This window comes from Bactrocera oleae, chromosome 5 (assembly GCF_042242935.1).
Source record: "Bactrocera oleae isolate idBacOlea1 chromosome 5, idBacOlea1, whole genome shotgun sequence".
NCBI classification, from domain to species: Eukaryota; Metazoa; Arthropoda; class Insecta; order Diptera; family Tephritidae; genus Bactrocera; species Bactrocera oleae.
In genome coordinates, this window is record NC_091539.1 from 36,955,640 (window position 1) to 37,243,997 (window position 288,358).

The 288,358-nt window shown below is 35.3% G+C and overlaps 19 protein-coding genes and 2 long non-coding RNA genes across 44 annotated transcripts; 9 read left to right on the forward strand and 12 right to left on the reverse strand.

The window, feature by feature from the left end:
• Positions 1 to 3,539: 3,539 nt before the first annotated feature.
• On the forward strand, positions 3,540 to 61,937 carry LOC106622535 (uncharacterized). 13 transcript variants are annotated; one of them, XM_070110179.1, is made up of 10 exons: positions 3,607 to 3,624; positions 33,056 to 33,750; positions 42,624 to 44,616; positions 46,509 to 46,684; positions 47,167 to 47,283; positions 47,963 to 48,653; positions 48,747 to 49,660; positions 49,769 to 52,792; positions 52,854 to 53,450; positions 54,397 to 61,937. In XM_070110179.1, the coding sequence occupies exons 4-9, from the start codon at positions 46,511 to 46,513 to the stop codon at positions 53,418 to 53,420; spliced, it is 5,487 nt and encodes a 1,828-aa protein (XP_069966280.1). In that variant the 5' UTR covers positions 3,607 to 3,624; positions 33,056 to 33,750; positions 42,624 to 44,616; positions 46,509 to 46,510; the 3' UTR covers positions 53,421 to 53,450; positions 54,397 to 61,937. The 13 variants fall into 13 exon arrangements, with proteins under 13 accessions (XP_036227471.2, XP_036227477.2, XP_069966280.1 ...); XM_070110178.1 differs by lacking the exon at positions 3,607 to 3,624 and adding an exon at positions 10,840 to 10,993; XM_036371576.2 differs by lacking the exon at positions 3,607 to 3,624 and adding an exon at positions 32,190 to 32,853.
• Positions 10,363 to 25,614, reverse strand: LOC118682563 (uncharacterized). Its single transcript, XR_004978377.2, has 3 exons — positions 24,322 to 25,614; positions 20,952 to 21,729; positions 10,363 to 10,670 (listed from the first exon to the last, which is right to left on the reverse strand). It is a non-coding gene; the product is annotated as an uncharacterized lncRNA (long non-coding RNA).
• LOC118682564 (uncharacterized) lies at positions 35,073 to 37,086 on the reverse strand. Its single transcript, XR_004978378.2, has 2 exons — positions 36,430 to 37,086; positions 35,073 to 36,370 (listed from the first exon to the last, which is right to left on the reverse strand). It is a non-coding gene; the product is annotated as an uncharacterized lncRNA (long non-coding RNA).
• A 6,074-nt stretch (positions 61,938 to 68,011) lies between the features above and the next one.
• On the reverse strand, positions 68,012 to 68,701 carry LOC106622534 (HIG1 domain family member 2A, mitochondrial). The gene is made up of 2 exons (XM_014241748.3): positions 68,472 to 68,701; positions 68,012 to 68,361 (listed from the first exon to the last, which is right to left on the reverse strand). The coding sequence occupies exons 1-2, from the start codon at positions 68,608 to 68,610 to the stop codon at positions 68,198 to 68,200; spliced, it is 303 nt and encodes a 100-aa protein (XP_014097223.1). The 5' UTR covers positions 68,611 to 68,701; the 3' UTR covers positions 68,012 to 68,197.
• A 488-nt stretch (positions 68,702 to 69,189) lies between these two features.
• On the forward strand, positions 69,190 to 80,300 carry LOC106622538 (pneumococcal serine-rich repeat protein). 5 transcript variants are annotated; one of them, XR_004978374.2, is made up of 7 exons: positions 69,190 to 69,627; positions 72,486 to 74,629; positions 74,707 to 76,003; positions 76,086 to 76,555; positions 77,156 to 77,342; positions 77,405 to 78,543; positions 78,602 to 80,300. XR_004978374.2 is itself a non-coding variant. In XM_014241754.3 (6 exons), exons 2-6 carry the CDS (start codon positions 72,539 to 72,541, stop codon positions 77,626 to 77,628), a joined length of 4,269 nt encoding a protein of 1,422 aa, XP_014097229.3. In that variant the 5' UTR covers positions 69,190 to 69,627; positions 72,486 to 72,538; the 3' UTR covers positions 77,629 to 80,300. The 5 variants fall into 5 exon arrangements, 4 of the variants coding, with proteins under 4 accessions (XP_014097229.3, XP_014097230.3, XP_036227486.2 ...); XM_014241754.3 differs by having other exon boundaries at positions 77,405 to 80,300; XM_014241755.3 differs by having other exon boundaries at positions 77,408 to 80,300.
• Positions 80,301 to 82,581: 2,281 nt separating this feature from the next.
• On the reverse strand, positions 82,582 to 106,961 carry LOC106622537 (potassium channel subfamily K member 1). Of its 2 annotated transcripts, XM_070110181.1 has the most exons (7): positions 106,854 to 106,961; positions 106,601 to 106,773; positions 95,310 to 95,536; positions 88,112 to 88,252; positions 87,750 to 87,959; positions 87,466 to 87,669; positions 82,582 to 87,386 (listed from the first exon to the last, which is right to left on the reverse strand). In XM_070110181.1, the coding sequence occupies exons 2-7, from the start codon at positions 106,606 to 106,608 to the stop codon at positions 87,112 to 87,114; spliced, it is 1,065 nt and encodes a 354-aa protein (XP_069966282.1). In that variant the 5' UTR covers positions 106,609 to 106,773; positions 106,854 to 106,961; the 3' UTR covers positions 82,582 to 87,111. The 2 variants fall into 2 exon arrangements, with proteins under 2 accessions (XP_069966282.1, XP_014097227.3); XM_014241752.3 differs by lacking the exons at positions 95,310 to 95,536; positions 106,601 to 106,773; positions 106,854 to 106,961 and adding an exon at positions 91,313 to 92,374.
• Positions 106,962 to 114,289: 7,328 nt separating this feature from the next.
• Positions 114,290 to 118,782, forward strand: LOC106621923 (uncharacterized). Its single transcript, XM_014240949.3, has 4 exons — positions 114,290 to 114,571; positions 114,898 to 115,248; positions 115,309 to 115,660; positions 116,809 to 118,782. The coding sequence occupies exons 2-4, from the start codon at positions 114,914 to 114,916 to the stop codon at positions 117,148 to 117,150; spliced, it is 1,029 nt and encodes a 342-aa protein (XP_014096424.2). The 5' UTR covers positions 114,290 to 114,571; positions 114,898 to 114,913; the 3' UTR covers positions 117,151 to 118,782.
• Positions 118,783 to 119,534: 752 nt separating this feature from the next.
• sl (small wing phospholipase C gamma 1) lies at positions 119,535 to 126,444 on the forward strand. Its single transcript, XM_014240951.3, has 4 exons — positions 119,535 to 121,231; positions 121,447 to 121,930; positions 121,991 to 122,850; positions 123,387 to 126,444. The coding sequence occupies exons 1-4, from the start codon at positions 119,945 to 119,947 to the stop codon at positions 124,500 to 124,502; spliced, it is 3,747 nt and encodes a 1,248-aa protein (XP_014096426.1). The 5' UTR covers positions 119,535 to 119,944; the 3' UTR covers positions 124,503 to 126,444.
• Positions 126,445 to 126,540: 96 nt separating this feature from the next.
• Positions 126,541 to 131,374, reverse strand: SWIP (strumpellin and WASH-interacting protein). The gene is made up of 10 exons (XM_014240940.3): positions 131,280 to 131,374; positions 130,685 to 131,217; positions 130,409 to 130,630; positions 129,594 to 130,352; positions 129,207 to 129,539; positions 128,854 to 129,133; positions 128,490 to 128,644; positions 127,566 to 127,992; positions 127,259 to 127,476; positions 126,541 to 127,195 (listed from the first exon to the last, which is right to left on the reverse strand). The coding sequence occupies exons 1-10, from the start codon at positions 131,296 to 131,298 to the stop codon at positions 126,704 to 126,706; spliced, it is 3,438 nt and encodes a 1,145-aa protein (XP_014096415.3). The 5' UTR covers positions 131,299 to 131,374; the 3' UTR covers positions 126,541 to 126,703.
• Positions 131,375 to 135,254: 3,880 nt separating this feature from the next.
• On the reverse strand, positions 135,255 to 149,702 carry na (sodium leak channel non-selective protein na). Of its 6 annotated transcripts, none has more exons than XM_036371567.2 (18): positions 149,598 to 149,702; positions 146,891 to 148,094; positions 145,442 to 145,554; positions 145,137 to 145,247; positions 144,920 to 145,063; positions 143,568 to 143,825; positions 142,982 to 143,510; positions 142,135 to 142,880; positions 141,712 to 141,837; positions 141,271 to 141,636; positions 140,451 to 141,201; positions 140,069 to 140,368; positions 139,119 to 139,313; positions 138,691 to 139,054; positions 137,063 to 137,140; positions 136,724 to 136,997; positions 136,495 to 136,651; positions 135,255 to 136,422 (listed from the first exon to the last, which is right to left on the reverse strand). In XM_036371567.2, exons 2-18 carry the CDS (start codon positions 147,977 to 147,979, stop codon positions 135,700 to 135,702), a joined length of 6,324 nt encoding a protein of 2,107 aa, XP_036227460.1. In that variant the 5' UTR covers positions 147,980 to 148,094; positions 149,598 to 149,702; the 3' UTR covers positions 135,255 to 135,699. The 6 variants fall into 6 exon arrangements, with proteins under 6 accessions (XP_036227460.1, XP_014096422.2, XP_036227458.1 ...); XM_014240947.3 differs by having other exon boundaries at positions 136,489 to 136,651; XM_036371565.2 differs by having other exon boundaries at positions 141,712 to 141,849.
• Positions 149,703 to 153,017: 3,315 nt separating this feature from the next.
• LOC106621922 (plasminogen receptor (KT)) lies at positions 153,018 to 154,881 on the forward strand. Of its 2 annotated transcripts, XM_070109905.1 has the most exons (4): positions 153,018 to 153,175; positions 153,334 to 153,528; positions 153,605 to 153,845; positions 153,969 to 154,881. In XM_070109905.1, exons 2-4 carry the CDS (start codon positions 153,445 to 153,447, stop codon positions 154,100 to 154,102), a joined length of 459 nt encoding a protein of 152 aa, XP_069966006.1. In that variant the 5' UTR covers positions 153,018 to 153,175; positions 153,334 to 153,444; the 3' UTR covers positions 154,103 to 154,881. The 2 variants fall into 2 exon arrangements, with proteins under 2 accessions (XP_069966006.1, XP_014096423.1); XM_014240948.3 differs by having other exon boundaries at positions 153,021 to 153,528.
• Positions 154,882 to 155,278: 397 nt separating this feature from the next.
• Usp7 (Ubiquitin-specific protease 7) lies at positions 155,279 to 161,918 on the forward strand. Its single transcript, XM_014240950.3, has 4 exons — positions 155,279 to 155,999; positions 156,176 to 157,495; positions 157,779 to 159,179; positions 159,419 to 161,918. Exons 2-4 carry the CDS (start codon positions 156,311 to 156,313, stop codon positions 160,163 to 160,165), a joined length of 3,333 nt encoding a protein of 1,110 aa, XP_014096425.1. The 5' UTR covers positions 155,279 to 155,999; positions 156,176 to 156,310; the 3' UTR covers positions 160,166 to 161,918.
• Positions 161,919 to 165,382: 3,464 nt separating this feature from the next.
• Positions 165,383 to 167,146, reverse strand: Tango4 (transport and golgi organization 4). The gene is made up of 3 exons (XM_014240942.3): positions 166,900 to 167,146; positions 166,480 to 166,847; positions 165,383 to 166,409 (listed from the first exon to the last, which is right to left on the reverse strand). The coding sequence occupies exons 1-3, from the start codon at positions 167,010 to 167,012 to the stop codon at positions 165,469 to 165,471; spliced, it is 1,422 nt and encodes a 473-aa protein (XP_014096417.1). The 5' UTR covers positions 167,013 to 167,146; the 3' UTR covers positions 165,383 to 165,468.
• Positions 167,147 to 167,389: 243 nt separating this feature from the next.
• Positions 167,390 to 169,517, reverse strand: Lsm12a (LSM12 homolog a). The gene is made up of 5 exons (XM_014240941.3): positions 168,706 to 169,517; positions 168,064 to 168,197; positions 167,883 to 167,999; positions 167,679 to 167,810; positions 167,390 to 167,613 (listed from the first exon to the last, which is right to left on the reverse strand). Exons 1-5 carry the CDS (start codon positions 168,824 to 168,826, stop codon positions 167,446 to 167,448), a joined length of 672 nt encoding a protein of 223 aa, XP_014096416.1. The 5' UTR covers positions 168,827 to 169,517; the 3' UTR covers positions 167,390 to 167,445.
• Positions 169,518 to 170,090: 573 nt separating this feature from the next.
• On the forward strand, positions 170,091 to 171,102 carry LOC106621927 (uncharacterized). Its single transcript, XM_036371560.2, has 3 exons — positions 170,091 to 170,497; positions 170,556 to 170,646; positions 170,708 to 171,102. Exons 1-3 carry the CDS (start codon positions 170,091 to 170,093, stop codon positions 171,083 to 171,085), a joined length of 876 nt encoding a protein of 291 aa, XP_036227453.1. The 3' UTR covers positions 171,086 to 171,102.
• A 29-nt stretch (positions 171,103 to 171,131) lies between these two features.
• On the reverse strand, positions 171,132 to 172,126 carry LOC106621928 (rhythmically expressed gene 2 protein). Its single transcript, XM_070110149.1, has one exon. It carries the CDS (start codon positions 172,124 to 172,126, stop codon positions 171,362 to 171,364), a length of 765 nt encoding a protein of 254 aa, XP_069966250.1. The 3' UTR covers positions 171,132 to 171,361.
• Positions 172,127 to 172,490: 364 nt separating this feature from the next.
• Positions 172,491 to 173,163, forward strand: LOC106621929 (INO80 complex subunit C). The gene is made up of 2 exons (XM_036371562.2): positions 172,491 to 172,765; positions 172,852 to 173,163. Exons 1-2 carry the CDS (start codon positions 172,621 to 172,623, stop codon positions 173,049 to 173,051), a joined length of 345 nt encoding a protein of 114 aa, XP_036227455.1. The 5' UTR covers positions 172,491 to 172,620; the 3' UTR covers positions 173,052 to 173,163.
• A 5,973-nt stretch (positions 173,164 to 179,136) lies between these two features.
• Positions 179,137 to 182,173, forward strand: Nek2. Its single transcript, XM_014240956.3, has one exon. The coding sequence runs from the start codon at positions 179,323 to 179,325 to the stop codon at positions 181,798 to 181,800; it is 2,478 nt and encodes an 825-aa protein (XP_014096431.3). The 5' UTR covers positions 179,137 to 179,322; the 3' UTR covers positions 181,801 to 182,173.
• A 9,390-nt stretch (positions 182,174 to 191,563) lies between these two features.
• ND-MNLL (NADH dehydrogenase (ubiquinone) MNLL subunit) lies at positions 191,564 to 191,885 on the reverse strand. The gene has a single exon (XM_070109882.1). It carries the CDS (start codon positions 191,883 to 191,885, stop codon positions 191,718 to 191,720), a length of 168 nt encoding a protein of 55 aa, XP_069965983.1. The 3' UTR covers positions 191,564 to 191,717.
• Positions 191,564 to 192,065, reverse strand: LOC106621920 (uncharacterized). Its single transcript, XM_014240946.3, has one exon. It carries the CDS (start codon positions 192,063 to 192,065, stop codon positions 191,913 to 191,915), a length of 153 nt encoding a protein of 50 aa, XP_014096421.1. The 3' UTR covers positions 191,564 to 191,912.
• A 1,459-nt stretch (positions 192,066 to 193,524) lies between these two features.
• On the reverse strand, positions 193,525 to 200,778 carry spidey (hydroxysteroid 17-beta dehydrogenase 12 spidey). Its single transcript, XM_014240944.3, has 5 exons — positions 200,339 to 200,778; positions 199,945 to 199,991; positions 195,692 to 195,767; positions 194,087 to 194,427; positions 193,525 to 194,020 (listed from the first exon to the last, which is right to left on the reverse strand). The coding sequence occupies exons 1-5, from the start codon at positions 200,502 to 200,504 to the stop codon at positions 193,688 to 193,690; spliced, it is 963 nt and encodes a 320-aa protein (XP_014096419.3). The 5' UTR covers positions 200,505 to 200,778; the 3' UTR covers positions 193,525 to 193,687.
• Between the last annotated feature and the right edge of the window lie 87,580 nt (positions 200,779 to 288,358).

Here is a 288,358-nt window from a genome sequence, read left to right on the forward strand (position 1 = left end):
CAAAGTCCTCGAATTTTCATTACTTTGTCCCATTCAATTCTTTCTTCGCCACCTCACAAAACAATAGTTATATCTGCCTTTAGATCACAAAAAAGAGGAGAATCGAGGCCGACTATAACTATAAATTACATAATTGCTCCAGCAGCATAAGAGGAGTTAATCCAATATTTTTAGTGGTCGGGTTTTGTGCCCAAATCTTACCAATTCACTAGTTCACTTCATATATATGAACGGTTACAAACTCTCCATCGCCGAAAGTTGTGGAATGACATGGGACCATTTTGCAGGTTCCGCAAATAAGTTGTAGAAGAATATTAAGATATTAATACCATTAATTTGGCGATGCTTTTTCTATTTTCAGTAAGTGTCTTGACATTAAAAAACAAATAGAAGGTCTTACAATTTTTAGATTCTGAGAAGTTTTTTTTATAAAAAGGATTCAAAACGAAAGTCACCTATCTTAACTAAATTATTCGTACTAAAAAAACAAAAAAAAAAAAACCACGTCTGTGTATCGTATTGTAAAATCGTCAAAAATGGAGCGAAGCGATCGCTGGTTTGCTTCTGGGCCAACTCGCTCATTTCATTGAATGGGCTCTGCATTGTTAATAATACCTTTTTAACGCCAAATAAACGTTATTTCAAATTTTCGAAAAGATCTAAGAGTTCGCAATGAAAATTGAGCAATAAATATTTCAACGGTATGCAGGTGGATTGAGGAAATAGCGAGAGAGAGAGCAGTGTAGCTGTCATACGCACACACACTTACACACCCAGCTAAGTAGAAATTTCAAGTACTCAGAGTCAATAGATATAAACAAAGTAGATGTTTGAAGTATCTTTATATTGTCTTTCATCGTTAAACTTGAACAAATGTGTTTTGTGTACAGCGTATATATTTATATACATGTATATATGTATGTGTCTTCCTAGCTATGGGATTGTTGCTGGCGCTAAGTCAACAAATCAATATCGTTCATAGAAATTATTCTTATTCTACAAGTAGTAGTGGTAGGCAGGCATTGCTGTGATCTTTGCATTTTTTGAAACGGTTGGCGCTTAGTTGGTGTAATTATTGCTTTAGGTTCGTATGCATGAAAGTATGTTTGGACATGTGTAGGTAGAAACAGCGTGCCACTTGCAATACATTGAATTAGTCAACGAAGGATATGTGTGAGTTTGCGTTCAAATATACCCTATAGGAAAAATTACAAGTATATATGTACGCATATTTAGATGTTATATGTATAAGTATGTATATATATATGTACATTCATATAACTAGCATATCTCTGGCTATGATGGTCTTCAGGTAAATTTTGACACTTTTGATGTTATACATACTCAGAACGTTTTGACATACGAGCGCTATTTGTGTTGTTCAAAGTAACTTAAAATATTCCTACATCTCGGTCAAAAATTGTAACTAAATCGCGCAATTATTTTTTTTTTTAACTTTCGACGTGGATTAACTCAACAACAGTTATCGAAGAACCTTATTTAATTTTTGGCGATGCACCAGTGTTTATAGATGGCATTGTGAATTCAATTAAGGTCGTAGATTACTCCAAGACGAATCTCTTGAAGGTTGTCCAAAATCAGTTGTTGTTCCGAAAACGGAAACAGTAAATTCTGAGTGATACACAACCAATTTGTTTGCCAGTTCTTTTTTTAAAAGAAAACCAACCGCCGAAGACGGATCACTCCTTACCACGACAATGCATTATCACAACACCGAATGCCTTCTTTTTATTCCCGTACGTAAAAAATCAACTGAGAGGTCAACGTTTTTTGACACCTGAAGAGGTGGTTGACGCGTTCGGAACACATGTTTTGGAGAAAACTCAATCAGAGTGGCAAAAGTGCTTCGATAATTGGGTCAAACACATGCAAAAGTGTATAGATCTTAATGAAGAATATTTTCGAAAACAATAAATAAATATTTTCGATGATTAACATTTGTTGTTGTTCTCTAATCCCGAAATATGAAAGGCAGCCCTCGTATATTTACAATTGACAAATGTAAGACAGAGTATGTACGTTCAGACCTAAACTTCGTATGTGACAAAAACAATGTGCAATAGTATATGTATATCCTATACATATGTATGTATGTATACATATATGGCCTATGTATGACCTATTAAGGACGCAAACACACATTAACGTTAACTAAATTGCATAAATTGCATATTTTACCTGCAATTTGTTGACCTTGAAAATCACTGCGTGTCTGTACAATCCTATTTTGTGGTTAAAAAATCGTTGAAAACTTGTGTGGCAATAAGTCAATTTTATGATTTTAACTTCGGGAAGCAGGCAATATTATCTAGTTGCAACTAATCAAAGCAATTCGAAATATTTGAGAAAAACTATCTAAAGAGTTGCTAAATGAGTGGCGTCGTACTTTATATACCTTCGTCATGTGTAAGACTTAAAACAAAAGACATATTCTAAAAAATCTGCAAAAGTTATAAAAAAAAATTACTTTTTAGTAAATAAAAATAAAATAATATAACATATACATCCATACATATATGCTATAGTCATCCGATGTGAACAATTTGTCCGAAGATTGTAGCGTTGTCTTGGACAATAATCCATGCCGAATTTCGCGAAGATAATCGTAATTAATTAATTTTAATTAAATACTTTATACTAATATTTATAAAATATGTCTTGCATACTGTCTGATACCATTCAGTATAAAGTCAACCGAACTCCCTGAGTTCCAAATAGGGAAGCAAGGGCGCAATTTTGTTAAATTTGTGTCGTAATAAGCTTTTTAAATTTGTTAAAATATCCCTGATTACACCGATAAATACAATATTTACCGGAGGAACGGAGATCTTGATACTCACAATATATACTTTTTGGGTGAAGATCCATTACATTAATCATAAGATTTTTAATAATAATTTTACTAATAATAACTTTTTAATAATTTCAATAATATGTGTTAGATATTAACCAATTCGATACCGAAAGGATAAAAATGCTATATTCGTTGATATCGAAAGATATAGACCTATTAAACATTTAATTTTTTCAGGGTTAGGACATAGCGGAGGTAGACTATAAGCTCTAAGTTTTGTTGGTACTTTTTTATTGATGATTGAGTTTCTATTGTAGAGGCCAATTGGCTAACGGTTTTAAAAGTGGGAAGTAGACGTAGCTATGTTTCATTTTTGCTCAGACTGGAATTAATTATTAATTAATTTATAATTATTAAAGCTTAAAAAAATTAAGAAATCTTGGGGGAAAAGTTTTAATATATTGTAAACAAATTGTAAATATTCAAAAAAAAAATACGTGCAACTAATATTGTTATTACACGTGTTAAACCACAAATAAACATTATTAACGAAGAAATTATGTTTTTTTTTTAAATTTAAAAACAGCAGCGACACCTATGTGTCACTTTTTAACACTCCTAATTGCTTTTTTTGATCACACATTCTTTCCACCTGTTGGCAACGCGTCTCATAAGGTTTTTTCGCCCACTTGTGGCAGCACTCCTCGAATTCTTTTCTCATTCGTTTCAATTCGCTTGACTGCCATGTTCGTGAATCGCGATTCAGTGAAGTTAGTCGCGTGAAAATCTTTTAATTTTTTGTTTAGAAGGTAAATATCGCAATTGAAATCATTAAAAATATATAAAAGTGTGTAATAAATGTTGTGAATTGTGTGTGTGTTAATATCGAACAATTGGCGCTGCTGCCAAATGTTGAAAAATGAAAGTGAAAATGATGGGGCAACAAATTTTCACCTGAAATAACAGTGGGAAAAAAGCAGAAATCTCGACGTCGACATCGAGGTGTGTATGTGTATGCGTGCGAATGTGTGTTGCTTTAGTAAATTAGGCAGTGTATAAAATAGAATTAAAATAATAATAATAAAATAGAATTAATAAGAGTTACTAAATCTTAAAATAAATGAAAAGTGGACAAAACTTAAAGTTTTAAAGAACCGTTCATGTAAAATGTGCATTTGGCTTAGTGTATTGAACCGCTATACCGTTCAACTTTACTCAACGCCCGTCCCCCCATTTTACAGCATCTATAGGTACGCACATTTGCCTTTGCGCGCGCCTTAAATATTTTTTCTGACAATCACATTTGAGTGGGAATGATTTTGGTTGGCGGCCGCCTTGACAGCGATAGTGGCAAATAGTATAAGGAAGGCCAATAAGCAAAAGCGATATGGGAACAATTGGGATTTGTGATACAACACGCCGCATTCAATGCAATTCGCTCTATAACCAGAGAACGCAGAAGAAACATGTTTCATTCCACAGCTGTTTCATGATTTCCAATTTGAATGAGGGGTAATATTGGACTCATTATTCCAAGTTCCAACTGTACTTTTTTCATTTTTGTGAGCAGGAATTCTAAAAGTGCATAATTTTCGTCTTTTTCTACATCGAATTCGAAAAACGAGCGAGATCCTTGCAACACACACAAAACTATAAGGTGGCGCATAAATGTCAAGTTGCATGCGCACACGATGCATGTCCTTGACACTGGCCCACTTTTCAATATTGGTATTAACTTTTTGCGTTAATAATTAGGCGAGGCAATTTCTTCACTTTTGGGTTCTAAGTTGAGTACTAGTATATTAGTAAATGGATCACAGTGCCACCATGGCACACTGATTACTGGTCGCTGTTGAACAAATGTGTATAGATGTATGCATATAAATAGACATGTTCAGATGTCGAAAAATTTGGGCGTATCGATAATCTAAATACGTACATAAGTATCTCTGTATATATTGTATATACACTTGGCACACTTAAGTAATATTTGTTGGTATGTAGTATGTATGCCTAGTTATTGATTTTTGACTGTTATCAAATGACCTTTTTACCAAATTACATAACATAATTGAATTATGTATGTTGTTTGTGTGTCGACAGAAACGTCTGTGACGGAAATTCTTAAATTGAATACGCTAACTTATCTGTTTCCGTGAATGAAAGCAAGATAATCTAACTAACTACTTGGGTTTAACGAATATTCTGCATTTGTATTTCCATTATTTTGCTTTTTTAGAAATTGGAAAATTTATTCACGAAATTACGTTTCTCCGACTGTCGGGGGACCAGGTCGGTTCCGCTTATAGATATAGAAAAAGGTCTTGCTTTCGTTAATTTTCTAATTATTTTGAGAAAATGTCGGTTCCATTCTATCTACGTATGTAGATCTGATTTGCGCAGGGTTTGTTCAGTGTATTCTCTTGTTTAGTTCAATATAATGATTGCTTAACATTTGTATTTAATATGGCATTTACCGGTATATGGAAACGATTTCAACGCTCACGCATTCACTGAGTCTCTGCGGTATAATACATATACATATATATTTTATTATCTTTAATTATTACTTTTGCATTTATGCAATGGGTCTAGGGTATTGGAACTTGGACAAGGTCGATGCATGGAATGCAAACCAAATAACAGTGAGTCTTATTCTAGTAGACAACACTACACTACACGAAATTGTTGCTCCAATCCACGTTAGTTTGTCTTTTCACTGCTGGGCTCACAGCATTCGCTTTTGTATGAAAAATTCAAAATTCCGCGACTATGTATTGACATGATGACTTCTCATTGTTTCACAAGTATGGTACACATATTTATGCGGGGTTTTAAATTCCACACATTTGCCACACACTCTCGGTAATGTTATTGGAGCTGGTCGTTCAAATCTTAGTCATTATACTCACGTCCATACCTATACATCTGTATGTATGTATGTATGCATGCCAAACCCACATAGTCGTTCACTGACACATGAGAGGCAGAGAGTTTTGCTTGACTTTCCGCTTTCCGTTTGGCATGAGCATATATTCCATATACACAAATGTTTACACATACATTTGTATTTACGCTTGTATGCATATGCACTAGCGTGAGCAATAATTTGGGTTTAGTTTATTGAATGAAAAGTAGTTGTGGCGGCTTTTTAGTTCAAACTGGCGACGAGAAAACTCGTATTCAACCAAAATCTCAGCGCTAACGATGAGATATTCAGCAATGGAATGCATGGAATGTCAGTCTTCAAGCTGTGTTGTTATTGTTATGCGCATAATGTGGATATAACTATTATTTTTAGCGCGGCCATCGATGCATTCATCTTGCACCTTCGAACTTTATAATAGACGAGAGTAGACTTCAACACTATGATATAAGTATGTACATATGTTTTTGTAGTTAGCTAGTACTGCAGTTTTTGTTGTTGTGGACTTCTTTCGTTGCTTGTCGCTTCTGAGTTTGATATTTTTATGTTTGTATATACTGCGAGGCATACTCTTATACATCTATCGATATACATACATACATATGTATCTCTTTATTTAATATAATATTGGCATGCGTTTAAGTATACTCAAATATGCATAAGCATTTATAAATATTTTGTTTTCTATTTTTGTTTGGCGCCTTGTATTTGTGGCAAAAATAAATTAACCAAAATGATCTTATAGCACGGAATTTAGGTTATGTCAGGTTTGCTATATTAAGTTTATTTGTATCACAAATTAAAATTTTAAATATGGAGATTAATTATGCACCACGGGACACATTACGATACAGTAATTATTACAGCTTTAAAAGTGTGGGAACTTACCTCGTATTTCAAGCGATTTTTTGTGTGATTCATAATAATATACCATCTGATCAAATTTAAGCCGGACTGACAAAATACATTTTCACGTATTTTTTTGGACGAACTTTTATTATACTAACGCTTAATTCAGTTTTCTTAACACTAGTTATAAGCTTAGGCTAGGGCTCAGTGCTTTTACGAAATTTTGTTTTTTTCGGTCTCGGCTTTTTTGGAGCGCCATTCGTTAGATTGTTGGACAGTCGTCATAAGCCCACGTCTCACCACAGTAATGATTCGTCTAGCATTGACACGCTTCATACTAAAAAGATTAACCAAAATGGTTGAGTCGATCCCTAAGAGATGTTGAGGTCCTCTGCTTTCTCTCTAAAGCCAACAAGACGATTTTCTTGCGCTGTTTTTTTTTAACTTTTCCGAATTGACAGTCCTTGGCCGAATAAAAATCCGGGTCCGTTCTGGTTACGTAGACTCGACTGTCGTGGGAACGTCGATGGTATCGTTATTAACAGAGGTGGATAGACGACTCGCATGAGGCAAGTTTTCGATGATTTCACGACACTTCTGCAACATTTTCAACGACTCCATAACCGTGATTCAATTAATAACACAAAATCGCCGACAAACCATTCGCGCCGTAAACAAACAGCTACCAAACACACACTATGTAGGCAACATTTTCGATGTTACATACAGCTGTGTTCACAAAAATAGCAGTGCGAGAAATGCAATCAAGTAATGTTATTTTTTTTTCAAGTTCCGTTACGATTATTCCAACGTCTACGCATTGTTGTTGTAGAATGGAATGTGTATAAGGAAGAAATGTAAAAATCCTGTTAGATTTAAGCAAATGAACAACTCTTTTTGCTAGAAGCACCAGTCTTTGGCTGTTCATTAAAATAGCAGTGCGTATCTTGATAAGCCAAAAAAATTTTGTTAAGACGTTTAATTGATAAAAAGTAAGTGGTTTTGTGTTAGTGACTAATAATAGTTAGAAAACAAAATAAATTTATATTTTTAACTTAGTGGGCAGGGGCAATAATTGTACTTCTGAAAAAAGAAATATTATAGTGCAACTAAGAAACCTGGGAAAAACATATAAAGACATCCAAGAAATATGTTGATGTTCTGCTAAAATGATTCATAATGCTTTAAACTTTAAAGAAATGCCCGAAAATCGTGGTATCCGACGTAAAACCACGCCTTATGAGGACCGATCTATTGTGCGATATAGCAGGGCGCAGCCTTTTGCATCGTCCAGCAAGATAAAAAATGACTTAAGCTTGAATGTTAGTGGCGTTACTATTCGGCGACGTCTTAAAGAACAAAATCTCAAAGCGTCCCATCCACGAAAAGTTCCACTGTTAGCCACCAGACATGTCAAAGCACGTTTGGAGTTCGCCAAAAGTCACCTTAATTGGCCCATTACAAAGTGGCGAAATATTTTATGGAGTGACGAAAGTAAAATTGTGTTATTTGGTGGAAAGGGCTCTAGACAATATGTCAGACGTCAACCTAACACAGAGTACGATCCTAGGTACACTTTGAAGACAGTTAAACACGGTGGATTGAGTATTATGGTATGGGCATGTTTTTCTTACAGTGGAGTGGGCCCCATATTCATGATTGATGGGATCATGGATCGATCTGTATATGTTAACGTATTAGAAAATGTTATGTTTCTTTATGCCAATTGGGAAATGCCACTAAAATGGACGTTTCAACAAGATAACGACCCCAAACATACAAGCAAACTGGTCAAAAGCTGGATGGCATCAAAGCGGATCGATCTTATGTCATGGCCTGCGCAGTCTCCGGATTTAAATCCAATTGAAAACCTATGGGGAGATGTTAAACGATATGTTGCAAATGCAAATCCAACATCTCGATCACAGCTTTGGGAGGTTGTTCAAAAATCATGGGAGCGGATCCCTGTCAAGCGCTGCCAGGACTTGGTGGATTCTATGTCTCGCAGATGCCAGGCCGTAATAAAAAATAATGGGTACACGACTAAGTACTAACCCAAGCAAACAAATTAAAATAGTTTTTTGGAGTTCAACATTGTTTTTTCAACTAATTCCACTGTTTTCATTACTCACTGCTATTTTTATGAAAAGCTGTAAACAGCACTTTTTTGTTTAAATTAATAATGTAAAAAAAATTAACAGCATTTCGAATAATAAATTGACTTGTTTTTGTTTAAAATAATCACAAAGTTAAAACAAAATTAAATTTGTGAACATTCATTCTTTTACTTTTTGATATATAAAATTAAGTTTAAAGTTGCAGCTCATGAGCACTGCTATTTTTATGAACACAGCTGTATATATATGTATGTGCGCACTTTTCCTGTGTATTTCTCGAATTGGAACAACACGAGAAACACTTGCAGCGTAACTGGCTGGGTAAAAACTTTTCAAAACCTAATAATATTTCTGATTTCTTTTTTATATTTGCACCGTAAAAAATGCTTAATTTGCTAAAGTTTTCTTCTTTTGGTGTAACTCCGTAAAAATAAAACACATGTATTTTATGCTGATGCAATTTATCTCATTCATTCAAACAACTTGATAAAATTGCCTATTCAAAATTGCAATTAACATGCAAACACACAAGTATATTAAGAAAATCAATTACAGAATAACCTACTCCAATTGGTATTTTGAAATTTAAAAAATTCCACTTAGAATTGCACCTTAACATATTAAAATTCTTGAGCTGATAACATGGCAGCACGCCTTCCGTTTCCGGCTGTTCCTATCGCTTTCACAGCATGCCGTAATGCGTGTCGGTATTTGGTATGCGCAAGTCAAAAAGTCGCCCGATATTATATTTCGCAGATGCAAAATGCAACGACGCATGCCAAAAAATTCATCACATGGAAGAAGACACCGTAAAAAAGAAAAACTCGTAACTGGTGGATGCGTTTGTTGGCATCCCATAAGGGATGAAATAATAACCATTGCATCATACTCGCGCACGCCGGCTCACTCTGGGGTTGGGGCAGCGGTTCAACAACTTTGAAATTTGCTTTGTCGTGCGATGATGAGTGCTTCCACATGCACACACACAACTCACACAAAAACGTACACTTTTGCTTTCTCTTCACCCTCTCACGTGCGCTCAATCTACTATTGTGTTTATATATGAAATGTTTGTGGTAGCTTCAGCTCATTCCTACAGCTGTGCTCATCGTAGAGCTGTGAGATTTTGATTTTCTGTTTGCTTTGTTTGTCGCGTTTTTAATTCTGATTTTGTTTTTACTTATGTTTTTCCTTCTGATGTCTCCTTTGTCGGTACAATGCGCGCGCACACCTCATTTTCCATTCCATTCCACCATCTTCGTGTACTCTCGCATTGTTCAAGGTTCAATTCTATCTGCTTTGCAACGCCAAAGCCGTTATCCAAGGCATACAAGATAATTTGGTGTCTCCCATCATCAGGCAGACACGCCAGCCCACTCTCCGACTTTGCTTTGTGTATCTTCTTAGGGTTGCAAGTTAATGCGCGCTGTGCATTTTCCCTTTCTACAAATAAGAAATGTGCAATATTTGCACGAACTGGCTTTTTTCAACGCGCACATTTAATAACCTGTTCGCCTCTCGGCCACCACCTCGTCTCCGCTGACACTTTCCTCCGATGACAACACGCGCTCGTGTCTTTGCCTTTGTCGTTTTCTTTCGCATTTTAGTGTTTCTTTTATTATTGTTGTTGCTTTTTTTATGGCTGCTACGCTATCTGTTTGTAATATCTAGTATTTTTTGTTTTTTTTTTTGTAAACTATTTATTTTTATTAGTATTTGTTTTGACTTCTACTCTTTGCACATCAAATTCAGCCAAGCTGCACGTGTGTGTGTGTGTGTGTACGGTATGCATGTAGCTTTTCATTTTCTGTTTTTTTTCCTGCGCCTTGCCACCATCTCTCATGACATTTCGTTTGCTCTTTACGTTTGCGACTTTGTCTTTTGACTCTTCATAACACGACGTTTTCATTATTTCGCAGTTGACAATAAGACGCTGAAGATGCAATAAAGCTTTACGTGTTGCCTTGTAACGAAATAATAAAAATTAACACGAAATTTATTGAAAATATATGCAAAACTTGTATGTTCAATAAATAATTTTTTCAAAAATTGTTGAACTTTGAGAAATATACAACATATGTACATTAAAATATATAATCGTATCAAAAAGCTGTAAACGTAGTCCTACAAGAAGAAGAAGAAGTGGAGGAGGAGGAGGAGGAAAAAAAACTTACTTCCAACTCTTGGATTTATCCAATCAATCAAGACTGGTTTTCTTTTTGGGGGATAACTACTCGCCGAGTTTGTGCATAATTGGAAGGCGTTACGGCGGCGCAAGAGGCGGAAGTGAGTAGTGCCTACAAAGCTAAGCAGACCGAAGAATGTGAAAAAGAAAGCTCTAGACAAAGTGAAACGTTCGAGGTGATTTTACTTACAAAGTTGTGTGTGTAAATATGCATTTACGTCTCTGTGTGTCTGTGCATGAGTGAATTTTCCCCGAGTGTTTACCTCGATTTTGTAAAAAGCAATGCGCAACATAATTGTGAAATTCATTCATTCATTCATTCAGTTAGTCTCCATTGGCGTTTGATGTTTTTGAAAGAATTAAAAGCCAATTGATAGCTTAATACACATACATAAACATATGCTAGTAAATATATAAACACATATGTACAAGTATGTATATACAAGGCATGCATATTATCTGCAATACCAGACAGCTCTCATTATGGTAAATATGGAAATGAAAATTTAAATCGGCGCCTTTGCCAACAATTTACTACACACATATGTATGTATGTATGTATGTATGTACATACTATACTGCTATAAAACATTCACCTGAGAATTTGTGCTACCCATAATTCGGTAAAATATATACTAGAAAGTTTCAAAGGTCATTGCCTTGTTTGAAAAAGTCTCGTAGCCGCCATTATAAGTACATACACACGCAGTATAAATGAGATAAATAATCACGCTCTGCTTTAGTGAAAAAATGTAATGTTTCCGGCAATAATGTACGATGCATGATGCATTTGTACTATATGTATATAGTAAATATGTACATAAGTGCGTATATAAATAAATATTACTGATATTGGAATCACGCACTTTTTAAAGTAAATTTTATTTTATTTATTATGAAAGTAGAAATCATTTCTTTATGTCTATTAATAATATTTAAAAATTATTCTCATTGAGCGGTCAAAACATCGTTATACAAAAAGTGCCCTGGCATACATTTTTTGATATTTAACATCTTTTGGATAGGTGGTAACTCTATTTTCGGAATTGTATAATTTAAATCCTCTCCAAATACTTGTCAAAAGACTTTCGCACTGTCTTACGTTTGGCAGTCATTTTCTTCAAGTTTTACAAGCTGTAACTTGAGTAAAAATTGAGATATCTTTATGAAACTTGGTAACTTGAGTAAAAATTGAGATATCTTTATGAAACTTGGTACACATGTTCCTTGGCACTATAAGAAATTTGGTATTGTAGGTGGTCGTAAGCGCCACTGCCACGCCCACAAAACGCCATTAATCAAAAACATATAAAATACCATAATGAAGCACTAAATTAAGATATAAACCTGTAATTTGGCGAATTGCATTAGGGAGGGGCATATTTAGTTGAACATTTTTGTAAAAAGTGGGCATGGCCCCGCCTCCTAATGAGTTTAATGTATATATCTCCTGAACCATTAGAGCTATATGACCCAAATTTGCACAGATCAAATATTTTTACTCTTCTTTCGACAGTTCGAACAGTTACCGAATATGGGGACCCCAGCGCCTGGTTTTAATTTTTACCGGAAATAACGGTCAATCTGTGAAATATATTTTTGCAATTCAGAGAATAGCCCCCATATATCTTATCGAAATATTTTCAAACTTCCGGTTTATTTCATACCGCATATATCGGTCAATATGTGAGCTATCTAAATAAAATAAGGTGGATGTATTCTTCTTCTAGTGTTGCCTACAATGAATAAGATCGGGTGAAAACTTGCCCTAGCCTCTTTGTAACTAATCACAGAATTTTTAAACAACCGGTTGATTTTACACCATATATGTTGATATGGTAGGTACCTCCTTAATGAAACTCGGAGAACATTTTATTCTGTTAGTAGTATGTTGTACTGTCAAAAATAGAGAAAATCGTGTCACTTCTACTCTGTCTCTCATATACCTCACATAAGATTTTCAAATTTCCGATTGGCCGTATGCCATATATATCAGTAAGATATATGTAAGATATCTTAGCAAAATTAACTGATTAATATAAGATATACTATAGTTCAACGTTCAACGTATACTATTGGATATACTATAGTTTAGTGCCGAAAATATATAATATGAATTTAGTCTGCGAACTACCCAAACTCCCAAATACTACATTGTCAAAATTAACTCAATCAGCCCATCCCTTTCTCTCTCCCCAATATAGCCTGTAAATAGTTTCCGACTTTCCACCTGACAAAAAGTGTAATACTTTAATAAAATTAAATGAACAAGTTTTTTTAAAAAATGTGTGGGAATATGAATGACGTTGGTCTAGACTTAATGAATTGCAATCCTTTGGTTGACGTTTTCACATCAACTCATTATATAGCGAAGTAAAATATAGTAAAACAATTAAGTGCGTCTGTGACCTACAATATAATACAATAAAATACCTAATCTGATTGTAATCCATTTACGAATTCATCAAATAATGAATGTTGAATTGTTTCGCCTTTTTTATACTCTCGCAACCTGTTGCTACAGAGTATAATAGTTTTGTTCACCTAACGGTTGTTTGTATCACCTAAAACTAATCGAGTTAGATATAGGGTTATATATATATAAATGATCAGGATGAAGAGACGAGTTGAAATCCGGGTGACTGTCGGTGACTTGAGATATCTTTATGAAACTTGGTAGACATGTTTCTGGGTACCGTGAGACGGTTGGTATTGCAAATGGGCGTAATCGGACCACTGTCACGCCCACAAAACGCCATTTATCAAAAACAAATAAATTATCATAACTAAGCTCCGCAATAAAATATAAGACTGTTATTTGGTACACAGGATCACATTAGGGAGGGGCATCTGCAGTTAATTAAACAAATTTTTTTTTTTTTAAAGTAGGCGGGGTCTCGCCTCTAATAGGTTTAATGTGCATATCTTCTAAACCGCTAATGTTATAATAACAAAATTCACTGGAAGCAAAGTTTTTTAGAACCTCTACCCACAGTGTGAAAATAGTTGAAATCGGGTTAAAAACTACTAAAAGCGTGATAAACCAAGCACTAAACACGCCAGAGACATTAAATTTTATCTCTGGGATGGTATGAGATGACTTTATAGAAACCGCGTTCAAAATTAGTGGCGTGGCACAGCCCACTTTTAGGTGAAAACCCATATCTTGAGATCTGCTTAACCGATTTCAACCAAATTCGGTACGTAACATTTTTCTCATATTTCTATGTAATAGTGCGAAAATGGGCGAAATCTGACTACAACCACGCCTACTTCCCATATAACACCATTTAAATTCCATCTGATTCTTTCACTTTCCACTATGCATATCAAGCAACAATGATTATATCGGGGTAAAACTTCGCGTGAATAATACGTTTAAAGTATGCCACCTTGTGACCAAAAATTGTCTAAATCGAACCAAAACTGTTCAAGCCCCTAAGTACTAAATATGTGGACCCCAGTGCCTATAGTTGACCTTCTACCGAAAATATCAGCCAATCCACAAAGAAATCTCAAACGAGTATACCATTTGACTTTGCGAGAGTATAAAAGGTTCCGTTACATCCGAACTTAGCCCTTCCTTACTTGTTTAATATAAAGTTCTCCCAACACCTGAGGTTATTTTCCCTGCTTTGACCCTTGCAAGTTGCAAGAGTATAAATGTTCGGTTACACCCAAACTTAGCCCTTGCTTACTTTTTTTAATTAAATGCTTTCCGTATACCTTCCGAAAGATTTTCTTAACTGCACTGTGCTTGTCATATATTTTGTAATATTTTCTAAAGTTTAATTTTTCCCAAAAGATGGCAACACTTCTATGATGTGTGGTAATTTGAAATTTCTAAAATACTTTTAGCTTGATACAGTATAATAGACGTTTTTGAAAAACACCATTATGTGAATTGTGAAAACCAAATTTTACACTCTTATAACGGTTGTTGGAAAATAATTATGAAAAGAAAGGGACAATTCGCGTAAAAAATTCATATATCCGAGACCCCTTGCCAAATCCCAATAAAATTTTCATGCACACTATTGCGGTTTTTACCTTCTAAGTACAGTTAGAAACTATGCTTAATGGATTACTTAACTTATAACGCCATTTTAGTCGATTTTGCATGAATAACTTATATATATCATATATAAGTTCCATAGCCCCTGAATTAGGTTTTTCTTATTAGAATTTCGCTATTGTTCCATAGTTTTATGACGCGGTCAATAGGTCGATGTTGAGTCCGGCTGACACTTCTATACATTGCATAAAATTTCGTTTATACAAATATTCAAAAACAAATCGATCCGTTGATGCTGTGTGTGCTCATTTGACCTGTATAGATTTTAGCTGCGCCTGACGCGGAGTCCGGAAAGCACTCATCTTACTTTTTTCTGATAAGATCTGACGACCACATTCCGATTAAGCAGCATTTTTTTTTTTTTCAATAAAAAAAAATTGTATTGACTCGTGAAACTCCGCTTTATTCACTTTTTGAAAAATCAAAAGTTGCCGCAGTAAGTGCAAGATTTGGCCTTTAGAAGATTAGGTCTAACAATAAAACATATGCAAATGCATTAAACTGTTTTATTTGGTTATGTAATACAGCTGCGCTTACACTGTTTCGGCAAAAATGTCATATAATTATGTTACTTTTTTACCCTCAACACAGTTTTTATATATTTAACTAAAGTGACATTGAACCTCAGCGACTCTTGTTTATTAGATAAATAACTGACAGAAGGTGCGAAATTTCGGCTCCCCATTTAACTAAATATCGTTCGTATTCAACTCATGAAGTCGTCTGCAATTGATTACGGACATTCACACAAACACATGTACATAACAGACAGACAGACTCTTGTAGAAATGTAAACAATAAACAATCTCCACCATGGTAGAGCACAACAGATGGATGTCAAATAAATATTTTAATGCTGTTGACCCGATGCAAGCATCAACCGGCATTTACATGATTTGGTACATTAACCTCTGAACCACATTTCGGAGTAGGCAGTTTTGACGACGTTCTCGAACTCCTGCGTACACGGACACTAAAGATATGAAATCTACACTCAAATGGTGTGGAAAGCCGTTAACAAAACAAATCCAAAACTTGTATGTAAACAGCAACTGCTAATAAGCACACACATATCAAATGAACCCAAAAAACGGGCGAAACCTAACCTAAAAAGGAAAGAAGCCAAAAATTAAATCCATACATTCCACATTTTCATACGACGCCGCCGCGCAGCTTCACAAGACGTCACCAAATATCACTTGCTATGCGCTTTTAGTAGTTGGGAGCAAGAAAAAAGGTAATGAACCTTTCATTTTCATTTGTACTGAACTCAGCACATTGCTCTCCCGAAATTTTCGCCGAATTGTACAATGACCTCTGTGCCATTTAAGCTTTATGGCAGCAGTAGCTACAGGCGGCGGGAATAATAGTGTTTGGGAGCGCAAAAAAGCAAGCTCACACACACACACATGCATGCGCAGGCTAGACAGGCGGCATTTCGTTTGGACCACGTTCATGCATGTGTGTGTGTGTGTAGACTCTCATGCATTGCCTTTTGGTGTAATGGAAGGTTTGGAGATAAGGGAAATAATAATATACCAGAATGTGTATATATACAGTCTTGTGTCGAATATAAAGGCCTTAGACAATTTTTTAGGTGGTGTGTTTGCAGGCTTAATTAATAAATAAATCAACAAGTAAGGAAGGACTAAGTTCAGGTGCAACGCCCATTTTTTCAAAATTATTAGTTCACAGATGCGTCTTGCTACTAGACTCCCCTGTACTAAATAATAGGTTTATATCTTAATTTATTGCTTAGTTATGGCACTTTATAGGGTTTCGATTAACGGCGTTTTGTGGACGTGACAATGGTCCAATTACGCCCATCTACGAACTCGTTCTCACTTTTTGCCAAGGAATACGCGTACCAAGTTTCATTTAGATATCTTAAATATCGCTTGCACAGACGGACATACAAACGGTCACTCTAAATTACACTCGTCTCGTCATCCTGATAATTTATATATACATGTATGTATACATAACCCTATATCTAGTTCGATTATTTTTAGGTGATACAAACAACCGTTAGGTAAACAAAAATATTCAACTCTGTAGCAACATGTTGCAAGTGCATTTACAGAATTTCTTGTGCTTAACAATCGGCGACTTAGTTTTTAAAAATTTTTGATTCTCCTGTTCTCGTAGCTGATCTCCAGGAGCACCTCCGAAAAAAGGTGTCTAGCAATAAGCAAGATTTTTCTACTTAATATTGTCTGACCAGGTAATGATCGAACGACAAGTCCTTCGATTTTGATTTTTGACAAACAGCGGCTTTCTAACAAAAAATTCGTTTTATTGAAAAAATGTACACGTCAGAGTGGCATAGAAATCGAAACTATTATCAAAAATCTTACTTTTTCGATCATTATCTGACAAATATCTCAGTAGGTCGTGAGTAAATTGAAAACCGATCGGTCCAGCCGTTTCGGAGAAATTTTGATCTGAGAACAGTGTTTTGAGAAAAATGCGTTGACAGTTTTGAGAATCGATTACACTTAGTTAAAAAATATTTAGAAATGCGCTCATATATCCGAAACTATTTTCCGAGTCAACTTCCAATTTTTGAAAAATATTCTCAAATATACATATGTACATTAGATATATAAGCAATATTATAAATTGTCAAGTAGATATATAATCTCAAAGAATATCCGACCAGTTACCTTTCGTTTTTTCGATTTTCTGTGTGTGTGTCAACCTAACCTAACCCAACTTTTAAGACTTTGCCTTAATATTTTACCATGACTGTGTTTACATAAGTACTATATAATATGTGACTTGCAAATGGCATCGTTTTACAATTATTCCATTATTTGTGTAATGTTGATAACAAATAGTAAAACTCAAATCGTCGGAATGCAAGTAATCTTGATGCCGATATGTTTATGCTTACAAACCTGCATACATACATACTTATATTATTATATTTACATATATGCCTTTTGAGTACGCTTACTCATGCTGTCACTTTGTGGCAAATCTTAAAATGTTAAGTTGTCTATGTTGTTGTTGTTGCTGGAATCAACAAACTGCAAAAAGGCAAGCTCAACAATGCAACGGATATCTGTCGGTTTTTTTTTTCTTCACTTCCTCTTATACATTTGTGCACACACATATATACATACTGAATAAATAAATTTGTAGGAATGCATGCTTGCAGCTCCCCGCTGTATTATTAGTTATTTCCAGCGTAAATATTTTGTTTTTGAATGCGATATGCACAAATAGGCTTGTTATCAACATTTGTGAGTGTTTACAGTGTTTCTTGTTGTTTTGCATTGTTTGTCTATTTTTACGACAACGCGTTAAATGCAAATTCAGCGTGACCATTCATACACACATTCACATACATTTTTTGTTTATTATCATAAGTGTGCATTACTTTGTATTCTACTTTGTATTTATTATTTGCATTTAACGAAATGAAATGATTTTTATCCCATTGTCTACTTATTATTAGAACTGGAATTCCATTGTGCCATTCTAATTGTAATTCCAAGTTGATTACTTGGCAATGTCTACGCTCAGTCTGCATTACATGTTTATCGCACGCATGCTCACACAATCTTGCTTTCTTTTTCCACTGCTCTTCTCCATTCTTTCTTGAATATACTCATACTTTTTCCAGAGTGTTGGCGACTTTATAACAATACGATAGGTTAGTTTTCGTAAAGTTTGTAGAGTGAAAGGCACCTAACTCAATTTTTATCTTACAACTCTTTTTGTGAGCAGGATAACAGTCACAAGTATGGAATCTTGAATATTTGTAACTGTTAAATACGATTGGCACACGTCACAGGACCTTGGTTCGATTTATGTTCAGATCAACAAAAAATGTTTTTCCTAATCGCACTTCTGTGGTGAAAAAGCTTCTCATAATAGATTTTTTTTTGCCTATACCGTAATTTTAGTCCTTCAATCATAGCCTGTACACATCTATTGTAATAATAAACTTTTTTGCTTTTTGAATTGGAATTAATTTTAAGCAGAAAAATTGTCCACATCGCCAGTTACCTTTTTTCGGAGGTCCTCCTGGAGATCCAACATTTTCCAAATTAATCACCGATTATTAAAGTTCATTAACTTCTATAAATGTATATTATTTTAATTAATTAATTCAATAAAATGGCGTTTTTTGACTTGCAAGAGGATATAACCACTTAAATCCATTTGTCGTTTGGAGGTGGCTTAAAACTTGTAGGTCTATAAATTTGACTGATAACCCCCAATGAGACTATAAGTCACGCAAAGCATTTATTGTAAGTTTCTATTTTGTCGCACCTCTGCTCATATGCTTCCACTCTCTTGTTATACTCTTGCAATATGTTGCTACATAGTATAATAGTTGTTCAACTAACGGTTGTTTCTATCACCTAAAAATAATCAAATTAGATTTAGGGGATGGAAATAGGTGAAATCGAATGGTAACCCTAACTCCGCTCACTCCCCATATAACGGTTTTGTTAAAAACTACTAAAAAGGATAAGTCAATAACTAAATGCGACAGAGACATTAAATTTTACATCTGGGATGGTACAAGGGAGTTTTATGGGAGCCGATGTCAAAATTAGACGATGAGCGTGGCACCGCCCACAATTTAGTGAAATCACATAACTCCGGATCTACTTGATCAATTTCAATCAAATTTACCGTTATATAACATTATCTTGACGGTGCTATGTTACATTGTGAAAATGGGCACGATCGGACTACAATCATGCCTATTTCCCACATAGCACAATTTTAAATTCCATATAACTCTTTCACTTTTCAGTATACAAATCAATCACCAATGAATTTATTCGGATACAACTTTTCAAAAACAGTGCCTTTGAGGTATGCCATTCGAGTCTAAAACTTGTCAAAATCGGTACGTAACTGTTCAAACCCCCACATACCGAATATGTTGACCCCAGTGCGCATGGTTGACTTTTTTCCAAAACTATCGGTCAACGTGTGATACACACAATTGAAGTTAAGGGAGCATCCTTTCTTGATAATATTATGTCTTTATCTCAAAAATGAGTTGATTCGTTTTTGAATGGCAAATCCTAAAAAGATGAGAGTTGTCCACGATTTTGCTTGGCTTCACGTCGAAAACTTTTTATGTCAACGTACTCATACAAATGCATACATAGCTCGAACTTTTCTGTCAAAACAAATGTCTGACGCAAAGCGAAGCAAAAGTTCAATATGAATTGGCCATCAACCTTACGTTTTCAGAAGGGTAGAAAGATGGTTAGAAGGTAACATTCTGAGAAAAATACACGCATCTTTGACAGCCCGGGCATCGGACAGAATAAATGCAACATTTTTGTGAGAAAAGAAAACGCTATGAGACTAATTATAATGAATCTGTGAACTGTGTTAATCTCAACGATGGAAATTGCGAATGATTTAGTTGACAGATTATTTATTTTATATCATGTAAAAAATGAAAAATTTTTACAAGAGAAATGGAGCATCTATATAATGTTACCATAAAATGAGGCAACATTTTCATCGAGAAAAGAAAACGCTATACATTTCATACAAATGTAAATTAAAGTCTCGCATAATCAGTGAGTTGTTTAAATAAAATTAAATGCCTTTTATCTACTTGTATACGATAAGTTATTACAAAATTTTATTCTGTGCTTGCATTTTGCTTAGTCGCGTCTTTTATACTCTTTTTTTTACTTTTTATTATAAATAATTGTTGATTGTTTTGCACGACGCCTCCTTTTTTGTATAAAAAGTAGTAAGATATGCATATGCAGCTACGCCCAACCAGATAAACACATACATATATACATTTATATAAATTGGGTGTATGTGCATTTTCAATGTCGTCCAACAGCTGTTGAACCTGCTGGTTATTGCACTTTTGTTGATGGCGTCAAAAATTTAGCAACAAAGAAATGGAATAGATAATCTAAATATTCTAAATTTATAAATTGCGACTTGCTTATAAGTACTTATTGTCTATTAAATATACTTACCATATACTTAAAATATATACATGTGCATTTACTATATGCATATGCATATTTGCTTTGTCTTCAAAACATATTTGCATGCAAGTTTTTATCTTTGTTGCGAAAAATCATATTAGGCAAATGAATAATATGTCATACGCCGCCCCATGTCTCTGCTTCACGTTGCTTCTTTCATCATCATTACGTTTATAGTGGTTTATATGAGTACACGGGTACGACTATACGGGTACTTATTGTTTGCACAGTCTTTTGTGTGTTTATATTACCCACATATTTTCTATTATTTATACATTTTTTTTAAAACCGAGTTTACGATGCATCTTTTCTTTCGCCAGCGTTTTTTAATGTTCCATACGTATGTGAGTACATACACACACATACACTTCCATATGCACATGGCAGTGCGTCTCTCGCAATCTTCTCGCACTTGCGCTCTTTCTTGCGGTCCAATACGCTCTTGGCGCTGTTGGCTATTGTTCGATTTGCTTGGTTTGGCGCTCGAACAGTAAATTTACTCAATTGACTTGAATTGGGGTTAGGCTCCAGTCGTCCCCAACACTGCGTAGTACGACTATGAGCGAAATTTCTTTGTTTCATTCAGTCATTCTTCAGTACGTTCGTTGTTTTATTTTGGTGCGCTTCGCTAGCAGAAAGATTTTGTCCGGAAAATACAATATTTTGTGTTTCAATAGCAAAAAGATTGATTATACGCCGTTTCCTCCACACAATCGCTGGTTGAGATTTATTTCATTGCTCTTCGCAAGCAATAAAAATTAAATATCTGAAAAATGAAAGTGTTTGACAACAGGTAAATGAATAATTTGCAATTACCTTTCTTAAATACATATATGTGTATTATTTATTATTGTATTTATAAAATGAAAATGGGTGATTCGACGCTTTTAGTGTAATTTGTTTTAACAATACAACAAGTGAAACATAAATAAACCAATTTGTAACTCTAATTGTTGTTGTGTTGTGAAATTGTGTTATTTTTGCCACATACAAATCGCATTTGCAATATTGACCTCTAAACATTTTTTCTTTGTCTCGAGTGTTTGCATTTAGCTCGTGCTTTGTACAGTCGCTTAGGTCTACCACCAAATGTCTGTTGTGAGGTAATTTATCCAGAATTGAGCCAAAAAAGTTCAAAGCAACAAAAACATAAACGCATTTAAAGCAACGTTAGTGCAGTATTAGTCATACAACCCTACCTATTATGGCTGAGTTCCGCCTTTTTTTCTTTCAAATATGCATTTTGCCTTTATGCCATTTTATTAGTAAAATTTTTGGCAACTCTTCTTTTCTTGCATATCCTGGCAGCATTAAAATTATCCTTTTGTTCGTACAATGCAATAGACTGAATGTGCGGTATATGTACACCTGGCCGCTTGTTCGCACAATTCAGCCAACTCAAATTATTGGATTGTTGCATGGCGATCACTTAACCACCTGTCTTTATTTAACATAACTGTACTGTTCAATTGTTGCAATTTATAACTGTTGCTGAGATATTATTCAATAATCGGAATTTTAATCGCAGCGGCAGTTCTTTAATTGAAAGTGTACCTAGAAATTATCGAATAAATTTACCATAATGGTACAGATCTAATATATTGGTACAGTAGAATCGGCAGAATGTAGAATATTCGTGAAGGATGACGAAACGCTGGAATATTACTTTTGCGAATGTCCGGGCTGCAGCCTTCCACGGCTACCAATGTTCTAATTAAAGAGATACTTTTCAGGTAGGTGGGAAAAACTCAGATCAAATTTCATTGAGTTGCTAAATGGTTGGTTATCACGGGGCAGTACAATGGACCTAATGATGTGTTGCCGGTTGTTGACAGGTGCTCCTGCGCCTCCGTTTTTAATCAATAAGGTACAAAATTATTATTTCCAATCATATACATCCTGAAGTTCTTCAAATTTAACCCATCGTCACCATGGGCACTATCACTTGAAAACTTCAGATGAACCCTTGGTACACTAGTCCATCTAGTTTCATGTAACATAGTTGGGAGTTACATATTTTTCTAACGAAGAGTGATTTCAAATCCTTCAAATATATATATAAAGCTCACTTTTCCAAACTTTTATTATATTGTACTCTTAAATGTCTTTTAAATAACTAGTATATTATATAATATAACCTAACCTTTTGAATTGATACAAATTATGATTTAAAAACAAGAATTTTGTGGTTTCAATGTCTCTGCTTACAAATACAAAAAATATATAAAGTGAGGTTATGTTTGATTCAAAATATATTTATACCCTGAACAGGGTATATTAATTTTGCCACGAAGTTTGTAACACCCAGAAGGAAACGTCGGAGACAATATAAAGTATATATATAAATGATCACCGTGACGAGCTGAGTTGATTTAGCCATGTCCGTCTGTCTGTCCGTCCGTCCGTCTGTCCGTCTGTATATACGCGAACTAGACCCTCAGTTTTTGAGATATCGAAATGAAATTTCGAACACTTCTTTTTCTCCCCAAGAAGCTGCTCATTTGTCGGAACGGCTGATATCGGACCACTATAGCATATAGCTGCCATGCAAACTGAACAATCGGAATCAAGTGTTTGTATGGGAAACTCTTTCATTTGACGAGGTATCTTCACGAAATTTGGCATGTATTATTATTTAAAGCATTAATCTAGTCTCCGAAGAAATTATTCAGATCGGATGACTATAGCATATAGCTGCCATATTAACTGAACGATTGGAGTAAAGTGCTTGCATGGAACATGTTTTTATTTGACGAGGTATCTTCACGAAATTAGGCACGAGTTATTGCTTAAGGCAACAAATTATTCTCCACAAAAATTGGTCAGATCAGATCACTATATCATATAGCTGCCATACAAATTGAACGTTCGGAATCAAGTTCTTGTAAGGGGCCTTTGTTTTTGTGAAGGGTATTATAGCTTCGGCGCAACCGAAGTTAACGTTTTTTCTTGTTTTTATATCTTTAGCTATAACCTAATAGTAAGTCACCACAAGAAACATTCTGTATTCGAGTCCAGTTCGACATTCGAGTCGTTTTTTCGACTATGACCACGCCTATATCCCATTAAAAATGCTTAAAATTTGTTATTTCTGAAAAACAAAAATAACAATTGCACAAATATGGTGAAAACATTACGTTTACTTTCAAACTTTGTACATTGTTTTGTTATATTATAAATGGAAAAACTTCAACAAGTAATTACAAACGCTGATTCCGATCCACCTCCGCTCTACCTACTGTTTTTGTGATATGCTCACTTCTAAAAAAAATGGTCTCCGAAAGCAAAAACATTATTACAGAATTAAATGTAACATAATGGATACTTTATTAAAGTGGTAAGCCGTTTGATATCATACCTCTCTTTATTTTTTGCCGGTTTTTTCTTCGATTCGCCACTCTTTAAATGTTACTGAATCGAATACTTTATTCTGAGTCACTACAATTAACTTAATAATCAAAAAGGTTAGGTTTAGCAATAGAAATATTGATTTGCTACTTTAACTGCTGTGAATTTGTTTCTGGTCCTTATGTGCATAAAGATTTGATATGCTCGCAAGTTAATAGACCTGTTGAAGCAAAAGGATGACAAATTAACAAACTTCTTAATTATAACCTTAAAATAATACAGTTTGGTGCAAATATAATGCGCCTTTACTTTGTCAATAATACAATTAATAATTTTTCTAGGATTAAATAACGCAAAAGGTATGCTTCAGACGGTGGATTCGTAGTAAATCTGCGATTAGGGCACCGTGAAAATGTTAACTTTACAGCTCTGATAAATACTCGATACACTCAAAATATAAGTATTATAAAAGTTTCCCTTTTCAATTGTCCACATTGGGTTTTTACCGCGCAACGCACTCCGCTGGCGACGTTGAAATTAAGCCGCAATTTTTTCGACGAAATAATTTTTAATCCTCATCCTTTGTGCACACACTCGCTGAAAGATGTGCTAAAAGTTTTCAGTTTTCACAGCTGATGACACCACTTATGCATCAATATTTTTGGGTTAGGTATGTACTTCTATACACTTTTAGTATTGGTAGGCGTTCCACCATCGCCTCCACTAGTTAAATTTTTTTTAGTATTTGTATTTTATTTTTAATGTCTCGTATTTTCACTGTTGTCCTTTGTGCCTATGCACACTAAACTAATTTGTGTTCAATGCCATATTTCATTAGTCCTACTTTTGATATTGTTTGTTTACAAGTATTTGCTTATGGAGTACTTTTCGCATTTTCTTCTCAAACCATCGCGCAAAGGAATTTAGTCGTTCGTACATATGTATATATGTACATAACACAACGTGTCTCTAATATAATATAGTAGTACCATAGTCGGCAATGTTGACCTGCAGCGTTACCCGCATTTAAATGCCGCCATACTTACAGTTTACGGTGCACACCAACAAATATGTATGCATATTTATGCGTGTGTACATAAATTTGTTTTTCTACATTGGCTAGTTAATGTTCTTTCGACTTGGCTATTATAAATATTATATGTTGCATGTGGCTGCATCTTACATTAGGGTTGAGAAGAGATTTTGACTGTCGATCGAATTAATTGTGTTGTAGCAATTCACTATAATAATTGTCTCGTTTTATGAGTTAGTTGTCATCATTTAACTTTCAAATTATAACGCATACTTTAAATATGTAGTTTGTAGCAATTTCAATTTCGCGAGTCTAATATTTAAATAGATTTTTCAATTCTATTTATTAAATATCTTAATGCATATTTAATAGAAGCCAATTAATTAAAAAAATTAATTTGAAGTCACTTGTTTTTTGTTAAATAATAGTCTAATAATTAAGGGATTCAGCTAGTGTGACGCTATACTGTATACTTTCTCCGAGGATGACGCCTACTTGTATGGACAATGATCTACGTTCGAAAAAAATCAAAAATTGGCAAAATGGCATCGTTTAAAACAATTGAAGTTTAACCAAAATTGTAGTCATTTTATCCTGGCAAAATTCGATTTTTGATCAGTTTAATAAAATTGCCAATTTAGAGTGAATTATATACCGAACATTCAGAAAAATTTTATAGTGATCGAATCATTCGTCTCTGCGTAAATCACTCAAACGTACTTGAAAAAGTAGTTTTGAGAAAAACGCGTTTAAAAATAAACATATTGAACAGAACAGCTAAATTTTAGAATGTATTTTATTGTAATATGTTATTTTTAAAGGATTAAAGGAAGATTTATTTTTAATTCACACTAAGTATGTCATTTATAAATTTAAAAATAATAACAAAAAAAACAAACGTGACTGTCCCGCTTATTGTTGAAACATTTGCTTTTCCTGCTTATGTGACCTTAATTTGAAATCACTTGTCTTCCGACTCCTTAGCCAAGTGGGTGAATTTTCTGATGTTACAATGTCTGTCCTTAGCAGAGTCTTTCTAATAATGTCATATATCATTTCTGGGTTTATAACGGGTGTTTTTTTAGAGTTATTGAACTTTAAATTGAGATAAAACAACGATGGTTTATTCGATTGACATGGATTTTATTTAGCCGAAAGATAATCTTGTGGCATTACATTTTAAATATGATTTCTGGCATATGACCGCCACGGCTGGCTCGGATGTAGTCCAATCTGGACGTCTAATTTTCGATGACTTTTTCCAACATTCGCAATAACACGGCGAATGTTGTTTTCCAAATGGTTAAGCGTTTATGGCTTATGCGCATAGACCAATGAGTTTACACAACCCCACAGATAGTAGTATAGCGGTGTTAAATCACAAGATCTTGGAGGCCAATTCAAAGGTCCAAACCGTGTCTTTCAATAAATCGATTGTGGCACGAGCTGTGTGACATGTTGCGCCGTCTTGTCGGAACCACAGCTCCTGAACATCATGGTTGTTCAATTCAGGAATGAAAAAGTTAGTAATCTTGGCTCTATATCGATCACCATTGACTGTAACGTTCTGGCCATCATCGTTTTTGAAGAAGTACGGACCATTGATTCCACCAGCCCATAAAGCGCACCAGTCAGTTTTTCTGGATGTAACAGTGTTTCGACATACACTTGAGAATTAGCTTCTCTCCAAATGTGGCAGTTTTGTTTGTTGACGTAGCCATTCAACCAGAAGTGCGCTCGACGATAAAATGAACGTAGTGCGCGATACGTATTTCGCACAAAACCATTATGTTATGTTGACAGCTGTTAAATCGGTCGCCATCTTGAACAGTAATGCCAACTTAAAGTTCTACGAGTATACCTCGAAAAAAACACCCTTATTATCATTACTTCTAACTTTCATATTAAGCATAATTATCCGTAAAAGCAGTTTATTTCAGGGAACCATTTTACAATAATAATAATAATAATTAATAAACCATGAACTTTGTTTCTCTTTAAAGAGAAATTAAAAAATTATCGAACACCCTAATTTGATGTAAATGTGTATCACCTGACATTCATATATACATATGTCGCTTTGATAATTCGGAAACACTATAGTAATGCCAAAACCATATATACAAGTTATTCTTACTTACTAAATAATGATCACTTGCTTTCTTCAAAATTGGTTGATATTTTGTGACCGCTTACACACCTTAAATTAATTTATTTACTTATGCACATACATATGTATGTATACTTCAAATTTTATATTTTACTTCTTCAAATTAACTACACACCCACTTAATTTGTTTGCCTTCGTTCTATTTTAGAATAAAATTGTTTGATGGCAGAAGTCAAAATTAAATTTGCCACTGTATGTATACATACATATATACACAATGAATGTTTGGCTATATTTCACGCTCGATCAGCGTTTTTAATATTTATTTTACAGTTTTTCTCTCTATTTTGCTTTCATTATTATATGTGTGTTTTCACACATCCACACAACAAACAAGTTTACCTTCATTAAGAGATTTGTTGGCTTCACTTAAGATATACATACATATGTTAAATGTGCATAAGTATAGGCCAGTTGTGTATGGTATATATATACAGTATGTACTCGGTGTCTATGCCTAAAAAAATCCGAGTACGAATACAGAAGAATCATAAGGTTCCTACAACAGTCTATTCTATGTAACTAGAATACAGCCGTTTTTGTCTCCGACCAACTATTATTTGGGAAATGATTTATAATATTTCAAATACAATAATCAAGAAATAAAAGGCAGAAATTCAAAGTAGTTTTTTAAACTAACTTACCTACATTTTGTAAATCTTACTAACTTATCTATATTTTGTAAAATTTTAAAACAAATATCAATTTCTTTTTGTAGAATAACAATTTCGTCAAGACCTTGTTTTACAATTAATTAATCTGTAAATCAGCACATTACTTACATATTATATAAAAGTTCTCTAACGCAGGTAAATTGATGACATTTTTAGAGATTTACAACTAGCAGATTGCTCTGAACTTCTAGAAACTCGATACGTGCAGGGTGCATCGTAACTAATAACGATTTATATTAAAAATAGTCACCTAATTTGAGGAACAGCCCATCCGTTCGAGGTCCATGAAATGTCAATTTTATACTAAAATGTGACTGTTTGGACCAGCGTTTGCGCCAAAAACCATCATTAGGCATTAACCTTAACCAAACCTTAAAAGAACAATCGATTGATGTTCAAAGTATTTAATTTCTATAATAAAATTTACTGGACCCAAAAAAATTAGTTGAGCTTCTAATTTTATCTTCTGTTCCAAATTTCAAATGATTCGGGATACAAAGGCGCTCTTTGAAAATACTATTTTAATTCGTGGTAACGAATCTATACTGTAATTACATACATTTATATGAAAAGCTTTTAATGTAAGCCCAACATGTAAAAATTTCCACTGGTGAAAGTACAAATATACATACATACATACGCATACATAATGACAATTGAAACTCGAATGAGAAACCGCGAACGACCTTGACGATGATGACAGCAACAACGACACCGACCATCGCATCGTATCGATAGTCACTGCAACTATGAAATTACTACGGCAATAAATAACAGCATACATACCATGTAGTATATGTACATTTATATTTGTGCGCATTTTCCGCTTTGAGAGATTATCCACTCCACTCTGTTTTGTGGTGAAAAGTAGGCGCCACACAATAAACTTTACTTTGTGTAAATAAGTAATTTCAATAAATATTTGCCTTCTATGACTGATGTATGTATATTCATATACCTTAACAAAGCCTATTTGCGGTTAATTTTACAAAGAAATTCACATGAATATAATTTACAAGCATTTTAAGAGGGGTTTCTCAATATGAAGTATATGAAGTATATCACTGACTTTAACTTCGGATAGAATTTAAGACTACCTTCAAAAGAAAAGGGGTTATTCGGTTAGTGGGTATTTTAAAATAATGTGTTGCTATTCAAATAAAACAGGAGGGACAACATGTTATATAACCGAACAGTTGTGGTATCCTTGAACTTGAGAGGCAATAGGTTTGGTAATTTCAAAAATTTTCCTGAATGACCAATTTACCATAATAATTCTTGCAAGCCATATAATGGATGGTCTAAGTTCCGTAAAAAGCTTTAAGGAGGTTCCCAGACATGCTAATTGGTTGTAAAGTGCATGTCAGCCAACAAATATAAGTTATGATTTTCCTTTCGGTTAGCTCAGACCCTCTCTGTTAGTACTGTTTTATTGGCGTCTGCGATAGTAAATGGAGCTTTGTTGTAAAATAGTGAAGTAATAAATACCTAGTTATACTGTGAAGAATTTACCCGAAATGGTACGAGTATATGGTATTATATTATGTTGTACGAAGAGGCTTTGTTAATAGGCTATGATATTAATCCAATAATATGAGACGTGCGAGTGGCATTTTGTATTTCCAACATTCGATTTGTAGGCAGAAAATCGGATTAACCTGAAATTGCTTTCGAAATGTCAATCACTATTATTGAGGCACTATTAAGGCTAGATTGACATTCGTAGCAATATAACGTTTCGATTCTAAAGGAAAAAAATTGTTTCATCCTTTTATGAAAAAGTTAATGAAAATATGTAGTCCTTATCTTCAATTACAAAAAAATACTGTTTTTAATAACGGTCGCCTTCTAGCAGGACATGTTAATCCTATGTATTTTCGGAATCTCTCGGTTTAAAACTGTACTCCAATAATATATTTTAAAAGGGTGTCTAGGTCAATAAAATATTAATAAAATTTATCTCTCAGACACTAAATTAAAGAGAATACTGATTTTAATCGTCAACTGGGCATGGTTAAGAAATTCCTTTTCTATGTGTTAACCAGACTGTCAAAAAAATTTTAATTTCAATGTCATCATATCGACCTTTGTTGATATTTTAAATATATCCAAGAATTAATTTCTCCATAATGTGGACTTTACATGACATTTGGTTTGAAAAATGTTTGGGTGATGTGTGTTTTGTGTGTGTTTAGTGGTTGTGTTTGAAATCATATTGAACGTTTTAACTTAACTGTAATTATTATTATATTTAAATTTTAAATATTTTCTATTATTACCACTCAAGATTGTTGCATAAATTTAGGCGTCCATTACAGTTTTCGAATATTTATAAAAACAATTATCTTATTATGCTTTAAGATATACCGTCACAACCCGCCACATTTAGTAGATTCAATAAATCTTGCAACATTAACAAAATCTCGAGATCTAGAGATGGACTATGCCAGTTTACTTCTTAAAATTTTCCAGCTGTCCAGATAACTCCAATATTCAAATATCAGGATACCATTAAATGATTTAACATCTGCATATCCGGCTTTAATGATTCTTCCAAAACTATGACAATAACGTTGCAATGAATTTTAAGTATACCAAATGATCAAATTTGAGTCGGAATGATCCATCTAGCCTTTTTTTTGTCAGTCCGGGTCATATTTGATCAAATGCTAAATAATGTATTTATACTTTGATAAGTACATAATAAAATATTGGAAAACAATATATTCTGTAAGATTTTGAAAAATAGCGATGATGCCGAAATTGTTGATATTGTTCATAGATCCGAATAAATGAGTTACAACTGGATATCCCTACTATCCATGTCAAAGGATAATCCATAGGGATATCCGGATATTCAAATATCCGGTTAGTCTCAGTCATACGACTTACATAGCTTATATATGTTTTGTACGAATTCTTCGCTTGTGAAAGAATCATACATATAATAATCTCAGCATATCCAGTCTTTCCGCGTTGTTTGTTAAATAACAAGAATATTGCTACCTGATAACATTGCAGAAATGCCGGCTTGTTTGTTTGTCGGCGCGCACACATCCAAAACGCGTTCATACTCATTTCCCCTATGAATTTTCTCACAACAACATATAGTTAATACATATACACATACATATACGCACACAATTACTTAGCGTTGCATTTTGCAGATTTGTCCACCTTGACCGTCTGTCTATGGTCTACATTTTTGTTGTTTTACTTTTTATTTTCATACAACATCGCTTCCTAAAGTATTGGTATGTATGCGTTTCATTCACTCCGCCTACTAATCAATCGTACTCAGCTGTTTTTCTTTTGGTAATCGGTTAGCGTTGAATACGTATACGAGTTTTTTTGTTGTTGTTGCACTCGGTAACAGCGTTGATATTAGCGACGATTTGTGGCTCGTGTCGATGTCAATGCAATATCCCGTCTACCTGCTCGTGCTTCGGATATACACGCACTATGGGCTTGCATATGTATTGCAGGATATCGAATTGTCAGTGCACGAGGCGGTGGCGTCAACATAATCGTGTGCCTCTTCTTCATTCGTGACGATGACTAAAGTGCAATTTCTTGCATTTTTTTTGCCAATGTAGTGCAAAGAAAAGTGCATGCAAAAAAGACGCAGCGACTGAGCCGGAAACCCACGAACACACATACACTTAAAAATTAGAAATACATTTACATTTTGTGTTTGCGGCGTCGACGTCAGCAGCGCGTTCGCGGCGGCTAGAACATTATGCTAGTATAAGATGTGCCTGAGAGAGAAAGAGCATGATGCATGCACTCCAAATAAAAGGCAGGCGCGTGCACTCATGCATACTTACTAGTCTACGTGTGTGTGTGAGTGAGTCAGCGTAACCGAAAGTGTGTGTGTTGGTATTTTGTGGCATGTGCCGCTGCTGAAAATACACTGCTTCCTGCTCTGGCGGTGCACCCGCCGAGCCCTACTGCCCCGCCAACGCCGAGCGCAAATAAAATAGATCATCTAAAGCTAACTATCGTTCAGTGTCAGCTTGCACTCTGATAGATAACCATTTAGCATATTTTATCTTCGCGCTTATGACTTGTTTCATTAGGCGTTTGCAAAATTCTTCGATTTGATAACGGCCGTTGTGTGCGCTCCCGCCGGAACAACAGCAGCACACCATTCAATCAGCCGTTAGTGGGTTACGCGCCGTGTTGAAGGAAACCCGCATACGCGCGTTCTTTGCATTGCCGTCATCATCCACTATCAAGTGATAAACGAACTGCACACATACTTACCGAGTATGTTTTATTAAAAATTGCCGCGGAATAAGCGAACATTGTGTTTTCACAGTGTTTATTTATTTGGTGCGCTTTGCCTTTTGTGCTTACAGTGCGTTTAGATATATCTATTTGTGTGTGTGACGATTTATATCGAAATAAATAACCAAGTGGAAAAAATTAAATTTAAATAAAAGCTACATGTTGGCGAAAAATTGAGTACAAATAATAGTTTTGTGTAAAGTAGAAGAAGCAAACAAAAAATAGGCAAAATATAAAAAGCACTTGCGGAAGCGTAAGAGCACAATTTTAATTTTGCTTGCTTGTTGAGTTCTAGCGTGTGGCTGATAGTCAATCTGGGAGCGTTCTTTGCTACGGTTCTAGTGTTATTTTCGGTGAAGCGTGTTTGTTTTAAAGGTGTGATATCATTTTTCCTTTATTTAATTTTTTTTTTCTTATTTGTAACTAAGTATTGAAGCTTTTTATTTTACTCTATATAATTCTCTTTACTATTTTCTTTGTAACTTTTCTATTTCCACATTAACTTAAAAACTAACGACTAACCCCCTGACCCTGTGCTAATTAATGAACTAAAAATGTTTGAAAATCAATAAAATAGAAAACGCGCTGCCACAACAACTACAACTGCTGCGTGTAATCGTAGTATTGGAGAATCGAAGCGGAAAATCGGCGAAAAGCTGTGACGAGTGCCAAACAGAACGCAAGCGTAAAAATATAAAAATAAATTTAGATAAAGCATCAAGAAACGCGCGTTAAATGGCAATGTGCTAATTTTATGTAATAATTATACGAAAATAAATATTTAACAGCTAAAACAAAAAGAATAAATTAAAAAATAGACAATTTCTAAATTTAAAAAAGTGTCATTTATAAATAATTTTAATATTAAATGAAAATTAGATAAATTGTGAATTTCAATTATTCAACTGCGAAAATATACGACCAAAACGAATACGAACCACAACGACCAAATATATGTATGTACATGTCTACATATATATGATACGACGACATCATCGCTATCAACACACAACGTTTTTAGGCCAAGTAACAACAATAGCAAACACCGTTCTACGAGTCACAACGAGCGCGCGAGCGAACAGTTGTTTGAAGCGATCAGAAAACTCGCAATCAGCTGAAATTTTGACTCACACACATACCTACACAAACAGACGCGTGCATACACGCCCATATTTCCAGTCATACATACATACAGATACAAGAAAGAAAAAATACGCTCAGTTGATGGACTAACGATAACAACGACAACGTAACGATGATGTACGAATAAAAGTACGTAAGCTTTTGATGATGGCAAGTACATACAGTATACTATACTCTACATGCATACATATAAATAGTAATTGAAAATAAATCAATCAACAAATAATCATAATTGTCAAAAGCAATTGTAATAATTCTCCCGTATGATCGTAAAATCATATTTCCTTCCGTTGTAATTTTTGTTGCTGTTCATCGTGCATAAACCGCTAATCGAATTGTGTTTTGTTTTTTGTTATTTGACGTAATACTCGTTGTCATGTGTTCTGGTGGGCAGCAAATATGTATGTATATACAAAAGTACCCTTGGATGCTTGTGCAGCTCAAAATAATTAAATAAAAAAATAAACTTAAAAAGAAAATCAGAAAAATCATAGCCGCAAACAATTGGCGGGCGGCGCACCAACAAGGGATTGGGCTTACACTGCAGTATGGTTGAAACGTATGCACATATACATACATATATACAAATGTATACATGTATGTATGTGCGAATGCATTCCACCTTCCTACAGTGTTTGCTTTTTGATTTGAATTTCCTTACTGCGCTCACGCTAGGTTTTTCTCAGCACACTCGCTATATGCTTACATACATATAATCTCACCTGTGTTGCGCTCTCATCGTCTTTTCCATTACTCAAACACTCTCATCATTTTTGTGCGCCTATTTTACTTTTGCTCTTTTTGTCATTAAATTTTGTTTTAGTTTTTGCAATTCACAAATTTAATTTGGTTTGTTTTCATATGCTTACATACAAACTTAATTTTTTATGCATCTCTAACCTTTAATATTTGCAATCGCCCATTTTGTACGTCACATTGCATCCGTCACACTTGTTGTTGCTCACTTATGCGCTTCATTAACTTTTTCCTGCTCACTAGTCATCTGATCTAATAATATAATTTGTTATAAATTTTAATCCATCTTTGCAATCGGCTATAGCTTAACACTATAGTTTTTACATTCCATTAGCACATCAGCTGTTCGTATTGCTCTAATTTCCGATCTTGTCAGTTTTTCGATTTCTAGGTTATGTTATATACATTTCTCATTGCTTACTCGCATTAGACATTATCAGTTGGTCAATATACTAATCATTGCCACATAAGTGCTTTATATATATTTGTACACGTATGTAATATGTGCAAAATTTCCTACAAACGAAATTAGTTTTAAGATAAGCTTTTGTTTATCTCATAAATAATCGACTGTATACACTTACATACGTTTTCGATAAGTGACGTTGGTGCCGTCAAACATGTTTGTTCTCACACTTTTTCACCTGATTACAACATTTATTGGTTTTTATGCAAATAACTCGTATATTCATATGTACATATATGTTTTATAATTTATTTATTAAGCAATACAATCTCACATTTCAATTATAATTTAAGTGCTATGGCATGCACTGTGTTTTTGGGTTAGCGAAAATTTTTTCTTTGTATTATTAGTAAAAATTCGTTATCATAATTTTTTATAATCAGCAATTTGTGCGAAAGAATATTTATTTAATTTTATAAATTTTTAAATTTTATATAAAAAAAATTAAATAAATTCACATTACATTTTCAACACAATTTTAAGGTTAGTATTTTTCCTTCTTATTTTTTCTTACTCTCATTATCTTTATTTAGTTCATGACATCTTCGCCAAACTTAGGTCTAAATAATAAACTTTCCTCGAAACATTGGAAATATATTTTATTTTGTTTATTATAATTTTTGCTTTTAATAAAAATGTTAAAATTATGACGTACTTCTGTGGCTGGAATTGGAGCATATTTCACATTCCTAAAAGTAGCCAACAAGTTTTGTATGTTTTTATTTTGACATTATTTACTCAAAATGTTCACAATTTTGGCAATTAAAACTTTTGTTTATTTCATTTTTCAATACTTTTAAAATTATGTTTTTTAAATTTGCTTTAGCATATATTCCTGGGATTCTTGGGATTAACTTTTTTTTCAATCCGGTATTTAGGATTAAATATTTTCGAATTTAGCGAAGTTATATCGTTATATATATTTTCTAATCAAAAGGGATCCAATTGTGTGACAAATGACTTATACCGGTCAACTGCACTATTATTCGTTGCACTATGTCTGCAGTCTTAGGATCGCAAGTCGTGGGAACACAGTATAAATCACGTTACTTCATTTACCCTTGCTATCTAACAAACAAGTATATAAAATATTGTTATTTCATCGGGTAAATAAATGTATACATATGTATGTGCGCTAGTAAGCGTGTGTGTATGTGAAAACTTGTGGAAATAAATAGATTAGCATGTGCACTTGCAACAACGAGCATGCAATTCCTCATACGCTCATATGTGTGTGTATTTGTAGCGCGTTGTTGTTGCGACTGCTGCGCACTGATAGCAGAACTCTTGCTTATATGTATGCAAAGTTATGCTACAGTTGTTGCATGATACTGGCTTACCTTGCAATTTTTTACATTTTCATTTTTATCGCCTTCATTTTCCTTTTCGGTTTTCATTTTCACTTCCATTTCTTGTACATTTTTGCTGTTTGCTGGCTGTTCGTCGTTTGCTCTCTAACGCTTGTATTCTCCTTATCTCTCTCTCTCATACCAAGTTACAAATGTTGTTTCCCACTCCTTTTTACTACTATTGTGAACATAATATATAAGTATGTACATATATATTGACAAATGCTGTTAATTTACTTGAATGCAGGTATGTTGTTACATACATACTTTATATATGTATGTAAATATGTATGCATGAATGCCTATCTTTGCGACAATATCTCACAGCCTCACTCGGCATTGGTAGTCCATTTGTATATTTATCATAATTGCAACTTATGCACATGCATATAATATATATATATGTACATACGTAACTAGTTCGTATGCAACTCTGGCCGTCGTCGTCGTAGCCGTAATTGCAGCTGCGAATTTGTGCATAACGCACGAGCACATTTTTGCACATTGTGCCACACTCATGGGTTGGCTGGCTGTGAGCACAGCTGTTTAGCTGCCTGCTGACTTCCTCGGCTTACGCTATGCGCGCAAATGCAACGATGAAGAGAAGTAGCCGCAAAAAATGAGTGAAAACTAATGTTTTGCGTTTTTGTGTTTTGTTATTGTATTATTTTTGGTTTTTTCTTCAGTTTTGCTTTTACTAGTCACAGACTACTATCATACATATGTACACTAGAGCGGGTTGATTTACAGGGAGCCAAAAAAAAACGGGAAAATTGTGTATGCGGGAAATGTTCTACGGATCATTCTGAACAACTTGGCCTAAGAGAATAAATTTCTTCGTCTGTTTTTGAGATATCCGAATGAAATTTAATTTATAGCATTTCGACAGTTGACCTAGCCGATTCTGACGGATGATCAATAGAATACCAAAATGCATCTATGTATTAAATTTCGGATCGGCTTTAGTATATCGTCCCAGGCTTTCGGGGATAAAATGGGTATGGGCGGATAGAGGAGATCCTCTAGATCAAGAATAGCCGAGGGAAACTTATAATTTTCGAGGCCGACCTAAAACCTCTTCGGTTTTCGGGTACGGAACCCAGTTGCTTTTTGCAACTTTATTTTAGAACTGAAAAAACAGTTAGGCTGAATTTTCAGTTCTTTCTGCATTTAGGTTTCAACCACAACCACTACGAATCTCCCCAAAGGGGCCATAACCCAATGAGCAGATTGGACCGAAGTCCAAGGGCTTTCTGCTCCCCGTGGTACCAGAAAGTCTCCGGTAAGACTGCGTAGCCGAAACTACTGCCAGTTGAGCAACCCATTACTTAATGACTGGTGACATTTGTCGCTTGAACTTCAAATGTCTTTTTATTTGCTTTTTCATTTAAAGTCTATAATATCAGTTCAAGCTGAGTATTATAGCACTATTTCTGACATACTATGCTATTACTGAGCAAGGTACATAATAACAGTCATAGTGCATTTGGCTTTTAGTCGCCTTTTACGACAGGCATGCCTTACCGCGGGTAAATTCTTACCCCTACCCGCAGGGGGAATACCCTAGATACAGTAGCCAACGCAAAAAGAAGTTCTGCGCGATAATACTTTGGTACACCCCGGTGTTGAACCGACCAGGGTTATTTTTTTTTTGAAGCGCGGCCGAAGGCCTCTAACGCAAAAAGAATTTCTACGCGAAAAGGCTTTGGTACACCCCAGTGTTGGACCGACCAGAGTTATTGTTTTTTTTTGAAGCGCGGCCGAACGCCAACGCAAAAAAAAGTTCTACAAGAAAAAGTAATATTGTCATAGGTATAACATAATACTTAACATCAATGCTCTCTAATAGTTTATTCTTCTAGATTTTGAATTCCTGTATTTGGTGTATTCAGTTACAATTTCAAAAGATGTCGATAAGGTAACACTGGTTATTTGACATTTTGCAACCTCTTAACAATAATTTAAATATTGAATTAAACTATTTTTGTATATATAATGTAAAATAAATGTGTGACAACGAATTAGTGGATATAAAAGTGAAAAATATAAGTGTTCATTTAAAATCGAAAAAATGCGTACTTTAAATAGTTGAAATTTTCAACTTTAGACGTAAATATCTCAAAAACTATATGTTTCCCGCGGCTATATCTATATACATACATTCTTGATCTGGAGGATCTCCTCTATCCCATACCCATTTTATCCCCGAAAGCCTGGGACGGTATACTAAAGTTTTCCCTAAATTTCATTCGGATATCTCAAAAACTGACGAAGAAATTTTTATAATCCCGAAAAATTAAACTTCACCTAAAAAATCGCTGCCTTAAATCCGGTTTTTGAAGCATATTCTCTTAGACAAAGTTGTTCAGAATGGTCCGTTAAACATTTCTCGCATACGCGATTTTTTAGGAAAGAAATCGATCCGCTTTAACGTACATACTACATGCTAACTGTTTCATGCAATTCTGTATCAACGTTGATACAATCTCCAAAGAGCAGATGATTTGCAAAATGTTTGTTGTTTGCTTTTGCTTTTGTGTCGCCATCGCGTGCATTCGTATGTACGTACCAGCGTATGTGACTGGTTCGCGTCACGTCGTCAGTAGTTAGTCGCTGGCGTTGCAAACGTTTGCATTTGCTTTCAGTGTTTCGTGTGGTGTTCGTGATTCATAACGGCTTGAAGGCGAGGTGCAATTTGATTTTTTTTGTGCATTCGTTTTCATTACTGAAAACTTTCGTTGTTGCAGAGCTTTTTTCCAAACATTCGCTTATAAACGTCGTGAGTTTTGCTGTTTTACTACTCATGCATATTACACCTTCCCACATACCTACATATATACCAGGGTTGGACCTTCCACCCCATACTTAAGTGTGCTCGTGAACAGCCCATGTGTCGGTGAATCGGCAAGTACAAGTGTCGTCCCGTGTAAAAGCCATGCATATGAACTCACTCACAATCAGCTCTTCCGCTCTCCGCCTCTTCACACTTTTCGGCCCCATTGTGTTGGCAGCAGCTGATGACAGGCAGTAGAGTAGTGCTAAGTTAGTAAAATTGGGTTGCGACCCGTTTTGGAGTTGTGCTTTCCCGTAGCGACGGTTAGGCTTTTTTTATCGTTTCCAATCTGCTGCGCGACAGGCGTGCCACCAACTACCGTATTATCATATTATTATTGCTACTTTTGCTAACACTATTATTTGATTTTTTTGTGGAAAGTTCAGTTAAATATTCGTTGGGGCTGGATGTGACGACAGCCTGGTTGGTGGGTACACACATACAGACATGTGGCTTCTGCTGCTTAACGTGCACCCCCAGTGACCCAATTAAATGTTTGAAAACTCAATAAAATAGTGCATAGTAACTTTGACTTTCAATGTTGAAGACAGTGTTTTGTGCATCGGTGCGAGCTTGCACTGTGGGCGTGGCATCTACACATTAGCATACAAACGAATATTTCTTTGTCGGCGAATGCAATTGTATTTTACATTGTGTGAATGTGTCTGTGTGCGTGTATATTTGTAAATGTTTGTGACTACCACCTGCCATTTCTTTATTGTAATAGTTTTTAATTTAGTCACAATTAATTTATATTCGAAAGCTACTTTATTTGGAATAAGTTTGCTTTCAAATTTACAAAAATAGGCGGCTTATAATAATTAAATTTAATAATAAATTTTAAAATTAAAACTTAATAAATAAATTTAGCGATTTCATTCTAAAACCATAAAAAATCGTTTACTTTTTTCGCGCCGTAATGTAGGCAACAAGAAATAGATATGTGATAAAGAACATAGTAAAAGTAAGTTTATTTCAAAAACTGTTCCATATATTTCTGTCTTACTAATAATACCTTTGAAAATACTTTTTCTTTTCTTTGAGCTCAACATCGGTAATAAAAATTGTCTGTTTGTTACATATGCATCTTACTAAAATTTGTTTTTATTGCCTTTACAAATGTTCAGTGAAATAACTAGTATTTGCTAGAATTTGAAAATACGAGTACATATACAAATATATGTATGTAATGGCATACAACTGATGTCACTTGGCATTAGTTTGCTAAATATAGACAACAATAATTCTGTATTGTGTAGTACCTGTTTTTGTTGTCGTAGTTAAAGGCTAGAATACCCAAAATAGCAGAAGATATAAAAATTTAATTTTTTTATGTGTAATTTTGCAACACGGGAGGCTCTTCTTCTTTAAGCTCTGCTATTATTATTATTGTTGTTATTTTTCGAGTGCATCACCTTTGTCATTTGACGATTGTCATCCAATGCCTCTTAATTGATATTTACATAACCGCATTTGTTTCCATTCTTTACGCCAGCAATGACATCACAATTTCCGTCAAAGCACAAACCGTAAAGATAATTCAGTTTGGAGTACATACATCTAAGCATAGCAAATATTCAATTTCTGATTTTATTTAGTGTTTTTTTATCGTCTATTGTTTGCAGCTAATAATTACAGTCCAGCGCTATATTAGCACAATTCTTTCACCTTCAATTCATTGTCTTATTAGAAACTTTTGTTGTTAATTTTGTTTTCTTTTTGGTAGTTTTTATTTTTCACTTGCTCATTTTTTCCACACTTGTCGCTTGTTTTTTTTGCAAAATAATGCTTGCTGATGATTCACTGCCTCTTGAATGGCTTCTAAGTAGATATGTATGTGTGTGTGCTTGTACACACTCTTGTGTTGTTGTTTCACGTTTCTACAATGGATTTTATTTTTAAACATTTTTATCTCTTTACAACTTTTCTTTCACTTATGAGTATTTGGCCTAGCAACAGTTTTGTTGTTGTTGCCTTGTGCACATATTTCAGTTTGTTTGTAAAAATCAACTAATTCACTTATTCCGCTCATTAATTTGTTGATTTTGAGCTTAATTTTTATTTAGTATTTAATTTGTATTGAATTCATTTTAAATCGCCTTATCTGAAATATATATGTTAAATCGGTGCAGAGTAAAAACAAAAACAATGCTCCGTTGCCTGCACTTTGTACCCCCGATGCAGTTAGTTAGTTTCAATGATCAATGGCAATGCATAATCGATGTACCGTTTACATTAATTTTTATGTCGCTGATATATGTATGTATGTACAAATATGTGAGTGCCTTTTATTTGCTTTGAATATTGAATTTAGTATATTATTTTATTTTTCTTTTTAAATCAGAATTGTATTTTTTTTTTAATTTTTGAAAGTCCATACATAATGCATATATTTGCCGCAATATACATGTGTTCAAACATAAATATGTACATACAACAAGTTCTCATTTTAATAATGAGTGCATATGTACATACATACATACAAATAATTTATAATATTTTATCAGCTGAAGCAACAAGTGTAGGACAACAGTTGTACTTAAACGTTTATATGTACACATACTTATGACTAGACATCTTATATACATACATACTTATTAGCTTATAAATAATCAAGTCTTTATGTACACATTCTCATATTTATTAATGTTTGTATGTGCTTGGGTGTATGTGTTAACCTATAAAGTATAATATGGTTAAATAAAACTGTATTTAAGTGTCGAAATTAATTGTGTTGATTTTTTATGCATTGGCCCAATTATATTAGCGGCTATATATTATATAACACATATGTACATATGCATATATGTGTACAAATAATATTGCTATCGTAACAAATCATATGATTGCTTGTTGTGCATTAAAGAACTGAGCGAGTTGTGCTTTAATAGGTGCATAATGAAAGCAAACTAAGCTTAAAGCGTAGGAACAACAACTAAAATGTTTATTATATATATTTAGGAATACATATGTATATGTGTATATATAAACAGCTAAGATAAATCATTAATTTAACTGTCTATTTTTTTTTTGGCATCCTTTAGGCGCAATACGAATTATTTTTGAAATTTGAAATTTTTTTGACTTGATTAGATAGTTTTTATTTTTACTTTTAATTAGTTTTTAAATTTTGTCAGTGAACGATTTATACAATTTATTAAATTTTTTGCACATTTTGAAATTTATAATTCATTTGAGGAATCTTATTTATTTTGTGCATTCTTAATTAAAATTATTTTATAAATTGTACATGATCTTAAGCCACTTTTTATTTTATTATATGTGCATTGACAGTTGGTTTAAATGTAACAGAACAACGCAGCTTTATAATATATTGAATTTAGTCAATAGTTCACAATATCCTTGATTCTCCCTTCGATGTTATTTTCATCTGAATAAATTTCACCATCAAAATTCAATTCAATTAAACGATAATATATTTAACTGGCAAGTTGTTTTTGTTTTCCAGTAAAAACATTTTTTTTACACATGTAATTGAAATTTTCTAAATATTTAAAATTTTTATTTTTTAGTTTCATTTAACAACCACACAATATTCTTTATACTAATCTATTCCTCTTTTTTGATTAATTTTCAGAATAATAAACACCTTAGACAAGTGTGGAATAATTCCGATGAGAATTCAGTTCCATAACACTCAAATAAAAAGCAAAATGGATTACTAAATGCAGTTGAAATCAATCAACAGCAGCAGAAGCAGGAGAAGAAGCAGCAGCAATTAACATAATTGCATTACGCAAAAGTCACGCCCACACCACGGAACGACGACAACGACGACGATAACCAGCACCACCCCAGCAAACCCCCAAACCGCCGGCCAACGAGCAAAGATCAACAGGAGTTAAGAAAACAAAAGCTTAAGTTTTATGCGCAACTTAAAACCGACAAAAAGCAGAGAATCAACAGCAGCAGTCCAGCCTTATCCAAACGGAAAACACGCACGCCCCCATAAACACTCCACAACAACAAACAAATAAAAATAATACATTAGACTAAAAGAAGTCAGCGAGAACAAAATAATTTAAAAACATATATATTAAAATCCTGCTTTTAAATAATTTAACAACACAAAATAACCGTTAATTTAAAGCATATTTCAGTTAATTCAACAAACAAAACGATAAAAACCTGTGTAACGCGGTAAACTGAATAAGATTGCAACACAACAGAGTGCACAACAGTAAAATTTAGCAGTTTCAATCATAAAATAACAACAACACTCGTTTACTACATGTTGCACCTATGCGACGATGTTTAATTATTCGTCACCACCAAATGCCAGCAATTTGAGAACATAACCTGTAAACGGCAACATAGCCAAATCCCAATCAAGACAGAGGAGCGCGCACAGGCACACCACAACAACAACAACAACAACAACATATAATGATTTTGATATAATTTGTGAAAGGTGTCACACCAAAAACAAATCAAAACAAAACAAAAAGATTTAAAGTTTTCTGTTTATCCATTCTCGTCATAAGCGTTTTAATTGCTTTTACTGTCAATTGATTTAGTTCACATTCAAGAAAACACTATTCGGCGAAAATAATATATTGACGACAACTGAACGCACCCATTTGTTTGGAGTTATAATTTGAAAAAATACTTAATAAATTATATAAATAATAAAATAAAAGAGAAAATACTATAAAAATTAAAATTAATTAAATAAATAATAAAAGTAAATAAAAAAAAATTAAAATCGCGTAAAAAATCTGAAACTTGCATAATAACACTACAACAAGAAAATATAAACCGCAAATTCAAAACCAAAGAATTTCAAACAAAATCTCCAGTAGAAAAGTAGATTGATTACTAACAATTCTAAGTAAAAACAAAAAGAACAACAAAGCATAATTGTGTTGTTGTACCACCATTGTAGTTTCGTAGACACGTACATACATGCATACATTAGCCATGATGTATAAAATAGAGAAATTTACTTAAATATGTTTGCAACATTTTGCGACCACACGGCAGTCTGTCAACAACAAATGCAAACCTTTGTAAACATGTTGTCCGCAGCGTTGTGCATTGTTATCCACGCATCGGAGGTTGCACCAAAAAATGTTTAAATTTCATGCGATAAATTGTGTTCATTACAACAACCACAACAACAACAATTATCGACTATTTCAGCACATCATTGAGATAACGACGACGACTGGTGCAGGGAGGCATTGTGCAGCCATCAACAACAACTAGTGTAGTTAGCAACAGCGGCAGCGCGAGACAACAGTGATTATTGCTCAAATGCAAATTGCAGTTGTCGCCTGGTGGCCGCCAGCAATTGTCGCATTAACAGCTGTTGTCATCACCGCCGTTGCCGCCGCCGTCGCAGCAGTAGCCACGCTACATAGTAAATCGTAAACATCTCTCAGCGTTTGACAACGTCTTACGCAAAAAGTAATGTGCTAATTTCTACGTAATCGTATATCAGTCACTAGTTAATTGCATCCTTTGTGGCACCAACACTTCCAACGATTGAACGTTTCATCACTGATCACTTGTGTGTTTCGTGGCTAATTCGTGCATTTCCACTTGAATCCTTGAGTGAAAAGCTATAGGTATGCGCACATGTTTGCATTTTATCACTATTTTTGTTTTTTAGTTTATTTGTGCCAGTAGTACCAGAAGTAGCATACAAATTTAATTATGAAATAGTAGTGATTTGTTTATAATTGTTTTTATACACTTTTGAGGTAGTTTTTACTAATAATTGTTATTAATAATAACTATATTATATACCACAATGTATGACAACGCTAGGGTCCAATGCCATTTAATTTATTTTATTTTTTCAAAATTTATTAACATTTTCTATTTATTTATCATATTAAATGTATTTTGTTTATACTATTTAAAAATGGAGTATGTACTTCTAGAGCATAAGTTGAATTGCTACATTGATTTTGCTTTTCTTCTGCCTTCGTGCGCTTACATATAGAATTAAAGCAAAATTACTTTCGTTTAGTTTTTCATCGTTTTAAATTCATTTTATTTCTATAAGCTTTTTTACTTAAGTTTACGTTCGATTGTTAGTGAATTGAGAAGTTTGGTTTTAATTAACAACAACAATGCAAAGAAATTTGTATATAAACAAAATTGCAGTGGACCTCAACGTGTACAACAACAAAAACACATACATACAATAGCAACATATTTTACATACATGCATATAGCTATGTATATATCTGTGTGTTTGTATGTATGCATGTAGATTTGTTAACTAGTAATTTGATGTGTATGAAAATAGTGTGGCATATAAAAGCAGGCGTCGGTAATTGTAGGCTCAGCTCATTTTGTGGTTTCCGCGTGTCCGTTTCGTAATTCGATTTTTCACACTATAATTGAGTGATTTGCACAGCAATATCAATATGCTGCTGTAAATTTGAGAGGAACTTATCCAATTCTTCTGCTTCTAGCAGATATTGTATTGGCCACATTACTAATTCATGTTTTTTTTTTTTTTTTTGTTTTTCACGCATGTTTTGAGTAAATGAAAGTAGTTCGGTTTTTTTGGTTTGTTCCTAACTTGGGTTCGTAGCTAGACATGTATAATTAGGGTATAGTAAATTTGTGCGACAATGTGCAGTCAAAGAAAGTTATTTCGAAATTCGTAAAGAGCATATTAATATATCCGTATCTCACATACCAGCTATATACATACTCCATATGTCTTTTACATTCAAAATGTGATTAGCCTAAAAAGCCTATACATATATGTACTGAGGTTAGAAGAAGAACTTAATTTTATCGATAAGTTTGTATGGCAGCTATAGTGTGCTATCTAAGCAAGTGTTTCGGATATGGTCCCGATATCTTGAACAATAATTCATGTTACATTTCGAGAAGATATCTTGTCAAATAAATTAATTTTGATTGGTCAGTTTGTATGGCAGATATATGCTATACCGATATCAGCGGTTCCGACAAATGAGCAGCTTCTTGAAAACAAAAAAGTGTGATATTTATCTTAAAAACTGAGGGACAAGTTCATGTATTTACAGACAAGCAGACGGATATGGCTCGCCACGCTGATCATATTATGTTTATATATATATTTTATAGGGTATCCGACATTTCCTCCCGGGTGTTACAAACCTCGGGGCAAACTTAATATACCCTGTTCAGGTTATAAAAGTATGGCTCGTTTAATTCACTTGGCTGCTAACATTATTTTCTAACACACTGTTTTAATGTTTAATTTCTAATCGTAGTTTTGAAGTGTTTTTTTTCATTAGTGTTTTTATATTTAGTTAAAAAAATATTTGGACTAGCAAATTCTTAAGCACAATGTGCAAAACCATTTTAAATGTATATGCTCGTATTGCAAAGAATTATACATATATTCAAGTGATACTAAATTTTTTTTACTATATTTCTTTTTCTCTTTAATTTTTTTAATTAAAACAAAACGACTACAAACATCAAACCAAAAAAAAAATATTTCAAATAGGTATGAAGTATCCACAACTTGTGTCGACGCGTGCGGTAAACGCCATATCTGATTGGCTAGTAGCCCGTTTGGAGCAGTTAGGCGTTGAGGCACCACATATTTATACTAGACTTCTTCTATCACTATTACAATCGACTGTACAACTAAATGATCCAATTGAATTCAGCAACTTAGAAGTAATTAAAAGATTTTTTTAAGTTAACATTTTTGTGCTTCCAATCGATACTTTGAGCTTTAAAAAAATTCATATTCATTTATGAAAACCAAAAAAAACGATGTTTTAAAAAGTACAAAAAACTTATGCACTGCATTTATTGAGCATATAGCTGAAAGTATCGATTTGATTTCAAATTATTTTTTTTACAGGGTTTTACATGGTGCTAATATGGTTCAGTTAAAGGATTTGCCAAATTTATATTTTGTTTTTCAAAATTTTTAAATATTGTGATTTAAAAAATGCTAAATATTGAAAATACAGTTATGTATTTATGTATACATAAATTTGGAGATTTATTGAAATTTTCTTAAGACATATTTGATATTTATTAATTAAGTTCATTATAAATCCTTTAACACATATCCATTGCCGGCGAAAATACCCTATATTTTAGTTAGTAAAATTAGACCTATACTAATCTTATTTTAACCGATATTCCAGTCATTTCTTGCGAGTCGCAAAGGAGGCAGTAGGCGTTACCGAGAGTGTGATATTGACGAACTAAAGAAATTTAATGCTGTGCAGTGTATAAAGAACATCGTTTCGTCAGACCAGGAGGTATGTAATACACTAATAAAATAAAAAGAAAATATTAAAAACAAGAAAAAAGTTAACTTCAGTTGCACCGGAGCTATAATACCCATCATAGATAAAAAAAAAAATTTCCATACAAGAAATTGATTTTTTTGATCAGTTTGTATGGCAGCTATATGTTATAGTGATCCGATTTGAGCAATTTGTTCGGAGATTGTACCATTGCCTTAGGCAATATTTTGTGAAAACATCTTGTAAAATAAAAAAGTTTCCATACAAGGACTTGGTTTTGATCGATCAGTTTGCATGATAGCTATAATGCTATAGCAGTTCGATATATAGAGATTGACGGTTCCAATAAATGAGCAGCTTCTTGAGGAGAAAAGTATATGTGCAAAATTTCAGATCGATGCCTCAAAAACTGAGGGGCTATATATAGTATATTTATAGTAATGTTTCCTTCTGGGTGTTACAAACTTCGTGGCAAACTTAATCAAAATCAAATATATCTAATTTAAAATGCCCTATCTATTGTATATTCCTTTTAAGCGAAGAATCTTAACTAATCCCTTTTGAATTTTCTAAGTAAAAATTATTTGAAAAAAAAATTAATTTTCCGAAAATTTCGAAGTGCGAAAAATTTTAGTTATAACGAATACAACGTATTCAAATATTAATTTTATTAAATTATATAATCTTTCAGATCGCATCTATTGAGAACCTCGTCGAAGAGCTCTTCGAAAGACTTAAAGACATTGAGAAGCAATCCAGCGATAGTGAAGATGACGATAAGCTTCCAGTAGCAACGCTTTCCATCACCCACCGTTATAACAGATCGCAGCAGAGAAGAGAAGTGCCAGCCAATAGTAAAAGTTGCAGAGCGAGTTGTGCAGCCGAGAGCAGTAGGTCCGCCGAAGCAGCTGGAACATCAGCAAGTGCCAAAAAATTGCACGAACGTGAACGAGAATATTGGCGCGCTTTTCCAGCACTTTCGAAACAAATGGGTGATATAGCTCCCCGCTGGCGCCACCCTTCCAAGTGGCTGTTATGGCCTACTGATAAGCCCAAAGACGACGGTAAGAAAAACGCTTCTACTAGTAGCGCCAGCTCGACAATGTCTAGTAATTCCGATGCTGAAGATGGCAACCAAGCAGCCCCAACACACGCTAATACACAGAGAAATATTAAAGAGGGAGAAGAAGATGCAATGATGAAAGATACGGTGGAGAATACGGAAAATACAGCTAAAGTGTCTGGAGCAGAGTTGTGCGATGACATAGTGGATGAGAATGATGAAATCGATGATGACGAAGCTAATTGCAGCGCTAACGCCGCTGGTTATGCTAGTGGCAGCGGTGCTATAAAACGAAATTCCAAACGTCGCCGCAGTCGTGGTAAGTGTAAGATGGCAAAAACTGTCATTGTTCAAATTAATTTGAGGAATTGAAGAATCCTACTTAATAATAATTTTGTTTGCTACATTTTAGCTTTATCACGCAAGAATCCTGTTGGCGGAAACAACTCTGACTCCAATAATGCTGGCAATAATCGTTCACAAGCAAGTAGCGGTAAAAACAAGCGCAATCTATCGCCCAGCTGTTGGGATACCGATTTCGAGGGCTGTTGGGAGATGGGTCGTGATTTAATTAAAGAATTCATAGCGAGTCAAAATCGTAATTCACGTAACCGCAGCACTTCCGAGAGCGCCGTTTCGTACAATAAGCAGAGTGCGACCGCAGTAGCAGCCGCTAAAGACGGTGCTGTTGATAATTGCGAAGTAGCTACAAACGCCGAGCAGCAACCAATTGAAGAGCGTTTGGATGAAAACAAGCCTACTACTGAGGGTGAGAAAATGAACGCCAACAAAGCTGTTACGCCCACATTGCCACTAGTCGATATCTCCTTCTGCGACTATGATGATTTTGACGATACACTCGCTTCTGTGTCCGAACTGACCAATGATGGACCCTTGGCAATGCTAGCAACTAGTGAGAGTGCTTGCGCCGTGCCACCACCTGCCAACGCTAAGCGTCTTTATGAGCGCGAATTGTTACCAAAAGATACGAAATCCAATGTACAATCCGATTTTGCACAATTCGAAGCAAAATTCAATAGTAGCGTCGAAGCTTTATGGAAAGATGCTGACCGCTGTGAGGAGAAGGGATTCAGTCCATTTGGTGATGGTAATAAATTGAATATTTTAAACTTTGGCAGTGGACCTACCTCGTTACCGATCGAAGCGCCATTTTCAAGAAATTTAAAAAACTTTTGGTCTAATTACTACAATCATCATTTTGACTTAAGCAAAATGCTGCCGACAAGTGTAATTGGCGAAAAAGCCAAAGAACTAGATGCATTGATGCAAAATAAAGCAAAAGATAAGGGTGAAGCTGCTTTCAAGGTGAGTACGACGTAGTATTTCGGGTGGAATTAAAAAAAAAAACGATTTTATGTTACTCCAATGAAACTTTCTCAATAATATTTTGTTAAATTTTTTCTAAATTTTCAGTCAAACGGTGGTGGTATTAGTGAGATTAATAATTTCTCCAACGCGCAACAAGCTGATGCTCACATAGCTGGTGGTCCCACAAGTGACTACTACTCAATGCCGAGCAATTTGGAGGAAATTGAGAAAGCCAAATCGCAACGTTCTAGCTTACGTCACAATAGCGGCTGCAGTGACAGTGGCAACAATTTGGGTGCGCGTAGAGCTGGTGGCACAATTGGAGAAGAGCGCAAAACACCGGTAGCACTCTTTCTACAAAACTCGATTTGGTCAGAGAGTGCAAATTTTGGCGGTGGTGATTCAGATGAAACCTTCTACTTCAAAGTCCATAACTCCGGCAATCATCTCAACGCATATGACGACAACAATCGTGAAGAAGCATTGCAATGCGATGCCACAGCCAGTGGCATAAATGTAAACAATGGCAGTAGCTTTGCCTTTTCCGCGCCCTACTCGGCTTCTAAGTGGTCGGAAGGCATAAATGCTGGACCGCCACAAGGCAATGTATCAACACCACTTCTACAGCATAACCAACAGTGCGGAAGTCAAAATAATAGTTTTCATCTTGCATTGAACCCAACCGATTGCACGGATTCATCTTCCTCGGGCGCATGTACACCAGGTGCCTCAAATTGGCATCACCTACCCAAAAGTGATGCTAAAAATGATTGGTCTGCCGAGCAAATGCGCGACACAAATGCAGCACGTGACACTGACAGCATGGCAGCACCGAAAATTACGCTCGTGAATCACTCGACCACAGGCAGTGGTTTCGTTGCATATTCACGCATTAAAGCGGTTTTAAAGTTGCAATTGTCGGATGATAGCAATGCCATGAACGATGCTGCAGCTAAGCAGCAGCTGCGAAATTACCCACCACGTACGAATAGCAAAGAACAACAGCAACGTTATGCACTCGATGTGATAGATGATGGCGAAAATCTACTGACATCCGAACGCACACATTTCCATCCCATTAAATCATATATGGATGGGCACACATTCGATATTTGCAGTGAATTGGATATTATCGATTACGAACGTTCGGCCAGCGGTTATTTGTACTACGAAGAAGAGAAATATCTCGAGTATACACGCACCGACAATTTTATGGTGGAAGATGATGGGGGCATTGGTGCCTCAGCCAACCCCTTGTATGCCAATTCGAATTGTGAGGCAGCCACAGCTAGCGCCAAGGCCAACTCCACTTGCCACAGCAGCAAAGTAATGCGAGTCGAGCGTGATTTCGTCATAAAATTCCGTTTGCAACGCACTGAAATCGCTTGCCAAACGGATCCAGAGCCGCCAACTGCACGTGCGCTAGTCAGCGTCAACAAACGCAGCGTTGCCATGAATGCATCGACATCAACAAAAACAGCACAACCGCATCCAATAAGTTTAATATTTTCAAATGCGGCGAAAAATTTGAAAGCAAACGCCGCAAACGAACTTGTCTATAGCGACACTGTGGAGGCGTTTACGCGCGCCATGGCACACTTCCCGCCGCCGCAGCCGTCGTCCAGCAACCATTCCGCTTGGTGGTCAATGGGAGCTGATGTTGGTCAATGTCGATCGTCTAGCAGCAACTGGAATGTGTACCAAGTACAGCCGAATCTGCAACAAAATGCTAAAAACAACAATAATAATGATGATGATGTTGATTATGACGTTGGCTGTGATGTGGTAGATTTTTATGGCAGTATTGCTGAGTTACCCGATGGAATGGCCGCTATCCATGCAGAAGTAGATATGACAAGTTTAGAGCAGCAGTGGTCAATGAATGAGATACGCAAGAAGTGCAAAGAAGCCGGTCACATGACTGCTGATGATGCTGTTGACGGCGGCGGCATAGAGTCTGTTTGGGGCATGTGTGCCGCCTGTAATAATGATTTAAAATCAATACCGGCCAATAGGCTATTGCGCGACGAACTGCAAGTGGAAGCCGACGAGATAATGAGCGATCTGAAGTACATGCAAGATTTATATATAGGAAGTGCTGGCGATGCAGCTGATGCCGATGATGATGATGAGAATGAAGACGACGATGTTTGCGCTGATGGTGAGAGCGGCGCTGAGACTGTAACTAGCGACAGCGATTGGTGCGCCGAGGATGTAACTGCCGAGGTGTCGGATGAGTGTGCCGTTAATACAAGTTTGCATAATGCAAATAAAAATAATGAACTAAATGAAGAGCACGTATTACAGCAGGCAGACTCTCTGGATCAAACTGCTACCACTGTGGATAGTGCTGCCAACAATTCTAATGATTCCGAGACATTTACGGTAATACAAAAAGTAAATCGTCTCATCGCCGAATTATTGCGTCCAGACAACAACAATGCTGATGGCGTCAAACGAATTGAAAAACTGAATTCCAATTCTGCAAAAGTTAATGAGACACGTCAGGTGGAAGCTGAAGCAACACAATTTAGCGGTAATTTGTGGCATACTAATAGCAGTGAGCGCAATATTTGGCAACTGAATGCTGGCGACAACACAAATAGCTTAATTGTGGCTGGCGGTGGTGGTGTTCTAGGCAAAAGCGACAGTGTTAGTGGTTGTGGTGGTGTCGGTGGTGCTGGTGGTGCTATGCATCCTTTACATCTTTTGCGCCAATTTAATGTGAAGCCAATTGAGACTGCTGTAGCCAATGTGGATAACATATTCCCTTCAACCGCTGCGGCTGATGTAGATAAATACCAAACTCAAATGAGTTGGGAGCACGAGAATTTAGCTAAAATTTGGCAGACCACACCACCGTCACCACCACAGACACAAAACGCCACTATGACAATAAATGATGCCAAACCACAAGCCGCAACCGAAGAAAAAAACGTAGACCCCTATGAGCAGCAAGCCGATATCGCTGAGAAAAATATGCGCAATTTACGCGCCAACGCAGATGTGAGTGTGGAAGCGGCCTCTGCCAATTTTCAATTGGCGCAAGACTTTAAAAAGCAGAAGGAAATCAAAGTGGCTGCAGCTCTTGCTAACGCCCAGCTAGTTGACTCGGCTTTAAAATTCAAGGTATTAATTTGAATTATTACAAGTAATTCCCTTCCGCCCTAATAATCTGGTTTTCTTTTAGGCAATCACTCGCAAACGACGTCATTCAGCCTCACAAAATTATTTTCACGCGCATTTAAATAGCAGCGCCACGGCAGCTGTTGCTGCTGTCAACAGCTTGGTTGGCGGTGGCGTCACACCATTGCAAAACAACAACAACAATGAGATCGCCAATTTAAATAGCTATACCTTGAAGTCGTTACATAACACGCGCAATGCCAATGAGTTAAGTTTGCAGAATTTTCTGAATGCTTCGCTGCGTTTTGGTGCCGCTGCAGCCGTTGCCAAGAAATGTTCCGATTTGGCCAATAATCTTTGTGGCGCAGATTTTGCATTCGGTTGCGATTCTACTGCAACTGCGGCTGGTCGAAATCAAACGATCATCACCTGCAAATATCATTTGACCGCAATTGAACCGTTGGGTTTACAACAGCAAAATAACGACGGCGACAATAACGAATATGGCCTGTTTACTGGCAATGACATCGGCGATGACGGCAGTACAGCAGAACCGCTCTCAAGCATCCTTGACAAAAATCCATCTATATTGAAGCATGTCACCATGGTGTCACGTCCGTTGACGCGTTAAATGCTTCGCTCAATTAAATACAATTTTAAGGTAAGACACACACAAGCTTTGATTAAGTTTTATATATAGGAATTTTTAAAGCGAAACTAACTATTAAAAACAATTTTTAGATCACTCAACCATTTTAGCGCTGAAAGTTTAATATTTTTCTTTATCGAGGATAATTTGATTATATAATTTTTTTTATTAAACAAAACTTTCCCTCAAGCGCTATTTTTTTTTTTTCAAAAATGACAACTCTTTATTTTTATCAGGCCAAAAGTCGAACAGCAGAGTTAACTTCATAACAGTGTTGCAATTTTTTTATTTTAAAAATTTTAAATTAAAAATTGAAAACTTAATTTTTACTCTTAAAATCAGAATTCGAAATTGGAAATTTAATCCGAAAATCGGAAACAAAAATTCGAAATTTGATCTTAATTTCAAAATCACAATTAAAAATTGATAAAATATTTTTCGAATTAAAAGCTGGAATGAAAAATGATAAAAAGGAAAGATTTACATATTACTATCTGAAAAGCTATAATTAATTATTAAAGTAACTTAATGTAAATAAGACAGAGAAGCTAAACTTTCGTAACGTTTTATTAAAAATAAACCAACAAAAATTGTAGAACACGCAGTACGCCATCTTGAAATAATTAAAAAATATAAAAAATACATTTATTACAATTTTCAATTATAAGCCAACGCTTTTTTTTAATCCATTTTCAGTAAATTTTAGGCCTAATATTTTCAATTCATATTTTTAATCCGATTTGTGGGTTTAAAAATGTATTTTTAACTTTTAAATTCGATATTTGGAATTAAACATATTTTACATGTTAATTCAGTTGTCTTTTTAATTATTGCATTACTTACATTATTTGCAATCCTGTTTTTTAATTCGACGTGTATGCCGTACATCAAAATTGTTGCTATTACAATAACAAATCACCATGCAATTGCTAACTGTATGTTTATAATTTTTCTACAGGTGCTGCGGCTCAGGATTTTGTCGGAAGAATTGGTAACGATAGCATTAGAAAAAATATTAAATTGAAACAATGGAACTTTGGCTATAACAGTATCTACGACAACAAAATAGAATTCACCACATGGAATCAGAAAAAGGATAATGAAACATAATTCACTAAAAAAACAAAAAATCAGCAAATCAAATGGTGCATAACGGTTGCAAAATGCGCCAAGAGTATCTATAAAAAAAATAGTAGCAACAACAAAAAAATATAAATATGAGAGATAATTCATGTTAATTTTCGTAAATTTAGTTAGATCAGCTTATCGTTTATGTGTAAAATTTTATTTAATACCTTACTTATATACTTTCTTCTTTTTTTTTGTTTGTTAAATGTTGTAAATTATTCATATGCATACATACGTACTCTCAAACATATAAGGAACCGCGATTTATATAAACAATTAATTACATATACACACATAGATACGAGAACACATCGCAAAATATTTAAATATTTATGTATACTATCTATGTATAACGATGATAACTCAAGCATTACAGCTACATATATCTTTTTTGACTCTTTTCATTTACTCTCGTTAACTGTATTTATATCCTTGCTTAACTTTAGTTTTTTTTTCTTTTCTTTTTTTCATTTTTTCTTGTTTTGAGTCTACTGTATTATCAAACTCATAATTATTACTTTTCCAAATTTAATTTAAAACTACAAAAAAAAAATTAAAAACAAAAAAATGTTGAATGCAACAAAAATTAAAAAAAAAAAATTAAATGTATAGAAGAACACATACATATATACACGAATAGCAAAACTGCAAAAATGTAAAAAAAATTAATATGAAACATGTATGTATGAGATCCCAAAAAATATTCATGTTAAATAATAGCTGCATGTGAAAAAAAGCAGTAATAACGTAAACAAAAATTAATGTTTGCATTCCTTATTGTTTCGTTGTTAGCCAACAGCAATGGCGGCAGCGTATATGCAACATTATCCAAACAGAAAAAATCGGGTTCTTTAGCGAAACTTACACAAAATCAACACCCCATGTTCACTATGTACAAAAATTATGCGAAAAGAATGGAACCTAACGTCGTAGCAGAACTGCGAGGAATCCCGTCCCAAAAAAATCGAAAAATATAATAATAATATTACAAAATGATATGATACATAAAATTGTTTACCGAATTGAATGTGCACCGCCATAAACAACTGATTAGTCAAAATTTATCTCTCTTTTGTGGTAACTTCACTTTAAAGTCACACAAACAATAAAACTATTCGTACAAAGCATGTTTTTTATCAAGTACTATAAAGCGCGCAGGTCAAATTATGTGCTGCGGTACACGATTTAAGATTCAACAAGATTAACCTCCCACCTGTGTGGCCACGTCAACATAAATACTTTTGCTTGTAAATTGAACTTTTCAGTCACATAATCTCTAAATATTGTAGTTAATCAAATAGCTTATGCTTTTACATAGCTTTATACTTTTTTTTTTTAAGATCTAGATCTCGATCATTCATTCGATTTAACATCCCGTCATGCACATTCAATAACGGTAAATATCACATACAACTCATCAACAACAAATAAAAACTCCAACCCCGCGCAAAGTGTGTGTTGTAACACACACACAAATCAAGGCACACACACACCACTTATAAATAACTTAAGTTGGATTTGGCGTAGCAATCTTTAGACAGAGGGCAAGAGTAAATTGTGAACACGTTGCACCTTTTTGTTGTTTGGCAAATTAAAGAAGAAACAATGTTGAGTTTATTTGTATTATGACAAAGATGTAATAAAGAGAACCACTAAAGGTTCGCGAAAAAAACAAAAAGCAAACCAAAAATGAGCTAATTTATTTATTTATGATGATTATGACAATGAAAATGTTAAAGTTGCATATGTGTCGAGAAAAAATTATGGGCGTTGCAGTGGAAATTCGCGTATTTTGTTAAATTCCAATATGCATGCATACATACTTATTTATTTATATGTGTGTGTGCTTATAACAATTAAAGTTCAATTCTCGTTTTGGCTGTTGCCTTCACCAGAACTTTCATAAAACTTTTTTATGAGACATTATTTAATGTAAAATATTTATTTTTAGCAAATTAAAACAGCACGCCTTGTTATCAAAATCTATTTAAAGCAGCCTGTTGGTCACATAACGCGAAAAAGGTGCCCAAATCAAAAGCAGTAAAAATGCTGGTATAGAATTATACCATTTCTAGAGGAAAGGAATCTAAAAAAAAAACAGCACACACATCAATTACATACATTCATATACGCGCGCTTGCGCCAATATTGGCGACGCGTGTTTAGTGCAATGCAGTTAATTGTATAATTCGTTTGTACACTTTTTGTTTCCTGTATACAAAATGCATACACATAAATGCATGTATGTATTCAAATGTAACATTAATAATATAAATTTTTGAAGTTTTTCATTGTTTGATTTTCTGTTAATATATTTGCGTTGCTTATGTTAAATAATTCTATTGCTATTTCTGTCGTTGTTTTTTTTTTGAATTGCTATAATTTTTTGTTAAAATTTGATAGCAACTCCGCGTTTGTGTTTATTTCAATTATTTACACGCTAATGCGTTACAAAATATTGCAAAATATGCCAACACATTGCAAACGCTATATATTTTGCATATAAAATGTAGACGTACCGTTATGCAAAAGAAGAAATTAACAAAATATTATGTGTGTGCAAGAATAATCATTTTCTATGCAATTATGACGATTATTCCCCTTAATTTTAAAAATATTTTATTAGCATAAAGTGTAAAATTTGCTTTGCGTGAAGCACAATACTTTATTCGCTGCAGAAAGCGAGTGCAAAAAAAATATATGTATTCAAATAGTGCACCCCTTTTATGTTTTTTTTATTGCCGTTATTTGCGATATTAGACTATTTGCGTTTATACCAATTCATATTAATATAATATTATTACAAATTGACGCAGACACACATACATATGTACGTGTGTATTTGTGAAATCAAAGTAAAAATTGTAATTACTTTTAATTAATTCTAACAAATGATAAAATATTTATATTTGTATGTTTTTTTTTTGTTTTTAAAAAAATTGGCAAAACATTCAAGAATTTTGCTTTAAAATATTATGTATGAAATAAGGCGAAATTGCAGCAAAAATTGGCAAAATGCAGCAAATTGTAAAAACAGAAAGTTGAAAATTTGTAAACAGAAACAAAAACAACTGAACAATTTAATTATAGTAGTAAAAGTATTTAATTAAGTAACTACTATAATTACTTAACATAATTTCATCGAAAATGCGCACTGTATTTTGTTTTACAACAACATTATATTATAATTTAGGAACAAATTACATAGGTATATATAGAAAGGTTTATGTATAGTGTTAGGCAAATATTATATGTATGTAAAGCGCTGTGTGAAAGTATTTGTGTAAACGGTGCAAAGAATGTAAAAAGTTTAGTAAAAGTAATGAAAGCGAAACATTTTGCGCAACTTCAAACACATATGTACAAATAGCAATGCATACATACGATACTACTCATACGCAAACATTTCCATTAAATTTATGAAAGCGTGGTCGGCCGAATTGCACACTTGTTTAAAAAATAGTTTGAAAAATTATTTTTTTCGCTTGGTATATTCACGCTACGCCTTTGTAATTATCATTACACTCAATTATAACCTCACTTTTCAGTAGTTTCATGCCAACATTATAGAAATGCATAACATATGCGACCCTTTGCTCCTACGCAAAGCTACAGGATACAATATATAACATTACATTAGTCAAAACCATTATATAGTCTCTTTACGGGCGTGTCCCACACAAACGCTATATATGCTAATTTAAAAATATTCAAACAAATATTTTCACTTCTGTTAATACAAAATAGTATGATTTCTAATAGCAAACAAAAAACTAGCCGAGTTATAAACAAGTTAGCTAATTTTGTTGTACAATTTTTCAGTTAATTGCATTATTTAATATTATATATAATAATATATATAAGTATATACAATATGATACATTAATTATTTAATATATGTTTTCACCTAACGAAGCGCACGTTAAATTTTTTTTTTTCAAAAATTATTTTTTGGTGTTCTTAAAATGCAGTGAATTCGAAAATAGTTGTAATATATTTATGCAAACCATACAAGAAAACTATTGAACCAACAGTTATGTACTAAAGTGTGCACCTATACAATAATGTATTCTGAACTAAGTCACTTTCAGCAGCTGAAAATAATTTCTACTTTCTTTGCTTTTCAAAATACTGAAAAAAAAATTAAATTAAAAATTGCCGTGCGCTCATAGTCGCATACTTTTTCTGCCTACAAAACATAGCCACTAAATAGGCGATCAGATGCAATTGAGTAATTACTTACTTAAGAGAAAATTGAAACAGCACTGTGTCTAACCATTTATAGTTGTAGTTGTAATGACAAAAAAACATCCACCAATTAATTTTGAACCATGCTGCCGTGGCAATAGTCCATAGTGACATAACTGACCCCATTTAAGTGATATAATCCCGCTCTTCATGGAAACAGACGACATTTTTCGGACTCAATACTGCACTTTAAACTCTTACGAATTTTGTAAAAAATCGGTTTTAGCTACTAAGTTTTGTAGGCACACATTGGGTAAACAATATTTTTCTTTACCAAGCTTTCCAAATATTTGTACGGCTTTCACTTACACCACTGTATATATACATTTATATATATATATAATATATATAGTTTATGAAAAATACCGTTAAAAATCATGAATGCAAACACTGTAAGCTTTTGATGTGTATTTTGAAATACGAGTACATGATAATAAGAAAGTTTCCAACAAATATCTTGTAAAATAAAAACCGAAAGCTCATCAGAAACAGAAAGAGGAGCAAAAACAAAATAATAGCCAAAAAGAAGAAGTTGTATAAATAAAGCAAAATTGTGTGTATATTTCTGTAAAAAGAGCAAAATTCAGCTGAACATCTATAGTAAGATTTTACAAATAAGTTTTTGAGTTGAATCGAAATGACATAACCTAAAAATAAAAGCGCTTGAACTGTGTCAATAGTCAAACATTGCATACTCGGTTAAACAGCGGAGGTGCATCCAAAAGTAGTTAGCTTTTAGTTAACACATTTAAATATTTGCAACGATTTTTGGTTATGAAAGCTTAGCAAAGAGTGGAAGTCAACTAAAAGCTGACTATTTTCAGATTCAAAGCTGTTTAGTAAAAATAATAGTATATACCTAAGAAGTCTAAAAAAAATTCGACTTTAAGGCAAAGAACTGCACTTTGCTGTTACTATTTTTAAGCGTTAGTTTTCATTTCATGAAAAATCTATGCAAATAAAAAATGCAAAACTAAATTTTCATATAAAAATATTGTTTGCAAAAAAAAAACTTTAACAAAGCAAACACGAGTATTGAAAATTAGGCAATTATAATAAGCGCGTGTGTTTGAGCAAGCGATGAAAAGCAGATACAAAGAAAAAAATGAGAGTAAGGCAAGATTGATCCGCGTACGAAAGGAAAATTTAGAAAAACAAGTAAAAGTTACGAAGTTATATAAGAGAAACATACCGAGTGTTCACTGCTAGAGAGGCAGCCGTTAGTAAGAGAAAATACGGGAATTGTATGCATGTATGCAAATAGTAAGCGATTGTGTGACTGAGCAAAAAAATTTTATTTTATTTTCCCGCTTCACTTGAAATAGGAATTGTATATAATGAACATTAAACGCTATTCTACTAATTAGTTTACTTACAGTGATGTACAGAAAAATTACAAATTACGGTAAAATTGTACAATGCAAGCATAGTGTACCAAAAATATCAAGAGAAAATGCAAAAAATGTAAGCAAAACAAACAAACAAAGTTTAATAAAAAGAAACAAATTTAAATTCAAGAATATCTTTAAATAAAAAAATGGCGTACGGATATGGAAATTTGTTAAAGGAATATCCGGCGCAATGAAATAATTAGGCTACTAATTTCTGTACGCATATGTAACTAAGTGTAAATGCAAATAGGCAAACATACAATACATATTTACAAATAGTGTATTATGTGCATAGCCAAGTAGTGGGCGTGTCATGCATAAATAATTGTGAAAATAATTATGCAAAGCGTACGATATTTGTGGAAGAAAAATTTGTTTTAAATTGCATGAGTGCAAATAATTGCAGTGCTGATATATGTAAATACAAGTAAATATTGTATAATGCATACAAATATTTAATTAATATTCATATGAAACCAAATCATATGAAACTCTTATTTAAAATGTTTGCCGAAAATTGGTGTAAAGTGAAGCAAGAAAATTAAAAAAAAATACTTGTTTTTTTCCATTTTTTTTCACATGCAAAAAATACCTATTGGTTGATTAAACATATGTATATGTATAATTATAGTAGCACTAAAGGAAAATAATTTATCCAAAAACATTTATTTCCGTAATTGTAAAACTGCTTTATTCACTCAGTTGTAAAATATGTTATATGTATGTTATTATATTTTTCAAAAGAACATTTATCAGAACAAAGGAGAAATATTGCTGCTACTCCATGAAGAGTGAATTAGAAATTGAACTTGTTGTTCTAGTAAACAAAAATTAATAAAAATAATATGAAATCAAGTAATAATAAGTATTAGTTCTTGAGTAAAAATGCTAAATAGTTAGCAAAGTTATATATTTTTGCGAAAGTAAAACAAAATTTGAACTGTTTTGTAAAACAGTGCGGTGGTTGGGCTAAAGCTTTTATATAGGTAGAGCAAAAAGAAAAAGAAAAACCGTTTTTTGACAAGAATATTATTTAAAAAATTATTAAAAGTTTAAAAATAAAATTTAAAAACAAAATGTTCAATTGTAAAATATGTGTACAACTACAAACTTGAGTTTAGCATTTTAAAATGTATGTATGAAAAATTAACAAAATCTTAAAACAAACATTTCGTTTAACATTCTTTGCAATTTTTTTAAACAAAGTAATACAATTTTTCATTTTCCTAATATTCTTAAGTAATAGTCCATCAACCGCATAGTTGTATGCCGAAAAAATTTATAAAAAAATTCCCAATTTTCATTATGTAAAAAAGAAGTAAGATAATTAAAAAAAGAATAATTATTAAAAAACAAAAATACATAATTTGTGCGTTTGCAAAGTAAGAAGTAAGGGTTTTGTGCCTTTTTCCATAAAAAAAATTCAAAAAAAGTATAAATGTAATGAAAAACAAGAAAGAATGAAAATTTCACCAAATTAACGCGAAAGATGAACAAAAAGAGACGCAAAATAAAATAAGAAGCAAAAACCGGAAAAATTAATAATAATTAAATTCTACAAAAAAAAAAAAAAAAATTAAGTACACAATAATGCAAACATTTTCTTCTGCAAAAAAAAGTCTGACTAAGCGTCGTAAACAGCTAAACTTTAGCTATGCAAGCAGCGGAAGTAGCATTGAAAAAAAACGAAAAAATAAAAAATAAAAATAATTGCAGTTGCAATTGATAAAGTCATAATAAAATAAATAATAATATAAAAATTTATAACGAAGAAAACTAAAATAAAATAGTTAGCTATTATAAAAAATAATTTTACAATGATAAGACTAAATAAAAAACACAAATAATAATTAAAAATTAAACATAAAAATAATGCTCACATTATTAACTGCAAGTTGACAAAAAAAATAAAATCCTCATATCTATTAGTTTAATTAGTTTCTTTACACCTTCTCAGTCTTTCTCCCCATTTAGCTGAGCTTTACACCTCAGAAAAAAAACAAATAACTAAATTTAATTATTTGTTACTGTAGATTCTCTCTCTATAATTTAAATACAAATATGTAGATCAGTAATAAGTTCTTCTTTTAAATTAATTTCATAAAAAGTGAACAAAAACAACTTCATAACATAAATATATAAAAAAACTCAATAAGCAAATTAAATTTAAAAAAATACATAAGAAAAAAGTCAAAAAAGTATGAAAATATAAAAAAAGATCCGAATTACACATGTGGAATGTCAAAAACCAGTCAGAATTTATGTGTAATACCAGAAAAGTATAAATTTGAAAACGATGCAAATAAAAATACCAAACATAAATATGTACTTCCCTCCCTCCCAAATAAGACGTTGCAAATTCTTAATATGTATGTCTTTTAAAAATCAAAAGAAATAGGCATGTAAAAAAGCAACAAAACCACAAAACAAATGAAAGGTAAAACAAGAATTAAAATAAAATAAAATCCGATGATAAAATGAATAAAGTTGCGGGTTCCTCGTCATAATGGAGGAATGCTGAGAAAACAAAACAAAAATGGCATTATTTTCATTTTTATGGTTGGTTGCAAAATGCGGATGGGGGTAAAACAGCGTTCTCGTTTAAGATGGGATTGTAAAGTTGTCTCAAAAATTATGGGTTTTACAGGTCTAAAGTTCGGGCTTGTAGATTTTTAAAATCGAAGGGTTATTGCCGATACTGACTATTAAGTGCACGTTCACAAATCCTGAGTCAGATTATCAATCCTTGAACTATATAGAGAAATCAGACCGTATAATGAATTAAAATATATAATGAGTTTCAGCATTATTTCTGTGAGCGAACGGTCGGGCAAAGGCCTAAACGATAGATTAGAGGTAGAAAATGCGTTCGAGTAGTTTTTCTATTTTGTATCAAACACACACTGGGAAGGTCTGGACCAATTAAAGAAAACTTCCTTTGCACCAGTAGAGATTCTAAAATAAACATATTACCACCACAAAACTCAAAACCAATCATGCTTTTGCATCTACCATTCTGGTAGTCCTTGACTTTCGATACGTTGAACCTTACATTACTATTACATTATTATTGGCAATATCATCTCATTTTTTTGCTTTTGCGTTTTTGTTGTATAAGCGTATACCACTCAGCAACTCCTGGTTCCTCGTACAGTCTGTTCCGTCAGATCAGTCAAGTGCAGTTCTTGTACTGACTGTTGTCACTTACCGACGTATTTCGGCCAGCGCACCACGCGCGAGTAGAGTGTATCGTACATTGCCACGTGCTGCAAAAATCTGCCCCCGCCTATCGTGGCGTCGCCAAAAACATCACAGTGCGACAACCGCCCCTGCAGGTTCTACAGTGCAACAACTACCAACTACACACCACTCTTTCACACCTACGATCACCCCTAGACACCCGCGAAAAACTCGTATTTTAAATTTTAACTGCAATGGACTCCAGAATATGATCGTGGAGATAGTTGCGTTTATGAGCCGGGAACACGTATGTTGTTGTTGTTGTTTTAACGGCAGAAAACCTTCCTGAAGTAATTTCTAGGAATGGTGCCGAGTTGACAGTTCTTGGCTGGATAAAAATCCGGGTGCGTTCCGGTTACTTAGACCCGACTATCATGGGAACGCGTATCGATAGCTGCGGTCCAAGAAACCAAGTTAAGCAGCCGCTCAGATTGTACGAGTTGTGCAGGTTTCAACGTTATAGATTAGGGTCGTGAATGAGAAATTTGGTGGAGGCCTAGCCTTCGCAGGACATATGTATATGTATTTGGTATGTATATCGGGGTCAATTCTGGATAGGTAGGAGTTTAATCTGCTACAATACGAAGTAACGCAAGAATCACTCTAGATTCCTGGAGCAACTCGAGCTCTTCGTCTGTGATGGGTGGTGGTTTGACTACAAATACGCTATTAACAGGGAGGGAGTCGGTGAAGGTGTTAATAGTAGTCTGGTCGACGTGTTGTTCAATCTCGTCGACGTAATCATGAAATGACCTCTAGATGCACTTAGAAGGCGGCTCTGTTTCAAGAAGACGACTGCAGGGAGGATTTCTGCGGAATTATGCAGATTGTTGACAATGGGGAATTGTAATGTTATCGAAAATCGAGATATATATACATTGAAATTGAAGGGAATAAAATACCGGCCACATATCACATACAGGTACTAACTGAAAATGCAATAATTTCTCTTCTTAGATACATAAGAGCTATAAACAAAAAACTACATAGCAGGAAAAATGACTCTCGTTCCTAGCAGTTAGTACATGTGGCAAAAATAAGGTAAGCTAGTTTAACACGCTCAAAGCTATCAGCTGGTCAGTAGGCAACAACGCCGACTACTTCTCAAATCATATACATATATGTATATCAAAACGCTCTTCTCATCATCACCAGATGCCTTTTAATGACCTCGGAACAATGCCTGACGAATGTTTCCAGTAAAAATGCAGAATGCCCTACTATCAGAGCAGTATTTGTTGGGCCGAAGGCCGGATCTTCAACAACGGACGTTCATTTAGGAGCATTTCTCCTTCCAATGTTGGAAAAACAGCCCATCGAAAACACAAGAGTAATCTTTACCTCCTGGGCAGACACTACTATTCCCCAATGACATTCAATTGTCCACACACACAGACTCACATCCCATAGAAGCTTCTCGTTCTATAACTCAGGCTGCATCAGTCATATGCGTAAGGAAAAGACCAAACAAGTGGGAGGGAGTGTGAAATCACAAAATTACCCTTAATATGTCAATTATTACATTATTATTATTACATAATGTTATCGAACAAAACATTGGCATTATTATTGAAAACTCAATAAAAGTGGTGTAGAATAGAATAGAATTAGATTGATGCATGCACCGCGACCTAAGGTCGATTGTGCCCTCTCCGCATCAACGCATCACATAGGCCCAGCACACTGATAAACTCCATTATCCTGCTGGGTGCTATTGAGGCGATGTGATCCCTTAGATCCAAGGGCCTTTATTCTGCGTTTACAGACTGCTGTGGAGCCTAGCAACACGTGCTTGAGAGTTTTCTTGTTCTCAAATTTGCCTCTTGCTAATGTGACAATATCGTCCGCGTACCCTTGACAGCGGTGCGTACTGGTGCTGCTACGTTCCTTTTCTCTAGTACTTCTGTTACACTTGCGTGAGACGCATTCTCAGAAGCACCTTTGATCTCTTAGAAGGCGCCTATCGTCACCTCTCCATTAGCTTCGAAATATGTCCCCAAGTGGCCTTATGTGGTCAGTTGCTATCAACAAGCACAAGCGCAAAATATATGGGACTTACAATTGATTAGAGACGTACATGGATAGACCACGGGAAAATTAATAGAACCCAGCTTAGGTTAAGGTTTGCGCATCTGTACTGGCTTCTAAAGTTAAGATTCCGTCTCAATTTAAAGAACAAGCTACTCATATATATAACCACCACCCATCGCAGACGTAGAGTTCGAGTTGCTTCGTGAATCTAGAGTCCGCAACAATGCAACTTCGTTCTGGATAACACCCACTTCCCTAGGGTCCGACCCCGTCGAAACAGCTCGTTTCCTGGGCCTACTGGATGACCTCGACGACAACCAAACTATAAATTATCACCCAAGCGGGGATTAGATAACCGTTACAACAACAACAATAACAACGTCCTCCGCCAAGACTTAAAAATGCCCACTGTAAAAGAAACTATAGAAGAATTTAGTAGTAGCTACCTTTTTCGATTGGAGAACCATAATAACGTACGTAATCCAACTACTTGATAATAGTCAATAATGTAGAAGACTAAAAGTATGTACAGCTGTGTTCACAAAAATAGCAGTGCGAGAAATGCAATCAAGTAATGTTATTTTTTTTCAAGTTCTGTTACGATTATTCCAACGTCTACGCATTGTTGTCGTAGAATGGAATGTGTATAAGGAAGAAACGAAAAAATTCCGTTAGATTTGCGAGATTTAAGCAAATGAACAAGTCGTTTTGCTAGAAGCACCAGTCTTTGGCTGTTCATTAAAATAGCAGTGCGTTTCTTGATAAGCCAAAAAAATTTTGTTAAGACGTTTAATTGATAAAAAGTAAGTGGTTTTGTGTTAGTAACTATTATTAACATTAGAAAACAGTAAAATAAATTTATAGTTTTTAACTTAGTGGACAGGGGCAAATATTGTACTCCTGAAAAAAGAAATATTATAGTGCAACTAAGAAACCTGGGAAAAACATATAAAGGCATACAAGAAATATGTGGATGTTCTGCTAAAATGATTCATAATGCTTTAAACTTTAAAGAAATGCCCGAAATCGTGGTATCCAACGAAAAAACACGCCTCATGAGGACCGATCTATTGTGCGATATAGCAGGGCCTTTTGCAGCCTTTTGCATCGTCCAGCAAAATAAAAAATGACTTAAGCTTCAATGTTAGTGGCGTTACTATTCGGCGACGTCTTAAAGAACAAAATCTCAAAGCGTGCCATCTACGAAAAGTTCCACTGTTTGCCACCAGACATGTCAAAGCACGTTTAGAGTTCGCCAAAAGTCACCTTAATTGGCCCATTACAAAGTGGCGAAATATTTTGTGGAGTGACGAAAGTAAAATTGTGTTATTTGGTGGAAAGGGCTAGGTACACTTTGAAGACAGTTAAACACGGCGGATTAGTATTATGGTATGGGCATGTTTTTCTTACAGTGGAGTGGGCCTTATATTTATGATTGATGGGAGCATGGATCGATCTGTATGTGTTAACATATTAAAAAATGTTATGTTTCCTTATGCCAATTGGGAAATGCCACTAAAATGGACGTTTCAACAAGATAACGACCCCAAACATACAAGCAAACTAGTCAAAAGCTGGATGGCATCAAAGCGGATCGATCTTATGTCATGGCCTGCGCAGTCTCCGGATTTAAATCCAATTGAAAACCTATGGGGAGATGTTAAACGATATGTTGCAAATGCAAATCCAACATCTCGATCACAGCTTTGGAAGGTTATTCAAAAATCATGGGAGCAGATCCCTGTCAAGCGCTGCCAGGACTTGATGGATTCTATGCCTCGCAGATGCCAGGCCGTAATAAAAAATAATGGGTACACGACTAAGTACTAACCCAAGCAAACAAATTAAAATCGTTTTTTGGAGTTCAACAATGTTTTTTTCAACTAATTCCACTGTTTTCATTACACGCTGCTATTTTTATAAACAGCTGTAAACAGCACTTTTTTGTTTAAATTAATAATGTAAGAAAAATTAACAACATTTTGAATAATAAATTGATTTGTTTTTGTTTAAAATAATCACAAAGTTAAAACAAAATTAAATTTGTGAACATTCATTCTTTTACTTTTTGATATATAAAATTAAGTTTAAAGTTGCAGCTCATGAGCACGGCTATTTTTATGAACACAGCTGTATATCATCCGTTAGAACTCCCCTTTCAATTCCGTACGTAAATATATGTATGTATATAAAATAAACGAATAAAAACTATTAACAAGAAGCTATAATTTCGTTCACAAATACAAAATATTCCATAGAAGAACTGGACTTTGATCGATCAGATTGTATGACAGCTATGTATAATTTCAGATTCGATATCTCAAAATTTGTGGATTAGGTTGAGTATATACAAACAGATGGTCGGACGGAAAGACGGGCAGACAAAAGAACAAGGCTATCTCTTGCTCGCTGATCACTTATATGCTATACACTTTATAGGACCTCCGACGTTTCCTTCGGGGTGTTACAACTTCGTTTATATACCCTGTTCAGTTTATAAAAATAGCTGTCCACAAATTAAAATAGACACATCGCTTATTTGGCTTTAGCTAAAAAATTTTTTTAATAATTGAAAACAAATTATTACTTAGAAACATATAACATATTCAACACTATACTAATTATTATTAGTAGATGAGTGGCTAAATGATACTTTAGTTATTACACACACCCATCTCTTTTTAGCAACTGGTTGTATCTGCCACACCAGACTAACTGCCTCTATTGTTTGGTGTCATACGTCATAACGACGCCAGCGACTAATGCGAGCACCGTGAAGCCTTGCGCAGCAATACGTGTGCGCATCATTATCTGAGACATACGTCGATTGCCATTTCGAAAGCTATATAGTCCATAGGATAATGCACCAGCGGTAGCCAAGCAACCTATATGTTTAGATGAAATGACGAAATAATTGTCGTAATTCAATTTCTTTTCACTTATATAATTATTTTCAGCTTGAAACGGAAATATCTAGGGAGCAGCTATTACATACCAATCGGAACAACTGGGTTCTCTTTGATTTTGCGCAACATTTTTTCTTTGGTGGTTTCTGGCTGAAATGAGCCAAAATCCTGGCGCAATTGAATCCAGTCCAAGTCCTCATCTGGAAGCGCAATTTGCTCTTTTCCCATTTTTAATAAATATTAGTAATATTTTAACGTCTAGCTAATTTTGTCAGCTCTCACTTTATTTCACAATCGCAAAACATATGTGAATAAAACAAAACAATGCACCTATAAAGTGTTGCCATATTGGTGATTATTAAACGCCAAATTTCCATGATAAATAAGCAAGACAGTTAACTAAATAATTTTTTCGTTAATTCTACTAATTATTCACTGTTAAAGTTTTTAAAAGGTACTCATTATGCAATATTTATTTCACGAAAAATGGTGGCTCGATTTAGTCGTACAACTAATATTATTCATATTGAATTGACAGCTTAATTTTCAGATAAACGCATAATGCACTTTGGTAAAGTATATTATGATCGAGATAATATATGATGATAATAAGTAAAACTTTATTTACATTAATTATTAATTTGCAATTTAATAACTAAAACGTTTATTTTGGGGACAGTGTACAGTGGTGCCCAACACTAAATGGCTGCATTGATACGAACGGACAATGCAACACTGAACGGACGCCATCTATAGACGTATGGAGAGTCGAAGTCAAGGTGTAGAGTTTTTTTTCGGTTTCCTCGTTTGTCGTTCGTGTCGTTCGTTTGTCGTGCAATTTCTCTAAAAAATTTTCATTTTCTCGTCTTGAGCGCAGAAAAATATAAAATTTTCGCTTTTAAGAATAAATAAAATTGTAAAAAATAGGCATAAGACTAAAGTGGACAGAATGTGCTATACGTGTATATAAGAACTGAGTATTTTTCGCAATTATTTTCATATGAAAATTGCTAGTGAAAAATCGAAGAATAATTTCGGTCGTTGCCGCAGCAGTTGGTTAAGAAGAACGGAAAGGAAGAGAAGCAAAGGAACATTAAAGAAAAAAGTTCACACAGTGGTAAAAAAGTATAAAGAAATGTGCGCAATTGCCGACGAAATATATTAAGGAATTATTATAAAATATAGAAAACTACTTTATATTCCGGCCAAATTAATAGCCGAGTTTTGTGGATACACAGATTAAAAGTAAGTGGAGATGTATTATGTTTGAAACCATATGAAAAAGAGAAGCAAGAGAACCGCACGACATTAGTGCATATACGTGTATGTGTAATTGTGTGTGTGTGTTTTTTTTTTCTTATAAAGAGGATAGCGCGCGGGCAGTGTCGTTAGTTTTGGATTTAGCAATTCTGTGCGAAAGCAGCGCGGTCAGCACAGAAACGACAGAAGCAGTAGTCTAAACCGCGCAATACTTCGCGCGGAGCACGCACCACTTGACTATCATGTTTGGTGCCCCGCCACAATGCCCGTAACCCCACATGCTAAGAAAGTCAGCAAAGCATACAGGCTGTGCCGTGTCTTGGCTTTGCTTCGACGTCGCGTCATGACTTTGTTGTTCGTTGCTCCACTATCGCATGTTCTGCTTTCTCTGGATTTCTGCTTGCTTATTAAGCATATAATGCCGCTTGAGTTTTGGGTGGCTATGCTCCACATCGTTTGTTTTCTTGTTGTCGATTAACGGCCAACGAATATTGCGCGCCCAATATTGGCTCGATACCGAAAGCAACAATAGCAAATGATTTATTGATGTTGCCGGAATTTGAATTGAAATTGGTTGTTATGTTTTTGAAATTCGGTTTCGCACACGCATATGTCTATCGGACGTGTGTGGCGCAACAAACAGATAAATAGGTACAACTTAGGTGAAATAATGAGCTAGGAGAGGTACAGTAAAAATGTTATTCTTTTATATTAGCATAAGTATGAACACGACAAAAATTAAATTCTAAAATTCTCTATTGCTGAAATTCAATATTGCCTACAAATACTATATGAGTTAAAATTTAAGTATGTATGACCAGTTTTTCCCATCACCGGTTTCTATTTGTGTAGAATATGACGCAAGCGTACTTGTTTTTAACTAGTTCGTTCTAAAATATTTTGCTTAATTAAATAAGGACTTCTAATGAATACTTTACAAATGAAGGATTGAGAACAGGTGTATAAAGCATTGTTCAAGAATGAACATATGCCCTCCAATAAATTAACTTAAGTGTTTTTTGAATCTCCATGAAATAAATGTGCTAACGTAACAGGTTTAAGTGTTGTGTTACTTGTTTGTTTCTTTGTATTTGGAAGTATTTATGTACACAAACATACAGATGTACATATATACATATGTTTGTCTTTTTCGGTTATTAGCTTTTATGTATTATCGTAAATTGTGTCATACTTAAATTCGTGTTTGTTAAGCCTTAAATTATGGCAAATCATTTTCATTTGAAACTAAACAAAAACTAATGTACATATAGATGTGGTACATGCAAAATATCTAGGTAAAAAACCTACTATTGAAAAGGAAAATTGATTTTCGCTTTGTGTGTCAAATTGTCTGCATATTCGTATGTAGCCTGATGCCCTAACCACATAACAGTAACCGGCATTTCATTTTTACAGATTAGCAGAGCGGTGGGTGAGTTTGATAGCTTTTTTAAACATTCTTGTCGAGCTTGTTGCCCTCTCTCGTAACTAAAAGGTAGGTATACATATGTAAATGTGGGTGGTTGGTTAACTAGACTGGCTGGTAAGCTTAAGCGTTTGCCAACAATTTATTTTTACTCATCAAACCGAACTTCCTGTCGTGCTTATTTGTGTAGAAATACGGAGAAGGGTCAGGCTGTGTATACATTGTTGAAAGTATGTGCAGGTTATGCAATTAAAGGGTTGGTTTGTTAGAAAACAGATTTGTACACATATACTTGTACATACTATGCAAATATTACTTTTAAAAATATTATTATTAAAAATAATTAAAATTTTTTGTGGGTACGGGCAGTTATTATTATCTGCGTAAATTTAACATTAAAAGTATTACCATAGAACATTTTAGCTATAATTCGGAGATAGTTTGAATGAATAATGTGTTAATTATTTAAAAAGATTTTAATGATGTCAAAATTTGGTGCTAGTCAAGGTCAAGTGATGCAAACAATTGCAAGGGCCCACAATTTTAAGGACCAATTTCCAAAATGTACCTATTAGTCTTAAATATGCACACTTTTTGTTATTTATATACGTATGTATGGAAACAAATTTACATACCTGTATTTTCTATTAATTTTCCTGACAATACAGTCCACGTTTTTGCGTTGTAAACAAAAGATCGTTGAACGCGAAACGCTTAGTAGCAACGCACAGATAAATTAGCAATTGATTCAGTCAAAGCACATGCCAAACATTTCTCTTTCAATATCATGTCTGCACAAATTTTAATCTCCTATATACCATAGGTAGATATATAATATCTATGATACATATGTACATATGTCACAATACATGTAGAAGTATGCAATACTGATAAACCCAACATTCATCAATGAGAAGGCTTTTAATGTTCACACTTTATAATATTCTTACACAAACAAATCTATATGAACATCGAATACGTCAGAAAAGTAAGAAGGTTATGACATTTTTGCTACTCTCAAAAAGTTGAAGCAAGTATTTAGTGATAAACTATTTTTTTTTTACCTAAATGGATAATAATATATTGTGCCTCCTGACACAAAGTCAACACTCTGATTAATTCAAGTATCCTGCTGGGTGCTAATGATATAGAATTAGGTTCTCGGAAGCTTCCGGGTACATGTTGCAAAACGACAGTAGCCAGTATTTGTGTCTCGGGAGATAAATAATGCTTTAAACCTAGTAAGGTTATAACTAACCATTAGCGACTTTCTATGAGGTATTGTCAATATTTTTCTCTAGCAGTATTTTCCATGTTCACATTTTGTTTGGTTTGAGTAATTCTCTTCCCGGAGTTTTCTAGAAAACCGAGATGATGACTTCCAATTTCTAATTCCTAACTGTTTTCTTCTATTCAGTTTTCGGGGAAATAACTTAATACCACATCCCTCTCAAATTTTTTTATGCGAACATGAGCTATAATCAGAAGCCACCTGGTGCCGGCGGCAGCGGCATGGGAGGAGGGATACCGCCGAATGGACCGAATAATCAGCAGGTTGCAAAAACTTTAGCCGGTATACAACAGCAAATGCAGAATTTGGTTCATGGCCAAAATACGTTGCCGCAATCATCGCAGGCTGAGCTAAATGTATTTCTGCAACAACAACGTTTTCAAAATATGTTGAAGCAACAACAATTATTACATTTTCAAATGCAACATCAACAGCAACAGCAGCACCAACAACAACAGCAACATCAGCAAAAGGATCGTGGCGGCGGTAGCGTAGGAATTGGTGGTGGCGGAGGAGGCGGTGGTGAACCATTAGCACTCACCAGGACTCCAGCCGCCGCTGAACTGCTAAATAAAACTTTTCAACAACATCAGCAACAACAACCGAATGGTAGTGCTGGCGCACCTAATGCTGCACTGAATCAGTTCCAGCAGCAATTGCAGGCGCTGCCAACAAATATCATTCAACAATTGCAAACATTACAGTATCAAATGCAACAACATCAGCAGCAGCAACAACATCAGCACCAACATCAACAACACCAACAGCATCAACAACAGCAGCAACATCCGGCACAAGCGGCGCAAGCTCAACACCATCCAACTCATCAACAACCGCCGCCACCATCACCACAACAACAGCAGCAACCTCAACCCTTGTTGACGGCACATCAACAGCAACAACTACATGGACAATTCCAACAACAACAACAAAAGGCACTCCAACAATTCCAACAGAGCTTACGTTATTTCCCCACAGCTGCACCCACACAACCATCAGCTGCACCCCAACCCACACCCAGTGGCAATAAAGGTGGTAGCGGCGCTGCATCAACACAGCCACCACCACAAGCTCCACTACCAACCACAGCAATTGGTAATCAATTAAAAGCTCCAAATTTGCCGCCTAGCACACAAATCACACCGGTGCCAGGTAATGTAGGTATGATACCCGGCAGTGTGGCGCAACAAGCTGCTAAAAACACTGCGAGTAGTGCTCCAGTAACCACGTCAACCACCGCTGCGATCTCCAGCGGTGGAGGCGTTAACGCTACCCCAAGTGTCGGCACCAAACAGGCTCCAACGCCCTCCATTTCATTGCTACCGGCAAAATCAGGCACGTCGACAGCAGCACCAACAGCCGCACATCAACAAAACAAATTCGGCGCTGGTAAAACATCACCAGTTGTTAGTGCTATACCACCACCATTCCCCACTCACTTTCAGAAGCCGTCAGCTGTATCGTCTAGTGGTAATACTACAGCCACTACCAACATAGCATCAACGGCTAAAGCTGGTGGTTCAGTGCCTACTGGTTCGGCAGCTATGTCATCTAGTGCCTCAATAACGACCGGATCGAATAAGGCACCACAGCAGTCCGTCAATCCTGTACCGCTTACGAAACAAGCAACGTCAGCACCCTCGCCGTCGTCGGCTTCACAGTTGCCAGCAACGACTGGCGCACTAACGACTTCTCCGGCATTAACTACCATCACAGCACCAACCGCTGCAAACAGTGGTATCTCAAGTGGTACAGATCAAGCTACAGCAACACAGAAGGCTATCAATTCAATACCGACCTCACCTGTGGCCACTGGTGCCAATATTACACCATCTACAAATGCCGATAAGAATGTTAAGTGTGCTACAACTGAAACGACCGAAGCAGTCAAAGGCGCAGAAAAGTCGAATGATGCGCCAGCAAAAGCTAAAGAGGATCAATCCTCAGCTTCAGTCACAGCAAAACCATCTGTAGCAGAGACGAAAACCGAAAAGATTGTTGATATTGTAGCTGCCAAAGAGACAAATGCTGTTATGTTGGCGGATGCCAAAGCTAAGAAACTGACAGAAACGGACAGTGCGGTCGAAAAGTCAAATGCTATTGTGGATAATAAAGCGACCATAGATAGTGTAAGTGGCATTACGGTTGGCAGTGAGAAGGTCAGCGATATGAAGATAGAGCAGAGCAAGCTAATTGTTGTAAAGGACCAAGACAGTAACGTCAAGACCGAGTCTAAGACTGATCAGGGCAACAAAGGGGACGAGAATAAGGTAATTATAAAAACAAAATTAAGTTGTATTTGAAATTTTGACGGAATCTGTGGTCTAATGTAAATCTTTTATTTTAGAGCGCGAAGAAATTGGAGTTATCTACAGAAACGACTAATAAAGATGAAAAAAGCCTACCTGCAACTAAGGAAACCGAAGATACAAAGTCCGTCGAGAAAACCAATAAATCGCCAGCTTTAGCACCTAAAGAAGGTAATGAAAATGCTGAACCCAAAGTAGCGGCAACACCTCAAGATACTGAAAAAACGGATAACACCAAGATAAAGCCTGAATTGCCTGTAACTAATTCAGATAATGTAGCCAATAAACAAATAAGCACAGAGAAGAAAGAAACTTCAAGTGCGATAAATGACTTTAAAACAGCGGTAGCTGCCGCAACAATTGTGGACTCGAAACCTAAAGTCAACGCAGCTTCAAACGAGGTAGATAAGCGTCAATCAGGCAATGCAATTGTAATCGCTGAGAAGCCTAGAGAAGAGAAAATTAAAAATACAAAGTCAGAAAAGGCATCCACAACAGCTGCTCAAGCAACATCGTCGGCGGCCGATCAATCAACGCAGAGCAACAACGCCAGCAGCAATAACAATCATGCCACTATAAAGAGCACAAAATCAAAAGCAGCCGAAGCTGCGCCAGATTCGACGAATAGCACTGTCATCGACGCAACTAGTACACCAGTTAAGCGTTCAAGCCGTCAACCGAAAGCGGCAACAAAATCATCGGAGAAGGCAACGGTTGAAAAAACCGAAAAAGTATCGAGCAGCAGTCGGCCGCGAAAATCGAAGAACGGTGTTAGCAGCAGCAACAGTAACTCCGCCGTCGATGCGCCCGCCACACCAATAACACCCAAACCCGAGCAAGGGCCCAGCACCAGCGCTAGTGATCGCAAAAGTTCTCGCCACCGTCTCAAAACTATACCATTTCAAAGTCCACTGCCTGAATTGGCATACATCACAAAATTGTCAGCCAGCGAAGCTTCCAATTCACCAAAGCCCATGTCCATGGAAGACAAGTTGATCGTTTTCTACAAAAATGAATATATGGCGGTGCGCAATGCAGAAGGTACTTTCTACCTATGTCAAACGATGCAAAATGTTTATCGTACATCACCACGCATTAGCATTCGTTGGCTATCGGAAGATCCGAATAACAGTGGCATTTATATACCTGATTTCTATGATCACACCGACATAGAGTGTGTGCTCACAACTGTCGAACTGAAACGAGTCGACAAGGGTCATCTCAGTTTACCGAAAAAGGAGCAGGCACGCATAGAGAGTATACTCAAGAAAGCTATCGATGTAGAGAAAGGACTGGTACCAAGACCTGAACTCACAGAGGAGAATCCCGATGGGCGTAAGTACAAACAAATATAGGCTATATACACACACAGTTATCCTGACTTTAAGCTAATACAATATTCTTCATATTCTTTCAGTTGATCTATCACTGTACAAAGATGAATCTCAAATTGAAAAGAAATCTGCGACGGGCACAACTCCCACTGCTATTCGAAAATCTCGTCGCAGTGGTAATAATGAAATAGGCACACCAACAACTGCCAAATACAATGCAAGCGCCTCCTCATCAGCCACGTCTGCTACGAAGGGCCGCAAACGGGGTCGTGCAAATATCATCAGCGATGCTGCTGGTGATAACGGTGTTAGATCTTCGACAAAGAAAAGAAAATTGGCCACCAAACGTAAATCGAAATCAAGGAAGTCGTCAACTACAGACGAGGAAAACGACAGCAGCGATGATTCTGATGCAGAATATAAACCAAATCAAAAGAATACAGGAACAGCTTCAAAGGCGTCACCACGGGCACAGCGCTCACCATTGGCAAAGGCTAGGGCGGCATCGCCAATTAGCTCGACGACAGCGCGAACTAAAAACCTGCCGGCAAAGGTTTGTATGAACTCATAAATGTAGTAAATTTGTTATATTATATATATAGCGTGGGTTTAAAATATAAACAGAGTTAAATGAAACAAGAAAAGACGTTAACTTCGGTTCCACCGAAGCTGTAATACCCTTTACAAATAAAAATCGAAAAATGTGTTTTGATCGATCAGTTTGTATGACAGTGATATGCTATAGTGGCCCGATCTAAATAATTTCTTCGGAGCCAAATTTTATGAAGATATATGCCAAATAAAAATATTTTCCGTACAATGACTTGTTAATTTGTATGGCGGATATATGCTATAATGGTCCGATAACGGCGGTTCAGACAAATGAGCAGCTTCTTGGGAAGAAAAAGTCGGGCGTAAAATTGCAGATCGATATCTCAAAAACGGAGGGATTAGTTCGTGTATACACAGACACATACATATATATATTTTAAAGGGTATACTAGGTTTCATTCGTAAGAAACTTAAAATACACTGTTCAGAGTATAAAAAGAGCCGATTGAATGCGAATACACTTTTATACAAATTTTATATCAGATTTTTTCGTTCTGAATTTCAATGAAAATTATTAATTAATATTGATTTTCCTTTTTAGTCGACTCCAACGGCAAGCAGTCGTGGTGAACGAGCGAACAAACGCAAAGCAGCCACAGATGGCGCAGCACCTACGGAAATTGCACCAACTCCAGCAAAGAAAACTGCCGGTGTTACAACAACAACTGTTGCTGCTGCTACTCCAGCAACACCAAATGCCTCAAAATCAACCAATTCAAAAAGTAAAAGTATGACATCAAAATCTAAATTATATTTTTGAGTATGTCCTAATAAATACACATCTACATAGCAGCACAAGATGGTACAACCGAAGCGGACAATAGTATTGCGTCGATTACCAAGAAGGTCAACAGCAACAGCACTGTGGAAATCACGAATGTGGTTAGTAGCACAACAACTGCGGGCAACGCAACAACATCAGAGCAAACCATAGCTGCCACCTCAAGCAACAGTGGCGGCGGTGGCAATGGCGGTAGTTCGAACAGTAATCGGCCGACCAGAAGTCGGAAATAGAAACTATAATTAGTTAGGAGAGAGTAATTGTCATTTAAGAATAGTAGTGTTATAATGCAGTTATCGCATTCCCACAAAGAGAAGTAACAATTTGAATAAGCTCCGAAAAACACACACAGACACATACTCATACACGCTATAGCAGCAGACACACCAGCAGCATAAACAAAAACATTTCTTTTTAATGCGAAATGGTGACATTTAAGGCATGGTGCAAGATGTCAATGCTATCTGTGGCGTCGTTAATCTGACCATATAGCAAATCTAGCAATAAATTGAAACAGCAAAACGTTCGAACAAAGTGTACATTAGTTTTAGAATGTATGTAAAAAAAAGATAGGTATAACACAACACAGTTAGCACTTCAGATAGGACATGAAGGGAGTGTAGAATAGATATATGCATAAAACGAAATGATGTTGATGTGTATTACTTATATTTTTATTAAAACTTTTCTTCCATTAAATGCTTAATTATGTGCTATTTAGTAAGCAAATACGTTTTTGACACTAAAAAATAATTAAACAAAAACAAAAAAAAGCGAACTACAGACTAATTGCAGGTTTTTGTTAATATCAAAGCTGGACTTGCTTGGCATTAAAAAACTTTTTTTTTTGTTTGTATAATTACAAGTGTTTCGACAATTTATACCGTTAACCACGTCACCTATATTTATATTAATGATTTTTTTGTAAGAAGTATATATGTTATGGTTATTTGTATATTAGTTGTATATGTTTTAGTTTTTACTTTTATGTTTAAAGCCACAGCAGATTAGATAAGCTATTGGCATGTAAAAAAAATTATCCAATTTATGCGGAGTTGCGCGTTGAATGAACACCTTTCGTATTGTTAGATTGATTGAAAGAAGAGAGCCATTGACCCTATAACTTGCAATACGCATAGTTCGCGAATGTTAGTGGACCTTAAAAAATACATGTAAATAAATACTAATTTTACGTACTTTTTACAGCGCTGTTTTCAAGTAATGCCAGAAAAAAAGAGGCGCACAAACTACGCCAGCAGCAAAGCTATTTACGATATGAGCGCTTCATATATCTTTGTATTAAAATCTACTTTGAGTCAAGGCATAACAAGTGCAGCGTTTTTATATTTCAAATTTATTAAAGCTATTATGAGTTACAGCAGAAAGATTTGAATTTCGTTGTATTGAAATATAATAATTTCTGATTTCCATCGCTTAAAAGAACAAATTGAAACAAATAACAAAACCATACTATATCAAATATAAAAATAAAAATAAAGAATACTAATATGAGCATAGTTGCATTGCTAATCAAGGGAAACACTGTTAGTATGTTGAGGCAATATTTAAACGGCGATTTAATATCAAAATAAAGAACTTTAAAGTTATGCAGGGACGAAATTAATAGTTATATGTGTATGTTAAACTCATTCCCATTGAAAAAATTGCACACATTTAACATAAATAAATGTTAATCAGAGATAGGAAAAATGTATATTACATTTTTCTTCGTTTCGGGTGCAAATTATTATTGACTCTTGACTTGTAAAGCAAGCGTATAGCTATTAAATAAACTGTATAAAAACAGTTTTTCTAACAGAAATGAAGCATACATTAAAATTACATATTAAAACTAGCCATTCAAATATCAGCAAATTATATTGTAGATTGTAATGTTTTCGAAATATATATATATATATACATATGTAGTTCATACAACAATGCACCTAAAATTTGTATGATAAAAATGGCTAAGAGGACAAAATAATATTAATTTTAATGCAAAATGATTTACAAAAAAAGTATGAGACGAGAATTTTTGACGTGTTGAAAAATGCATTTCTTTTGTAAGAAATTCATGCTAATAGGCAGAAAATAAAAATAGGAAAAATATTAAACAAAATATAGATATTTAAACATAAGTGAAACATATACATATGCATAAGGAATAAAATAGTTTTCCTTTTTAATTATTAGCAGTGCAGACACGCCCATGTAAGTTTCATTAAATTAGGTTTTAGCATACAAAGTTTCAAACGTATACACATAAAATATTTAAAAAATTTAACAGTTTATTATATACATATTTGGGGCAATTCGTAACAAAACAAACACATAAAAAATACATATTAATAATATGTAGACACACACATAAAGTAGATATAAATGCCGTTAGCAACCGCAAATATATATATATATACATGCAATAAAATAATATCATAAGTTATGTGGAAGTTTAATCTACAAACACATTATGCAAATAGAACAAGAAATACAAAAAAATATAAAGGTAAAATTGTCCAAAACCCCAAAATTAACTGTAAAATTACATAAATTCACAGGTAGCATTGCATTTTAGATGCTTCTAAGTCAAACAACAGACGGAAGCTAAAAAAAAAGTCAGTTGAGAGAAGCTTAGAAATCAAGATCAGTAAAAATCAACATCATGTTGCATGATAGTAGACAGATGACAAGTTTTGCAGTGAAGAAATAAATTTCAGTGATGTTGGCCTCGGTACGACACTACACCAAATGCGTCTCTTCTAACATGCCTCTCTTATAAAAAAAATTCAAAAAAAAAAAAATAAACAGACCAGCCGCAATAATTATATACAAAAGGCTATAACAAGCAACAATTTTATAAGAGCATGCATCTGAAATAAAACTGAAAAAAAAAAACAAAAAATTAATATGCGATACGTTCAATTATGTATACATGGAAAAGCAACGTATTTCGCACTAAAAATATAAAATCCTATTCCCTTTGGTTTTAGTGTTTTTTCGTTTTAAGAATATGCAAACAAATACACACAACTATGAATAAATTAATTAATTAAAAACAAGAAAATACACAATTCTTAAAAAAAATAATACCATTAAAATTATTAAAAAAAATATATATGCATACAATTTAATTTACCATTTAAGTTTATTCTATAAGTAACTAAACAAAAAGGAATAAAATTCATTTTGAAATTCAATAAAAAAAAATATTAATAAAAAGGGCTCTGTTTTACTAGGGGTTTTGGGTGGAAAACATAAATGTTTAGGGGCAGTTGCAATCCAAAAATAATCTAGCTCCTGCGGCAGGATCTGTTTGCGAAAATTTTAATTCTTACTAAAACACGTCAAAGAAACACTTTTCGGCTTACGACCCTTGCTTTTTAGCTCTTTTACTGAATATCTTGTTATGATGATGAATTCCTTATATTTTACCACAATGAAACCAATTATTTGACACCAATTCGTTTGCATAGAATACAATCAAATAAAGAAAATAAATATCAGACCTACCTCATCACCAAATACAGACAGCCCTTTTCCCTGTGTATTTATAATTTAATGTCATTTTCCACAAATGCATCTAAAATCAATCTTACGCTCGCATCGACTATTTAGTGGTCACTTTTATATACATTAGGCAACGTCCCGAGGTCCGAAAGTCCACAAACTCCGCGACAGAAACAAGGTCACTTTCAGGCAGTACCTGGGGCAAAGATAAAGAAATCTAAAACGTACCTCATAATTGATTGTTCCCCATCATTCCCCATGAGTCAGAACAACGTAACTCGAAAGAACCCGGATTTTCATCCCGCCAAATACTGTCAACTGGGTAGTATTCTTCAAAATTATTTGAGGAATTTTTACCGATAACATAATTTTACCAATGTCTAAGGAATTTTGGGTGAAAAACGTGCAACGCATTGACGCGTGAAAATTTTCGTACCACTGAGATTTCGGAAGTCAGGTACGTTTTGAAGCACAAAAAAAAGTTTCAAAATACTTCTACAATATGCTTCTTTAGTAGCAGTCCCTTTGAGGATCTAGACTAGGTTTTCTTGGAAACGGTACCAAGTGTTGGATTGTTAGTACCACTATATCAGGGGATAAGGAAATGAAATGTCGCATTTAGGGTTTAAGCGAAAATGGCTTGGTTTAATTTATACCCTTAGTTCTTCTTGATTTTCATATCAGAAATCAAATGCAAGACTTGAATCTATTATATGGAATAACCGAACTTTTATCCTCTACTTAATTTAATATCAAATTTTCGCAAATTGAATGCAGATTTAATAACCAGATTTGGGAAAAAGAAAAACACAAAATATATGATACTTTTTATATAAATACATAAATTGTAAGGAAAACCTCTTATATTATATACCAAATGAAATTACCTCAATTTTTAAAGTTGTAATTTGGTAAATCATTTCTTTATTTGCTTTTGGACGCCATCACTTACGAGTACTGCACCGACTTTTGTACATTAATTTATTCAGTATTATTAAAATAATTAAATTGTTTTTAAATTTACTTTTAACTTAGTTAATTTATTAAGTATGTTGTCCACCTGAGTATTCATCATTCATCTCCCCAATAGTCAATGAATTACTAAATTCACCGGCCACATTTTCAAACTCATCTGGCCCCGCTTCTGCGTCATGAAATTGTTCGTCCAGATTATTAACGCCAAGTTCTTTTAATATGCCGCGTAAACGACGAATTTCACGATGCGCATCATCTAATTCGTGCTCCATGTTTTCAAAAGTTTCCGTCGGTATGGGTTTATCCCCTAATTCCTCGCGTATGAAATCTAACGGATTATCTGGCTTTACGCTAGCTTGCAATAATTTATTTAAAATGTCATTGAGCTTGTCGGTTATACCGCACTCGCGTAGATATGCATGGCGCATATCCTTTTTCGCCTCAGATGAGAGCTCTTCATTTAAAAACACTTCCATAATTTTATTTTTGTTACATAAATTAAATTAAAAACGTTCTTCAATTGATGTTGCAAAAATTTGATGAGGTTAAAAAATTTAAGAAAATAACTGTAAATAGATGACAATGCAGAATTGTCAAAAATTGCAAGCCGAACAGTGTTGGACAATGCATTCTATAAAAAAAAGCCAGAATAAGTAAGGTGCATACTTACCTGAACAAATTCTATTTTAATCAATTAGTCATTCACGCTACACATGATAAATTTATTTGTTCATATGATTACATAATTTAGACAAGTTATGCTTTTATAACAATTTTATCTGTTGCAATACTTTTCAAATGTTATAGATGCGCTTTAATGTACTTACTTACAATAGGTTAGGTATATACTCGTATGTGTGAATTTTTACCACTTTTAGCAAATATTGCAGCAATTTACAAAATTTGTAGTTATATTTATTTTTGTAACATATGTTTATATAATAATTAAACATATATTTTCTGTACGTACAAATTATAACCAATGATACCAAAAATGATAACCAAAAAACTACAACTGGCTACTGCTGTTCATAGTGATTTCTTTATTTTTTTTCTGTGAACTTATGTATGTATATATAATATATAGATGATCGTGCTCAGACATTATACGTATGTACGTAAATAAATGAAATCTTGTATAACTTTATATAGCTGAATAAATTTTAATTTTATACTGCGAAAAAGTATATGGTTAGTAAAATGTGCTTACTCTTACTTGTAAATGACTTGTATAATACAATTTATATTGTAGGTACATAAAACCTCAGCAAACATACATATGTTTATGAAATACATACTTGGACCCTTCCAATAATCGTTGAATATAACAAACTTTTGCATTAGAAGATCATTCAATTGTATTCTTATTTTACAAATTTTATTTTATTCTTGCACATTACTATATTTATTATTTATGTTTGAGTTATAATCGACCATCATTTCATTTGGTCTTTTTACATAGCTTTGTGTGTATCCGCATTGTATATTTCATTTATGGTACGTTTTAACATTTTATGGAACGGAACAAATACAATTAACTATCATTTTGTTTAATGGGAAGGCCCGAAGTGTTCTTTTAATATCATTTATGATCATTATATACTTTTATTATTACATTTGACTTTATTTATTTCTTCTTATAAAGTAAACTACATAAGAATATTTATTAAATTGATATTATTGTGTTTATTGTTGTTGTCGTCATAGAATATTCCTTAAATATGTCTCGAATAAAGCATTGTCCATTATCTGCGGGTCTTTCATTCTAATATACATATTATATATTATCCTCTATAAATAATCCTTACATAAATATAAACAATTTCTGTTTTATGTCGGTAACTATATGCATATGTATATGGGTATGTGACTAAACAATGTGTTCTTTTTCAGTTTTAATGTTTTTCATTTTTTAGTAATTCTTTTTACTTGACTTATTTATTGTGTTATATAGGTAATCAAATATTCATGTATGCGTGATAATGGAGAGTTATATGCACGCTATTCATTAAATATAATATATAATACAATTACAACATATCATACATACACAACTTTAGTTACCTATAAGATTAATTAAAAAATTATTAAAGCTTAAACAAAATTTCATAAAAATATACTATATAATAAAAATTAAAATGTTAATATAAAATTCCCTGCTAAAATTGCGCTCATAATTAAATAAAATCAAACTACTTGCTGTACTTCAAACTTGAAAATGTTTTTAATAACATTCTTTGGTCGAAAGAAAGCTTGCAAAAAATTTTTGAAAAATTTTATTTCTAATTTTCGTAAATTCTGTAGATTTGTATTGATTTTCCAATTTCAAAATTAGTATCTTTGTTGAACTATATTTTTTGTAAAAACAAAAAATTAATATTAATACTAAAATCATTATTCCTTTCATTTGATCAAGCAATCTATTCACTACTTATAACATTCGTCCATAATCAGTCTATATCTTATTCCCTACATTTGAACAATTTCGCTACGTTTAGAACATTGATATTCAAAGAGTAAAATTAATTGAAAGTTTTACGCTTTTTGGGTAAAAGTTTTTTTAGGTGATAAAGCGAAAAAAATAATATATTGTAAATTAAATGTTTTTAATATAATATCATTTAGTTATTTGAAAAGCCGATGTATTTTGAAGCTAAATAAATAAAAACACGCGAAAAACACCTTTTTAGTTATGTCCTTTGTAACTTAAAATTTATATCGTCATTAATATAAGTATACTTGTATATGGAGTGGGTGACAAAAGCCAGAGTTATTAGAACATTTAGCTTTTCTTTTTTTAGTTTTTCTTCGAACTTTAGCTTTAACTCACTTCCAAACAATAATCCTTAAAAGGGTTAAGGTTTACCATATTAAAAAAAAGTCCAATATATCTGTATCACGCGTGGTTCGGCTATAAGACGTTAAAAATATACGATTTTGGGTGTGTAACACCCAAAAGAAAACGTCGGTTACCCTATAAAAACCCTATGACGAGCTAAGTCGACGTCTGTCTGTATATACGCGAACTAGTACCTCAGTTTTTGATATATCGATTTGAAATTTTGCATCCGTACTTTTCTCATCAAGAAACTAGTCGTTTGTTGGAATGGCCGATATCTGACAACTATAGCATATACTTGTAGCTGTCATACAAATTGAACGATCGCAATCGAGTGCTTGTATGGAAAACTTTTTAATTTGAAGAGATCTTCAAGAAATTAGGTATGGATTGTTGCCTCAGGCAATGGTACACCCTCCGAAAAAAAATTTTCAGATCGAGTCACTATTGCATATAGCTGTCATACAAACCGATCGATCAATGTAAGTTCTTTTGTATTTGTGAAGGCGGTCAAAGATCCGACACGTTCTGGAAGGTCAATTGTTGAAAATATTCATAAAATAATTGAAAACGACCAACATGTAAGCACTGTTTCGATTGCCCACTTTTTATACCCTGAACAGGGTATATTAATTTTGCCACGAAGTTTGTAACACCCAGAAGGAAACGTCGGAGACTATATAAAGTATATATATAAATGACCACTGTGACGAGCTGAGTTGATTTAGCCATGTCCGTCTGTCTGTCTGTCTGTCCGTCCGTCCGTCTGTCCGTCTGTATATACGCGAACTAGTCCCTCAGTTTTTGAGATATCGATCTGAAATTTTGAACACTTCTTTTTCTCCCCAAGAAGCTGCTCATTTGTCGGAACGGCCGATATCGGACCACTATAGCATATAGCTGCCATACAAACTGAACAATCGGAATCAAGTGTTTGTATGGGAAACTCTTTCATTTGACGAGGTATCTTCACGAAATTTGGCATGTATTATTATTTAAAGCATTAATCTAATCTCCGAAGAAATTGTATGGATCGGATGACTATAGCATATAGCTGCCATATTAACTGAACGATCGGAGTAAAGTGCTTGCATGGAACATTTTTTTATTTGACGAGGTATCTTCACGAAATTAGGCACAAGTTATTGCTTAAGGCAACAAATTATTCTCCGCAGAAATTGGTCAGATCAGATCACTGTATCATATAGCTGCCATACAAATTGAACGTTCGGAATCAAGTTCTTGTAAGGGGCCTTTTATTTGTGAAGGGTATTAAAGCTTCGGCGCAACCGAAGTTAACGTTTTTTCTTGTTTCCAATAAGAATGAGGGTTGCTATAAGAGTGGCATTATGAAATTTCCTTAAAAATGGTAGCAAGTTATCGAGCAAAACGGTGTTTATTATTTAGGACATTCTAACAATGCTAAATAAATCATTTAATTTTAAGCAAAATGTTTACTAGACCTTATATTAACGTGCGTAGGTTTCTGATAACTAAGCTTTCATCATTTGTTCTTTTGAATTACTCTAATATGAGCATTTCTACTTGGTCATATTGCCATATTTTTTTCTATGTTAGCTATCAAAAATACGTATTTGTCAGTTTTAGATTACTAAATTAGCAGAAAATCGACTCAAATTAAATGTAATACATTTGAAAACTAAAATTAATAACTAAAAAAATATAAAAAATGTGTTGCTTGCAGACTTTCGTCACCCACTGTACCTGCATTTAATCATGTTCTCACAATGTGGTAGAGTTCATATACAAGTACATTTGTTAAATTAATTTATGTTTATAAGTATTCACAATTACAAGCTGCTGTTAGAAATACGTAGACCTGCAACTAATTCTACCCTACATTACCCCGTAGCAATGCAACATACAACACTTTGTTTTTTTATGATAGTTCTGCAGTATTTCTACAAGGTTTCATGATAGTTGATAATTGTCCTGTGTTTTTTTTTTACTTAGTGCTTAAGATAGTATAGTTTTTGAGTAGAGCAGTTTAAATAGGTATTTTTGTATTGTATGCTGTTCGTTTTGTACATTTGAAAGATTTGTCTTTGTTTATGCTTCATTTCATTAAAATAAAAAAAAAAATTAATTAAACCATTGATGAAATATTTGTAACCGGCACATTAGCACATGCTTTGTAACGGGTATGTTCTAAATACTTGATTATTTACCTTAAAACTGCATACATATGTATGTATTTTTGTAGAGATGTTACTTGAGTGCATGATACGAGTACGGTTTTGGATTATTTTATGTTTTTTCGAAGATATGAAAAGTGTTTTGCGAACGATATACACCCATGTACGCAGTAGTTTCTCCAACAACGCCATCTCCACCTTCATCCCATCCGGCGAATGCCGCTCCTAGTCTCTGCTTATGGCACTCTTATGTCGCTATTGAGCGAAGATGGTGCTTCATCGGGACTGGGTGAGTCGTCGCCGTGTGGACGTATGCGCACTACGGCACGCCTAGTATCCTCATCACGCTGTGGCATATACAGACCGGATGGGCCCGAATAGCAGGTTGTGTTGTTGCCGGATAAGCGCAGCTTTTCCGTTTCACCATTTGTGCTCTCCGTGAAGAGTTGACCCAGATTGAGTTGCGGTATATCATAGAAGATCGTCAGCACAAACAACATTGCAATGAGACCTATGGAGTGTGTAAAATTTTGTAATAAATATATGTGCACATATAAATTTTTATTTATATAATATAACTGTTAACGCACCACAAATCAAATAACCGCTTATGAATATTTTGTACATGGAACGATTGCCAATGGTCACACCCTCGCCAGGTATATAATCACCCAAGCCAATAGTTGTCAAAGAGATGAAACAATAATAGAAGGAATCCAAAGCACCCCAGGCGGGTTCAATAAAAGCAAAAACGGCCGTTGGTATAGCAAAGAATAAGATGATAACAAGCGTAGCTGCAATAAACGAATCGACACTTCATTACAGGTCCCCGCAGCAAATTAAAATATTACACTCCACCGCCAGCCGTACTTACCCACAATGCTTAGATACAATAATCGTATATTGAAAGGCTGATAGAGATGACCCAATTTCGAATTCAAAGTGCCCAACAACCAGCTGGCCGGCACCAATAGCCGCTCCACCATCGCACTCAATAGCACCAACGTGAGTGGTATACCAATGGCCGCATAAATTATGCAAAATATTTTCCCCGTTTGGCTAAGTGGCGTTACATGGCCATATCCTGTGCACAGGTAAAATATTTTGAATATAACAACAAGTACATTATACTATATACATACATATAACACACATACAATAAGTGCATTATGTAGACACATAAATAAATTATACAAGTACAAAGGTGTGTGTGTAGACAAGTGTGTTACCGCTTACCGATTGTTGTTATCACGGTGCTTGAGAAGAAGAATGCCTGACCAAAGCTCCAGTTCATTTCATTTGTTGCATTGCGTAACGGTGATATGCCTCGATCGTTGGCTGTTATCACGGCTTTGAGAAACTCTTCGAGGTCTTCATCTATGGACAAGCAATAAATATGAAATAATTTAATCAATATTATTTGTGTTAATGCAATATATAAATTTTAATTCGAAATAATATTTTCAAGGCATTTAATACAGGATGATTAATGGTACATCATGTCTTTGTATAAGCTAATCGAGAAAACATTACATTCCTCTATATTGACAATTCTTCTGGAAGTTTTTTTTTTTTCAAAAGAGTTTTATGATTGAATGGTGGGTTGTAGCGCAAAAGTTTTTTCTAACGAAACTCTACTATATTGGATCCCCAGTTATAGATTTATTGACGAGTTTATTCATGGCACCTAAAATATACTTGTATTCCCTGTTTTCGCTATTGTATGCATACATATCTTTTTCTTTTATCATATTCAGTAACTCATTTTCAGATACAAAAGCAGCATGTTTTTTAGATTTTAACCATTTTGATCTTATTTTCCACTTTAAAGGGGATCTACTTATATTGCTGTCGAATTGGGTCTTTCATTATTACATTCATATAGTTTGAATGTCCCAACGATTCCAATTTTTTCCATCTTAAAAATATTAGCTAGAGTTAAAAAAGAATAGAGTTCTGTTATCAGTATCGTTTCCTCTACGCTGTTGTATTATATATTTAGATGCACTTTGCCCCTTTTACTCTCATGTTCCTACCAATAATGTTGTGAACAAAACTTAAACTATTTCATATCTCCTCCTTTTGATTAAACTAAATAGATTGCTAAGAGCCTATATAAATTGACCAACATCAAGGTAAAGCTTACTAATAGTAGAGAACAGATGTGAGTATCATAATAATACTGATTTTACAAATGGCCTGGTCAGAAAAATGTTATTAACATATTAACGAATCTTAAAGCTGTTATCACTTGTAACTGTAACCTTTCCACTATGAAACCCACAGTACATAGAGAACATATAGTTTTAGTACCCCATTCCATAGTAGGTTTCTTAAACTGAATTTCTATGTAATTTCGCAGAAATATTATCAATGCTATGATAACCGAATTTCCAAAAGTGGATATTTACTAGTTCTTGTCGAAAAGAATGTTCGCAAGAGTATCTCAGTTCTGCACAAGCTTAACTCTTTATTATTTGAAGAGGATAAATAAAGTCAAAATGAATTGCAATTAAATTAAAACAAGAAACAAACGTTAACTTCGGTTGCACCGAAGCTATAATACCCTTATGGCTGCTACATAATATAGTGATTTGATCTGAACTATTTCTGCGGAGAATAGATTGTTGCCTTAAATAATTCGTGCCTAATTTCATGAAGATAGCTTGTTAAATAAACAAGTTTTCAATGCAAGCAAGAAAGAAGATACCTTCTCAAATGAAACAGTTTACCATACAAGCAGTTGATTCCGATCGTGTTGTTTGTATGGCAGCTATATACTACATGATCCGATCTAAAATTTTTTTTGGAAATTACATTGTTGCCTTACAAAATAACTCATGAAAAATTTCGTTAAAATATTACGTAAAAAAAAAAAAGTTTTCCATACAAGTATTTGATTCCGATGGTTCAGTTTGTATGGCAGTTATATGATATAGTGGTCCGATATCGGCCGTTCCGACAAATGAGCAGCTTCTTATTGATAAAAGGGCAGGTTGTGTATATACAGGCAGACCAATATGGCTAAATCAACTCAGCTCATCATGCTGATCATTTATGTATATATTTTTTAAGGCCTCCGACGATTTCTTCTGGGTGTTACATACTTCGTGGCAAACTTAATATACCCTGTTCAGAGTATAAGTAAAAATAATTTCATTTTCTTGGCTACAATGGTAAGTTCGGTTCTGGTGAAGTATTTATGGGGATATTAATATCCGAACTAAGCTTGTTCAGCTTAGTTTATGGTATACATGTAAATATTAGGTAATTTGAAAGGTGCTGCGATTACTAAGCCTAAAAGAAAATCATTTAAATTAATTGGACCCGGTTTTATGCTGAAAGTTTGCCAAGATGCCAAGTATTACTAGAAAGATAATATCCTATGAATCACTAGCACAACGTTCAATTGAGGTGTCAAATAATATTCCATAAAAGTATATTCCGAAGTACTGATGGTAATATAGTATATAGTTGTAAGGAAGAAGGTATTAAAATAACAAAAATAATCGTAACGCTCGACTTTGGTTTAGCTTATTTGCTGCTGTGCTCATGGGACAAAAAAGATTAGTATGCACTGCACCTAAGTTAAATAAAACTATTTACCCCACATTCCATTCGAATATGTAATACAAGTTGTGATAAATTGCCAAAGACGTTGACTCCCAATCGAATAAATATTTATGCATACTCATATATGTATATATTATACATATATCGATGGTACCCGGTGGTAAAAGCTCAAAATACAACTCGGCTAAGGACTTGAAATATGAAATCGATCATATTTCAATAGTTTATGTTTTTAAAAATAACAAATTAAAATTTTAAATCGATATTTCAAATAGCTTTTGAGTTAAAGCCATTTAAAGGTTTGCCGCTCAGTTCAGTCAGCTCTATCAGTTTATCTCGAAACAGCAGTTTTGGAATTTTCTGCGGTGATAACTCAAAGGCGAATTAACCGAACATCATGAAATCGATTATTTCATCTCGGCTAAGGACTTGAATTACAGGTGGGATTTTTGGGATTCTTTGAAGAACGGTTGTTGTGCTAAAAAATATCAATGAAGATAGTTGGCGAGATAAAGGCTTTGGGTATTAGTTCCACTCGCACACATTCAAAATAACTGAAAATTCGACCATCAAAAGATTTCTGGGCAATATTATGGCGTAGGACGTAAACTGGTGGTGAAATAACCCCATGAGATTAATTATTATTGTTACAAGCAATCAAATATATGCACCCTTGCTTTTCGATATGTTATTCTGGTGTTAAATCAAACATTCCCAACAGGGTATGTACACTTGGAAAATTCTTGCAACCAAGCAGTGTCAAGTTCACCTCATAAACTTGTACATACATCTAAATGCATAAGTGTCATCTTCCCCAAATAGGAATATGCGAAAGACAAATACTTTCACATAAATAAAATTTACCCGATATTTGTGGATACTTCAGCAAGAATTCGGTGCGTTGTTGACGCACAGTGCTACGTAATGACTCCTCCACCGGCGTTTCGGCAATTTGAAAGCAAACACTACCGATTGCTAAGTACACACAATAAAAGAGTGCGAAGCAAAGTAAACGCAAATTTTCCTTGCGCATATACTTGTAGAAGTTTCCGCACTTCTTGGCGGCACCACTGCCATACACAGTGGCATAGGACCCGTGGTTCAGGTTGGCATAACTTTGCGTACGTGTGGGTCTGGGAACATTTGCGGGCAACAACACGATGGAGCTAAGGCTAATGGCATTATTGAGACTGAGCGTAGATTGATTGTGCGAAGCGTGCGACGTTGATTGCTGTTGAGACATACTGCTTAAATGTGCTGCCACCGCGTTGGAATTTTTCGGTGGCGTTAAATTTAATGCCGTGTCTGAGATTGAGAAAATACGATTAGTTTGCTGCTTTTGTTGACCAAACGGCGTCGCTGCCAATAATGTTTGACCCTCAGCGCCCACAAGGACGTTCGGTAGATATTGCTCTAATGATTGATTGCACTTGTCTAGATCCTCGTAGCCATTGCGGCTGCGAAACGCTGTAGTGGGCAACATCACACATTCATGCGCTGCGGGGCGCGGTTGGATACACTAGGTAAAGCAGTGAAAGCACGTGTCGCGCCAATATAAACAATACTTAAACGATTTAACACTTTATTGACGTGCTTTTTTTCCGTCTCTACCTCCACTCATAAGCGTATTTGCAGAAGCGTTGTGAAGTATGCTCGTTCATATAAGTAAGTACGTTTGGTTAGATACACATCTTGACTTGAGCGGCGGGTGCGATTTATATTTTAACGTTGCGCATAATCACATCAATGTCACTTCACTCAAAAATTTGATTCACACAAAATGATTTGCATTGTTGGAAAACGCCAGAAGCCCTATATATAATATATGTGTGCTTGCGTTGCGTTTAGCACTTTTTTCGCATTTAATATTTTTAAATTGTAAGTCTTAGCTTGCGATCTGCTTGTTAATCATGCTCAGTAGTCGTTCGCTCATCAACTGAATTCTTAAATCTGAGATTTGAAATGTGCGCTGATTGCTTTAATTGCAAATACATTCATACATATGTACATACATACATGTGTATATAAATAAAAAGTTTTGCTGCGCGTAGCACTTTGTCGCTTTATTTATATTCTCAGAAGGAGTATATAGCATATACTATATGTCAAGGTATTCAAGATGCCTCGATTCTCGTCGTTTGAATCATATCAAGTTACTCTTCTTTAGATGATACAAATTTAAATTTATACCCATTTCTTGTTTATAAGTAAGATAGTGAAAAAAGAAGCAATTAGGGAAGAACGAATTTCAGGTGGAATAGAAAAACATTGAACAAATGGTATAAAGTTTTCAACTCTATCATCTCAGACGAAAATTACTAAATCGACTCAACTCTTCACGCTGACTATTTATGTATATGTTTATACTGTATAGTATCTCCAAGTTATTTTCTAGGTGTTACAAACTTCGTGGTGAACTTAATATACATTTTTTAGTACATACAATTTTCAAAATTTTTCTCTGCTTAAATACATCAAAAAATGTTTGTCAAAAATTTGCTCTTCAAGCGAATACATTTAAGAAATAATGTTAGACAAAAGCTTTTTTTTTGAGGAATGTTTGCCAAACTAACAGGCCTCGGCCGAATAAAAATCTGAATCCTTCTGATTCTGATTACGTAGACTCGACTGTCATCGGTATGGACAAAAGTCCTTAATCATAACGGTTTGAGGGGGCGTATGAGTAATATACCAAGACATAACACCAAATTTATCTCAGAAACCCACAATTTCATGAAATATCAATATATTCAGTCTCTCCTTCTCTTTGATTGAGTTATGCTTAGTATTTGTTAATATGGATATATCGTAAAATTTTAAAAAATAACACAATGTTTTCAACAATTCAACAATTGAGTCCAGCTACAAAGGTATTGTCAAAAGTATGTATTCTACTAGAGAGCGCATATTTTTTTTTTACCCTTTAAGTTTGCTACGAAGTTTGTAACACCCAGAAGGAAATGTCGGAGATCCTATAAAATATATACATAAATGATCAGTATGATGAGGTGAGCTGAGCATGTCCGTCTGTCTGTATATATACAAACTAGTCCCGATCTGAAATTTTACACCTGTCCGCTATCGGACCACTATAACACATAGCTGCCATACAAACTGAACAATCGGAATCTAGTGCTTGTATACGAAACTTTTTTACTTGACGAAATATCTTCACGAAATTTGCCATGAGTTATTTCCTAAGGCAGCAATGTAATTTCCGAAGAAATTGTTCAGATCAGATCACTATATCAAATAGCTGCCATACAAACTGAATGATCAGAATCAAGTTTTTGTAAGGAACCTTTTGTATTTGTGAAGGGTATTATAGCTTTGGTGCAACCGAAGTTAACGTGTTTTCTTGTTTTCGAATTATTTGAAGAAAGAAACGAGCTTTATTAAAGGTGTGTTGAGTTTCGAAACGTTTAAATATGGGTCCAAATTTTGTTATAAATTAGAAAACAGCATTGGTCTATTCAAAAGCAATCGAAAGTGTAGACTAAGTCAGTAGCTGTAGTACAGTTGGAAAAGCATGTTAAAGAACTTCCTCTTTTAATAGATAATTGAGAAACAGAATCCTCTCTCCAAACGAGCAACTGTCTTACTTAATACACTACATTTATTTTTTGTATAGCAAATTTTATTTTATTTTTAAAAATTATGGACCGTAAATGACATGCTCCATGCTCAGCCACTCATTATTCATAGCGGTCTGAATGGTTGAAGTCTGGAATGTCTTAATTATCGATTTTATGGACAGCTTCAATTCAGTCAGATTTCTGAGTTTTGCTTTGTACACCTCTTGCTTGTCTTAACCCCATAAAAGAAAAGTCTGGTGCAGTCAGATCAGGTGACTTTATGAGCCAGCGGAAAGTAGAGTTTTTTGATCTTAATTTGGTTTCAAATTCTCTTTGGAGATCCGCAATAACCGGTCTGGCTATGTGTGCAGTTGCTCTGTCTTGCTGAAACCGTACGCTATTGAAAATGATATTCTGGGTAATAAAACTTATTCAACATCTTTAAGTAACGGTGCCCATTGACAGTTACTGTTACACCGTTTTATTCAAAGAAGTGCAGCTCGACAATACACCTTGATGAAACTGCGCCCCCACACCGTGGCTAGTTCTGGGTGAGGTTCCGTCTCGTGGATTATTTATGGATTTGATTCACTCCATATACGGCAAATTTGCTTGTTTACTTCCGTTTAAAACAAAATGGACCTCCGCAGACATAAACAGGAAATTTATCAAGTTATTGTCTTCTTCAACCATTTCAATAATTTTTTGGCGAAATTCCAATCGAATAGGAAATTCAAGAGGGTTTAGCCGGCTTGTTATTTGAACTTTGTACGAAAACAGGCTTAAGTCATCACGAATGATCCGTTGTAATGACCGTCTGCTAACTCCAAGTTGCGCCGAAAAGTTGCGAGTCGAAACTCTTGGATTTGCCTGAATTGACGATGCAACAGCTGCGATTGTTTCTTGAACACGAGCATACGGATCTCGATGGTACGGTATTTTGCAATACCTCCAGATTCGGCAAACATGTTTACTCATAATAATCCATCTACTCGGGGGAGTGCCGCCAAATTCCCGTCTGAATTTCCTTTGGACGGAAATAACAGACTGCAAAGCATGGTACCGCTGCACTATTCAAACCCTCTTTTCGGTATCCCAAGCATTCATTTCTACAAAACTTAAATAATAACCTGCCAAATGAAAAAAAGCAAGTCGATTACTCATAAAAAAAAAGTTATTACGGTTTGTTTTTGTAGCACGATTTGTGAGCCGTCCTGTTTAGCAAAATTATTAAATGCAAGAACTTAACCCCGGAATTTGCAAATAATAATAAAAGTCTTACTTACCATTTAAGCAGGCATTATTTTGTAGAAACTGATTTCGTAAACTTTGCACGCGTTTCGAAATGGTGTCGATCTTTGGGGCTTCTATCGCTGAAAACATCGCCGCTCCCAGGACTAAAAATAAAATATATCCACCACACAACAGAAGAAATCTGCACTTGCCATTTTTGTTGTTGTTTGTGGAATTCGCGCCGGATTTGGCGCTGACAGGAAATGCGCCTAAAAGCATGCTGTGAAAAATGTAAGAAAAAATTAGTTCAATCTCCAGAGCAGTGCAATATCTGCTATTTTTTACAGTAGTAATGAATATAAAATTGTAAAATAGTTTTGCATAATATTTGTAGTGATGTTTTCTGACATTTTAAATGTCAGTTCCACAAAATATTTATGTAAATATATATAATGTCAAACTAATGGCATTCGTATCTAAAAATAACAAACGACGATTATATGTTATGCATGTACGTAGGCTCATAAAAATAGAACTGAAATGAAAGGTATTCCAACTAATGACCGCATATATATTATAATATAGTGTACATACAAGTATATACTGTATTCACACCATTTCTCTCCTCAATCATCGCAATAGAAAGTGTAATTAGTAGATGGATAAATATCATTTGTGCACAGCATTTCTAATAATAGAGTGACTTTGATTACAATTTTTTTTTCTACAAGAGCGCAACTTTTTGCACAGAGTATTGGGGATTGGTTCACTTGAAATTGATTTATAATAACATATATGCATTTTGATGTGAATATATGAGTTAAAGTGGTCATAAATGGAGGTACCATAGAGATAGAGTATATATGGCTATTTCAATTTTTGGCTGTCCATATTAAGAAAGTAAATTTAAGAAGAGGCAAAAATTCTACTAAATGAAATGCAAATTGTTGTCGTTTTCCTATTCAGTAAATAAAAAAATATTCAAAAGAATGATGATACAGTAACTAGAGATGCGCACTAACAGTATAAGGGTTCACAGTTCGATCCCAATGACCGACGAACATCATAAAACACACATAAAAAACTTTCTAATAGAGATCGCAATGGGCTGGAGATTCTACGGCCGTAATTCTAACATGAAGCTTCTCTCAAAATTCATAAGGAGTTCTCAAGTGTCTGGGAACTCTAAGTCTCAATTTATTCGATGATATCAAGGCGCACTCCGTAAAGGTAAGATTAAACTAATACCAATTATATACATTCATATATTATATATTTCATGAATTTAGTGGTTTTTGCATAACAGGGAAGGTACAGGATGAAGGATCACTCGCTAACAGCAGTTTCCTTCATTTGAAGTCTAAGTATCTATATACGATTTGAGCTTATTTGAAAAAATAAGTATGTACTATTGATAAAGATGTTATTCAGCTCAATTAAAGTTATATTAAACTTTATAGTATCCGAAAACCCATCCAAATAAATTGTAAATATTCCTGTAACAAGATGTTGTATCACTATTATACACCCAGAATGAAACGCCGGACACCCTATAAAATTAATGTATATATGACGAGCTGAGTCGATTCAGCCATGTCCGTCTGTCTGACTGTATATACGGGAACTAGTCACTTAGTTTTTGAAATATATATCTTAAATTTTGCACACGGCCTTTTCTCCTCAAGAAGTTGATACATTTTTGGAACTGTCGATTTTAGACCAGTATAGCATATATTCTTTTCTTGTTCTTGTATTATATTAGTTGTAGCTACGAAACAACAATAGTGGTCCAAACTTTTTTCGACTTTTTTAACCATCAGATTGTTCCTCAAGAAGTTGGCTAATTCCAGTAGCAAATATAAGCCAAATACACTCCATTGCTCAGATTTTCTATTATATATATTTATTAGACGCAACGGATATAGATAACTGTTGTATAACTTATTGTCAGAGAGTCTTTAGAGATCATTATCAGCAATGTCGTCACTAACATGCACTTCCGATAAATTTTGTGGAAGCACTTTTATAACTTTGGACCATAGAGGTTATGGTGAGTTTCTTGAAAAATTAGCGACCCTAGAAGTATATTGGTTATATAAAATATATAGCGTATATATACAAAAATAATAATGTGTATATATCTATATATGTATTAGCTAAAGTGCTAGTTTATATGCATTTGTATAAAAAGGTATAAGTACACATACTCTTACATTTACGCGAGAACTATTTCAGTATTCACGTGGGCCCATGTAAATACTGGCTAATGGTAAACATATCAAAATACACTAGGGTACAAATATTTATACACACTTTTATTGGCATTTAGAAATGCATCCTACTGTGTTTGACTTTAGTGAGTACATTACTGCAGTATATGGAATGCTAGCAATTGCTTTATGACACTCAATTCGCGCATAAAAGTATGTACATACACATATATAAGGATATATGTAGATGTGTATGTAAGAAATTCCACCAATTGTATGCATTCACGCAAATGCACGCACACAGCCCGCGGCGATATTCGTCTCTCTTGCTATTTCTTTTTCTTCCTCAATGGACTTTAAAAACAACGCCTGCATGGAAGTTGCTTCGCGGGGGATGGAAAAGAATAGTGACGTCAAATTCGCCAGTTGCGCTAAGTTTGCCCTCTCACCCACACATATATATCTTGGTATATAAATATAAATATACGTGTGTACGCTTCAGTTATATACACTCTTATATAGATGTATGTATGAATGTAATATAAGCTTCAACTTTATCGTTGACACGCATAACTGCAGGCTGCAGGCTCTATAGTGTGCACTTAATTTTTTTGTAAAGTGCCAATGAAAAAAAACGGAGGTTGACATGAGTGCAAGTTTATTATTTTCAAGTGTTTTAGAATTTTATGTGAAATCGTAAAGATTAACAACACTACGTCGACGGTAAACTGTGGCAAACAAAAAGTATAATTATTTTTCTTAATTCATGAAAATAATTATTTTTAATCGCTCAAAATCAAGTTATTGTATGGAAAACTTTTTTATTTGACAAGACAACATATTTTCACGAAATTTGTCATGAATTATTGCCTATATCGGATGCTATAAATAAATAAATTTCTGCGAAGATTGTACCGTTGGTTTGGACAATAATTAGTACAAAATTTCGTGAAAATATCTCGTCAGATAAAAAAGTTTTCCATTTAAGAACATGATTTTGAACGTTCAGTTTGAATGGCAGCTATAAGCTATAGTGGTCCGATATCGGTGGTTTCGACAAACGATAAGTTTCTTAAAGAGAAAAGAACGTGTGAGAAATTTCAGATCGATACTCAAAATCTGAGAGCTAGTCCCTCGCGTATATATAGACAGACATACGGACATGGCTCAGCTCATGCTGATCATTTATATATATATTTCATAGGGTCTCCGACTGTTCTTTCTGGTTGGCAAACTTAATATAAACTCTGCAAGGTATAAAAATCGTCAAAATGCTAATGTTTCTAGCAGACTTAAACAACTAGCCACAGCTATTGAATTCATCACATCATTGGCTCGCACTTTTGGCAATAGTATAATATTAGGAAAGTGGGCAGTCAATTTGACAGGTGGATTATGTCATAAAACTCTGTGGCACAATTTTATTAGTGTCGGTCTGTTATTGGTAGATATAACCTGATAAACCGAAGACGACTGCCAAATTTGATACCCGTTTTTGACCTATAATTGGCGAGAAAATACGGGTCATGCTGGATTTACAATTGAAATTGCACGGTAGTTTTCATAAGTCGAAGTAAGGCCAGTATAATTCCAATCAAATTGTTGAATGTAAAAGTGTTTTATAAATGTTGTTTGGAGGTATATGTCCTCATATAAAAGCGATTACGACTTCAAAAGTACAGACATTCAACGGACAATCTTTCAATAACATTTTCAAATTGCTTAAGTCCATACCTACATATCAAATAAGCTAAAAAATGTGAAAATTCTGATCCTGATTCCTGATCAAATATGACCCGGATTGTAAAAAAAACGGCTTAACACGACTGTTTATTAATATATATTACCCCCTTCAAAGTTAGCTCCTTTTGAGCCAATAGAAACATATCAATGCCTTATCCGATTTTCCAGCCTCAATAGAGCGAATTTCGGGTTTTGCGGTTTCGGCTCATTGTGGCCATTCGATAAATTATGGGAGAGTTTCGACGTCATATTCGTAAACTAGTAATGTATCGTAACTAGTATCCTTACTAATAATGATTCTTTGGATGAATGTCGGTTTTTCAGCTACGTTGTCAAGCATCTCTTATGCGACCTCTAGTCGACGTCGTTTTTACAAAAGAATCTGATACATGTTTTGTACGATTTAGCATTAACACGGTTAATACCAATTACAAGTACATTAATCAAAATGTGTTGAGTCGCTCAATTAGAGATGTTGAGATCCTGTGCCAACCTGACGATTTTAACACACTGTTTCTCTAACTTTTTCGATGTTACTATCATTAACAAATGTGGATGGACGACTCGCATGAGGCATGTTTGCTATGGGTTTACGACCTTCACTCAATGCTTTGTGCCACTCAATTATTTGTATTTGTGATAAAGTAGACTCCCAAAACACTCTACAACATTTTTAACGATTGCGTAGCCGTTGTTCAATTTTTTTTCAAGGTAAAAGTCCACAGACAAACTTTTCGGCTCATAAAAAAACATTTGCAAAACACACGCGACATATGTCAATTTTACATATAGAGATCAAACTTCATACGAACATCAAAAAGGTTGTATCAATATAAAAAAAAAAATTGTATCGATTCGGTTTGCGCGCGCAGTTTAAATGAAGGAGTCAAATTTGATCAGATGGCATAATTCTATAAATATCTCAAATTGTCAACTGATGATGGATTACATGAATTCGACAAAATGACCGAGTTTAACCCAGCAATTTGAAAGGCTTTATTGATGACCGCAGAAGTCGTAACGAAACCTAAACTAATTATAGAAAGGCACAACCCATACCCCTTATAGCCTACACAATAACGTCTTCGCTCGCTAAGATCATAGAATTTCCCTTCAAAATGATATGATGTCTTTTGGTACTAAAGGGGAAAATAATTCTAAGCGGATCCTACCGGAATTAATGGCAGCTTTTTGAGAGACTCCGGAAATTGATTAAATTCAATTAATTAAAAAATCATAGCTACACATTTGAGGAATAAAGAAATTCAGTTGAACAGTCTTATGCTTCTCTATTGTTCGTATGGAAGAACTTATATTTAAAATATTATACCATTTTCATATACTTATACATATAGTGTAGGTATACAATACGGCTTTGAACTAGTTAGCGCATAAGTCGTCTTGAACAAGGACGCGTGTCAAATAAAAGCTGCAGGCAACACGCCAATTTCTTTCACCTTTTATAGAAGAGTATGTAGTATACGTAGTCAATTATTGTATGACCGCTTAATACTCTATTAATTTGTTTTATACCAAAGAAGAAGAAGAAATTATATGTAGGTATGCTTGCAAGCGAGAGTTATGCAACCAGAGCTTCATTACGTTGGTCGCTACGTGTGCTAAATTGCTAAGTGAGCGACTAGTTGGTTGACGAGACGTCATTGTTGTTATTACTCATTCAAAAATCGGTTGCACGCACAACCCATGGCCAAATCCTTTAAATCTTTATATGTAAATACATACCATACGAATAAATTTAAATACACAGCAATACAGAGGTTGTATCAAACGATTTTATAGTACAAACTTCTGCCTTAAAATACCAATGCCTGAATATTTGTGCTTTTATATGTTAGTACTTTGCGCTTTAAGACACAAATTGAAGATTGATGAGCTAATACTCATAGTACCTATGTATGTGAAACTCCCGCAGTGGCAAATTATAGTCATCAACTTGACGGTCTCATGAATAATACACTTTCTGTTCATTATCTTTTCTCCCGCTTACATAAGTACGCGAGTATAAGCGTGGTTTGCCAATTTCCCCACTGGGTATAGGACTCATTGGTGTCGTTTGCAATTGTTCGCACGACATTTTCGGCTCATGGATTATTCATGCAACTGGTAATACGTAGGTATGTAACGCAATTGACATCTCACCTCAATGCCTACATTCATACAGTAGTTAGCCATAAAATATAACAAATATTATTATTATATTTCAGATAGCGGTTAGTACTATCAGAGTTGTGTTGCTTGTGTAGTATGGAGTTTTATTTGAAATCTAAACAGATTTTGTTATAGTTCAAAGGCAAACCTAGCGTGAAACTATACAAAAAAATCGATTTTTATTATATTTCGATACTTTTGAAAGTAACATACTAAAATTTGAAATCCATACTTCAAACAGTTTTTGATTTACAGCGTTCTAAAATTAAATCGCTCAGTTCAATCAGCATGACCAGTTTAGATAATTTAGAATCAAATTCAACTTGCCAAAATTGAAAAATGTCGCCATTTCATTCTACAATTCAAAAATTGTAGTATGTATTGTTAAAATATGTATAAATATCCTTATCCTTAAATTTCAAAATAATTGATTTTTTTTTAAGGTTGTAACTCTAGGTGTTTTATTTAGATTTTAATTAAATGAAGTTTTTTATTTATGACGCACAGCGAGGTAGTCCAGTGGATCCGTTCTCCATGGAACGGTGCTACTCCAACTTGAATGATTTATCGAACAACGTCCGGTGTGTTTTACGTGAGTACCTGCCGGCGACAGCCTTACGTCACGGTGCTCCAAAGCACAACGTATTAAAACAATGCGTTGATAAGCGCCCCAAACAATACGAGCTTTTTGCAAGTATTAATTTGGATACCAGTGGCAGTGTGTCTGGGTCCACACTACCATCTTGGTATGATTCGAGGCCGACCTAAACCTCTTCCGTTTTCTGGTACTGAACCCAGTTGCTTGTGCAATTTCGTTTTCCGAACTGAAATTCAGTTCTTCCAGCAGTCTTCCAATTCAGTTCTTCCACAGCCACCACGATACTCCCCAAAGGGCCGAACCCAATGAGCAGATTGAACCGAAGTCCAAGGGCATTCTGCTCACCGTGATATCACAGTTGGGTCTCCGGTAAGACTGTGTAGCCGAAGCTACTGCCAGTTGAGCTCCGCCTTACTCAATGACTGGTGACATTTGTCGCTTGAACTTCAAATGTCTTTTTATTTGGAATCTCATTTAAAGTCTATAATATCAGTTCAAGCTGAGTATGATAGCACTATTTCTGACATACTATGCTGATATTACTGAGCAAGGTACATAATAACAGTCATAGTGCATATTGGCTTTTAGTCGCCTCTTACGACAGGCATGCCTTACCGCGGGTAAATTCTTACCCCTATCCGCAGGGGGAAATCCAAAAGAACAATAAGATCTTACTTTTCTACCGAAATAAATGTATATAACAAATATGAGCTGCGTTAGCTTGCGCAGTCGACCACATACTGTGGCAGCCAAAAAACATAATAACAAATAATTTGGTGCTCTTTACGCCATAAATTTTTGTTACTGCAGAGAGAGAGATGTATTGCGGCTGATGTATTGATGATAGTCTTAAGAAAGAGACAAATATGGCACACTTTGGTTACGTATACGACCCAACAAACTTATTATTATAATACAAGGTCTAGTTGAAAAGAAGGCCAATAGATGGCGAAGCCGTAAGCGGTGGCCAAGCCAGGTTTGAGTTTCAGGAAAGCTTTTCTATATATCTGGTGGGATTGGCAGGGAATCATCAACTATAAGCTGCTCTTCTACGGTCAAAATGTTAATTCGGACCTGTACTTTCCTGGCACTAAGTAATCACCACCTGTTTCTGTTTATGGCGATGGATTTTATTCTTTTCTTTTTCTATTTTTCTATGAGAGTGACATTATGCAATTGCCTTCAAAATGCCAACAAGGAATCGAACAAAACGGTAACTGTATGACATAAATCGAGTTATTCTAAGTATTTTATATATATCTTTACCTCACGTACACATTTCACATTCTATAATATTTGAGAAAACAAATTCTATTGATTTTTTTTCATATATTCGCGGTGTCAGAAAGTAAGTGTAGAGTTCGCTTGGCCAGCGATTTGAAGTATAACAGCTGGTCTCTCGAAAAAGACCCTCTTCTCAGTTCTAAGAAGCCACTGAACTGCTGATTTTATGATAAGGCATTTCATATGTTTATACATTTGGAATGTTCAAAATTATTTGTCAAGGCGACCACTATTAAAAAAAAATCAGTATTCATGTTGAAAATATGAATATAAGTCCCATAAGATAAATTGAAGCATTTCTAATCGCCTAAATATGCCACTAAAACACCTCTGATTTATTGAAAGAAAATGGATCCGACTTTAATCTTAGCAAAAAAAGGAAGTACAGATATCAGAGATTAAGTAAATACAAGTTGGTCCTGTAGGTTTAATATTAATTCTGAATATCACCACTACTACTTCAAAAGTCTCGGAAGATTTTACATTCTTACACGGGTTCAAATGTTCATGTCATCTATCAGTTCTGATAAAAACAAAAATACCCTTGGTAATCCAAAGTCATGCAGGCAGGTCACGTCTCGTTACTTCAAAAGACCTCTTGAACTAATGACAAGTAAAGAATAACTTCTCGGTATACCAATTAGTGGCGAGTGTATCTAAGAAGTATCTAAGAAGTATATTTCATTGCAAAGAGTATCTATATGCTATAAATACTTGTATATAACAAAAAAAATAAAACAATTGTTCACTTATAGTGCATTTGCTGCACTGCACTTACCTTTTCCATATACATTTCTACATATGTATATATTATGCAGATTCGACTACGTAAGTTTTGAGGTCACCTCAAATATACTTTGTATGCATAGTCCTCAATTAAAATTAGTTTTCTTAGGCGATTTAAGAAACGCTCACTTCCAAACTCACTTCTTCGGGCTAAATTTTAATGAAAATTGCAACAAAGCGCAAGCTCCCTCTCACTATGGATCGGTAGATGTTGGAATGACGCTAACCCTTTCATGCAGTGACCTATGTATGTACGTATGAAAGTATAAGTATTGTATGTACTGAACAACTATGTATGTCTGCACAGTTGTTTTCATTTGTGCTATGTACACCTTAATTTAAAGTTATGGGCTTGTTAATTTGCTCATTGTTTTGACTGCCCGGTGGGCTGTTATGAATATCAACTCTTATGTATTACTATATGCGCATACATAACCGTAATGAGTGCGTTTGCTAACTTGTTGACCTGTCTAATTTATTAATTACGTTTGGGATTTTCTTTCTTGGCGCGACGTGACCTGTCAGGTCATTAAATGTCAAAATTTAGCACAGCACAGAAACGAATACAACGAAAACGACATTGTGTACACACATAATTTGAAGTTTATGTACATAAGTATGTGTGTATATTCGAGAACGCATAGCTCATGGAATGCATTTAAGTACTTGTAAATAAGTACTAATGTGTGTTTGGAGTTTTGTGAGATTATCAATTCGTTCGGTGAAAATGATAAATGTCAACGACCCAGCATGACATTGGTTCGTGGGATTTGTAATAACGGTGAATTTAATATTTGAAGTAATTAGTATTCATACAGGTTATAGCCGTTCTAAGTAATCTAAATATGTATTGCAAATTTGGTGCAGTTTATTTTTGAACTCTATGAGTGCGTTCTTCTAACAACAAAAATATACTTGATACTCGATACTTGCATTGATTCTTTTTCTTTCTGTTCATCTGTTAATCGATTCATTGGATTATTTGAAATATATTGACATAACTTTGCACAGGAATTATTTGCCATTTTTAAAAGAATGGCATTAAAAATCAATGCCTTTTTTTAAATTAAAGTGAGACAATTCTGTAGCCTATTTAGGGCTTTTATGGCAGCCATATATATATATATATATATTTATGGGGTCTCCGACGCTTCCTTCTGGGTGTTACAAACTTTGTGTTACACTTAATATACCCTGTTAAGGGTAAAAAAAATGCAAAACAAAGACTTCTACCATGAATCGATTATATAAGGTTGTGTTGATAGCCCAAAAACAACAATTATTCAAAAGCAATTCGAACCATAATGTCAAAATTAGCCGTTTTGCTTTGTGTTGTTTTCATTTTATGATTCAAAAATAAATTTTTCAAAGATTTCAACCAATGAAAATGCATTTTTTTTGTGATAACTGAATACAAATTGTTTATAAATCACACAAAATTATTAAAATGTTAACACAAAAACATGATTGATCATTCACTACTTTTTTTGGTTGCGATCGCAACTTATCTTGTTTGATTGTGCGGTTCGTGGTGTAAATATTGCAAGTTTCAGCAATTTTTGTTAAGCTGCCGGGTCTTTTGGTGATATAGAAAAGAAAAAAATGAAAAATACCTTCCTTGAATTATCTATATTCGAACCCCTATTTTAATATTGCAGTACATTTGCCATCACCCTCTACATGCAAATGTAGAATAAAATTATTATCCTTTCATTTCATAAAAATAACTTACTCGTTGTATTTGTTGTCTGCACTTTGTATCAATTAAAATAATTTATTTCCAAGGAATTCGTAGACTGTGCTGGACGGTACTTTTCTTGAATTGAACGTTTCACTTATGCACTGCTCCTACACGCTTGAGTCCAACAATATTACACTGTGCACTGAAATTTACGGGCTGTTTTACACTAAACAGTTAATTTTCATTAAAAACTTTTGCATGTTTTATCATCCATATTTACCAAGTATTAACAAGTACAGATGTTTGTATGTACTTATATGTATGTTTATATGTTTGGGGGACTTCACTGAGCTTAATAATGCAGAAACTGTTGGGACAATGAAAGCAATTAGCTGTTGGTTTTGTTGTTTTTGTTAAGCAAAAAAATTTTTTAAACTCATTCACAACCTTACGCTTACACCTCACCTTACCTACTTTCGTGACATTTGTCTATTAGTGAGCGCTGTCCGTCTATCTGTCCGTTCGTTTCTGTGTGACAATTCACTTTTGCTATTTTCGGTTATCTAAATTGTTATTATTATTGTTGCAACTATTTTTGTTTGTATGTAATTGCAAGACAACGCGAATTTGTGTCAGAATTTACTGTCGGAAGATTTCCCCCCAATTTTCCGACAGCACTTGACAGACGACAAAAACAGTATTTTGCTGTAGCGACTGAGGCGGCAAACCGAAGAATACAGTGAGTGTTATTAAAGGGCGCAACTGCCGCTGCCGCGCATTGTAATGCTCGTAGAAATAGCCGACCGCAACAATTTGCGTCAATTGCACCTACATACGAGTGTGCACTGGCGTACATACATCATACATACTTACATGTACATCACATATGTAAGTAGACATGCGGCCGCTGCAGGTGAAGGAACGACGAAAAGCGGCGTCGAGAGCTGACTGCGGCAGTTGTGCAGAATACAACAACAAAACGCTAATAAATAATCGTCAGTCCTGTCTGTTCTGTATTTATAATTTTACAATTTTTTGAGCTTATACTGTAAAAATTGAAAATTTTCTCTATTATTTTCGTGCTTTTGCTCGATGTTATTATCCCACACACTTTCCTTCGACTTACACTTTATTCCACGAAGCGCGACTGACGCACTACCGATCTAAGGAAGTATAAATAAAGTTAAATTCACTCCGTATGAAAAATCTGCGCCGTTCTGTGCGCCTCGATAAATGTGAAAGTACTGAAAATATTTCTATTTAGCCAAAAGTGTAAAAGCAAAAGCAAAGTGAAAAGCGCTAAAAGGCGACCAACGCATTCGGCGACGTCGTCTTCGTGGTCGTTGGCGTTGTCGTTGTTATTGTTGCTGTTGTACTCCTATATGCAAATACATGCACACATAGATACATACATATGTAACACACACACCTGCGCTTGCATTTGTGTGCGCCAGATTTGTACCGTAACCTATATGTTCTGTTGGTATTGTATGCGTGTATGAAAAACCACACACACAGGCAAATGAAAAATTGAAGTAAAATTCACATTCACCTACTAACCCAGACCGCGTTGGCAGCCAAAATGAAAGCAGTGGCATAATCGACGACAATAGCCGAGCGAGTCCGTCGTCGGCGTCGGACAATTGAAGTGCGATGAGACCACTTTTGCTCACGTCATTTTCGTGCACTTCAATAGCACACATTCTTATATGATTCTCCTTTTTGCCACAATGAATCTAAAATAATCCTTATTTAACTTCGCTGTTTCGAAACAAAAACAATCGGAAATTCGAGGTTGTGCGTGTGTGTATGAATGTATGCGTGACAAAAACAACACACACACCTACACCGAATTGTAGTTGTGGCTGCGTGTGTGTGTGAGTATATATGTATAATTTGCGCTGGGATAGGTCAAAAGGGCATGCGGGTTTTCCTTGCCGCCGACCTGTCATTCACCAACTTTTGCACTAGTCCAACAGACACTTTCATTATGTGTTTTAATAACCCTTTAGGGATTCGAACTACATAGTTGTATATACTGTATTTAATTTCTCAACTATGTAGAAACTCTCATTCGATTTTACATGGAATTCATGAAATGTCTTTTATTTTATAATGAGGATATTCTATGAAGTATCAATAATTAATGTATGGACATCTTCCATTCGCTAGTTCTGCGCTAGTTATGTTTGAGCTAAGCTCTCTTCAAGAAAGCAACTACAAAATTATACAGTACAAGATAGTATATGTATACCTCACTATCGTGGTATGCTCTCAATTTATTCTAACCCTTTTTAATTATAATTTTAGCGAATCGATAATAGCTTATAGATCTTATAAGTACAAAGAGAGACCAATTGTTTTATACCCTTTCAATTTAATCTTCAAATAACTTGCGTTAAGTCCAGATTCTCAGATTAGAGTGGCCTGGAAGGTAGCGGGTAAGATCAGAGACTGTAAGGAGGAAGTAACATTTGGGTTCTAAATAAATTAACGGAGTATGTAGAATTCATCCGTTTCTAGTGTAAAGGTCTTGAGATTGGGGATATATAGTTTATGTATTGGAATTATAAATTTATTCATGCGTTTTTTTTTTCAAAATTGTAACGTTTATTTAAGAAAAGCATGTACAATAGTATTACTCAAAGTATTGCCAGTTTGAAGCTCTAACATTTTCTCATTGGCAATTTGTGAACCTAATTCCAATGATATATAGAAGGGGCAAGGTCTACACAATGAGGGGGGTGAGACAAAATTTCCAAGCCGCTGTTTTGCAAATAGTTTTAAACCGGTCGTGCAACATGAGTCCGAGTGTTGTCATGATGGAAAATTAGTGCCACATGTCTAGTCATAAATTTCGGGCATTTTTCGGCAACCGCTCGCATCATTAATCGTCCCCATTAATGGTTTTACCCGGTTTTAGAAGCATATTATACAACGCATTATACAGCAGCATTTTTAATCACCAGTCACAATTCGATGCAGTAGTCTTGACATTAAAAATCATCTCTCAACGTCTCTTGTCTTTAATTCATATGAAACACAATATCTTTGATTTTTAATGTATCCGGCTGCTTTCAACATTTTGGCAAATCGCACGAATATATTTATCGAACCAATATAGTAATTAATAGATTTGCAATAGCTTTATGGTGAGTATGGTCCATGTTCCCTATTCGTTCATCTTTATATGAAGAATGAGTAGCGTTTCAATATATTTTACCAGACCTAAAGTCTTTATGTGATCGGTGAAATAGACACTTGTAACCAATTCAACACCAAAGGTACTATAAAGATAAAGCATCGAAAATTCCTTAAGGAGTAAGGTGTGGGCCATGTCGACACTACCTTTTTGATTATCCTGCCTGATCAAGGCTAAAACACCTCGGACTCACACTTTTAGACGCATCGGTGAGTTGCGATAGAAATAAAATGCCTAAACTGGTTTACATTGGTCTCAAGGCGTTTTATCGAATTATAAGATCTGATTATAGGAGTCCTTTTACTGGGTGTAGTAGTCCAAGTGAGATCCCCATTTTGGGGCTCAGCCAATCAACTTTACTTAATGTGAGGAGGTCCGTCTTTCTTGGTAAAGGATCTCGTTAACTCCGGTTTTGAAAATATTATTTTAAATTCTAGCAAAAGAATGAGTCTGACGTGACTGTATGTGAGGAGAAATAAATTCTAACAATCTTCAGAAAGACCGTCGTGTTGGAAAACACTTCAAACTCCAGCATACAGATCTATTAGAATACATTATTTGAGGAATTTAAAAGCGTATTAAATCACACACACACACACACATACGTGAGGCCTTTCTCCGCAAATTATGCATAGAATGAAATGCAGTGAAATTATTCCTGCCGGCATACTTTTTTTGTCGATATCAAATTGTCTTATTTACCATACTCTCCGACATTTAGGCACAATTACGCATAGATATGTATGTGTACGTGTGTTAGTGTGCATATTTTGTTGTGTTTGGTCATGTCCTGACAATTTTTAAAGCACCACTTCTCATTAATGAAGCTGAGTTTTCCTGTTTATATGAATGAAATGATTGTGGTTCAAGTGCTTTTAGACCATACTTAGATGTGTATGTATGTAAGCACACAGTAAAAGTAAAAAATAAAGGTATGTATGTGAATGTTGATGAGTAAAATTACAGTCAAAGTGAACTAAGTATTTATTATGTTAACCAGTCTGATTGGCGCTTAACTCTTAACAACTTCTATGCGTCGGTTCACCTACCTATAATGGAATAGAATACCATACGATTTAAAGGTTCTAAAGAGTAATTAGTTTACAAAATTCTTCTGTTTGGTAATTCCATTTAGGGACCGTATTTCGGTAAATACCGCCAAAATTGTGTGGGTTACTTCACTACCAAAGTTAACCATGACAGTTTAAAGACATCTCCATAAGTCAGGTATACGGGTTTTTCGTATTTATTTTAATTAAAAATAGGCAGTAAGACATCCATTATTTACAATCACAGACAAGAAGATGAACTATTTTTAGAAAGAGAGTCTTTCGGAATTTCATTAAGTTTTCTTACGTATTGACTGATAGAAGCGGTATAAAGTCAACCGGAAGTTCGATAATATTTATTAAGAGTGTCTCAAAGTTAACGCAAGATTGGACTTAAATGGAAGACACAGTTTTTAGTCTTTCGATTGTAAGTTTTATATTGAATCATAAGTTACATAAGATAGGGTTTCCATACACATACGCACTCGTTTGTCCTCCCTTAAAGCACGCGTGGTTGTGGGTTTGTTGCAATAGACCTTTGATTTTAAATTTTGACGGTTCCCCATCAAGGTGAAAATGTGCTTATCGCTTAGCCCTGAACTGCGGCCGCCAAGCTTTCAGTATTTTTGAAATATTTTTAAACAATGAAGACACGTTGTTCTATCGTATATTGCCCCATTTTTACTAAGCCTATACTGTCAGCTGTAGATTTGTTTTTTTTATGGTTGTCAACAATTTACTACATTAATGGCGGCGAATTTAAATCTTGCGTTAATTTTGGAACATCCGTGTTAGCTGTTTGGGGGCTGCTGCCACAAAAATATTTTCCCAGAATCTGAGTAATAAAACTCATAGACTGGCCGATTTGTGCGGTAAAAAATCAGCTACATGTACTGGTACCACAGATTTGGTGTCTGGGTCATTGACAAGTCATAGTCCGATTTCGACAATTTTTAGGCGTAAGCCGTAATACATTGAGGGCACTATTTCTGCAAAGTTTTATTCTGATAACTTTATTGATGTTTGATTTGTATACTGTAAAGTGAAAGAATCAGATGGAATTTAAAAATTTGTTATTTGAGAAGTAGGTGTGGTTATTCATTGATTCCGCCCATTTCCATAGTGCGCAATAGTAATAATAGGATAACCTCACACACTAAATTTGGTTCAAATTGGTTAAGTAGTTTCTGAGATATGGCAGTTCACCAAAAGTGGGCGGTGCCACGCCCATCGTCCAGTTTTAACACCGGCTCCCATAAAACCCTTTTTTCCATCCTGGCTGAGAAATTTAATGCTTGTGACTCTTTTATTCAGGGAGTTATCGCACTTTTAGTAATTTTCAACATAACTGTTATATAAGTAGTGGGCATGGTTGTATAAAATTTTTTTCATTTTCACAGTGTATAAAGAAATGCTAAAAATACTTCTTAGCAAGATTGGTTGAGATAGCTTCAGTGATTATGACGATATGTACATGCCCCCATTTAGAGGGCGGGCCACGCCCACTTTAAAAAAATGTATAAAACACAGTGCCTTTCACCACTGCAATTCCCTGTACCTGTTTTTATCTTAATCTAGTGCTTAGTTATGACAGTTTATAGCTTTTCGATTAATGGCGTTTTGTGGGCGTGACAGTAGTCCGATCACGCCCATCTGCAATGCCCGTACCCCCTTGGGTACCAAGAAACACCTGTTCAAACTGTCGGTTTTGCAAAATGGAACCGTAAATTCCTAAGCACTTTCATTCTAGACTCTGCACAGGAATTCGTAGACGCAGGTTCAAGGCCATTGGATCCGTTTATGTAGATAGGAATCACATCACCTCAATAGCGCCCAGCAAGTTCTTGGAATTCGTCAGAGTGCTGGGCCTTTGCAAATACATGTGATGGAGGAGAGGGCACAATAGACCCTAGGTCGCGGTGCAAACCTCAATTAATTTCTATGCTCTTACAAACACGCTAGAGACAATAAATTTTACACCCAGGATGATACAAGAGGCCTTTATAGGACCCAGGGTCAAATTGGACGATGGGCGTGACACCGCCCACATTTAGGTGAAATCACATATCTCCGGACATACTTACACAAATGGACACAATCGGACTACAACTACGCCTACTTCCCATATAGCACAATTTCAAATTCCATATAATCCTTTCACTTTCCAGTACACAAATCAAGTACCAATGAATATATTCAGATAAACGTTGTACAAATAGTGTCTTTGAAGTATCTCGAGTCTAAAAATTCTGAAAATCGGATCATAACTGTTCAAGCGCCCACACACAGAATATGTGGAGCCCAGTGTGTATAGCTGACTTTTTGCCTAAAATATCGGTCCACCTGTATTATTTTATGTTCGGGAAAATGTTACTTTAATATTAATAATTTTTTGTGCCAAAAATGGGTTGCATCGGATCAATAACTCCCATATCTCCCATATACCTAATAAAAAGATTTTTGAACTTCCAGTTGACTACCACATGTAATAGCCAATGTTGGAGTTATTTTAAGGAAATTAAAAGAACGTGTTTTTCTAATTACAGTGTATCTTTGTGTCTAAAATATATAAAATCGGGCGAAAACTTGTCTTAGCCCCCATATAACTGATATTCACGATTTTGAAACGTCCGGCTGACTTTAATCCATATATATGTTTATACTTATATATATATTTATAAAATTGCTTGAAAATAAGTTCTCAAGTAAAATATAGTATGTAATAAAACTGAGTGAGTCTATGACCTTCAAAATAAGTTAATATGATACCAAATTTGATTGTCATCCATTCACCATATCGTCGAGCAATGAAGTTGAACCTTTTCTCTACACTTCTTAATATAAAGTTTTACCAACACCTGCATTAAAAATATTCTTAAATATTTTGGAACAGTGTTTTTTTGTTGCCCTATCGAAGATACAAGAAGGAACAACATTTCCGGTATATTTCACCGTTTTACTATCAAAGGGATAAAAATGCAGTTCCAGAAAGTCAAAAATTATGTGATGTATGTTATACGGAGAAGATGGGTTGACCGAACGCCAATGCCAAAATTGGTTTGCAAAATTTCGTTACGGCAGAGGATGCTCCACGTCCTGGAAGGCCTCTTGAAGCCGATGTGGATAAAACAAAGTCGTTGGTCAATGCAAATCTTCGAATAACAACTCGAGATATTGGTGAAAGATTAAATTTGTCTAACGCGACCGTTCACGTTACATAATAAAAAAAATCGTGTTTAAACTTGCACTAAAAAAACGAAATTACTTAGGGAACGACAATATAATAACTCAAATAAAAAAATTGTCTTTTTTCTTTCGTCAAACTAGATCATTGACTAATAGAGGATTGCAATACAGTCTTTGACCGAAGCAGTTGGCCAATCCAATTCAATTTGCTAACAGCACTCACAAGGAAATGAAATTCATATTTATCGAGGCTTTCCCTTGCTTTAGAATGCCGTGGGCTCTACAATTTTCTTGTGCACTTGTTGTTCATTCTCGTTACTTGGCCGAGTAACCTTAGTCGCCAGTTTACATTGCCTATTGATACCGATAACTCTTCACATATTCCGCATAAATTATTTTAGATAAAATGATGAGAACGACGAGATAATTCCGGATGTTCGTTCCGTACAAACGATGACTTGAGTCAAAATTGGGATAAACTTATTTTTGTCTCTCCCTATTTGGCGTTATGCTATACATATCGGCTAATGAAGGAAATATAGCAATAAAATTTATCGAGAATATTTTGCTAAGCATAATGGGATTCAATAAGAAATATGATGGATGTTGTAAAATCTGTTGTTTAAGTTGATTTGAAAATAATTTTTTTTGCTGAAAAGATAGATATAGTTATGCTAATAAGGGAGTATATTAGCAGCCCCAGATTGGATTACGAACTTTGTTATTGATTCATACAAAATTTTGGTTCTCAGAAGCCGTTAAAATGCGAGCCAAAAAATATTTAAAAAGATTGAAGTGTTCGAATTTTCTATATAAAATTGAGATTTGAAATATTTATATGTATATTCAAAAACGGAAAAACTATATATGGACTCAGTCGATGACACAACCTTTCCCCGCGTATGTATTTTATATACAAGCTATTAATAAAAACTGAATCTCTGAATCTCCCTGCGGTCAGGCAGTGCATGCGCAATGCAATGAGTAACAGAATGTGAGAGAGTGAAAGAGAGAGAGGGTGAACAGGCTTTAAAACGAAGCATACTTATAGGGGATGGAACTTTTGTTATTATTTATTTACAAATAGAGCGTTGTTCTATTAAATGAATTTTCAGTTCTGTTAAACATAGCTTGGTTGATATGACTGTTACAAAATAAATACATTTTAAATTTATTAACGTATAAAAAAAGTTTAATGGTCTAGTTAACCGAGTGAAAGTTATTGTAAGAGGAAAACACTCTGTGCAACAAATTATTTACATTACAACGCTCTCACAGGACTCGCACACTCTTTTGCTGTTTCAAGTATACAGACATTACTCCAACGCACAGTTACAAGTTCCTTTCTGTGTCGTGCGGCAGTACGACTTATTTTTTACTGCTATTACTTTTTCTATAAAGGCAAAGGTAAATCTATAAATATTGAATTGAAATAAATCCATAAACTCAAGAAGAGTAAGTTAAATGAAATATATTAATTTTAATTTATAAATTTCATGTTAAAAGGCTCCTGAAACACAAATTGTAAGCTTCTGTACTTGTTTCGTTAATTTGACTGATATTCGGATCGATATTTTACGGTGTAATAGTGGTTAGGTACCACAGTTTTAATTGATTGATTGATTGACGAGTGAAAAACACTTTTATGATAAAGTTTTTGAACAATTTCTTTCGTTTTCAATGAAAATAGTTTTTTTTAATAATAATAAAAATAACTGCATATGATTTTTCAGTTTTCTAACAGTCGAAATGTTTGGTTTCTGCGTTGGCATTTGCAAATATGAGGCACCCCCACCCGACACCATACTATCGATGCCACCACCACCCTTACCGTCATTTTTGTTGCCGAATATTGCCACTGCAGCAGCGCTTGTGTCAACTAACGACACCAATCCATGCTATGCGCCCTCACTGTGTAACCCCCATCCAAATCCCAACGAAGGCGAAGGCATTGAATTCGTCGAATTAACTGGCACCGATTCGAAGGTATTGGAAAACACTTGGGTTTTAGGCCTCATATCGTGTTCGGTCGGTGTAATTATTTTAGGTGGACTCTTTGCGTTCATAGTGTTGAAGTGCAGAAAGTGCGTACCTACAACGAATATATTTATATATATATATTTGATTAATTTTTTGTCTTATAGAACGCTGTTCTCCAGCTGTAATCTATCTTATCACGATTCGAATATTAAACAGAGTGGCATGAAATCGTTGGGTGAATCTTCAAATAAAGCAAAGCCCTTTACGGCTGGTGGCATTCTGTACCCCGTTGCTACAACCAATAATCGTGACACTTTGCAATCGCAATTAGCTAATGACAGTCGCCTGCTTTGGGCCACATTAACTCCGCATGGCACAAGGCACTTCATTTCGGACTATCCAGTGGGTAACGGTAATGGAACTGTTGTGCAAGATGGTCACTATGAGATTGTAGACTATCGCTCTAAAGTGCAGAATCCCACATATCGTGAATATACAAAACGTGTGCCAATAAAGGTAAGTAAATGTAGAAAAAACAATCCTATAAGTATGCTGGGTTTGAAATGAAAGTTTTTAGGTAGGGCCAGGAAATATAGATCATAAAACCTAAAATTATTAATTTTCCAACAGATCCCTCGATAGAATTAAAAAAAAAAATTGAGGAAAAAGACACCATTACGTAAATCTAAATATTTCCCGTTTTGGTTGTAGCAAATTCTAAACTGACAGAAAATATCTTTTCGAATAGCCTCAAATATCGGAATGCTTTTTTGTCTTAATAATAGTTCTTCAGCGATTTTAATGAGGCTTGAAACTAGTACGTACACGACAAATAGCATATGGTATATAACTAAAACTGAAAACGTAATCGGCCAACAGTTTGCATCCAAAAGAAAACGTGTTGCTAGTTCTTTTAGCCACGTTGTTTGATATAAACAATCTCAAGTCGTGTTAAGGTTACATACTAAGGTCTATCATGTAGATCTTTATCTTAATTTTGATCGGTTTGAATAACAGCTTGAATAACAGCTATATGCTATAGTGGTCAGATCTGAGCAATATATTCGGAGATTGTAGCTTTGTCTTGGACAATAATATATGCCTAATTTCGAGATATCTCGTTAAATAAAAAAGTTTTCCATAAAAGACTTAATTTTGATCGGCCAGTTTGTATGGCTATATGTTATAGTATACTTGGGGTGAAAATAACGTGTGCCAAATTCTAAATCGATATCTCGAAAACCGAAAGACTAGTTCGCATATATACAGACAGATGAACAGAGGGACAGACAGACAGTCATGGCTAAATCGACTCAGCTCGTTACGCTGATCATGTTTCCTTCTAGGTGTAACAAATCTCATGGTAAACTTAATAACAGAATATAAAAAGCTAGCAGAGGTATAAGCACCTGTTATTTGAACAGAAAGTTTTAGAAAAGGGGTTTTTTAACGATGTGTCATGGTGGGCAATGTCAAACCACCGCGTATTTTCTGCATTTCTTAACTGTTCGAAGACCCATCATTTATCAGATAAGATTAAAATGCCCAACACAAACGCGCGTGCAAATTTCTTATAGTCAGTTATATTTGCTTTTAAAGATAAAATATCATCAAATGTATCAAGTGTAACTAATTTAAAAAAAAAAATATTTTCATGTCTGTAGTCCTTCGACAACAGTGGCTTCATCGACTATGACTATGAAGATCCCACACCACTTATGGATTCCTATCATGACGATTTGGATTCTGGCTATCAGGAGCCACAAGAAGTGCTACACACTCTACAACGTGTCTCACCACGTCCTGTAGTGTCATCACCAACACGTATTGACAATCCGAATATGGCACCGCTCAACTACTATCCATCACACCGTTCCAATCATCACTTAAATACCAATACACTACAATCGAATCACTCAGCAGCCACTTTAAATCGCAAAGCAACAATGACACGTCGCATAAGTGATGCTTCAATCTATGGACCAGCTGCCGGCGCCACACAGTGAAGTGTAAACAGTGAAATTATATAAGTTGTGTAGTGAACCGCACTCCAGTACAGTTAGTACAGTGTGGAAAAAAAGTGTTGAAATTATAAAATCGTGGCTTCTGTTAATAAAAGCAAAATAACATAAAGGAAATGTTAAATTTGTATCGTTATACAACAACAAACACGTACAACGAAGCGCGAATTTGAATTTGAATTAGAAAATGGATCACAAAGGTACTATATTGAGATGAAATAGATTTTGGGTATGAAATCTATTTATTATCAAATGGTGTTTTTTAATAACAAATCAAACCAAAATAATTGATATTAAAGCAAATCAAAATATCAAAGCATTTCGATATCATTAATATGATAACTAGTTTCGTACTTGTATAGCGCATTATATAAACAGTTATAATTATATGTCAGCATATGTACACAATACATTTATCATATGAAAGCAATACTGTCGTAAAAAATTACTAAACTTGCATTACTCATTGTAATATTGCATTTAGAAAACTAAATTACTTCTCCTATAAGAAATACTAATGGAATACTCAAAAAAAATGTGAAAAAGTCTAACATTTCAGAAAAATCAGACAAATACACAACCGCAATACTTGAATTGAATTACATATATTATATAATACGCAATTTCATGGAAAAAATAAATTATTATAATAAAAAATAAGCTTACGCTTTATAATACATAGTAAATAAGCAGTTATGAACCATTTAAGTAAATAAACGCTTGACGCATATTATATCTAAGGAAATTAATATAAAAACAAATAATAATATTTTAAAATTAGTTAAGCAAATGCATTCTATGTTTAACAATATAGTAAAATGAAAATATAACTACAATAAACCATAATGCATTCGTGCTACTTCATACTACTAATATTATTTACATAGAAAAATAAAAAAAGTAGAATAAGTCACTGAAAAAATTTTAATTTCAATGGGGATATTGAATAATTACATACCTTAAGAGTAATATCATTATGCGTATGTAAGAATTTCATAAAATTATAAAATGACGGCTTTCAACTGATCTCTTTACTCGTAAGAATAAGAAAATTAAAAAAAATTATAAAATCAACACAAAAATAATAATAATATTGCAAATACTCACACTCTAATATTCCTACACATTAACACTCAATCACTACAGTCACATCATTAATTCCTAAAAAGACGTTTCATGAATCTCTAATAAATATATATAAAGATAATGTTGGTACACATGTCCATATTTGTATGCAAAAACAAAAAAAATACTGAATTCAAACTTAATTATACAAGCTTTAAATATTCACATTTAATTTTACTTGAAACTGTGAGTTGTGTTAATTTTACATATTCGAATAAAAAAGGAATTGCAATAGCACTCGTAGCAATAAGTAATGCTCAATCTGCGTATTTATGGTTACTTTAATTTGTTGAATTTTATGAACTACTATATTTTATGGGAAATAAGACCATTAAAAACATAATATGCAGTATAAAATATTAATTACTTATATTTCATGTCTACAGTTTAATGTACTTCTATGTTGTATCGCTATATTCCTATTTATATACTGGAGATAACAAAACTAAATTTAATTCAAGATGATTTAATAAACTGTGGAAACAAAAAAAACAGCGATTTAATTTCTTCTAAAGCTTTTGTTGATAATTTATTTTATTAATATATGTAAAGGGAAATCGCACAAACAAGCTAAAAGTTGCAAATTAATTGCTTTTCTTTTACTTGAATACGTGGCTACAAAATTTTTTTAATAGCGGAACTTCTCTTCAGCAAACATTGAGTGTCATTAAAATATACATTAAAACTCGACCGGTAGGTTTACATACACTTCTTTGTGAACTATTGTACTATCACTAGTTTATATAAAAGTCTATCTTTGAAGCAGTGGGCACTGCATAAGAGTCAAATTGTAATATTGAAAATTCACTTGTTGATCGCACGATACCGGAACTGATTATTTCATATCTCACCAAGTCTAATATATACATCTAATTGAATAGAAGTTATTTCCCACTATTCAACTTGTTAAAACATATAAAATTTGAATTTATAAATACTCGCACCGGAACTGTTTTAGGATTCGCTCGCGAATTAACTTTCAAGAGCGGGAAAAATAGTGACAGTTAGTGGCAACACTTTAAAATACTCTTATTTTACATTCATATTAAAATATTTGATACTGCAATATTTCCTCATTAAAATGGTGGAATCAATGTTTTGTTAAAATTAATATAGGCATATTATTTAACCTATATTAATTAGTTTTACCACTAAAATGTATACATAACTGGTTAGATCCCTTGCCCTCGTAGTTATTTAACGACGTCAAATTTGTTATCACAGGCGCCATTATTTTCATTGGGTATTGTGTCTGGCAATGCTGCCAAGTGGAGAAACCATCAAAGGAAACTTTCCTCAAGAAGTGCCTTAATTTTACAAATAATTGCTTTCCAAAGCAATTAATGTGATAAAATATTAGTTAATTCCAATTTTTTGATAGCAATTGTGAGGAATGTGGTTGGGATATCGCTTTTAGTAGTTCGACAAATGTTACATATATGTGGACTAGCTAAAGCGGATGGAGTGCAGTTTCATAGAAAGAGAAAAGGAAAACGCAACAGAAAAATAATAAAAAAAAAAAAAAATTACAGGAATTTACACAAATAGATAAGTCCAGCAAACAAGTGATTGACCAGAAAACATACAAACATTATATTTTCACCTTTAATTTATCTACATACTAACATAGCATACAGCACTTTTAATAAACAACATGTTGAATTGCTTCAGCGCAATGATTGTGCCCACATTGGGTGAAATGGAACAAACCATTTGTATGCTTGAACGTGGTACAATTATCACTAAATTGTATTCCAAGCATCGTCCGGAACAACGGCGTCTGATGTTAGTGCGCGAAACGAGGCAGCTACTATGGTCGTCGGTTATGGCAGATACGCGTACTGACTACGAGGGCTCACTTGAACTACGTGAAATTCGTGAGATACGTGTCGGTAAATGTTCAAAAGAATTCCGTAATTGTGCTGAAGATTCAAAACGCTTTGAGCCGGCAAAATGCTTTGTTGTTTTACATGGCAGTTCATTCAAACTGAAGACTTTCTCAGTTGTGGCACTTTCCGAACAAGAGGCAGACAATTGGGTACGCGGTCTTCGATATATGATGCAGGACACCGTAAATGCACCATATCCTCTACAAGTCGAACGTTGGCTACGACGCGAATATTATGCCATTGAAAATTCAAGCGTACAGTCATCCAAAGATGGTGGTCAGGTGACAGTGAAAGATTTTAAATGTTTTCTTGCAAGTATTAGCTGCAAAATGACCACCAGTAAACTCATGGAATGCTTCTCTGAAGATGATGTAAGACGTAAAAATGATTTACGTTTTGATGATTTCTCACGTTTATATAGAAAATTACTGCTGCCGAATAATTTTCTTGAAGAAATGTTTTACTGTACACCAGGCACGTTTCCTTATTCAAAAGATGGTGAAACAGTTACATTACGTGAGTTCCAAAATTTCCTAGTGCAAGAGCAACATGAAATCATGGGACGAGATGATGCGTCAGTTTCAAACTTTATACGGGACTTTTTGCAAGATGTTGAGCGTGATGTGCAAGAACCTTACTTTACAATTAGTGAATTTCTTGATTATCTCTTTTCGAAACAAAACGATCTCTGGGACCGCAATTGTGATCGCATTTACATGGACATGAAGCAACCGATTTCTGCATACTGGATTGCATCCTCACACAACACCTATCTCACTGGCGATCAGTTTTCCAGTGAGTCTTCATGTGAAGCGTACGCCCGCGCATTACGTATGGGCTGTCGTTGTATTGAACTGGACTGCTGGAATGGTGCAGACAATTTGCCATATATTTTCCATGGACACACCATGACATCAAAAATTAAATTTAAAGATGTAATAAAAACGATAAAGGAGCATGCATTTGTAACTTCCGAATATCCAGTGATTTTATCCATCGAGCAAAACTGTTCTTTGGAGCAGCAGCGTAATATGGCGCAAGCGCTTACTGAAGTAAGTCATAAAATATAAAAAATTGTTATACACTGAACAGGGAAAATTAAGTTGGCACGAAATTTGTAATACCCAGAAGGAAAAGTCGGAGGTTCTATAAAATATATATGTATATAAATTATCAGCAGGACGAGTTGAATCGATTTAGCCACGTCAATCCATTTATTTAACTTTTCTTCTTGTTTTTATTAATGTTTATATTAAAAAAATTTCAGGTTTTTGGTGACATGCTGTTGACTCAACGTTGTGACCGCGCTGAATTGCAACTGCCTTCACCGCACCAACTGCGTCGCAAAATCATACTTAAGCACAAAAAACTGCCAGAATATGAGGATGGCTGCGCCGGTGGTCCGGGCATAGTAGGTGGCGGGTCTGGCGTGTTAACGACCAGTGGTAGCAGATCATCAATTAGTGGCGCTAACGGCGATGAAAATGAAAATATGCGAAATTTTCTCAAAGAGGGAATGTTATACTTTAAAGATCCCGTTGACAAAGCCTGGAATCTATATCATTTCGTATTAACACAACAGCAATTAATCTACTCGTCGCACATGGACGAAAACAACGCTGGCGGCGCCGATGACGATGACAATGCGGTGACACAAAATACATCTTCGGCGTTAATACCCAAATCAAAAGATAATTTTGCGAATGAAGAATTGCACTTTGGTGAAAACTGGTTCCATGGAAAATTAGAAGGTGATAAACCAATTAAATTATATTTTAAATTTAAGTATAATGTTTAAACAAATAATTAAGGTGGCCGCCAGGAAGCCGATCAACTACTAGAGGCTTACAAGCACTTGGGCGATGGCACATTTTTAGTGCGTGAATCGGCCACATTCGTTGGTGATTACAGTTTGTCCTTCTGGCGTCGTAATCGTCCAAATCATTGTCGCATTAAGTTGAAACATGAAAATGGCGCAACCAAGTATTATTTAGTCGATAATTTCGTTTTCGATTCACTCTACTCACTCATTGTGTACTATCGCAAAAATATGCTGCGCAGTTCCGAATTCTCAATCACCTTGAAAGAGCCTGTGCCGCAACCGAAAAAGCACGAAACACAAGAATGGTTTCACCCAAACACAACCAAAGAGCAGGCAGAGCAAGTGCTTATCAAACTGGACGTGGGCTCATTTCTGGTACGCCCATCAGTACAAAGCACCAATGCATTTGTCATATCATTTACAATAAATCGCAAAATTAAGCATTGTCGCATAATGCAAGAGGGTCGTCTCTATGTCGTAGATACCATTCAATTCGAATCGCTTGTATCGCTAGTCAATTATTACATGCGAAATCCGTTATATCGTAATGTTAAGCTAATGTATCCGGTGTCACAAGAATTATTACGTCAGAAATTGCTCGCTTGTCAAACATCGCTGGAGCATCATAATAATGGTGGCGATTTCAATGATGCCTCGAGCTATATGGATCCCAGTCTGGATGATCGCGTTACATGCAAAGCGCTCTACAGTTACAAAGCTAATAAACCGGATGAACTTTCTTTTCCAAAACATGCTATCATTACGAATGTGCAGAGAAATACGTCAATGTGGTGGCGCGGTGATTATGGTGGCATGGTGCAACGTCACTTTCCGGCAAACTATGTGAAAGTAAGTTTAATACAATATTAATAAAACTTGTTGAGGTTAGTTAGATTGGGCTTTCACACGGACTCTTTTGTCGCTCATTATCAGCAAATTCTCTTTTGGTGTCGCTCGTTGAGTTCACATGAGCGACACGAGCGCGACAAGTTGAATCGGATAATTTTCTGCATTCTCTTTCATATCACATTCCTAAATTCTCAAAAATAGTTTTGATTAGCTAATTACTATCCCTTTTATTTTATTAAATGTCTGAACGAACGATATGCTACGAACAGGAACACAAAGCGTGCCGCCCGAGCACGAGCGTTTTTATTTTTTCTTCAGGTCCTCGTCTAGAAAAAACCGGGCGACAAAAGAGTACGTGTGTAAGCCGGCATTGAGTGGTGATAATGTAAAATGATGCTACAGTGGATAGTCTATTCTACATCTCTCTCTACACCTTCTATTAATGCCAAATTAGTTGAGGTACCACTACAAGGATATATTGAGATTTTTTACAATTTTACAATTTCCCGTCAAAAAATAATTATCTTTTCGAATAGGTAATTGACTCTGCTGGCGATGACTACAACTCATTTAGCGACGAAAATAACTGTGAAAATATCTCACGCACTGATTCGATTGACATACATGGCGCTATTGTACACCTGTCCGAGTCTAACGAGCCAGGTATATTATTCCAATTGCAAATTCAGACACCCACAATGCAAAATTCCTTTATCATTGGTTTTGATAACCAAGAATTGGCTTACGAATGGATCAAAGCCATACAAGAGGGTGCGCAAATCGCCAATCAATTGGCTACCGAACGTCGCAAGAAAGAACGTTCCGCACGTGTGGCCAAAGAAATGTCCGATTTAATTATTTACTTCCGCAGTGTGCCATTCCGCGAACATTCATGGGTATTCTACGAGATGTCCAGCTTCCCCGAAACCAAAGCAGAAAAGCAATTTTTACAACAGAACACTATGCTCTTCCTACAATATCATCGCAATCAAATCAGTCGCGTCTATCCGAAAGGTCAACGTTTGGATTCATCTAATTTTAATCCGGTACCCTTTTGGAATGTCGGTTCGCAAATGATTGCACTCAACTATCAGACTGGCGACAAAGCCATGCAGCTGAATCAAGCTAAATTCCGTGATAACGGTAATTGTGGTTATCTGCTGAAACCGAAATTTATGCAAAGCGACAGTTTCGAACCGAATAATATGCTGGCGATTAGTTCACTTGAAGAGCGCTTTGTAACAATACGTATTATAGCGGGGCGTCATCTGTTTCGCGGCGGCAAATCCAATAATCCGCTAGTCACTGTTGAAATATGCGGCGCCAGTTTTGACACGGGCGTTAAACATCGCACCAAGGTCAGCGAGAACGGTTTTAATCCCTTTTGGAATGAAAGCTGTAATTTCACCGTGCGTAATCCGCATTTTGCGCTGCTGCGCTTCGAGGTGCAGGACGAAGATATGTTTGCCGAGACACATTTTATAGCACAAGCATGCTACCCGCTGAATTGCATACGCACGGGCTATCGTAGCATCACGCTGCGCAATAAATTCAGCGAGGAGCTGGAGTTGGCCTCCTTGCTGGTGCATGTGGACATTAACCATGCCAGCACCAGCGCAGCTAACGAGCACACAGTGGTTGTGGACTTCTGAAATGGTTGCTGTAGCAGTACCAAAGGGATTGTTGTGAAAATTTATTTTTATAGAAACTATTTACTTACATACATATACATGTTTGTATGTATTTGTTTCGTAGATGTTTGTTAACAAGTGCCCTTAATTTACCCAACGAACAAATGCTTTAAGGCATGTTTATACATACATATTTATTTTTAAACAAGTGAACAAATTTAATGATTTATAAGAATTACTGAAAAATGAACAATTTTCCAAAAGAAAAAAATGCATTTATGCAATCAAAAGGGAGATTTTTTTAAAATAAGTGCAAAACGTAACACAAATATAGCTTTTTTTTCTCCACATTAAATGTGACTATGTCGAAACTTTTTCTTTTAGCATAGTTAAAGCACTGACAATTTCTTCCATTAACTAATTATTGCAACTCATACAAAGACTTAACATTTTACTATGTATCTACATTCTAAGCAAACTGTACTTTTTCAAACGTACGCAGCTCTTATATTTTTATGTAATGCAGTTTATTTATGTGTGTGTATTATTAACAAGGGTTTTAGACAAATATACAAAAATAAATATATATACGTGCATATATAATATTAAATTTACGTTTTTTCTCGAAAATATTTCACACGAGCGGTAAACCCCAAAATTTTATTTTTTAATAATACAAAAGAAAGTCTCAAAAAAATTATTTTATTCATATGTATGTATACAATTATATTAAATATGTAATTTTTTTCGAAAAATTTTCCACATGAACATTTGGTATAACCTCAAAAAATATATGTTTTTTTTTAATTTTACGACAATTAATTCATTACCGAATTATCAAAAAATTATTTGAATGAAATCACAAGTCGTAAATCACTGTTGCAGTGATACGGCCTTCTCCGTTGATGAAACCTAAAAAGCCACCAAAGAAGATATTGTCCGTACAATGACCTGCGATCGAAAAAAATATCAAAGTAGACCAAATGGCAACGTTCTTGAAGAAAAGTTGAATTTTGGTCGTTTTTGGCCTGCCAAAATTCAGTTTTTGATCAAATCGAAAAACTGGTAGGGAACTTTGTGTGGAACTATACACAGAACATGCAGTGGTCGTATCATTTGTCTCCGGGTAATCACTGCAGCAAATTCGAAAAATTTTGAAAAAAACGCGATAAACCGATAAAACCGATTGAACTGAGCGGCTACCCTTTAGAAGCTTGTAACTCAAAAAATATTTCATATATTAATTTAAAATTCTGGTATGGTGTTTTTACAGGTATATATGCCAAAAAAATATGAATATTTTTTTTTTAAAAATTTCACACTATGCAAATAGAAGAGTTTTTTGTTTGGAATTCTTCCTCTTCAGAAATATATAAAAAAAAAATTTTAAGTTTCACGCATAAAACGATGCTTCCTAAAATGCTTTACACACATGCAATCTATTTACTCGTATTTAATCTCTATTGAGGTAAAAACAGTGTCTTAGCTAATTGAAAGTATACACATGCATACATATCACACACTAACTTCAAAAGTGTCGCAAGTCGAAAATTTTCAATTCGTAATACACTTATTTACCTACCCAAGAAAATGATTGTCATCACTATCTAGCTTAAATGGAAAATCAAAAAGTACTATTTGTAGTTGTGCCGCTATTGCTGAAATAAATCGTAAATCTTTTGCAGTATTCTGCGAAGTTGCGTCTTTTTATCTGAAAAAAGTGAGTCTGTATTATTTGAAATGTGTCACTTTCGATGTTATTCGATGTCTTAACTCAAAAGGTGTCTCTTAATTTCTCTGTAAACTGAAAAATCAATCATATTTGAGAAAGACGCTCTTTAAAGAAGATATTTTACATTATGGAAGACGATTTGACTGCAAAAATTTAATGTTTGTTATAGGAACGGTTTTTTGCTCCTCCTGAACATTTGTAATTTTTCGAGTGTGACTCTTTTGTGGTTAGTGTGCGATATATGTATATCTTCTTTTATATGTTCTCTAAGTATTTCAATATACATGAACACTTTAAGTTTACACAGATTATTTAACAAATCAGGTATTTGTAATTTCAAATATATTTTATTCATAAAAATGTGTATTATGATTCTGCTATAATTTTTTTATGGTATCAACTACATATATAAATGTAAAAATATAAAATGTGTATGCGTTAAATTAAACAAAAAATCACTTACAATATATAAACACTTGTATCACTTTAATTATTGGAAAAATATTTTCGCGCTGCACAAATTGCAATAAAGCAAATTGTATTCCATTTGGTGTGCGTTTATGCGGCGTTCGGTTAATGCCAGCGTTTGTTGCAGCTTTTCTGTTTCGTTATTTTGCATTGCCAACGCAGCTTTAGAATTGGCTTTTGTGCCAGTGCGTGTGTTCGTCGACTTCTTTATGTCCTGCAACATTTCCTGTATCTTAAGGCGCTCCGCATTGAAGCGTTCACGCACCGTTGCGAACCAATGTAAAGCATAGAAATCATCCATTTGATTTAATAATTTTAATATGTATGCTAAGCCGACCGCGAAACCATCATCGAAGAGCACCGCCTCCTGACGATCCTTCTTATTGATCTTCTCTTTGACGCTCAACATATGCTCGACATAATTGAGCGAGAGAGCCGGCACAATGAGAAAGAAGTTTTTCAAATGCAGATTATGTGGATTACGAAAGAACGGTTGGAATGCTTCAACAAGTAACTGTAACATTTAACATTTGAGTGAAAACTTAAGCATAAATTACAAAAAAAAAATGTTGCTTACTTTAAAATAATCCGTACTATCTGAGAAGCTTTTTACCAAATTATTAATATTCACTTCGAAATTCTCCGCCGCTTTCACGGAGACATCGTCCAATTTCTGCTCATGACAAGCAGCGGCAAATTGCAAATTCTCATCGAATTTAGGCAAATATAGGCTGGCGCTATAATTGGCATGTATGCTACCGGAGCGTACTAAGCGTATATAACCCATAGCGTTGCCTGTGCGTTATGCGCAAATATTGTGGAACATGTATTTGTAAAATATGTATATAATATAAATGAAGAGAAAATTCGTTCAAAAAACTTACCCACATGCGTTATGACCTTTCGGAAGAGATCCATATAAGTTTGTCCATCGTTGGAGAGGCCCAGCTTGCGTATATCTTTATTGAAAGCGTCGGCACGCTCGTACGCGTATACAGGATAACTTTTTGCCTGTTTGCGTTCGGCATATGCGCGTAGCTCTTTCATAAGCCGTGATTTGATTTGTTCATCGTAGAGAAATTGTGAGAAAGTATAAAATTTTTGTCGCAAAAATTGATATGTAAAATTGACGGTAGTATTTATGACACCGGTGCCGTGTGTGCGTAACGAATTGGCTACATGCCGTATGCCAATCGAATCTAAATGCTTATTGGCGCTCCTTTGTTCAACGAATATTTGTGTATTCATGTTATAAACGTACTTCGAGACGAATATATGGATTTTACGCATTATTTCTAAAATATCGATGCCCTGAAGAAATATTGCAGACCAAAAATATGAATTAAGAAGGGAAGCTAGTCGAGTTAGAAGCAAAGAACAATGAAGGTGCTATTATTATTTGTTGAAGGGATGCAAATTCGAGTGGCAAAAAAAAAAAAACCTTAACCTAGCCTAAAAAGATCTTTATCTTGATTTTTATTGGTCAGCCTGAATGGCAGCTATATGCTACAGGCATCCGATCTGACCAATTTGCTTGGAAATTGTAGCGCTGCTTGGAAAATAATCTATATCGAATTTCGTGAGGATACATTGTCAAACATAAAAGTTTTCCAGCTACATATATGCTATAGTCGTCAGATCTAGGGGGTTCCGAAGCAGATTCCTGCGAGGCAAATGATGTGTGCAAATTTTCAGAACGATATCTCAAAAATTCAGGGACTAGTTCACGTTTATATAGATAGGTGCCTAAATTGACTCAGCTCGACCCGTTCCCACAACAGTCGGGTCTAAGTAACCAGTAACCATACCTGTTCTAATGTTTGATTAGGCAAATAATCCTCTACTGGTTTTAACATTAAACGCGTGTTAGCCAGATGACGCATCTCCTCGTAGGTCTTCCAGTCATGCAATGATATGGTGGTAAGATTATAAAACATGGCGCTTAAATAATTCTCGACGTGATCTGGAAACAATAGTTTATAATTAATTCATTTAAAATTACACAAAATATCTAGGCAGCTATTGTAATGTTTAAAGTTTTGGAATCGCCGAAAACAACAAATAAAATTATATTTTAAAAACTATAAGGTCATTATACATTTAACTATTTTTCAAAACATTTACAATCTGGCTTTAGTTATACCATATAATTGAGACAAAATCTTCACTAACCTTTTAGAATCACATAATTTCCATTCAATTTAATGGGGCAGGCGTTAATCAAATCGCGGTAGTCATCAATGCCATGCTCAAATGGACTCATTTTCTCCAACTGTAAATTGGAGTGCACTTCCAGACGCAAAAACGTTTCGATTTGTGCACACAACTTGCTTACAATTTCGCTGCGTAAATTATCGTAAGTCACGCGTTCCAAACATTTAGATAATTTAAGGTCCTTCAAGTCCAATAGCTCAAAAGCATTACCACAATCGTTGAAAGCATGTAGAATATACTGTAATAGGACGGGTTACATATAATAATCTTTGTAGAATATACGGGCAATTCTCAATAGGGCCAATTTCTACCTGAAAAGAATTAAAGTCCAACTTTCGTTCAACGACTTGCTTCAAGTACGCTGAAAGCACTGACTGATGCCAATAGATGAATGTCGTATCACAGAGCTCATGCATGTTCGACTGGAAATCGGCTAGAATTGTTATACGAGACATAAGCAATTGAAAACGCTCGCACTGATCTTGCGGCAATGTACGATTGTTGAGATTCGTTGCATTCACCGCTAGTTTTGTGAGTAGAGTACGGGTTTTCGTTGGTGGACCCGTCATGCACTTCTCAGCGATGCGCAATGCGGCTAAAGCGTCAACGTTACGATTATGCATTTTGGCAGCCGTAATGCGTTTCTAACAAATAAACGTGTAATACTTTTTATTTGATTAAAAATTTCTTTTGTTTACCTTGCACAGGTTCAGCAGATGCAATACTTTATACTGTAAGTATTGCAAAACACATTGTATCACCTTTGCAATGACATCCATGTGCTCCTGGAATAGTTGTTGTATATTCTTCAGCAATTCAATTAGTTTACAGATGCTTTGCAGTGTTATTTTGGTCATTGGTGATTGTAAAGTCACGTGTGCATTTACTAAACCTTTGATCAAACAACTTATTTGCGATGCAAAACGCAGGCCAAGTAATAGTAAAGCTGAAAGTTCTTTGAACTGTTGTACGGTGAGGTCGAATGGACCTATGCTTAATGCTTTGCGTACATTTAGCGTCAAAAGCAGCACTTGCGAACAATAATGCCGGCAATCACGAGGCAGAGTTTGCACGCGTGTATGTAAATAATGTTGTTGAAAACGTTTTCCATCTCCCAAAAGGCGTTCATGTGGTTTTACCAGAGAAGCGGCATGGCGTCGCAGGAAGGGTGTTGGCTGCCAAGCTACATTACCAATTAGTATAATACCTTGATGCTTTTGATTGAGCTCTAGAAGTTGTTTTACATGTTTGGTCTCGACTTGTCCGCAGAAATCATGAAAAACTACACAGAATGCATTCAGACGCACAAGTAGTTTGTGATCGCTGAACTCATTCACATCGCATTTGTTTATAGTCAACAAACACTGTTTCATATACTCATTGCATTGGTTTGTAAGTTGGCCAATACCCTTCGGACCGACCTTATCCTTTAGTGCAAAAGTGCTATCGAGGAAACTCTTAAAAGTAGATATAACAGTAAACAAGATAATATCAAAAGATGCAAAGTGTTTACTTGGAAGATAGTGCCTGAGAAAAGAAAATCGAATTCCTCTAAGCAATTTCTTAAACCAATCAGTTCGCTAGCTGTGCAGAACTCCATGTGATGTCCATTTTGCGCTAATGCCTCTACGGTTTTCTTGTAAGTCTGCCAGAAACGGCAAAAATTGGAGCCAGCCAAAATTTCATTAAATATAAGAATTTGCAAAAGCAAATCTGCAAGGTAATCGAATACATCCTAAAAAATTTACACAAAATTAGCAAAATCCTTATAATATAGAACTGTATCTACCACAAAGCGAAACTCCAAATTTTTGTTATCTTCCAGTGCACCGTAGGCTCCACATTGGTGGAGCAAATTGTTGCCCAACACAATGCAACGCTGTAATAAGAATTGTATATCACAAACGAATTGCATAGATTCACTCATTTGCAGTAAAATTTCATTGGTTTGCCTTGCGGCATCTGGACCACCATTGCCATCTTCATCGGCAAAGAGTGTACATAAATTTTCATCAATATATATAAATTTGATTTGCATATGTTGTGCTTTGCGTGTTAAGGTATCCACCTCAGCGCAAAGATGAGCGAATGTAAGCAGCGTTTTGTTTAGCAAACGATCAGATTCGAGTAATCGTAGCAATATAAGCTGTTCCTGATTAGCCGAATAGTTTACTTCCACAAGAGGTTTGGTCAAAATCTTAAGAGTGGGTGGTGCTCGAGCTGATGGCACTTGTGTAGTTTTTTGCGATAGTTGCTGCAATTTCTTATCATGCAAGTCAAGGAATGTACCAAAATTTTTCAACTGCTCCTCAGCTGATGATACTGTTTTGATAAAAACGGAATTTCTAAGTTGTATTTTCTGATCAGTGATAATAATTACTTACTTATTGCCGCTTGATCCATCTTTATCTACTGAAACAATATTGTATAAATTGTTGCACCCAATTTTTTACAGAAATGCAGCAATTACAAAATAAAGATGAAATCAAAACAAAACACAAAATATACAAAGCTGCCACATTGCTATTGTTCTAATCCCAAATAAATTTAATGTTTAAAATTTTACTATTTTTTAATGTATGCATAGTTTTGTCATTCTATAAATAATTTTCTATATCTTGTTTGATAAAATATTATATTTACTTAAAATTTAAATAAAAAAAAAAGAATTAGGTATGCAATTAAAAACTAATTTAAATCTGCAACTGCAACTCTGCATCTATTGACACAGTTTTGACAATAGCGAATTAAAATGAAATTGGAAGAGAAAACTTATTTCCTCCGGATATTTGCTGTTGAGTAAAATTTGTATTAAAGTTATTGTGAAAGTCTAAAACTATAATATTTAGTCATCAGACTCGTTATCAAAAAAAAAAAAAAAATGGAATACCAATATTGAAACGGCGGTCCGGTGTGATTATCAAAAAAGTACAATCCGCATAAATTTATCAAAATGGTAGATTTTTTTTGTTAAATATTTTTCTTTCTATGTGCCTTGGTTACCTTTTATATTTCACTTCATTCATAGATTTTAGAAAACAACGACATTGCGGTTTTTAATCGTTTCGGAAAAAGTTGTTAAAATATTTACCATTGATTGAAAATATTGTAATTACAGTTATTCTAGTACCGTTAGATCTACGTTATAATGTGATTCAAGCCAGGACCTAAAACAAGGAAAATATTCATTCAAGAACATAAATAATATTTATTTTAGCAATTAAAATATAAATAACATATATGGAATAAAAACAATATTACATTTTGTTGTTATCATTGAGGCTGTAAGAAGCTCATACCACAAGCAAGGCGTGCCAATCATATGATCATACTCCCAACTAGTGTAGTAAGCCAGCAAGATGTGTGAAATGTCCGCGAAAGCATAAGACCATAGAGTGTCAACAACCTGATCACTATCAACCAAAATGTTGCAACTGTGGTGAGACTCATCCTACAAACTATGCGTAGTTGCGAAAGAACTGCAAAAGATTCGTGACCAAAGAACTGGTACATAGAAAAACGACACACATGCTAAAAATTCGTTTGACAAAAATGGAAAAGTCTCCCAAAAAGCCACAACACTTCAAGCAATTGCTGAAAAGCAACAGCAAGTAGGCTTACGTATTTTCACGTTGTTAAAGAGAGCACAATGATTCTAGCATTCTTCAACAAATTTTAGAAAGCCTTACAAAACCAAATGAGTTTACCACTTGCAAAGAGGCTTCATAAGCTTGAGTATAAAAACAATAAATAAATATAACTAAATCTTTAAAAAATTTTGCTATAGAACGCAAACGGCCGTATGAAACAGCAAAATGAGCTAGAAACAATGCTCAATACTGAAAAAATTGACGTATTCTTAATATCTGAGACCCATTTTAGCAAGCAAACTTACATTCAATTCAGAAACTTTGAAGTATATGCAATACTATTGTGTAATAATTGTGCATTATAATTAGAAGCAATGTCGTCTCTAGAGAAGAATTTCAAGCAATAACTTTAATTAGCTGAACACATAGACAACGACAAGCGACAGGCAGCATCTGTTAAATATTAACATACACGTTCTTATAGGCACAGTTAATTAGACAGCAGCAAAACTTCACTGCAGTAGGCTTGCAGTTGTCGCTGTCTCAAAATTAAAACGATGTCTAATATTGCCGACGACAATGGGCAGCTGTAGTGTTGCCACTAATATGACGACAGCGACAACCACTTGTCCCATACAGTGGTCAACAGTCCCCCAAGGCATCAAATAAAATGCGATATTTATTTAGAACTAATAAATAGCCACAAAAACTGATATATAATGGGTGGTGACGCAACATACCCACTGGCGCTCGAGGCTTATAACCACAATGAGCAGATAGTTATTGAAAGCTCTTTAAACGACTAGGTGAAGTACAAGTATAATGTCTACTGGTACACCTATTTACTGGCCAACAGATCCACTTTGAACACCAGATCTTATTGATTTTGTCATTACCAAACATATCTCTTCAAATTATATGTGCATTGAAAATGGTTTGGATATGACCTCTGACCATTCACCAATCTATTTAACACTACACGAAAGTGTTGTTATTAAGGACCCACCACTTACACTAACAAATACAAACCCTGATTAGGAATACTTTAAGTAAATGTTGTCTGATGTTGACAATCACGTCAAAATTAGTTGTAATTCCGAGCTAGATAGCGAGATCTTGAATTTGACAAACACAATTCAATATGCAGCCTGGAGTAGTACACCAATTACAAGAAACGTCACAGCAGAACATAAGTATACCAAGGATATTAAAGAAATGGTAGCAGAAAAACTCCGATTACGCCGAAAGTGGCAACAAACAAGATCTCCTTCTGACAAAAGTTGCCTTAAAAAAATATGTAAACAACTTAACAGTAAGATAAAAGCATTTAAAAATACAATTCTCAACTGTTATCTGAAAAGTTTATCTAATGACCATAGGAATGATTATTCACTTCTGAAGTGTACAAAAAACTAATCTCGAAACGTTAATCAGCATCATCCAATCAAAAAGAGAAATCAAATGTTTTTTAGGAATGCCTTAAAAGTGTCTTTAAACCATATGACACATCTAAGGCAGCTGAAATGGAACCTAATGATTACGACAATTACACTGAAATCCCTCTAGTAACTACAGATGAGATATGTGTCGAAATAAAAAAATTTATGTCTAAAAAATCATCTGGGTTGGACCTCATTACCAGCGAAATACTAAAACAGCTTCCTCAAAATATTATAAGTAAAATTACTGCTAAAATGAACGCTACTTTCAATTTACAATACATATCTATTTACTGGAAAACTGCAGAAGTGATTATGCTTAACAAACCTGGAAAGCCAGCAATGATCTTTCCTGCTACGCGTTTTAACAACATAATTGAAGAAATGGAACCGATACCGGTGCATCAGTTTGGCTTTCGAAAAAATCACTCTACTATTGACCAAGTGCATAGAATTACTTGAGATATTGAAAATGCTTTTGAAGAAAAAAAGTTTGCTCGGCCGTCTTCTTCGACGTTTTCAAAGCTTTTGATAATACCAAAATCATATTACAATATCTTAACATCATACATTTCGGACCGATTTTTTCGAATTAAACACGTAGATACATATGTACTCCGATTTAAAGGAAATTAAAGCTGGTGTTCCTTAGGGTAGTGTGTTAGAACCCATTCCTTACCTACTCTTTACGTGCGATCTACCACACGATGGCAATTGTATTACAGCAACAATTGCAGATGATACTGATGATGATGAAACCACTATAAATCAGTACATATTGATTTCACTCACAACAATATTAGATATATGCCACTGTTTATTAACGGTGTACAAATACTATATCACAATAATGAGAAAGACCTGAACATGACCCTGTATACAAAACTTAGATGGAGTGCACATGTCAAAAATAAATAAATAAAAATGATATGTATTGGCTTTTGGGCCGAAACTCTGCCCTAACCACATCTAACAAAATTATTCTTTACAAGCAGGTGTTCAGACGAGTTTGGACTTATGGAATCCAGCTTTAGGGTTGCAGAAGTCCATGCACTGTCGCAGAAATCCAGCGATTTCAAACAAAAATTTAAAGATGTGCATTGGTGTTCTCGCAGCCATGATTTTTAACGTGATCTCAGAATTGACTCAGTTCCCGCATTAATCTATAAATATGCCAAGTCTCGTATGAATGACTTATGGACTTTCTCACCATGTAAACACTGAGCCTTCAGGGCGACAAGAGCTGACCCATTGTCGTAATTGGAAAGAAATACTTAAACACAAAAAACCGTATCACCTTATACAGTAACCAGACTCAAACGCAATTGCATTTGTACTATACAATAAACAAAACAAATTGTTCGTTAGTTTATTTTATGTTATCTAGTTACAATGGCAATGAAATAAATGTAAAAAATTTTAACAAATAACAATTTTCACAACATATTTTTATTACAAAATTAAGACACCTATGCATAATTGTATTTCCACAGTTTTCTAACAATTTTGTTTTAAAATTATTCAACTCTTTTTAACAATAAATTGTGCTATATCATTCACTATTCAACTAAATAAATAGATTTTTGGCTATTTGGAATTTGTAAATTTGGCAATGTGCAAAAAAATACATAAAATAGAGCTCTAATATAATTATAAATTATTATTCCCGTACTTACTAACCTCACACTTATTCTATACTCACATCCACCTAAAATATTTTATACTCTTCTATTTAATAACAAGTCAATACAAAACGTACAAAGAGCACACTCAACTCAACCTTCATCGTCACTGTGTAGTGTGCAAATCACCTGTTCCTGCCACCAATCGTGCACCTCGTAAACTGCATTCGCTTGATTATTAAACGGCAATAATTTACTACCCGCAATAATGTGACCCATAATCGCTGATGGACTACCCAATGGTCCATGCTGTTCACCAAAATGATTCACCACATTTGGGGGATAATGAAATTGACTGCCATCATTGTTACCGGATGCGAAAAATCCCGACGTCCGATTCAAGTCGCGTTTAATTGCAGAACCGCTAGCAGCAGCGACTGGTGGCAAGATAGGTACTGCCGTCATTGAATTTTTCTTTTTTTGTTGACTACTAATATGTAAACGCTCCTTGTCCGTAAGTGTGCTGCGTTGTTGTGGATCGGATGTGGTGGGTGCTAAATACTTGCGACCCGTTGAGCTGCCCGTTGAGTCCGAACGAATCAGTGCTTGTGCGCGTTTGGTGCCACTTATGACACGTTGCACGCCATGCGCCTCACCAGTGGTGGAGACAGCCGCACTACCACTGGCATCTTTTTCTTCATTCTCCGTTGAACTAAAGGTGGGCGAAAAGGCATCACTAGTCGGTGGACCCGCCGCAGTTGTGCTGCCAGGTGGTTTCTCACCGCCGCTGGTGGGAGTTTTATCCTCCGGTGTCTTGAGTAGCATTAACTGCTCATTTGTGGCGCGCAAACCGGCAATTAAGGAGTTTTGTTGCTTCTAATAATAGCAAACAAATATTATTTTTTAGTTAATCTCAACATTTTTAAAGCCGTTATAGCTTACACTTGCATTTTGTGCACGTATCTTCTTCAGGCAACCCTCCAACCAAGTGCGTATAGTCATCTTGGCGACTTCTTCCTCTACCAAATATTCGAATTCCTCACGCGCCAGCAATTCCTCCAATTGCAATGCTTTACGTATATCCACCGACCGATAGGACAGCATGCTGCGTTTCCACAAAAAATTAAATTGTAGCACTTCTTTCCATTAATCGATATTAAAATAAATTTATACTTACTTAATCACGTCGTGAAAAGTCACATCTTCACCATTATGCAACTTATCCAATTCATAGCACATGTACTTGAAGAGCAATCGATCCTTCTGTGGATCACACTCTAGACGTCCTTTTAATAGACGTAATATGAATTTCACACGTCGAACAGGTATAACGCCACGTTGATGTATGTCCACTATGTTCCATGTGTTCTGGAAATTGCGTATGTCGGCATACGAAAGCAAAGCATCCTCTTCGTTTGAGTAGAATAATGAAAAGTTCTCCATGATAATAGCTGTAATAAGTGAAAAATAAATTATCATTCTTATATATGGTATTCTATTTTGCAATATAACTTACCCACGAGTAAATTCAATACAATATACGTAATAATGACGTAGAAAGTGCAGAAGTATACCAGGCTAGCTGTGAAATTACCTAAGGATTAATGAAAATAACTTTTTAGTTTGTAAAGTAATAGAAGTTTTTAAGAACAAAATACCATTCTCAAGCCTATATTTGGGCTTGCATCTGATCAAATTTGACCCGAACTGACAGAAATAAACTCCATTTTCACATATTTTAATATACATTTTTATTATCGCCTACAAAATAGACTCTTGAACCACTTTAAGCTTGGCAACGCTTAATCCGGACGGCATTCAGTGCTTTCAGTGAATTTTGGTGTTTTCGGTTTCGGCTAATTTTTGCAGTGGCATTGTTGGATAGTTTCGACGTCATATCGCCACCAGTGAGTCGATCTATAGAAGTGGTTGAGATCCTCTCATATCTTTCTGATGCCAACAAGAACATTTTCAGGCACTGTCACTTTTTCGATGTTATCGACACAGAGATGAATAGATGATGGCGATAACGTATGAGACGTGTTTTCGATGACTCCCCGACCTTCACAGAACGCTTTATGCCCCTCAAATACTTGCGTTTGTGATTAGGGAGACTACCCCAAAACACTTATGCAACATTCTGATTCTGATACCGATAGCTGTGATTCCATTGGAAACACAAAATTTCAAGCCAAATTCACTTTTTTCCATGGTAAAAATCGAAAAATCTTTACTAATTGTCTGGGTCAATTTTGATCAGATGGTCAATGGGTTAATAATACTATGGCTTCACTAGTAATAATAAGAGATCCGCATATTTTAACAGTACATGCTGACCTCATTCAAAAACTGTTTCTTAGGAAATTTTTTGGGTCGAAAATATACTCAGGGGTTCAATACAAGTATTAACTGCTTAGGTACGACCACTACTTAATAACTTTAACAGAATTCATAATTCTACCCGGCTTTGGTTTGAAAATTTTATCAACTGAGTGGTAGGGATCAGAGAAAAGCCAATAGAGTGAGGGGACCTTGGTCCCGTGTTTGTATCACTATGGGCCTCCTAAAGGTCTAGGTGTGTCGAAAGACAGCCACTCTACCTACCTACCTAGTAGTAGGGATTCACTAAACTCCTTCTGTTCCTCGTTTTAATGTATCCTCTAGACAAAATGCGAGAATTTCTACTAAAATTTTTTCACTTGGAGTGACAATAGGTTGTGAAAAATTTAGACTAATAAGGTTGAACATTAAATTTGGTAGATTCTTCATGGATTCACGTACTGATTTGGACAGAGTTGTCTATATTCTATGCCAAATGGGGTATTTTCATTAAGATTTCAATTTATTTGATTTTCTTTTGCGACAGTCAAATCCAAATTGATATATTCTGCTAAAAACCTCATTAGGACTCAAACAAAGCCTCCAGGGCTTTGACAATTCCTATATCTATTTATTGGAGGTTTTGACAGAATCTTGCCGACTTTTGTAAAACTTTTGTCTTAACCTATATTATATGAATACAAAAAATGTTATGTTATGTTATTAATTCTCAATCAATACACCCCAATTACTTTATCCAAGTTTGAAACTTTCCTCAACGAATGTCGGAATATTATTAGTATTTTGTCAATTAAAATAACTTACCACAATCGGTTTCCCAATAATTTTTTCCTGGCGTACAATATGGTGGTTGCACCATGCAATCATGCATAATCTTATTCCAATCTTCTCCGGTCACAATACGAAACAGCATCGCTACGCCCGTTACAGGAGAACCGAAATTTGCACGTCTACCAATACCTTCACCATACTTAACAGTACCGAAGAGTATAGTGCCGGCCAAGGCATAGAAGAATACCAACAAAAACATGCCAAATATGATAAAGAAGGATTTACAAACCGACACGCCCACAGTCAGCATAAGCATTTTGAGTGTTGTGTGTTTACCGGTTATAGTGAAGAAGCGTAAAATCACTACCATAAAACCGAAGAAGTAGGAGAGATCATTCTATAAAATAGAAAAAGATTAAGTAAAAATATAAGCACGTCTTAAAAACCTTTGAGGGCCTCACTCTTAATATAGTCTGCAGGAATATCCAAACAACGCCGGCCACAGTGACGAGTAAATCGTAACGATTTCGTCGCGATTGCCAGTAGCCACGTGGTGTAAATGCTATATTTTTCATAACCACCTCAATGACAAAAACAAAATTTAAAACCGCGCTGACAACCACCAAACGTTCCGTGTGAACTTCACCTTTAATCCACTGCAAAAAATACAAGAAAATCGTTAATCTCAGTTGCCCCAAAGCTATAATACCCATCATAAATAAAAAAGTTTCTATACAAGAACTTAATTTTGATTGGTCAGTTTATATGGCAGCTATATGCTATATTAATCCGATCTGAACAATTTGTTTGGAGATTATATATTTGGATATATATAGACTGACAGACAGATGGGCATAGCTAAATCAGCTCGTCACACTGATCATTTATATATATTTTTAATGGGTCTCCGACGTTTCCTATAATCAGTAGGATCAAGTGGTTTTAGTTGCATGCATGAAATATAGGTTTTTATCTAAAATGTTTACATGGAGGGTCTACAACAAGTATCTCAATTATATATTACAATAATATATACATATATCCCTAGTTATACCGGTCGTAAGTTCAAACTATATACACGAATATTAAAAGCCTCAAGTGAAATCCAAACTAGTATTACGAATCTATGTATTTAACGATCTTGAACTTTATATCATATAATATATTTAGCCGCAGGTTGATAAAACTTATACTCAACTTAATCGGCTATCAAAAGCAAGTCGAACTTGGAAACCAATTGATCCAATATGACAAATTATCCATAAAATATTAAATTGAGGAATAACATATAATCGGAAGAATATATAAATCTATATATATATATATAACAGTCCCATATTGAGGTCTATTTTTATCTGATCTCGGCTTCGTCTTGATTATTTCACAATTTCTTGCACAACTTCATATTTACCGTTATGGACAACAGCATGCTGTTGATCAGCACCACTACGGCTATAATACGTTTAAAGATTATATTCTGGGTTATGTCGTAAGTGAAAGCGCGAAACTTTCTGCCATCCGGACGTGGCGGTAAGTGCAGAGGCTGAGCAATCTTCAAACGTTTTTTCAGGTCACACCAACGACGCTGATCGACCGTCAACAGAGCGGTACCTTTATTCTCCGAGTAATTAGCGATCACTACACCCACAAACAAGGTCAATCCGATCATACAACCTAAGAAAATATAGATGTGTATGTAAACCGCATGGATCTGAAAATGGAAGATACAAACAAACAGGTATAAAACACTGTAGAAACACTAATAAGAGTATGAAAATGAAACACGCTCCTACCGGTCCAACAGCTTTGATCAATACATCGCGCACATCCAGCCAACCCTTAAAGGAGAGCACTTCAAACAGCGTCAGCATCGCATCACCGATATTGTCAAAATTGAATCTGCGCGGATTAGCCCAGACACGTGGCACCAACATCGACGGATATGACTCATTATTACCGGGTGTCAATTTCATTTTCGTTACAAACACACGACGCATAAATACACCCACACAATCTTCACGACGCATAATGGTCGGATCATTACAACGCGCCAAGCGACCACCATATAACTGTACACCATAGCTGGCGAATATAAACATGAGTAGTATAAGCAATGTGGATACGAGTAAGATCTCTTTGAAGCCGCGACACAACTCATAAACGACTTTGCGCATGTGTGGCACCAGCGTGAAAATACGCAATGGGCGTACACAGCGCAAAATCATCAATAGTTGTGCGCCAGAACTAGTCGGTATCTGTTGGGGCATCCAACAGAGAAAGGATGTGGATACAACATAAATGAAGACATCCAGCACTGCAGCTACATCCTTAATATAGGCTTTCGGTGTGAAGAAGAGACCGTCGGCAAGTATTTTCAAAGCCAACTCCAGACTCATAAATACTACAAAACCATATTCGGCTATTTGTAGAGTAGGATGATCCATAACGCGATAGCTTGGCGTTTCAAACATCATTGATATGCATGAAAGTGTCGTAACAAAGATCATAACCCAATCCAAGTAGGTGACCAAACCGAGAAAATTGCTGCGAACGGGAAGGAAAAATAAGTTTTTGTACACAAGAAATATAGCTAAGGCTACTCAAAGGACTTACTGCATGCTCTTATACTGCACTTTCCGTTCCTTGCCCGTTAGTGGATCCTTAAGGCGCGCATCGTAACGTCCATGCACGATCTTCTGACAAATCTTACGAAAACGACTCTCACGCGGCACCAAAAACAGTGGCGTATCGAAGAACGGATGATTCTCACGCAAGTCCTCTTCGCGTTGATTTCGCCTCATTTCGGCTTGTTGTCGCTTCGCTTGCAGTAGCTTTATGTCGAGATCATGCGGACGTGCACGTCCCGAATTGGCGCGTGGTGCTGCCGCTATATCACCATTTTCCATGAGATGTTCATAAGTCTGTTTCAATTTAATCGAACCGGAACGTACGCTACGACGTATGGAACGTGAACCAAATCTGGTGTAACGAACAGAAATTGAAGAAAACCAATACAAGATTAATGCGTATGCCCAATGATTGTTAGGAACCTACTTCTTTTGATCTACACGCCATGGTTTCGAATGTGTTATGGTGCCTTGAGACTTTAAACCCCCTTTGCCGCCTACGACAGGCAGCATAGCGGAGTCTCCAAGCATTAAACGCTGATTATTCGAATCACTGGAAAGTCGACTTGAGTAAGTCAATTTTGAATAAAAGTACACATATGTATATGAGAATTTTGAGCACACATTGCATGCGGGATAGTCTGTGTGGAAACATTTTGATAGGGATATGATAATTTGCGCCTTCTAAATATATACATATATATTATTATATCTATGGATACTAATGTCTATATTATTAATGGTATTCCCTTTGAGCTCAAATTGTTTCAACCGTAGTTTCCCGGCTTGAAAATTTTGCTGCCAATTATATGTACAATAGCATAAAGGCATTACACAATCTTTCGCTTACTTGATAATATGCGTGATGGCTAATTTGCGCAAACTGCTGCCGGCCGAACGCACCTTGGGCGTCTTGTTCATGATCCGCACAGGCTTCTGCTTACGAAATACTACATTCGACTCCCAACACTCCGACATGGGACGCTTACAGTTCTCCACAATGGAGGGATCATCGGTTTCCAACTCAATTACGAAATGTTTCATAAACGATTCACGTACTTTGGGTAATGTGAAATCATTCGGTATTCTATGCAATATGGTCATTTGTGGTGAGTCGGGAAACTTCTCGAAAATACGCAAACGAAATGGCAATGTTTCTTTAATCTCAGCGCTCTGTTCACGAAATTTAAGTTGTTTCAATTTTTTAATATCCTCATCCAGTTCCAAATTGTCCAAAATGACCGCCACGAACAAGCTGAGCACGATCAATGTGACGAACAAGTGGTAGAGTATAAAATAGACGGCCACTAACGGTGTAAGTGTTTTACTCGTGCGTATCATTGTTTCATCCATAACTTCAACCCAGGCCTCTTGCGTAAGAATCTGGAACATAGACATAAAAGCTTCCGGAAATGATTCAAATTTCGTAAAATCACACAGAAAGCAAAAAAGTTGCATAGAAATACTGGAGCTAATGATAAGCAAACACATAGTGAATATGATCAGTGAGCCGAGTTTCTTGCCCGGACCGAAAATCTTATAAACGAAGCCTTCAAGCATAGGCGAAGCCTTGATTAAGCGTACAACGCGCAGGACCTGCAAAGTGAAATATGAAACAAATGTTCAAAAATATTAAAAGTACAGATTCTATTGACTCCACAACACTACGAAATACTCGTACTTCTTTTTTATCTTACCTGAAAGTAAGTGAAGCCCGACAGATAAAACATTGGCACAATGTGTATGGTGGTGCCCACCGCCAAGAGCAATTCGAATTTATGTATGGAATGTTTATAATAGCCACGCCAACCCAAACAATAGATCTTGAAGAGCGTTTCCAAGTCCAAGAAAAATGTGAAAGCCATTTCGATGTAATAATATTTCTCATAGAAAACATTACGCGGGCGACCATCATGTTTAAACGTCATTGTGGCCATAACTATGCCATTAGCCAAGATCACGGTCATCACCAGCATGCGAAAGTAGGGTGAACGTAAGATCGCGTGACAGGTTTCAGGTGCCAAACCGCCATGTTTATTATCATCTATAGTCACCAAACGCCAACCAGAATCATTGCCGCTGAGTATCTGCGATGCAGCGGTCTTCTGTATGTGACCGCGAGCGCCCCACATCTGTTGGAACTGCACGCGAATCTCGTTGAATGTTTCCGTAATGACAGCAATGAAGACATTCTTCACTAGCCAAGCGAGGAAAAAAATCATTGTGCTGAAAAAAAGGTAAAGGTATTTGTAAATTTGACATAACATGCCTTTGAATACCAACCTGAAGTAGAAAGCAGCACGCCAAGCGGGCAAAGAATCGATAGCGCGGTACATTATAAAGACCCAACCTTCTTGCGAGGCGGCTTGGTAGACAGTGAAAATGCTCGTAGCAAAGTCCTCGAAACCGTTGAAGCCAATTACATAGCTACTGAGAAAATCCATTTTCATGCAAACCATTCCGGGTGAGCACTGATATCCAGAGTCCGGATCCATCGAGCAGAATGTATCAGGTATGGCAAGCGAATTTATAGTTAAAATGCTGAAATTCGAAATGATTCGAAAGGATGATATGGAAAACAATTTAAATGCTGTTTTAAAAAACCCTAATGTAGACTCATAAGAGCATTACCAAAAGCGGGCTTAAATAATGGCTATGCTCTTTTGTCTGGTCTTTTATGTACATACTTTTATAAATATTCTAAAAAAATTTACTGTGTCTACCTTATCTTGAGCTTTTGATAAATTATTGTCTGATTAACGATCCTTATAGAAAGAAGTTTTGAGTGATATTTTCTATATGAATCAAAAGTTAACTCGTATTTCTTTCAGTAAATTAAAAAAATATATTATTTTTTCAGCCGCTCTTTGCCAGAGCTGTATAGAGGAAAGCCAGGTGGAATCATCTTGCCACTTTCTCCTCTATCGCCGGCTTTTGCCAGAGTGATGTTGAAATATCTCGGTAGACACACCTTCGGTGAACCTAACGAAGTGGCTGGGATTGGAACAAATTTGTCTAAATATATTTGTGGTAACCTCCAAACGCTTTGTCGATCTATGAAGATCTGGGGATTAACTTTTAAGAATGTATGGGTAACACAAAGGACGATCTACGATCTAACTTATCTTTCAGTAAACTGAAGTTTCCACATTTTGGTGTTATTCCATTTATTAGCCAATAAACTAGTTCTGCTCTTCCTAAACCCTGACTACCCAGTAAAAGGTTTCAGACACAAAAAAAAGATTTCCATGCAAGGTCTTTACTTTGATCGATAAGTTTGTATGACAGCTATAACCTATAGTAGTCCGATATCGGTGGTAATTCCGACAAATGAATATCTTCTTGGGGAGAAAAAGACGTGTTCGATATTCCAAATTGATATCTCAAAAACTGAAGGACTAGTTCGCGTTTATACAGACGGACATAGCTAAATCGACTCAGATCGTCACGGTGACAATTTATATCTTGTGGGTTATACAAGCTTAGTGGCAAACTTAAGGTATATGTATGTTTAGGCTATAATGAAGTATACTTGTTGTATTCCTTCAATTTTTATATATTTTCATCTCTTGCTTCCTTCTCGCCGGTTTCATTCCTTCACTCTCTTTTAAAATTAGTGCTCAGAGAATACTTACGGTCTTCCCAAGTAGTCGTACTCGGAGTTGTTCATCACGCAATGGTTTTTCAACTCCCCAAAGAATTGTACACCCAGTAATCCATAAAGTGACATAAAAAATAGGAAGAACAAGGTCACGTTGTAGATCTGTTGGCTCGAGCGTCTGTAATACACCGAAAATACATATATAATTAATATGCAGACATTTTTTTTAAATTATAATAATTTCTACACACTTGAATATTTGATTAATGCGGCTTTTTGGCATCGAAAATTTCAGGAAGACTCGCAGGAAGCGTATCATAATTAGAGGGCGTGGTGCGCGTACAATTGAGATGTAAGAAAATCTAAGTAAAAAATATTAATAAAAAGTAGTAAGTTGGGAACGATTGAAATTGAACTGTTTCGGAAATTTTTTGGTAATTACAAATGCGCATTGATTATTCAATTCAAAACAAAACTTCCGAAACATTTCTTATATAAATGTACACATAAGAATCAGACTAACTACTTGTAGTTATGAGGCGTAGTTTCAACTTACTTGGGCACAATTTCTAAAACTTCGAATATTTGTAATATAATCGATATCCAGAGAAAAAATACCATTGACGCATCGAATTGACACCAATGATCCTTTAGATATGGTACTTCACCCTATAGCAATTCATTTGTATGTAAAGTATATGGGGGAAAAATGTATGATTAGTAAAGGCCACATTTTGAACGATTTGGTAATACCTGCTTCGAAATGACACTCATGCATACATGCATTAATATACACATATTTATATACAATTTTTTATGTAATCGTTGCAAACTCGATTCATATGACGCTTACGCAAAATGGAGTAGGACAATTATTACATACAAACATATGTTTTGAAAGTGACGACATCAATAACGGTAACAAACTTGAGCAAATCAATCTGATCATAAGATATAAGGTATGTGAGGACATTAATAGTTTCTTAGTCTTTGTAACACTCTAAAAGTTCCTCCGGGTTATACTCCGATTATGTTTAAATAAAAAAGCGATTTCTTATTTTCAATATGACAACTTTAGACAGCATTTTGTTAATAAGCAATAATATTTATGTTTATTTATACGATTTAATTAAGGCTTAAATGCCAATGTTTCTGTTTTTAACCAATAATACTTTTGCTATCCGTATTTCGATAGGTAATGATCCAAATTTTATTAGTTACACTGAACATGTCACTTCTAAACGAAATGCATATCAACTCTTCATGCCTTTAGTGCTTTCAGCGAGTTTTGCTATTTCGTTTTCGCTTCATTTTTGGAGCGCCATTCGAGATTATTGAACAGTTTCGACGTCATATTCATAAACTCTCGTGTCGTCATTAGTTAAGATGTGTTTGATGAATATATGGTCTTCAGCTACATACATTGTGACAACGATTTTCAAACTATGTTTTTTTAACTTTTTCTATGTTATCGTCATTAACAATGGTGGATGGACGACTCCCATGAGAAAAGTTTTCGATGACTTTACGAGCTTCACTGAAGTCTTGTGCCACTAAAATATTTGTCTTCGTTACAAAGAAGACTCGATATTAAGTTTTTTTTCTATAGTAAAAATGGAGATCAAATTTCACAAGATTTTATTCCAATTAAGGAATTTTTATTTATCATTTCGGTTTGCGCGCGCAGTTTATATAGAACAGTTAAGTGAAATTCAAATCGGTTTTAAATTGAATTAAGGTAATTATCGATTAATTAATATTTAGTACTTCATTTTTCAATAAGTGCAGTTAAAATAGATTACCTTTTCATTTTATAACATTTCTAGACAACAATTATATAAAGCTCCATTCGAACAAAGGCTCACAAATAGAGATAATTTCACATACCTATGTCCCTCCATACCTTATGTTATATTATTCTTTCCGATGGATTCGTTCAAGCTCGCTTAACATTTAGTTATTGTTGTGTTCAATAATTGATCTTCTACCTAACCATAATACTTACATGCAATACACCACGTATATGCATTTTGGCAATCATTTCGGCGGTGAATAGCAGCGTGACCGCGGTGTCCGATGCGAATGTTATATACTGTAATGGGGGATGCCGCTCGAAAGTTTTCGGCGTATTCAATGAGACTGAGGCCAAGGATACTAAGGCGCATAAACGCATTAGTCGCCTTACCCACAGCTTATTCACCCATTCAATATCGGCACTTTCGTTAAGCGACTCCTCGGGACCATAATCGGCCAAAAACGGTTCGCCCCCCTTGAGGCTTTGCTTGCGGCCGAGCATCTTATTACCAATGCCCGTTGCTAGGCCCAGCCCAATAGGGGGGACGCCAGTTATGGCTGCGCTGCTTGGGCCCATCGTACTACTGATGCCGCCACAGATGCCCATACCAACACCACCGCCAATCGCACCGCCGCCAACGCCACCAATACCGCCCATGACACCAGCACCAATGCCCGCACCGCTGCCGCTACCGCTAGCGCCAAGACCACCACCACCAGCACTACTATTACCAGCCGTGTTCGAAGACACATTTTGATTATGTACACCCAATTGACCGCCGGCTATGCCGGTACCACCACTTGTTGAAGTGCCCAACATTGGACCCATTGTGGGTAGCAGTGCCGGACCACTACTGGCGCTGCCGCTGCCCGAATTCACAACTGACGGACTATTAACGCTGCTGGTTCCATCAAAGCCATGTCCACTTTGTGCAGATGCCGAAAGTGATGCGCCAGCCTTGCGTGATATGCGCGATAAGCTGCCCGAGCTATGACCTTGGCTATAACTGCCTCCGGTATTGAAGGTGAAATGACTGTGACCCGACGTATGATGATGGTGATGTAATGATGAGCGAAATTGCTGTTGCTGTTGATGGGGATGTGAATGCTGCTGCTGCTGATACTGTAGACTGTGCCCGCTGGAGGAGCTGGTGCTAGCTGGTGGAGTGGTAATTATGCCGCCGCCACTTGTACCAGCACCAACACCACCGCCAACACCGGTGGTAGTCGCCGATATGGAGCTAGTGTCGCTACGGTTACTTGCAGCTCCTAAGCGACGCGTATGCAATCGGTCAATCATTCAAGCATGCAGATTGAACGCATTCTACGCGACCGAACGCCAAGATTACACAGATATTAAACGAACTCCTCGTGTGCTTGTTGTCCAAAAAATAGGGTGTGTAAAAGGAAGACAGCTGAAATAACAACAGTTAAATGTTATAGTTTTTATTTTTTATCTTTTATAGAGTTGTGAAACCAATTAATCAACTTAAAACTTTGGCAGGGGTTTGTGGAAGCTACTTCTATAATAAAATTGAAAGCCCTAAACCTACTTTGAACAGCTGCGAGATTTTTGGAGAATCTTTTCATATCAAAAGTAATCTCCGATATTTAAAAATATTTATTTCGAAGCGATTAAAAATTAATCAACCTAATTATAAATAATAATAATAATAATAAAGAGGGTGTAAGACCCAGACAATTGGAGAAAGTCAATAACCTGACTAATATTTAAAAATCCATACATTTGCAACCTTTGTTAGATATGTACTTGACCGTAATTGCCACAACAGCCAGTTCTTCCATAACGGAATTGACCCGGGTTTTATCCGGTCAAGGGCTAATACAATATTTCGCCGATTTAACCATTTTTGGATTAATAAGTAGCAAGTCACACAATTGAACTTGCATCGAAATATGAAAACCGTTACAAAAACAGATACTTGACCCAGCTTCCTCCCAGATTTGTAGTATGTACCTTTGTATTATCCATTGAAATGGTGGATCCTAAAAATTTTAAGCCACCATTATGATTAAAGAATTGTATAGTTTTTATGCATAAAAACATTTGTAGAATTGTTATTATCTACCGAAAGACCACCGCTTTTAAATCATCATAAGTGTTCCGGACACTAAATGGCATTCAAAATAGTTTAACGCCCTACCAGCACTTGAAATTTCATTTGATTTCGAATTTTTAGCTTTCTCGATGTTGGAACAGGTGTCTGCATAATGTCTATAAGTTAACTGAATATCACATAAACTACTTGTCCTTGAAAGACATAATTTTCTCATTTAGATTTGTTTCTCTTTGATCATATTGTTACTATTAAGCAAACATATTGCCTAAATATGTATGTATATGAAATAAATGTAACGTAGTCAACTATACTTAGTTATTTATACTCGTAAGTAAACAACTTTGGAGCACCACAGACCTTGCGTTGGACGAAGTGCGGCTGCTTGTAGTTATATGTCTTATCAACACTCTCTTTCAATCTAAAAACCAGACAAACTGCTCTCAGACAGCTGTTTGCTTCTTCCTCAACATGGAAATTCATTTGAACTTCGCCTACCCCTGTATCCCTATGTTTTTGCGTATACTTTTCTCTGCGAAAAATCAATACATCCAGGAAAGGAATTATAATTTTGCCAAAGTAATTTTTCTGCATTTAAAACATATTTAGTTAATTAAATTTGCACTTTTGTTAAATTATAAGTAACTTTTAAACAAATTTCAACAATTTTTCTTTAATTTTAACACACTTTCTAACCAATTAGACACAACTCAAAGTTTACACGCTCTGAAGTATGCTATGATTTTTTCAAAAACTCTGTCTAAAATTGCAATTGATGGACAGGAAATTGCAAATAAGCACTTTTATAGTACTTCCAAATTAACTTTCCTTACAATTTACCTAAAGTTTACACAAGTATTAGCAAAAATAGTTTTGCAAAATATTTACATGGCCAAATTTTCACTTCGTTCTAGCCAAAATGTCCGTTTCGTTGGTGGACAAAATCAATACTGATAGAAGCGTTACATGCGAATGGGAACTTAACCGACGCATTCTCATCTTTGTGCTGACACAGACTTTGCATATGTATAACGGTATAGAGATAACGGCATACTTATCTGTTCTGACCAAAAATAATACGTTAATACATGTATACGTACATAGGTGCAGACTGTAGTGAATTTTTCATTCATGCTCGTAAATTTGCTTGTTGTCATTGAAGTTTTTGCGGCAAATTGGGTCAACGACACACACATGCGCATACCGAGAGTGGGAATAATATAACGGCTTGCTATTGTTTATTTACTTTTGAAAATTTGTACACAAAAAACAGCTGATCGCTGTTGACATATAAAGCCGGTTGCCGGGCTGTTACAGCCAAGCAAATCAATACCAAATTGTTGCAGACGATACAAGTTTTGTATATAACATTTATGTATGTAGATGTATATATAGAAGTGTATTTAGTCAGTCTTGTATACAAAATAAATCGCATACAGAGTTGTTGTTTGTCAACAGTAGTGCACAAAACATTTGAGACTTATTTTTGTATATACGACTGTATTAGTGTGACATAATCATATACCTACATCTGAAAATAATTATTAAAAATCGTCAAATTAAAGCGAGATTGCATCGATTACGAAATTGCGATATTTATTACTGATCGGCTTCACGTATTATTATCCTAATTCTAAACTGAAAAATTAAATAATTGTATTATATTTTATAATGTACTACATTTTTTATTAGGATACTCTTACTACAAAGTAAGAATGAAAATATCAGAGTTTCGTATTGTTATTACAGTTGCATGTTAGTTTGGCCGGGGGAGATTGATAAGCCAACAGATGTACATGTACTCTTCAATAAATATTACTAAATATTAGTTAACTATACGTTAGACTTAATAATCCTATTTTCATAACGCTTTTTTTAGGTCTCAATCAAAAGAAAATTTGCACAAGAAACATCTCAGCTTTTCGTGGTGCAATTTCTGTTTTAAGATTTCACATATTTTGAATGAGCGCAGATTGAATGCATTTCCCATCAATAAATTCATTAATTAATTCGTTATTTATGTGAATAATTAATAAATCAGATATTTATTCATAGCTGTCGATTCAATAGGCTTTCATTCCCGCATCGTGCATGGAAGCACTATTTTACACAAATTTTTCCATTTACAATCCCAGAAAATGGCTATAGTAGCCAAAATCTGTTAATGAACATTTATAGAATCTAGAAATACCACAACTACCGCACCAATATGAACATCGAAATCTTTTAAGTCATATTTAACAATATATTCGTGGAAAGTGAATATATTTCTGTGTGTGTGATTTGAGGGCAAACTTTGAACATCTCTGGATACTAAGGCGGATATTTTTGTATTGTTTAGGTATACTCTCTAGCCATCGACTCATTAAATAATATTTAACTAGTCTAGACTAGACTATAGTATTATCTCTATAGAAATTCATCAGATGTTCGTAAGTGGCTTAGTATTAAGTTTACAGCAAAATTACAGAGAAATTACTTATTTGTTAAATTGGTTCTTCAAAAAAAAAAACCGTATTCGTAACATTATTGAAGGTAACTAATCGAACCAAAGTTCTGCTATTCTCTCAGAATGCAATGGCAAATCGCCAAGTCGAGACAAATTTGCGAAAATTAATTTGCCATTCGTAGAAAAAACATAAGGCCGTTGATTTTTCATATAACATCAATATCGTTTTCTCTAGCAACCGTCTTGATATTTCCTAAATGTGGAAATTTTTAAGTTTTTAGAAAAGACTCTACTACCAGGTGTGCCGTTCTGACAAACTGCAAAGAAAAAAAACAATGTAAACCGATGATAACTTCGGCTGCACCGAAGCTGTAATACCCTTTACAAATACAAAAGTTTCCATATAAGAACTTGATTTGGATCGGTCAGCTATAGTGGTCGGATCTGAACAATTCTAAGGAGATCGTACCTTTGCCTTTGATAATAATCCATGCCAAATTTCATGAATATATCTTGTCAACTTAAGAAGCTTTTCATACAAGGACTTCATTTTGATCGATAAATTTGTATATTATTTGTTTTGGTTGCTTTGGGGAGCTAAGTTTGAAAAAGATATTTCGTAAAATAAAGAAGTTTTCTATACAAGGACATGATTTAGACCGTTCAGTTTGTATGGCAGATATATGCTATAATGATCCGATATATGCAGTTCCGACAAATGAGCAGCTTCTTGAAGAGAAGAGGACGTGTATAAAATTTTAGATCGATATCTCAAAAACTGTGGAACTAGATTGACTCAACCCGTCATGCTGATCATTTATATGAATACTTAAAGGTTCTCCGAGCTTTCCTTCCGCGTGTTACAAACTTCATGGTCAACTTAGTAAACCCTCTTAAAGGTATAAATATTCTTTGAAGCGTATTATTTCGACGAAGTGCAAAATCAAAAACATTTATGGAATATATTGTATATATGTATATATAATACTGTAAATTATTGCATGGGCCGTAAGCGTAGACAATGATTCAAAACAGGTTTCCAAAATTCTGCAGCAAAGCTAATATACATATATCAATATATATTTGCAAGATTTTGTTTGCCAAAGAAAATATTCTCATCGACACTTCATACCAGTACACATTTTTTTCACCAAATTATTCAAATTATTGTTTTGCATTTAATATTCAAAGCAGATGACGACATTTTTTGACAACAAGCGCGTTTAAAATATACTAAGTATACAATTGTTTGTATGTCATGTATAAAAATAGCAATTTCGTGGTTATGACAACATGGAAGTACGTGAGGAAGTGCATGATTATACTATTATATAAAAATCTTTAAAGTAAACCCATAAATTTCGCATTCAATATTTCAATACTTGCATGTTAATGAAAATATTGTAATAACAAAAATGTTGTTGTTCATTAATATTATTGATTGTTAAACCTCAAGTAATAAAATAATAATAAATAATAATTGTAAATTTTACGTATTTTAATCCAGTTATTAACGCTCTACTAAGCATTGTGTAGCTCCCTACATAGCATAGTCGTCACAGCTGAGTGGCAATAAGAATGTTTGCCATAATGTTCTCAACAATCTTCGCTGCGCTCCAAACCAAACAAACAATTTATGTTTATCACTTATGTGACACTACAAGCCCACAATTCCAGCGCGATTTGTAAAGCATCAGCGAACTTTTGTTTTACTTGTGGTGGCAAAGCTCTCCGAGCACCAAAACAATCAACAACAATCAAAATACTCACTTTATCAACAAGAAATCTCATTATTATTTATACTGCGCACGCCTGAGTTTTGGAACGCCAGCCAGTCTAGGTAGCTAACGAAATCTCAAAGAGACCTACATAGAACCAAAGAGGAGAGCACGAAAAATTGTTCAGAAATTCACTCGTCTTGTGCCATTATACTCTGCAAATCGTCCAGAAAGTCAAGTACACAGCCAAAGTAAGTCGCAAAGATTAGCTATTAGGTGCAATTAATAAAAGTAATATTCCAATTACATGAATCCAAAAAAAAATCTATGAAATTAGCAAATATTAGTTTGAGTAAAACGTTTCAAGCGTGAATAGTATTTTTGTATGTGCAATTATAACTTTTCGTAGCAGCAGCGCATAATCTGTGTTCGCTAGTAAAGTAATCGCTTTCGCTGTGTAACAGTGTGTGATATTATAGTGTTTGCTTTACCCAAATAATTATTAAGTCGATAAAAGACCATGGGTTCATCGTCGTCGCGCAATGCTGCGTCCAACTTTCCCTCGCATGATGATCCAGCGTACCGGAAGTGTCAAGAGTTGAAAGTAAGTGCATCAATGTACACAATACACATACATTTTATAATAATTATATAATTTCCTGTGAAAATCGATCTTACAGATGGAACGCTGGATACAATTGCACTATCAGATAAAAGAGCGCGAAATGGCAACTTATATTGCTGGCAAACGTGAACTCTTCTACTGGTTAAGCGCCTTCTATATAACCTCGAGCATTGGTTGCTGGCAATATTATCAGCACATTCGACGAAAAGCGGCATTGCTGCCAATGGTCCCATTGACCTTTGTTATGGCATATTATGCCGATTTAGCTTACGGCAGCAAAGTACATCGCATTCAAGGTGTGTTTCAATGAATACCTTAGTTAAATTCAATTGAAAAGTCACCTATTTGGGTGATTGCATTTCCAAATTGTTTTCTTATATTAACTCCTGTTTTTTGTTGGTTTTGTTTTTTTATTGTAGCTGAAGCCAATATGATATTGGAGCACGAGAACGAGCTGCTGCACTGGCCTGGCGGCTTGCCAACTGTATCATCACTAGATGAGGCACGTGTCGAAAATGAAATCGAAAAGAAATTACATCCACATCCTTCATAGGTTTATCCACTGACAGTTTATTTATGCTTTCCATGCTATTGAATTTTTTACACTTCATATATTGCTCAATGAAATAATTATCTATCCAATCAACTGCATATTTATCTATTTAACCGTTTTATAATCACTTTTTTGAAATGTAAACATATATTTATGCAATTGAAAGTTTGTGACAATATTCGAATTACTTATAAGATTAGCCATTTTCTAAACGTGCATGTACTTACATATAATATATCTACATACGTATATTTGCGCAGTTATTGATGTGTGTAAACGATTTTTTACTATTCAATATATTGTACTTAAATTGTCCATAATATTATAGTAATTTTTGAAATGTTAAAAAGGTACTTTAAGAAACTGGATTTCTAACGACATACATATGTACATTTAAAGCACACACAATTATATGAAAATAGTAGAATAGGAATGTTATCGTATAATGTATTATAATAAATAATTGTCTGAATATGCTATTATACATATGTATATGCCTGAAAAATACGTGCGCATGCATATATTGTACACACATACACAAATGTATGCAGATTAACAGCAGAACTTCATATTCAAGGGGTTTCTAAACTATCATTCAACCTTAATTCATGTGATTGATCATAGTACTTACTTACAAATATACTCTTAATTACATTTAATAAATTATAATATTGCGAATTAATACACTATGAATAAATAGGAAATGTTATATGAATAATTCATGTTAGAAAGGTCGATACAGCAAATTATAATAAACATTATATCCTTCAAATCCTTAAGATCACTGAAGCAATTTTTTATATTTTAAATCTACCTAAAAACAAATCCATTAGAAAAAGTATATAAAATTCAATCGCGATATCCAGTAGAACTTTAAATTGAATGGCGCCTCTTCCTTTTCCTCACACCCTTTTGTTAAGTCAATTGGCAGCACTGTCGAAATTTTATATGATATGTTATAAATTGAATTGTAAATAGAAATCTGAACTACTTGTCCCAAATTAGCAAATAAAAAAATTAAGCTACCAAAAGTGACCTAACCAAATTTAAGTGCCAATTAGATTTATGCTTTTACCTCTTAATATAAATAAAAAAAAATTCCTGCTGCTCAGAGAGTTAAGTGCTGCCATTTTCTCACAGTACAGTTGAAACACAACACTGTGTGTAGTTTGACAATTGAAAAGTAGTAACAGTAGCGGCAGTGCGACTTGGAAAAAGATGTAAATTTTCTTAAGGCATTAAGTTGAGGAAAATACCTGCAAATAAGTGTGAAAACAAGTGAAAAGTGTGCCACGCACTTTGGTTATCATCTTTCGATAGGAAAATCATAAATTTTGTTGCACAAAAACAAAGGAACTCTTGTGTGAAAGAAGTCGACAAAGTCCACAAGAGAATTTTGGCAAATTTGCATTGTACACTTATTCTGATTTTACCACACAACCTCAACGATTCCTCGTCCGCCGTTGTCTTCGTTTAATTGTATTGTGTGTTCCCCTATTTTGCTTTTCCCTTTGATTCGGAATTTTATCGTCTTCATCAAAGCAACACAGCATTAGCAGTTGTAAAGATATAGGAGGTGAAAAAAGCATTTGCTTATAAGAATTTAAAAGTGTCCAGAATTGAAAACAATAAAGAAACAAAATACCAAAAAAGCGAGCGGAAGAACGGCTGGCGTAAATAAAAGCTTCAAAAAGATAGTGAATCGTGAAAGCATCTGAAACAAAAGTGGATTCCAACGAAGTAAAGAGAATAGGTAAAGGGTAAAGACAATAGAAAAAAGAACAGTTTGTACGGGGTGTTAGAGACCGCCTGCTCGAGTGCCAAAGTGGAAGGAAAGCAAAAAGAAAGAAGGAGAGCAGAACAGAAAGGGGACAAAAATAAGACATAATTTTGACAGGTAAGAATGTAAGGAACATAAGAGAGTCACATTTTACGAATTTTCATTTCCCTTCATCATCTGCTCAGTGTAAGAATGATTGGAAAATTGAAAAATAAATAATATTTTTTCACGTTCACTTTCATGTCTGACGTATTGACTAGTGATTTTTTTATTTGTTCATTTCCGATTCTTAGTGAAAGATTTTGTAAAAGGTCGCGTTGTAGCCAAAGACTCATCATCATAGCACAGCGACGACGAAGTGTGTAAAAGAAAAAGTGCGGTTGCGGGGCGCTGTAAAATTGAATTTAAAGCGTAATTGTGACGAGAAAATGGAAATCGAGCCCGACCAATCGATAGAGGCAATGGACACACAAGAGGTCGAAATAATCACAAGCGACCTGCAACATCAGCAACAGCAACAATTAAATAAGCTGCATTTGCCAGCAGAACAGCTGCCCAACGAGAACGGCAACGGTCCGCCGCAGCAATTACTAGCCGACAACACTTCGCCATACGCCAACGAACAGGAGATGACGTCCGTCGACGATCCCAAGGACGATCAGTTTCGTTCTGAAGCTACATTTTCATATACGGTGGAAAATATATCGCAGCTCAAGCAACAACATCTCTCACCACCCGTATATGTACGCATGTTGCCATGGAAAATTATGGTAATTCCAAATGATCGTGCGTTAGGTTTCTTCCTTCAATGTAATGGCGAAAACGAATCACCTACATGGTCGTGTAACGCCATCGCTGAATTACGACTGAAATGTCACAAACCAGATGCACCACCATTTACTCGTGCGCGTATAAAGCATCTTTTTTACTCCAAAGAGAACGACTACGGTTATTCCAACTTTATTACGTGGACAGAATTACAGGAGCCCGAAAAGTGTTACGTACACAATGGCGATATCACATTGGAGGTGCACGTTGTGGCAGATGCACCGCACGGCGTGCTTTGGGATTCCAAAAAACATACTGGTTATGTGGGACTTAAAAATCAAGGAGCAACATGTTATATGAATTCGTTGCTTCAAACACTCTATTTTACTAATCAATTGCGACGTGCTGTTTACAAAATACCGACAGAGGCCGATGATAGTACCAAGTCGGTAGGTTTATCATTACAACGCGTTTTTCATGATCTGCAATTCGGCGACCGCCCGGTAGGAACTAAAAAGCTTACCAAGTCATTTGGTTGGGAAACACTTGACTCGTTTATGCAACATGATGTGCAGGAATTTTTACGAGTTCTACTCGATAAATTAGAATCAAAAATGAAAGGTACATGTTTGGAAGGCACCATACCGGGTTTATTTGAGGGTAAAATGTCTTCGTATATAAAATGCAAGAATGTTGATTATAACAGTACACGTTACGAAACTTTCTACGATATACAGTTGAATATAAAGGATAAAAAGAATATCTACGATTCTTTCAAGGATTATATAGCTTCTGAAACACTTGAGGGTGATAATAAATACGATGCGGGAGTGCATGGCCTCCAGGTGAGTTAAATTTGCAAAATATATAAATATTATAATATGCTAGTAAATGATGAAAATGTATGAATAAGATTGTGAAGTGAACCCCAGTTGGGTTTATTTCTTACTTTGATTTGGCTTAAGTTATTATTATTATTATATCATTACTATAAATATTTTTTTTTATTATTATTGTACTATAAATATTTATTTTATTATTATTATATATGCATGTAAGTAGACACATGTCTATTTTGTTGAAAATTTGACCAACTTACCTCCTTTGTATTTCTTTTGTTCCATATAGGAAGCAAGCAAAGGTGTTATCTTCACGGCTTTTCCGCCCGTGTTGCATTTGCATTTAATGCGTTTCCAATATGATCCCATAACAGACAGTTCCATCAAATATAATGATCGTTTCGAGTTTTACGATCGTATAAACTTAGACGAATATTTGGCTGAGAAAGAGAAGACACCTGCCGAGTATGTTTTGCATGCAGTGCTTGTACATTCGGGCGACAACCATGGCGGCCACTATGTGGTATTCATTAATCCGAAAGCGGACGGAAAATGGTTCAAATTCGATGATGATGTCGTCTCCAGTTGTCGTCGGGTTGAAGCCATTGAACAGAATTACGGTGGAAACGATGATGAAATATCGTTCCATGCTAAGTGTAGCAATGCATATATGTTAGTCTACATACGTAAATCCGAATTGGAACGCGTACTCAGCGATATACCCGAAAATGAAATACCCAGTGAATTAGTGGAACGTCTTGAATTGGAGAAACGCATCGAAATGGCACGTCGTAAGGAGCGCAGCGAGGCAAACTTATATGTATCCATACATGTTATCCTAGAAGAATACTTTGAGGCGCAGCAAAAGCGGCGACTCTTCGATTTGGATAAAGTGCATCAACGTCTATTCAAGCTAAAACAAACGCAAACCGTCGAAGAGATGATGGACGCGTTCGTGAAGTCATTTGGCGTGCCCAAAGATCGAATGCGCGTCTGGATTATGTTTGCGGCACAATCGCAAAAATTTCTATACTTTGATTTCCAACGAGAGGGATTGCGTCCAATTGAGCAAATCGCTACTGCACAGAAACCGTGGGTGATCTTCTTAGAGTTGGCATCACCGCTTGTACCTGGCCGCCCGTTGCCGCCGTTCGATCCCAAACAAGAAGTGCTGCTATTCTTTAAGTATTATGATGCATGTAATAAGCGCTTAAATTATATTGGCTGCTCACAACAGCCACTTAGTCGGCGTTTAAGCGAAATTGTCTCGGAAGTGAATACGCACTTAGGCTTTGAGCCAGACACCGAATTAACGGTATTCGATGAATGTCACGACAAAAAAATTACCAATATCAATGAACCACTAGAGAATGTGCTTTACCTGCATCAGGAAAATCTACAGGGCAATATATTAATATTTGAAAAAGAGCACATTGACATCAAACTAGATTTGCCTACCGTCGAAGATTACTTCTTGGATTTGGTGTATAGAGTGGAAATCACATTCTGTGATAAATGCAATCCCAATGAACCGGAAATCGTACTAGAGCTATCCAACCGCTACAATTACGATCAAATGGCAAAAGCGGTCGCAGAGCGACTCAATACCGATCCAAACAAGTTGCAGTTCTTTATGTGTGTCAGTAGTTACAAAGAGACACCCGGCAATGCCGTTCCATACACCTTCAAGGTGAGTGCACGCAAGCAAGAATATTTGATTTATGCAAAATACAGTATGTAAAAGTTATAAAAACTATTTCGGTGGCTTAATTGGGTTATTATATTCACTTCTTATAAGAGTTTGTTTGGTAGTTTTTGTGACTTAAGACCATAGACCATTTAAAAAAAATCCAACATGGATATTTTTCTCTGTTTCATATATATTTAATACATTTTTTACATTTAATTAAATAAAAAATTTAATTTCAGGGAACTGTTAAGGATCTAGTCGCGTACTGCAAGCAGAGCGCAACCAAAAAGCTCTTCTATCAAAGACTGTCACTAAGCATCCACGAACTTGACAATAAGAAACAATTCAAATGCATTTGGGTCTCAAATGATCTTAAGGAGGAGAAAGAGCTTGTACTGTATCCCAATAAGAACGAGAATGTCAAAGGTCTATTGGACGAGGCTGCCAAAAAGATACAATTCGCTGAAAATAGTCGCAAGAAATTGCGATTACTTAAAGTGGCAAATCACAAAATCGCCGCCATTTACAAGGAAGATATGCCGCTGGAAGCGCTACAAAAGACCAACGAAACGATGACGGCACAAAGTGCGCAGAAGACTTTCCGCATTGAGGAAGTGCCTGCCGAAGATATGCAGTTGGCCGAGAATGAGATACTCGTGCCCGTGGCCCATTACAGCAAAGAGATTTACAATTCCTTTGGTGTGCCATTCTTGATTAAAGCGAAACATAACGAACCATATGGTGCGCTAAAACAACGTATACAGAAGCGTCTGAATGTGCCCGATAAAGAGTGGGAGAATTTCAAGTTTGCCGTCATCTCAATGGGGCATCAGAACGAGGTTAACGACAATACACCGGTCGATATGGAGATCTATCGCACTTGGTCTAATGCACATTTGCCTTACTTTGGACTAGATCACATAAATAAATCCAGAAAGCGAACATCCTTAAATTTCTCCGAGAAAGCGATTAAGATTTACAATTAAATTAGAATGTAATTGGCGAAAAACAACAAAAACATAACAAAAGATGAAACTCATTGTGGGATCGATAATGTGTGCGTGCAAATAACAACAAAAACAAAAAATGTAATAACCGAGAAAATGCGAACTGCCGAATTAGAGGAAAATATATGCAGAGAGAAGCAAGAAAGCTGCGGGTGTTGTAGCAGAATAATTTTAAAATGGGGCTTTATGGTTAAAAGACGAGTTTAAATTATAGCACGATAAACGATAAAAACAAATAGAAAACCATAACAAAAAAGTTGCTAATGTATGTCTTGTTCTTATGTTTACATATGCTGCATATACGCCGAAACAACAACAACACACGAACATACTTACAAATAGCTGCAACCGTAATGGCAACAAAACAAACTATGTGTGCAGCCAACAACAAAGTGAAGCAAACAAGTAACCATCCGACCGACCGACTACCAAACAACCGATTTGTCAATCAGCCAACTAACCAAAATAATAAAAACCAACAAGCGATTGCAACAGCGAGAAGCGTGGAGTGTTTGTGAATTGTTGTTTGCTTTTATAGTTTCGAATGTGTTTAAAAAGAGCTTCGCCTGCAAAATTTTCAAAGAACTCACAATCACACACACTCTCACACACATACAAACAATACATTACATATGAGTAATAAAACAAATGGAAATACAGAACACACCTTAACAAAACAAATAAACCGAACTTTAAAATTAAACTAAAATAAAAAATATTAAATTAAAAATGTACTACTTTAATATATATATATATATAAATATATATATAAATATGTATATGTATATTTAAAAAAAACTTAGGCGTACGAATGTAAAAGAAAAACTAAAATTTACGCAAAAATAATTGTTATGCGAGTAGCACCTAAGCAATCGACGACGGTGCTGGTGACGTTGGCTGCGACGTTTACTGGCTGATTGGAATCGACGTAGAACGTACGATATTGGAGAAGCGCATTATAGTTTGCATTTTGTTTGGCGATTATTCTGGCGCTCTATTCGCACATATAAATTGTAGAAGTTAGTTAGGTGCATTTCAGGAGCCACAACTGTCTCTGTATACCTCGACCTGATTTCATTTAGCAAATCAAAGCAATTTTACACTACCGCAGCATTATCCTTGAGTATCGCAACGCATGCGGAGTCGCTATATAAATGTAGGCAGCAGCAGCAGCAACAAAAACATCAACATGGAAACGCATTGAATGCAAGTAGAATAATTTGAAATATACATACATATACATAAACACACACTTATATATATATTATATTAAAGAGAAATAATAGAGATATACATAAATTGAATCTAACAAAACAAAATGAAACGATAATGATTTTTAGATAACCTATTTAGTACATCAGTGAAAACCCCAATACATACATACGTCAAAAAAAAAAATCGCACACACATTACTTTTGCGTCAAAAGGATTTTACCAACTTCCATGTCACACATAATCTTAAAGATTTCTGCTCATGCGTACTGATAAACAGATTTCTTTATTCCGCTAACACCAACACATCCATATGAGAATGCTGCACAGTGATTATGCGTATGATTAATTGTTAGTGGTGGGGAGCTATTCGTACTTCTATTTGATATTGTGAGCTAAAGCCTTTTTTTTAAGTTCTGGGGCGGTTGTGTATATAATTGTAAGCAAAGCTATTTGTATGCACCGAGTATTCCGTTGATTATTGTTAATTTTTTTTATTAATACATATGTGTAATCAAAACTAATTTGTTTTAATTCATGCATTTTTTTCTAAAGAAATAGAATACACTCGACTAACTCAAAGCTGTTAGCTTTTATACATATCTTGAATTTAGTATGTTAAAATAGCTAATGTCAACCTAAGCAGAGGTAGGTATTTTAACTTTTAGTATAAATACGGATATGAATTTTATTATTCAATGGTAATTTGAAAATTTGCATAGAAAACATAGTCGAGTCTTGAAAATTATCCTCATTAACTTAAAGGGTTATATCCACTTGCTAGACCGAAAAAACGCTCTTTTGTCATTTTTTAAGAGGCGTTTTATTTAATTATTAAATAAAAAATGTGCATTTCCAGAACTTCTTGTACTTTAATAAACTGCGATTCACTTTTAAAAATTCTCTTGTTCCCGTAACCCATCTCCAGGACAACATCCGAAAATGGTGGTGGTGATGAAGATTTTTCTGCTCAAAATAATCTCGAACCCGAAAATCAATAAAATTTATTATTACTTAATATAAATGAATACTCGTACAGATAATGGTCAAAAATTAGTGAAAACATTGTTCTTGACAAAATGGTGTCTCCAAAAATGGCAATTGTTCAAGTTTTCACAGAATATTTTCAAAAATACTATGTTAATTCGGTATATAAGAAATTTTTTATTTTCAAATTCACAGGTGGATATAACCCCTTAACTATTCTTGGCACAACATTTCTTGAAATTTCAGGTTAGAACGAAAATTTACATTTTTAGAGATATTCCTTATTTAACGTGTCATTTTTATGTAAGCTGTTAAATGAATTACAGCAGATCAATAAACGCGCTTTTATAGGTTATTTCTTTTTTTCTAACTTATGTTTATCTTACAAAATTAATAGCGATTTATAATATTTTTGTTAAATATAATATTTTTTGCTGGTGAATAATTATAATTTTGATATTTTCGTGTAGCAAAGAACGCTTTGGCTTCCAAATATTAACGAAATCTTAATTTTAAAAGTTAATTGATTAAAACTATAATATTTTATGTCTTCTGATATCCGGTTGGATGGCAGGTTTCGTCTAGCGGTCGAATATGTGAATGTTGCAATTTCAATTTTAATAATAATAATAATAAATAGTGTTTACATAGTGCCGTTTTTTTTTATTATGTATGGTAAAAACAAATGAGAAAAAAAGTTTCAAAAGTAAACAAAAAATAATTACATACATCTGTTTTACTTAATACTAAGTTTATGTGTCTCAAACTAATTATACATACAACCAAATTAAAAATAATTTATAAAAAAAGAGACAAAGGCAATTAAGATATGCATAACTAGGTATGATTTTAATTTATCGTACAACATATATGTATGTTTTGTAAAAGTTATTGCAATCAAAACAAAAAGAAAAACATAAAAATAAATTAACACTATTGAAAGCGAAAATGACGGAATATGCCAATTAAAGATTGTAAAAAATGTTGAAATATATTAAACGGTATATTAATCGAAAAAATATAACGTTTCAACATTTGACATTTTTTAGTTAATTTTAGAACATTCTTTTTAACATTTTAGTTATTGAAAATAATTGTGTAAAAATATGCGTATTATATAGTGTATTAACAAAAAAATGTGGAAAACGGTTGGCCTCAAGGGCCATCCTTGCAACTTCCCTCTAATTTCATACGCTAACGTTCAAATTTCGCTTTTTTCACTGCTTTTGAGCTCTTCTAAATTTTTCGTTTTCGATATCTAGCAAGTAAATCAACCGATTTCGACCCGGTTTGCGGCAAACGATGTGTTTCTTCAAGGTTTACACCTGATTAGTTTTTGGTGTCGATCGGTCAAGTCGTTTGGAAATTTTTTTTTTTATTTTTGAGATTTCTCGAAATCTACTGGTCCGATTGGGTCCAAACTTACACGAAATTCAAGTGCAATGAAACCCTTTGGAATGCCGTTTAGTTTATTCAAATCGGTTGAGCAGTTTAATAGTTATAAGAGGGTCACATACATCCACACACACACACACACATACATCCACACATACATACAGACATACGGACATCATCGTAGAAATGTTCGGGGAAGCTTCCTCGACCCTCAGAACGTCGAGATCTGTTGAGAACTCGATTTTTGGGGTGAAACCAATATCTTCCCGATTTTTAGAAAATTTTCCATTTTCTTAGCGGGAAGTTAAAAAAACATACTGTCAAAGAAACAAAAATATCGCTTTTGTAGCAGTGGGAATGAAAAGGGGAAAAAATGACAAAAAAAACAAGAAAAAACGTTAGCTTCGGTTGCACAATTACAAAAGGTACAAGAACTTGATTCCGATCATTCAGCTTGTATGACAGCAATATGCTGTAGTGATTCGATCTGAACAATTTCTTCGGAGATTCTATTATTGCTTAAGATAATAACTCGTTCCAAATTTAAATAAAAAATGTTTTCCATACAAGAACTTGATTCCGATTGTTCAGTTTGTATGGCAGCTATGTGCTATAGTGGTCCGATATCGGCCATTCCGACAAATGAGCAGCTTCTTGGTGAGAAAAGGTTATTGCTAAATTTAAGATCGATACCTCAAAAACTGAGCGACTAGTTCGCGTATATACAGACGGACGGACGGACAGAAAGACGGACGGACGGACAGAAAGACGGACATGGCTAAATCAACTCAGCTCATCATGCTAATCATTTATGTATGTATATATTTTATACTTGTAGGGTCTTTGACGTTTTCTTTTGGGGCCTACAAACTTCGTGGTAATCATAATATACCCTTTTCAGGGTATAATAATAATCACTATAACCGTAGCGGTATTGAAGACCTAAAACATATTACACACTTAATCCAAGACAACATTAGATATTCATGTATTCCCACGACAGTCGGGTCTACGTGACCGGAACAAACCCAGATTTTTATTCGGCAAAAGACTGTCAATCGACAGCATTCCTTACAATGTTTTTTTTTTTTTGCTGCAACAAGAGTGGCTGATTTTATTTTATTTATTTATTTTTATTATTTTTTTTATACTTTTTTTAATTATTATTATTTTTCAAATATTTAATTATTTATTTATACATATTTATGTTTAGTTATTATTATTATTTTTATTTGTTTTTTATTTTATTTTAATATGTGTTTTAGATATTCGTTATGTTTATTTACATTTTTATTTTTTTATTTAATACATTTATTTTTATAAGTATATGTATATTTTTTTGGTTTGTTTCGTGAGTTGAAAAGTAAAACTTGCTGCACACTTCTAGCACTGAATTGTTGAATTCCGCTTGGTTGAATTCCCGTACCCATTAACCTACAATACAACACAATTAGCGGATCATTTCAAAAATTACAGCAATGTTTGCAACAGTAGTAATGCTTTTGGCCGATATAATTTCTATTGTGTTTATTTTAAGATTTATATACTAAATAAATCCGCATATTCAAAGGGTTCAAAAATATACAATTTACACAGGTACTATTTAACTGCAGCCATTTTGCTTATTATAAAATTGATTTTTTATTTCAAAACTACAAATACACAATAAGGTATTGAACACAGTTTATTTAAAATTTTCTGCGTTTTAATATTTCCGGTCGCCAATTAACCGGATGAGTCTCTTCGCTCGCCTCATTGTCTTCTTTATAGATTTTTATCGTTTTGTCTGCCTCGGCCGTGATTAAACGTGAACCAGACTGATCAAAGCACATTGCAAAGATACCGGCTTCACTATCCATTGAACCCGGCTGAACAGGCGCCTGGAAACGTTGAAAATTGTAGCCAGTACGCCAGTCCCAGAAGAACATTGTACCATTGTCACCGCCCGAAACTAATACACCATCCGCATTTACAGCCATGCAATTAACAATGGCATTGTGACCGGATATATTTTGCACAAAATTACCCTCAGGGCAGCGCCATTGCTTGATATTGTCCGGCGATGCCGAGGCAAACATATAAAGCGTTGGATGCAGCACGATACTACGCACAGATTTCTTGTGGTTCGTTAATGTGCAAACACTTTTGCCAGCTGCCAAATCCCACAAGCGTACTGTAGAATCATGTGAGCCAGTTATAATTTGCGGGTTAGTTGCTTGCGCAACTACACTGGCTACTGTATTTGTGTGGCCAGTCAGTGTGTGTATGTTGGCTTTAGTACGCATATCCCAAATGCGTGCTGTGGAGTCACGACCGCATGTGGTTAGAACATCGATTGTTGGATGTAACGCCATGGAATACACAGCGGACAAGTGACCATGGTAATGCCGTATGACTTTATTATATTCGAGGTCCCAACATTTGACCTGGCGATCTTCTCCACAACTGAAGAGGTAGGGGTGTTTAGCACTAACTGCTAAACCGCGAACGGTGCTCACATGTCCGGTGAGTGATAGTTTTAATTTACCACTGGCTAAATCCCAAATTTTTATAACACGATCACCAGCACCCGTTGCAAACCACTCATTACCAGGTTCTACAGCTATGCAGCGCACCCAGCCCAAGTGACCTATGGAAAAGGAATACAATATACATTTATTAAAATTTGTTGTTGATACTCTCTGATTTCGGGTATTTACCAGAAATAACTCGTGACAATTTCCATGGCGCATGCCATGTAGGTTTGGGAATAGTAGGCGCCTTTTTGGGTATTAATTGTACATTACTGCCCGCTATACCGGTGCGCGCCCCTGATGCGGCCACAAGTGATGTGTTACCATTTACATGCTCCACTCCACCGGTTGAAGTTTTCTCTGTTGTTGCTACTAAGGCGTTATTGTGGTCTCCAACCAAGTTGCCATCTGTGATGGCAAGTGGACGTTCTGGTCCTTCGAGTACGCCATCGGGTGCAGAAGCGGCTAATTGTTTTGCTTCAGCAACTTTAGAGACGCGATCAAACACTAACCCATACGTATCTTTTGCTTTAATGGATTTCCGAATGTTAAATCTGAAAATTTTAATTTATAAATATCTGTTTAAGCTGAGTTTATTTTACTTACAGTTTTTCATCGATTTCAGGCAATGCGCTCTGATTTGATACAAACATGTCGTGTGTGCGTTTTAATGAACGAAATATTAGCGTATGCACGCTGTGGCGCTGCACTTCTTCCATTTTAGGTTTTATAATTATTATGTACTTATATATGAAATGTGTTTACACTTATTAAATTTAGTTAAATTAGAATTTCGCCTATTTTCAACCAATGCATCGCATGAATAATTTAATAAACAGAAACAAAATAAAAGGCAAAAATTAATCCACACAGGGTTGTATATTTGCTATATGTTGAAACTTTAACCCTTGTGTGCTACATAGAAGAAAATTGGAGGATAAAATAAAAACTTAATCTTTAACCCCCCTGTGAGGTTTGAAAAGAATGAATTCATATTAATTAATAAAAACTCCATCTTTAACCCTCCTGTTGATATAGTTCTGTTTAACACAAAAATATTTAGAAAACGTGTTAACTTGCTACAGTGAAAACAACATTCTGTGATTTTTTAAATATATATATTTTTTTAAACGATTTTTGTGGTCTTTTCTATTAATTGGCTGGCACAGGTGAAGCTGATGCCGCATTACTCGACGATGTACCTACTGAAGCCGAGGGTGCTGATGATGACAACGACGACGATGTGGACGAAGAAGCTGAAGATGTACCCGCAGCAGCTGAGCTATTATCTTGCGAGGAACCCTCGAAAAATTTCTCGATCTTAAATGGATCAAAAGAGGAATATAAATTAGATGCATTTTTTAAGATAATAGCATAATACTGACCATTTTCTTTATGTAATTGCATAAAGACTTGTTGTTTGAAGTTGAAATGACATTTTCCACTCGATACGGTGGAGAAACAGTGACTTCATTGAAAATTTGTATGTTGGTACCTTGCCAGGATACTTCATTCGACTAAAAGTAAGTTTTAGGATAAAAATTGGTTTATTTGAATTGAATACAATATACTAAGATTATGTTATGTACCTTAAACTGCTTTGCAATTGTTCTGTACAATTCCTGTGCTTCTAAACTTACATCCGCATTTCTTGACTTAAGATAAGTTTGTCGTTGTTGCACTGTATTGCGAAGTCGAATTTTTATCTACAATAGTAAATTTTTAACGTTATTTTTTATTTATTGTTACGTTTCAGTTTTTAGATTATACCTGTTCCAAGTTCAGCTTTTGTGGATCCTCAACGAAGTTGCCATTGCACTCCTTAATCACTTTGACATTGCTGCATAGCGACAAATTCAGCACGTACACATCATTTAGTTGCTCTGAGTTTTTCGAACGACATTCTATATAAATAATACGGAAATTAAGGGAAACCTTACGCTCTATTTACGACACTACCGTGAAAGTAAACAATTTACATAAATTTAAAATTAAAATATTACCTACATAACCAAGTAAAGTTTTGATTCTTCACTATTAATTTACTTATTCTATTACTTAATCTACTAATGTCGTGTACAATAATATGATGTAATGCAATTGTTTTTGGATTCATCATTATTCAAATGTTGAATAATTAATATTAGTTTTATTTACTTTTCGCGCTCAGGCATAGAACTGAACACCTGTTTATATTGTCAACTATTAACCTATGTATGTACCACTACTACCATAACACTAAATTAATGTTCATTGGCTCAAAAGTCAATACGGATGATTGACCTCAGTAATATTACTCGTATTGCAGCTTTCTCCAACTTATCGCAAATTCGCTTATATTATATATGAATATTATTCTCTGACTTAATTTTATGAAAAAGTTTTTCACTTTTTTGTTTTTGAAAAGGATACTTAAAATTAGCATTTTTGTGTTGTGATCAAATGCTAGCACTTCGCCTTCCACTTCCTCGTTGAAACAGGTCGTGCACAGCACAGATGATCCAATCGTGAAGCAATCATTTACCGCAGCCATTTTTAATGAAAGCCGCCACACAACTCAGCAATGATAGCGCGAATTTAGGTGAACTTTACTTTTATTTTATTATGATATCGCTAATCAAATTAACGGTGTTGATGTTTCTCGTTTAGTTTCGAATTGTAAGTCACCACAATTATAAACAATCAGCAAAAGCGTTTCCCAATGCAACAAAATGCGGTCGTGTCTCTTTTATCGCTCTTTGCTAGAGCTCCGTGCATACGTTGATTTGCGGAAGTATTTATTTTGTTGTTTTCGTTTCGGGTTTAGATTTTTGGTCACTTGCTTTCAATAACAATTAAGCATCAATTCACAACAATTGTGTAGAAGGTGTTAACTGTGGCCGTAACTATTTTCACGATTATTTTTATAACAATTATTACATACTTTTACTGGCACCACTGCTGCTGCCGCTGCCGCTGTTCGATCACTTTTCCCCTATTTACTTATGTAGTAATTTTCTGTGTTCTTGCTTTGCCTATCATTTATTTTTATTGCTCACATATGTATTATGCGCAACTTCGCTATTTGCAAGTTAAATGCAATTTGCAGTAAAATATGCGAAAGTAAATACGTTTTTTCACACAGTGAAAAATAATAATAAACGGCGAACGCAGACGTTATCCAAAAATTTTTTGGTTAAAGCTCTAAAAAACGAGCGAAGCGAAAGGAAGGAGATGGCAAGTTGAAAAAACACAATCCAAGTTTCTCTACGTACACGATATTCTTCCACACGCATACATCCGAAAGCTGGCGCGTGGCGAATGAGTAGTATAGATAAATGTCTAAATGACAGCAAATTTGTGTTTAAAAAACAAAAATTATTACTAATTTTTACATTTATCTGAGTAATCTCAGTAAAATATTGTACAGTAATATAAGCATATTAAAATAATGTAAAATTATAATCAATATGACGCAAATGTAACGAATCTTACTTTCCTACTTTTTATGCATCAGAAAATTGTGTTGCAACCCTACCACCATTTCGAAATGTAAACAAAAGTGCCTCCGGTTGGCTGTGTGCAACAAACCTTATACGCGTTATCAAATACTTAATTTTGTTATCGGCAATTGTCCAACAACTATTGAGTTTTAAGGATATAAGTGGAAGCAGTTATATTTAGATGTGGCGTGATAATTTAAAACACCTTTCCTTTATTTTCAGTTAGCACTTGGAATAAGTTTTAATTTTCAACTATTTATTACCACGCCCTGACAAGTTGTTCATATTTAGCGCTTATTGTATTTTTTATGCACTATGCCATCATTAGTGCTTATAAGATCAGGAGCGGTTCTTTCCATAGTGTTACTTTTGCTATTACAAAATGTATACAGATCGGTAGGCGCTATTAACCATTGGATCCTCCAGGATGATGGACGCATTACACAAAAAATAGACTCTCCATTTTTGTTGCGTGAACCACATAATCTTGTAACATTTCTGGATCAAATACAACACAATGAGTACGTGGAGCAGTCTTATTTAAAATTGAGAAGACAACGCGAGTTAATTGCAGAACATTTACGTTATTCCAAACAATTCAGTGAGGATTTGGTTTTGCAGGCGGAACGTCTGCAGCCACATTTAGGCGCACAAACACAACCAATGCAAAATTTGATAAACTCGTTGGAAGCGCTTACTAAGCAAACAGCAAAAATGTATAGGTATGACGTTTATATAAAAAAAATCTAGAACCTTTCCATAAATTTACAATTTATATAGCTACTTGGAGTTCGTCAAAGATGAATTGAAAGAGTTTAGGAAGCTGAAAACACAAATTACCCAACATCATGAAAAATTGATACAACAGCAGGTTTAACATATAATTTTTAATTCTTGCACATAAAAGAAATTAATTAATTCAATACCCAAAGGTGCCTCTTGCGTCACGTCAATTAGATGCGAAGGTAAATAATGAGGATCTACTAAAACGAGGGCAATACTGTAGTACTCGGACTTTGTCGAGAACAGAAGATCCAGTTTTATTTTGTGATTTTTACTCCGATATGCAAATGCGTTTAGATGGTAAGGATGTGGACCCTGAAACATTAGAGCGTGATTGGCAGCTGACAAGCGAATCTGTGCTAAATCAAGTGACTAATTTGAATGTGCAACAACGCATGAATTTGGAACAAATAAAAGCTATGCGAGCTAAGAAAGCGGCTGCCGTGGCAAGTGCCAAAAGTAAGAAAGTGACGCAGGTTTCGTCAGCAACTGGCGATATTCCCGATACTAAAAGTAATGATACATAAGTAAAAAAGTCGTAATCGCAATACTTATAGCTTTAAAGACAACGCATTACTGTTTGTAAAAATTAAGTTTAATTTCTTCGATTGATATTTTTATGCGTTACTTATAAAACAGTTTTTATCTAATAAGTATCAATAAAACTTTATTATATTTCTTAAAATATCGCACAATAAAAAATATTTAGTCATTTGTTTATCAAGAAGTTAATAATCATCACAATGTTCCATAGTCAAATTTTAAACTTAACATTAAAACGACTATTTTTATCTCAGTTATGTTTACCACTCGATATCAATAGTTTCCAAAGCATTATGCATTTCTCTTAAACTAGAATAAGCGTGTGTAGGTTTAGCCTTCTGTGTCTCATCAACCGATTTTGTAATGAGCAAACTGCTCCAGCCAGCATTGCGTGCACCTATATAATCTTTATCGTAAAGATTTCCAATATGCAACGCTTCAGGAGCGTGCACATTATACTTTTCTAGAGGCTTCAGAAATGCAGCACAGTCCGGTTTTTGAACGCCCAAATCATATGAGGTGTACACAAAGTCAAACTCATGCCTTATATTCATACTAGAGAGTACACATTCCAGACCGGGATCATTATTAGAAATGACACCAACATATTTAGTCACATCACGTATTTTTTTTAATAATTCTAAATTGCCCTCAATATGCACATAGCACTCATTACTGCGATACTGTTCAAAAAGTCGTTCACTAATGCGCCGTATTTGTGTTTGCGATAATTTCTCGTCTACTCGTTTAAAGACGTTGTCCACCAACAGGATCCACCATTCCTGCCAAGTTATTTCTTTCGAATTACGGCCGTAATTGGGATATTTCTTGGCCATGTTTTTAAATTCTTCGCGAAATAAATTTTGTAATTTGTTTGGATCAAGGTTTTTTACACCCATTAATGCCGCAGTCTTCGCATATTGCACACCTGGAGGTTTACGAAACCTCAATAATGTATCAGTGATGTCAAATGTTACTAGGCGAAAACGATTCAAGTTCTTAGCAAATTGAACATGACGATTCATTCTTATAAACCTTGAATTATAATATTTTTGTTACTGCTGGGGTAATTCCTTTGTTGTTATTATTAGCCGGTAGATAGTTTGTTTACAGACAACTTAAACTGTTATCTAATAAATAAGAAATAGTAAACAGCTGTTTTGAGATAACAGAGACGTATTACGTAAATACACGCTGGATTCGTGCAATATATGCGTATTATGTGTATTAAAGTAGCTGCCTATAAAAATAATAGTTAAAATATCATAAATCCGAGTTTTCTTATTTCGATTTTTACACTAATTGATATTTTTAATTTATGTAAATTTATCTGTGTAATTATATCTCTCGATTCAAAGATAAGATAATTTTTAATTATTACTATTAATTCAGTACATGAAAAAAAACTGATGGCTTGAAATAAATTGCTTGCAACCCTGCTGTTAAATTTGACTGCTTAAACACATCAAAATTCGCAACATTATTGTTAGTTGAATGATTAAATTGGTGTTAAAAAAAAATGTCTGAAGAACCTCCAAAAATCCGTTTTAAAAATCCACAATACAGTTATATTGAACCTGGTGGCAAAAAGCACGTCTTCAAATCACTGAAACAAATACTGGCGGTGGAGAAAACCCAACAGTGGCCAGAAGGCACTATGTCTTGTGAGTGCACTTGTTTTAAAATGTTATCACTAAAATTTGTGTACTTATGTATATAATTTATATTTGCTACCTTTTATCTCTTTCAGACTCCTCTTTCAATGCGCCACCCTCTTTGCGACCACCTAAAAAATATTCTGATATATCGGGACTGATTGCACCGTACACTGATCCTCACTCTAAGTTGCGTTATGCGAATTCTGAAGAATATGCGGTGGTGAAGACTTTGCCTTCCGATATTGTGGCTGGTTATTTGGCGTTACGTGGTGCCAGTAGTATTGTTGGCTAATGATTATCAAATTTAGACTTAATGGATATAATAAGCTTATTAATTAAGAACGAAATGAAAAGTTATTTAGTAGAACTATAAGGTCATAAATGCTGCAGTTTCCCGAAAAATATTTACAATTCCGCATATACTTACACACATACAAAGTATTAAATTTAAGCAAATTCGAAACTGGGTGAATTGAAAATCATCTTAATTTATAATATACATATAAGACACTAGCAGCTACTTGAACATTATATCAGCAAATAGTTTTATCAGAAGTTCTATCACAGCATACACGAGTATGTACATGTTTTATTGTTAATGTACAATAGTATATTGTTTTAATGGTTGAAACTTTTTGCTGGTAAATCTTTTACTCTTAAACAATTAGTGACATTGACATACATAAATATGTACATATACTTTGAAAATAATGTTGTTTTGCTTTACTGCTACTGACAGTAGTTTTTTATCCTAAAATTTAGTATACTCCACTTTGGTTAGCCAAACCCATAGGAAGTGCCTCAGCGGCCATGCAAATTGCACCATATTCGCACACTGCGCTGCCACTCCAGTTGTGTGGCCAACAAAGAAGCTCTATAGTCCTAACGAGCTTGAACAGGCAGCTTGAATCCCAATCTGACCAGTCCAAGCTAACGAGCGTTAGAACTTACGCCGCGCCGATTCCTGCGATCCCCGAATAAGGAATCTCAATTCGTAGTTGTTGTTGTTGTTGTAACGGTTACCTAGTCCCCGTTTGGGTGATAAATTCCAGATTCGTTGTCGTCGAGGTCATCTAACGGAAGGCCAAGGAAACGAGCTGTTTCGACGGGGTCGGACCATAGGGAGAAGGGTGTTAGATGGGTGGGGTTTGTTGGGCATGCAAAGAGGTGGTTAGTGTCATGCCGAGACTCATTGCACGCAGGACATGTGTTTAGTATGTCGGGGTCTATTCTGGATAAGTAGGAGTTTAACCTGCTACAGTATCCGGAACGAAGTTGCGCGAGGGTCACTCTGGTTTCGCGAGGCAACTCGAGCTCTATGTCTGCTATGGGTGGTGGTTTGACTCCTATTACGCCATTCACTGAGAGGGAGTCTGTGAAGGTGTTGATGGCTCCACTGTGAATGGCGGTCAGAGCCTGTCTGAAGTTCGTTGCGTCCGAAGTCCGGTCGGCGTACTGTCTAATGTCGTCGACGTAGTCAAGGAAAGACCTCTTGATGTTCCTAGGAGGCGGCTCCGCTACAGTCAGGCGACTACAGGGGTGGTTTCTACGAAAACACTCCAGTAGAAACTGCTTGGAGAGGAGTTCGTTGTGTTCCTTAACCGGAAGCATACGGGCCTCACTATGTAGGTGTTCGATTGGAGACATCAACAGGCCTCCCGTGATAGTTCGGAGTACAGTGTTCTGACAGGTCTGAAGCTTCTTCTTCTGCGTGTCACTGCATCCAGGCGACCATATTGGGGCTGCGTAATTTAGGACCGCCTGGCCGATTGCCTTGTATGTTGCCAACTACGTTTCTTTGTCTTTTCCCCAAGAGCTGCCGGCAAGCGACTTGAGGATTTTGTTGCGGCTCTGTACTTTGGCAGTTATCGCGGTCGTGTGAGGAGTGAAAGAGCACAGACTGTCCAAAGTGACGCCTAAAATTTTAGGATTATTTACTGTCGGAATTTTTGTGCCATCGACTGAAATATTCAGGTCCAGTCTGTACTCCTTCGTCCAATTTGTGAAGATGGTCGCTGTGGATTTAGTGGGAGAGAGTGTTAGGCTCCTTGCAGAGAAGAAGCGAGAAAGGTCGGAGAGGTAGCTGTTTACTTTTGAACACATGCCATCGATTCCATTTCCCGAGCGTTGATTGTTCTAGATCCTCAAGTAGCGTTGTGTGATTGACTGTGTCAAAAGCTTTTGACAAGTCCAACGCTACGAGGATCGTCCTCTCGCAGGGTGGCTTCTGGTTCAGGCCATGAACTATCTGAGCGTTTATGACGCTAAGTGCTGTGGTGGTACTGTGCACTTTACGGAAGCCATGCTGATGATCTGCTAGGCTCAGGTGGTGAGTGAATGACGGGAGTAACAAGGCCTCAAGTGTCTTCACTACTGGGGAAAGGAGAGTTATCGGGCGATAAGACTTCCCTTTGTTGGCGGGTTTCCCAGGTTTCAGTAGTGGGACCACTCTTCCGACTATCCAAACATCGGGTATTTGAAGAGTGGATATCGACAGGTTGAGGACCTTGATGAGATAATTTACTCCCGTTGGGCCTAGGTGTTTTAGCATCAGCATGCTTATTCCGTCAGGGCCACTGGATTTAGACGATTTCGCCTTTTTGATGACACTCTGAACCTCCCCATCGGTGAAAGTAAGTGGTGCGCAGTCTTTTGGCATTTTGCGCAGCCGTCGGGTAACACGTCGTTTGGCCTTGTCAGTCGAAGGGTGCAGTGTAAATTGTCGGCTAAAATAGCTCGCGCACTTCTTCGGTTCCGAGGAGGCATGACCATCGAATTGAATTTCAACTCGATCGTCATGTCTTCTCGGATTTGACAGGGCCTTGACAGTAGTCCAAAGCTTACTCACACCGGTGGAGAGGTTGCAGGACTTCAGGTGCTCTATCCATTTTGTCCGCTTATGATGATTTACCATTTGCCGAATCTCCAAATTGAGGGATTCACAGGGATCGGCATGGCGTAAGGTGTCGCGCTCGTTTGCTAATACAGCTGCTTCGGCTGGGAAGTTAGGGCGGAGTTCCGCGATTCTTCCAGCCGGTATGAAGCGAGCAGTAGCAGCAGCGATCACCTTGCGAAATTGACGCTCGCCAACGATGACGTCCGTAGGAATGGATAGTGCGTTGAAGGTGCTCTCAGTAAATTCTGTGAAGCCGACCCAGTTAGCTTTGTTAAAGTTAACATAAGTGCGGTTGTCCACAGAAATAAAGTCAGGAGGTTTCTCGATCGAGATAATTATGGGCAGATGGTCTGATGCGAGAGTTAGCAGGTTATACCATTTATCAGACCACCGCTAGCGATGGTAATATCTGGCGAGCTATTACAGGTGCCTATAATTCTGGTGGGGGCTTCGTCATTCATTGTGCAGAATGTCGAATCGTCTATCTGTTCCGCCAGCTCCATGAAGGTTGGGGGGGTGGTTGGTCAGACTGGGAGTCATGCTGTCTGTGTGAGCTCCTTAGGGCCGTGGAGATCCTATCTTGGCCACTCGACTGGAGTGGCAGCGCAGTGCGCGAACATGGTGCAGGTTGCACAGCCGTTGAGGCAGATGTCGCATTATTGCGGTGACAGCATGGGGCCACGTAACTTGTGGTCCACTCCTTATGTGTCTTAAGGCCTGAACAGGTCTTAAGATGGCTCCATCCATTGCATGTTTTGCACCTAACCGAGGTGGAGTTTGGATGGAGCCTTTTAGCGCAAACGCAGCAGTAAAATTCCTCGGGGCCCGGGTTGGACTTGATGCCAGCACGGGTCAGGAGGATACGGAGCAACCCTGCTGCTAGGCGTTGCTCCAATGACGACAAACTTAATCTAAAACTCATCGATCCAAACAGGGTTAGATCGCCGAAATAACAGCCCTTGGCTGGATAAAATCCGGGTCAATTCCGGTACCGCAGAACCGGCTGTTGTGGGAATTGTTCATAGTCTCGGCATATGGTAAACCAGCATAAGCGCCTGAAGTCTTGTAACCTTTCCATCGGTGTGAGTAAGCTTTGGACTACTGTCAAGGCCTTATCAAATCTGAAGACACATGACAACCGATATTAACTCGCGCCACTTACTTTCAGGGACGAATAGGTTCGAAGTGTCATCAAGTCCATTAGTCCAGATGGAATAAACATGCTGATGCTAAAGTACCTAGGCTTGACAGGAGTCAGCATTCTAACCAAGATCCTCAACCTGTCGCTGACCACTCTTCTAACTTGAAGACTACTGGCTACACTACTGAAACCTGGGAGTCTTATCTTCCGATAACTCTCCTTTCCTCTATAGTGAAGGAAATACGATAGCGTCATAAACGCCCAGATCGTTCATGGCCTAAACCAAAAGCCACCCTGTGAAAGGACGAGCCTCGTAGCGTTGGACTTGTCAAAAGCTTTTAACACAGTCCGTAGCGAGAGGAATATACATATATTCCCTCTTTATCGGATTCTAATTGTTCGGTGGTGCCTGTTTTGGCCAGTTGATCTGCTTTACAGTTATCTGGAATATCACTGTGTCTAAGATCAAGACATTCTTTCACTATCTTCGATGAAATCCTACGAGACTTTAGTAATTTTTAAACTGCTTGGATATCTGTGAATATAGAAGACTTTTCATAATTGTTGTGATCTTTGCTTGAAAGCCATGCACTGATTTGGTTGTCGAAAGACAATTCTCCTACTCGATTATACAGTTTGGTTCCGACGGTATATATATGTATGTCTTTTGGTCCAACTCACCTCTCTCTGGAGGGGGAGGGCAATTCTGGGGGTTGGATTTAAGTTCAGTCAGTTACGGAGTTACATGTGTAGTATATGACTTCGCGTCTTTTTGAACAAAAGCAATATATTATTTCTACCGGAAAGTTCTGTTCGTTTTTTTCAAATTTTTTCTTACCGCCAATCAACTTTAATTATATAATTGCCATTATTAAAATGATCCTTTGCTAGCGTGAGGGCAATTTTTGAAAAATGTCTATTGATGCGAAAAATTTAACCAGTGCTTGTTTGCCATCTTCTTTATTTTTAAATTTTTAGCCCGTCAAAAAATTTTGTAAGGACAAAAACAAGTGATAATCAGGGGGTGCTATGTCCGGGGAATATGGTGGGTGCGACAGAATTTCCCAGCCTAATTCTGCAATTTTTGGACGAGTCAATTTTTTACAGTAGCGTGAATGAACTTTATCAGTGGCGAAAATGATGTCATATATTCGGACAGAACTTTCCGGTAGACCTAATACATTGTGCAACATAATGCAAACAGTTTATTTAAAATAAGCTCTACAATATTTCTTAAGCCTTACGACAATTAGGTGTACGTAACCTTAATTCTTTTTTTTTCATAAAGATGCAATAACGACAATAATAAATATTTGTTTTAATAGATTTATTGTTGCTGTTGTGTTAGTGGCAAAAATTATTTCCAAAAATTGTTTAGGATGCTACAGTCCTGTTCAAATAAAAATTCGGTTACGTCAACGCGACTCTCGCGGGATACGGTTTATTGTTCCCTCTTTGAACTTGCCGTAATTTGATAATCTTTTTTAATCTCGTATTTTACAATTTATTAAGTTCAGTTTCGATTAATGCAAATAAAATTAAAGAAGATATTTTTGTTTTGCAATATTATTAGAGAGTCTCGCAAATAAATTAAATCTTGGTTGTATGTTTGTACCGAAGTACAACTTACATCACAAAATTATATCAAAACGGAAATTACACACAAATAATGTATAACTAAGGAAAGGATATATTTTGCTTTGTGCTGCTCTGTTCTCCCCATTAGCATCTTTTGTATTTATGTAACACCATGCTTACTTGCCCTATAATAAAAAAAAAAAACAAAAATGTAAACAGTAATTATAAAAGGGCACGGACATTCATAAAACAGGCAAACACAAAAATGTGTAAAATTGATATACCAATGCTAGTAAAACTATTTATTGTCAGCACAAACAATGATAATTGAAACTGCAGGCGTGCTGGGCCCAAGTGTTAAAAGATTACATCCAACGGTTTATGTTTTGTACACAAAAGTACTCACATATGGTACATACCTCAGAAGAGAGGTAGGAATGTATGCTGCATACATTAAATCTCTAATTTCGATGCGCATGTTAAACCTCACGAGTTTAGTAAATTGTAAGCAGGAAATATGAATACCTGCTGACTGAGCACACGAAAATAGCAAATACAACCACAAAGTCATGTCTATAAGCATACACAAGTGTGTGGGCAGGTCACAGCCGCTTGTGCTACGAGCGAGGTAAACCTTCCGAGAATGGTAACAGGATCGTGGTAAGTTTTGTGCGCTCAGTCAGACAAATGCATAAACGTTTTATGAGAGAGAGGCGTTTAAGCTGAGATTTCAATACCGTGTTGTGTATCGACGAACCTGCTAACCAAGATGCGCACAGGTCGCTAAGCAATGCATATCAGTTGGTGCTAGCAGTCCGCGGTCAGTCTTACATTTGAACGCTTCATGTGCGCGCAGTAGTTGCTGTTCGAAGAAATCAACTAAATGAAATATAACTTGCGGCTTCTAAACGTCGCCAATTCAAAATAGTTTTTTAGTTTAGCTATAAAATGTCTGCGAGGACAAGCAGTGGCGCAAGCAGCGTAAGTGATAGTTCTGTAACGGATGGTGATACGAGTTTTAAATTTGCCAGTAAAACTTTGCAAGACTATGAAGTTATATCGGTGATTGGCAACGGCACCTTTGGTACGTGCTTCAAAGTGCGCGATAAACAAACGGGTGAGCTATACGCTTGGAAGGGCATCGACTACGATGAGTTGAGCGAGTCTAAGAAGGCTTCATTGGTGTCCGAGATACGTGTGTTGCGTCAGCTGCAACATCCCAATATCGTGGAATACTATCATCATTTGGTTAATCATGAGGCCAAGTCAATATTTATTGTCATGGAGTGTTGTGAAGGTGGCGATTTGGCGCAGCTTATAAAATGTGCGCGCGATGAGCGCAAACGTTTCGAAGAGCGTTATATATGGCGTGTGCTGTTTCAAGTTTGCAAAGCGTTGCAGGTGTGTCACAACAAGATAAGGAAGGGCACGATTCTACATCGTGATATCAAACCGGCAAATATATTTCTGGACGCTCAAGGTAATGCAAAGCTGGGTGACTTCGGCTTGGCGCGTATGTTGCGCAAAAATCAGGATTTCGCAGCCACTTTTGTTGGCACACCCTACTACATGAGTCCCGAGATTGTTAGAGGATCGCGGTATGATCGCAAATCGGATGTTTGGGCTGTGGGTTGTCTTGCATACGAAATGTGTGCTTTACGCACGCCCTTTCAGGCGGAGAAGTTCGATGAGCTTACTTTGAATATTTCCAATGGCAAATTCAATCACATACCAGCTGTGTACTCCAGCGATCTGCAAGAAATCATTGCTTATATGCTGTCAGTGGATAGTGAACAGCGTCCTAGCATTGAAGTGATAACTCGTCATCCAACCGTTGTGCGCAATATAACTGAACTTGGTAATGATTTTCCAACACTCATCAAAGCGGAGTCAGTTTTCTTTGAAGTCGATGAAATGTCTGCACCACGTTGCAAACTGCAATACAGCCCTTCAATAGACCTTTCTAGCACTATGTATACGGAGCGCAATAGTTTTAATGAGGATTACGGGCAACGTCGGTTGAGTGTCGGATTTACGCCCGATTTACGTGACGAACTCTTTTCCTCTGTGAAACGGCACTTGAAGTCTAAATCTATATTTCAACGGTCAGATCCTGAGCTTTATGAAAGCATACAACACGAACTATATGCGAGCGTACATAATCTGACACCACTGCGACCGCCAGTACCACCGCCGAAGCCATCCTCACATGCGCGCACGTCGGCTAACATTTCTGTGAACGAGCTCAAGAGCCCCACGCTGATTACGGAGGATGTCTTTAATGAGGCGTTGCAAGCACGTCTGCATGCCATACGCGCGCTCGAGTCGTTGTTGAAACATAAAGAGAATTGCTTAGACATGCGCACGCAAGAATTAAACGAACGAGAGAAACGCCTACAGCAGTTGGAAAGTGCGTTACATAAACGTGAGCTTGAATTGGTGGTGAACGAGCAGGCATTGGCAGTCGACGCTTTACAAGCAGTTGATCGCCGACATGATAATGCCCGTTCACCATCACCTCCCCCAATACCGCCACGTAAGTCTAGCGTTAGCAAACATGATGAGACCTATTGCAGCATAGAAGAAACACAACTGGAATCACCGACAATTGCTAAACTTAATTTGCCATTAACCAAGTCGTATCCAGCCCTACGTCGTGTTACATTTCAGTCGCCACAAAAGTTTACAAATTACAGCATTGATGCTAATGCCAACGACGGCACACAAGCACAGAAGCTCGCAGTTGCCAAAGTGAACACTAAACGGCAACCTATGGAACTTCAGGCCAGTGTTTCAAGTAAAGATAGTCGAGAATCAATTGATAGCGGCATCGCAGCTAACTCGACAAATACAACGTTAACAACGACAACCGTGCCTACACGACGTCGTTCGATATTATCCACACTTTTCGGTATACATCGCAGCAGCAAAGACACTACAAAGTCCGGCAGCAATCATATAAAAAATAACGTTGAGAATAATAAAGCCAACCAACAACCTATAGCCAGCTCACCAACACCCAAAGCGCGTATGCCATTTGCGCCGCGCCCCGATCAAGTGCTAGCCAAATGCGAAACATCAGAGTTGAGCAATATTTGGACTAAGGAGCATAAACGCGCTGCTTTTGACCTTTTGGCCGCCATGAATGCAGGTCAGTGTGGCCCAATTGATGCAACTCAATCAAACATGGTACAATATAATGGTTCCTCAGCGCACTCTGCCACCAATAATATGACAATTGGGCGTCAAAAGTTAAGACAATCGACACGTGAACGTCACAGCGCCACTTTACGTCGCCAGAACCACATGCGGCGTTCGTTAATGATGCCGCCTCAGTGCCATGCGCATGTTACAGCCGCCAGCGCCGGTGCTATGTTGACCAGTACACGTAGCGGTGTGGGTAGCAGGGAGAAAATGCTTGTTTAGAGAATTTCAGTGACAGTTTCATACAAATGTTTTGGAAATTATTAAAAATTTAATGCTTTCGCTTCACCGCTTACCTTAAATGTAAAAAAATACTGCTTCAAAGTACTGCTATTGCTTGACTAATCACGTCTGAGCCTTATATGCCATACAAATATTTCCTATATATATAAATGATTATTTAACTTGTTAGTTTAATATTATTAAGAGTATTATGTATTTGTGACGCGAAAAAAAGTTCCCTTTATCTTTGAGATTAAAAAAAATGTTTTTATGTTTGTGTTTGTAATCTATAATTTATATAATAATTAACTGTTAATAAATACAGACTTTCAGCTTCTAAAAGTGCTAAATACATTTTCAGATTTCTCTCTTAGTTATTTATATTTTAATGAGTGACCTAAATAAATTTTAGAAAAAAAATTGCAAAATGCGACTAGATACCTTTAACCCTTTGGGCTAAAATAACTCAATTATTTATTTTCATGTGTTCAATGTTAAAAACAAGAAAAAACGTTAACTTTAAGCTTCACAGATTCAAGTTTTTCTTACAAGAACTTAATTTTGATAGATCCGTTTATATGACAGTTATGTACATAAGTACATATATGCTACATTTGTTCGACCTAAACAATTCTTAGGAGATTATACCGTTGCCTTGGGCAATAATCCACACCAAATTTCGCTTTGTCAAATAAAAACGTTTTCCATACATTAACATGTTTTTGATCGTTCAGCTATATGTTATAGTTCTTTGAGAGGAAAGAGATGTGCAAAATTTCAGATCGATATATCAAAAACTGAAGAACTACTTCGCATATAGGTATACAGGCAGGCGGTCATGGCCAAATCGACTTAGTTCGTCCCGCTCATCATTTAGAATGTACATATATACTGTAATGGGTCTCCGACGACTCGTCTTGAGTTTGAAAAACTTCGTGGCAAATTTATAATACCCTGTTCAGGGTATAAAAATATTGATATACCAAGCCGAGTGTGTATAATTGCTTTCTTACCACTAAAATAATCCTTTTTTGCTACAGAGTATAATAGTTTTGTTCACCTAACGGTTGTTTGTATCACCTAAAACTAATCGAGTTAGATATAGGGTTATATATATATAAATGATCAGGATGAAGAGACGAGTTGAAATCCGGGTGACTGTCTGTCCGTCCGTCCGTGCAAGCTCTAACTTGAGTAAAAATTGAGATATCTTTATGAAACTTGGTAGACATGTTTCTTGGTACCGTGAGACGGTTGGTATTGCAGATGGGCGTAATCGGACCACTGCCACGCCCACAAAACGCCACTAATCAAAAACTAATAACTTGCCATAACTAAGCTCCGCAATAAGATACAAGACTGTTATTTGGTACACAGGATCACATTAGGGAGGGGCATCTGCAGTTAAAACTTTTTTTTAAAAAGTGGGCGTGGTCCCGCCTCTAATAGGTTTAATGTGCATATCTCCTAAACCGCTAATGCTATAATAAAAAAATCACTAGAAGCAAATGTTTTTAGCACTTCTATTTACGATGTGAAAATAGTTGAAATCGGGTGGCAACTCCGCCCACTCCCCATATAACGGTACTGTTAAAAACTACTAAAAGCGCGATAAATCAAGCACTAAACACGCCAGAGACATTAAATTTTATCTCTGAGACGGTATAAATTTTCTTTATAGGAACCGCGTTCAAAATTAGTCAGTGGGCGTGGCACAGCCCACTTTTAGGTGAAAACCCATACCTTGAGATCTGCTCAACCGATTTCAATCAAATTCGGTGCATAACGTTCTTTTCATGTTTCTATGTCATAGTGCGAAAATGGGCGAAATCGGACTACAACCACGCTTACTTCCCATGTAACACCATTTTCAATTCCATCTGATTCTTTCGCTTTCCACTATGCAAATCAGGTAACAATGATTATATCGGGGTAAAACTTTGCGTGAATAATGCAATTAAAGTATGCCACCTTGCGGCCAAAAATTGTCTTAATCGAACCAAAACTGTTCAAACCTAAACTAAGTACTAAATATGTGGACCCCAGGGCCTATAGTTGACCTTCTACCGAAAATATCAGTCAACCCACAAAGAAATCTCAAACGAGTATACCATTTGACTTTGCGAGAGTATAAAATGTTCGGTTACATCCGAACTTAGCCCTTCCTTACTTGTTATTATTTATTTTGCCTCAAAGCTTCCTCGTGACTTCAGCACCTCTTAAAAGGGTTTAAGCGGTTCACAAAAATCAATGACTTGCCTGCTTTTATATATGTATGTACATACCTTTGGGTGTTTGCATGTATGTATATATGTATCTCATGTGTTGTATATCTTTCTCATCCGCTGTGTTGTCACGAATTCTAAACAACTCTGCAATTCTTTTGCATTGTTATTGTTGTTGCAGTTTTCGCCTGCCGTTTCTTTTAAAACTACCTGCTTAAATTGACGCTTCAACCCAAGGGAAGCATACGTTACTTACCGTAGAGGACGAGGTTCGTTAAGAATTCAGCCACAAGCATCTACACACACACATACACTCAACTAAGCAAATAAGTTTTATTTTCGGCACCAACGGCTAGTTAACTGGCTGTAGGTCATAAATCAGAAGGCACTTGTGGAATCTGGAGACAAGAAAGTATTATATGTAAACTCAGCTTGCAGCACGATGCAGCTTCATTACAGTTGCAAGTAAGAGACTTAGTGCATTGGTCAAACCTGTATTGCGGTTGTTTGTAGCCATCAGACAGTGTTTGTTGGTTTTGTTTGCTCCAAGCGTTCAAAAAATATTTAAGGTTTTTTTTTGTGCCCATACATTTTGTGTATACATATGTATGTGTGTAGGTATGTATCTAAGTGAACACAAAAACATTGTTGATTGGTTTATGATTTTCCATACAAATTTATTTGTTTACATATGTACACACATATATGTATATTTGTCTTAGCTTCGTGACTTTGACCAAAAATAATTTGTATACAGCCAATACCTTATAGTTACATAAGGATACACATACACACATACATATCTATATATAAGCATGTGCATCTTTAACTTGCTATATGCGTCCATACAGTAATTTTCGAAAAGATAATAAGTGTTTTTATACTCTCGCAACATGTTGCAACAGAGTATAGTTTTGTTGACTTAACGGTTGTTTGTATCACCTTAAACTAATCGAGTTAGATATAGGGTTATATATATATAAATGATCAGGATGAAGAGACGAGTTGAAATCCGGGTGACTGTCTATCCGTCCGTCCGTGCAAGCTGTAACTTGAGTAAAAATTGAGATATCTTTATGAAACTTGGTACACATGTTTCTTGGTTGGTATTGCAGATGAGCGTAGTTGGATCACTGCCACGCTCACAAAACGCCATTAATGGAAAACAAATAAATCGTCATAAACAAGCTCCTTAATAAGGACAAGACTGTTATTTGGTACAGAGGATCACATTAGGGAGAGGCATCTGCAGTTAAAATTTTTTTTAAGTGGGCATGGTCCCGCCCCTAATAGGTTTAATGTGCATATCTCCTAAACTAACACCGCCCACTTTTAGGTGAAAACCCATATCTTGGGATCTTTTTAACCGATTTCAACCAAATTTGGTACATAACATTCTTTTTATATTTCTATGTTATAGTGCGAAAATGGGCGAAATCGGATTACAACCACGCTTATTTTCCATATGACACCATTTTAAATACCACTTGATTCTTTCACTTTAATATCGGACTAAAACGTCGACAGCTTAGTAGGAGGGGTATGAGGGAAGGAATTTTGAATCAGAGACGTCTTAGACAAAGTCAAGTTCGCCTTCGTAGAGATAACCCGCTCAATAGGCAAATTGAAAACCAAACGCAGTCCCAACGAATCCGATCAACGAGAGAAAATAATGTTATTGAAATTGATAATAGTGGCAATTTAACAGATTTCAAAAACATTTATTTCCAAAATATAAATAAGGGCCCTACTGAAATATATATTTGCTGTGGCGGATTATGGTTGGTTTTCACACCAAGTTCGCAAATTAAATTTCGAAACTATTGCGCAAGGTCACCCGAATGCTGCATCCGCCTTCTATTTAATGCAAAAATTTCTTTCGGAAGATGGAAATTACAATTTTTGTGATACTTGCAAAAATGCGATTGTCAAAAAGAACGTTCCGTCTGTTTAGCTAACGGTCTAGACTTTCCTGAAATACCAGATTGTTTGAAAGATTTAACCCCAATTGAAGAAAGTCTCATAAGGCCTAGATTGCCTTTTATGACAGTCCGTCCGTTAGGATATAAAGGTCAGAGTTTGCTCAAAGGTGCTGTTGTTAATATACCAATTTCTGTTAAAAATATTGTGACATCGCTACCAAGGTCCTTTGATGAGGCTCATGTGATACGAATTCACTTAAGAAGGCGTTTGGAATACAATCATGATTACATGATCGATACCATACGCCCCGCAAAGATTATGGAAGCTTTGCAATTCTTAGTGAATACCCCTCTGTATCGTGAACACAATATACATATTAATAAGAACTGGATTTTAGAATTTAATAACCAAGAAGAAGTTCCGTTTGTTGCATCTGCAGAGGATTCCCGATTGGTTCAATCTTTTCATGCCGCTCAAACTTATCATGATAATCTCTCAGGTAATAATATCCCCACGGGCCTTTTACCTTCAGAGCTAAATTCAGGCGGTCAAGAAACTCTTTTGGGCAACATTCCTGTAGAAAACTTGGACTATAACCGTTTAGTTATAGCGCCAGGTGAAGGACAAAGACCAATTGACATAATTCAAGATAATAATTCAGAAGAGTTGTCATTTGGAACAATATACGTTGGACAGAAACGTACATGCTCTGAAACATATAGCAAGATAATTCGTTCTGAAATTCGCCGTTTTGACAGAAGAGCGTGTACCATTTCAAAGTTGTTCTATGATTACAAAAAATTAGAACTGCTACAAATTAAGAATAGTACATTCATTTGCCTTAGAAAGTTTTCAAGCCCCAACCGAGTTACGGCCCAAAATCTATTAAACGAAAACTTTGTTCAAAACTTGATTCAACACGATGATGGTTACAAAGTTTTGAAAGGCGTTAGATCCTCACCTGCGCACTGGGAAGCTGAGAAGAAAAAGGAAATCGCTATGATTCACCAATTTGAGCTTCCAACCTTCTTTATCACTTTATCGGCTGCAGAATCTCAGTGATTTGAGCTTTTGGTCATTCTCTTTAAAACTGTTGATTCTAAAGATATTTCGGAAGAGGAAGGCAACAGTTTAACAACCCAAGATAGATATCGCTTAATTCGGTCAGACTTGGTTACTTGTGCTAGACATTTTGACTACCGCTATCGACAAATTCTTAAGCTTTTTAAAGATAACGCCGGCATTTTTGGAGAACATTTTGTTACAAATTTCCACTGGAGAGTGGAGTTTCAACAGAGAGTTTCCCGCATGTACATGGCATGTATTGGCTTAATAATGCTCCCAGGATCAACCTTCAAGATCCTTAGACATTCCCTGATGTCATTAGTTTTATTGACATTTATATTTCTACCGATGGTTCGATCAGCCACTTAGAAAATTATTTGGGTTATCAAAAGCATAACCACAGTCGGTCTTGTACTAGGGAAATAAGAGGACAACAGTTTTGTCGTTTTGGTATACCATATCCACCAATGCCTTCAACGCAAATACTGTTACCTCTTACAGAAACAAGTCAAAATTCCGAAAGTCACAAGGAAAACCTTCTCAAAATTCAAAACATTTTAAATTCAAATATGACTACAGAAGACATTTCTAATTTAAACGATTTTGAACACTTCCTGTCTGATAGTAGAATAAATATGTATTTTGATGATATTTGGTTTGACCTAAGGGCTAAGGGGTTTAACAAAACCCAAAATTTTTCTAAAAGAAAATTATAGGTTCGTTTTATAAACGCTTATAATCCTCTGATTTTGGAACTCCATAGAGCAAATATGGATATCCAATATATACTGGATGCATATGCTTGCTGTTCATATATAATTAATTATATTAACAAGTCTAACAGAGGAATTTCTAGGCTCTTAAATGAAGCTATATCAGAGGTAAATGCTGGAAATTATACTATTAAGCAAAAACTTAAACATATAGGTCACAAATTTATATCAGGCACAGAAATATCTGCACAAGAAGCAGTATATTGCTGCATTGGGCTCCATCTTTCGGAAGCAAGTAATGCCTAGACTTATCGATTTAAAATTAATCATAATTGATGAAATATCGATGGTAGGTGCGCATATGTTTAGCTCTGTTCGGTGGTATATCGATCATAGTGTTTGGTGATTTGAAGCAACTCTCACCTGTTGGAGATAGGTGGATATTCTCTCCTAATCCTTACAGCACTTTTGTTGGTTCCCCTTTGTGGGAGTTATTTAAATACTTTGAATTAACAGAAATAATAAAAAACGGGAGGATCAGGCCTTTGCAATTGCATTAAACCATATGGCATCTGGTACTATGACAAATGAGGACATATTACTAATTGAAATTCGAGTAGTTAATTTCAAAGAAGTTCCCGATGATTTCATACATTTATTTTGGTCCAATGAAGAGACAAATAATTTCAATGCCCTTAAGCTCAGTCGAATCCCAATTGAAGCTATCCTTTCAACTGCAAAAGACTCAGTTAAAGGAATTGGTATAAGTGAAAATGAGAATATTATGGAAAGAGTTAAACTTTTCAAAACTTCTGAAACGCAGTGATTGCCCTATGAATTGATACTAAAAACATCCGCTGTGGATTCTTGGACACCTATTGAAAAAGTTCTAAAGTCTTTTCAATATAAAAGAAATGAAAAAATTTCAATTGAAAGAAATCAGTTTCCAGTTGTTCCATCTAGAGCTTCAATATATGTCGCTTGTAGTCGAGCTACTTCTGCAGAAAGTCTATTCATCATAGGAAATTTTATTCCTCCTAACAAATTTTCTGAATCGGATCCCGTATTTAGGGAACTGAGGGAATTGAACACAAATAAAGCTTTGACAACAAGTTTCAATTTTATGATTTCCTGAACATCAGGACATCAAATTTTATTCCATAATGTTCAGAGTCTTCATGCTCACATTAATGATATAAAAAGCGACTGTTTGATGCTATCTTCAGATATTTTATGTTTTGTAGAACTTGGAGTTGGAGAAAGTTTTGATATACCAGGACTTACTCCAATTATCGAGCTGAGGATAGATAGCACGGAAACAAGCAACAGTTTTGTTTAAATGTTTCAATATTAATATTCTGGTTCTATATAGAAATTCAGCTTTCTCTGTCAGACATTTAATTGTAGAACTTCAGGAAGTCCTTACTTCTGAGTTATGCAATCAAAATGTGCTAATTGTTGGAGATTTTAACATTTGTTTAATGTCTACAGGGACTACAATAAGAAATCTGCTCCAAGAAAAAAACTTTAGTTCCCTGATTGGTGCAGAATATTCAACTACACCTGCCGGTACACAAATTGATTGGGCATTTTCAAACATGGATCCTTCCCATGTTAATGCAATTACTTTTGAGACAGTACACAGCTATCATGTTGGTATTTGTGTCTATATTTCGAACTAAAGTTTTCAGACTTAGTGCAATAGTTTTTCATTTTTTTTCAAATATAATCGAATTAGAATGGTATAGCAATTTTGACAGTAGTTTTTAAGACAATTTTAAGAAAAATATGTAACTAATCTAATTAAGAAAATTTAAATTATATGTATAATTTGTTATTATATAAGACATTATTGTATTATATAAATATATGAGAGAAATTAAATAGTATAGGGAGAAAAGAAATATATTATGGATATAATCTCTATAAAAATTTATGTTTAATATTGTAAATATTATATACAAATTAATATATTAATATAATTTTTAAAATTGTTAGTATTTATTATTTTTAAACGAAACATGTAAAATAATATCGATATAATAAATAAAAAATGTTATTCATTGTCCAAAAACGATTTCTTTTCATACTCCTCAATACAGTTGTAATGCATTCTATATAAAATCAATTATAAGCCTATACAACGATTTCTCATAATTTGTGTAAATTTAGTTTACAAGTTGCTTTAATTAATTTCACTGTGAATGAAAATAACTGAGGCAACAGTTCCTACTTCTAGTTATTAAAATATATAAAGAAATCTCAAACGAGTATACCACTTGACTTTGCGAGAGTATAAAATGTGTGGTTACATCCGAACTTAGCCCTTCCCTATTTGTTTTGTTTACCTTTTTCCACCGTGGATAATAAACTCTTCAGTAATTCCCTGCAGTTGTTGTAACTGTCCTCCAACATTTCGATACCGAATCCATAGTATAAAGCTTCGAGATCTTTAAAACAGGCGTTTGTTTCCATCTTGACATTTTCATTTGCGCTTCGGGCCAATTTGTCGTGCGTGAGGGAGTTGTTTATATTGTAGCATAATTCCTTGAATATGTCCATGTTATATCCACTTGCAAGTCAGAAAAATGCGTTTTTTCGTGAATTTCTCTTGAAGAATTACGTTATTTATTTAATAAAGAAAAATAATGTATGTACAAACATTTACTGTATTTAGTGCACTTTAATAATCGGTGAAACATTTTGGATCCCCTTGATTTCGTTGTCGATCTCCAGGAAGACCTTCAAAAAAAAGTGTCTGGCTTAAAATTATCTCAAAACAAAAAAATATGAGAAAAACTTACTACCAAAGATAAATACAGGTAACGATCGAAAGATTAGACAAAATTTTGATTATTGACAAAATCACGGTTTTCCAAAAGTACTTTTTCGTGCAAAAGCTTTCACTTCAGATTGGCAAAAATCGAAATTATTATTCCTTCGATCATTCCCTGGCAAATATGTATATCTACTAAGATCGTGTGATAACGGGAGACGATCGATTTTCTTTATTTTTGCTGTCATTGTTAAGTATATTTATGTAGACAATTCTGCATAATTGGGTAATCTTAGCCTTTTAATTAAAAGCAGTACACCGGGAAATGAATAATCTGAATAATCGATTGTATGGGAGATATGTATGTATTTACATTAGCACAAGATCAAAATACACCTGTGTATTAAGTTTCACCGGATATTCGAAAAAGTGACAAAGTTTTATAATTTATAAAAGCTAAAATTCGATTTGAAGATCGCTGGCTCGAAACCGGATTTAGACCCATAGTTAGGCGAAATACTCCAAAATGATCTGTAGAAAATAATTCGCATATGCGATTTTTCCGTTTTTCGACCCCCTACAAAGCAACTTCCTCTAATGTGTACATACATACATATATATAATGGTAAACGATAACATGATAGTTCCATGAAGAAACTTTTGCCAACAACATTAAATGATTTGATTTAACGAAGACTAGTTTGCAACACTAAAGAAATTGTTTTTAATAAGGCAAATAATAATTATAATTCGGTCGTTGTAGTAATAAATTTCCCGACTTTCATATAACCAAGAAATGATTTTGATAGCGATAAACAGATAGTTTTACAAATAGTTCCCACGACAGTCGGGTCTACGTAATCGGAACGGACCCGGATTTATTCCGGCCAAGGACTGTCAACTCGGCAGAATTCTGTCGCTACAACAACAACAACAAATAGTTGTTATTTTTACAAACATTAAATACTAGGAAAATCTGTCTCCTGGCTATGGTCGAAAGACTCCCGGATTTTTATTTCCATTTCAATTTTATTACTTTATTTTAATATACGCCTTTTCAATTGATTTGTTTTGCGCACATAGCAACTTACTTATTTATTTTCTTCGTTTAAAACATTTGTTTTTATTTAAACACAAGCTTTTTTATTACACATTTCTTTAAATGGTACTTAAAGTAGACAATTTTTTACTTATAAACGCCATGGTAGTTACTCTTTACCAAGATGGTGCTTTGCCTTCAGAACCCCCCGGCCGAGCATAAAGTGCGCTTTTATCACGGAATAGTGTCATACGTTCGGTTTCCTTCTTATCTAAGAAATGGCCAATGGCAAAACCAATAAAGGGCAACACAGCCCATACATAGCGTTTGTCCAATCCAATCATACTGTTGTCGTTTGTTCACTGAGTTTGTTAATCAGTTAACAATTCTTTATTTCTAGCAAGTTGACGTTGTTGTTCTTTCCAGGCACGTGTATGTGTCCAGTCGACTAAAATCGTTGTTACTGTAAATGTGGGGAAGAATATAACTGCTCCGTACTTCCTTGCCAAACGGGCTAAAGTCATAACACCTGGAAAGAATGAAAATGTGAGCAATGCAATAAAATTACGTAAGTCCGCTATCTCGCATTTCTAGCTATTTATCAACAACACATAATGAGTTTGCATGAAATATTGTTATTATATATTTCATTGCAAATATGTTGAATGTAATTAAATTAAAGTTTGATATATTTTCACAAAATTATACACAATCCTTACACTTTATTTAGTTGCCACTTGAGCTAAACACGAACAGAACAAACAGAGAAATGAAATGTCAATCTTTAGCTTGCTGTGAGTACAATCAGCTGTGCATGCACAGTTGCTGCGAACTATTTTCGTACTTTGTTTGCCACAGGGTGTAGTTTTTGAATATTACTCGTTAATAATTCAATAAGCTATTTCGTATGCATTTTTTATACCCTGAACAGGGTATATTAAGTTTACCACGAATTTCGCAGCCCCTAAAAGAAAACGTCGGAGACCCTATAAAATAAATTTCTATGTAAATGATCAGCATGACGATATGAGTCGATTTAGTCATGTTCGTCTGTCTGTATAGGTATACGCAAACTAGTCTCTGAGTTTTTGATATATCGACCTGAAAATCTGCATGCGTTCTTTGTTGCTTTGTCGGAATCGCCGATATCGGATCACTATAGCATATAGCCGTCATACAAACTGAACGATCGGGATCAAGTGCTTGTATGGAAAGCTGTTTCATTTGACGAGTTATCTTCAAGTAATTTGGCATGAGTTATTGCCTAAGGCAATAATGTCGCTGAAGAAATACGAGTATATAGACCAGGGTAGATATTTTTGAAATCAGAAAATAAATATTATGATGATACCAATCATCAAAGATAAAATAACAAACATTAAAGGAAAAAGAATTTACGAGAGAGCTGTGGTCGGGGAGAGGAAGAGAGTGGGTAGTTGAATTTTTAAGGGTTAAAACTGGTTTATCTTTCGGGCAAAACCACTAGTCTGATAATCTTGTCTTGACTCCTTTTTCACATAACTATAAATTTATTAAATATTTTATATACATTTTTTTGGTTTTTTATTTTTATTTTTTACAACATTTTATAAAGAAATTTGGTCTAAACTAACCTTTTTATGTCCCAAAGACATTACAATTCTTTTATTTTAAATATTTAATTTTTCACCTTATTTTGATTTAATATCGAAAAAGACCACCAATTTTCAATTTCTGTGACCAACGAGTCGACAGAATCCTTCCAGCTTCAAAGCAAAATCTTCGGAATAAATTGTTACATCGCTGATATCCCAGAGCTTGTCCCTATAGGTCAGTGACATACATATATATACACATTTCTTCTTATTGTCTTATCTACTATTCCAGCAATTATCTGACAGATTCCAGATAACACAGATACCGAATTGTTTGGTCGAAGCATTTAACTGTAGCTTGCATCACTTCGCGACAGTGGAGGTCGTTATTATTCTCATTTCATTAAAATTCTATTTTATATAACTGTGCATTTTTTATTTATATCCATTGGAAAAAAACTATTTTTTTCCTCTTAATATAAATTACACATTTAATTTAGATTACATAAAAAGAAAACAATTATATTTGCTTCATAAAGCAAAATCATAACTCTTCCACATCTGCTGGTCCCCTATTTCTTTTGGCTCATACGTTTTAGAGCCAGTTTGCGCAATTTCAAATAATATTTCAAAAAAACGCTCGAAACAAAGGGTTCGCACGTTAGGTACTTCATAAAGTTATACGTAATGTGTACGAATTCATGTGGTAAATATCCCGTTGTTGTCGTGGCATATCCCAACATACTGAGTGCTGAAGCCACATAGGTATCGGGCGTTGGGCTCGACAAGCTCGGTCTTAACTTACTCATCTTGGTTGAAACGTAGCCCGGTTTAATGCATTGTACTCTGATCCCACTAGCTCGATATTCCGTTTGTAAATCTTCGCTAAATTTATCGACAAAGGCCTGCAAAAAGTACAAAAAAAGTGAATTCAATTGTCTTAAATGATTTAAAAACTCTATTTGTATTACCTTGGTACCGCTGTAGATAGTTAACAGTGAGGCTGGTATAGACGAGGTTGTTGATGATACATTTATGATTAAGCCTTTCTTCCTGCTCAGCATGACTGGCAAAACTAAGGCACACATGTGTGTCACAGAGTGTATGTTCACCGAAATCATGTCCAGCAAGATTTTAGGATTCTGCTGGTAATAATTATGAAAGTACTCTGGGTAGGGATAACCAACGCCGACATTATTGACGAGCACGCCAATATCGAGACCTTCAATGCCTGCTTTGATCTTATCGTAAATTTCATCACTATTTTGAAAATCAACATCGATGATTTTGATTTCTACTTTGCACTCATTTTCTGAAATTTACAAAAGTTGAATAATTAAAAACTATTTCAATATTAAGAAGTTTTTTAATTATCGAATCAAAAATGGTAACTCACTTGACAAAACCTAGAATTTCATTATATCTGGGATTGTAACTTTATATTGGAGTTAAGAGAGTCATAATTTCGAATATAGCGCACTTCCTAAACCGTTTATAGAATTTTATAGAACTGCTAATCAAATACTCCCAAACCTCAAAATGGTAAATCACGGAATCAATATTCACAAAGTGAAAAATCAAAATTTTTTATGTTTTTTTTGTACGTTAATATTCCTAGACCTTACATTTACTCTTCAATCCGAATTGGAATATGCAAAAGGACTGAAATATAAACCAACTTATTCTGTCATTAGTCCCATATGGATTGACTCAACTAATGTTTTTTTGTTCTTTTTTTCGAAAGGCTTGATTAGTAATCACAAAAGCTGCAGACCCTATCAAAAATGAATTAACACCGAACAAGAAAAAACGTTTATGGCTGCACTAAAGCTATTATACCCTTCACGGGTGCATTTATTATACCACAAAAGGGTATAAAAATTTTTTTATCTTGATTTAGATCGGCCGTTTTGAACGGCAGCAATGTGCTGTAATGGTCCGATCTGTACAAAATGATCGGAGGTTGTACCGTTGTCTTAAACAATAAATATTGTCAAATAAAAAAGTTTTACATAGAAGGACTTGACTTAGATCGATGAGTTTGTATCGTAGCTATATTCAATAGTGGATTTTTTATATACTTGTAAATACTTTAGAGGGTATCCGAAAACTTAATATACTCTCTTCAGGGCATAAAAATACGTTAAAATCGTTCGAAAATTGAATTGATCTTTAATTAATGTGTTTTACCCTGGATTCGTTTTGAATGGTCAAATAACTAATGGTCGGTTTGTGATGTCTACGTGATACTATGCGTCGTGAACAACTGGATTTGTTGTAAAAAATATCAGGTCTTTTGAAACTAAGGGCATCGGGAGCGAAATGCATTACAACAGCATGAAAAGTTAAATTAATTATTGGCTTGTCTATTAGGCGGAATCGGTAAAATGCGAGCAGAAGCGAGACAACAGGTTTTTACAAATTTAAAGGTCTAAGTCGAATGTTGCTTTCTACAAAGTTCACAAGCTCGTGCTTTTAACATGTAATGTACGCAATAGGATGTATTTTCTTGCTAGAGTTTCTAAAATAACAATAAACTCTAATTATAATTAGAATAACTGTTCATAGGCACGTACCGATTTCCTTCGCAACATCCTCCAATTTGCTTAACGAACGGCTGATCAGGACCAAACTGAATCCTCGCTTCGCAAGCTAAAAAATATGAAAATATAAATCAGCTACAAATTAATAAACATAAATGTAATATTGCTAAATAATGATAATCAGCGGTGTTGGGAAAACCAAGTCAGATTTGCTTAACTGTCAGAATTGCAAACCAATTCTGTTTTGTAAGGGTGTACAGAATCTGATTGGATTTAACAGTAAAGAAAATTGCTAATTACTTGCTAATATGCAAAATCAAAATGTAATTAAGATTGTACTTTGGCTTTTCAAAAAATCGTAATGACTTTTAACACAAGCGCGGTTCAATTCCCTTCATTATGTATAATCTTATGTATATACGTATGTAAGTTTAATTGCAATGTCTTACGGATGATCATCTAAATGTATATATATATATTTTTGTTGTTGTTTGAAGTAAATGCGTTAAATTTTTTGCGTAGTAAGCGCATTTATCTAATGTTAATGTTTATATACTAATATTTGCAAAAGAAACTGCTTTTTATCTGTTTACCTAAAAAAAAACTCATACTGCAGTTATGTGTGCCTACGCTATACCTTTGCGCTTGACATTGAAATTGACTATTAGAGAGATTTGCTAACACTAAAATGAAGGTTTTATTTATCATAGTTAGAATAATCCGATCTAGGTCTAATATGCAACTTTTGTGCGATAACTTGTTGCCATTTGGATGGTAATTTCATATTGCCACTCTCATAGAAAAAAATTGGGACAGTCGATTTTGACAAGTACTTTTGCAGAGCAGTAATCACTTGGCGCCATGTCCGGGCCGTAAGGTGGATAAATATGAATCTCCCAACCAGCTCTCGGATATTCTGGTGAGTCGCTATCAATGTGTTTAACGTCGTGTTCTCCTAACGCATCAAAATTCTTCTCCTATTGGCCATTTTGTGCTGTTGCTTCTTTAAGACGGTCCAATTGTTTACAATATATGCAGGTCTGAATTAAGTGTTGGGCCTTAGGAGTACAGCCCAAAGTAGATGATTCCCTGCCAATTCCTTCAAACACATAACAAAACCTTTCTGACAGTCAATCTTGCGATTCGACCACGACTGTTTCGCTTGACGTTGTCGTAAGTAATCTACTTTCCATCACCAGTAACCATGCGCATTAAAAATCCATCAATTTTATTGCAATTCATTTTTTTTTCTGGCGGTCGGACTCTACGATTTCCATCATTTTATCGACTATTTCTACAATTGGTCTTTAAATTGTTTGTTACAGTATGAAGACCATAAACACTATTCACATTTTCGGACATTTGGCTTGCGTTTTCAACTTTATCGAAGAAAAACTATATAGTAAGGCGAATTTTCTCTTTGCCATTTTTGACGTGTGCTCAAACAATACTGAGCCAAGCGTTACCTGATAGCACTTGTACAACGAGAGCTACAGGTTACTAAGGTAATCTATTGGAAAGTAATGAATTTATTTTTACTAGAACTTATGTTACTCGATAGTAAAATTATTTTTCGTAGTGGTGCCATCGGGAGGTGAGGCTGAATATCTATTAGACCACCCTCGTATATTGATCAGTTTAATATTTAATTTTGTATTCTAAAAATTGTATGGTTACACAAATATTAGATGAACTAATTTCATTAAGAATGAACCTCGCTAGTTTATAGAGCGCCCTCATTTAATGTCATGCAATGTCTTTTTGTGTTATTAATATTCCATTTTTGAATTTTTCAAGTCGTTAAAACGCGTCGGCACGTAGGAGACCTGTCGAACGCACATATATTGTGACAATACAGCTAGAACAACAAAAACGTAATATTGTCACCTATTCGACGTGCATAAAATTACAATTTAGGTCTCCAAGTTCAACGAATACTTCAAAATAAAGGCACAAAATACTAAATAAGCATTCATTAATTGGAAATATTAATATTTACAAACATTGCGGGCGCCGAGTAGATTCGAGTCGGCGAGAAATACAATCTAAGTAGTTGAACTTCGCTTATTTGCTTTCAAATTTGCATATACTGCAAGGGCTTGAATTTACTGTGGGGAAAGTAATTCTTCAATTTAATTTTCGCCTGCATTTATTTGATCCACAGTTAGCTGTGTCGCAGTGGATTGGGAATATTTAATGAAAATCATTCGTATTAGCACACACAAATAGTGGTGGCACAAGAAGCAAAACGAAGGGGGTGTTTTTAGAATTTGTCTATATTTGGAAATGGATCTCCTGTCATAGTTTTTCGTGAAAAATTGTGACACAATTTTATCCTTTCGTAAAACGCCGAATATCGAAGCGACGAACTTCATTAACGATGGACTCGCTATACTGGACTTTAGAGTATTGAATTGGTCAAACAAATCGCTTAACTTAAATATGTAAACATTATTGTTTTTGCTGTCATTTGTAATTTTTTTAGGAGAGCAGAGTTCAAAGAAAACGAACAAAAAGGTGGTGAAACGAGAAACTTACAACTTTGTAGGTCTCCTGAAGTCGAAATATCAAATTTATTTTAAAGTCAGTCTTTAAGTTCTTTAAAGTCTTTACTTTCAGATGATATTGTTCTGTTTTTTTTTTTTAATTATCTACCCTGGTCTAATACCATATATATATATATATATATAATGGTATTTATATGTAAAATTTAGTAGAAAACTGAGTCTTTGATGCCTGTAAATATATTTAAATCTGTAGCGAAACTTCAAGCACGTCTGGAAAACACTGTTTAACAGCAAAAATCCGAAATAAAATGGAGTTATGTCCTCTGAAAATTGCCAGATTTGTACAAAATATTATTATTTAAAAGTTATATATGTAGATATATAGATAGAAGTGCAATATTTAATTTAATTCCATTATAACTTTTTTAAAATACTATATTATGTATTGAATTTTTGTTCAAATTTGGCTGCACAGTGTTTTTGAGCATATAATATTAGTTTTCTAGAAAAATCGGCGTTAAGTAATCCTCGTAACTAAGCTCATTAGCTGTTTAGAAGTGATTAATAAAGATTTCCAAACATTACCTTTACTAATATATTACATAAGTGTTTGAAGTATGAATAGACAAGATTAGTTAATGCATGGATACATTTTCGAGTTTTTTTTTCTAACACAACCATTAAAAATTTACATAAATTACACATTTTCGGAAGGAAATTGAAATGCAAACCCTGAAATTTCCACATTTTGTATTCCGAATTACTATTCACTGATGTAATTATCATTTAGAGCAAAAAATTAAAAAAAGTAATATACGAGTATATATATAGGGAAAAATGAATAAAAAGAAGAAAAAACGTTGACTTCGGCCACATCGAAGCTATAATACTCCTCACACGTGCATTTATTATAGCCGCCAGTTTGTAAATTTGTATGGCAGCTATATGCTATAGTAGTACGATCTAAACTAATCTATGCCCAATTTCGTGAAGATATTTTGTCAAATAAAAAAGTATTGAGATATACAATAGTTCTAAAATTTTAGGCACGTCTTTCTCTCCCCAGGTTAGGTTAGGTTAGATAGCTGATCCCTCAGCATTGCGGGGGGATCACACTTAGACTGTTATGTGCAGCCCTTTGCGATGTCAAACGAAAAACTCCTGTCGTTGGATGTTATCTATCGACAAAAACGCTCTCAACCTTATAAAGGGAAACAAATCTGTTTAGGCGTAGCTGCTGGTAGTCAAACAGCGCTTAATGATTTAGTCTGAAGCCCAACAGTCAAATAGTGAAATGCAAGAATCCAAAGGAGCTCCTACCCGTTTCCATTCCGCAGTTATTGAGAGTGAAGTACCTATCCTAGCAAGCTTATCAGCCCTACAGGCCGGCCCCACACACCCAAACCAGTCTAATCCTAAAGTAACTTGATGCTAGAGATAAGGTTATCCCCAATCAGCGGCTCATTTGTACGCCGATATCGGACCACTAAAGCACATAGCTGCCACACAAACTGAACGATCAAATTCAAGTTCCTGTAATGAAAACTTTTTTATTTGACGAGATATATTCACGAAATTTGGAACATAATATTACCCTAGGCAACGCTACATTATCCGAACAAAAATTTCAGATCGCACCACTAAAGCTCACAGCTGTCATACGAAGAGACCGATCAAAGTCAAGTTTTTGTATGGAAACTTTTTTTTTGAGGAGAATATTCTAGCTTCGGTGCAACCGAAGTTAAGGTTTTTTTTGTTTTGCAAATAAGCATGACATACCGCTTTCGCATAAGCTCTTCCTATACCGTCAGTTGAACCGGTGACCACTATAAAGGGAAACAAAAAACAGCTGATTAATAAAGAGTCGAAAGCCGATAAGAAGCATGCTGATACGCGCACTTTCGACAAATTAGCCTTTATCGAAATTCCATTTTTCCTATAAAAATTATTTAATTAATCCATAATAAGTAGATAATGAAATTCTGTTATAATTTCTTCGTCCAACAGAATGATAGCCATGCAATGTAATACTTAGATAAAATATTTCCTCAATTCTTGTTTTCGATATTAAACAAAAACTCTCTAGTAAAAAGTTTATGGTATTAGCGCGTATCTATGCTGCTTTATTAGCTTATCAGGCAACCCAGAACGGTGTATATGACTCAAAACTAACCAGCCCAACCGCCCATGCTGCGTATGTTCAACTTTGGCCCCAAAAACTTGGGTCCAATAATATTTATGTAAACCCATGGTAGAAATTTGGTGACGATTTTGAAGCACATAAGTCCAAGAGCTATACTGCCGAAAACCTGGAACGCAGTAATATTATCCAACGCCATTTTCGCTGAGGAAGTAATTTTTTTTTTGTGCTATTTATTTTAAAATTTTTCCTACACAACTGCCTTAGTAGTACACAAATCAGCAGTAAGAAGCAATTTCTCTCAACACTGCGAAGCAAAAACACTTTCACGTTTTAAATATTTTCCTGCAATCACTATTTTGCGTGCGTCTTCGTCAATGTGCGTTTCCGTAATGCCGTGCATGGATTGTGTAGTTCGGGAAAATATTGAAAAATCGATGATATTGAGCAGCGTTGAAAAATCATATGCACTCAACGCTCGTTTGTCAATTTTTTTTCTTTCGAAAATTAGTACTTTTGTAGGCAACCTAATTGAGAATTCTATGCATATGCCACATGCGCTCTGCCGGCGTACTCAATAATTGTAAGCGTTTGTCGCTAATATTGTTTAATTGAACCAAAGTGCTGAACTTAGCGATTCGCTGGGAGCATAGGCACAGATACTCGTGCTTAAATACATACATACATATCTACACTTGTATGTGGGTTTGGTATGAAAATCACTGGCGCACTATTTTGTGCGAGTACTTTTTCGGTTGCTTTTCGTCGGGCTTCTCTTTATTAAGTCGTCCCTTCGCCGCGTGTATGCATAATCGCTTTTATTCATGTGGTGTTTGCGAGGCGCGGAAATTCTCTGCACTCGCCAGTAATTCCATATCGCACCACCATCACACTAATACACACATAGATACACGATTATCTGTGTGTATGTATTTACATTTTGAGTCCACCCCATGGATGGTGTGTCGCCATGCATAATAGTTCAAACAGTCACCGACGCAAAACCGTGGACCGAATCAGCTGATACGACCTATCTTATGAGAGCGCATTGTAAATAAACACTCACCATCGCTTCTACCGTCCGCTTCTACAGACCGTACCCTAGGATATCCGCGAAAATTGGATTTTTCCTGTAGAAACGAGTGAGCTGAGAGTAAGAGAGCAATCTCTTGCAACGTAGGGTTGCCAGTCTCGATATTTTGTAGTAATTAAAAAATTAACTTGAATATATTTAAATTATACTTAAAATATCTCAAAATCACGGTCGAATACATTTATTTATAAATAATTAGACTATTTTTAATAGTTGCAATTTAGTTTGCAGGTTTGTGGAAAATCGTTTATATAAATTCAACTATGGCAACATTTGGTTTGACAATTTTGGTTTGATACGGGCGATACGTACGGAAGGGAGGAATGTCGGTGACTGTTTGAGCTATAAGTTCATACATACATATATGTTTAGCGCACATGTTGGCACTAATCTACATATGTATTTATATACAGTGAGTTAAAATAATATTCACACAAAATTATTATAGGTTTTTAATTTGAAGCGATATCATTTATTGAATTTAGGGGACTTAAGAGATACATCTAGTGTGAAATTAAAAAAAAAATCGATTTTAAACAAATCAATATATTTGTATTGTGTTTGATTCGTAACTCTAAATGGCTTGATGATTTGAAGTACTTGTATTTAAATTATTGATTCTTTTTATACTTTCTACTTGATAAATGTATAAATATTATAAATTTTTATTTTTATTTTTTAAGTTGACATGAAGGGTCGAGAATTTTCGTAAGTGGCACATATGTACATACATATGTATGTACCAACTTAAATTTATTATGTTTTATTTTTATTAATATTATTTTCAATAATCTTTTTTGTTTATTAATTTCATAAACAAAATTCTAATCATCATCGGCTCTGTCGATTCGCTTACCCATAATACACATCCACACATGAATGGGAAATGTAACAATTAGAATTATATGCTTAAAACTCATTGAGTTTAAAATAAATTTGTATACATTTATCCCCCATAATATACAATCCCAGAGTATCATAGTAAATTCAAAAATGATCTTGTATACAATTTTTGACATCATTTTTGATAAAAACTAGGTACAGTTTAGCTAATTTTATTTTGTAGTAAGAACGATTTATTCATCAAAAACATAAATAATAAGTTATGATATTTTTTTAGAAACATTTTTTATCCCCAATAGTTTTAAAATCCTATTATTGTCGATTTAAGCTGTTTTGCATATACGCGATATATATTTATTAAATGTAACGAACTTTCCTTTAGTGTAGCTAATATGTATGCAATGGAAGTAAATCAGAGAACGTAAATGAACGTTCATTTCCGTTCTCTGGTTAAATCACATTTTTCATATCTACACGTAAACCTAAATAACATGGTACAGTTTGATATGCACTGTAGCCGTTTGTTGGTTTGAAACTTCGCTTAGCTCATTTTCATGCCATAAGTAATACAGTTGCGGCATATTGATGAATATATATTGTATATAAAGTCTAGTAAAAAGGAATCTATTATTTCTCCAATAAATAACTTTAGTAATATGTTTTTCGCGTTGTATGAGTGCGATCGTGCTTCGCTACATGGCGTTAGAAAAATAAGATTTTGTTTTTTGTGATTCCTTAACTCAATAACGTTTTAGCACGCATCAAGATGAAAACCAGCAAAGAGAAATTTCGCCATATTTTTTAGTTTTTCTTCGAGAAAGTCAAAAAACTGATACCGTAACAGTCTATCTTGCACTATTTCGGCTTCGTCATCCGTTTCGATAATTTTGATGTCAAAAATGCACCAAGCTCGGCATCGAAAATATCGATGAAATAATAGAAATCGTCGCATCAGACCGTCATGTAATCACTGTTTAGATTGACCAGGAACTAAACATTGCATAAAATACCGTTTGAAACTATATAAATTAATTGACTATTTAACCTTGACGATCAATAAGGTTTTGCGTTCTGTTTCGTAGAATTGGCAGGGAATAACCTATTGTACTATGAGCTGTTCCCTACTTACATCTGGACGACGCCTGGCCGGACCGATCGATAGCGACTCGTCAGAAGCTTTGAGAGCTTGGTTGGAGGGTTCCTATGCATCCACCTTATGGTTCGGACCTGGCACCAATTGATTACTATCTTTTACTATCTATGGCGAATAATTTTTCTGGTGTGAAATTCGCCTTAAGAGAAGCTTTCGAAATCATCCTTAAAACTATAACTCACATCTGAGTTATCGGTGAAAATCGCTCTTCAACTTTCAAAAAGTTAACTTATGAATTATATGTCGACGTTTTCAGGATAACCCGGACTCAACAGAATAGGAGTATACGAGTATATGATTTATAAAATAAGAAAAAGTGATAATATGTGGTGGTTGTTGACTACTAGTTAAGTTAACGGTATTGTGAACACTCTGTAACTAATGTAAAACCAAAGAATGAAGTTAATGAATAGAGAAGGCGAAAATGGTGATGAGTACTAATTTGTAGTTTCCACAAGAGTGAACATCGAAAAATACAACGTCGAAAAAAAAATACACGATTCAATCATTCTCTAGTAAAACTAAATTTTCGCTAATTCTTTTGGCTTCGATCGAAAATATTTGCCAGGAAGTAAACTTTCTCAACGAAACTTCTAACAACTGATCATTATATCATCTTGTGTGTTCGCCTCATCTAACGGGATTATTCTCGAAAAAGTGAGAGAAATTGCTATCGATAATCTTCGTGCTTGTGAGAGAGGGATTTTAGCTAGCTTTTTAACTTTTTAACTTTTCAAGGAATTTTGGTAAATATTTTAGATATCATGCGAATTTTCGTCCCAATTTTTAACCTTTTACTGGTGACAAGATGACGTTATATAAAGAGCACAACAAAGCTGCTTAACTTACAAAAAATAAAATATATATCAACGTTCAGCTATCTTATTGAGCAGATAGGGCACCCTGTGACTCGTTCACGTTTGCAAAACTCAAATATTTGTATAACAGCCGAGTTTATGTAAAATTCGATTAACCTTTGGCCTTGTGTGGAGTCAAAGAGAGCTAATTTTAAACGTATTAGTAAATGTATAGGGGAATTTTGTCAGAATGACTCTAGCATAAGTATGCATGTTTGTCCACTAGCAACCTATCAAGTTCTCAAATAGCGTCTCTAGCTTCCAGTTCTGCGGGAACTTAGTCCTTCCTTACATTTGTTATTTATTGTTCAGTATATACATATGTATACTCTTTTCCTGCTTTACTGCTTTCCCTCTATCAGATCATTTTTGAAAATGATAAAAACACAAAACTAAGTGAGGCACAACCCCACTCACATGCTATATCAAAATTTCAAAAAACATTAACATCAAATTACGACTACAGCGACATAAAGTGCACCTATAAAATTGTTAACATGAGCCAAATGCCATCGGCAGCTGTGCTGTGCTGACAGCGGGACAGATACCGACACCCATACATATATCCAAACAGACGCATGCAGATTAGCTGTATTGTATAGACGAAATTCCACAATTCAAAACCTACGCACTCGACGAGTTGTTGTTATGGCATGTGAGTCCATATGGTATGATATGGACCATGGCTCATATACGCCCGAACATATGTACAAGTGTGATTGTCTGTATGTTTGCTTACAAGCTAAACGTGTGTTGGTATGGCTAATCCGCAGATGAACTCAGGCCTTGGATGTTGGATGCAGCCACAGTTTCCTGCCTTTGAAATGTATATTCTGCGCCAAATTTTTTTTTGTTGCTTCTCCACTTCAATTGTTGTTGCTCGGCTGTGTGATAACATTGGCTTTCAGCATCCTTGAAAATGTTTTCTGCAAAATTTATTATCGTGTTGTGGTTGTTGGTGCCTACACTAGACTTTTTGTTGTTTCTGTGTTTTGGTATTGTTAGCAATGTCACTATGCGCGCTTGTCAAAGTTGATATTGTCAAGTGGAGCTCGGCGTTGGAGTCTAGGATTACTTTAACGGCTTGCATAGGAGCGCATTCAGCAAAGTAAATAATTATATTCGCCTCTGGCAACTTTCACACATACACATATAAGTCGCGGCGCCATTTTCACTTATTTCTCTTCAGTTCATTTCTTAGCGCCTTGAGATTTCTTACCCTATATTTTTTTTAGTTTGATGGGAAATGCAACAGTTACACCTAAGCCATACAAAAAGGTCTGTACAGAAACTCGAAGTCACATCGTTAGCCCTGGAACTGGTATGATTGTCATGGGTTTCGACATATGAATAGTCTAAGGAGTTGAATGGTCTATATTTAGAACTCCAGAGCTTGCTTAATATTTTCTAGCTTGAAAAGGAAAATAAATGGGTATTGCTTTTAAGGACGTCGGACTTTGCGATTTCGCAAATACTTATACTGTAGCCTATTTCGAGTTACTAAGTTCTACTCGAAGTGAGAGCTAGGCGCGAAAACGATACATTTCGAACTAATCCGGTTTACATGCCAACTATTGGCCTTTTTTCTGAACAAAAAACATGCACACTGAATTAGGATAAGGGGCTTTACGGGAAATATTCTTCATCAGGAACCCTTTACTGAGATGCCAATCATGATTCTTATCTATCATTCTATCTATAATATCGCTTAAGGCAATTATAAAATATTTTTGTTTCTTTAATTGAGTATAATTGGGGTCGGCTAGAACTTTTGAGCACTTTCCGCGATTCAGGGTAAACGCACCATATTCGGTCATGTTAAAAATCTGATTGGAAGTATATTATTCAGTACTACTTTATGCTGTTAAGTCTGCTAAGAATTCCCAAAAAATTGCAATTTTATATATATCTCGGGTGAACTCTATGGTGATTCTGATAAAAATTGCTCAATTATCAGTTTCTTTATGTCTCGAAAAATAACAATATATTAAAGAAATATAGTTTGTTATTATTGAGGTCGACGCAGTTTCGATCTCTCTTGTATTGCTTCTAAATTTTTCGTTTCTATAGTGGATCTCGAAATCATTTTAAAATACTGCCGAGTAGAAAACCTAGCTAAATATATATTAAATCTTTTTATTTAGCAAATACTTTGAGATCTAGAAAATTTACGAGATATCGAAATTTCTACTTATGGTGACCCACGTACATTCATAGTTGATTGATTCAGGTGTCAGAATTTTGTTAGGTTCATAATTGTTTCAAATACTTTTGAGAGCTCCTCGGATGAAACATTGAGCACTTATGTACTCAATTTCATCAACATCGATAAGGATACTCTGGACATAACCACTGGTGAATTAGGGCTAGTTTTCACTTACCGAAATAGGATTAGTTTGCAACCATTCGAATGTATGCCTCTAATTCATCATTTAGCTGTGGTCTTATTTATAAGTGGTCTTATGTACATATGTATACCATATATATATATATATATATACAATATTTAAGTGGGGAAAGCAGGCAATTTACGTGAGGGTGCCATACGGTTGCAAGCCGCCGTTTAAAGTGCAATTATGGGTTACCCTCTCAAGGAATACGCCCATATGAATTTATAAACACACAAACTTACTCAAATAAATTCACATATTTGCCTCAGCTCGCAAGTGTTTAACTTATGTCGATGTGTGTTTCCGTATAAAGGAACGGAAATCAATTTACACGTCAAAAGCGCGTTTAAGTGTCAAAAAGGTCCTTGGCGAATTGTAGAAAGTGGTGACATAGTGGGCGATTACATGCAACCATCGCATATGGGTATGCATGCTGAACATTTGTAAATATGTAGGCAGGGAGTAATATAAGTACATGTGTATGCAATTAGAGAGGGTCGTTATATATATTTTTGTATGTCGTGTACAAATTAAGTGATTTTTCTCATGGTGATAAGTCATTCAGGACACAGAAATGCACGCTTACATGTATGTATGTAGGTATATATGTGTTTGTGTACATATTTGCTTAAACAAAGCCATAATTTGCCTTTTATTTACTTCAAGAATTTCAATTAATCACACCATTAAAGTGTTGCACTCAAAGGATGGCGAATAATTAATTAACTTCATTTAAATATACTCGAATGGTCAGTAGAAGCGACAAAGAGACATTACTGAAAGGAGGACGTAATGAGAAATATGCAAATTTGTAATTATTTACATCTCAATTGATTTTTAAATGTAAATTAATGCTTGCTGCCAACTCAATAATTTCGAGATATGACTGATGGTTCTAGAGTCATCAATATTCTCTTTGGTTTCGGGTTGGCAAATTATTTTTCGCCTTTTTACGAGATCCATTGTTTTTTTTAACATTTCTAGAGAAGACAGACTTAACGAACGGCCATACCTATATCTTATGTCGAACTTATGGCATGTCATATCATGCAAATTTGGATTCGTTTCTATTTCACCTAAGCTACTCTGTTCAAACCCTTTTTAGCAGAACACGGCTCGAAATGACCTTATAAATTCTAACGAAGCTTGCAGGATTATTCACGTAGTTTGTTGTTTTCTAGATTGTCGGATTTACCCAACCGCAATGATCTGGGTTATCTCCGAAGCATAGACTGTGACCATAGAGTTTTGGTGATCACTCCTATGGAGCATTGATACTTTTATCGATACGGATTTTTCATAGGACTTTTAGATGGATTTGGTTGAACCATGGGTTGGTGGTCGAGGTTTTCTGTCACCTGAGTATGTACAGTGGACATCGTCCAGAAATGACTCTTGGGCTAATGCCGAGGCTGTTTTCGTCACGTTAAAACCCTTCAGGTCTCGGACTACTTTGCTTCGCAATCATCATTAATCTCTCTTTATCTTATTCCATGCGGGGTGACATTTAGGATCTTTTGTGATTTTGATGGATTTATCTTGTCGAAGTTGTCGAAATGATGGTGATATTGAATCATATCAGTATCTCTTTTTTGTCTGTACAGATTATATAGAATTGTAGTTTTGAGCATTCGGTTGCATTTATTGTACTGGAGACTTTACGCGCCAATTTGAAAAACCCCTAATGAAAATTGTGTTGCCAAAAAAATATAGAATAATTTTCCTTTGTGAAATGTGGTTAGCAGTAAGCCCATGCTGATATCTTTTTTTAATTATTTTCAAAAAACCATTGTGTTTTGAAGGTTTTTGTTTTATCTTTCAAATCAATTTTCACGAGACTTTTTCTTGTAGTTAAAGTAACTTAGCTTTCAATCTCTTCGGAAAGCCTGGTTTAATAGCACACAAGATAACAAAAGCCGGCTTCTAATTTAACGATATTTAAGGCAATAGTTGCAGGTACCACAGATTGCTTGCTTCAAATTGATATCTTATGTGATATTCTCACAGCTGCTCAAATTTATGATATTACTAAAACTGATGAAGATGGAACCAATTGGCTCATTTTCCTCTACGATAGGATATGGCAGACGAAAGAGGGAACTTTAAACATTTACAGAAACCTGCTGCCAGACTTTGGATATATGTCATTCTACGTTCAAAGACTACCATAAGAGTCTCTCCCAATAAATTAAATTAAATGAAATTTCACAAATTTGTATTGTTTTAATCAATTTCAGACATCAATTGCAATTTTCAATTCAATATCATAAATTAACCGTTATATTGCACGCGGTTAAATGAAAACATTACATTTTAATTAAGTAATTTTCACACTCAATAAACTCATTTGTCTTCATTTTTATGTGCTATATTAATATTTGTAAAATTATTTCAATCTGCCACAAATTGGTATTATCAGTAGCGTTGGCAATGCCACAAACGGTGAATTTCGCTCGCTAACCAAACAAGTAACAAAAACAAAACCACAGATGGAATATTGACATTTTGGCGGTGAAATATGAACCGAGCAACAACAAATATGAAATTCAAAGACCAAAGTATGAAAAACAAAAGCAAATACAAAAAAAAAAACAAAAAACCAAAAATTGGTTGCTAGCGCAGCAATGAAAACAAAATCAACAGCAAAAAGAATCAGACAAAACCTAAAAAAAGTAACGAGTAAGGAAGAGATCAGTTTAACGAATTTAAAGGCTCCGAAATATTTCCAGCTGTCAGAATATGAATTCAGCATTCGGCAATAAATCTGACTAACGGAAATCATTATATTCATAATATTAGTGCTTAAGCATAAGTTAAGTCGCTCAATTAGGATCAGACGGCACTGTTTGGTGCGCTTTACGGGCTGGTGGAATCATTGGTCCGTACTTCTTCAAAAACGATGATGGGCAGAACGTTACAGTCAATAGTGATCGGTATAGAGCCATGATTACTAACTTTTTCATTTCTGAATTGAATAACCATGATGTCCAGGAGCTGTGGTTCCAACAAGACGGCGTAACATGTTACACAGCTCGTGCCACAAGCGATTTATTGAAAGACACGTTTGTGGACCGACTGATTTCACGTTTTGAACCTGTGAATTAGCCATGTGATTTAACAACGCTAGACTACTTTCTGTGGGGTTATGTAAAGTCATGGTCTATCCGTATAAGCCACAAGCGCTTAACCATTTAGAAGACAACATTCACCGTGTTATTGCGAATGTTGGAAAAAGTCATCAAAAATTGGACGTCCAGATTGGACTACATCCGAGCTAGCCGTGGCGGTCATATGCCAGAAATCATATTTAAAATGTAATGCCACAAGATTATCTTTCGGATAAATAAAATTCATGTCAATCGAATAATCCATCGTTGTTTTATTGAAATTTAAAGTTCTATACCTCTAAAAAAACACCCGTTATAAATGCAACATTATGTTGAATTTTTCATGTAACAAAATAACAAAAAAAAATGCAAACCAACTCATTCGCAATTTAAAAATATTGACCGATTCAGTATAAGTAGTAAAAATATATGTTCAAAAAATTATTATCAAAAACGAAAAATAAACACCTACTGGGCAACTGCCACCCTTTCGTTATAAGAAGGTCGAAAATGTTGCATTTTTTGTCTGGTTAGAAGGCAACATTCTAAAAAGAAAAGAAACGAATCTGAAAAATGTTGAGAAAAGAACACGCAACTTTCACAGACCATAGTGCTAAAAAAAGCAAACTTTTTTTTGAGAAATTAACGCTATAAGGTATTAAGTCAATAAGAGAGGTAGAAATCATTATATATTGGTTATATAAGGCCTAATCCAAAATCCTCAAAACAATATAGACGTGTCATTTCATTCAAATAACTTGTAAAGTCAACTGTGGGAGCAGATATTCTCATACTCCGTACATAGAGGTTGGCAGAGAGGCTACGCTCGCCAAAAAGAAAGAATTGTTAGAGTTCTAAACTTAACTATTGTAGAATACCGTCCAAGTTCATGGCATATCAGCTATTTGTTCGCAAGTTGTTGGCCTGAAAGTTACGCTACATCTAGTATTTTTATGTTCTAAATGGGATACACATATTAAGTTTGCCATGAAATTTGTAAAGCTCAGAAGGAAACTTATAAAGTATATTTATAAATAAATAGCCATGTCCGTCTGTGTATATATACGCGAAATATTCTCTCAATTTTTGAGATATTAGCCTAAAATTTTACACTCGGTTTTTACATCCAAGAAGCGGCCTATTTGCCGGAACCGCCGATATCGGACCCTTATACAATATCAATCAATACAAATCAAGTTCTTGTATTGAAAACATTTTTATTTGACAAGATATCTTCACAAAATTTGTCATCGATTGTTTACAATCTCCGAATATATATATTCAGATGGGACACACATGGCTCTAATGCCAATTGGTGGATCAAAACCAAGTCCTTGTGTGAAAACTCGAAGTTAATATTTTTTCTTGTTATTTATAATGTTTTCAGAAAACATCTGATCTGATGAACATTACTATTCTTTGAAAAGTGGGTGTGGTTATTAGCCGATTTTAATAAATGTTTCCACGGATATTCGGTTGACATAGTTTTAGTAGTTTATATGATATGTACATATATTGTATTAAAGCTGCTGCAGGGCGGCCCCGCCCACTTTGAATTGTTTTGGGGCCTAAGAGGTTACATATATCACTTTATGTTTTTGTTCGTGAACAATGGTATCCGGAAAACAATTTGTTTTGTCATCCTGACCATTTTGATATATGCATGTACTTATCTAATCGTATATATTTATCTCGATTAGTTTTAGGTATTATAAGAAAACTATTATACTCTGTGCGCAATGTTGCGAGAGTATAAAAATACAGATTCAGCATGGAAAATTTAGGTTCAACAAAAATTAGAATCGCATAAAAGTTAGCGGATGATATTACAAGTGCAAAGGATAGTCGGCAGGAGGTGTTGAATTTAACATATTAGTGAATAGGTAAACAAAAACAGTGCGATATAGGGAGGTGAAGAGCGAGGGAGGAAATCGCCACCTTTCATTACTTCTTATTTTGTTTATTTTGTTTATTGCGTTGGTAAACACTTTACGACCACTAAACCCAAATCCGCAGCCACACGCGCAGCTAAAAAAGTAGACGAAACATCAAGGACGACGTGTCTGTTGCATATGCATAGAAACTTACATAACACATACTCGTACACATACATATGTGCATATGCATGTGGGTGCGAGAGTGTGTATGCGGGTGTAATATCTATGTAATCCGTTATTTGCAAGACATGGAGTGCGGATTAGGCCACGCTGTGCACTCAATCGCGATAAATCTTCCCATATATGTACGCAGTGTATGTAGATACACTGCTGGATAAAATAATAGCGCTATACCTTTAATATTAAGGTTTTAGTTCTATAGGTCTTCGATTTCAAAAATATCACAGACAAATGGATTAAAGGTCCATTATTTTGCTGCCGATACTGCATCTAAGTAAAAGCATACTGCCGACTGAAGTTTGCACCAATCGTCGAATACTGGTTTCCTTACAGTTGTAGCCGATTTATTAGCATACTCGACTTTACTCTACAAAATATAGTCCAACAGAGCAGAATTTTACGTAAAGTCAGAGTTATTAATCCGGTTATCCTTTAAAAGTTTGTGGTATTAATAGTTTAAAGTTTTATAAATCTAATTTAGAGCGGCAAAAGTAGCCGAGTGAGACTGCTCACTCCATTGCAGGCCATTTTAAATATCCGAGTGTATGTCACATGAAATTTTCTTAAAATTTGTAAACGACTTGAAAATTGTAAGCCTAGAGCTCTTCTTTTAATTCGATATTAGAAGATATGTTTCTTTAAACATAATGAACAAATTATGCCACATTATCAGCCCGTACGTCGGTCCGAACTTCTTGCATTTTTGATCTAGTTTCGGTTATCTCTCATATATTGGAACGTTCTCATGTGTGTAGTTTGAATTTTGGGTTACATTTCCTGCCTTTTCAATAAAATCCAGTAAAAGTATTATATTTCTACTTTGTTTTTCCAGTTCAGTTTAAAAAAGAACATTTACCTGACTAAAAAATACTTTTTATATGCAATTTCCACATAATATAAGGAAAGTTTGATAAACATGTACCATGTCGACTCTAAATAACCAAGAGGCCAATCACGTCGATAAAGGGCATAGGATGACCTTGCCCAATTATTTAATGAATGTTCATTGAGATGCATAGGCAGTAGGCACTTTGTTACGAGTGGATACATAACCTTCGACTGCTACAGACTCTCGTCACTTATTACACAGGGAAGAAGGGTGAGAGCTTTAATTCCCGATAATAACTTTACAAAATCGATTAATTTCTGACTTTTTTCCGACAACGTCAAGTAAAAATGGTCGTGTTCGAATCGTTGTGTGAGGTTGCAAAAGGAGACCAAGCCAAGATTGACGGTAAGGATTCGATCCGGCCAAATTTTTATTTCGGACATGCCAGATTAAGGCAATAGGATAGAAACTGTGTTCTATCAGGACAACGCTAATTCACATTCTTGGAAAGGGACTCGCCTGATGCTTCGGGAGCATGGTTGGGAGGTTCTCATGCATCCTCCTTATATTGCGTATCTGACATCAAGTGATAACTATCTCTTTTTGTCTATGGCGGATAGTGTTCATGATGAAAAACTCGCCTCAAGAGAAGCTGACTTTTGCCAGTAGGGATGAAGATTTATATGAGAGTCGTATTATGAAATTACCTTCAAAATGACAACAAGTTATAGAACAAAATGGTGCATATTTGTTTTGGAATTAAAACGGTTGGATCTGGTCGATCTTGACCAATCTAACTCAAAGGCTTAGTGTCTTAAGTGAGCTCATTTTAACATATTTAAATTTACATTTAAGTTTATTCAAAATTCAAATGGTGCAGGAATAAACGAATTAAGCGTCAAGGTCATTCTGAACGATATCGGTTTCAGCAAGACAACCAACGGATAAGTGGAGTAGGGAATCAGTTCACATAATTTTATGACACCATTATCCAGACTGGACCGTATTTCCTTGGCATCAATTATTTTTTGAGAGGTTAAAGAAGGGGTTCTCTTGAGTGATATAGGTATAAACAATTTTTTTAACTCGAAAATTAATGCAAAATTCGCCCAAAGAACTGTGGCGTGCTAAGTTTTCTTATATGCATGGCAGCAATAGTTTAATTAATATACTCTCTTCAACGTTACTTAGGGGCGTACATCATTTCCACATATTCTTATGCTTTTTATTATTTATTTATTCTTTTTCAAAAAAAAGAGTGTTCCTCGTGAATTTTCATTTAAAATTTACACCCCACGCTTATTTATATTTCAGTAGAACCATTGATTTCAAATGTATTTTTGTTCAAAGCGCAAAAGTACATAGCGCAGCGGGGAATTATCGCTTTCATTGTCAACATATGTACGTGCATTTGATATTTATGTGACAAATATGGCGGCGTGGCACACTTTCTGCCTTCAAAAGTGTCCTGGCTGCAGAGGTATAAGCTGCGACTCCCCGGAGGTTTAGTTGACAATTTTGATTAGAGGCTTATTATGATGCCACAATCCACGACGCAAACAAAAATGCGAGCGAATATATAAAATAATATGTGAAATTTATCTATGTATTTATGCATATGTATATGTCATAACATCCAAAACATATAACAACAGCGTCGATATGACAGCTACATTAGCCAGGCTTGTATTTTTGGAGACAAACACACTCACATACCTACATGCAACATAAGTACAATAGTACATATATGTGTAAATCACACGCGTGCCCGGCTTTCAATTCACTGGCACGCAAACCAAAATCTGTATAGCGACGCATGGTGGATGAATTTCGGGGTGAGGCAAAAGCCGCTAGAGGACATTGCGAAAGATAGCGCCTAAAAGCAGGCAATTGTGTGCATACCACGGCAACATGATTGCTTGGCATGCGGAAACGACACTATGGCCGGAAATGGAGTGACAGGAAGTGAGACTGAGCCCATCGGCAATGGCAGGCACATTGCTGTTGGTGGCAGTGGCGGTGACAGCAGCTGAGTGTTTGAAATCTGCGTGAGTTTCAAAGTGGGAATGTGCTGAACGCACCAGAGGGATCATAAATTTCGCACTTTTCTCACTATGTCCGTTTGTGAGCTCTGCTGCTGGCGCTATTTACTGCCACTGTTTTTGTTCTTGCTGTGGCTTCTCTTGCAACAGTTGTTGTGATTCACAGAGTTGTTTATCTGTCTTTCATTGCATTTGCGTTTTGTCTGAAGTTCAACGCGTGTTAGTTTCCAATTTTCGCTGTCACTCACATTTCAACCCATCCCCACCCCCCATCAACTCTCTGCTGCCTTTGCTATTCATCACAGTTGGCAAACGAAAAGCAGCAGCTGATCATATGAGCACAGCGACTATTCGCAGCTCTGGCGCCTAAAATGCCGCAAAGGCATCACTCATTAATTTTGTGTAATACTTGAAATTGGCTTGCCAATTGTTGTATTGCGTGAACGTTTTGGTGTTCCTTGTAGTTTATAACCGTTAAATGAGTTCTGTTGTACTTTGCTATTGATGCACTGCAGCCTCGGTTGCTTATGGTTTCCTGCAAAGGAGCTAACTGCCTGCTATGCAAATTAGAAGTGATTTCCTGTTAAGGAATTGCTTCAAAGTATACAGGGTGATCTATAGAGATTTCAAAGGTATATATGTATACGCAAATTTTTTTTGTAGACATTGACTAATTTTAATTTGAAACAATAATAAATATTCGTTATTCCATTTTCGTTATGGGTAAGTTCATTCTTCTCCTATGCATAGACATATCTTTAACTTCATCAATCGAATTATGTATATATTTATAATGCGTACGCCAGTTGCACAGTTTTTTCGTCCCTCTTATCCTTATTAAAATATCCTTAAATAACTCAAAATAGGGTGGAAGAAAAGTGGAGAGTCTTACCAAAAGATTAGATTAGATTAAAAATCAAGTCGGACGCAAACTGTCAAAGTGGAAGAAGGTGGGGTGGAAACATTCAGACACTTTCACCTCCAAGATCGAAACTGACATTAGCCGAAACAATTTGTGATCGGCTAAACACGCTCCGTCGATTTATGAGGGTCTTAACGATAAATTTTCTAGGAGTTCTAGGTACCACAACGCATCGGGTATAAGCTGTCCAAGTGAGATCCTTGTAAGGATCGAATTTTTATTCTAATTTAACCTAATCGTAAATAACGTTAAATAAATAATACTATTATGGTTTTCAACACAACAGCATTTTGGTTGAGGTTTTGAAATTCGGTATTATCACTATTCACTTAATCCGTTAAAAAATTTCTAATGAAATATTCTTGAGCGTCAACTTTTTAATGGTATTCATGTTTTTAACACTGTTCTAGTTCGGTTGACTATTATAGAATATAGTGCTAACAAGATTAGTTCACTTTATTTTTCCAAACAAAATATTATGCTAAATAATAAACTATATAAAATAGTTCTAAACTATTTTCTATCAGTTATTTCGTAGAAATACAAAGAAAAACAAAAAATTTTGAACAGTAAAATAATATTATCTTTACTACTGCATTTTTGATAACTAATCAAAGAAACTGTGTCCTTATTTCAACAAGAATTATTAATAAGTCTGAAACAAATATTATATAAAAGCTATTTAATTGTCAAAAAAATTAATGATCACAAAAAGCTTTTTCGTTTGCACAGCTCATCGTTTTAAGCCCAATATTTTCATCATTGTAATATAAATCAAAAGTAATGTCCATTTTGTTATTATGAGAGCAACAAATGAATGTACTTGTTTTAAAAATTAAATTTAAAAATTTTCAACTATAAAAATTTCATTTTTTCTGGATTGGCAACATCACTTTTTTTTCGGCGGAAATTATATGTTGTTTGTAATACGAAAAAATAGTTTAGTTGAATTACTTTAACCTCAATTCAACTGATTGTTTGAAATTTTCTGGTAATATAGTAAACTAACTTTGATGATTGTGTGAGTTTACTGATTTATATCAAGAACAACGCACAGTTCGTAGCTTAAAGGATATATTTCTTGAGAAGTGAATATAAGTAGCAAACATTGCTCTTTCTGCAATATTGTACAGATTAAGAAATTGTTGAAGTGAGTATGGGCTAAAGCACTAAGGGGTGGTCGTCGTCAAGTTACTAATTGTCTTTTTATTTTTGCGCTGCAAGTATTGTATTTATATTAATTTTGATTTTTCATTAAGCAAATTCCAGCTTTTGTAATAACACCTCAAAAGCCCACCCTGTATTCTGGTATAACTTTAGAGAAATTCTAACAACTCATTAAGATGCTCTTTTTGAAAGCAATTACTGTATGCTCCTAACCTCACTATACAAATTGGCTGTCAATGAACGTATGGAACATGCGTGAAAACTTTGAATATTTCAAAATCACAGAGCTTCATTTATGGGAAGTGAAGTTCCGCTTCTATAGTATCTGGTGGTATTCTAATCCTGGAAGGATTCAATCAAAGCTGCGTAAAGTCTCGATGTAAATTACAACATCCGGCATACAAAAGTTTGTTTTAGTTTTAATCCTAGATAGGTCTCTTACCCAACGATAATGAATGTGTTTTTAACTTTTTAATCTCATACCAGCTGGGTTAAAATTCCTTCCGTTAAGCGGATGTAAAATACACATCCCTCTAATAATATCCGTAGGGCGAGGTAGCATTTGGTTTGGATTGACAATCAACCACATAGTTTATTCTGTTCACTTTTACAATTTATTTTTTACCCTATTTTTTTGCATTATAAAATTTTTGGTGTAGCGTAGTGTTTTTTCTCCTCGATTCGGAAATGAGGTTTTGTACTGCCCAGCAGCTTTGTGTTGAAAGCTTTAAGGACAGTAGCTTAGTTGATTGTTACGCTTATGAAGCCGTCCTTACAAAATTTGCAGTAGAAGCTCGACTTCAAATACATCGTGTACTAAACCAAACCTGCGATAACAACCGCTTTAAATAAAAGCTTATTCATGTCATAAATAAAAAGCGTCCTTCGAACGAATAATTTTTATTACCTTTAAAAATGTATGTTTTATATTTTTTAAGTTTTTACATATCAAGGAGCTTTATTGTTAATATTTTTTGTGTTGGTCAAGAGCTCACTGAAATTGGTATCACTAATAGAATATATGACTTAGCCTAATTTCGTGGACTACTTTAGGTTGCTTTGCAGGCCGATCCCTAAGGCGGGGATCAAACAGGAACAAAGAGCAAATAAAAATTTGCGAAATTATCATTAAGAAGAAATGGGAGGTGAAAGAAATGTACTCACTTTATACACACGTCGTTCCACAAAATGTTGCATAACCAATTTCTCTGCAACAAAGTGTCCACTTGAGTACACCGCGCACCACGAGTCCTCCAGTCCTCCAGTCGTAGGCGCGAATGGAAAGCAATGTAATTTTGCATAATTACAAAACACAAATGATGCGTTAAGAGTGTGCGTCACGGAAAGGTGTGGGTTGAAACCAACAGATTTGCTTGCAACGTATTGCGGAAAGTTGCCAGGCAAAAACAATTTGAAAATGGCTTTACAAGGATACTTCAGTGAGTCATGACAAAACAAACACGTTATGGAGGCGGCATACGTAACATGTAACAACATTTCGTTGTTGCACACCATACCTACATACACTTTACCGCGCTTATACATGCAGCTCTGCGGCTGACAATGCTACTATTTTAATTATGAGTATGTCGCAATACAGTGATGAACAATAATGTTCCTTATATCAAATTATTATTAATTTTTCTACTTGTGTTACACTCATATAGGATTCAACTAATCTAGTATTTCACACTCATACAGGTCACAGACAACGTGGTCTGCTCTTGTTTTTATTGTAGCGGCAGAAAACATCCCTGAAGTAATTTGGAGGAATGCTGAATAGATGATAGTTCTTGGGCAAATATAAGTCCCGATCCGTTCTGGTTAAATAGACCTGACTGTCGTGGGAACGGGTTTGTTCGCTATTCGCTTTTCGAAGCGTCTGCAAGAGATTTAAAATTTTTGCCGAAAAAACTACTAAGATATAAAGCATAATTGTTGTCATAGGTGCCATTTAACTCCTCCCACGAACCCTATTCACCCAGAACAATTTGAAAAAGAATTCTCAATTGATAACCAGACTGTTCTAATCTCGAGTAAAGAGGCAGCGTCATTGAAAAAGATCTACTCGGAAGCGGCGGAGGCCATTAGTTTCACGATTATTATTTACTGTTACTGTAAGCATACACGTACATACATATAAGTATGGAGTGTGAAATGTTGCAATGCTAGTGAGTGTCGCTGAACGACAATGTTGCAGCTGTTGTTGTTATTATTATTGTTTACTTCTGCAGTTGACAAAATTTATGCGAAAAATGCTAATTTTATGCAGCACATGAGATACTTATGCGCCAACGGCAAGCCGATGTGGCTAGTTGACGCCAGAAGCAGGCATATCGATCGTTGCACCGCAAGTCAAATACGCCGCACTTGCAGCGGTATGCCCAGTAACACACACACCTATGCACATGCACACACACATATCTATAGATGTATAGGAATGGCACAAGCATTTGGTAACTGTGTGCTTTTTACGCTGATTTACTTTACTAACGGCTGTGATTACGATTAATTAGCTGCACGCGTGTCGTTCCCTTTCCCTGTAGGCGCATCAATCTGAATCAGCGGCAGCGGCCTGCCGCATTCGTTGCATTTCCATCATTTGCAATGGCGAATGTATCCGCAAATCAACGATATTAACTCATAGTGACATGCAACATGTAAAGTAGTCGATCAGTAATACGTGAGTGTTCCACCTTCGGCGTTGTTACAGCTGGTGTGTGGGTGTGTGTGCGTTTGCCATTTCGCATTTTACCTACGTTACTCATACGCTACGTAGGGTGTGCGTTGGCTTGAATTTACGATGACAATAAACGCGTTAAATGCGTTTGCGGTGCATCTGTGCCTGAGCGCTTGACTACAGTTGACACACAAACAAACGCATTGAAACCACTGCATTTAGAGGGAGAGCTATGGAGCATTACAGTGGTTGGTCAATAAAATGGAAACGAATACATTTTTTTCAAAATTTCAACATTTATTTTCGAAAGACATGTATAATAGTATTATTCTAAGCAGGGTTGCAAATAATGCATTACAAAAATAACAAAATTAACAATTAAATTAATTTTTAATATACTGGATTAAAAAACCAAAAATGATAAATTTTAGTCCCTAGCATATAATTAAGAATAAAAAAATAAATTGTTTTAAAATTAAATAAATAACTAAATGTTCAGTTTTTAATCCCAAACGTTTGGATTAAATAATCCCAACATCGGGATTCAAAAATGAAAATTTAATTTTTAATCCCAACGGTATTCAAACATTTTGGAATTTAAAAATTCCCTGATCCTAAGTGATATTTATCTGAACTACAACATTTTCTCATATTTTAAATGGCAATTTATGGATTCTATTTTAATAGCACTAAGATTGCCTTGGCGGCCAAGATTGAATCAATCCTTTTTATACCTTGTTCCAGTGAGGGCGTTCTGTATCGACCGGTCTGAGTTATAAGGTGGGCGGCGGTCTAATTGCGAATTCCGGGAATTTTTTTCATTCACGCCTTTCAATGTGAAGAGGCGTTGTCGGTAGCGTTCTGTATTAATGGTTTCACCCAGCTTTATGAGCTCGTAATACAGCACAGCCTTCTGATCCCACCAAATACAGATCATTACCTTGGCGTCATGTGTATTCGGCTTTGCCGTTGATTTGGCTAGGTTTCACATATATGTTTTTGCATTTTGGGCTGTCCTAATGGATAAATTTTTTATCATCAGTTCAATCCGATGCAAGACAGACTTTTTTGTAGTGTTAAGCATTTATGGCATTAAAATCATCTTTCAACGTCTCTTGGCTTCAATTCATATGGCACCCAATTTCCCTGCTTTTGAATGTATTTGGCTGCTATTAAACATTTTGAAATGGCTGCTTGTGTGGTTTCCCCAAATTCTGCGAGCTTTTAATGTGTTTTGCAACAATCTTCCTCGAGTAATGCTTCCAGTTCCTGATCGTCAAACTTTTTTGGCCGCCCAGGATATTCTAGATCATGTTCAACATAAACATAAAGACGAATAAGCACAGTAACTTTCCAATGCATATTCGGAACGAATATAACTATAGACCCAATAGGAGATGGCTAGGAATTGAAGGCACCGATCTGCTAACTCAGGAAATACGTTAAAATTTGCTTCCAAATTTTCTGGTTCAAAGTCCAATAATTTGGCAGTCCATCACTTCCTTGGCGATACAAAACACAGAACGTGTTCCTTTCGCTATTTAGCCGATGCTGATACGTCAAGTCGTCAAAGGAATTATGGTTTATTTGTGATGTCAAAAGGTTTGTAGTGTAAGAGGAAAAAGAGATGGACGTTAACTTTCGAATACTCTTCAAAATTGCACTTGCCGACAATATCATTATGCAGCTTCAGCATAAGAGTTAAGTGAAAACTCCTTTTGCTAATTGAAAAACTGGCAAATTATATAGTTTCAGAATCAAAACACTACAGCCAACTGCTTGGAAGAAGCAAACAGTACCAAGATCAGAAATAGAAAAGGGGTTTCCTCACGAGGACTGGATGTGGGAAAATCTCTTCAGCTCTTTTTCTCCGTTGGTATCTTCACTTGATGCCTCAGAGAGTGGCTCACATTGTGCATAAAAAATTAAGACAAATAATTAACTAGAATGATCACCGAAAAATGTGTCTGAGGAAACATTTTCTGCTCAATCTCAAATCCAAAAACGTAAAGAATTTATTATTACAATGTATGAATACAGCCCATCACTGTATTTGGAGCGTGTTTGTAGCAATGCATTGTTAAATATGCGTACTAGCGACACATTGCAAGCCATATACAATATATGCACCATATCGAAATTGAATTTTTAATTGCTCGCTCGCTGTAAGCCACAACCTTCTGTCTGAGCACTCTACCTATTCGCATGAGCGCATAGCGTTAATCATATCATATTGCGGCGTCGCACGCTCAAGTACCATACGTACGCCTCTCAACCAGACGCTATTCACAGTCTGCAGCTGCCAGTCTGTCTCTTTATCCTCCGGACACCTTCTTTCACACACACCCTATCTTGCTTCCAATCTGCACGCACGTACACTCATATGCTCGTATATCTACATCCTTCTTGTTGATGTCGTTCTCAGTGGCCCAATTCGAAATGATTTATGACAATTATCGGCGACGCTTTTGCCGCTAAGTGGCAACAACTATCCCCATACATTACCATTTGTTCATACATATTCATCGCCACATACATATGCTATGCTGTGCTGTGCTATGCACTGTAATCTGCATATCCTTACGGCCGTTTATGGGAAATGGCTGTTCTGCTATTTGCGGCACTTACTTCTTGCTGTGGGCGCATGTGTTTGTAGTTGTAATCTACCGCTGTATTCGTCCCTGGACTCAACTCATGTATGTATTTAGTAACAACTGGATTTCAATTGATACGATTCATTGTCTGCTGGCTTTATTCTTCTTGGATTTTTCCTCTTCTACTTCAGCTTAATTTTGCTGCGTTTAATGAGAAACCATAAATTGTAGTCTTTCCACAGGTCTTCTTCGGAATGTCTTTTTAGCTTTGGTCGTGAATAACTGTTCGTGGGGAAACGCTAATTTGTGCTCGTGTCGATATCTCCTTGTGACTCATAAACACCCACTAGCAGGCAAGCCCTATAAAGTGATGCAGTTCCGAATCATCATCATAGAGGTGATCAAGTAGAGAGGTGAGAAATATGGTTCTGCTTTGGTTTACCATACATACTGACGTTGTTATCGATAATGTCGAAATTGTGCAACTTGAAGCTATTTGATGACAAAAAAGATTTCCTACCATCTGATCAAATTTCAAAGTACTGATAATATTGTAATTGTGTGACCTTAGGCACTTTCCAGAGCAGTTCGACGGAATTATCGTCAATCTCTGCTGCCGCAGTTTTTGGCCCTCAAGCTGTGAAGACTGATACTGCTTATGAGCCTTACAAAAACAACACCAAAATTTAAAATACGCGCATAAACCAAATTGATGAAAAACTTTTTTGATTTTTTGGTTCAACATTATCTCCATACGTCAATTATTGCTGTTTGTTTACGACGCGTAAAGTTCGTCTGGCGATTTTAAAGAAACAGAAAATAATCATGTTGGCAACAGAAAGATAGTAGAATATCTCAACATCTCTTATGGATCGATTCAACAAATTTTGGTTAATGTTTTGCGTATGAAGCGTGTCAATGATAGACTCGTACTAAAATACCGGAATCTTTTGCAGAAAGGACATCGAGTAGAGTCACAAACGTCAAGGGGTTTATAAATATGATGTCAACAATCATTTAGCAAATGGCGCTCCAAAACTGATAAAACCAAAATTCGTTGACGGCGCTGAAGGCCAACCCAGCCGAAGTTCATAACAAGTGTATGGAAAATTAGAAGACTAGGCATGCTCTTATTGGCTCAAGAGACTATTTTGAAGGTGATAATAAAGACTTACGAATGCATTGAAGAGGACGTAGAGAGAAAATTTTTCAGTCAGGGTCTAAGTTGATAAATGATACTTTTTGTTCTTCGTTTATATCTTTTATATTCAACTAGATTATTTATTCAATATAGGTAGGTATCACTGCATGTTTTGTTTGAATTTGATGATTTGGGTTATTTTGAATTATTTTTCCCTTTTACGATTGGGAACTTAATTTAATATTCCCATCTGAATTAAGAAAGTATGATCTTAATCTCAATGGGCGTGTTTCTCTCACACTCAGTTGTCTATTTATCTCTTATTATCCTCCTTCAAATCTCTTAGAGAATACGTCTCAATTCGCAAGTCAATTTTGATCACCCATATCCATATCGAAGTATAGTAGCCAGTTGATTTTTACCGTTGGTTGTTAGTTTATCAATCGTAAGTTAGTAACGCAATAAAGAGAGAGAGAGTTTCAGTGGAACCACTTTGGCATAATTTTTCCACTGATGTCTAGCGTTTATATTTTACGAAGTTCAGGTCACATGGCTTAATATTGTTGTAAGCAAAATCACGTGCCAGCCAGTTAATGCAGGAGGGTGTAATTGCATTTCAATGAGCCGAGAAAAACAATTACAACAGCGGACGCGACCCTACTCATATTTCTATTGCGTTCTGGGGAGTTGAAAAAAGGAGAAACTCGTATTTGTGGAACTGAAGTTTATAAAACGAGTAGAAGTCCACTGACAAATGTGGACTTGGTAACTAAAGATCAGTCTAGGCTGGGATGAATTACTTCTCTAATCTACTGTACAAATCCAGCAGCAAAATATATGAAAAAAGCGACGAACTCAAATATCCAATCCCAGATGATGGAACTAATATTTTCTGATCCGAGTTCAAAAAGTTCGAGTAGCTATAGCCAGCCGCAAAGCTGGTGTTGGTGCTGTCACGGATTGAACTACGGCTATTTTATCCAGCAGTTCCGGCAACTGGCGAAGGCTATGATTGATTAGATACATATATTGCGCCTAACCTGAGAACAAACACGATACCAAATTTTGGTTTATTTTTAGGTAAATAGGATAGAAATGCAATGCAAATAGGTTTGAAGATATAAGAGTACAAAACGAAAACATATACGCTGTAGCGCATGTTGATCCACACGCCATTTCTCACAATCGTAACTTATAATTTGTAGGCAATTCGATTTATCCAACCGAAAACCATTAAACCCATCACCGAATTACTTTCATGGGTTAGGCAATTGAGAATGAAAATTTCTCTCGATATAAAGGAATCAAACATTATCACATTATCATTATAAAGAGTTCCACTTTTTTCTCAGCATCGAACACATGATTGTTTCTTCCGAAATTTTCTTCGAATGATCATCTCGATTCAGCGACTTTCTCTCACCAGACTGTTCAACAGTTCCTTCCCATTTCCTTCAAAAATCTGTTGTTCAGAGTAAGTAAATTTGTTGGAAAAAAATGTAAGTCCGACATACGTAGGTCACGAATCGGTGGCAGAACATCGCTTGTGAAACAAAGTCTCGATTTATGCACAAAATGGGTTCTAATACAAAATTAGACCGTTCAATACCGACTTAACCTTAAATTTAGTAAATATTTTATGATGATAAGAAAAATGCTAAAGCCTCATTATGCACACGGGATGTAGACCGAAAACTATCAAGAATACAATTCATACAAGTCCGATCAACCAGTTTACCAGTACTCTCATCTGATCTGACCTTGATGAGTTTAAGATTGTTTGATAGACAATGCTTAAACGGTATTTAGTTACTAAACAACGGTACTTGTGATCACATTTAAAGCCTTTTGAAGTAACCAAAATTAGTGTGATTGGTGAATATTTCTCTCTCATTTGATACATCGCTCTTTCAAGCAATACTTCGAAATCATTTGCAAAACTCAAAACTCTAAATTATTAATTGAAGTAGTGGGCGAGTCTTCGGTGGCAGACAATTTTAAAATCATTAACTGCAATCGCGTGGCAATCAAGCGAGCAATCAAAACGCATTATTAATTTTATTCCATTTAAATTAGCCTTTTGAATTGAAGTGAGTTTCAACAGTTTTATTGCTAACGCTACTCACTGTACACAATGTGGATGCTGCGCAAGGACGATTAGCGCTTGCATTTGCTTGCAACAAACAAACAATCAGCTAATTTAATTGCGAGTGCGCGCACCACACATACACACACCTCCATATACATATGTATATGGATTGGTGTTATGCTCATTATGCAAAAGACGAACTGAATTTTCTGCTAGTGAATTGCCAAGAGTTGTCGATGAGCAACTGGCTCGGTTGCTTGGCACAGTAAGCTATTGTCGCTGCTGATAAGCAGTGGTGTGGCAGTTGCACGTATACAGTTGGTTGGCTGGTGCTGTTGTTATTGTTGTTAGGGTACAATCGGATATTGTTGTTGTTGTTAGGAAACAGTTGATCATTATTATTGTTGTTGTTGTCGTTAGGATTCAGTTGGTTATTGTTGTTGTTACTAAAATTTAGTTGGTTATCGCTATCGTTTTTGTAGTTTTTACTTCTATACAGTTGGTTGTTGTTATTGTTGTTACTACAACAACATGGGCTATTGCTGATGCTGCCACTTCTGATATGCTCACTACAACTATGTACTGCTGAAGAGCGCAATAATTCCGTTTTTATGAATGCGCGCACACGATTTATGGTCGTGCCAAGTGCCGTACTCACGCACACTCGCTCACACACACACACCCACGACGTTCTTTTTGAAATTCTTATTTCCTTCCTAAACTCAAGTGGCATGACGCTTAGCGGTAAAAGGCCAACATACTACGTATAAGTACGTTCTATTTGTCAGCTTTATTGTAGTTGTGTTGCCTGGTTTGCGTCCCAACTAGCTACACATAAGCTTATGCCACGATATCCTTTGTACTCTTTCGAGTAAAACTACAATTTGCCTATTGATTTATTTATATGATTTCATACCCGAGCAACATGTGTCACGTAACGGTGTTTTTATTATACGAACATATTCGCCTGTTCTTTTGTCACTCTAAGTTTAGGCTCACCTTGTGTTTACGGTTTTTAAGACAGTTCGGGCCGGACCAGAATACAAATAAGCCCGTATAAACATCAAGTCACTATGTGACTAGTATGGTTGTCAGCCCACAGTGGAATCGGAGGTAACTGCAAATCTGACGAGCAGGCACCCTAGCCCTGCTATCAGTAGAATGTTGTCATAGAAATATAATATGTATATCTTTCGCTTTTACAATCAACACCGTGCCCCGAGTGTTCAAATCTTTTAATAACCAAAATATTAAAAGGTTTTTAAAAAGGATTCAAAGGGTTTTCATACATCTCCCGCTCTTTTATCAAATAATGAAAATCAATTCAAGCGGTCCATAGTTTTTTCCACCGAGCCACATTGTTTTGGTTTTCGAAAGATTAAATAGTAATAATTCAATTCTGGAGAATAGGATATCAAATAGTCGTGATCTGTTATTATCTCGCTGTCTTGCAATTTTGGAGCAAATATTTTTTCCACAACTGCGATTGTTTTTGCTTTATAAAAACTCAACGCTAGTCGACTCTGCAGGCATCATTTTACCGTTTTTCAAATTACTAAGAACGATAATGCGTCGAGTTATTTAAAAATTGTCACATCGACTTCCTTATGTGATGGATCCGTATACTGCTTCTAGATATCCTATTGCAACCAAACTAGGTGTATTTAATATAGTTATATTTTACTGGTGGTTCATTCTTTGTATCATTTCTAAATCAATTTTATCGACAATTTCTTTCGCTCTTATCTTTTTCGGACCAACTTCGGAACAAACCATAGGTATTATGATTAAAAATTAAACGGCTGCTAACGAATTCAAAGCCGCTAGCAAAAAAGATTTTTTTGAAGCATAGTACAAATTGACACCAGAATTATCTCAATGATTTCTAGGGTATTGGATCGTAGATTTGCGCTTGGAAAACTTTGTAGTTTAAAATGGCAATTTCTATCACTACATCATAATTATAGTATACATATGTAGATACATATTTAATTTAAGGGTGTTTGGGCTTATCGGTGGAGATCTGAGCCCAAAGAAACATCTTAGAAGACAAAAAACCTACTTTTGTGATATTTAACCAAATTGTTAACTCCGTCATATAGAACAATTTTAAACAATTTTCTTCTCTCATGTAGTTAATCCCTTACCGGTTCGTATTAAGAGCTTATCGCATTTTTTCGTCAATATTTTCTGAAGATTTTTTAAGAAAATATAATGTAAATTCAATAAATTTAATGTACTTTAATAATTGGCGATTACTTTTAAAAAATTTTGAATTCCCTGGATTCCGTAACCAATCTTCAAGAGCCCCTCCGAAAAAAGTGTCTGGTGGTGAAAAAGATTTTGGTGCTTAAAATCATCTCAAATTAAAAAGAACTTGTCAAAATTTTGATTATTGGCAAAATTGTGATCAGTTTTAGTGAAAAAATTTATATTTCAGATTGGCTTAAACAATTTCAATTATTATCAAAAATCTTATTAATTCGATCATTACCTGACGAATCTAGTGTTTCGAGAAAAACACGTTTAAAGTTTTGGAGCCGATTACATTAAGTCATATTGTTCTTTTAAATACGCTCATATCTTTAAAAGTATTTGCCGGAGCAACTTCAAATTTTCGTAGAATTCTTAAATTCTCAAATATCTGTACATTCGATATACATGCAAAAATTATAGATTTTTGAAGTTCACAATTGGATATAACCCTTTAATCGGCTACGATCTCACCTATGTATGTATTTTCCAATTTTTCTTCTTTAAATTTAATATGAGTGTACGATTTTATTGGTCCGATACATCTTCGACTAACCAAACGAATTTTTATGGGGAATTTTATGATATTTTGGTGCTGCTCGATATGTGACCTTCCCTATTTGTCGTACATTTAAGCTAGTTAAAAATTTGCAAATTCTGCTCTATCAGCGTTATGGTGCAAATTCCACTTTGGCACGCTTACGCTGTACCACATAGCGAACTAGCATAGGTATGTACTTGCAAATTCCTGAGTAGAATGCACATGCAACGGCTGTGCGAAACAGTTACTGTAGTTCAACCGGCATCTTCTGCGTCAATGCACCTTTACAGCGGATGGAGTGTCCATAAGTGGCTGGTACAGCAGGAGCAGTAACAGCAGATGCAGCCAGCAGGGGGAGCAGTTGTAAATTTATGTGAACAGTGTTTGTATGTAATTGTGTTTTGTTGTAGTTGCTAAAAATTATGCTGCGACGCACAAATGACATTATCAGCATAAGCAGATTATGATTGCTCACTGTGACAAGCTGACTACAAAGCGCAAATGAAGGCAACATTTCCAAGTGGTGCTCGAAAGGTTTAACAAGAGGTCAACAGTGCGGGCATGGCTGAGTGTTTTGCGGGAGGTTAAATGAGTCGCATTCTATTTAACCTCCACAAAGAAAACAAAACTTTTTGGTGTGCTCTATGGACACAAGACTCATACTCGGAGCGAAGTAGCTTCATCCCAAATGTAGATTGGTCATTTTGAAATTGATCCTCACAATAAGCTCTTATTGTCTTGTGGTTGGTAAGCTCAAAAAATGTTATGGAAGAGTTTTTGTTTACCCACATAGCTTTAGTTAAGCCATTTCATTTTCTCTGTATGTAGCGAAGAATGAACATACCAAAATTTTGCATAAGTATGTCTTGAAAAGCTTTTACACTTTTCTCTTTGTTGAAAATTCTCCAGGTTTTTAAATTAATTGAAAAAATATCTAGTAGTTCCTTTCTTATGGAGTAATGCTTAATCAAAGACCACAAATCTTGTAGATTGTCTTACCACGATATTAAACTTCTTTTATTGATCACCAAATGGAAGTATTGAACTGGAATTCTGAAATGGAAAAGTGTGAATATATAATTTTAGAGAAATAGCGGGAAAAATTAGACACTGAAGCCAATAGCTTTTATAGGAGCTTCAAGTTTGTCGTTTGGTCATCTCGGAACAGAAACATACAGGTAAAGAAAGTGCTGAACAGTTGTGAAGGGTATGAAAATATATTTTACGGTGACAAAAAGCGATGACATTGGAACTTACTAATGCGGATGCAGAGCTGAGTCGACGTAGCCATCTGATTTTGCACATATCTTTTTCTCTCCAAGAAGCTGCTAATGGGATATAGCTGCCATATAATCTGATCGATCAAAATCAAGTCCTTGTAAGGAAATTATTTGTATTGGGCAAGATATCTTCACGAAATTCGGTATAAATTATTGCCCAAGAAAACGTTACAATCTTCAAAGAAATTGCTTATATGCCTGAGCAAAGTAGAGACTTTTAAAAACATAAAGCCCACTGACTTTTTTAAAAAATTTCTACTTTGATTTGAGATTTTTTGATTGAAAACTAGGGGTTTTTCCGATCTTATGTCAATATAAGGAGTAAATCCAATATTTAATAAATGGAGACAAATACAGTGTGTTTAGGGCATAAAAAGGTAATTTTCCACCGAATTAAGTGAAAGAAAAAAAGTTCTGCACAAGATAAAAATAAAAAAAAAACCCAAAAGGTTGGTTATTTGAATTTTTCACATAAATTTTGAGGTTATGTAAAAAAAGTTACAAAATGAAAGTTATAGATCTTTTCATTACCTACAACATTGGTATATGACCCCTCCTCTTCGTTTTCCCGAATTCAGGTCGTTTTCCCTAAATTATTTTTCCCTTAATATTTGCCATTTTATCTTTCGTTTCCGATTGGTTTCAATTTACTACAATTTTTTTTTGTTTTTGTTTTTTAATCATATTCAAAGGCTACTGCACTGATCTATTATTAAGCATTTTGAATTCGACTTGAAAGTTGTTTATATCAAACTATGCGGCTATAAAGAACAAGAAAAACGTTTTCCCTTGAATGCAAGCCGTTGACCAATAACGGTTTCAGATTTATTTATACATACACGTATAGTTACTATAAGAAATGTGACACCTCCAAAACTTCGAGCACAATTTCCCGAAGAAAAAAAAGCTTCCCTCTAACAGGATTTGAGGCATACAGATTAAACCAATTCTTCTGATTCACTTGAATATTTATCTAATATCACATTATATCCCTTTCGGAACACCCAGTGGCCCTTTGAACTAATATATGTATGTAGTTTTTAAGATCATGACTGCTGTAATTTGTACGTTGATATATTCGAGTGTGTTTAATAGATACCTTCAAAACCATCGGGAATCGTTAAAAACTAGTCAGATAATTAAAGTAATCGAGTAAAAAAGAAATCAAGGTTGGGTTTGTTTTGTAGAAAGTCAGGTTTTATTTTGGGTTACTCGGTCATCATCGACATGTAATATAATATATTGGATATAAGCGATTTTAATTGAGCATACGGGCCGATATTTGTGAAGAAAGATTTTCTTTTCACTCTGAATATTCTTTAAATTTTTCGATGCGTTAGATATGTGTAGTAATGAAACTGCCTTTGCCGAAAATTTACTTTATTCGAAGAGTAACTCTTTTATTAAATTATGACAAATATTGATTAAAACGTAAGCAAGAAAATACAATTCCTTAGGTTTCTATAGCTGAAACGGTATAGTGCATGATCAGCACCCAAAACACGGTCAAAGAAAAATTTATGTTTTTCAAAATTTAAGTTCTAAGAAAAGTTTCTCATAAAAGCCTTATAGAAAGATATGAACTAAAGGAAAAATCAATACCTATAGAACCCTCTAATTACCGGGTAACACCAATAGTGCTCACGCTCACGTGTAAAAAAGAAACTTGGCCAATTTACTTTAGTATTTTTTTCAATCAACGCTTCCTTGCATATAATTATGCCCCACAATTTTTCATAAAGTATGGTGGAACTTTTTAAAATTATAAAGTTACTTTCCTTTACAATCTACAATGTTACTGTTCTTGTTGCGTTTACTTAAGTGGCCGACATACAATGCGTGCATATAATGTGCATATAATTGCAATGACAACAGAAATGTTAATAATCGGATATCCTTCATTGCATAGTACACGCCCATATTTACATATGCTTGTAAAATATACAAAAGTATACATCCAGGCCCGTGACTATTCACACACACACACATACACACTTATAAATTCAAACCTTAGTACTTTTGTTGTTCAGATTCAGCTGGCGCTGGTAGCATCTGCTGGCAAGTCCTTGTGTCAGTCATTGTAATTATATGCCGGTCTTCACCTATGTCATAGATATACTTATATACATACATATATACGTAGATTGTGTATGCCTCTGTAGAATATACATATGTGTATGTAAGTTCTCAAAGCGCAGCTCTGTAATTTGCACCCACTTAAATGAGTAAACGCCTGTCTCGACCTATGCGTTGCCCCCCTTTCAATATTCTCAAGATGCCCGCTAGCGTTAGTGCGCTCGCTTTTACCTAGCGGTAGGTGTCTTCCCTCTTAATGCTAGTACATTGTTAATTATTATCAATTTGCTTTACATATTTGCTTTTGTCATTTTTAAACTCCCTTCTTTGCATATACGAAGTATGTGTGATAAAGAAATATTACATTTCTTGTAAAATGGAGAGTGTGGAAAGATGAAGAAAGTTACGTTCGTTTAGAATGCGACGAATTAGTAAGACTTTAAAATTGTCTGACATTTTCCAGTCAATTTATGTCGGCAATAAGGCGTCGATTACTGGCTTTCAATAGTTACAACTGGTTTGTCTGTGCGCTTACAAAAGTAGTCGAATAAAGTCGTATTACATGACTCATGCGGCCAGTTGACCAGCTGACCAGCCTTCGGTCAGCACAAGTTCGTTCCAATAAAATAAAGGGATGATATCCCTCGTTGTATGTTTTGTCTTGCTGTATGTCCTGTTGGAACCACTAATGACGGCAACGTTGGTTCTAACTTCAATTTGAAAAAGTATGAATGAATAATGCCTTCGACAAGCAAATCATACCAGACAGTAAAAAATTTAGATGCAAGAGAGCACAGAGGATTTTGTTTTGAAATGCATTGATACGGTTCCACTTCTTTTGAACTGAAAATGTAGTAGAAAGATAAATCGAGAGTAATAATATTGTTTATAGAAGGGTTCTTTGTATTTCCTTAAGGAAGTATTCTAGACTAGAAATTTGACAAACTGGATTTATTTTCATATTTCGATAGTTTAGATATTCAAAAATCTTTCCCTAAAAAGATTTTTAAAATTTCAAAGCTTTAAAGTTATAGCCATTTTAATGTCGTACCAATTCGGCAGGTTTAGTCTTAACATAAAAATTTAGACGTGTTTTTCTTGAAGCAACTTTTTCTCTGCGGTCGTCAGAACTTCTCAAGTGTTCATCAGAAGAATTACTTGAAATTCGACATGGATATTCTTTAAACATGTTTGAACCAACAAATAATTAAAATATCTAATTTTTGGTTTTGAGAAAAATTTTATTAAGTAAGTTTCAATTTTGTTGATTTCTACGTTATTTACATCTGAACTAATCAAGAATTCGTCATTGTTTTACTATGAAATGACCACATGGTTAAAAATCGTGACTACAAGGACAGAGGCCACGTCAACGTTTCCTTCTAGTAAGTTTATGAAAATGTATTTATTTTTTTTTAAACAAATGATCAAATACCAATTGCCTTTTTCTCAATTGCCAAAAAATGCTTGCAAATCAAGGATCTAAACTAGAATACGCCCTTTAGATCATTTAGAATAAGAATTATATCTATATCTATGATCAGATTGATAAGATATTTTAATGAATTGCATATGTGCCTAGAGTAGGTTGGTATTGCAAATAGTCCTTAATAGGTTAAGGTATGCTTTATATGTGTAAATATCAAATAGTAAATTATTATTTACATTAAAATTTTGGTTTTGTAATCCAAAAAATCTTAATATAAAATAATTTTAAAATTTCTAATACCAAACACCGGATTGAACAATTGAAACTGGATTAAAAATTAAAAATGAAAATACTCGTATATCAATATTTCTTTTTTATTTCTTTCCATCTCAGCTCTTTATTTATAAAATATGTTTTTTTTTATTCGTTACTCCAATTTTGAAATATATTATAATTTTTTAAATCTGATTTTGGGATAAAAATTAAAATTAAATAAAATGAAGAAAGCATTCATTTTGAACCGCTTCGCTTCTGAGAGTTCTTCTGCGATATTAAGCAGGTTTTAGACTTTTTACAGAATATAACTTTGTGAAGCATTACATATGCCTTTCATAGAACTCTTTCTGTTACTTTGATTTCTAAAATCAGGAGAATCACAATAAGGAAGGCCTTCAAAAGTTTGCATTTTCTTTCCTTATTCCTTTGGTATGGAATGCACCTACAGCAAATTCTTTATGGCAATATCTTAATGCATAAATCATGCATATGAGAGTTCTATGCCCCCTCTTTACACTTTTTTCAACGCATCACTTAGAAATAATAACATTTGTTCGCGTGCTATTTCTTGTGATAATAAAAAATAATTGTATTCCTTTTTATAAAGCAAAAATAATTGCAATAGCGGAGTTCTTGGTATATCTGCAGACAATAGAACATCTTTATGGAAACATATTGTGTAGGAGGTTGCAAGGATGAATACATATGTACACAGGACTATTCTAGGCAAGCAAATGCCCAGTATACTTGTAGTATATAAGTATCATACTTATATGCCTTGCTGGTCAATTACTATAATTCGTAGTAATGTGTGGTCTTGTGGTTGCGGGAAATGGTGTACGTACGTATGTATAGTGAAAGCATACATCTTGATTGATTTGATCGAAAGCCTGACTAGTTTAACTACATACAGGTAGCGGTAAAATATCAAAATATATGCTTTTTCAACATGTTGACCGAAAATATTAGTTATACCCCGAACAGGGTATATTAAGTTTGCCACAAAGTTTATAACATCCAGAAGGAAACGTCGTAGACCCTATAAAAATATATATATAAAAGATCAGAATGATGAGCTGAGTTGATTTAGCTATGGTCATCTGTCCGTCTGTATATACGCGAACTAGTCCCTCAGTTTTTAAGCTATCGGTCTGAAATTTTGCACATGTCATTTTCTCACTAAGAAGCTGCTCATTTGTTGGAACGGCCGAGATCGGAACATTATAGCTTGTATGGAAAACTCTTTCGTTTGACGTACTATCTTCCCGAAATTTTGCATGAGTTATGACCTAAAGCAACAGTGTAATCTCCGAAGCAATTGCTTAGATCAGATCACTACAGCATACAGCTGCCATATTAACTGAACCATCGGAGTAAAGTGCTTGCATGGAAAACTTTTCTCGACTCTCTTAAAACTTTTATCTACACGAAATAAATCGGAATCAAGTTCTTGCAAGGAAGCTTTGTATTTGTGAAGGATATTATAGTTTCGATGCAACTAAAGTTTACGTTTTATCTTGTTTTTAAATTTTTTAACGTGGGCAAAAAGGCTCCAGTGTAAAAATGGGTGAAATCTGTAATAACCACACCCTCTCTTTCATCTAAAGATTACGTTGAAACCTATTAAAGATACGTTAACCAGTTACAGAAAATTCTCAGAAGTATTAACCTTGAAGTATTACCTTTGATATACTATACCTTGGTGCCAACAATGAACGAAATCGGTCCTTTAAACCCTCATATATATTTATAAGCAATCATATATATGTATATTGAATTTCGTTATTCTTGTGAACTTTAAGGCCAATTTTCAATATGAGAGTTATCTTCATAAAATTATTTGAAAGCATGTTGTCATAATGTAATCAGTCCAGACCTTTATATTGGTCAAAATGTGTAAATTTATTACTAAAATAATGGTGCGGTTCGAGCGACGATTCGCGTGGGCGTCCAATATTCCATTGTTGGGCTTCGCACCACGTTTACTGTAGTTTATAATGCGCATTCACAGAGACACCGTACAGTGCAAACTGAATACGCTATTGCTGCTATAAAGCATACATACTTGTAGTATCGAAGAAAAGCCGAATGAGTCCATCCGTGACCGCGCGCAACGATTGGAGCTGTGCACTTTAGCGAAGATTTTGTGGAAGGATCTTGGTTTGCGAGCTTACAAAATCCAATTCGTGCAAGAATTTAAGCCGAACGACAATAAAGCGCGTCGTACGTTCTTGAATGAGTACAACACGAGATGGCCACCGATCACTATACACAAAAAAATTTTGTTCTGCAATGAAGTTCACATTAATAAACTAAATTGTCGGATCTGATAATCCACAAACCATTGTTAAGACGCCGTTACATCCTCAAAAATTCACTGTTTGTTGTGATCTATGGGCAGAGGCATTCATTGGTCCATATTTCTTCATAAATATAGCCAACAGAGCAATCAATTTATTGAAGTAAACTTTTGGTGAGCATATTATCTCGCGTCGTGAGCCTGTGGCGTGACCTCCAAGGTCGTGTAATTTAACACCGCTGAATTTTTTTTGTGGATTTATGTGAAGTCGAAGACCAAATATCTACAAAAAACATCCTTTAAAATTTGATTCTTTATCTCAAATTGCTTTTGAGTCGCATCCTTCCAAAGTGTGGCCGCTCAGTTTAATAAGCTCCATTTGTTTATCTTTAAGCGCGTAAACAGTAATTTGCGTATTCAGTGATTTTAAATATAATATTATATAATTTGTTGCTAACAAATGCTCGGTTACACCCGATTTTTGCCTTTCCTTACATGTTACATAATTCTGTTCAACATTATGTTCATTGTTTTGTCATCACGTGGCTGTGAAGTTCAATAATCATATTCCATTAATTTCAAGGTATGATTCATCCTCTCAGTCTTCACAGATTATTGCTATATGGCCCGATTCGTCCTCTCGGTGATATTAGGGTAGTCAAGCTGATAGGTTTATAAAGAGCTTCTATCATTTGTGGAATGATGACTCAGTTCTCTGTCTAATATCTAGTTCAATTTGTTTACTGAGAATATTCTGTGATTCTGAGTTTGACTTCTAGACTAGCACTGTCATCGCCGTACTCAGTATTTTTAGCGAAACATCACTTTGTGGTATTTTTGTCAAGTTTTGAGATAAGGATTACAGTGACGTATACGCTTGTGGGAGAATTAATGTGATGTGTGTTCTGAACACAGCATAGATTCTTTCAGTTGGCTATTCCATTCGTTCTTAAGAATACGACTTGCAAAATCCGGAAATGTATTGCTCCATAAATAGTCAAAATGAACGTCTCATAAGACCTAAACAATAAGTCTGTACGCTTGTCTATATAGTATATACTCCCTTGCCATTTATTTGTTTGCGTTCAACGTATCACTTTGTTTGCTTATTGAACTTTCCACCTACCTATCAACAGTCTAGGCAAAGCTGACTATTCTAACACTGAACCTATTCATTGGCTGTGGTGTTTATTTTGCAGTTTAATTGATATTTGTGCGTCGATTACACCAACACACCCTTCCGGTAAAAGGACCGCAGACACTGGCTAGTATTTGGAAACAGAAACTATGTTTCATATACATATTTACTCATAGGTATGCATAGCAGCATGTGGTTACATATACATATGTATGTGTGTCAATATGTGCGCATGTTGTTATTGATGTTGCTGGTAATTAAGACAGCGGGACAATGGCTCCAATATTTCATTGACTTCATATGTGTGGTGCATGTAAGTATATATGCATATGTATATACATATATGCAGTGTGGTGCAGTGTGTTTGCATCTATGTAAACATGTCGGTCGGCTGTTCGATTCACTTTCTAGTTAACTGGCACAATTAACTTGCTTTTGTGCAGCTGACTGATTGTCTGACTTCCTGTTGACTGGGCGCCGATTACTTACGCTCCACATTATTTAGAATTGCTTATATGTTTGTGTATGTATAAATTATATAATACACCCATACACAATATAGGTATATGTAAGTATGCAAGCAAAACTTGTACCTGCACTAAATTATTCTATTCTTCAAGTTTATTCACACGCTTTTTGCCGCTTGGCTATTCATTCATCTATGCACACAGTTTTAATTGTTTTGTTTCTATTTTTGTGTTTGTGGATGTGTGTGTGTGTTTTTTGAGCTTTTTATTTTAGGTTTTCCATTTTCTTTAATTTGTACTTTTGCGATTTTCTTTGTGCTCAAGCGGCAGCATTACTTCTGTTGTTGTCGAGGACAATCGAAATCTGCTATAGAATAATTGTTTGACGAGATACACTGGAAGAAATATAATACGGCTAAAAATTAAAAAAAAAATTTGGCAATTCTTTAATTTTGGAAATAAGTTCTGATCGAATTTGACCCGGACTGCGCCATTAAAACGGCGCGCGCAAACCGAATTCTTACTAATGTTTTCTAGATTGGTACAACCTTTTTATGTTTGGGATGATGTTTGCTTTCCATACTTGTATATCAATTAGTGTGTGTTTGGCAGCTGTTTCTTTAAGACGCTAAAATTTGGTCTGACAATTATTATCATGAAAAAATAATTGAAAAATTGAACGATTCGATGCAATCAGCGCTACGGAATCATTAAAAATGTTACAAATGTGTTTAAGAGAGTCTACTTTACCACGAACATAAGTGTGTGAGTGCCACAAACCATTCAGTGAAGGTCATGAAAACTTGTTTCATGCGAGTCGTCCATCCACATCTGTTAATGACAATAATATCGAAAAAGTTAAAGATACGGTGCTTGAAAAGTTGGCAACAAAGAAATAGTAGATAATCTTAACATCTCTTATGGATCGACTCAACACTTTTTGGTTATTGTTTTGGGTATGAAGCGTGTCAATGCTAGACGCCATCCCATCCGAGACTTAGGTACTTGTACTTGTATAACAAGTGTATGGAAAATTGGATTAAGCGTTGGCACGCTTGTATTGGCTCAGGAGCCTATTTCGAAGGGGATAATAAAGTTGTTATACCCTGAACAGGGTATTTTAATTTTGCCACGAAGTTTGTAACACCCAGAAGGAAATGTCGGAGATCATATATAGTATATATATAAATGATAGCCGTGACGAGCCGAGTTGATTTAGCCATGGCCGTCTGTCTGTCCGTCCGTCTGTCCGTCTGTATATACGCGAACTAGCCCCTCAGTTTTTGAGATATCGATGAATGTTGCACCTGTCCTTTTCTAACAGAGAATCTGCTCATTTGTCGGAACGGCCGATATCGGACCACTATAGCATATAGCTGCCATACAAACTGACCAATCGGAATGAAGTGCTTGTATGGAAAACTCTTTCATTTGACGAGCTATCTTCTGGAAATTTGGCATGTATTATTGTTTAAGGCATTAATCTAATCTCCGAAGAAATTGTATAGATCGGACGACTATAGCATATAGCTGCCATATTAACTGAACGACCGGAGTAAAGTGCTTGCATGGACATTTTTTTTATTTGACGAGGTATCTTCACGAAATTAGGCACGAGTTATTGCTTAAGGCAACAAATTATTCTCCACAGAAATTGGTCAGATCAGATCACTATATCATATAGCTGCCATACAAATTGAACGTTCGGAATCAAGTTCTTGTAAGGGGCCTTTGTATTTGTGATGGGTATTATAGCTTCGGCGCAACCGAAGCTAACGTTTTTTCTTGTTTTTTATTATAAATTAATGTATTGTATTTTTTGTCTTGCCAGTTTGAGTAAAATTTGTCAATAATACATGCTTCAGAAATAACATTGTTTATGACAAAAGGAACAGAACAGATTAGCAACTGATCGATATGTATGTACTTTGGGATCGTGTGTTTGTTGTCGCATTTGCATGTTAGCATTTCTCCGGTGCTTGATCTTTTGTTACCAACAAACAAAATAATAAAATAATTCTCGCTTTTCAAGCAAACTTCCCTTCCCGTTTGTTATACTCTCGCAACTTGTTGCTACAGAGTATAATAGTTTTGTTCACCTAACGGTTGTTTGTATCACCTAAAACTAATCGAGTTAGATATAGGGTTATGTATATATAAATGATCAGGATGAAGAGACGAGTTGAAATCCGGGTGACTGTCTGTCCGTCCGTCCGTGCATGCTGTAACTTGAGTAAAAATTGAGATATCTTCATGAAGTTTGGTATACATGTTTCATGGTACCGTAAGACGGTTGGTAATGCAGATGGGCGTAATCGGACCACTGCCACGCGCACAAAACGCCATTAATCAAAAACAAATAAATTGCCATAACTAAGCTCCACAATAAGACACAATACGGTTATTTGGTACAAAGGAACACATTAGAGAGGGGCATCTGCAGTTAAAATTTTTTGTAAAAAGTGGGCGTTGTCCCGCCCCTAATAAGTTTGATGTGCATATATCCTAAACCGCTAAAGCTATAATAACCAAGTTCACTGGGAGCAAATGTGAAAATGGTGAAATCGGGTGACAAGCCCGCCCACTCCCCATATAACGGTACTGTTAGAAAATACTAAAAGCGCGATAAACCAAGCACTTAACACGCCAGAGACATTAAATTTTATCTCTGGAATGGTATGAGATATGTGAATTTATTCTGCATTATGCTTGGCCTCTCAAAGGTGCGTTTTCTTTTCTCAAAATGTTGCCTTCTAACAAGAAAAAAGTGAAACATTTTACTACTCAAAAGTGAGAGTTGCCCAGATGATGTTTTCTACTAATTGTAATGAATCGGTAAATTTTTTTAAGCTCAATAATGGATATTGCGAACGAGATTTGGTTGACATTGTTTTATTCTTTTGTCATGTAAAAAATGAAACATTTGTAAAATGTTGCCATATAATGAGGCAACATTCTATTGAGAAAAGAAAACCCTATTAGCTGTAGAATAATTTAGACGTTTGGAACAACCGCATTATATTTAGATCAGGTTTTGTATTATGTTACTTATACGTGTCTCGATTTCCGAAAAAGAATTATGTGCGTGTTCTTTTGGTTGGGTATTTTTTAGAAATAAATATTGCCTAAGCTTTTTTGACATATTTTGTGTTTGCTTATCAGAGTCCTCTACTTCAAACAACTTAAGCAAAATTACAATTAAAATTTGGTTATATAATGTATCCTGAATGGATTTTCTGCTCTTCAAATACGAACATTTTGTTTTTTAATTCGGGCAGACAATGTAAAATAGGTTGCGTAGCTCATGCGTGTTTCAATTTCATCGGATATTTATATGAAAAGTATGAAATACTTTTTTCAGTGTATTTACAACTGCGTGCAAACAATGCCGTTCGGAAATTATAGCAGGAAATTAAAATACAATACAAAGTTCTTCTAGACTCTAAGCAAACACATACATATGCAAATTATTTGGGGTAAGGCGAATTAATATATTCACGGTATTTTGATTTTCATTTACATACATGCCTATATAATATATAAATAGTGCATATATACATATATTCATACATACATATAATGAAAAGCATTGCTGGCTACGAGATCCAGATCAGGTGTACACGGTTGCAAACTGTTAGGCTGTTCAGCCTTCCTATGCACTCCTCCACTAATAGCGATTTAATCTCATAGACTAAAATCACTTTTAGCGCCTCGAAACGCCGTCTCTTGGAAATAGGGCCAGTGGTGTATCTTCAGCTAAGGCTTTCATTTATTGAGACGAAATTATCTCCCTTTTCTATACCCTCTGCTGCCATGGTTGTGCTTTGTCACCGCTTCGATGCCCAAGTCACCGCTCCATAAATAACGATTCATAAAATCTGCGCCAATTCACACTTTTCAAACCTTCCATAGAAGATCTAGTCGGCCTGCACGATATTGGGTCGAGTGGCGAGAATGAAGACGAAAGACATATGTAGCCGTACATAATATAGCCGTATTAGATTCGTCACATTCTTGTTAGCTATGTTCGAGCGCTGTTTCTACTAAACCAATTTCACTTTAAAGCAGCAACAAAGTTATCTAGCTGAGTTCTATACAAGAACATTTGTGGATACTTCTTTAAAGTGCCATAATCGTTTAGTATTCTAACTTTATTTCATTATGCCATTTTATTATATTTATACAAGTCGCTTGTTAGATTTGCAAGTCTGTAAGGAGGAGTTGATAATAAATTGTATATATGGAAAGTCTTGAAACTCATAAATACGGAACATAATGCCAAAAAATATGGAATCGGGGTTTTTCAACAGTTAATCTCTTTCAGTCGTTTCTATTATTCCTTGTTCTTTCTTTCTATCCACAGCGTCTCTTTTGCGGCTAATCAAGATACAACCACTGTTAGAAATGGAAATGAAGTACATGCGTTGGAAACAAATTATTCTGTTGCTGTCAAAATATGGTACACAAACTTCATTTGTATGAAATTTAATTCAACCTAGTATTTAGCTCCATCTAGCGTTCATATACAGACCCATTCTATCTGCATTAACTGTTTTTTGCACTGACAACAATAAGAATTCCTTCCCTACATCCCATTCACTGCACTTAGTAGTATTTGCACCGGCAACGTCACGATTTCCACTCTCATCGGATAAAAGCAAAAGTGAAAATATGTGCCTGAACAGTGAATCGGTCGGCCGAGGCAATAGGGCCAACGGGTCAACAACTGTCAACAGCCAACGGCCAAATAAACGAGTAAATCAACCGACGACTAAACAAACAAATGAGTTCACAACAGCAACAAAATCAAAAATAGGCGCGAAAATGCGCAAGTGTGCATAGGCGAAAAATGGAGTAAATACACATAGTCGTTGGATTGTGGAGTGTTGCTGCCAACACAAATGGGAAATCCAACCATCAACACCGAGCTTTATATTGTGGCATTTTGCGGCCTCTCACCTGGCTCATTGGTACCATCAACTAACTGACACCGCTGTGCGCTTGTCTTACTTCTGTATGGTTTTGCTATTGCTATTATTGTTGCTGCTTTTGGTGCTCACGGGTGTTGACGTTATTTTGCTGTTTGCTGTACACAATAACACCTCGCTGACAGTATTGAGTTGCAAGTGGATAGCAACACACACACAGACACATAGAAAAGTGTTAGCAACGCGTTGCGGCAAAGCTCTGCATTGCTTTAACCGTTCGCTAAAGTTGAAATGAGCACAACCGGTGGGTTGTTCGGTTGGTTGGTTGGCACGCTGATTCCTTCTCTTGTTGGTCGCCGACTCAGGTACGAGGAAGTGCTTTGTCAGAAAAGTGTTTGCAACAACAAACAAACTCTAATACATACAGCAGAACAACAAGTGGTGGCAACAACAAATACTGCTGGAACAAAAAGTGTTCAACCAAGCAAGTAAGGCCGTGCTTAGTTCGAGCGCAAACGAAGTTTAAAGAAACGGCGTAAAAAAGAAAAATGAAAACGTTTGCCAAATCGAGCTCCATTCAATCAAATCGATTTTTTCGGGGGTTTACTATAGGTTGTCGAGAGGCGATTGAATGCGCACCTCGGACAAAGCCGAATAAGTGTCATTTACCATCGAGATTTTACTATTCTCGCGAAAAATAGCTCATCAGTGTATTAAGAATGCACGAAAAACATCAGTTAGATTAAGAGGGTTTCCGCATGGCGCAAGCCTTCTTTAAATTTTGGAAAAAGTTCTAATAGTTGCCCATATTTTTTGAAAGTGCCATCATAAATAATCCAATTAAAGCTAATCTATTTATTGTAGATTTTATAAAAATATTCGGGTAAAGCTTTGTGGCAAAATTCGATATTTATTTGACTGACGTTATCAAAATCATTTCTCTCTCTCTCTTTTTCGACGAATGAAAGTAAAATCGCTTGGTAAGCCTTTTTTAGACACTTTTCGGAGATCGATGGATTTATTATCGAGGGAAATGGAGAGGATAAAACGTGAATATGACCCCTAAGGATCTTTTGTCACCGCTGATGGACTTGGTCATATTTTTCCTATTAATCCGAAACTATGACAAACCGTTTTTGGGCTTCGATATCAGAAGACGTGGCCAAATTTGGAAGATGTTTCTATAAAGTTTCGATATTTTATCGTTTTTATTTTGACCGATTCCTTTGTACTGTAGCAAACAAGAGATCACTGAGAATAATTTTATAATATTATATATTAACTCCGTGACTCACTTTACCCGAACGTTTAGCTGACGCAACGGTAATTGCAGCGGGAACAATGACTGACACAACAATGAAGCATTGATAACATTGTTATGTATAGAAATTTGAAGTCAACCATAACAATGTTTTGTTTCAGCACTTTTTCCTCATTTTCCATATAGTTTCAATAGTTTTTCAAACTCAAATTTAATTGCCTTAATCGGTTGTAATGTTGTGTGTCAGGGTACTGTTTGTGTTGTCGCCTTTGATGGATGTGAATTTGAGGTTTAAGCTTTAATGAATAAAGAAATAATGTTGGATTGAGTAACGGCTGGTATTTTTAAAGGGTTGTTAGTTGCTTTGAAATTAATATGATTAAAGCACTATTCATTTGAATATACTCAGACGCGATACCGATTATCGATCTAAATTCGTTTATATGTATAGAATTTGCAGAAAGGTTTTAGGTTTTGTATGGAAATACTTGATGATGGTGTGTGTACATGTCGACAGGTATTACCAATAACACAGGTAAAGACCCAATTGAATTATTCTCTGTCTGTGAGAAGCTAGAAAGAAAACTACTCACAACAGGTTGTAGATTATACCAATCGGGCCTTGGCTGAATATGCTTGCTTCAATTATCTTCCAGCTTTTTCATTAGAGTTGATCTTGACCATGAATTAAAAAATTTTGGGTTTGACCCATTTCAGATGCACAGCGGAGGGGTTTGATTTTGTGTTTTCTACTTAAAAATAGGAGGTTATTATGTTATATTAATAGTATTCGGCAAGAAAAAAAGCTGCAACATAGATACTGACGTCCCATCTTTTCCTATTTTACAGAATATTGGATAATAATAGTATTCGAGAGCGTTGAAAATTTTACACTCAACAACTGCGAATGGGGCTAAAATAGGTAACCGTAATTTTTCCCTAATCAAGATAATCCTAAGGTATCATCTGATCGAAATGTTGACCCGGATTGACAAAAAAAAAATACTTTTTAACGTATCTTAATGCTAATATTTATTTTCGTTTAATCTAAGATTCCATATACTTTTTACGAACCTCGGCTGAGATGACCTTCAGTGCATTCAGCGTGTTTTGGCTTAGGCTTATTTTTAGACCGCTATTCGCTAAATTGTTGGACAGTTTCGACGTCATATTCTCGTTATTAGTAATGATGCATTTGATGAATGAAGGGTCTTCAGGTCGTTAGGGTACACTTCATACCCAAAACATTAACCGAAATGTGTTGAGTTGATCCATAAATCCGCTTTCGTTTTTGATCTATTGTGAGCTCGCGAGATAATCACTTTTACCCTGAACGATCTTAAAATATCTTCATAGTGTCAGCTATTTTCCTCTACTTCAATTTAATATCGTTTTGTGGATATGAATTTTTAGCCAGCTAGGTAATTTTAGAAGTTTGAAGTAAAATAAATTAGTTCCATGTTGAATATTAATGTTTCATTGGACATATAGAAAAATTTACAATTGTGGAAATTCTTCGTAGATTTTTATACTCTTGAAACAGTTGTTTGTATCACCTAAAACTAATCGAGTTAGATATAGGGTTATGTAGATATAAATGATCAGGATGAAGAGACGAGTTGAATTCCGGGTGACTGTCTGTCCGTCCGCCTGTGCAAACTGTAACTTGATTGAAAATTGGGATATCTTTATGAAACTTGGTACACATGTTGTAAGACGGTTGTTGTTGCAGATGGGCGTAATCGGATCACTGCGACGCCCACAAAACGCCACTAATTGACAACAAATAAATTGCCATAACTAAGCTCCACAATAAGACACAATACTGTTATTAAGTACACAGAATCACATTAGGGAGGTGCATCTGCAGTTTAAATTTTTTTAAAAAGTGTCCCGCTTTCTAATCGGTTTAATATGCATATCTCCTAAACCGCTAAAGCTAGAATAACAAAATTCATGGAGAACAAATACTTTTTGGACTTCTAGCGACAGTGTGAAAATAGGTGAAATCGGGTGACATTCCCGCTTACCCCGCGCGATAAATCAAGCACTAAACACGCCAGAGACATTAAATTTTATCTCTGAGATGGTATGAGATGACTTTTTAGGAAGCGCGTTTAAAATTAGACGGTGGGCGTGGAACTGCCAACGTTTAGGTGAAAACCCATATCTTGGGATCTGTTTAACCGATTTAAACCAAATTCGGTATATAACTCTTCTCATATATATATTATATTTCTATAATATAGTGTGAAAATGGCTGAAATCGGACTACAACCACGCATATTTCCCATATAACACCATTTTTAATTCTATCGGGGTAAAAATTTGCATAAATAATGTGTTTAAAGTATGCCACCTTGTGACCAAAAATTGTCTAAATCGAACAAAAATTGTTCAAGCCCCTAGGTACTGAATAAGTGGAACTCAGTGCCTAAAGTTTACTTTTTACCGAAAATATCGGTCAATGTTTAAGATATATATGTGAAATTCATATAATGAAATAAATAAATGAAACACTCGATAATACAATATTATGTATTTGTCTCAAAAATGGGTTGAATCGGATCAATACTTCCTTTGATATAAAATTTTGCGAACACCTGAAGTACTTTCCCGGGCTTTGATCCTTGTAAGTTGCGAGAGTATAAAATGTTGGGTTACACCCGAACTTAGAACTTCCCTACTTGTTTAATATAAAGTTTTACCAACACCTGAATATATTTTTCCGGATTTTTTACTGGCAAGTTGCATAAGTATGAACTGTTCGGTTACACCTGAACCTAGTACTTCCATAATTATTTATGTTAGAAATCCATTCGGAAGCTAAAAAGACGGCTCAGCGACGGCGCTTTTACAAAAGGCTCCGAATTCACATATACACACTTTCACTATATTATTGCACCATATACTTCGTAGTAAAACTCATTGCACACTTGCTTAATAATAATTTATTATCGATATCAAATATTTCCCTCTGCCGCAAAAGTTGGCTCTACACTCAAAATCACTGCTATGAACGGCAGCCAAATTCGTGTTTTACTAAGTTATTTTAGATTTTCCAACGTCTCTTGACTTCGTGGGGTCAATGAGCGTGAATGCGATGAGGTGAGACAGAATATTGCGAGGCGCAACTTCAAGTGGCATTACATTACGGCACCTTTCAACTTTACCGCCAACAACTCGTCCTCGTGCCAGCGGTGCGGTATTTACGAACGACTACGCAAAGAGCTGCATATTTGCAACATTTATGTTGCGTTGTTATTGCATTTATGCAGTTGCAACAATTGCCTGACATAACAACAACCCGCTAAGTGGCAATGCGGTCGTGAACTCCACTTGCTGGTGTCACAACACATTTGAGGTTTGCAGAATAAACTCGACGGCTGGTTGCCTGTTAAGCGAAGCTACTCACACTTCATCTTTCGCTTGCGGGTGGGTTTTGAGCATCTTTCTCATCTTTGCTGTGTCCTTCTAGCATCGCGTCTTCCTGCCAAGCAGCGAACTTGCTAATGGCAAATGTCGTCGGTTTTGGTGTATAAACTTCGGCACTGGCGCTCTGGCGCACAGCAGGGCATAGCTGCAATCAACGCATATACTTTTAGTGACACTACGGCAGCAACAAAAACACGATGGAGTGTCTCTCAAGTAGACAGTACCTAACATATCCCGCCTTTTCGCCTTCTCATGTTGTTTGCCACATCTTCTGCGCTACTTTAGTTGTCATCGTATTTACTTTGCTTGTTGCAACATTTATTGCTGTTGCTATTGCTATTTGTTTTGAGGTTATGCCGCGTTCACGTTGTTTGCGGTTACTTGTTTGTGTATTTTCTGTGGCTCGGTTGACGCTCGGTTTCGTTGCTTTGCTGGTGGTTTGTTGCGATTGCTTTTCTGGTTGTTTGTTGTTGTTGTATTTTATTCTTGATTTTGTTGTTTTTGAATTTTATTGCTGCTTTTGTTGTTGCTTTTGTATACCTACCGCCAAATTTCTGCCACACTAATTTCCACGCTTCGTTGCGCTGCAGCCGCCCTTGTGATGGGGGGTCGCATTTTAAGGATTTGTTGTTTTTGTTTTTTCTGTTTTCAGTTTCTCAATTTAGATTAAGCTGTGTGTTTCATATTTCTTTGAAAATTATTCGCCAATTTCATATGCAATTTATTGCTGCGTGTAATATGACGCTGTATATGTGAGTGGCATATGTATATATGAATATGGATATGTATGTGTAAATACAGTAGCGGACACAGAAATCCGTACACCAACGTGTGGGTTTTATTTCTGCTTGATCTCAGGACCTGCTCGACTAATTTCGAATACCGACACATTATATTGTCGTTCCTATGTTACGGTGTGATAATGGATGAAATTGGACCACAACCACGCCTCCTTGCCATATACAGGTTGGTTGAAATGGTTTTCTTCTCACCAAGAAATAGCACTACTAGCTTCTTTCTCAAGTTGGTACATCTGTCGTGAGAACACACGCAAAGTTACAAGTTATTCTGTCAATTGATTCTTTGTTTACAAGCCATTTCACGTGTCAGAGTGATTTTTTAATATGGAAGAAATATAATATCGCGCAGTAATTAGATTCTTTGTTTTGAAAGGTTTAAAAGCAAAGAAAATTTATGAACAATTGTTAGAATTGTATAAGGAGTTCTCACCTTCAAAATGTACCGTTGAATTTTGAACTGGTGAATTTAAACGTGGTCGTATAACACCATAAATCATTGAGTCATCAAGTTCATTATACTGTTAGAGAAGATCCAAGTTTGACTAAGCGTGAAATTGCTAATGCCATAGGCATCTCAGACGAACGAATAACTAATATTTTACATGGAGAATTACATATGAAAAAGGGAAATTGGAAAATTTGTGCCACACACGTTAACAATTCAACAATAACTGGATCGAAAGCAAATCTCTCGGCATAATTTGGAGCGTTTTAAGTAGAACAAAACGGACGAATATCATGATTCTAAGTTGAAACAAGAACGTTTACAGTGTACTGAAGCTTTTTGTTCAGCTCCAAAGCAGGTGAAGTCACAACAATCTGCAAAAAAGGTTATGACATCAGTTTTTTGGGATGCAAGAGGAATTTTGTTGATTGATTATCTGCAGAAAGAAAGGTAAAATAATCAACTCGGATTATTATTGCAGCCTTTTGGATCAGCTGGTTAAAAAAATTCATGAGAAAAGACCTCGTTTGCAGCACAAAAAAATAATTTTTCATTAAAACAATGCACCTGCTCATAAAGGTAGTTTAGCAATAACAAAATTCAACGAATTAAAGTACGAATTGCTTGAGCATCCACCGTATTAACCAGATTTGGCTTCCAGCGACTACCACCTCTTCAGAAACCTGAAACAATTCCTTCGTTGAAAGCGTTTTTTGTCAATTGAAGAAGCTATTACAGCCATTAACGGTATTTTTCAGAGCTTCCGGAAAGTCATTATAGGGATGCCATACAATTGTTGAAGGATCATTGGAATAAGTATATAGTATAATCAATAAAAAAATATATTTCCCGTCAAATAATGTATTTTTTCATTTCGAGCGCAGAAACTTTTCAACCAACCTGTAACTTAATTTTAAACTCCATATAATTCTTTCATTTTACAAATCAAACACCTATGACTGACTTTTTACCAAAAATATGGGTCAATCTGTGAGATTCAAAAATGCGTAAAATCGAATCAATACCCATATACCTTTCGAACTTTCGGTTGACCTTATATCATATCTATCCTTAAATCTGCGAAGTATCTTAATGAAATTCATAGAATATATTTTTCTGATAATAATATATAGCCAAAAATGGATTAAATTGAGTCAATACTACCCTTAAACTCCATATACCCATTATAAGGATTCCAAACTTCCGGTTGCCTTTACACCGTATATATCGGTCAATATGTATGTAAGATACTTAAGATAACAAAATTAAGCGAACGTATATATTTTAGTTTAATGTAAAAAAAAAATTGGATAAAATTTATCAATGAATTATCCCAACATCCATTCCTAATATACTTTGCATATAATGATTTTCGTTATTTTAGCAAACTTTATGCTGTCTGTGTTGTCTACATCAAGACCGCGGTCTATAAATTTAGTCTCTTTGGTTGAGTTATATCATGTATGTATATCTTATTTGAGTTAACTATGTTGCTTTTAGTACCAATATCCTGGATATGAAGCAAATTTTAGAAATGAGGCTAAGTGAGTCTACGACCTATAATATAATTTAATGGCATACCAAACATGTTTCTAATCCTTTCATGTTTGAACTCTTTCGCAACATTCCTTAGTATAAAGCTTTGTATCCATCTGAAGGTTTTCCCCGGCTTTTAACTTGACGAGTGTATAAAATGTTCGGTTACACCTTAGCTTAGCTCTTTCTTACTTGTTTTAAAAAATTTCGAAAAAACCGGGACCCTCATGCAATGGAAGGAAGAAAAAGACTAACCACCTGGAGAATTGTGTGCTGAAACGCTTAGGCTTGTCAAATCGGCTTGAAACTGTAAGAAGAAGAAGAAGATATAAAGGGCGACTGCGTTCAAGCGGACAGAATCGTAACCAGCACTCGGACTGTACTAAGATACCTTAAGAGTGCCCCGGACCTTCCATCGAAGAGGATCTAGAATGATCAGAGAATGCCTTTTTTAATATCAGGTTGATGATCTGGCACTAATTGATGAAATTGTAAACCCAGAAAACTACCAACAAATTGTCTATCATATTCTTATACAATCCATTGGGAAGCGTTTTTCGCATACCGAAAGAGCTATTTTTCAGGATGATTCTGCTCTTTGGCTTCGTGCAAAAACTTCAAGTTACATTTGTATTTAAAATTTTCCAACATGTTTGTTGGGAATAAAATCTTTGGAGAAAGAATATAGAACCTCTAGTTTACTTTCAAAATTAAAGTAAAGAAGAAGAAACCCAAAACTTTTCAAAAGCTTGGCAAAATTTTGGAAAATTGGTGTTATATTGACAAAAAAGTCCAAACAAAGTAATAAAAAACGAATATTTAATTAAGTTCAATGTTTAGCTAATAAAATATTATCGAAAGATTTACTTTCAAATATTAAAAAAATGGTTTGTGTTCCTTCGTTTTTGTTAATTCTCGCATATTGTAATATAAATTGTTTAAGGATGAAAAAACTGGTAACTAAGAAATAATTGTTTGGATTAGCTACTATAATCATTTGAACGAAATAAATAAAATTTGCGAAACGTCTGGTTGTCCGGATTTCTTTGTCCACTACTGTACAAGTATATCTACTTATACATATACATATGTATGTATGTGTGTGTGAATTTTGAGTTGATTGAACAATTCACAAGTTTAAAATTCATTCGCACATAATTATAGGCATTTACATGCCACATGAGAACACACACATATTAAATGTACTCTCTTTCCTAAACAAGCAAACATAAATAAATTACACACACACACGCATATATATATGCTTTCAATTTATCTGCACTTAGTAACTCATATAAATTTGCAAAGTTTATGCATTTTCGTCACCACACCGACGGTGTTGTTGTCAAAGATGAAATTTACACCAAACATGATTTGGTTGTTGTTTCTGTTTTCTCGCAAATCACCTCCAAATTTGCTACGCGAAAACTTTGTGCGTAAGCGCATATGAAGGTGCTTTTGTTTAGCGGTTACCGGTGCGCATAACTCCATCATAAAGATAATTTTCGTTGGAAATTTTCACGTAAACCTTTAGACATTTTTTATGGTGTGCATATGACATGTGACAGTGTACGGATAGAAATTTTTGGCGATAAAATGCTTTGCATATAATAGGTGTTTTTGAAACGCTGGAATAGCCTTGAAAGGTGTTCGGTTAGAGACTGCATTTGGTATACCAAAAGTTGATGGAAGACTTTCTGCAAGCAATTTAAAATAAAAGTAATACGTTAAGCTATTCGCTGGCTTCAAAAAGTCGCTTAAGATATTTACGGAAAATTCGCAGGGCGCTAATAAGTATTTTAGTAAATTTGGAACATTTTGGTTCAGGTTTGAACTGTTATTCTTGATTGCAGTTGACATGAAGTCACCTTCATTTAGTTCTTCACCAGTTTACAATGACTAGTAGTAGTAGTTTTGTGATCGGTAAAAGGAATTTTCTGGGATGACTAGGTAGGTAGGTAGGTAGAGTGGCGGTCTTTTGACACACCTAGTTCTTTAGGAGACCCATTGCGATACCACCGGGATTAAGGTCCCCTCACTCTATTGGCTCCTCTTTAAACCACCCCGTATTTCTGAGGAACTTCATCAGTGAGACATATTTTATCCGTAAAACCTCCGAGACGTCGTCAAGAAACCCTCGACCGATGGCTGCGATTCTTTTCCTAGAGAGAGTTTTCAACATGCAAAGTCTCTCGTTACTTTCATTCGTCGTGAAGATTGCCACTTTCTTGCGGAGTGACAAGCGACCAGTTCTTTCGAAGAGGTTCTGATATTCTGTGATTAATATTTATACAGAATTAGATTCTACCTGAACCCTATATGAAGCTAAGCCAATTTACAAGTAGTCTGACTTCTAAACTGAAAGTCATTCACTTTCTTCATGATCCGTATCACGAAATACAATCACATTCTAAAAACATTTTGTATCACTACAGATAATTTTAGGGTTTGTAACCTTAACTTGCATTAAAAAGTTCAGACTGATTGTAGCTCCGTGCAAACTCATTTCATATTTAATAAAACTTCTGATGAAATATAGCAACAGCGAACATGGAGATGGGATCGATTGGAGAATTGCCTTAGGTTTGAGGCAGCCTTTGATTTTCTAACCAGGTCTTATATTTTCATTTTATCCTTACACATACGTCATTACTACACACTTTATAATATATATGGTTTCCAATCATATGTCACATGTATATTCTACCACATGCCTGTGTTGAGTAGGGAAATAAGTAGCCTTTAGTACACTTATCGGTTTTTTGCAGTGTAGAGAGCTTACATAACTTTTGAAAGTTACTATAAGTTTTCTGTTCATTTATGTATATACTATATGCATATAGAGTTTCCGACGTTTCCTTTGTTTGTGTTACAAACTTAATATACCCGGTTCAGGGCATTCAAATTAATATATATAAATATATATATTGATTTTGAACTTTGATCTGAATTAATAATTCATTTATGTATGAGCAAACTACCATTTATTGTAAACATGTACTTAAATTAGAATTTTCCACAACGTTTTATTTACTCTAAGCCAACTAGAATAAACACAATTTGCGAATATAATCACATTTAATAAAAACTAATAATTGAAAGCGCTAATCGATTATGCGCAGCAACGGCAGCTTTCTTCTCTATACATGTCATTGCTGTTCATAGAATAATCCCGAAATTTATGCGTATAAGCTTGCTGTAATCACTTTATCCCCTGTGGCTGTAATCCGAAAAGTACATAAATCGAAAATAATAAATAATAAAAAGTAAATACAATTTATAAACTTTGATGAGATTTTGCTGGAGAAAAAAAAATATAAAACAGTAAACAAAAAAAATTTTATTCAAAAGCAGAAAAGCTGCGAAAGCAATTTGCGACTAAACGATTTGCGCTGCATACACACACAACCACATGTACGTGTACACTCCTCGCACACAAAGGTGGCTGTGTGAAGACGTTGTTGTTGTTTGCGAAAAATGTAAACAGGAAGGAAGTAAACACATTCGCTGCAATACAAAAACAAAAAGAAAAAATACAAATAAAAACTTGCATGCAGCAAACTGACAGATAAGCAAATAGATAAACGTAGCGTTGTTGATCTGGTTGCAACGCGAGCGCGCTACGTGAGTTTGTAAGTGAAAAATCTCAATCAAAGTTTGCAGTTAAATTATGCACCGCAACCGCGTAACATCAACAGAGTGATGAGCAGGGATCGGTCAGGCTAACGATTCTGTGTATATGCTGACAACATGCAATCTGTTCTTGCAACCATAACTGAAATTAAAAACAACAACAATGGCAAAATGTAAAAAAAGTATTCATCGCTAGTGACAAAATGAAGTTAAACGTTCGTAAATGAGTTTATTATGTGTGTATGGACTGAAGCAAAATTACATGTGAATGTGGAGGGTGATTAGGTTAGCGTAGTTTCGGTTGATCCCTAAGCGTATATGACACTAAGGAAGTTTCATGTTCATACTATGGAAGGGCGTGTCTCACTAAGCTCCAGAAGTTTATTATTCATTTAGCTTGCGAAAGCATTTGCTGCGCTTGCCTGAGTCCCATCTGCGGAAGAGTGATCCGCAATTTAAGGAGAGAGCCGATTTCCTCACCAACTTTTTCACTGAGATTTGATCAAAAGTATTTCTGAGTATGACAACTCAACCTTACTCAATGATTTTTGGTTTGGTGAAGATTTTACCGGACTACAAATACTTATGAGAGCTTCTGGTAAGATATTGCTTACCTATGATTTCAGCGACCTAATAAAAGGACATTCCGCAATATCGTTGACGGTTTATTATTGTAGTTATTTGTCAAAGTGGTGAATTGGCAATGTCGATATGCTAGATAATATAAATCTCGTCCAACCGTATGTCTTAATTTTTTCGCCATAAATAATCATATACCATATTATGTCTTTGTAATGCTCACCGGTAACCAACATTTATTTTCAAGGAGATTTTTGATAAAAAATTCACAAAAAAGATTATATTCTATAGATATGCAGAATAAATGTTTCTAAGATATACACTCCTAATTAAGGAAATTATTTTTCATATTTTCTGACTTTGTTCATGCTATTGCTATTTTTTTCTGTCGAAACATCATATGATTAACAAGTAAAGAAAGGCCAAGTTTGGGTATAACCAAACAAATCTAACTTTTCAACTTGCCAGGATCGAAACCTTCAGATGCATGAGGTTTGTTAATACAACGAAAATCATTGCATACATGCAGTATATGCATTAAACTATATGTTAGTATATCCAATTTTATATATTGTCCCGATGTTATAAATACCTGGGGCTAGGACAAGTTTTCACCTGATTTTATCCATTTAAGGCACCCAGATGCACCGTTATTACAAAAATACGCTTTCTCAATTTTACTAAATATCTCACATATTTGCCGGTATATGCGATAAAAAGTCAGTAGGAAGTTCGAAACAGTTTAACCAATATTTTCGATAAAGAGTTCGTAAGAGGAACTGTGGTCCATATATTCGGTAATTGGAGGCGTGAACAGTTTTAGTGCGATTTGGACTATTTTTGGTGACAAGCTGACACACCTTAAAGGCACTATTTGTGCAAAGTTATATCTGTATAAATTGATTGGTTCTGGATTTGTATACTGAAAATTAAAAAAAATCAGATGGAATTTAAAATTGAGTGTTATGGGAAGTAGGCGTGATTTTCGTCTGATTTCGCTAATTTCCGCACCGTAAAGCAGAAATGTGAAGGTAATATTAGCTACCGAAATCGGTCGAGTAGGTCCCTAGGTATGAGTTTTTACCTAAATGTAGGTGGTGCCACGCCTATTGCTCAATTTTAACATCGGCTCCTATAAAGACCTTTTGTACAATCTTGGGTATACAATTTTTTATTTCTGGCGTACTTAGATTTAACGCGCTTTTAGTAGTTTTTAACAAACCCGTTATATGGGAATTGGGCTGGGTTATAATTCGAATTCACCAATTTTCGCAGAATTACAGTAGTACATTAAACTAATTAGAGGACGGAGTCATGCCCACTTTTTAAAGATTTTCAAACCACAGGTCGTTTTGCGAGCGTGGCAATGGTCCGATTCTGCCCATCTACAATACCAACCCTGGTTGGGCGCCAAGAAACATTTGTATCAAGTTTTATTAAGATTTTTAAATTTTCACTTAAGTTATCGTTTGCACGGACGATCAGAGAGTCACTCGGATTTCAATTCGTCTCGTCGTCCTGATAATTTATATACAATACAATATATATATTATATATATATATATATATAGCCCTATATCTATCTCTATTACGTGATACAAACAACCGTTACATGAACAAAATTATTATACTCTGTACCAACATGTTGCAAGAGTATAAAAATCAATATGTTGACAACCCCATACTTAGTATGCCTGTATGTATAACTTACGCCTGAATAACTCATTCTCCAATCGCTTGATCCTTTTAAATGTTTCCTAAAAATGTTTTCGTCGTCATCTAATAAAATTTCTTTTGTTTATGAAAAATTCACTATACATATGTATATCAATAAGAATAAGTGTTTATATGAAAGAAGAAAAAGTCGAGAGACATCATCTATATGCAGTGCGTTCAAAACTATCGTTTTATCCTTTGCTCGATCAATTCGCAGACAACGGTTTTCATTTTTTTTGTAAATTAACACATGTTCAATCACTGACGTGCACAATTCAGGCAGTTTATTTTCGATCTTCTTAATGTGTCACGCCGTGCCGTCAAATAAGAAAAATGAGTGCCCAATGCTAGAAACGTTTTGAAGCAGTCTTTCTAACGAACATCCTTAAGGTCCCAAATGGACTATTAAAAAACTGCAACGTAATTATTTACAATAACATACGGGTTGTACATTTGTAAAGAGGTGGTCTGATCATTATGGATAAACTGGAAACGTAGATGACAAACTAGGAAGAGGGAGGAATCACGTGACATCTACAACTGAGGACAAAGCTATTGTTCTCATTTTTAAGAAGAAACCACTTCTCAGTCTAAGAGAAGCTAAAAAAGTTTGTTTAAAAGGAATATCTCAAAATACAATATGCGACAGGTTTCAGAAATCTGGCATGAAACGCAATCAGTATTGTAATCAAACCCCTACTTTCAAGAACACTCATTGAAAAAAGTAAGGAAGCTCTAAGTTCGGGTGTAACCGAACATTCTATACTCTTGCAACTTGCAAGAATCAAAACCCGGGAAATTCCTTCAGGTGCTGGCAAAACTTTATATTAAAAAAGAATTGCGAAAGATTTTAGCATTCATTAATCGAAAAAATCGCAAATAAATTAAAATCAAATTTGGTATCTTCTTGACTTACTTGTATATTGACTATCATTGACTTAGACTTAATGTTATTGCTATATTTTAGTTCGCGTCAGCCGATGAGGCTAAATTTAATATATTATATATTAAGTTGATGGGAAAAACGTCAACCAGAGGATCGGAATCCAATATTAGGAATATGAGGCTTAGACCAAGGTCTAACCAATTCCATAGTACTGACCGGCATAAAACTTGTTAGAATAACAAAAATCATTACAAGAAGTATACGGAAGTTAGGGGTAGTATTGACCCGTATTTATCAATTTATGCCAATACCAAATATTACATACACTAACATGGCTTAGACTATACAATAACATACCATCGCCAATCATATGGAGTAAAGTCAGCCGAATGTTTGAAAATCCTGATATTAGTTATATGGGGGCCAGGTCAAGTTTTCGCTAAATTTGATCAATTCTAGGCACATAGATACACTGTTAGAGTAAAACACGCTCTTTATTTTTCATTGAGATAACTCACACATTGGCCGATATATGCGGTATAAAGTCACCCGGAAGTTCAAAAATCTTTATATTAATTATATGGTGGCTAAGAGAAGTATTGATCCGATTCAACCCAATTTTCAGATACAGACATACTATTATCAGGAAAGGATCCTCTCTGAATTTCAATTATTATATTTGGTCACAATGTGGCATACTTTGAAGACATTATTCGGTCAAAGTTTTATCCCGATACATTCATTGGTGCTTGATTTGCATACTGGAAAGTGAAAGAACCAGATGGAATTTAAATTTGTGTTATATGAGAAGTAGGCGTGGTTGTAGTCCGATTTTCGCATTGTATCATAGAAATTTCGGAAGAATGTTAAATACCGAATTTAATGAAATGGGTATAGAAGGTCCCGAGGTATATGATTTCATCTAAACTCTTATCATGCTGCTCCTATGAAGTCCTCTCATAACATCTTGAGGGGAAAATTTTTGGTCTCTGGCGTATTTAGATTTATCGCGATTTAAGTAGTTTTTAGCAAACCCGTTATATGGGAAGTGGACGGGGATTCATCAGATTTCATCCTTCTTACAGTGTCGGTAGGGGAGATTAAAGAATTAGTTCTGAGCGTATTTGGTTATTGAATGGTTTTGGAGATATATGCGTTTAACCTTTTAGAGGGCGGGGCCAATGGGTGCCCTTTACTACTGCGATCCTTTGTACCAAATTACAGTTCTCTATCTCAATTTAGTGCTTAGTTATGACATTTTATAGGTTTTAGTTTAATGGGGTTTTGTGGGCGTGGCAGTGATCTGATTACGCTCAACAATGAATGCGTCCTTACTTTTTCGCCAAGGCACACGTGTTCTAAGTTTCATCGCGATATCGCCATTTTTACTCAAGTTACAGCTTGCACAGATAGACAGACATCCGGATTTCAACTCATCTCATCATCCTAATCATTTATACATATATACATATATAAACCTTGATTAGTTTTAGGTGATACAAACAACCATTAGCCACATATTCCAAGAGTATAAAAAGGTTGCATTGGGCGCAGGAAAACCAAAAATGAGTCAACTTTTGTAGTGTTCGATTCCTTGAGACCTGTTTGGCTAAAGAGAGGACGAACATTTTTTCAAAGGAGTGTTAAGCACCCACAAAAGGTGTGTTTATGTATGCTTGGCTTTGTGGTTTTGAGGTGCTTCACAACCTTCAAACCTGAACACCGTTAGAATGATAAAATTGTAGAAAAGGGGTTTACTCACATCAGCTGAAATGCTTTACGGCAAAAAGTTCATACTGTAAGAAGACAGTGATCCGAAGAATAGGAGCAGATTCTATACTCAATGGAAACAATAAACTGTTAATTTAGATCGGCCATCACAGTTTCCAGACGCCAATCTAATAGAGAATGCTTGGACTTTAATGAAAGCTAAAATTAAAGTCAACAAAAGATTTCATTCACCTACTAAAAAATATCTGGAGATCGCTTTCTGTGGAATATACGGAAAATTTAGTTGAAAGTTGCCAGTAGCCTGACATCTTTGGCTATAATAAACAACGCGGGAGATTTGAGTAAGTATTGAATAAATGTCAGCTATAACCCATAAACATTATCTAGTCTTTAGCAAACGAAAACGTTATTTTTTGAACACACGGTAACTATAACTCTTGTGTGAAATGTACTCATGACGATAGTGTTCCGACTTCCTTAGCCAAGAAAATCTTTTTTAGTGGTTGTTAGCGTTCATACCTGCTCCACGTTAAAACGATAATGTACACCGATCTTGTCATAAAGTGAGGATTTATTGAATATATGTATATGATCTGCGCTTACACACTTGCTGTAATATTCCTTTACTGTTTAAGCATGGGAAAGTAATTTTGTAATGTCTAATTTGTGCAATAAGCTCGCTATGTCGTCTTCAATTTACCTCAGGACAAAAAATGCTTGAGATCGCAGAGGTACAGGCGGTTGTCCAACACTCGCTGTGCTTACTTAGAGCTCATGTTATTTAGTCAATACTTTACCATTCATTTTGCCATGTATACATATAAATTTGGCGGCAACTGGCGAGAATAATGGGTATTCTCTACTTATTCTATATAACTCTTTGTAACTTTCGGAAAAAATTCGCTTCAGTTTGTGCACACAACCTTTGAGCACACACACACCACCACCACACACACCACAACACAACCTTCGAGTGAAGACAAAATGACGTAATATTTTGTAAAACCAAGGAAGAAATCAAACCTCACAAAAGTATCGGTGAACTGTTGGTGCTTCCCATCTATATCTTCTTGGTGTATATATATATTTTATTACTCATAATCTCACCACAGTGTCTTCGACCATGTAAAGATCGCGTAGACCAATTCAGGTTTAACCCTGGGATACCTCATCTTTTTCCGATAACTTTTCTATAATAACGTAAAGCAGGTATCGCACTCACATCTATTTCATCAAAATTCCACGAAAGTTTTCTGTCTAGGGAGACCCTAGCTGGTATATTTTTGCGAACTGAAAATAATATCAATAGTTTGAAGCTTTCATCATCTTATACTTTAATGAGGGAGCAGTTCGGTGGTTCTATAGTATTTTTATATTGCTCGAAGAGGTCACTTTCAATCATGTTGCAGCTTGAGGCGCTCCTCGACGTCAGTAGTTTTGAAGATATACTTGAGTAACACATTAAGGTAAAGAGTCGGTGTGCAGAAAATAGTTTTAAGAGCGTAAAAAAGATGGCGGGGTTCGGTTTTAAACTTTTTTTGTTTGGAAACTGGTTGCTTATTCCATTTTTATTTCCAGATTTTAATTAAGAGTGACATGCTTCTAATTTGTGCCTTTAAAAATATCACAGTGAACGCTCATTTAACCTTCTGAACGCTAACAGTTCATCAAAATAACAACATCTTATCAAAACGACTATCAAGCCAGTGAACCGTTGTTGTTGTAACGAAATATAAGCGCGGATCTCTGCTGTTTTGTCATGCCTTTTCGTACGACACTTGATGGCGTAAAAATAAAGGGAAACATAAGTTTCAATTTGCTGCTTCAAATCTATAAAAAGGGAAGCAAACAAGTAGCAAATAAGTGGGGATGTACACAACAACAACACTGCGTACTAATAAAAGTACAACAACGAATCAGTAAACAGTGAGTGAAAAGAATTTCACACTTTTATCTAAATTACATTTCAGCTGTCATCAATGATGCTGCCGGCAACGTTGACAACAGTGGCAATAAAGGCTAGCCGAAAGCTTCCAAGTGTGTGTGTCTGTGTGTGTTAGAAGGGTACATGGAGCATGGTGACAGTCGCAGGAACTCTATCAATGGCCGAGTACATATTGTACACTTAAGAGCAATTGTCGATTTGGTGGGCAGGGCACAAGGTTTCGTCGTTTGCTATCGTTAGGACGACAGAACGGGCATCTCTCGCCAGTTGGACAGATGTAAAGCTTAGTCAGTTGCGGCTGTAGTGGCGCCACAAGCACATTTCAAAATAAAGTCTTTATAATTTTCGCCATAATGTCCGCTATAAGCCTGCAGCACTAGTTTACTCTATGCCACACATTATTCTGTCCCACACAGCGTTGTATTAGTGGGGGGGATTCGAAAGAACAACAAAAAAACAAAAACAAGTAAGGAGAGGTTAAGTTCGGGTGTAACCGAACATTTTATAGTCTTGCAACATGCTAGAATTAAATCCCGGGAAATTTCTTTAGGTGTTAGGAAAACTTTATATTAAAAAAGAATTGCGAAAAAATTTAGCATTCATTATAGGTAGGATATGGGAGTTGGGGGTGGTATTGACCCGGGTTTATCCCATTTTGTCAATATCACATGCTATATGGAGTAAAGTCAGCCGGATGTTTGAAAATCCTGACATTAGTTATACGGGGGCTAGGTCAAGTTGTCGTCCAATTTTATCCATTTTTGGCGCAATAGTACATTGTTATGAGTAAAACACGTTCCCTCATTTTCATTGAAAGTTCAAAAATCTTTATATTAGGTATATGGGGGCTAAAGGAAATAAAGACATACTATTTTCAGAAAATGATCGTCTCTTAATTTGACCGATTGGTTTGGTAAAAAGTCAATTATGGGCACTGGGGTTCACATATTCGGTATCTAACTTAAACATATTTGATCCGATTTAGACAATTTTTAGTCATATGGTGTCAGATTTTAGAGGGACTATTTGTGCAAAGTCTTATTCCGATGTATAAATTGGTGCTTTTGTTGTATACTGGAGTGTATATAGCGATTTTAATTGAAATCGGTCCAGCAGGTCACGAGATATGTAAATTCACCTAAAAGTGCGCGGTGCCACTCCCATTGGCTCTTATAAAGTCCTCTCATACCATCTTGGGGGTAAAATTAAATGTCTCTGGCGTATTTAGTTATTGATTGCTCACGCTGGGTCGTTTTTAACAAAAACGTTATATCGGAGTGGGCGGTGCTATCATCAGATCTAATCCATTTTTACAGTGGCGGTAGGGGAGCTTAAGAGATTTGTCCTGAGCGAATTTGGTTATTTTAACTTGAATGGTTCGGGAGGTATGTACATTAAACCTTTTAGGGGGCGGAGTCAAACCAATTTTTGCAAAATTTTTTGTCCACAGGTGCTGCTTACTACTGCGATCACTTATGCTAAATTATATATCTTAATGTAGTGCTTACTTATGGGTTTTGTTATAAGTTTTCGTTCAATGGCGTTTTGTGGGCGTGGTAGGGGTCCGATTTCGCCAGTTAGCAATACCAGTTGAGCGGACTGACGGATGGACGGACGGACGGACAGTCGCTCGGAATGTAATTCGTCTCGTCATCCTGATCATTTATATATACATTTATAACTCGATATCTATCTCGATTAGTTTTGGGTGATACAAACAACCGTTAGGTGAACTAAACTAGTATACTTGTGGCATGTTGCAAGAGTATAAAAATAATGTCATCAACTGAAATACGTAAAAGGTTGCCAGACCGAATGGCTTGAAAACGCTGTATATAGTGTTTAGAACCGCACTAATAACACTTACATATATGTATACATGCACTTTGTACATAGAAACTTACATAGTGTTACATATAAATAGCCACAACAGCCGGAAGTTGTGGGCGGAAGTCGTGCTATTGCTCTGCTGACTGTTGCGTTCGTCATATTTTATTAGATTTTTTCTGTAGTAAACGATTGTAAAAAAGCATTTGAAAAAGAGTAGCATACGAGGCCGGTTAGATAAGTACCTAGTCTACAAATAAAACGAAAATTTGAGAAAAATTGGGATTTTTTTCGCAACATAGTCGCCTATCAGCTAAATACATTTGAATCAGTGATGCTCCAACTGCTTTAAACGTCTGAGAGCTACACTTTATGAGAATCTGTAAAGTAGGGGTTCATGACATCTTCATTTTTTTCAAATTTCTGACCGTTGAGTGAATTTTTTAAGTTAGGAAACAGAAAAACGTCAAACAGATCCAAATTTGAAGAAAACGCTGTATACGGCAGCAATTCGTAACCTAATTCGACCAAAATGCATGTGGGACAGTGGTGGTGGGAACCGGTCTATTGTCATGGTTGAGAAAAAAACTCTTTCTCCGCCACGCAATTTGGCATAATAGAGCCCTGTGACCGTTTTGTACTTCTTCACATAGTCGACATAGATCATGTCTTGGGAATCCCAACCGAGCTCTCTGGCCGATATGAAAGTCTTCATCTTCTTCAAAGCAGGTTCGTAGGGTGAAGAACGTGAATAAATCCGATTTCCCAAAAATTTTTACACTACACGATATATGGACACTGGTAGATAATTATTGTGATAGTTGCGTACTTATTAAACCGCCCTGGTATATTAAAATAAAACCGAACCAAAATATAAACGTGCAAAAGCAACAGAAGTGTAAGCTTTGCACCAAAAGTATAAAAAGTAATAACAATGTTACAAAGCCAACGTGCCCTATAAAAATCGGAAAAATTTCTGATGGGGAAAATTCTACGTTTGTAGCCGCAAATTTAAGCGCAACAGGGAAGGGTAAATATGTTTGCGCGGAGTCTACAATACTTTTAGAATGCTATGGAATAACAGGGAGAAAAAATGGTAGACCCTAAGCATTACTTGTTTGAGTGGGTGGTGTCAGAGTAAGCGGTTTTTTATACTAGTTGCCCACTAGTAAAGAGAAAAATAGTATTAAAGGCAATGGTGTCAAGCAGTTGAGGGCGTTACGATTGTTTTTTAGATTTTGTGCACCAGCCAATCTTTAATATTTCCTACTGAGGTAGTTCCCGATCCTTTCGCACACAAATGAGTTAGTTCTAAGAAATTACTTGGGCCGATTGATCTGTGATCCTTAAGCTCGTGCTTAAAGCTTTCAAATAGGGAAGTTTATCACATTATGACAGCTGATTAAGACACTACTCACTCACTCAAAGTGAAACAAATTATGCAGCAATATCAAGTAAATAGGTGAAAATGGCAGAAAACAGTATTACACAAGTAACGAAGGGCTAAGTTCGGATGTAACCGAGCATTTTATACTCTCGCAAAGTAAATATACTCGTTTGAGATTTCTTTTTGTTTGATTCCTATAACGTCATCTCATACCATCCCAGAGATAAAATTTAATGTCTCTGACGTGCTTAGTGCTTGATTTATCGCGCTTTAAGTAGTTTTTAACAGTACCGTTATATGGGGAGTGAGCGGAGTTGCCACCCGATTTCACACATTTTTATATTACCGATAGAGGGATTTAGCTTTAGCGGCTTAGTAGATATGCATTCTTAGGGGACGGGACCACGCCCACTTTTTAAAACAATTTTAAACTGCAGATGCCCCTCCCTAATGTGATCCTGTATACCAAACAGTCTTGTGTCTTATTGTAAAGCTTAGTTATGACAATTTATTTGTTTTGATTAATGGCGTTTTGTGGGCGTAGCAGTAGTCCGATTACGCCCATCTGCAATACCAAACGTCTTACGGTATCAAGAAACATGTAAACCAAGTTTTATAAAGATCCTGATCGTTTATATATTATACCTATATATAAACTTATATCTAACTCGATTAGTTTTAGGTGATACAAACAACCGTTAGGTGAATAAAATATAATACTCTGTAGCAACATGTTGCGATAGTATAAAGAAGGAGAGTAATGTGGAGTTAGCTGCCGAAGTTGCGGCGAGAAAAAATGCCTCAGCTTCGATCGGATAATCAAAAACAGCTGTTTTACTATATAATCTCCAACGGCAGTGAGAACTGCCTAGATTAGTGAATAGCTTAAATATAATCTAATAACTTAAAACTTTGGGCGTTCGGTGGGTGCCTTTTGTAAAAATGTATCTATAGTGTTCGTTTAGGCCTGAAAAATCAAGAAGTCCGATTAAATTTTTATGTTTACATCTATCCCAATGGGGTCGAACCTCGCTAAGGAGACGTTTGCGGTGTTTCTCATCACTAGCAGTCACCAATATTCAAACCACGTAGCTCACTTCTTTGTGCCTAAATATTCATTACAAAAAACGTATACATTTTGACGCTTTCTAAAAGTGTGTGTGGCTCTGTTCTAAACAAGCGTTATCACAAAGTTGGTGTTTTGAAGAAGTTTATGTTTGTTTAGCAGTGTTTTGACACTTGAAACCACTTAAAAATTTTTAGCATCACTTTTCAAGATTTTTACTGTTTCTTATGCATTTTATTTTTCGTAGTTTGTTATCAGTGTTGACTTCTTGTTTGACTTGGCGGAACTTACTTTATTTTCGCTAACTTTTTATCCTGGCTACCTTAAACGACAGCTGCTGGAAATTTATTCTAATGTCAGGTCATACGACGCTGCAGTGTCGCAATCAATTTGTACAACCAAGAACAACTACAAAAAGAGCAAAATGAAAGAGAAGTGTAACTTTTATGTGTTATACTCGTATCATTGTCATAAAAATGAATGCATAAAAATTATCTCGAAAGTTATAAATTTTGTTGCCAAGTTTCTGTGTGTATGCAAGCTTCTATTATTACGACTTTTACACTGTTTCTTTTTTACTATCCAAAAATGTTGTACAGACGTCATCATGCATGACCCATTAATTTATGACAGCCTCACATGAAATACATACTTGGCAACTCTATTATTTATTTGGTTCAGAGAGGTCGAAATTATCAGTGAAAGGTATTCAATTTTCAAATTATTAAGCCATAACTTTTTTATGGTACGTCTTGCATTGATAGCTATAAATTTGCTGGTCATTTTATATCGCTTTTTTATTTCGCACTATTGCCCGTTTACGCCTTTCTTCCGTGGCTGGTTGTTAATGAGCGCATGGAGAAAAACGCATATTATTAAATTCTTTTTAAACGCATTTTTATGAGAAATAAAATGAACACTTTTGATGATCTCCGAGAGGGCTCTTAAGAAACTCTAAGTTAAAATTTGGTATAAAATATTTCGCACGGCAATAAAAATGTAGCCGAATTGTCGCGTTTACAAAGGAACAATGTCTTTGCTGCAGAAAATATGAAAGAAAGAAATGAAAGGGAGCAGTCTTCTTGGCACGGCTGGTATTTTCAAGCTACGCGATGGGAATATCTGCTTAATGAGGGGAAAAATAGAAATTATATAATAGTGCTGTGAACGATCTGAACTAGAAGGTACAAATTTTTAAGGGGGTCATCCCATGTGACAATCTGTTTTTTAGGATTTTTTTCTACGACCAGTGCATATTACCATTTATTAACGTATATTTTGACAGTATAAATATAAATTTAAGGTTAAAATTTTGTATAGAACATGACTTACAGCGTTCTGAACACCCCTGCCTCGAAAAAATGGGCTCGCACTTCCTCCACGATTCCGGCTGATTGGATTATCTGAAACCAAAAAAATTAGCGGCGTTTTGATCTGTAGCCTAAATGAATGTAATCGACTATTAGCAAATGAATATATCAAAAATCGGACTTTTGGTAGACATTTGAAAAAAAAGTTGCGAATTTTGCGTTTTTTTTTTGTTGTTTGATATAAAAAAACTGATATTTTAGGAACTTTTGATTGAGAATAGTTCATTCCATGCATTTACATGTGCTGAGGTACAGTCAATCGGTGAAGCTAAGATAGGATAAAGGAAAGTTTGAAAAACACAGTTTTGAGAAAAACGGGTTTAAAGTTTTAAGTCCACTTAAAACCATTCCAAACAACTCCTTCTCTCAACTGCTGTATTTTTAAAACGACTTCATTTTTTTAAAAATCTTCAAAATTTTAGACATGTTAAGAAAACAATTTATGAAAAAAATCGATTTTTTGAGCACATCACATAGAATGAACTTAAAGTAAGAAATGTACTTAATGTTTGTATTCTGGAAGAATTTGCTCAGAACTACTTGGTTAATGAGTTCATCTATTTAAGTAAGCTCAACTTTTACTGGTGCAGTACCGAGATAATTTGAAATTAACTTTCGAATGATTCTAAATCATTGTGTCCCACATTTCGCTGAATAAACAACTGGTCAAATAGAGTTCAATCAAACTGAGCTACAGACAGTTGCAGTATGTAAAGTAAGTATAACAGTGCGGCTATGACCAGCTTCCAATGTAAGACTTTATCAGAAGTGGATTAGAGGATCAATTCTCTACTTGGGCTATGAAATGTGATTCTTGGATGAAATTGCCATTGTGGTAGGTCGTTCGGCTATAGTTCTTGCACCAACTGTATTTGAAAGTCTTCACACCTACTTTCTCGAAATTCCCCACGTAATGGCGTAACAGTGACGTAATTGCTACGAAAGGAGCCGAATCAATAAATCACGGTCAGTAAGGAAGGCATCGGTTGCCTGTGACACGAGCTACGTGGCTAACTTCTTCATGTCCAAATATTCATTTCAAAAACGAATGAATTTTGACTCTTTCTAAAAGTGTGCGCGGTACTGTATCACAGAGTTGCGGTTTTGAAGAAGTTTTTGTTTGTTTAGTAGTGTTTTGACACTTGAAACCATTAAGCATTTTCAGCATCACTTTTCAAGAGTTTTACTGTTTCTTTTACGGTCACCGGTTACGTTATAATACTTTAGAGGAGCTATAGAAAAAAGGTGGGGACTGTCACCAAAGGTGGTGCTTTATGAAGCCGTAGTCAAGTCAATATCGGTCTATAGGGAATTCGTTTCGTGGATTCGTATTCGTATTCGTCGAAATGGCTACACTTGCGTGGAGCTTGAACGTGTCCAAAAAGCGGCTCTCATAGCTATTTATGGTGCACTGCGGACTACACCAATAATACATATAATGCATAATTTTACACATAGCACTCGGGGACGTTGCCGGCTGGTGCATTGCTGCGAAGTGCGCTTTAAAGTTTAGGGCGCTGAGCATATGAAGGGGTCTGAACAAATACACGCCGTAATTCTCTCCGCCTTCAACTGCATCTCTAAAAATTGGGCGCAGTGAGATTTTTCATGGATGCGTAGAAGCTAAGAGATAAGACTGAAAGGAGAGCAAACCCGAAACTGATCGATTTGTAGCGGTCTTATGTTCTATTATATAGGAGTCCAAGTGAAAACCCGGTTGGAATCGATCTCTTAACTTAACTTAACCTAACCATGGTTAAATTATAAATCAAAATAATTTCTCTATGACTTAATTTTATGTAATAATCAAAATTACGAATTTTAAGCTATTGCCTAGCCTCTTCTTCATACTTTATAGAATTTAATAAACAAATTTTTAATAAAAAATAAATTATTCAATAGTTGGAGATATAATATGAGTAACATTATTATTATTTTGGTAAATAGCTACCCCACCTTTTGGAACCGTATCTCGTTTGGATTGAACAATACAGTTGAAATTATGTATTTCAATCGGGTTATCAATGGTAATACATTTCTATTTATCTTGACTTGCGATTTCAACATCAACTTCGCTGATAAAGTCAGAGCAATTGACAACTTTTGTTCCGGAAAAAATGAATTTGAAAATTAATAATTATCCACAAGAATTCTCAACAAAATATGGGCCCACCATTGACTTATTTTTCTTATTTCATTTACCATAAACCTACAGTTTCAATAATGAAAATTCCTGAATAACCTACATGTATTGTAAGATAATAAAAATATTTTAAACAATATTGACTTCTCATTTATTAAATAAAAGAAAATAATTTGTTTTCTTATCAGTCACCAGGCTCAGAAAGTGTAATTTGAATTAATATCAAAGAAAAAAAAAATAACACAAAAACAAATAAATACTTATAATTACATAAGTTGATAAAAAATGCTATGCAATAGCTTTACCGCGGCAGTCCCTGAATGCCACACGTATTTTTTTTATTTTTAAGGACAACCACATTTAATTTCTGAGCTAAAAATAAGTGCGCCGTGACATCAAAAAAACCTTTTTTTATTTCTAGTTCCTTTATATTCGAAACAGCAGAAAACAATTTTCCTATGCTTAGTAAAAACTAGTGTTCCGTTTGTAACAAAAACAGTAGGAAAATCCGAACGGACACGGAAAAACAATGAGCGTATCCTCAGTTGCCGCTGCAGCATATGCGCTTGCTGTCAACTAACAAAGTAACCGAAAATGCTTTTAAACAAAAAATAGTTTTACAGTTATTACCGGGTTTTAATGTATTCCCACACATGCTGATAAACTTACTATATATACACACATACAAACATACACGAGGACGTATCTTGGCGAGGCGCAGTTCCTGTGCAAGTGCAAGTTTTCGGCAAAAAGGATTTAGCAACTTTTATTTGTTGTTGTTGCTGCTGTAATGCTCATACTTGTGGGGTAAGTTTTGCACTTTGTTTTTGTTACTGTCATTGTCAAAATTTGCTAAACACTTTTGTAAACATTTACATTGACAGCATTTTTGTAGTTGTTGCTTTTTTGTATTTTTCTTTCTTCTTGTGTGCCAAGAAGACTCATTACAAGCGACTCATAAGATCTGTTTCAAATACTTTGTGTTTGCTTAACCCCAACCGACATTCCCCGCTTACTCGCCTGAACGATGTGTGTTATTTCTAGCGTTATCATTGCTTTCATTGTTGTTGTTCGAGAACTTGGCCCTTGTCGAGCCGTCTAACAACACCTTCACAATTTATGTGTACATATGTAATACTATACAAGCTCGTTAGTGTTTTTCCATGTCATTTCATATTTCTTATTCACTTTTCTCAACTGCTGCGTCCAAAGTTTGCACCGAAATATCCCCGAGTTTTTGCAAAGTCCAGTTGCAAGACAAGTTAAGAGAAAAACTTTTCAGTCGCAAGAAAAGTTTATACAATTTTAATTCTCTGTTATATTGTTTGTTTTTATCAAGCGAACAATATCGCTAGCTCGCAAAACCCGTTATGTAATTTAACTGCACTAAATATTAACAGAAGTTGTGTGCGGCAGCATATGTGACTAAGCGAGAGAGAGAGGGAACTCAGCAAATAGCTCATTAAGGTGAAGGTGACAAAGTGATGGATGCGAAAAGTTCAACCATAGATAAGCACACATCGGTAACTACATACTAATTACAGTTATTTAAAATAATATTAAATGAAACTTGGAGCCTTAGAGCATCATTAGGTGAACTATGAAAAAAGGCAACGTTACATGATTCTTAAAGTTCACGGTTTTCTAAGTACGATTATGTTCACATTGTAGTCAAACCGACCAGTTTTATCTGCACAAATATATTAGCAATTGTTAACTTGCTGTGAAGCTGAGCTTAAAAATACTTTGTGACTAAATTTTGAACACAAAAATATCAACTTCCCTGTCAGAATATAACACGCGTTTTTTGTGATATTTTTTTTGAAGAGGCATTTTTGACAATATTTTAATTCCCTTTATCCCGCAGCCCATCTCCAGTAGGGCCTCCGAATAAAGATCTAGGCAAAATGAGGAAGATTTCTCTGCTTAAAATTATCTCAAATACCAAAACTAAAAATATTATTGTTACAATAGATGAGTATAGGTAATGATCGAAGGACTAGTCGAAATTTTACTTTTAGACAACATAGCGGCTTCCCAAAAAAGTCGTTTTTTATGAAAAAACGTGCAATTCAGAGTGGCTTAAAAAATTATTATAATGAAAAATCTTATTCCATAGAGCAGTACTTGACAAATGCATCTAGGAGGTCGTGTGTAAGCTTCAAGTCGACGAGTCCAGCCATTTTCCTTAAGAAAAACTCGTTTAAAATAAAAAACCTATATCCGAAGCCATTTGCCGGATCAACTTAATATTTTCGGAGAAGATTTACAAATATATTTTATCGGTCAGTAAAAAATAAAAGCTATTTGAGAAACTAATTATATCAGAACTTTTAGTGCTATTTGTTTAACAGGAGAGTCATATATGTTTTGTTGTTATATAGTATTCTTTAGGGTTGCATTCATCTGCTTAAATTTTTTAATAGAACTATTAGCGCTAAGGCGACGATACTTATTTGCTTTGCTTACGATTTGTATTGCAAATTTATATAGCTTTATTTTTCTTATTATTTCTATATTTCACCTTGACATATACTCTTTTATGAAGCAAATTTTAAGGAACTCAATCGCTCGTTAAGCAAATTGAGAGTCCAATAATCCAATCTATCATTGCCAGTACATACTTGTAACATACTTCGTGGCCAATTATTAAATAGTTGAATCTAATAAGTTTGACAGCATTGCCAATGGCAGACAAAATAACGCTCTCTAGAGTCACTCTTTCCAATATGTTTATATTAAAAATACCTTACAACAATAAGAACTTCAAAATTTACAGTGAATATTAAATATCAAGTTTATAACCATCAATATTCATTGCTTTCGACAAATATGTGCGTAATTTAATTACTGTTACCATATTTAAATATTTAGACAAAACATTTATTAATATTCCTACTATTGTTACCTATAAGATTCTGTGCCTATATATACTTTTACAAAAAGCTCGGGGTAACTTACTGTCCTTGTAATCATTATTTCATTATTTTATTTTCGCCAAGTTTTCTATGCTGTCATTCGCCATGCTCGTATATTCATTTGTTCATATTTATATATATGTATGTTCATATGTTTATACAAGTATATATGTATGTATATGAATCCATACGTAAGCGGCTATTGTCAATTTGATGTCTTAATTGTCTTTTGTAGAAAGTAAATTTATTGTGTACACTTCAGGGCGAGCAGCAATTAATTGACAGCAATTCTAAGGCAACGACAACTACAACTACAGACGCACATTGGCTCTTCTAAACGCACTTATTTATAAGCACAAGGTATGAGTGCAATTACATGTAGGTAAACAGTGGGTAACATAATAATGTAACCATATTTAGTGTAAATTAGCTATTGCATGAAAACAATAAGAAAAAACGTTAACTTCGGTTGCACCGAAGCTATAATACAAAAGGTTTCTTACAAGAACCTGATTTCGATCGTTCAGTTTGTATGATAGCTATATAATATATTGATTTGATACGAACAATATCTTATTACATTGTTGCTTTAAATAATAATAATAAATAATGCCGAACTTCGATAATTTAAACAGGCCAATAAAAAAATTTTCTATACAAGGACTTAGTTTTAAAAGTCTGCTTGTTAGACATCTAATTGCTGTAGTCCGATATCAGCGTTTCCGACAAAGAAGAAGCTTCTTAAGAAGAAACGGACGGATGCGAAGTTTCAGATCTGAGGGACCAGTTTCCGTATATGCAGACAGACAGACGGACATTTTTATACATACATATTACATTTCTTTCTGGATGCTACAAACTTCCTGACAAACTTAATTTACCCAATTCACCTGCCCACCTGCCATTACTGCCCCCCTCTTCTTATTAGAGAAGTATCGTTAACTTTTGTCTGCGAGTCGGTTTGTAGAATGTCCTGACTGTGCCGCTATTGGCGTGACGTGTAGTTGATAAATTTGGTTGAGAGCTTGAATTCTGGTTCAGTACTCCCAAGACTGTAACTACTTAAGATACCCCTACTTCGCAATGTTTAAGCCAAAACATGGTTTATGGGTCGGTTCGGAGGATCTTTTGAACTGTTCTCTGTCATTAATGGGAACGTTTCTTGAGTAACCTTTATTTTACTGTCTCTGTGACTGTCACAAACAGACATATGTAGGCATATTTATTATATTTCGGTACATAAATTCTGAATTAACAAGGTAGTTATTTCTTTTATTACCATCATGATGATGATGGAGTTGTGATATTTTGTTCTTTTCTTAAACAACGAGGTACAGTATAAATGTAGATTTTTTATTACTGTAATCATCTTAAGAGGTTATATCCGCTTGTTGATCTGACAAATAGTTTTGGAGATATGAACGTATTTGTAAGAATTTTGTAACTCAGTGTAATCCCAAAGCTTTAAACGCGTTTTTCTCGAAACGCTATTTTCAGAGTCGGTGAGAAAAATTTCGCTGAAACGGCTGCACCTATCGGCTTGAAATTTCCATATGACATTCAAATAATTTGACGTCGAAATATCTTCCTCATCGCCAGACCCCTTTATCCGGAGGTTCTGCTAGAGATCGGCTATAGGAACAAATGTATGCAATATTTTTAAAAATTAATCGCTGAACTAAAAATATAATTCTCTTTAAGTTCATTTTTTTTTTAAAGTCGTACAATAAAAAAGGTGACGTAGGATCTCACTTGAACAGCTAGTCTTTTAGACTAGAGCCTCCCAGTGAGGGGAGAGACATATCTGTAATCTTTTACCTCCTGCTGTTAAAAAATAGCTCAGTTTTTGTTGGATTGGTGGTTAAACTACTTATCTGCCCACTTGATTACTACATTCAGATACCTTTAGGTAGGATCGCAGACGGTGTTTACGATTTTTTCTTTTTGAGCTACGCCATCCGCATGAGCAATCACTTGTTCCTTGAGCTCTTTTAGTAATTCGTTCGTCAACAGGATCCAGAGCAAGAACCTACACTGATTGTTTTGCAATAATTGGCTTTTGTGTCGGTTTAACCTATCCGTTATTAAATATATAATATTTTATACTCTATTGTCCATAATACGGGCTATTGTGTCTGAACTCGGTTTGGAAAAACAAATTTTTTGGAATAAAAAATTTAAAAGTACTCTCTGTTTTAAAGGAGGTTGTCTGATTATAGCGGCTCGAAAATATATATGAGTCAGGATACAGTTTGTTCGCTTTCTAAATAGGAAACATACTTTTGCTCCTCTGGAAATCACTACAGAGAACAATCCTGTCACGAAATGTTTTCTAGAATTGAGAGGTTAGGCCTATTCATTGAACCTATTCTTATTTATAATTTTACTGTATGCATATGTGGATGACATTTGGTCTCTTACTGTCGTGATGTCCCTGTACTGCTATACATTATGCACTAACAACAACAATGACAATAACCTAACGACAAAGATGTGATGCCCATTGGCAATTACCGACTTTGCAAGGCAGCAGCCAAGTTTGTATATACATAGTTGCATGCACGGCATAGTTATTGCTTGTTGTTGTTGCACCTTATGATGTTATTGTTTATGTTGTTGCTGTAGTTTTACGACGCACTGCAAGTAACCCTGACCATGTTTCATGTTGGGCACGCCATTTGTGCATTGTGTACACACACATACAGACTCCGGTGTGTATATCTCTACTCGTACATCAATTGTGCACACTCTGACACAGTTGTTTAGTTAACTTGACAAGAAAAGCAATTGTGCAACAAATTGGACAGCAGTCCGCCCAAATGGGCAACCAGACAACTGCAAGTACACATACTGCCCACATACACACATGTACATTTATAAACTTGTATATGTATAATACACCGTTTAACGCAAGTACGCATGTAAGCGTGTGTGTGCGCCCTCTATGTCAGTGGCAAGGAGTGACAAATAGTTGCTGCTCCTTCGACATCTTCGGTAACGTTCAAAATCAACGACGTCCACCGGGACGGGATCAAAGGCGGGATCGGGGACCGCTCTGACATCTGGCACCTTTGCCAATATTAACGTTACAAGTTGTTAAAACAATTTGACATGAAATGAAAATATGTGTTGCACTAAATCGACTACAAGGATGTACAACACACGCGAAGTGCTAAGAAATGGTGTTAAGATAGAGGGAGAGGGAGATAGAGAGCGCGCGGCAACTGGCTGCTCACATATGCTTCCCTGAGCGCTTAGATGCTGGCAGATAGCAGGTGTCGGCGCGCGTGTTGGCGTGTGTGTTGGCAAGATAAATCGCATATTTCAATCAACAGTTTGGAAATTTTGAAATTCCTTTTAGCATCGCACAAAACACTAAAATTAAAAGAGAAACTAAAAGGTGTTGTAGAAACTTTTACGAAAAGAGAATCTGCTCTGGAGCTATTAACCTTAAATAACGGTAAAAGCGTTTTTACCTGAGTTGCAGTCCGCACAGACAACAAGCAAAACGAAGTAAAAGTTTAGCATAGATTTATCCCAAGGACATTTTTGTCAAAGGTACTTTTTATTTTGTCCAATTTATCTAAGTAAGATGTGTAGTTTAAAATTTAAAAAAAGCGGTCGTGGCTCCGCTCTCTAAACGGTTTAATGTACATATCTCCTAAATCGCTTAAGCTATAATAACCAAATTCAGAGAGGGCTAATATTTTTAGCACCTCTACCGACAGTGGGAAATGGGTGAAATCGGATCATAACCCCGCCCACTCCCAATATAATGGACTTGGTCTAGACCTTGGTCTTCTGGTTGACGTTTTGCACATCAAATATTAAATTTAAGTTTAAGTTACGTATATCTCATTGGAGGATGATTTTAATATAGCTGTCGCTCTCGGGAAGTAAAATATAGTTTTAAAACTAATTGAGTCTATGACCTATAATATAACTTAATAAAATAGCAAATTTGATCGTTATTCTTTCACGATTTCGTCGAATAATTAATGTTGAATTCTTTCATTTATTTATTTAATACAAAGTTTTCCTAACACCTGAAAGTATTTCCCCTGCTTCCTTCATTGCAAGTTGCAAGAGTATAAAATGTTCGGTGGCACCCGAACTTAGCCTTCCTTACTTGTATTGTACAGTAAGTTTTTATTAAAATCGGTTCGTCAGTTTATACATTTTATAAACAGTATATATAGAGTAACAAAAAAAGTGAGAAAAGAGAGAAACTCGGTCGAGCATGTTTTAGGAACCCCTCAAAATTTTATCGATCTTGTAGCCGAGATGTTTCATGATGGAAAATACGTTTTTTCTTCTAGGAAAGAGTTTGCATTTGCTTTAGTTCAAAAGTGCATCTTAGTTCTTATCAGACTGATTGTCCAGGTATTTTTTTCACTCAAAATGTAACATATTTAGATTAAGTTAAGTTAGGTTTAAAAGTCAAAACGACAAAAGCCAATAACAATCTCTTCGACAGCTGAGAATGCCGGTCCGTTGTGATACCTAAATCCTCTTTGTATTGATTGTAAAGACCATTATAATCCGATAAAATGCTTTAAGCCTGTCACAAATTTCGTGAGGCGACTAATACCAATTTCGGCTTTTTCAGCTGGTTTTCCGAAAGTATGACTGCGGGGATGTTTGAAATTGAGTCTTGCAAACCCCGGATATTGGAGTGTTTGGATATTTACATCTCACCTTCCTCCAACTGTCTTTAACAATTCGCGTCCGAGAAATCTTTTTGCCGTACCGCATATATACCTATTAAATAATATTATGTAACAACTTGTATGATTGCGGCAAGATGAACCTTGTTAATTGCTCTTCAGAACAATGTATTTACTGCTACTTTAATGGCAGTCACTATTGTTTACATTGATCCGGTAGCCTGAAACTATGCTTGACGGAGAGCTTATTCCTTTCCCTCTGAACCTCGACCCATTCGTGGAAAAGCTCACTGTATCTCTTTTTGAGCGACTTCGCGCCAGCCAAATATTTATCTTCCGTATATGAGCTGAGAAAAACTTATTAAGTGTAGTGAGGCGCAGTGGTCCAAGTTTTCAGGGAGCCAGTTGGAAAAGGAGAGGAGTTCAGAATGTCCTGTTTGAGCGTTATGAAATCGCTGAATCTTACAGCGACCTTCGCAGCAATACACTTGCTGGCTGTATCCATTGGTGCTGTATTGTATTGAATGTGATGTGTGCTATTTTTGATGTTGTACATCACAGATGTCAATGGGAAACCGCTCTTTGAACACGTTCGACATGTTTGCGAGTGTAGCTTTTCCTAGCGTCCTCCACCATGTGATACATGCGTTAGTTTGGTAATATCCGGTTTCGTCCGAATAAAACGGCCTTAGTAGCTGCTTGTCGCTTTTATTTTCACTTCAGTTTTACCCACATTCTTGCCTAACCATCAATTCACTCCAATTCTTCACTGTTAATTTGTTAATAGCTTAGTTGGAAATTCATAGTCTTTACTTTCCAGCTTGGTTTTTTGTTCCATCTTTTTCTTAAGTCTGCCGCTTTTTCTTTAGTTCATTATAGTTGTTTTGTTGCTGTCTTAGCAACTCTTTGCACTTTCTGTAATCATGTTGTATTCCTTTATATGTCTTTTAACCCTTTGGTCCTGTTCTTCTCACATTTATTTCCTTGAGCTCAAAGTTGTTTTCATTAATTTAATCATATCATTTGATAGGTTACATTACGGTCTGTTGTTATACCCCCTAATAAACTATCTGTTTGCGCAGCATTAGATTACGGCTGATATGAAGAGCTCCCATTGAGTTACAGTGGATGTCTGATGACACACTGAGGATTTAAGGATACCCACTTTGAAGTCGCTGTGACTGGATTCCGCTCACACTATCATGTCCTCTTCGAATCACTCCGTGGCCTTGATAAAGTTGATCAATTCGGAAAGTTTTATATGTGCAACTGTTAAGACATGATCACGAAAATTGTGATAGTTGCGATTTTTTCCCTATCCAAACCCTTGCAGCCGCATTAAAGATGTGCTCCACTCTTTTCTTCTACTATTTCTTGCCACAGTAATCGTTGCATGGTATCCTCAGTCTAAAGGCGTTTCTTTCAATAAGACAGGGATCTGCTAGCACTCCTATTAGAGAGAAGAGAGGAGAGAGAGTTCATATTCATTCCTTTTGAATATCAATAGGCGGCATGTGTGGCACATTTGTCTGGAATATCGCTGTGTCCAGGAACCAATGCAAGTTTATCGTGATATTGGATGTTAGTCCCTTTAATAGATCAAAATATTCTTTCACTATTTTCGACGAAGCCCTAAGATTTTAGTAATTTCAACATCAACTAGCCTCATCCCCAAATTTAAATTTTTACTATTTTTATAAAATAGGAGAAAATAAAAAAAAATGGTAAAAAATTAACTTATCGCTAGTTCATACAATTGCGACATCATTGCAGATTGATAATCTTTTCCTTTTTTTAATTTCAGATGATTAGGAGTGTCAACTTTTTGAGACCCCCTAATCCATCAACTGTCAGTTTTTTAAATTTTTAACTTTTTTTTTGGATTTTATTATGTACTTGTTCTTGCAACATTAATATATAACTGATAAAAAAATCGATCGTAAAAATATTGAATGCCTTTTACTTTTATATTTACACTTAAAAAATTACCTAAAATGTTTCCTGACTAGAACACCCCTTTAATGTCATTATGTGCGTTTAAATCGCATCCAAGTATTACGAATATTATGTATTTGGATGTTCCACTTTTATCAGCTATGGTTCTTTGTCATCGTCATAAGATATAAGGGTTATGGTGAGATCAAGTCACATCGTCTCTCAGGTTAAGAGAACAAAAACTTCGTCTATAGATTCAGTAGAAGTAAAGGCAAATTCTGAAACATTTTAGTAATTACTAAAAAGTGTCAGGCCTTTTAAATTCTTATTATATGACAGGTAAATCTGACTTCCTCTCTTTCTCCATCCTTGTTTTTCTTACCACTGCATCTTCGAATTGGTTGTTTAGTTACCCTTTCGTAAAACTGTTCACTGAGTGATGTCTTCATTCTTTCATATTTTGATTAAAGATTTCAATTTGTTTTTTCTTTCATTATTATACCTGTACTGTTGCTACAACGGAACTCGTATGAGGGGCGGCATGTTCATAAAGCATAGTCATTTCATTTTAATTTTTGTTTGCCTGCTTATTGTTTTCTACTTCTTGTCTCTGCTTCCCACCAGCATCTTTTCCTTAAATTCCTCTCATTTTCATGCATCGTTGTTGTTGTTGTTGTTGTCCCTTTTTAATGACCTAAATTGCTTTTTATCATTTGCTCTTTTGGCTCATTCCTCGACGGTTTGGTTCCTCCTCCGTTTTCACTCCTTTCCTGTTACCACGAACTGCTCTTATTTTTAGTCTCACTCCATTTGTATTGTTCACTTGCTTTCGCTGTAATTGTTGTTCTAATTGTTCTCGCTGTGTGTCTTATGTGTTGCTCACCGAGTCGTGCCAAATATGCGTGTAATTAACAAAGTGAGTGCAAGCCGTTCGCATGAAAACCCCACCTACCCGAACCTTATACCCACATAAAATATACATAAACGGTACAAAACATACCTTGAAAATCACGCATACTTACATTCATACGAATATTCATTTGCATATCAACACGAAAGCTTCACACATATCCACAAGCAGAAAACCGCTACGTTTGTTGCTGTGTTTCAAAACCTCACCTACAGACACATTTTCCATTGTTTAACTGTACACAAAAGTATGTGTATGTAAGTTTATGAAAAATAAATACAAAATCGCACATATTTGTTTGGTAAATGAAAGCATATTAACACGTTTTGTTTTGCATAACGGCACATTAACATACTGACACGGTGGCAGAGTTTAGAAGACAGTGGGTTTGAACTGCGCAAATCAGAAGTACATTTAAAATTATGTACCTATTAATCCTCAAAATTAAATTAAATTCGAGATTTTCCCTACAAAAGAGTTGATATAATCGTGAAGCTGTTCTATGTGATAGTAATAAGGATTATATAGAATTTGCAAGCTGTTGATAAAACTTAACACCGAGAGTTTACCAGGAGAATAGAATCCGAGTAGAGAGAGAGAGAGAGATTACTCTGCGAGATAATTAGGTACTAAAAACACATACATTCAACTGATCATAGAGCTCTGCTATCTGATTAGCTTACTGCGAGGATTGTTAATTGGGTAATATGATATGATGGAAAACTATCGTGTATAAGATATGTTTTACATGTTTGCCTATCAAGACAGTCGAATAGTGAGTATTGTTCTGAAACATTATTTGGGCTATTGGCTTTGAACCCCCAGGAAAAATTTCTAGCTAGTAAGAGAATAAATTGTTTTATTTTCGCTGGATAAATTACTTATAAAATCATCATATATACACCACCTTGTACTAATGCGGCTGATACCTAATAAAACCGCAGGCTATGATATCCCTAGTGCAGAGCAATCTATAACGAGAAAATTATAGCAAAGAGAAAGTGCTTTAGTTATAGATCTTATATCAATCTTAAACTATATTTTCGAAAAGTCAGTGAGTTTAAAAGTTAGGTTATGATATTGCTCTTAGATCGTCTCTTAGTCAGAAAATAGACTTGTATTTTATTTCACTTATCTATATAGCATCAATTTCGGGGCCTCAATAAATTCATCTTGTGTTTACTATTAAACCTTTTAAACATTTTTTTTCAAGATTTGGAGAATACAATATCGAAAAGAACAGTCTGATATAGAGGAACACCCCAGAAGTAGTGCTTGAAATTACTTTCTGTAACCACAAAATGGATTTCGTAGATATTTTATAAGAAATTAAATTTTACATTAAAATATGGCGGCGATCTAGTTTTAGTATGTCAGATATGAATTTAATTCAATATAAGATTTAAAACCAAAAATGCTTAATATAATGTCATACTAAATGCGTGCTGCCTTACACTTACTGCGACAAAAATAAAAGTTCAGTTTTTGGATCAGAATCAGATTGGAATCAAATTTTCCTGTCAAAATAAAAAAAGGATGTAAAGATATCTACGCGGAGCCGAACAAACAAAAGTGAAACAAAGGGATTTTATCCGTATTAAAACATAACCTACATATAAAACACTATCTCGAGAAATAAAATAAGCTCAATGCCCCTAAACCTATGTAGACATAATATTGCTCCAAGAGAGTGTATTAGAGTCTCTTTCGCATTTCTCCAACATAAGATTTATAGATTTTTGTTAACTTGTGTCCCACTGTTGCCAAGGCAAACGGCATATTTAATCACTCTTTCTTTGTTTAATTTTCTTTCTCCTCTTTATGGATGTTTTTAATATTTGACGCATCATTATTTTTGTGTTAACCAAACAAACGCATACACACACATATCACCTGAGTGCAAAGAGGCATCCATGAGCACACCGGCTGGCACTAAATTGCATTTCAGGTGACGGTTAAAAATTACTTTTCACCAAAGCGACAGAAAAGGGTTAGATAGACAAAAAGTTTTTGCATATAAGTACCGGGCTATTTATAAAATTTATTTTGTGTGAAAAGCAAATACGAAGACAATGATTAAGTTAACAATATTGCTGTTTCGCTTGAAAGCTTGTGTTTATGCAGTCAAAGGAAGTAAATAAAGTGAGTGTTGTCACTCATAGATATATGTGGTCGAACTTAGTTGATGAAATTGTAATTATAAGTTTAGTGATTAGGTAAATTCGTCATTTTAAAATACGGATACACCTGCAAAATGTGAACGTTTTGAAAGTGAAACGTACAAAAGGTAGAATTCATGGGGTTCCGATTCATGGGGGGTAAAAATGGTAGTAGTAGAGATCCATTGAACTACTTTGTCTCAGCAAAGTTCACCACACAATATCCTAAGGGCATTCATGCAGTAGGGCTTAAAATCCCCTCGGACCTTGTCAAAGTTTGATGGAGGAAGGTGAGATAGAAACGTCCAAGCTGTTCCTTGAAAACTCTGTATATTTCTTCACATACGGCGCTTCGACAGATTGAATCATCGGTCCAATATTCGTTACTTGGGAAGGTGACAATGAATTGCATTCTAAGCGTGTTGATCTTTTATTAATCTAGACTGAGCTTTTTAGTTACTTTACATTGTCCAAAAGTTTAAATAAAATTTTACCGAATATATGGAGTCACTAACAAGGTCCTTGATGTGGTATTCAAGCAAGCAGATAATGGTGTCTTTTCACCATACTGATGACTTTATATTTATATAAACTTTGCGTATCTATGAAAAGCCTTATACATTTTTTGCTGAAACATTTTAATCATGCATAAAAATTAATTACAAAGGTAATATTAAATTAATTTATATTAACCCTTATATATTATTTTTACTCTATTATGCCTCCAAAATTAACTAGGTAATATGGTGTTTATCATTTTATACTCTCGCAACTTGTTGCTACAGAGTATAATAATTTTGTTCACCTAACGGTTGTTTGTATCACCTAAAACTAATCGAGTTAGATATAGGGTTATATATATTTAAATGATCAGGATGAAGAGACGAGTGGAAATAAGGGTGACTGTCTGTCCGTCCGTCCGTCTCTGCAAGCTGTAAATTGTGATATCTTTATGAAACTTGGTACACATGTTTCTTGGTACCGTAAGACGGTTGGTATTGCAGATGGGCGTAATCGGACCACTGCCACGCCCACAAAACGCTATTATTCAAAAACAAATAAATTGCCATAACTAAGCTCCACAACAAGATGGAAGACTCTTATTTGGTATACAGGATCACATTAAGGAGGGGCGTCTGTCAATCCACAAAGAAATCTCAAACGAGATACCATTTGACTTTGCGAGAGTATAAAATGTTCTGTTACATACGAACTTAGCCCTTCCTTACTAGTTGAATTTGTATTACATGTGTGTTTCTGAGACGACTTTAAGAAACATTTTAAATAACCCTGTTCAACGTCTTAACCCTCTAATGATTTCTCCATAGAGGCCGAAGCTAACTCTGTGTAGGAGCTTTTAGTTTAAGCCAGATTAGACTCAAAGAAATAATAGTTGTGAGAAGCTTTTTAATTCTTTAACGTGCTTTTAAACTAACCACTCAAGCAAAGGGCCTCAAAAAGGTTGCGTCATCTCAACTGACCGAGGCCTGTGGCCTTTGCGCCATCCCAGGTAATTTGGCATCGGCTAATTCGCGCAGTATCGACCTTCTAAATGCTATCTCTGGTCGGCCGCGACTTCTGCGTCCTTGAGGATTCTACTCAAGCGATACTTTTGTAATGCTGACTGTGCTAGTTATTTGTTTCAGAAAGGGTTCCTTCTTTGCTCCAGTAGTGCTGGTAGTACCCAAACGCTTATGTACCCCTCGGCGTGCACAAGTGTTAACAAAATAATTGTTTATCGCTGTCAAGCCATTGTTGCTTCTTGTGTTTATTCGGCTGTTGCGCTTGTATTTATTTGCTCAGTGAGTAAGTTAGTTTTAGTTAGTTTTTCTTTGTTGCTGCTCGTAATGCAACTGTTATCATTGCTGATGAGGCTGTTACTGTTTTTGTGTTGTTGCTGTCACTTTTGCCATAATGTGCTATGTGTTTTATATTATGGTTGTTGTTGACATTTTTATTATCCTTTCACATTTGCCGCCAAGCGCTGGGCTGTTGAATTACTACAAGGATTTTAATTTTCCTGAAAAACCCGTGGCGCTTTTCGACCGCCTACGCAATTTGCTGGCGTTGCAGCTTGCTGTTTGCCTCTTGCTACCTCAATCTAGTTCGCATGCTGCCAGCGTCCGCATTGCTTTCTCATTTAATTTCTCCACTGGCAACAATGGCGCAGTATGTTTTTGCACTTTGCTTTCTCAGTTAGGTTCTCAGCACTGCGGGCCTTACTTCTGTGTGAGTGGGTGTGGCTGTGTGCGGCGTCAGAAGTCAAGTTGGCAAATGTTTCGGCGAAGAATTGCATTCACAAATCTGTTATTTACTTTCTTGAATAACTCTTTCTTCTACTTATTTTTTTTGTTTCTTCCCAACGATTTCTCTTCTTGTATGTGTCGCCGTGACTTTTTTCTATTTGCTTTTAATTTCTGTTTATCCTTTCGCTGTCGGTGATCCGTACATCTTCTTTATTAAAAATTTGCGCACAAATCCTTACAGAAATCGCTGACGCTAGTTGTGCTTGTAATTGTGAAAAATGCTTCCATGAATACGTGTATGTGAGTATTAAGCCCTGCCAAGCGCAAGAGTTGACAGCTGAGCGCAAGAAAAACAGAATTTTTAGTTAAAAATTCTTTAAGGCGATGTCAAAGCACAAGACACATCTCACTGCATACGCACACATGCATCCATACTAGGGTGGTCCACTCTCGACAAAGCAATGCACATTCTATACGGCTACTGTTCAAATTTCAACGAAATACGAAGGCTGCTATATATATTTCTGGCCTAATAATGAAAATACGAATATTTATCAACGAAAATGTTTTTTTTTTTTTTTGTTTTTTTTTCGGTCGATTGCTGTTTTGTTTCGGGCTTATACGCATAGATCCATGATTCGTCACAATTCGATCAATCCACACGAGCCTTTTTATGAGCGATCGGGATCCAACGAGAACAAACTTTTTTTACGGTCAGGTGTTCATGCAATATCGAATGCATGCTGGTGGGAGAGGCATGCCTCTATCTGAAGGTATGTTACATGACGGTCTTGCATTATCAGTTCACGTACGGCATCGATGTTTTCTGGCACAACGGCTGTTTTTGGACGACCTTCACGGAATTCGTCTTTGAGCGAGCGTCGGCCACGATTGAATTCGTTATATCAGTTTTTCCCAGTGCTATAGGATGGTGCTTCATAACCATACAAAGATTTTAGTTCATCGATGCACTCTTGTCGTGATCCACGTTGAAAGTTGTGAAAAATGATCGCACGAAAATGTTCACGAGTTACTTCCATTTTTTGGCCGAGATAAATTTTTTAATTCCCTGTAAATAAAACAATTCACGATTAAATGACAAAACTGAGTGAAGTTATGCTGAAAAATGTCAAACTTTCCAATGGAAATGTCAGATTGCACCTGGCAACACTTAGTATTGCCTAGGCCAGCCAGCTATATAGCAGCCCTCGTAGCACTTGCAGTTTTGTTTTGACTGCATTTGGAAGAATATGAGTCGTGTCTGCGGATTATAGAAAAATGGAAACAAATTCTAAAAGAAATGGCGCGCTGAAATCAAAGAGGGCTACTATATACGCCAATTCTTTTACTTCGATGTCTAAAATTGTTTTCGAATGTCGGTTTCTGACCATCGTTTTCTAACATTCAAAAGTGTGATCTACATCAAATACTTGGAGAAGGGCAAAGTTGTCACACGGCTCTACTATACCGAATTATTGAGCCGATTCGACACCGAATTGCAGACAAAACGGCCACATTTAGGGAAGAAAAAGTGCTCTTACTCCATGACATCCTATCGGCACACATCAAAATTTATCGAACCAGGCTATGAATTGCTACTTCATCCACCATATTCTCCAGACTTAGCCTTGTGGAATTTCTTTTTGTTTCTAAACGTGAAAAGTTACGTTATCCCTGCCACGGAAGCCTAATTGGCAGATCAACAGAAATTGTATTTCGTCACCGAAGAGGCCTACCAAAAAGTATTCAGACGGTTGAAATGAGTTGAAGCTTCCCTGGGTAAAGTGTATTGAGTTAAAAGAGAATATGTATTATAAGAAATTAATCGCGATTTTCCAAAATTTTGGTTTTTCTTTTAAAAGCTAATAATATGTGGGACCGCCCTCTTAAATCACTAAATGAATGAGTTGTCAGTCAGCGCGCCTTCACGGCTGGAGATGGCGTATGGTGTATAGGCGACCGTGTTGAGCTTAACAATCGTTTTTAACACCAAAATCCGTACAGTCACAAATCCTTTCAGCGACATCAGCATTTTTTGTTTTGTTTGACATTCCCGAGGCTAACGGCGGGCGCTGTATTGCAAGGCGTTACACGAGAAGCACATGTGCCGCGGTATGTAAGAGAAGAGTAAGCTCCAAGGGCGAATGCAAACAACGAAGTTTCGTGTAAATAATTCTGTTGAATTTGCTGATAAACTTTAAAATATTTTCGGGTTTTATTTAAGAAACTAGTTAAACTATTTTTGGGAGCGGTACAAGTTAAGTCACAGAGTTTTCTTTGATGGAATTGCCATTTCCGAAATTTCATTTACAAAACAATTTTTTTAATTTAAAAATATCTTCAGGAGAATTATTTGTTAATATGTAGTATTTGTTAAAGCTGAAAGGTTATAAGCTAGCTTAGTTCAAATGTGTTAAGCTTTGTGGTAGTTGATCACTTCTAATAACATTAGAATAAGTACTAAAGTATAGCGGTAATGGAATGAAAACTCTCCACTGAGGTGCTCTAGCCAACTCATAAAGATCGTTCAAAGCTAATTTTGACGCAGAACGGAGTAGTTAATGCTTAATTAATGAGATAAAGATTGGAAACACTGGTGGATCAATGCCTTGAAATATATTGGCGCGATTGGAGGCTGTAACATCCGTTCAATACTTTTATTGTCTCACCGGTATCTGTAGTTTAAGTATTTAAGCCACCGCAAACGACGAGAAGCGAAAGAACAGGACAAGGTACTGATAAACATGCTTTGGATTAGAAAACTGTCTTTGGTGCAATTAGCAAAATAGTTTGACAATGTTAAATATCATGAAAGCGTTATTATATATATTAATTACGTACATATATTTCAATATAAATTTAATAAATATTGTAATATTTCAAGTCGATTGGAATAGAAATGAAGAAGTTACGAGTATTTTTATAAATGTTTTATATCATATTTTTTACTGTTCAAGTCGGTGCCCTTCATAACCTCAAAACTACACCGTTGTTTTTGAAACATTGAACACTATTTCTGTACATACTTAATTTACGAGGTAAGGCCACTCGTTTTTTTCAAGTTTGTTAATAATTTTTATTTGATTGTGGTTTTTCCTTCAAAGTGTTATAAAAGAATGAAAAATTAAAATTTCGAAAAATCTTCTCGTTTTTACTTTAACAAATTAATCTTTATTTTTTGATTTCGGATGATTGCGCATCAAGTTATGAAGTTCACCGTAAAGGGTTTTAAATAGTGCGTTTTTCTTAATCTAAAAGTACACTTTTAGGTAAACATCTTCTTCATTTGATAGATCAATTAGAGTTCGGGTCGGTCAGCTCATCATTTAAATTTTAAAACGCGTTTTTTCTCGAAACTGTATTTCCGTCAAATCGGTTTGTATGGCTAAATGGAAACTATTGTACGTATACACTTGAAAGTTTAACCGTAAGAGCTTCAGCTATTAAACTATGTCCATATTTATTAATTGCGCTCTTAAAAAAAATGATTCCGAAGATAAACCCAGCATTCGCAGCTTTTTTACCCTAAATAGAGTATATTAAGTTGGCGCGAAGTTTTAAGACCCAGAAGGAAACGTCAAGGACCCTATAAAATATGTTTATAAATGATACGTGAACTAGTTCCTCACTTTTTGAGATATCGATCTAAAAATATGTACATATCCTTTTCTCCCTAAGAAGCTGCCCATTTGTTGGAACCGCCGTAATCCGCTCACTATTGGACATAGTTGCCATACGAACTCATCGATTAAAATTAAGTTTTTGTATGGAAGTTTAGCACAGATTATAGTCTAAGGCAAGGCTACAATCTCCCAACGAATTGTTTAAATCGGACCATTATAGCATATAGCTGGTATTCAAAGTGATCTATCAAAATCTATAAAGACATTTTTATACCCATTTATGCCATAAGAAATGCATCTGTGAAAGGTTTTACATCTTCGAGCCATTTATATTGATCGATTAATATTGAAAATATTTTTCGTGTTTCCGAAAAGAAAATTCAGGAATAATTCCCTGTAAGGGCTTATAATAACTGGCATATATTCATAACGATTTGACTATTTTTATTTATTAATTGGGCTAAACTGGCATTAGTCGTAGTAAGAATGAAAGAGCGAGCTAACTTTATAGGGAATCAGAAAAAGACGAAATATTGTGTATCATTAAGTAAGTAGTCAGCAAATTCGTGTAGTTAGTAAGTGTAGTTCGACGTGTAGGAAAATAGCATAGGCTGGTCTTGTTATAGAAAGAAACGGCTGCTTTCACTTCGCTGTAAAGGTGCTAGAGTCTATGTAACCGCAACGGTCCCGGATTTATATTTAACCAAGAACCAAGAAGAATGCCGACGATTTGCATTTCTTCAAACTACTTACATTTCTAATAGATAGTACTAAACACATAAAGGAAACGAAGATGATGACGATGAAATACGTACTTTCCTTGGCAACTCTTTTTTATTTGAATGTTTTAAAGCAACCATAATTAGAGCAGTTATAATGAGACGCTTTACGCACCGTAATTTATCGCATATTTATAACTATTCGCAGGTGTGTATGCATTTAATAGATGTGGCAACATTCATAACTTTTGATTAATACTTTCCTGCACTTTTGCACATATTTTCACTGTGTGTACTTTCTAACCAGCAAAAAGAGCACATATACATATTTACGTACATACATACATAGATAGATAGATGCGCTTGTGCGTTAAATTGAAAAATGCGTGTCTGTGGCGATTTAGCTGCTTGAATAGCGAATAAAAGCGGAAGGTTTAGGCGTGATTAACCGTACGTGAGCACATACTCATACACAATCATACACAAACAATTGCACTTCAACTTAAATTGCATATGCTCGATATAGAGCTCGTAATTTATAAGTAAGCTTAAATGTACGTGCTTATGTGTGTGTATAAAAATATGTAAGTAAAAAGGTTAAATTCCACTACTTCGAAACTATAATACCCTTTACAGGTGCATTTCTCATAGCATAAATGAGCTTAAAAATATATTTATCCTGATTTTGATTGGTCAGTGTTTATGGCAGCTATATGCTTTAATGAACCGATCAGAACAATTGTAGCGTTGGCTTGGATAATAATTCATGCCAAATTTCGTGAAGATATCTTGTCAAATTAAAAGGTTTTCCATAGGAAGAGTTGATTTTGATTAATCATTTGTATAGCAGATATAACCTATAGTGATCCGATATCGGCGGTTCCGACAAATAAGCAGCTTGTTGGGGAAGAAGGGATACCTGGAAAATTTCAGATCGATGTCTCAAAAACTGAGTGACTAGTTCGTGTATATACAGACAGACGGACAGGCAGATAGACATACCTAAATCAACTAAGCTCATTACGTTGATCATTTATATATATAATTTGTAGGATTTCCGACGTGGCAAACTTAATAAACATTGTTTAGGGCATAAAAAATATGAATGTGTGCTAAGTTCGCCTTGGCTGGGTCTGGCGTTCCGTTGAAATGCGTTGCAAATATTGTGGTAATGAAAGCAAACACATCGTTAAAAATGCATATGCACAGTAATACAAAAATACTAACAGATTTATGCGAAACACGTAAGTGTGTGTGTGCGCTCGAAAAAGCGCTGAAAAAACAGCCTTACATTCAATGCACGTGTGAAATCAAGTAAGCACTGAGCAATATAGACGAAACCAAAAGGGGTGGTGGGTCGCTTTTCATAATATGTGTGGAGCGGTATGGTGTGGTGAGTTCTAGC

What these genes read in the sequence shown, in the direction of transcription:
- LOC106622535 (XM_036371578.2), top strand. Translation starts at nt 46,511, where the DNA reads ATGAAGTATCCACAACTTGTGTCGACGCGTGCGGTAAACGCCATATCT. An exon ending in CAAACGTCGCCGCAGTCGTG is followed by an intron (nt 48,654 to 48,746) that starts GTAAGTGTAAGA and finishes GCTACATTTTAG; the next exon opens with CTTTATCACGCAAGAATCCT. An exon ending in AGGGTGAAGCTGCTTTCAAG is followed by an intron (nt 49,661 to 49,768) that starts GTGAGTACGACG and finishes CTAAATTTTCAG; the next exon opens with TCAAACGGTGGTGGTATTAG.
- LOC106622534 (XM_014241748.3), bottom strand. Translation starts at nt 68,610, where the DNA reads ATGGGAAAAGAGCAAATTGCGCTTCCAGATGAGGACTTGGACTGGATT. An exon ending in GAACCCAGTTGTTCCGATTG is followed by an intron (nt 68,362 to 68,471) that starts GTATGTAATAGC and finishes CTAAACATATAG; the next exon opens with GTTGCTTGGCTACCGCTGGT.
- LOC106622538 (XM_014241754.3), top strand. Translation starts at nt 72,539, where the DNA reads ATGAGCTATAATCAGAAGCCACCTGGTGCCGGCGGCAGCGGCATGGGA. An exon ending in AGAGGAGAATCCCGATGGGC is followed by an intron (nt 76,004 to 76,085) that starts GTAAGTACAAAC and finishes ATATTCTTTCAG; the next exon opens with TTGATCTATCACTGTACAAA. An exon ending in AACCAATTCAAAAAGTAAAA is followed by an intron (nt 77,343 to 77,404) that starts GTATGACATCAA and finishes ACATCTACATAG; the next exon opens with CAGCACAAGATGGTACAACC.
- LOC106622537 (XM_014241752.3), bottom strand. Translation starts at nt 91,931, where the DNA reads ATGTTGCCCACTACAGCGTTTCGCAGCCGCAATGGCTACGAGGATCTA. An exon ending in CACCGTGATAACAACAATCG is followed by an intron (nt 87,960 to 88,111) that starts GTAAGCGGTAAC and finishes ACCTGTGCACAG; the next exon opens with GATATGGCCATGTAACGCCA. An exon ending in AAGCGGTTATTTGATTTGTG is followed by an intron (nt 87,387 to 87,465) that starts GTGCGTTAACAG and finishes CACACTCCATAG; the next exon opens with GTCTCATTGCAATGTTGTTT.
- LOC106621923 (XM_014240949.3), top strand. Translation starts at nt 114,914, where the DNA reads ATGTTTGGTTTCTGCGTTGGCATTTGCAAATATGAGGCACCCCCACCC. An exon ending in ATAGTGTTGAAGTGCAGAAA is followed by an intron (nt 115,249 to 115,308) that starts GTGCGTACCTAC and finishes TTTGTCTTATAG; the next exon opens with AACGCTGTTCTCCAGCTGTA. An exon ending in CAAAACGTGTGCCAATAAAG is followed by an intron (nt 115,661 to 116,808) that starts GTAAGTAAATGT and finishes TCATGTCTGTAG; the next exon opens with TCCTTCGACAACAGTGGCTT.
- sl (XM_014240951.3), top strand. Translation starts at nt 119,945, where the DNA reads ATGTTGAATTGCTTCAGCGCAATGATTGTGCCCACATTGGGTGAAATG. An exon ending in TGGCGCAAGCGCTTACTGAA is followed by an intron (nt 121,232 to 121,446) that starts GTAAGTCATAAA and finishes AAAAAATTTCAG; the next exon opens with GTTTTTGGTGACATGCTGTT. An exon ending in TTCCGGCAAACTATGTGAAA is followed by an intron (nt 122,851 to 123,386) that starts GTAAGTTTAATA and finishes CTTTTCGAATAG; the next exon opens with GTAATTGACTCTGCTGGCGA.
- SWIP (XM_014240940.3), bottom strand. An exon ending in CTAATCAAACATTAGAACAG is followed by an intron (nt 127,993 to 128,489) that starts GTATGGTTACTG and finishes ATATTTCTTCAG; the next exon opens with GGCATCGATATTTTAGAAAT. An exon ending in ATAGTACGGATTATTTTAAA is followed by an intron (nt 127,196 to 127,258) that starts GTAAGCAACATT and finishes TAAATGTTACAG; the next exon opens with TTACTTGTTGAAGCATTCCA.
- na (XM_036371563.2), bottom strand. Translation starts at nt 147,979, where the DNA reads ATGATTGACCGATTGCATACGCGTCGCTTAGGAGCTGCAAGTAACCGT. An exon ending in TTATTGGGAAACCGATTGTG is followed by an intron (nt 137,141 to 138,690) that starts GTAAGTTATTTT and finishes ATTAATCCTTAG; the next exon opens with GTAATTTCACAGCTAGCCTG. An exon ending in TGTATTGAATTTACTCGTGG is followed by an intron (nt 136,998 to 137,062) that starts GTAAGTTATATT and finishes CACTTATTACAG; the next exon opens with CTATTATCATGGAGAACTTT.
- LOC106621922 (XM_070109905.1), top strand. Translation starts at nt 153,445, where the DNA reads ATGGGTTCATCGTCGTCGCGCAATGCTGCGTCCAACTTTCCCTCGCAT. An exon ending in GGAAGTGTCAAGAGTTGAAA is followed by an intron (nt 153,529 to 153,604) that starts GTAAGTGCATCA and finishes TCGATCTTACAG; the next exon opens with ATGGAACGCTGGATACAATT. An exon ending in CAAAGTACATCGCATTCAAG is followed by an intron (nt 153,846 to 153,968) that starts GTGTGTTTCAAT and finishes TTTTTATTGTAG; the next exon opens with CTGAAGCCAATATGATATTG.
- Usp7 (XM_014240950.3), top strand. Translation starts at nt 156,311, where the DNA reads ATGGAAATCGAGCCCGACCAATCGATAGAGGCAATGGACACACAAGAG. An exon ending in CGGGAGTGCATGGCCTCCAG is followed by an intron (nt 157,496 to 157,778) that starts GTGAGTTAAATT and finishes TGTTCCATATAG; the next exon opens with GAAGCAAGCAAAGGTGTTAT. An exon ending in CCGTTCCATACACCTTCAAG is followed by an intron (nt 159,180 to 159,418) that starts GTGAGTGCACGC and finishes ATTTAATTTCAG; the next exon opens with GGAACTGTTAAGGATCTAGT.
- Tango4 (XM_014240942.3), bottom strand. Translation starts at nt 167,012, where the DNA reads ATGGAAGAAGTGCAGCGCCACAGCGTGCATACGCTAATATTTCGTTCA. An exon ending in CCTGAAATCGATGAAAAACT is followed by an intron (nt 166,848 to 166,899) that starts GTAAGTAAAATA and finishes TAAAATTTTCAG; the next exon opens with ATTTAACATTCGGAAATCCA. An exon ending in ATTGTCACGAGTTATTTCTG is followed by an intron (nt 166,410 to 166,479) that starts GTAAATACCCGA and finishes CCTTTTCCATAG; the next exon opens with GTCACTTGGGCTGGGTGCGC.
- Lsm12a (XM_014240941.3), bottom strand. Translation starts at nt 168,826, where the DNA reads ATGGCTGCGGTAAATGATTGCTTCACGATTGGATCATCTGTGCTGTGC. An exon ending in AAAAGCTGAACTTGGAACAG is followed by an intron (nt 168,000 to 168,063) that starts GTATAATCTAAA and finishes TTACTATTGTAG; the next exon opens with ATAAAAATTCGACTTCGCAA. An exon ending in CAATTGCAAAGCAGTTTAAG is followed by an intron (nt 167,811 to 167,882) that starts GTACATAACATA and finishes ACTTACTTTTAG; the next exon opens with TCGAATGAAGTATCCTGGCA.
- LOC106621927 (XM_036371560.2), top strand. Translation starts at nt 170,091, where the DNA reads ATGCCATCATTAGTGCTTATAAGATCAGGAGCGGTTCTTTCCATAGTG. An exon ending in CAAACAGCAAAAATGTATAG is followed by an intron (nt 170,498 to 170,555) that starts GTATGACGTTTA and finishes CAATTTATATAG; the next exon opens with CTACTTGGAGTTCGTCAAAG. An exon ending in AAAAATTGATACAACAGCAG is followed by an intron (nt 170,647 to 170,707) that starts GTTTAACATATA and finishes CAATACCCAAAG; the next exon opens with GTGCCTCTTGCGTCACGTCA.
- LOC106621928 (XM_070110149.1), bottom strand. Translation starts at nt 172,126, where the DNA reads ATGAATCGTCATGTTCAATTTGCTAAGAACTTGAATCGTTTTCGCCTA.
- LOC106621929 (XM_036371562.2), top strand. Translation starts at nt 172,621, where the DNA reads ATGTCTGAAGAACCTCCAAAAATCCGTTTTAAAAATCCACAATACAGT. An exon ending in GCCAGAAGGCACTATGTCTT is followed by an intron (nt 172,766 to 172,851) that starts GTGAGTGCACTT and finishes TATCTCTTTCAG; the next exon opens with ACTCCTCTTTCAATGCGCCA.
- Nek2 (XM_014240956.3), top strand. Translation starts at nt 179,323, where the DNA reads ATGTCTGCGAGGACAAGCAGTGGCGCAAGCAGCGTAAGTGATAGTTCT.
- ND-MNLL (XM_070109882.1), bottom strand. Translation starts at nt 191,885, where the DNA reads ATGATTGGATTGGACAAACGCTATGTATGGGCTGTGTTGCCCTTTATT.
- LOC106621920 (XM_014240946.3), bottom strand. Translation starts at nt 192,065, where the DNA reads ATGACTTTAGCCCGTTTGGCAAGGAAGTACGGAGCAGTTATATTCTTC.
- spidey (XM_014240944.3), bottom strand. Translation starts at nt 200,504, where the DNA reads ATGGCGTTGGATAATATTACTGCGTTCCAGGTTTTCGGCAGTATAGCT. An exon ending in CAGCATGGGCGGTTGGGCTG is followed by an intron (nt 199,992 to 200,338) that starts GTTAGTTTTGAG and finishes TTCCCTTTATAG; the next exon opens with TGGTCACCGGTTCAACTGAC. An exon ending in GGATGTTGCGAAGGAAATCG is followed by an intron (nt 194,428 to 195,691) that starts GTACGTGCCTAT and finishes TGTAAATTTCAG; the next exon opens with AAAATGAGTGCAAAGTAGAA.